Consider the following 220063-nt stretch of genomic DNA (forward strand, 5'->3'; position numbering starts at 1 on the left):
ACAACAACAAAAAAAAAACAAATTTAGCAGAAGGAAAGAAATCATAAAGATCAGATCAGAAATAAATGAAAAAGAAATGAAGGAAACAATAGCAAAATACAGTAAAACTAAAAGCTGGTTCTTTGAGAAGATAAACAAAATTGATAAACCATTAGCCAAATTCATGAAGAAAAAAGGGAGGAGACTCAAATCAACAGAATTAGAAATGAAAAAGGAGAAGTAACAACTGACACTGCAGAAATACAAAAGATCATGAGAGATTACTACAAGCAACTCTATGCCAATTAAATGGACAAATGGAAGAAATGCACAAATTCTTAGAAATGCACAACCTGCTGAGACTGAATCAGGAAGAAATAGGAAAAAATTAACAGACCAATCACGAGCTCTGAAATTGAAAATGTGATTAAAATTCTTCCAACAAACAAAAGCCCAGGACCAGATGGATTCACAGGCGAATTCTATCAAACATTTAGAGAAGAGCTAACACCTATCCTTCTCAAACTCTTCCAAAATATATCAGAGGGAGGAACACTCCGAAACTCATTCTACGAGGCCACCATCACCATGATACCAAAACCAGACCAGGATGTCACAAAGAAAGAAAACTACAGGCCAATATCACTGATGAACATAGATAAAAAAATCCTCAACAAAATACTAGCTAACAGGGGGCTTCCCTGGTGGCACAGTGGCTTAGAGTCCGCCTGCTGATGTAGGGGACACGGGATCGTGCCCCGGTCCGGGAAGATCCCACATGCTGTGGAGCAGCTGGGCCCACGAGCCAAGGCTACTGAGCCTGCACGACCGGAGCCTGTGCTCCTCAATGGGAGAGGCCACAACAGGGAGAGGCCCGCGTTCCGCAAAAAACAACACAAAACAAAACTCGCAAACAAAATCCAACAGCACATTAAAAGGATCATACACCATGATCAAATGGGGTTTATTCCAGGAATGCAAGGATTTTTCAATACATGCAAATCAATCAATGTGATATACCATATTAACAAACTGAAGGAGAAAAACCATATGGTCATCTCAATAGATGCAGAGAAAGCCTTTGACAAAATTCAACACCCATTTATGATAAAAACCCTGCAGAAAGTAGGCATAGAGGGAACTTTCCTCAACATAATAAAGGCCATATATGACAAATCCACAGCCAACATCGTCCTTGATGGTGAAAAACGGAAACCATTTCCACTAAGATCAGGAACAAGACAAAGTTGCCCACTCTCACCACTCTTATTCAACATAGTTTTGGAGGTTTTAGCCACAGGAATCAGAGAAGAAAAGGAAATAAAAGGAATCCAAATCTGAAAAGAAGAAGTAAAACTGTCACTGTTTGCAGATGACATGATACTATACATAGAGAATCCTAAAGATGCTACCAGAAAACTACTAGAGCTAATCAATGAATTTGGTAAAGTAGCAGGATACAAAATTAATGCACAGAAATCTCCGGCATTCTTATACACTAGTGATGAAAAATCTGAAAGTGAAATCAAGAAAACACTCCCATTTACCACGGCAACAAAAAGAATAAAATATCTAGGAATAAACCTACCTAAGAAGACAAAAGACCTGTATGCAGAAAATTATAAGACACTTATGAAAGAAATTAAAGATGATACAAATAGATGGAGAGATATACCATGTTCTTGGATTGGAAGAATCAACATTGTGAAAATGACTCTAGTACCCAAAGCAATCTACAGATTCAATGCAATCCCTATCAAACTACCACTGGCATTTTTCACAGAACTAGAAAAAATTTTTTCACAATTTGTATGGAAACACAAAGCAATCTTGACAACGAAAAACGGAGCTGGAGGAATCAGGCTCCCTGACTTCAGACTATACTACAAATCTACAGTAATCAAGACAGTATGGTACTGGCACAAAAACAGAAATATAGATCAATGGAACAGAATACAAAGCCCAGAGATAAACCCACACACACATGGTCACCTTATCTTTGATAAAGGAGACAGGAATGTACAGTGGAGAAATGACAGCCTCTTCAATAAGTGGTGCTGTGAAAACTGGACAGGTAAATGTAAAAGTATGAGATTAGATCAATCCCTAACACCATCCACAAAAATAAGCTCAAAATGGATTAAAGACCTAAATGTAAGGCCAGACACTATAAAATTCTTAGAGGAAAACATAGGCAGAACACTCTATGACATAAATCAGAGCAAGATCCTTTTTGACTCACCTGCTACAGAAATGGAAATAAAAACAAAAATAAACAAATGGGACCTAATGAACCTTCAAAGCTTTTGCACAGCAAAGGAAACCATAAACAAGACCCAAAGACAACACTCAGAATGGGAGAAAATATTTGCAAATGAAGCAACTGACAAAGGATTAATCTCCAAATTTTACGAGCCGCTCATGCAGCTCAATAACAAAAAAAAAAACAACCCAATCCAAAAATGGGCAGAAAACCTAAATAGACATTTCTCCAAAGAAGATATACAGACTGCCAACAAACACATGAAAGAATGCTCAACAGCATTAATAATTAGGGAAATGCAAATCAAAACTACAATGAGATATCACCTCACACCGGCCAGAATGGCCATCATCAAAAAATCTAGAAACAATAAATGCTGAAGAGGGTGTGGAGAAAAGGGAACACTCTTGCACTGCCAGTGGGAATGTGAATTGGAAGAGCCACTATGGAGAACAGTATGGAGGTTCCTTAAAAAACTACAAATAGAACTACCATATGACCCAGCAATCCCACCACTGGGCATATATCCTGAGAAAACCATAATTCAAAAAGAGTCATGTACCAAAATGTTCATTGCAGATCTATTTACAATAGCCAGAAGATGGAAGCAACCTAAGTGTCCATCAGCAGATGAATGGATAAAGAAGATGTGGCACATATATATACAATGGAATATTACTCACCCATAAAAATAAACGAAATTGAGCTATTTGTAATGATGTGGATGGACATAGTCTGTCATACAGAGTGAAGTAAATCAGAAAGAGAAAGACAAATACCGTATGCTCACACACATATATATGGAATCTAAGAAAAAAGAAAATGTCATGAAGAACCTAGGGCTAAGACAGAAATAAAGACACAGACCTACTAGAGCATGGAGTTGAGGATATGGGGAGGGGGAAGGGAAAGCTGTGACAAAGTGAGAGAGTGGCATGGACATATATACACTACCAAACGTAAAATAAATAGCTAGTGGGAAGCAGCCACATAGCACAGGGAGGTCAGCTAGGTGCTTTGTGACCATCTAGAGGGGTGGGATAGGGAAGGTGGGAGGGAGGGAGACGCAAGAGTGAAGAGATATGGGAACATATGTATAACTGATTCACTTTGTTATAAAGCAGAAACTAACACACCATTGTAAAGCAATTATACTCCAATAAAGATGTTAAAAAAACAAAAAACAAGACCCGTATATATGCTGTCTACAAGAGACCCACTTCAGACCTAGGGACACATACAGACTGAACGTGAGGGGATGGAAAAAGATATTCCATGCAAATGGAAATCAGAAGAAAGCTGGAGTAGCAATTCTCATATAAGACAAAACAGACTTTAAAATAAAGAGTATTACAAGAGACAAAGAAGAACATCACATAATCATCAAGGGATCGATCCAAGAGAAAGATATAACAATTGTAAATATTTATGCACCCAACACAGGAACACTTCAATACGTAAGCAAATACTAACAGCCATAAAAGGGTAAATCGACAGCAACACAATCATAGTAGGGGACTTTAACACCCCACTTTCACCGATGGACAGATCATCCAAAATGAAAATAAAGAAACACAAGCTGCAAATGATACATTAAACAATATGGACTTAATTGATATTTATAGGACATTCCATACAAAAACAACAGAATACACATTTTTCTCAAGTGCTCATGGAACATTCTCCAGGATAGATCATATCTTGGGTCACAAATCTAGCCTTGGTATATTTAAGAAAACTGAAATCGTATCAAGTGTCTTTTCCGACCATAACGCTATGAGACTAGATATCAATTACAGGAAAAGATCTGTAAAACATACAAACTAATGGAGACTAAACAATACACTACTTAATAACGAAGTGATCACTGAAGAAATCAAATAGGAAATAAAAAAATACCTAGAAACAAATGACAATGGAGACACGACTACCCAAAACCAATGGGATACAACAAAAGCAGTTCTAAGACGGAAGTTTATAGCAATAAAATCCTACCTTAAGAAACAGGAAACACCTCGAATAAACAACCTAACCTTGCACCTAAAGCAATTAGAGAAAGAACAACAACAACAACAACAAAAAAAACAAATTTAGCAGAAGGAAAGAAATCATAAAGATCAGATCAGAAATAAATGAAAAAGAAATGAAGGAAACAATAGCAAAATTCAGTAAAACTAAAAGCTGGTTCTTTGAGAAGATAAACAAAATTGATAACCATTAGCCAAACTCATGAAGAAAAAAGGGCGGAGACTCAAATCAACAGAATTAGAAATGAAAAAGGAGAAGTAACAACTGACACTGCAGAAATACAAAAGATCATGAGAGATTACTACAAGCAACTCTATGCCAATTAAATGGACAAATGGAAGAAATGCACAAATTTTTAGAAATGCACAACCTGCTGAGACTGAATCAGGAAGAAATAGGAAAAAATTAACAGACCAATCACGAGCTCTGAAATTGAAAATGTGATTAAAATTCTTCCAACAAACAAAAGTCCAGGACCAGATGGATTCACAGGCGAATTCTATCAAACATTTAGAGAAGAGCTAACACCTATCCTTCTCAAACTCTTCCAAAATATAGCAGAGGGAAGAACACTCCCAAACTCATTCTATGAGGCCACCATCACCCTGATACCAAAACCAGACCAGGATGTCACAAAGAAAGAAAACTACAGGCCAATATCACTGATGAACATAGATGCAAAAATCCTCAACAAAATACTAGCAAACAGAATCCAACAGCACATTAAAAGGATCATACACCATGATCAAGTGGGGTTTATCCCAGGAATGCAAGGATTCTTCAATATACGCAAATCATTCAATGTGATACACCATATTAACAAACTGAAGGAGAAAAACCATATGGTCTTCTCAATAGGTACAGAGAAAGCTTTCGACAAAACTCAACACCCATTTACGATAAAAACCCTGCAGAAAGTAGGCATAGAGGGAACTTTCCTCAACATATAAAGGCCATATATGACAAACCCACAGCCAACATCGTCCTCAGTGGTGAAAAACTGAAAGCATTTCCACTAAGATCAGGAACAAGACACGTTTGCCCACTCTCAACCCTCTTATTCAACATAGTTTTGGAGGTTTTAGCCACAGGAATCAGAGAAGAAAAGGAAATAAAAGGAATCCAAATCAGAAAAGAAGAAGTAAAGCTGTCACTATTTGCAGATGACATGATACTATACATAGAGAATCCTAAAGATGCTACCAGAAAACTATTAGAGCTAATCAATGAATTTGGTAAAGTAGCAGGATACAAAATTAATGCACAGAAATCTCCGGCATTCTTATACACTAGTGATGAAAAATCTGAAAGTGAAATCAAGAAAACACTCCCATTTACCACTGCAACAAAAAGAATAAAATATCTAGGAATGAACCTACCTAAGGAGACAAAAGACCTGTATGCAGAAAATTATAAGACACTGATGAAAAAATTTAAAGATGATACAAATAGATGGAGAGATATACCATGTTCTTGGATTGGAAGAATCAACATTGTGAAAGTGGCTCTACTACCCAAAGCAATGTACAGATTCAATGCAATCCCTATCAAACTACCACTGGCATTTTTCACAGAACTAAAACAAAAAATTTCACAATTTGTATGGAAACACAAGAGACTCCGAATCGCCAAAGCAATCTTGAGAATGAAAAACGGAGCTGGAGGAATCAGGCTCCCTGACTTCAGACTATACCACAAAGCTACAGTAATCAACACGGAATGGTACTGGTACAAAAACAGAAATATAGATCAGTGCAACAGGATAGAAAGCCCAGAGATAAACCCACACACATATGGTCACCTTATCTTTGATAAAGGAGGCAAGAACATATAGTGGAGAAAAGACAGCCTCTTCAATAAGTGGTGCTGGGAAAATTGGACAGGTACATGTAAAAGTATGAGATTAGATCACTCCCTAACACCATACACAATAATAAGCTCAAAATGGATTAAAGACCTAAATGTAAGGCCAGACACTATAAGACTCTTAGAGGAAAACATAGGCAGAACACTCTATGACATAAATCACAGCAAGATCTTTTTTGACCCACCTCCTAGAGAAATAAAAACCTCCTAGAGAAATAAAAACAAAAATAAACAAATGGGACCTAATGAAGCTTCAATGCTTTTGCACAGCAAAGGAAACCATAAACAAGACCCAAAGACAACCCTCAGAATGGGAGAAAATATTTGCAAATGAAGCAACTGATAAAGGATTAATCTCCAAAATTTACAAGCAGCTCATGAAGCTCAACATCAAAAAAACAAACAAACAATCCAAAAATAGGCAGAAGACCTAAATAGACATTTTTCCAAAGAAGATATACAGATTGCCAACAAACACATGGAAGAATGCGCAACATCATTAATCATTAGAGAAATGCAAATCAAAACCACAATGAGATATCATCTCACACCAGTCAGAATGGGCATCATCAAAAAATCTAGAAATAATAAATGCTGGAGAGGGTGTGGAGAAAAGGGAACACTCTTGCACTGCTGGTGGGACTGTGAATTGGTTCAGCCACTATGGAGAACAGTATGGCGGTTCCTTAAAAAACTACAAATAGAACTACCATATGACCCAGCAATCCCACTACTGGGCATATACCCTGAGAAAACCATAATTCAAAAAGAGTCATGTACCAAAATGTTCATTGCATTGATGGAAACAACCTAAGTGCCCATCATCGGATGAATGGATAAAGAAGATGTGGCACATATATACAATGGAATATTACTCAGCCATAAAAAGAAACGAAATTGACCTATTTGTAATGAGGTGGATATACCTAGAGTCTGTCATACAGAGTGAAGTAAGTCAGAAAGAAAAAGACAAATACCGTATGCTAACACATATATATGGAATTTAAGAAAAAAAAAATGTCATGAAGAACCTAGGGGTAAGGCAGGAATAAAGACACAGACCTACTAGAGAACGGACTTTAGGTTATGGGGAGGGGGAAGGGTGAGCTGTGACAGGGCGAGAGAGAGTCATGGACATATACACACTAACAAACGTAGTAAGGTAGATATCTAGTGGGAAGCAGCCGCATGGCACAGGGATATTGGCTCGGTGCTTTTTGACAGCCTGGAGGGGTGGGATAGGGAGTGTGGAAGGGAGGGAGACGCAAGAGGGAAGACATATGGGAACATATGTGTATGTATAACTGATTCACTTTGTTATAAAGCAGAAACTAACACACCATTGTAAAGCAATTATACCCCAATAAAGATGTTAAAAAAAACATAAAAAAAAAATCTAGAAACAATAAATGCTGGAGAGGGTGTGGAGAAAAGGGAACACTCTTGCACTGCTGGTGGTAATGTGAATTGGTACAGCCACGATAGAGAACAGTATGGAGGGAGGTTCCTTAAAAAACTACATATAGAACTACAATATGACCCAGCAATCCCACTACTGGGCATATACCCTGAGAAAACCATAATTCAAAAAGAGTCATGTAGGACTTCCGGGAAGATGGCGGAAGAGTAAGACGCGGAGATCACCTTCCTCTCCACAGATACACCAGAAATACATCTACGCGTGGAACAACTCCTCCGGAGCACCTACTGAACGCTGGCAGAAGACCTCAGACCTCCCAAAAGGCAAGGAACCCCCCACGTACCTGGTTAGGGCAAAAGAAAAAACTAAACAGAGACAAAAGGATAGGGACGGGTCCTGCACCAGCGGGAGAGAGCTGTGAAGGAGGAAAAGTGTCCACACACTAGGAAGCCCCTTCGCGGGTAGAGACTTCGGGAGGCGGAGTGGGGGAGCTTGGGAGCCGCGGAGGAGAGCACAGCAACAGGGGTGCGGAGGGCAAAGCGGACAGATTCCAGCGCAGAGGATCGGGGCCGACCGGCACTCACCAGCCGAGAGGCTTGTCTGCTCGCCCGCCGGGGCGGGTGGGGCTGGGAGCTGAGGCTCCGGCTTTTGTCGGAGCGCCGGGACAGGACTGAAGTTGGCGGCGTGAACACAGCCTGCAGGGCGTTGGTGCGCCGCGGCTGGCCGGGAGAGAGTCCGGGGAGGGGTCTGGACCTGCCGAAGAGGCAAGAGACTTTTACGTCCCTCTTTGTTTCCTGGTGCACGAGGGGGGGATTAAGAACGCTGCTTGAGAGAGCTCCAGGGACGGGCGCGAGCCGCGGCTAAGAGTGCGGAGCCCAGAGACGGACATGGGACGCTAAGGCCTATGCTGCCGCAGCCAGGAGGCCTGTGTGCGAACACAGGTCACTAGCCACACGCCCTTCCGGGGAGCCTGTGCAGCCCGCCACTGCCAGGGTCCCGGGATCCGGGGACGGCTCCCCCGGGAGAGCGCTCGGCTCGCCTCAGGCTGCAGCGTTCCGCCGGCCTCTGCCGCTGCAGGCCCGCCCCGCACTCCGTGACCCTCCCTACCCCCCGGCCTGGGTGAGCCAGAGCCTCCGAATCAGCGGCTCCTTTAACCCCGTCCTGTCTGAGCAAACAACAGACGCCCTCCGGCGACCTACACGCACAGGCGGGGCCAAATCTAAAGCTGAGCCCCTGGGAACTGTGAGAACAAAGAAGAGAAAGGGAAATCTCTCCCAGCAGCCTCAGAAGCAGCGGATTAAAGCTCCACAATCAACTTGATATACCCTGCATCTGTGGAATACTTGAATAGACAACGAATCATCCCAAATTAAGGAGCCCTGTGGATGAAAGGCTCTTGGTGCTGCAGCCAGGAGTCAGTGCTGTGCCTCTGAGGTGGGAGACCCAACTTCAGGACACTGGTCCACAAGAGGCCTCCCAGCTGCACATAATATCAAAAGCAAAAATCTCGGAGAGATCTCCATCTCAACGCCAGCACCCAGCTTCACTCAACGACCAGCAAGCTACAGTGCTGGACATCCTATGCCAAACAACTAGCAAGACAGGAACACAACCCCACCCATTAGCAGAGAGGCTGCCCAAAATCATAATAAGTCTACAGACACCCCAAAACACACCACCAGACGTGGACCTGCCCACCAGAAAGACAAGTTCCAGGCTCATCCACCAGAACACAGGCCCTAGTACCCTCCACCAGGAAGCCTACACAACCCACTGAACCAACCTTAGCCACTTGGGGACAGACACAAAAAACAACAGGAACTACGAACCTTCAGCCTGCAAAAAAGGAGACCCCAAACACAGTAAGATAAGCAAAATGAAAAGACAGAAAAACACACAGCAGATGAAGGAGCAAGATAAAAACCCACCAGACCTAACAAATGAAGAGGAAATAGGCAGTCTACCTGAAAAAGAATTCAGAATAATGATAGTAAGGTTGATCCGAAATCTTGGAGATAGAATGGACAATAGAATGGACAAATTGCAAGAATCAGTTAACAAGGACCTAGAAGAACTAAAGATGAAACAAGCAACGATGAACAACACAATAAATGAAATTAAAAGTACTCTAGATGGGATCAATAGCAGAATAACTGAGGCAGAAGAACGGATAAGTGACCTGGAAGATAAAATAGTGGAAATAACTACTGCAGAGCAGAATAAAGAAAAAAGAATGAAAAGAACGGAGGACAGTCTCAGAGACCTCTGGGACAACATTAAACGCACCAACATTCGAATTATAGGGGTTCCAGAAGAAGAAGAGAAAAAGAAAGGGACTGAGAAAATATTTGAAGAGATTATAGTTGAAAACTTCCCTAATATGGGAAAGGAAATAGTTAATCAAGTCCAGGAAGCACAGAGAGTCCCATACAGGAAAAATCCAAGGAGAAATACGCCAAGACACATATTAATCAAACTGTCAAAAATTAAATACAAAGAAAACATATTAAAAGCAGCAAGGGAAAAACAACAAATAACACACAAGGGAATCCCCATAAGGTTAACAGCTGATCTTTCAGCAGAAACTCTGCAAGCCAGAAGGGAGTGGCAGGACATATTGAAAGTGTTGAAGGAGAAAAACCTGCAACCAAGATTACTCTACCCAGCAAGGATCTCATTCAGATTTGATGGAGAAATTAAAACCTTTACAGACAAGCAAAAGCTGAGAGAGTTCAGCACCACCAAACCAGCTCTACAACAACTGCTAAAGGAACTTCTCTAGGCAAGAAACACAAAAGAAGGAAAGGACCTACAATAACGAACCCAAAACAATTAAGAAAATGGGAATAGGAACACACATATCGATAATTACCTTAAATGTAAATGGACTAAATGCTCCCACCAAAAGACACAGATTGGCTGAATGGATACAAAAACAAGACCCATATATTTGCTGTCTACAACAGACCCACTTCAGACCTAGAGACACATACAGACTGAAAGTAAGGGGATGGAAAAAGGTATTTCATGCAAATGGAAACCAAAAGAAAGCTGGAGTAGCAATTCTCATATCAGACAAAATAGACTTTAAAACAAAGACTATTAGAAGAGACAAAGAAGGACACTACATAATGATCAAGGGATCGATCCAAGAGGAAGATATAACAATTGTAAATATTTATGCACCCAACATAGGAGCACCTCAATACATAAGGCAAATACTGACAACCATAAAAGGGGAAATCGACAGTAACACATTCATAGTAGGGGACTTTAACACCCCACTTTCACCAATGGACAGATCATCCAAAATGAAATAAATAAGGAAACACAAGCTTTAAATGATACATTAAACGAGATGGAGTTAATTGATATTTATAGGACATTCCATCCAAAAACAACAGAATACACATTTTTCTCAAGTGCTCATGGAACATTCTCCAGGATAGATCATATCTTGGGCCACAAATCAAGCCTTGGTAAATTTAAGAAAATTGAAATTGTATCAAGTATCTTTTCTGACCACAACGCCATGAGACTAGATATCAATTACAGGAAAAGATCTGTAAAAAATACAAACACATGGAGGCTAAACAATACACTACTTAATAATGAAGTGATCACTGAAGAAATCAAAGAGGAAATCAAAAAATACCTAGAAACAAATGACAATGGAGACACAACGACCCAAAACCTGTGGGATGCAGCAAAAGCAGTTCTAAGGGGGAAGTTTATAGCAATACAAGCCCACCTTAAGAAGCAGGAAACATCTCGAATAAACAACCTAACCTTGCACCTCAAGCAACTGGAGAAAGAAGAACAAAAAAACCCCAAAGCTAGCAGAAGGAAAGAAATCATAAAAATCAGATCAGAAATAAATGAAAAAGAAATGAAGGAAACAATAGCAAAGATCAATAAAACTAAAAGCTGGTTCTTTGAGAAGATAAACAAAATAGATAAACCACTAGCCAGACTCATTAAGAAAAAAAGGGAGAAGACTCAAATCAATAGAATTAGAAATGAAAAAGGAGAAGTAACAACTGACACTGCAGAAATAAAAGAGATCATGAGAGATTACTACAAGCAACTCTATGCCAATAAAATGGACAATCTGGAAGAAATGGACAAATTCTTAGAAATGCACAACCTGCCAAGACTGAATCAGGAAGAAATAGAAAATATGAACAGACCAATCACAAGCACTGAAATTGAAACTGTGATTAAAAATCTTCCAACAAAGAAAAGCCCAGGACCAGATGGCTTCACAGGCGAATTCTATCAAACATTTAGAGAAGAGCTAACACCTATCCTTCTGAAACTCTTCCAAAATATAGCAGAGGGAGGAACACTCCCAAATTCCTTCTACGAGGCCACCATCACCTTGATACCAAAACCAGACAAGGATGTCACAAAGAAAGAAAACTACAGGCCAATATCACTGATGAACATAGATGCAAAAATCCTCAACAAAATACTAGCAAACAGAATCCAACAGCACATTAAAAGGATCATACACCATGATCAAGTGGGGTTTATCCCAGGAATGCAAGGATTCTTCAATATACGCAAATCATTCAATGTGATACACCATATTAACAAACTGAAGGAGAAAAACCATATGATCATCTCAATAGATGCAGAGAAAGCTTTTGACAAAATTCAACACCCATTTATGATAAAAACCCTGCAGAAAGTAGGCATAGAGGGAACTTTCCTCAACATAATAAAGGCCATATATGACAAGCCCACAGCAAACATCATCCTCAATGGTGAAAAACTGAAAGCATTTCCACTAAGATCAGGAACAAGACAAGGTTGCCCACTCTCACCACTCTTATTCAACATAGTTTTGGAAGTTTTAGCCACAGCAATCAGAGAAGAAAAGGAAATAAAAGGAATCCAAATCGGAAAAGAAGAAGTAAAGCTATCACTGTTTGCAGATGACATGATCCTATACATAGAGAACCCTAAAGATGCTACCAGAAAACTACCAGAGCTAATCAATGAATTTGGTAAAGTTGCAGGATACAAAATTAATGCACAGAAATCTCTGGCATTCCTATATACTAATGATGAAAAATCTGAAAGTGAAATCAAGAAAACACTCCCATTTACCATTGCAACAAAAAGAATAAAATATCTAGGAATAAACCTACCTAAGGAGACAAAAGATCTGTATGCAGAAAATTATAAGACACTGATGAAAGAAATTAAAGATGATACAAATAGATGGAGAGATATACCATGTTCTTGGATTGGAAGAATCAACATTGTGAAAATGACTCTACTACCCAAAGCAATCTATAGATTCAATGCAATCCCTATCAAACTACCACTGGCATTTTTCACAGAACTAGAACAAAAAATTTCACAATTTGTATGGAAACACAAAAGACCCCGAATAGCCAAAGCAATCTTGAGAACGAAAGAAGGAACTGGAGGAATCAGGCTCCCAGACTTCAGACTATACTACAAAGCTACAGTTATCAAGACAGTATGGTACTGGCACAAAAACAGAAAGATAGATCAATGGAACAGAATACAAAGCCCAGAGATAAACCCACGCACATATGGTCACCTTATCTTTGACAAAGGAGGCAGAAATGTACAGTGGAGAAAGGACAGCCTCTTCAATAAGTGGTGCTGGGAAAACTGGACAGCTACATGTAAAAGTATGAGATTAGATCACTCCCTAACACCATACACAAAAATAAGCTCAAAATGGATTAAAGACCTAAATGTAAGGCCAGAAACTATCAAACTCTTAGAGGAAAACATAGGCAGAACACTCTATGACATAAATCACAGCAAGGTCCTTTTTGACCCACCTCCTAGAGAAATGGAAATAAAAACAAAAGTAAACAAATGGGACCTAATGAAACTTCAAAGCTTTTGCACAGCAAAGGAAACCATAAAGAAGACCAAAAGACAACCCTCAGAATGGGAGAAAATATTTGCAAATGAAGCAACGGACAAAGGATTAATCTCCAAAATTTATAAGCAGCTCATGCAGCTTAATAACAAAAAAACAAACAACCCAATCCAAAAATGGGCAGAAGACCTAAATAGACATTTCTCCAAAGAAGATATACAGAGTGCCAACAAACACATGAAAGAATGCTCAACATCACTAATCATTAGAGAAATGCAAATCAAAACTACAATGAGATATCATCTCACACCAGTCAGAATGGCCATCATCAAAAAATCTAGAAACAATAAATGCTGGAGAGGGTGTGGAGAAAAGGGAACCCTCTTACACTGCTGGTGGGAATGTAAATTGATACAGCCACTGTGGAGAACAGTATGGAGGTTCCTTAAAAAGCTACAAATAGAACTACCATATGACCCAGCAATCCCACTACTGGGCATATACCCTGAGAAAACCATAATTCAAAAAGAGTCATGTACCAAAATGTTCATTGCAGCTCTATTTACAATAGCCCAGAGATGGAAACAATCTAAGTGTCCATCATCGGATGAATGGATAAAGAAGATGTGGCACATATATACAATGGAATATTACTCAGCCATAAAAAGAGACGAAATTGAGCTATTTGTAATGAGGTGGATAGACCTAGAGTCTGTCATACAGAGTGAAGTAAGTCAGAAAGAGAGAGACAAATACCGTATGCTAACACATATATATGGAATTTAAAAAAAAAATGTCATGAAAAACCTAGGGGTGAAACAGGAATAAAGACACAGACTTACTAGAGAATGGACTTGAGGCTATGGGGAGGGGGAAGGGTAAACGGTGACAAAGCGATAAAGAGGCATGGACATATATACACTACCAAAAGTAAGGTAGTTAGCTAGTGGGAAGCAGCCGCATAGCACAGAGAGATCAGCTCGGTGCTTTGTGACCGCCTGGAGGGGTGGGATAGGCAGGGTGGGAGGGAGGGAGACGCAAGCGGGAAGAGATATGGGAATATATGTATATATATAACTGATTCATTTTGTTGTGAAGCTGAAACTAACATACCATTGTAAAGCAATTATACTCCAATAAAGATGTTAAAAAAAAAAAAAAAGAAAAAAAAAAAGAGTCATGTACCAAAATGTTCATTGCAGCTCTATTTACAATAACCAGGACATGGAAGCAGCCTAAGTGTCCATCGACAGATGAATGGATAAAGAAGATGTGGCACATATATACAATGGAATATTACTCAGCCATAAAATGGAATGAAACTGAGTTATTTGTAGTGAGGTGGATGGACCGAGAGACTGTCATACACAGTGAAGTAAGTCAGAAAGAGGAAGACAAATACCGTATGCTAACACATATATATGGAATCTAAAAAAAAAGAAAAAGAAAAAAAAATGGTCAGAAGAACCTAGGGGGAAGACGGGAATAAAGATGCAGACCTACTAGAGAATGGACTTGAGGATATGGGGAGGGGGAAGGGTAAGCTGGGACAAAGTGAGAGAGTAGCATGGACATATTTACACTACCAAACATAAAATAGATAGCTAGTGGGAAGCAGCCACATAGCACAGGGAGATCAGCTCGGTGCTTTGTGACCACCTAGAGGGTGGGATAGGGAGGGTGAGAGGGAGGGAGATGCAAGAGGGAAGAGATATGGGGACATATGTATATGTATAACTGATTCACTTTGTTATAAAGCAGAAAGTAACACACCATTGTAAAGCAATTATACTCCAATAAAGATGTTTAAAAAAAAGGAAAGAAATCTGTGGCATTTCTGTACACTAACAATGAAAGATCAGAAAAAGAAATTAAAGAAACAATCCCATTTACCATCACATCAAAAAGAATAAAATAGCTAGGAATAAAACTACCTAAGGAGACAAAAGACCTGTACTCTGAAAACTATAAGATGCTGATGAAAGAAATTGAAGATAACACAAACAGATGGAAAGATATACCATGTTCTTGGATTGAAAGAATCAATATTGTCACAATGACTATACTACCCAGGGCACTCTACAGATTCAATGCAATCCCTATCAAATTACCAATGGCATTTTTCACAGAACTAGAAGAAAAAAATCTTAAAATTTGTATGGAGACACAAAAGACCCTGAATAGCCAAAGCAATCCTGAGAAGCAAAAATGGACCTGGAGCAATTAGGTGCTCTGACTTCAGACTATACTGCAAAGGTATAGTCATCAAAACATTATGGTACTAGCACAGAAATAGAAATATAGTTCAATGGAACAGGATAGAAAGCCCAGAAATAAACACATGCAGCTATGTCAATTAATCTATGACACAGGAGGCAAGACTCTACAATGAGGGAAATACAGTTTCTTAAATAAATGGTGCTGGGAAAACTGGACAGCTACATGTAAAAAAAAAAAAAGAAATTAGAACACTCTTTAACACCATACACAAAAATAAACTCAAAATGGATTAAAGACCTAAACTGAAGACCAGGCACTATAAAACTCTTAAAGGAAAACATTGGCAGAACACTTTGACATAAATCGCAGCAACATCTTTTTTGATCCGTCTCCCAGAGTTATGGAAATAAAAACAAAAATAAACAAATGGAACCTAATTAAACTCAAAAGCTTTTGCACATCAAAGTAAACCATAAACAAAATGAAAAGACATCCCACAGAATGGGAGAAAATATTAGCAAGTGATGTGACCGACAAGGGACTGGTCTCCAAAATTTACAAACAGCTCATGCAGCTCAATAACAAAAAGACAAACAACCCAATCAAAAAATGAGTAGAAGACCTAAATAGATATTTCTCCAAAGAAGACATACAGATGGCCAACAGGTACATGAAAGGATGCTCAACATTGCTAATTATTAGAGAAATGCAAATCAAAACTACAATGAGATATCACCTCACACCAGTCAGAATGGCCATCATCAAAAAGTCTACAAACAATAAATGCTGGAGGGGGTGTGGAGAAAAGGGAACCCTCCTACATTATTGGTAGGAATGTAAATTGGTACAGCTACTAAGGAGAACAGTACAGAGGTTCCTTAAAATAACTAAAAATAGAGCTACCATATGATCCAGGAATTCCACTCCTGGGCATGTATCTGGAGAAAACCATGGTTTGAAAGGATTCATGCACCTCAGTGTTCACTGCAGCAATGTTTACAATAGCCAAGACATGGAGGCAACCCAGATGTCCATCGACAGAATGGATAAAGAAGATATGGTACATATAAACAATGGAATATTACTCAGCCATTAACAAGAATGAAATAATGCCATTTGCAGCAACATGGATGGACCTGGAGATTATTGTACTAAGTGAAATAAGTCAGACAGGGAAAGACAAATATCATATATCACTTATATAAAAAATCTTTTAAAAATGATACAAATGAACTTATTTACAAAACAGAAACAGACTCACAGACTTACAGAGCAAATGGTCACCAGAGGGGAAGGGTGGGGGGTGGAGAGGGATCATCAGGGAGTTTGGGATTGACATGTATACACTGCTATATATAAAATAGATACCCAAAAAGGACCTACTGTATAGCACAGGGAACTCTGCTCAATATTATGTAACAATGTAAATGGGAAAATAATTTGAAAAAGAGTAGATACATGTATATAACTGAATCACTCTGCTGTACACCTGAGACTAACACAGCATTGTTAATCAACTATACTCCAATATAAAATAAAAGTAAAAAAAAATCAGTTTAAGAAGAAACGGAAATTTATTGAGCCCCAACAAGCTTTAGGCTCAGCCAAACTGTGAGATTTCAGTCATGTCATCAAAACTTTTTCTCCATGCTCCATCCCACCCCCAATCTCTGACCTCTGTCCTGTGAGCTCTTCTCTTCAAGGCAGGCTCCCTCTGGGAAGGCAAAACATCCTCTCCAGATTCTATTCCCAGTGGCAAAAGAACTTCAAGAGTTGGAATACTCCTGGCAAAAACACAGGACCTGTATGAAGAAAACCATAAGAGACCTAAATAAGAAGGGAAGACACAATATTGTAAAGTTACTACTTTTTTCCAAATTGATTTATAATCCAATCCCATTCTATTCAAAATCCTAAAGCAATGTCTTAATGGATTCTTTATAAACTGGTTTTCAGAATTCAACTTAAACAATTCACAGAAATGGCCAAGGATTTTTTTTTTTGAGAAAGAAGAATGGTGGGGTAAATTAGACTATAACACCAGATGTTTAAACATGTCATAAACATATAGTAATTGAGACAGAGTGCTATTAGTAGAGGAAAAGATAAGTCAACAAACTAAACATTCAAATTAGCTGGGAAAAAACGGACCATCTATAAACAGTGCTGAAACACCCACCCCAACTCTTCTTTTATAAGAAGTGAGTCCTACTTCATACTGTTACCAAATCCAAGTTCATATGCCCCACATACAGTGAAAAACAAACTGAAACATCAGAGTTTGGAGCAGAGAAAGGTTTATTGCAGGGCCACACAGTTTCAGTTGCTAGAGTCAGTACACTGACTGAAACCAACAAAGGCTGAATAACCAGTTCCTCCAAAACGTTGGAAATACCATCCTTTTGGACATTAATGCCTATAGTTTTTCTCCTTGGCATGCCGGTTTTCTTACTTCTGTGACTGTAGACATGGGATTCAGTCCAGCAGTTTCAGCTAGTGTAGATGGAATGAACTCCGTAGTAACATCTGCAAAGGCATGAATGCAGTAGGATTTCATACCACTCAATGTTCATGAATATCCGGTTAACCACAGGGCCCACTCTATCTCTGGAGCACTACCTCCTGCAATTAGAGCGCTCTGCTTTACTAAACAATGAATAACACATAGGGCATCATGAACTGAGGGCCCGGCTTCTTCAATCACCAATGTCCATCCTTTTGGACATTAATGCCTATAGTTTTTCTCCTTGGCATGCCGGTTTTCTTACTTCTGTGACTGTAGACATGGGATTCAGTCCAGCAGTTTCAGCTAGTGTAGATGGAATGAACTCCGTAGTAACATCTGCAAAGGCATGAATGCAGTAGGATTTCATACCACTCAATGTTCATGAATATCCGGTTAACCACAGGGCCCACTCTATCTCTGGAGCACTACCTCCTGCAATTAGAGCGCTCTGCTTTACTAAACAATGAATAACACATAGGGCATCATGAACTGAGGGCCCGGCTTCTTCAATCACCAATGTGTTAGAACCAGGAACAACAGCTACAACTTCTTCCTGGGATAATACAGCCTGTGATCTTGAGCAGTGTGCCAAAACCATGTAAACTGACCCCCTCAGCTCACTCAGCCAAACCCAGCATGTCAGCAGTCAAGTTGGTCAGTATGAGCAATTGGCTTGGTTCCAATAGTTTCTCTTTCAATGTCCTTAACTACCACAGTCTTCATTTTGATCAGGAAATTTAATACAAGATCACTAAGAGCATATGTCTTAAGAATCAACTGTTCGATTGTCATGATCTGTTTTTAAGCCCAATCTTAATCTTTTCAACTTTGGATATGTCAGAATTGGTCACCTTGTGGGTGAGAATCAGCCCTTCCACCAACACAAAATCATCAATTGTCCCACCAAGTTTCCTTTTAAAAAAAAAAAAAAGACAGTTTATTTAAACTAAAAACAAGCAAAAAAACAAGAATAGTTTACCCACCCATTTCTCTCACCCCTCTACCCCCACCTCTGGAAACCACCAACCTGCTCTATCTATGAGCTTGTTTTTTGTTTTTATTTTTAGATTCCACCAGTAAGAGAGATCACACAGTATTTGTCTTTCTGATTTATTTCACTTAGCATTATACCCTGGAGGGCATTAGCAGGTTTCTTAACTATTCTGAGATCTACAACAGTAGCTGTGGCTGGATCAATCACTTTCCTCCCTGCATTTACACTCAGGTAAGAGAAAGACTTGAATACTGAGAGACAACTGCTGAGCTCAGTGAAGTGGCTGCACTGTTTAACAACACTTCTGTCACTCGCTTCCACAGGTCACGGCATGTCAAGATTTCAGTACCCTTTCCAAATCCTTCTAAAGTGATCTGGAAGTGATGAATCCATTTCTGAAAAAACCTGGTACTGGAATCAAAGAGAGAGCCAGCAACGATGACCACTGATGTGGTGTCATTTCCTTCTTTCTCTTGAGCCTTAGCTCTACCGGCATTCTGGCTGTTGGAGGTAATGCTTGTGTTTGTTTCAGAATGGTAGCACCATTTGTAATGGTCACATCACCTCTTCCATCTTGAATCATTTTATCCATTCCTTTTGGTCCAAGTCTTGATCTAATGCATCGGCAACAGCTTTGGCCATGAAGATGCTGCTGAAGCAGATCTGGGCTGGCTTCTTGTCCTCATGGGTGCTTTGCCCCTGGCTGCTAGCAAGCTTGGTTGGGTCTGTGTGGGCTCCGAAGGACAGACGGATGGAGATTCCAGCGGGCACTAGAATAACTGTGTTCACTGTTAACCACTGAAGGGGATCAGAACATGTTACCCCCAAATATGCCACTTTGGCATACTGATTATTTTAGCTGAAGGCAACTGAGAAATAGTATATATAGGAAGGGCTCTCTGACCCCCTGCTGCCTAAAAGCAGGGCATAAATTTCCTGTGAGAAAGGTGCCTTCTTGTACCAGGAAGGGGAGAACACTCTTATCACTGGCGATGGGAGTTAATACCAAGATGAATCTACATTAATTTTACTAAAATAATCCTCATCTTCCATTAGCTTCCCCCATATAGTCCTAGTCACTGTCCCACAATATACCACCCGTGGAAGCCCAAACCCCTTTTCTTTGTTTAGTCATATCTCCACAATTTATCACCCTTTGTTAAAATGGTATGTAAACCCCAAGTCTTACTGCTTCTTTGAGTTTTCACTTCTTTTCTATGAAGTCCCTGTAAAAAACATTAACATCAAATAAGATTTGTATGTTTCTCTCCTGTTAAGCTATTTTTTGTCTTTGAAATTCATAGGGCTCAGGTACAGGGTAAAGTTTTCTTTCTCCATCTACTTCAAGCGATGGGTTGACTACAGAATGGAAGGTGAAAGAGAAGGACTTGTTCTGTGCCTGTGTATTGATTAAATGTTTAAAATAATTGTATGTGTTGTATTTAAAGAGACAATAAAAAGGAAATTGTCATCAATTAAGTTACTCCTAAGAATAAAGGCTTATTGAATCCCAAGCGGAACCAACTTTTTTTGTTTGTTTTTTTGCGGTACTCGGGCCTCTCACTGTTGTGGCCTCTCCCGTTGCGGAGCACAGGCTCCGGACGCGCAGCCTCCGGAAGCGCAGGCTCAGCGGCCATGGCTCACGGGTCCAGCCGCTCCGCGGCATGTGGGATCTTCCCGGACCGGGGCGCGAACCCGTGTCCCCTGCATTGGCAGGCGGACTCTCAATCACTGCACCACCAGGGAAGCCCCCAACTGTTTTTTTTTAAAGATGCATAAATTAAAACTTTAAAGATTTAATAATTTATTGAAGTCAGAAAAATAAAATTTCAATATATTAACTCTAAAAACCTATAAGTCCCAGAAATTATATTTTAAAGGATTTAGAAAGAATTCCTTATAAAAGGATTTACTATTATATTCTTTGTTAAACTAAACTGTGACTGGGAAGACTTGTAGTATCATTTTATACCCCGACACAGTGCCTTGATAAATTAGTCAGCAGTAGCACATGAAATCATGGATAAATGAGAGATACATATCCACTCTTATCCAAATGTAGCAAACAGTCCCATATTTTCTATTTAATGGAAAGCAGTTTCTTCTGTAATTCTTTGGAGCAATAAGCCTTTAGACCCGTGTCTCCCATTTAAAGAAGAGCCATTTGTGCCTTTGTCCTAATATCTCTCAGTACTTGTCAGGAGTTAAAATGCTGGCTCAATCACTGTAGGACTCATATGAATGCAGGTAAAAATGTCTCAGGAGGTGGTTTACTCTGGTTTGTTCTTTCACATCTCAAATTTGCTTGGCTGGTCACAGTTCGGCAGGTAGAAATGAGTTAAGAATTTTAGATCTCACGATAATTTTGACCAGAAGTAGATTAAGATCATTGCTGTAGAGTATGAGAGAAAAACTCAGACCAGCTGTCTTTCCCAAGATGGCTGCAATGAACGTTGGAAGGAGAGACAAAATCCATCCCATAAGGGGAGGGAGAAGAGAACTAGATTGCTTCATAACACTCAAAACCTGTACTCAATAAAATGCACCAGAGGTTCTAAATTAAACACTAAGACAACTCCTGAATTTAAAATGTAAAAAAAGGAAATCCTAGGGCTTCCCTGGTGGCCCAGTGGTTGAGAGTCCGCCTGCCGATGCAGGGGACACGGGTTCGTGCCCAGGTCCGGGAAGATCCCACATGCCGCGGAGCGGCTGGGCCCGTGAGCCATGGCCGCTGGGCCTGCGCGTCCGGAGCCTGTGCTCCGCAACGGGAGAGGCCACAACAGTGAGAGGCCCGCGTACCGCAAAAAAAAAAAAAAAAGAAAAAAGAAATCCTGAGCAATAGGTAACTTGTAATTAAGAAACTTCGAGTTAGTATTTGTAAGAAGTAGGCTAACACAGGGGGTAGAAGGTCATAGGGGACACAACTTTGTCAGAGCAAGAATACTCATCTTTTCACTCACTTCTTTCAAAAGCCGAGAGGAAGGTAGAATACTATATCATGTTCTTTCCTGAGCAAGGAACTGATGCCATTTTGGGAAACTGACAAATCGCGAAATTGAAAGGTATCCCCTGAGACAATAAAGCAAGCAGTTCCAGTCAGAAACATGGCGGGGGGGGGGGGGGCGGGACATGAAAGCCAGCCTGTGGCATTTTAACTGCAGCTGAGAGAGGTGTGGGCATGTCTAGTTTACTCATTTGTGGAATTTCTGCTTCTTGATGTTAAAAGATTGTTCCTTACTCAATGGTGATTAGCCAAAAGATGAGAACAAAAACAATGAGCCCCTATCAATTTCATCTTTATTGCGGAGTGCCCTTGGGGGCCAAATGCCTTGTTAAGAAAAAATGGCTCAGGTGGCGTTCTGAGAGTTCACAGGTCTGAATAGTTGAAGACCCCGCCTCCCGATCCCTTCCCATCCCAAAAGAATGGAATTAATGCTAACACCTCAAACTGTTCATGCAAGGTCAAGGTTGATTCAAATACTACCTCTCCTCCACAAATGGAACCCAATTCATCAATACAGGTCTACCAGGAAATTGCAAAACAGGAGGCTAAGTTTCCTGCAGTGTCTTCCCTAGATTCTTAGATTTTTTTTAATTGTTGGTTTTAATAGTTTGGCTGTGTTTCTTCTATAGCCTGGGTCACCACGGTTGCTGATTCAACCCCAGTAAGGAGGAGAAGAAAGAAGCAGGGGTCTCGCTCAGAACCCAGGAGGCATTCTCCCCTCTTACTGAAGGCTGGCCAGACTCTCGCTGATCATGAGCTCAGTTTAGAAGCTGCAGTGCAAGGGCCTCCCGCTCTAGCCTAGACCATAGAGATCAATGGCTTACAGCTGCGCGCCAGGGCGCCTGGCTATCTCCCCATTGAGGGCTGGGTGCAGTGAATTGGCAGTTAAGGAACCTCGAGTTGTCAGCACCACGGGGTGCCCGCGCAACCACCGCCCCCCACCCCCCAGAGACCTCTGCCTCAGCTCTTCCTGAGAGATGGGGGGGCTGGACAAGGGGCTGCCTTTTCATTCTAACGTTTTAGGCTGGTGTGCTCTGACTTGCAGAGCCGTGGGGGTCTATGGAGAAAGGTGCATCTAATAAGTGTTGGAGAAAGAACCCACCTGGCCCAGGCCACCCCGTTGCTGACTTCGCCACTTTGGGAATTTCTACCTAAGCAAAGCATCCAGACCTAACATGAGCTCACCCTAAAACCCCGAGGGCGGTCAAGGACAAGGCCGAAGTGTGCAAACCCAAGTCGTGCGCTGCTGTTTCAGAATGGGTTAGTATGAGAGCCGTCTAGCTAGGCCTGTTTTGGTGACTGACTCCGCCAGTAGAGGAGAAAGCCGGACTTCACCACGAATGTCCCAGGCCTGCTGAAACGAACGCCCCACGGGGCTGTCGCCGCAGGGTCCCTCCGGGCGCCGGCCGCGTGGGCGCGTCGCGGGCTGCCCACCCGCCCCGGGTCCCCACGCCCGCCGCGCTCACCCAGCCGCCGTTCGCCATCAGTCAGGCGCGGTGCCGTCCGGAGAGCTGAGCACACAGCAAGGCCACAGGAACCGGCAGTCTCTGCTAACGTCTTCATTCTCCGTCTTCTTCCGCCTAAGGGCCCCCCGCGGCGGCCTCTCCAGCAGCGTCCCCGCGAAGGTCACGAGCGCTGCCACGCGGCCCCAGCTGGGGCCGCCACGGTTGTTGGCGACTAGCTCCTGCGCCATCCAGGCCACCAGCTCGACGCGGTTCCCGCGGAAGCCGCGGTATTGCGACAAGAAGTGCAGGTTGGTCTTCTGTTTCCAGGCGGCCACGGGCGCAGCACGGCGGCCTCGGGCGTGGACGGCGCCCGCACGGGGGTGCCGGGCTCGCTGGCGCAGTACTCCACGTAGTCCGTCAGCAGCCTAGCTGTGCGCTCCCTGCACGCGTCCCCCATGACTCCACCTCTGCCGGGGCCTGGCCCGGCCTGTTTTATAGGCTCGCCCGCGCCCCGCCCCGCCCCGCCCCGCCCCTCCCCGCTCCGCTTTGGCTCGGCTCGGCCCGGTCCGCCCCGGGCAGTTGCTTTCCCAGGTCCGGAGAGGAGCCTTTGATGGGAATCCCATCTACACCTGTTCCAGCCCCAATAGACGAGGCCCAGCTGTGTGCATGTGTTCACGTAGCAATCAGGGGCACAGTGAGACTCTTCTGGGGTTATTGTTTAGCTCTCAGCTTGGGGACTGTCCCAGTGGGGACAGTCTGGGAAGCTGAGCTAGACTTTTGCCTCCTTTTTAGGAAAGGTTGACAAAGGCTACACACAGCCCTCCACTGGCGGCTCCCTTGAAAGGATTATCAGCATCTTCTCAGATTGGACTGAAGCATCCAGGTGTGTGTGGGAGATACTTTTCTTTGGGTCTGGGATATGTAGCAGGAAACAGGATGATTCTCCTGCAGGTTGCTAGAGTGCCAATATTGGCTGCATTCACTCATTCATTCACTCATTTACTCCTAGTCTTTGGGGTGGTAGGTCTCCCCCTTAGCACTGGAGATATAATGGAGAACAAGGCATGTGGTTCCTGCTCTCAAGGACCCTAGAGTCTAGCGATGGGACAAAGAAACAGGCAATCACAGTACAGTTAAATTATCACCACAATAGAGGTTGAGGGAGTACCCAGCTTTTGGCTGCTTCTTAAAGCTACCATCCCTATATTGCTTAGAATTCTCCACTTTTTACTGGCCAATCCATTACTCCAATTCCCTATGATAGTTAATACTTCTTATACTAATCTTTCTCTGTTCATGTTACTCTATGGCTTCTTTCTCCTGATTGGACACAGACTGACATAGAATTGTACCAGCAGTGAAATTTGTGAGGGTTCATTGGTCTGGAGCATTTTGAAATATCCCCGTCAGGCTGGAAGATGAATTGCTGCAGCTTGTATCACCGACAAAAAGAGAGAGGCACAACCCTTGGTAGGTCACTTTGGAGGCAACATACGCATTTGAGTATGCAACCTCAACCCATCTACAGGCGGGTGGATTGGGAAGCAGAACAAGAGAAGGCTCTACAGCTGTCTAGGCTACAGTACAAGCTACTCTATCACTTGGGTTTTTTTTTTTTTTCTTTTTTTTGCGGTACGCGGGCCTCTCACTGCTGTGGCCTCTCCCGTTGTGGAGCACAGGCTCCGGACGCGCAGGCTCAGCGGCCATGGCTCACGGGCCCAGCCGCTCCGCGGCATGTGGGATCTTCCCAGACCGGGGCACGAACCCGCGTTCCCTGCATTGGCAGGCGGACTCTCAACCACTGCGCCACCAGGGAAGCCCTTATCACTTGGGTTTTATGATCCAGCGGGTCCAATGATACTTGAAGTGTCAAATAGAGAAGCTGTATGGAGCCTCTGGCAAGCACCGATACAGTTACGGTGCAGACCTCTAGGATTGTGAAGCAAATCTACATCCTCTTCTGCAGATGACTATCCTTTTGAGAAGCAGGTTCTGGCTTGCTACTAGGTCTTCATAGAGGCTGAATGAGGTGACCATGCAGCTTGAGTTCTCCTCATAATATGGACGTTGTCTGACGTGCCTTGTTTTAAGGTTGGGTGTGCACGGCAGCAATCTTTCACCAAGTGGAAATGGTATATGAGAGACTGAACTCAGGCGGGTCCATGATGTACAAGTAAATTGTGAGTAGGTGGCTCAGACCCCTGCAACACAGCTCCTGTTGTTTGCCTCTTCTCTTGTTCCATGCCTATGACCTTCAGGGGATTGCTTATGACCAGCTGACTGAGGGAGAAAACTCAAGCCTGGATTATAGATGGGTCTGTATGATATGCTGGTACTACATGAAAGTGGACAGCTGGAGCATTATAGCCCCACTCATGGGGGACTGTGAAGACAATGGTGAAGGAAAATCCTCCCAGTGGGCAGAAATTCAAACAGGATATATGACTGTACTCTATGTCTGGGGGGAGAGATGGCCAGAGTACAGATCTACATTGATTCATGGGCAGTTGCTAATGGTTTGGCTGGATGGTCAGGGCCTTGAAGATTGGTGACAAGGAAATCTTGGACAGAGATATGTGGCTGGACCCCTCTGAAGAGGCAGAATGAAAATACTCGTCTCCCATGTCAACGCCTCCAAAGGGCAGCCACTGCAGAGAAGACTCTTAATAATCAGGTAGACAAACTCCTGTGCTCCGTGGAGGTCGCAGAGCTTCTTTACACAGCTGCCACAGTGCTTGCTCCATGGGACCGTGAATGAAGAGGCCATGCAGCAGGGAGCGAGGATGTGGCAACAACAGAACTCCCCTCACAAAGGCTGAGCTGGCTAATGCCACTACTGAGTGCCTGATCTGCGAGTGCCAGTGACTCCTCTATGGTGAGCCAAATGAATTTTGCCCGAAGGGAATATAAATCTCTGTACGTCAAGCTGAGCTGGTTGTGACATCTTATGAATTCCCTTATTAACTAATGATTAAGTTAAATAAACATTTTGATATATGTTCATGTTTTATTTTCAAGGGAGTCATGATTTCATCTTTTTGGGCATTATATTTTAGCAGCAAGCACACAGTTTTTTCTTAGATTTGGAGTAGCTTGGGGGTTAGTGGTAGATCCTCTGGCCCTGCCATTGGTTAACTCTAATAGTTATCAGTGCAATCAAACAACAAATGAATAAATTAACCTCCACACAGAATTTCCTATGCAGTGTGCAGTCAGATTTGGTTACAATCCCGCCCTCTGCCACTCAGAAGCTGGGCGACCATGAGCAAGTTATTCAGCCCTCCCAACTTCAATTTCCCCACCTATGAAATGGAGGCAATAAACTGCATTATAGGCTGTTACAAGGATTACATGAGTTGGTATGTGCAAAGGCCTTAGCATAGTACCTGGCACATAGTAAAAGCTCTTTACAGAGGAGCTTGTATTATTAGTATGAGTTGACCAGGGTTACCAGGCTCGCTTGTCCCACTTTTAACCAAAAAATCAAGATGTGACATTTTTGGTGAGCCTTACTTATATGGTTTCTGGTTTTGTTTTTGTTTTTAAAATACTGAAAATATCTAGAGATTTTCAGTGATTCACAGCCCCCATTGGTCTCTTGCCTTTCCCACTGCCTCTCTGTGCCCGCAGGGCCCCTCCTCTGCCACATATGGTTGCCCCAGAGCCTCCGCTTGAGCCCCCCTCTCTCAATTACCTTCCTCCTCCACTTCCAAACCCCTACAAGGGCCTGAATGGCCCCAGGGAGGTCTCACAGGGAGGGGCTGGAAAAGGGCTCATTAGCCCAGATAAGCTGCTTTCAAAGTTGATCTGACCCTGGGAGTCCTTCCAGGGGATCCTCCAAGGTCAAAACTATTTTCATAATAATACATATTACATAATAATATGTGTGGCTTTTAAAACACTCACTTTCTCAGGAGTTTTCCAGAGGCTACTGATGTGTGGTGAAGGCATCGTCACTGGAATATGTGCTTCTGTATTCTTGTGTTTTATGATTTTTCTCAGTTTGAATTTCTAATATGATAAATACTGATAGATATAATCCATATAAACAAAAAGCTCTTAGGGGTCCTCAATAATTTTTAAGAGTCTAGACGGATCCTAAGATGGAAAACTTTGAGAACCACTGGCCCAGATGAATCTCTAATTGATGATAATTACCAATTTGATACATGAGTAGGGATTGCTTATATGGGGTGGGGGGAGAGGAGAGAAAAGAATGAACAAGAGGAAGGGGAATATAGGGAGGAGGGGGAGAAGAAGGGGGGAGAGGGGGGAGGAGGAAGGGGATAAGGAAAGAGGTGAGACAAGAAGATGCACTTCCCAGGTGGCCCAGTGGTTGAGAGCCCACCTGCCGATGCAGGGGACACGGGTTCGTGCCCCGGTCCAGGAAGATCCCACATGCCGCGGAGCGGCTGGGCCCGTGAGCCATGGCCGCTGAGCCTGCGCGTCCGGAGCCTGTGCTCCGCAATGGGAGCGGCCACAGCACTGAGAGGCCCGCGTACCGCAAAAAAAAAAAAAAGAAGAAGAAGAAGAGACAGGAGGGAGGAGATGTTGCAAGGGAGTGGGGAGAAGGAAGGAGAAGGGAAAGGAGTTGGAAAGGAGAGGAAGGAAACAGGAAAGGGAGGAGGGGAAGGTACTTTACATACCTTGGAACTGTCCCATTTCCTAGATGAGGGAACTAAGGCTGAGACAAATTTAGACATTGTATATCCTGTAAAAGTGGTAGAGCTGGGTCTGAAACTAGGTGCACATCCTTTGTCCCCATGCTGTCCCCCTCTTATAGATGAGTCCTAGTGTCAGCAGGACCACCTTCTAGCCAGATGGCCAAGCAACTATGAGAGGCAAGGATGCTAAGGCCCTTACAACCTGTACTGCCTTTAAGCCGCTTATAATCCCGGGAAGGGTATAGAGGAGGTCCAGGGTGGGAAGAGGGAAGTGGATATGGTGTGCCTGCTCTGGCCTTGGGCTCATTCCAGAACAGGACCAGCAGCAGGGCCCTACTTCTGGGAGGCCAGCCGCCCATTCCCTCCAAAGCAGCTGCCTTGGTTTCAGTTCACAGGTATTTCCCACAAACACCTGTCTCATCACATACCTCCTTGTTTAACCCCCCTGTCTGCCTAACCTTTCTCTTCTCTGGCTGGAAAGGGGGTGTCCAAGGCTATGCACACCTCAGGGCACATCTGTTTGGCCCCTTCACCACAATGGTTTGGTAGCTTTGCCTCCAAGTCCTCTAAAGAAAGAAAACCAGATTAAAACACTCCACTCAGCATTATTTTGAATATGCAAAATATAATTTATTACCTGGGGTTTATCCTTCAGTCTCCATGTGGTGTAGTATATTTCCAACCAAGTATTTCATCAATAAATACTAAACAACAGGCACTGTGAGATTAAATACTTATAGGGGAGGTGGCTAACTGCCCATGGGGGTGAGTGTTTGAGGGAATACTTTTTAAGGGCCTTGAAGGTCACTTTTTTGAAAATTATTTTTTATTTATTTTTTTAAACATCTTTATGGGAGTATAATTGCTTTACAATGGTGTGTTAGTTTCTGCTGTATAACAAAGTGAAGCAGCTATACGTATACATATATCCCCATATCAGGAACAAGCTCAGGAACATTCTGGGAGCAGAGCTTGAGAATTTCACAGGACACATTGTGGGGCCAGCCCTTCAGCAGTTGGCAGGAGCTGGGTAGACCCTGTGCCCATTTCCCTGAGCGCCTGTTCAGACTGGAATCTATACTAGAGGGAGAAGGTGGCTGAAAAGTTGTCCCTCTGGACCATGCTCCGCCCCCCCTTCCCTCTGGGCTCTCAAGGTGGGTAGGGCGGGGTGGAGGTCTGGGGGATGCGAGAGGAGGGGGGTGAGGGGGTAGGGGGGTGAGCAGGAGCCTTTCATATTTTCTCTACTCCAGGGCCTGTTGTGTAGTAAAACCCTTGGTAAATGTTTTCTTGGCAAATGATTGCATATAATCATTGTTTATTTAAAAAGAGTTGATTGAAAAGCTGGCTTGGGTAATTTTTGACTGACTGGGCCCATCTTGATACCTGAACAAGTTGTTTTGCAGGTGGGCCTGGCACGCCCCCTGAGGTTTACAGGGGCACTGGGTCCAGGCCTATCGGATGGCTCCAGCCCTGGAAGGGCAACTTCAAGCAGCAGAGCCTGCGGCTGGGCCTGCAAAGCCAGAACTACCATTAGGAAAAGGGCCAGGCTGGAGCAGGGCCAAGAGAGGGGACCGAGGATCCAGGGGACTCAGCACACACAGCCCTCGGGCACCAGGAGAACCTGGCCTGCCAGACCCCAGACCACCCACAGGGCAAGCCTCACCCAGGAACCATTTTTGGTCTGAGATGACCTTCTATTTCCCTAAGTGGTACATGCCATCTTTATGAGTGAGGAGTTTTCTAAAACAAAGAATCAGCCTCTACACCTTAAAACAAAACAGAACTGAAAATAAGGGATCCTGTAACTAAAACACTTGGTACCTTCCAGAAGGAACTGCTGAATTTCACATAAAGACAAGATATATTTTATGCTATTTTTCCTCAATATAAGTGAAACAAAGACATTATCGTTCGAGACCTATCAATTAATTTGTATATGTAATTGCACTTGCAATGCAATAAAGATGAGTATAACGATATGAACAAGATTCATTTTAGCCTGAGTAGATGCTACTAATCCTAATACGTCTAACACTACAAACAGGTTTTTAAATGAGTTTACTGTCTTGTGTTCCTACACAGAAAGGTTTTGGTTGCTCTGAGAAGCATTTGTGTCACAAACAACATTCAGCGTTTCCCTCTAAGAAAACGTCCTGTCCCCATGATGCAGAGATATATCCCACAATCACAAGATTCACACATCAAACCTTCTATTTTATGATATCTCTGCTTCATTTATAACTGTTTACACATATGAAAATGTTTTATCTGAAAAAATACAATAGGACGCAAGGCTGAAAAGGATACTTTCACCATAAAAAACACTTTAAAAAAATTGATTCTGTCTAATTATATTTGGAATTGGCATTCTCTTCTATCAAAGACCAATTAACACTGTCCTTCTCACACAGTGCATTAAAGTCAGCACTTGCAGGGGAACGTTCCAAAAGTCACAGTGTACACTGAGAAAAATCAGCTTTTAAAGTGCTCCGAAAAATAAATTTGATTCAAGGAAACAATATGGAATATATTATATGCTGAACTGTACTGGGGATAGAATGAGTTGAGACGATAGTTTAGAATAACCTTAAAAACAGATACATTTTAAAAAGTGTTTGAAATGAAAAACACTGTACTTGAAGGTGTTCTCATAGTGCTAAAGGCTCACACTGGGATCTTTCCAGAGTGGTGGTTTTAACAGTAATATTGGAGATGCTTGCTGAACTTTCAGTCATGGAGCTGCTCCCTTAAGCTAAGTTGCAATAAACTCTGAGATCCTCTAGAAGCAAGATCTATTTACATGTGACGATTTCAAATTCTATCCTCAGGTACCTATATGTGAATTATGATTAAGCCCAGACCTGCAAAGACACAAATAGATAATTTTTAGTCTGTTTTCAGTTAATGACTTGTAAAACCTGAGTTTAAAGCGATAAAATCAAAGTCTACTATACACAAACATACACACGACATCCAAAATAGAGCATTCACATGTCTTAGAAAGATAACACTTTACTCCTAGCAACTCAAAGGTGCTTCTTTGGCCCTGGCTCCCCGTCTCCCTTAGTTAATCATCTGAAGGGCATCTGTGGCCCTCTTGCTAGGGAAGGTAACGCCTAGATTGAAAACCAGAACCCTCTGTACCCATTCAGCTCAGTGAGTACACTGACATGTTTATTAATTTAGCAAACTCTTGCCCAGGATGACGAAGTCACAGATAACTTTACTGTTTGTTTCAGGAACTTTGCAAAAATCCTTTTATCTATTTACCCTAAGACTAGACTACTCAATTACCCTCTTTAGAAAAGACACACTTCTCACGACAGTACACAGCATCAAATGACCACCTACTTTTCAAGACGGTCTTCGAAATTCTCTCCCTCCCCCCACCCTGTGTCCAACAATCTTAAACTATGCCACAAATTTGTCCAATCCTAATTAAGTCCCTCCATCAAAAGACGTGCCTTCAACCAGACTCCCCAAACCTCATAAATACCTGCCTTTGCTCTCCCCTTCTGAAATGCTATTAAGACTGTGAAGTTTGTGATCTTCCACAGTGAGGTAAGCTTTGCTTGATGAACAGGTTACTTTGGTGGCATTTCTAGGGAGCCAACATCTGACAAAGTCATGGAGCTCTTTGAGAATCTAACAAAAGCCATGAGGACACTTTTCCTGGAAAAATGCGCACGCGCGCACGCGCACACACACACAATTTAGCATATAATTGCAGGGGCTTCATAGGTCTCCTGAAGCCCCTGTGTGGGCTTCACAGGGGTCTGTGACCAAAGATTAAGAACCCAGCACTACTGGGAGGTGAGACTGGCAATCTGACTTGTCAAAGGCTGGAATCAGACTTTTAGGGTATCTGCTTGAATAGCTGCATCGATGGGGAACTCACTACCTCCCCAGGCAAATCATTTCTCTGTGGCTATAGAATTGAAAGTAGAGCTCCATTTTGGCTGCCCAGGCCCATCCTAGCTTACTCTGACCCCTCTGCTTTCAGGAAGGCCAATCACTCCTGCTCTCACACACAGAGGAAAGTAGAAAAACTTCTCTCTTACTCTGAGGGTATGATCCCATGATCCTGAGCAAAAGGCAGTCCCATCAGGGGAAACTCGTAGAGTACTAACACGGTTTTCATGTCCAAACAAGATGGAGACTCGGGATCCCTTGAGGACATCCCAGACGTTGATGGTATAATCGTTGTATCCAGCAAACAGCAGGCGACCTTAAAGCAGGAGGATATGATGGTTATGAAACCAGTTCCTTCCTTCTTGTTTTTCTTTTCGTGACTCTCACTCATGCACTCACTCATTCATTCATTCATTCATTCATTCATTTAATAAACAGTGATTTAGTGCCCATTATGTGCCAGGCACTGTGCTTTGCCCTGGGGATTCAAAGAGGAGAAAGCACAGTTGCTGGCCCCTGTGGAGGGTGGTGGTGGGCAGGCTGACTCATAAATCATTGCAGCACCCTGTGGTAAGGGCTGTCATGGAAGTGCTCAGCTATGTGTGAAGTGTTATGTGATCATAGAGGAAGGGGGATCAAGAAGGGCACTACAGGGAACTTCCCTGGTGGCGCAGTGGTTAAGAATCCGCCTGCCAATGCAGGGGACACGGGCTCGAGCCCTGGTCTGGGAAGATCCCACATGCCGTGGAGCAACTAAGCCCATGCGCCACAACTACTGAGCCTGCACTCTAGAGCCTGCAAGCCACGACTACTGAGCCCGTGCGCCACAACTACTGAGCCCGTGCGCCACAACTACTGAAGCCCGCGTACCTAGAGCCCATGCTCCACAACAAGAGAAGCCACCGCAATGAGAAGCCCGTGCACTGCAATGAAGAGTAGCCCCTGCTCGATGCAACTAGAGAAAGCCCACGCACAGCAACAAAGACCCAACGCAACCAAAAATATATAAATAAATTAAAATTAAATTAAAAATTTTTTTAAAAAAGGGCACTACAGGGAAAGCAACATTTGAGCTGGCTTTTGAGGACTGAATAGGAGTTTGCAATGCAGAGAAGGACGGAAAAAGACGTTCCAGTAGCAGCATGTATGCACAAAAGCACAGCTACACAACCGGGGGGGTGTCTGGGAAAACTGAATGGTCCAGTGACCCAGCATACGAGTGCTGCCTTAACTTTCACAGGCAGCCTCCCCAGCTGTGAGGGCAGAGGTGCCATGAGCTTCAGGGAATTAAGAAAGGGACACTTGCTCACTCCCCACCCCCCACCCCGCCCCACCTCTGGAAAAAAAGGTCCCTTTTCAGGTGTGAAAGGAAAATGGAAGGCTGGAGAAGAAATGCCTAAAGGCACAGATGCAGTTTTGATACATCATTGTTTTGAAGAAGAGCATTAGGTGGGCCCAGTCTTCATTTCCCGTGGAGTGAACTGGACTGGGGAAGCTGCTTCAGGCAGGGCAAAGCGGGCTGTCAAAAATGCAGTGGAGGATGGACTTGAGGACATGGGGAGGGGGAAGGATAAGCTGGGACGAAGTGAGAGAGTAGCACTGACATATATACACTACCAAATGTAACATAGCTAGCTAGTGGGAAGCAGCTGCATCGCACAGGGAGGTCAGCTCGGTGCTTTGTGACCACCTAGAGGGGTGGGATAGGGAGGGTGGGAGGGAGACACAAGAGGGAGGAGATATGGGGATATATGTATACATATAGCTGATTCACTTTGTTATACAGCAGAAACTAACACACCATTGTAAAGCAATTACACTCCAATAAAGATGTTAAGAAAAAAATGCAGTGGAGGAAAACTGGTGCAAAAGTAGACTCTTTAGCACATGGACCCATAGGAAGTTTAGCTAGGAGGGGAAGCTTGGCAGAGCTGGGTTTCATTGAAGTCCTGTTTTACAGTCCTGGGAAAGTTTCTGAAATAAAATCTTACCACTGAGGGAGAAGTCCACGCTGGAAGCTCCAAAGATGATACTCTCTTTGGAATAGATGGCAACCTCCCTGTCTGCCCGGAGGTCGTAGAGGCGACACTGGGGTGACAAAGAAGACAAAGAGGCACTTGTTTCTGGATCCTGTTTGGTGCATTGATGGCTACAGAGCTACAGGCTGGTGCCAGTGGCTTGTGTAGTTTGAGGGATAAGGGAAAAACCTCTTTCGTTTTCTCTCCTAGTATTTTCTCCCTCAATCCCGATTCCTGTCAATCTCCAGGGATTACTGGAGATTCAAAGAAATAGCAAATACAGATATCTTTAGGTACAAAAACAAAAATGAAAGCCCTCTTTTTTTTTCTGACAAAGAATATGTGTTCACTGCAGAAAATTCAGGAAAACTCAGAAATGCATAAAGAAGGAAATAAACATCACCTCCAATCCTAGAGGTATTTACTAACATCTGGACTATTCCCTTCAGCCTTAATCTATTTTATGTGTGGATTTAAATGGGGAGGATGTTTCATTATTGCTTCTATTAGCATTATGTTATGAGCATTTTCTCATATCGTTAAATAATCTTAAAAAAAAACAGGAGTAATATGGTTGTTATATTCCTCATGTGGATATATCAGAATCTACTCAGCTATACCCTGCTAAGTGTTTGATTACGTCTGATTTTTCTCTTTTACAAATAAAATTATGGGGAAGCCATGATCCTTCTTCTATAAAAATCTTTATATGCATCTCTGATATTTTCCTTAGAATAGCTAAAAAATAGAATCCTTAGAATAGAATTGTTCCCAAGAAATAGCATGGCTGGATCAAAGGGTAGGCAAGTTTTGAAAGCTCTTGAATTCTCCCAAATGTATGCCCTTAAATTTTGTTAAATATTTTTTGAAATACAGAAGTTTTAAATTTTCATGATTATCAAACCCTCAATCTATTCCCCTGTAATTTCTTCCAGGATAGCAAATTAGAGTGCAGTTCATTATTTAATAAGATATTTGCTATTTTGAGGGCACAGGAGTATATTTTTTTTTCTCCTGAAATATAGGTCAACATAATTTGACAATTAGTATCAAAAGCCTTAAAACTAGGCTGGTTTTGGGCTTCCCTGGTGGGGCAGTGGTTGAGAGTCCGCCTGCCGATACAGGGGACGCGGGTTCGTGCGGGTTCGTGCCCCGGTCCGGGAAGCTCCCACATGACGCGAGGTGGCTGGGCCCGTGAGCCATGGCCGCTGAGCCTGCGCGTCCGGAGCCTGTGCTCCGCAACGGGAGAGGCCACAACAGTGAGAGGCCCGTGTACCGCAAAAAAAAAAAAAAAAAAAAAAAACTAGGCTGATTTTTAACTCAACAAGTTCATGTCAGAGAATTAATTCTAAGGAAATGATAAGAGAGGTACCAAAAATATTTGCTTATAGCAGTGTTTTTAACAGGAAAAAAAACCTTGGAAAAAACCTAATGACCCAAAACTTGAAGACTGGTTAAGTAAATGATGGCATATCCATAACGTGGAAAACTATTCAATCATTAAGAAAATATAATATGGGAGAAAAATATGTAATGGCATGGGAAAATGTTCACAATCTATTGCTAAGTGAAAAAAGCAAATTATAAAGCATTTTGTTTAAAAACTAAAAAGACAGAAAGGAATTCACTGAACTGTGATTTTTCTTGGGTATAATGATTAACATAATTTAGTGTTTTCCCCCTAGTTTTCTTTATTGAAGTCACATCAGTTCTGTAATCAGGAAAAAAGTTATTTTTGAAAACTAAAATTAGGTCAGCATATCTCTCCTTTGGATAGGAAAAGCTCTCAATAACTTAGAAACATACCGTAGCATCATCTGATCCCGAAGCAAAGGCATCTCCACTCGGGTAGTATCTGCAGAGAGAAAGTGTGGGGAGAAAGCACTTAGAGTGGTGATTCCCAGTCCTGGGTGCCCATCAGAACCATCTGGGAAGGCTGTCCCATGCTGGTCCCCCAGACTTCTAGGGATACACAGACCACTCATTACAGAGGCCAGAAAGGGAGGCTCATCTGGAAGGTCCCATTGACCTAATTTTCTTCTCTGTAAACAGGGGACAGTGACACTGGCCTTGCAGAGTATTGGCAAGGAGTAAATGAGATAATATGTACATCTGTACCAGACACCGAACACAGGCAGGTCCCCTGTATCCTTGCTTCCCCTTGATCATATACCCCATTCCCAAGACTTGGCCAGAGCTAAGGGATAAGACAGTGGTTATAAACACAGACACTGCAATCAGATATACAGAGCCACGGGAAGCTGTCTGCACTGACCACTCACTACATGGGATACTTCTGGCAAGTGCCTTCACCTGGCCCAGCCTCAGTTTCTTCATCTGAAAAGTGAGGAGGATAATGTACATTTCCTGCTGTAAAGACTGAATAAGACACTATATATCTTATACGAAGAACGTGGCATGGTGCCAAATAAAAAGCATGCAATAACTAATGATTATTACTGTTATAGTCATCCTCTCCTCTAATCAGGCCTTCAGGGACTTCCCTGGTGGTCCAGTAGGTAAGACTCCGCGCTCCCAGTGCAGGGGGCCCGGGTTCGATCCCTGGTCGGGGAACTAGAGCCCGTGTGCATGCCGCACGCCGCAGCGAAGATCCCGCGTGCTGTAACTAAGACCTGGCACAGCCAAAATAAATAAATATCTAAAAAGAAAAATAATCAGGCCTTCTGGACAGAGGGCAGCCTAAGTAGAGACCTGGTGGATATTAGAAGAAGAGGGTTCTGGGTAGAGGGAACAGCATGGGTGAGAGAACGTGCATGTTTAAGCTGTTATTTCATGAATATATAGGGATTTAATTTAGTTTTGTGGCTTTATATTCTATCCTGTATCTTAAAAACCTCATTTACTGGGCTTCCCTGGTGGTGCAGTGGTTGAGAGTCCGCCTGCCGATGCAGAGGACATGGGTTCGTGCCCCGGTCCAGCAAGATCCCACATGCTGCGGAGCGGCTGGGCCCGTGAGCCATGGCCGCTGAGCCTGCGCGTCTGGAGCCTGTGCTTCGCAATGGGAGAGGCCACAACAGTGGGGGGGCCCGTGTACCACAAAAAAAAAACCACAAAAAACCTCATTTACTATCTGTAGTAATTTCTCAATTGATTTCCTTGGATTTTCTGGGTAATTACTGCACATTTGCAAAAAGTGATAGTTTTTTTTCCCGTTTTCCTTTCCTACATTTGAGGTCAAAGAGCTAGAAAATTCTCATTAATATTTCTACCACTAAGGTAATTAAGTATTCTTATTGTGTTCTGGCTTTTTAAAAATTATTATTATTATTATTTTATTTATTTATTTTTGGCTGTGTTGGGTCTTCACTGCTGCATGTGGACTTTTCTCTGGTTGCAGTGTGAGGGCTTCTCACTGCTATGGCTTCTCTTGTTGCAGAGCACGGGCTCTATGCGTGCAGGCTTCAGTAGTTGTGGCACACGGGCTCAGTAGTTGTGGCTCACGGGCTCTAGGGCGCAGGCTCAGTAGTTGTGGCGCACGGGATTAGATGCTCTGCGGCCTGTGGGATCTTCCCGGACCAGGGCTCAAACCCATGTCCCCTGAATTGGCAGGTGGATTCTTAACCACTGCACCACCAGGGAAGCCCTGTGTTCTGGCTTTTAAGGGGAATAAGTCTAGTACTTTCCTCTAAGTATAAATATTCTTGAGTGATTATACTTCAAATGCTGTCCTGACAGTGCCAGCTTCTAAATATATATGTCAAGTCCTGACCTCTCTCTTGGAATCCGGTTCACAGCTCCTGCTACCTACTTGACATTCCCACTTGGTCATATAATAGCGTCTCAGACTTAGCTAGCCCAAGACAGAGCTCCAGAATCCATATGCAACCACTGCCTTCTCCCTGCACTGCCTCCAACCCTCCCTGTCTTAGCAAATGGATCAATGCTTATTGCCCCTTATAAAAGATACAGGTTCCCTGAGCTCAGGGTTCTTCTCCTATAATGCAGCCCTTTGTATGGGCAGGTGTCATTTGGCCCTTTTCATGTGACCCTGTAGAATTGGGGCTTAGGTAACCAGCACAAAAATGCTGATACCCCAGCTACTGCCATCACTATGAGTAACCAACTATCCTTCATCTCTAACCCAGGAGTCTCATGCCTTCTAGCAGCATCCATGAATCTGCGGCAGCCTTACTTCATAGCTTGCAGCTAGGGTAAAATCTCAAATCCTTCACCATTCTAGACATTTCTGTCCTCCCTGTGTGTCTTCTTTAGTTGCAGCCACCATCATTTCATTCTAAAGCTCACACAACCACCTTCTAACTGGCCGTCACACTTCCATTCTTGCTCCCCTACAATCCATTCTCCACACAGCACCCAGAGTGACCTTTTAAAGGCAAAACATGGATCACGCTAGCCACCTCCCCAACTCAGGACTCGCTAGTGGTGACCTGGCCTTTTGTTAGGTCCCTGAACATCTCACCTCCCTGATCTTCCCCCCGGCTCTTTGCAAGCCTGGCTCCTTCATTACCCTGGTCTCAATTTAAACATCAATTTATGAGAGAGGCCTGACCATTCAAAGAAATACCCCATCTTATCACAGTTCCCTGTTTTACTTTTTCTTAGCACTTAGCGGTACTTAAACAGCACGTTTATCTGTCCTTTGTCTTCTGTAGGATAGTAGCGATGTTGTCTTGTTCAAAACAGTACTCCCAGTTTCTGGAATAATGTCTAGCAGATAAGGACTTCATCAACATTTGTTGAATGAATGAATGAGAAACACTGACTTGACCTAGACAGGATAATATCCATTGCCCCTAGTGCAATTATATTAAAATTCTCCAAGAAATCGGGAGTGCTGCTCAGTCCCACCACAAATCAGCCATTATGCTGGAAAAGCCTCTCTCGGCCAAGTAAATTGAGCCTAGAGGCTAAATACTAGCCCAGGCTGGGGAACACTGGAGGACAGAGGAGCAACGTGAACATCTACTCACTGACCGGACACTGTTGATGTCAGATTCGTGCGTTTCAAAGGCCTGCACGCACTGTCCGGAGCGCATGTCCCACACCATGGCTTTCTTGTCACATCCCTACAAACAGAAAGTTACCCAGAGTTATGTACAATGCAAGGAATGTCTACAGACAGGCATGAGTTCTGGTTATGTCACAGAGACCTTTTAGTTCCTATTAGTAAATAGCTGACAATATGCTCTTCTGGCACTAGCTTTACCTAAGGCCACTTTCCTCAACTGACAAGCCCTCACGCGGCCAGAGAGAGGTCTTGGGGTCAGGGTGACGAGCAAGGGAAGGCACCCAGCCCCCTTTTAAGCATGTTTTCTTCTCTCCCACCTTTCTGAGGGGCTGCAAACTCTCCAGAGCCTCCTTCTCTCCTTCCTCCTGGGCATCTCTCTTCACTTTTCCCTCTCTTTCCCCCTCCTCTTTATCTCTGCCTCTGTAAGCCCAGAGGAGAGGAGGGCAGGTGGACAGTGGGTGTGGTGGGACCTCCCAGCTTTGCCTCAGGTGTGTGGCGCAGCCTGAGCACAGGTGGAGAGCCAGGTGCCCCTGGGCCAGCTGAACCCAGCAGCCTAGTCAGGGTGTTGCCCGCAGTCAGCTGGGTGGCTCAGGCAAGTCACCTCCCTGGACTTCTGCCTCAACACCTGTAAAGTGAACCTTCTCTGGGTTGCTACCATGACCCAGAGAATCATGAACACTAGGCTTTCACATACTCTCTTGCTTCTGGGCGCATTTTGATAAATTCCTGCAGAGCCTTCTGTGATCAAGCATGAGCAGTATAATTAGACTCTCAAAGGTCAAACAGAAGGAGTCATGGGTTAAAATTAGTGTCCAAGTTGTTGGTTTCAACTCAGAGGAGAGGGTGGATGAGGTGCCACGACTGATGTCTCAGCGAGACCTGCTGCGGGAGTTCAGCACTCCAAGCATCTTTACTGAGAATGTGCACAAAGGAATCAGCGAGTCTCTTCAAATCGTTACTGGACCCTAAATCAGATGGAGTTTAATACTCTGAAAGAGACAATACAGTCCACAACGATACCAACAATTTGAAAAAAGAGTGTTGTTGAGTAGGGATAAATACAGTTATACAAAGACACAAGAATGAAATGTACACAGATAGGGCCAAATACCCAAGAAGAAAATCAGGGTCTCTGCCAACTCGAGGCCTCACAGCCCTCACCTGAGGCCCAGGACTAAGATGTGGGCAGCTCGGAGCAAACATCATTAGACAGCGTTTGCATCTCTGTCCTCTCTCATCACTTGTCTCCTGAGCGAGATGAGACAGGACCCAGGGGTCAGGCCAGCCACCTCAGTTCTCCATTCTTATTCCCAGGTGTCCATAGAAATACTTGCCTCTCTGCATACCACAGTGTAAACTCTTCCCTCTACTGCTCACAATATCCTGGGGAAGGTGGGGGGCAAATGCTATTGTGCCTTATGCCCAATTTACAGAGGATGAAATGTAGAGTCAGGTAGCAAACGTGGGTCCCAGGTGTCCTGGCTCATCTGGTGCTCCTCTGCCATGGTGGCCTGCCTGTCCGACTCGTAGCCTTCAGATACGCTGTTCCCTGTGCCCGAGAGTGGGAGGGGCTGGCGACTGGCAGGGGTGGGGCGGGAGAGTGTCCCACCAGTGTCAAAGCTCTGATCACGCCACAGCGATGCTTCGCCACCACTGCCACCTGAGCCTCCTGGTGCCTAGCGACTGTCTCTAAAGGTCTCAGAGGCTCACTCTCTGCTACTTATTTAAGGAATCTCAGCCCCATCCAGGGAAGTGTCCAGTCTAGTCCCACAGATTAACAGGAAGTGCTACCATGAGCCTCCCTAGTGGACAAAGGACCCCCCAGAGATCTTCCTTGGGTCTTTACCCCGGACACGAAGGTGTTCCCGGTTTCTGAGGGAGCCAGGTCCAAGCAGAGCACGTCGGCCCCGTGCCCATGGAAGCTCTGCAGCAGCTGCCCGCTCTCCACGTCCCACAGGGCACACGTGCCGTCGCCACTCGCTGTCAGGATCTGCCGCAGGAAAGGACAGGAAGGGTGTGGCTGTCATTAATGTCCCTGTCAGGGGAAGCCAAGCAGATGCTTACAGTTCCACAGGGAAGAGGAGGCTACACACACACACACACACACACACACACACACACACACACACACACACACACACACACACACACACACACACACACACACACACACACACACACACACACACACACACACACACACACACACACACACACACACACACCCTGCTAAATCTGGACTCAAGCACAGAACTCTTTCTCTGGTACTGAGAAAGAAACAGTTCATTTGTGACACCCTCACTGTCCTGGAGTTGTTTATGTGCCTGTCCTCCTGCAGAGTATGAAATCCAGAGGTCTCCCTGTGGTACCTGCGGGGCTCTATGCCTGCCTGCCACGTAGGAAGTGCTCTGTGAACATTTGCTTCACAGAACCTCAAGCGGCTCCCACAAGCAGCCAAGCCCAGCGTCGTGCTTCCCAGACATTAATGTGCAACCCCACACGCAGCTGCTAATAGAGAGCCTGGGGTGGGGCCTGAGATTCTGTATTTCCCACAAACTCCCAGGTGATGCTGACGTTGCTTGCCGGGACCCACCTGGAGCAGGATTTTGCTAAACACAGTCTCCTGTAGCTGGATCCCCCAGAGGCTCCCTGGGCCACTGAGTGGTGCTGACAGACACACAGGGTCAACCAGCATCTGCCGTGTGCTGACCACGTCCAGGCCCTCCGCTAGGCGTCAGCGTTTGCAGAAAGACTGTGTCTTGGTCTCTGCTCTCCTGGAGCTTGGTTAACAGGATTGTCAGGAAGGACTCCTGTCCCTACGTTAATCAATTCCAGGGCCAGACACTTCCCGGTGCTGCATTAGACAATACTGAGAAACCAAGTAAAAATAACCTAGCTGCCCGCTCCAGGAAATAACTGCTCCTGCAAGATAAAACTGTGAACCAACTAAGCTTACTTATCAAGACTAACAGCTTTGTAAAAAATTAATGAAACAGAAGCCTCAATTAAATACAGTAGGAGACTGGAAGGGGGAGCTTTCATGTCCTGTGATGATAGAGACCAACAGGAAGAAGACAGACTTCTCTTCTTTCCTGGGAAGGATTCAGCCAATGAAAAGCCATGGACTCAGGCTTCCCTGGTGGCACAGTGGTTAAGAATCCACCTCCCAAAGCAGGGAACACGGGTTCGATCCCTGGTCCGGGAAGATCCCACATGCACGGAGCAACTAAGCCCACGCGCCACAACTACTGAGCCTGCAAGTCACAACTACTGAGCCCGCGAGCCTAGAGCCCGTGCTCTGCAACAAGAGAAGCCACCACAGTGAGAAGCCCACACATCACAATGAAGAGTAGCCCCCGCTCACCACAACTAGAGAAAGCCCACGTGCAGCAACGAAGACCCAATGCAGCCAAAAATAAATAAATAAAATAAATAAATTAAAAAAAAAAAGAAAAGCCATGAACTCTGTTTAATCCTCCCAACTTCCTTTTCCACCCTGTAAAACGGTTCTCCTTGCCTTGCCGTGTGGGGACTTGCACATGCCTCGCCATGGTCCACTCGCTATGGTTGCAGGCAAAAAAAGCGCAGGGGCAGCAGCTTGCTCACCAGCTGTTTCCGGAAGCCTCACCGGTTTCCTCCATGACCGCTGCCAAGGTGTGTGCCCTCCCATTTTAAGGTGGGTCTTTTAAGGTGGAAAACTAGTTATGACATAATAGCTTAGGGTTGGTAAGCCCAGCGAGGTAAGGATCTTAAAGCAAGTCCTGGTGAGCAAGCTGTTGACCTGAAACAAATAGACTGCCAGGTATTTCTCCAGCAAAGATGGGTTTATTCAGGACCCACAGAGAACTGCATTTCAGGGTCTGCAACCATGGCGAGGTTGGACCACTCACCCTGGACCCTGAAACCCTCTAAGGACCCTTCCCCAGTTTCTTCATTTTGAGACGGTATAGCGATTCTGTCAAGTTGGGGTTCTCCCTTGCTGCAGTAGGTCTAATAAACTTAGCATTGCTGGGTGGCAGGTGTTTCTGATGGTCTTGGCAGACGAGACAATGATCACTTACGATAGAGTAAGAAGTGCTGAGATACAGGTAGGTCTGTGAGAGGGACACCAAACCCACTCTGGCAACATGTGAGCTGATCTCAGAGGAGGACTGAGAGCTGGCCACTCACTAAGGAAGGGGAGGAGAGCAGAGCGAGCTGAGGGGAAGGCGCACCTGTGCAGTGAATGAAAGTTGTGCCTGGGTATGGAGTGAGGACTTTAGCCTGTAGGCAAGAGGGACCTGTGGAAAGCTTCTGAGCAGAATGACCAAATCAAGGGTATATTTTAGGAAAATCTGTCTGAGGTCAGTGCAGCTGTCCCTCAAGCAGACTCTGGATAGTTTCAAGTACGAAGGCTGGCCCATGCATGAAGAAGAACACTGGGGTGCCTGGGGAAAGGCATGGTGGCCAGAACTAGGGTTTTAAATTTTGTTGCTGCCAGTGTGTGTGAGGCTTGGGCTCTGGTGCAATTGGGAGAAAGGCAGTGGGGATCCAGGGCTCAAGGCCTCAAAGACCCAGCTGATGGTATCGCAGAGCCCTGGAGCCAGCATGGTTCTGAGCAGCCATGGGGGGACCCACAAGGGTTAAGCCCTGGCAAGCAAAGCCTCCCCACGCCCCACCTTCCTGCTGCTCACAGGGGCTGGACGAGGTGATAAGACAGTGTGGGAAGGGGCTCTTGCAGTGTAAGTGCCCACAACAGAGCCCTCTGTGGGTGGAGATTACTGATGGCTGAGGAAAGAAAACAGGAAGTAGGCCTTAAAGGACTGCCAGCATTCAGTGCACCCACTGACTGTGCTGCACCTCTAGTTTCCATGTGCTGGTGGTCTTCTCTCATCCTCTCCCTCCTTCCCCCTCTCTTCCCTTCCCTCTCGCACACTAGGCCTAGCACTTGTAAAAGAATCTTCTTTTTCTTGCAGGGAGGGGACATATTACAAGGAAAGAATCCATTCCCACCCTGGCCTTGCACCTGCTGGCCACACCGTCTTGGGAGTGTGTTCCTGCCAGCAGTGTGGGAGGCCTAGGATCTTCTTGCAGCCAGGAGAGGCCCCTCCACGGAGAAAGAGCTGGCTGAGTTCCAGAGTTCTCAGGCTTCTTGGGTGTGGGCCCCAAGGCCCTCCTCAAAGCCCCCACTTGCAGGCAGCTCTCGAATTTGGAGACCCTCCAGGCTGCAAAGCCCATGCAGCTGCCCATGGGACTCCCTCTGGCCTCAACTTCCCTTAAGAGGCCTGTGTACACCTGACAAGAGGACTTAGGCTGGTCAAAGCAGCTTAGGAACACACAAGACTTGGACCATGTCTTAATTTGAGAACTTGTATTTTGTGATGTGCTACAATTCCCTCCAATCTCTGCTGGCCACACCCACTAGTGGATGCTCCACCCCAGTCCTGTCCTAACATTTGCAAAGGGGCCAGTAATTGCCAATCTTTTTTGGGACATCAGGTCCAAACAAATGACTGCCTGAAATGATTCCCTTGGTCTAGCTCTTTAATGGGAATTTTCCATACCATACTCTTCAGTCAAAGAAATGAATAGTTTTTAAAAGTTAACAGTAACTTCTTAATATTTAAAAAATATTTTAAATATTTGTGCTCATTACAATGTAAGTAAAAATAAATTTTATAAACCAAACATTCATTATGATAAATGCACTAAACAGATCCTCTAACTCATTGTCACTCATTTATTCTGGAATGTAGAGGATCTGTAGGTCTTATAACAGCTTCTTGAGGTTTCTGTTTTTCATCTTAGATCCCAGAGCTGGAAGGAAGCTTAGTTCATGAGTTCAGTGGTACCCAAACTAGGCTATGCATCTGAATCACCCATGAAGCTTTGCGTTAATATAAATAACAAAACAATAAGAGCTAATGTTTATTGATATTTACTAAGTATTTGAGATGAATCATCTCATTTAATCCTCAGAAAACCTCATGAGGGAGGAATTTACTACGATCCTTACTTGCAAGTGAGAAAAACAAAACACAGAGAATAATAAAAGCTTGTTCAGGATTCACCATCCAGAACAGGAGACTAAACATCCTCTGTTGCTTTGGCTGACCCTCAGGCCCCAAGACATCCGATCTGGCCACTGCAGCAGCCAGGGCAACAGCACTCTCTACTGCACAGGCCTGCAAGACTCCTGGTCGCGAAAAACAGGTGTAAACGCTGCCCTCTAAGTCCGAACAGCCCTCCCGTCAGAAGTGAGACAATTACCCATCCCCGGGTCTCCTTGCCGCTATCCTTGCCACCCCCCCAACCCCGCCGCTGACGTCAGTCAGCTGAAGCCAGAGTGGCCTTTAATCTGACTCAGTCTCCTCCTTCAAACAAACCCAATCTGCCCCAGCCCCAGCAACGGCTCCCTGCCATTTGTAGGGTCAGCCCCGCCACTCAGGGCACCCTGTGATCGGGCCCTGCCCACCTCTCGGGCCACCTGCCTCCTACAATGCTCCCCTCCACCTCACTGGCAACACACTCGTCCTCCAGGGTGGCCCCTGCAGCACCTTTACGACCCCCCACTCCTGCTCTGAGCTCCCAGCCTCCCCTGCTATTCAGTCACCCCTGGTATCTGGCAATGCGGGTGGTGGCATCTGTGCAGGTTTTCTGGAGAGATGTGACAGAGACACGATAGGATGCTTTAGGACTTGTGAGAGAAAACGTGGCCAAAGCGTTGAAGTTGGATGGTCTCCACTTTGTGGCTTGTTCAAAGTAGGGCACAGATTTACCCTCTGATGCTTTTTCTTTTCGAATGTGTTAAAACAGGAGTGGAAAATAGGTACGATGAGGCGTGTCACGTGCACAACTCTGAAAGTCAGCACCCTGTGAAGTTTCACACACGGAGGCACCTTGGAACCACCTCTCTGACCCAGACAGGAATTTCCACCACCCCAGAAGTTTCCTTGACCCACTCCCACCCCCACCAAGTCAATTAGAGGAGGAGGTTCAATATGGCATAGAGTTCATCTCATCTCTGCCAACAGTCAACAGCCCTGAATTTCCCCATTTCTGATTTTATTAAAAATAATAATATAACCAGGAATTCCCTGGTGGTCTAGTCGTTAGGATTTGGCCCTTTCACTGCCGTGGCCTGGGTTCAATCCCTGGTAGGGGAATTGAGATCCCACAAGCTGAGTGGCATGCTCAAAAAAAAAAAAAAAAAAGGCATATATACACACACACATATATACACATAAACATATATACATGTATACACACATATACACATACACACACATATATACACACATACACATAAACATATATACACGTATACACATATATAAACACATACACACACATACACGTATACACACATATATAAACATATATACATGTACACACACATATACACATATATAAACATACACACATACACATATAAACATATATACATATACACACATATACACATATATATGAAAAACAACAGGAGCTTCCTCTTAGAGTCAACTGGAGTGCACACAGCCTCCTGTGAAGAGGGACACCAGAACAGCTTCCTCGCCTGCAACTCCACTTTAGCTCTCCACGACCAACCCTGCTCCCCAGCAGGCTGGCCCGTCATCATGCATCCCCTTATTTACCTGCATGTCAGAGTTGGTAAAGCTGCAGGCCGACAGGTAGTTGGTGTGCATAGCAACGGACTTCTTTTTGGCAGCCATGTTTTCATTTTTGTCAAACGTCAGTGGATACACAGAACACTTATTATCCAAGCCACTAGCATGGAAAGACAGAAGTGTCAAATGTTAACATAGGGCAGTAGAATATTCATATGCTTTCTCATTCACACAAACTTTTCAAATGGTTTTCCTTTGGCAGTATCATATGCTATAACCTTTCCCTCAGCTTTTACTTTGAAGATTTTCAAGTGTACAGTAAAATTGAAAGAGAAAATAGTACTATGAACACCCAGATCTCTTCACATACGTTCACTAACTTAACATTTTGCCATATTTGTGGGAGCAAATTCTGAACCATCTGAATACAAGTGGCAGACATGACACATTACATCTAAATACTTCAATCTGCAAATTTACATCTCCTAAAACTAAGAACATATTCTATAATCACTAACTCATTATCACATCTGCGAAAACAAAAATTCCAAACACCATTTAATAAGCTATCCATATTCAGTCTTTCCCAACTGTCTCCAGGATCCAGGGCCCATTTAGATCCACACATTACATTCTGTTTTTATATCTTTTTTAGAACTTTTAATGGAGAACAGACACATTTTTTTGGTTGTTTATAATGAGAAAACTTAGGTCAGTTGTCCTACAGAATGTCACACAGTCTGGATTTGTCATGTTGTTTCTTAATGGTTATATTTAAGTATAACATTTTTTTAAAATTTTATTTTATTTTACTTATTTTTGGTTGCGTTGGGTCTTCATCGCTGCGCATGGGCTTTCTCCAGTTGCGGCGAGCGGGGGCTACTCTTAGTTGCAGTGCATGGGCTTCTCATTGCAGTGGCTTCTCTTCGTTGCAGAGCATGGGCTCTAGGTGTACGGGCTTCAGTAGTTGTGGTACACGGGCTTCAGTAGTTGTGGCTCGCAGGCTCTAGAGCACAGGCTCAGTAGTTGTGGCACACGGGCTTAGCTGCTCCGCAGCATGTGGGATCTTCCCGGACCAGGGTTCAAACCCGTGTCCCCTGCATTGGCAGGCAGATTCTTAACCACTGCGCCACCAGGGAAGTCCCTCAAGTATAACATTTTTAACAATAATATAAATGTGATATATAAAGGTGATATTGTGTTATTTCTTTCTTACTGCTTCACTTTAAGAGGCTTGCAATGCCTCTTGTGTCAAGATTGGTGACGCCAACTTTGATTACTTGGTCAAAGTGGGGACCACCAGATCTCTCCATGGTAAGGGTGATTTGTTTGTAATTACAAGCATATTTTGTTTTATTGCGCTTTGCTTTATTGCATTTTTACAAATTGAATGCTTGTGGCAACCTGGCATCAAGCAAGTCTATTGGTGTCAGTTTTCCAACAGCACTTGCTCACTCTGTGTCTCTGTCACATTTTGGTAATTCTCACAAATATTTCAAACTTTTTCATTATTGTTATATTTGTTATGGTGATCTGTGATCAGTAATCTTTGCTGTTACTATTGTAATGGTTTTGAGGCACCATGAACCATGCCCATGTAAGATGGTGAACTTAACCGATAAATGTTGTGTGTGTTCTGACTGCTCCAACTGACTGGCGTTCTTCTCTCTCTCTCCCTCTCCCCAGGCCTCCCTATTCCCTAAGGCACAACAATATTGAAATTAGGCCAATTAATAACCCTACAATAGCATCCAAGCATTCAAGTGAAAGGAAGAGCTGCATGCCTCTCACTTTAAATAAAAAGCCAGAAATGATTAAGCTTAGTGAGGAAGGCATGCTGAAAGCCAAGACAGGCTGAAAGCTAGGCCTCTTGTGCAAAACAGCCAGGCTGTGAAAGCAAAGGAAAAGTTCTTGAAGGAAATTAAAATTGCTGCTCCAGGAAACACATGAGTAAGAAAGCAGAACAGCCTCATTGCTGAAAGGAAGAAAGTGTTAGTCTGGTCTGGATAGATGAAACCAGCCACAACATCCCCTTAAGCCAAAGACTAATCCAGAGCAAGGCCCTGACTCTCTTCAATTCTATGACGGCTGAGAGAGGTGAGGAAGCTGCAGAAGAAAAGTCTGAAGCTAGCAGAGGTGGTTCATGAGATTTAAGAAAAGAAGCCGTTGTCCATAACATGAGTGCAAGGTGAAGCAGCAAGGGCTGGTGTAGAAGCTGCAGCAAGTTATCCTGAAGATCTAGCTAAGATAATTAGAAGGTGGTACACTAAACAACAGATTTTTAATATAGACAAATGAGCCTTATATTGGAAGAAAATGCTATCCAGGATTTTCACAGCTAGAGAGGAAAAGTCAACGTCTGGCTTCAAAGCTTCAAAAGGCAGACTGACTCTCTTGTTAGGGGTCAATGCAGCTGGTGACTTTAGGTTGAAGCCGATGCTCATTTACCATTCCCCAAATCTTAGGACCCTTAAGAATTATGCTAAATCTACTCTGCCTGTGCTTTATAAGTGGAACAATGAAGCCTGGGTGACAACACATCTGTTTACAACACGGTTTACTGAATATTTTAATCCCACTGTTGAGAACTACTGCTCAGAAAAAAAGATTCCTTTCAAAATATTACTGCTCATGGACAATGCACCCAGTCACCCAAGAGCTCTAATGGAGATGTACAAAAGATTCATGCTGTCCTCATGCCTGTTAACACAACATCCATTCTGCAGCCCATGGTTCAAAGAGAAATTTTGATTTTCAAGTCATTCTTTAAGAAATACGGTTCATAAGGCTATAACTGCCATAGATAGGATTCCTCTGATGGATCTGGGCAGAGTAAGTTGAAAACCTTTGGAAAGGATTCCCCATTCTAGATGCCATTAAGACCATTTGTGATTCATCGGAAGAGGTCAAAATATCAACATTAATACGAGTTTGGAAGAAGCTGATTTCAACCCTCGTGGCTGACTTTGAAGGGTTTAAGACTTCAGTAAGGGGTTCAAGACTTCAGTGGAGGAAGTAACTGCAGATATGGTGAAAACAGCAAGAGAACTAGAATGAGCAGTGGAGCCTGAAGATGCGACTGAATTGCTGCGATCTTATGATAAAACTTGAACGAAGGAGGAGTTGCTTCTTACGGATGAGCAATGAAGGTGGTTTCCTAAGATGGAATCTATTCCGTGAAGGTGGTTGAAATGACAACAAAGGATTTAGAATATTAACAGACTTAGTTGATAAAGCAGTGGCAAGTTTTGCGAGGATGGACTCCAATTTTGAAAGAAGTTCTACTGTGGCTATAATGCTATCAAACAGCACTGCATGTGACAGAGAAATTGTTTGTGAAAGGAAGACTCAATCGATAAAACAAATTTCACTGCTGTCTTACTTTAAGAAATATCCACAGGCACCCCAGCCTTCAGCAACCACCATCCTGCTCAGTCAGCAGCCATCAACACTGAGGCAAGACCCTCCACCAGCAAAAAGATTAAGACTCATTGAAGGCTCAGTTGATGGTTAGTATTTTTTAGCAATAAAGCTTTTTTTTTTTCTTTGCAGTATGCGGGCCTCTCACTGTTGTGGCCTCTCCCGTTGCGGAGCACAGGCTCCGGACGCACAGGCTCAGCGGCCATGGCTCACGGACCCAGCCACTCTGTGGCATGTGGGATCCTCCCGGACTGGGGCACGAACCCATGTGCCCTGTATCGGCAGGCAGATTCTCCACCACTGCGCCACCAGGGAAGCCCAGCAATAAAGCATTTTTTAATTAAGGTATATACATTTTTTTTAGACATAATGCTACTGCACACTTAGACTATAGTATAGTGTAAACTTGACTTTTATATGCACTAGGAAACCAAAAAATTTGTGTGACGCACTTCATTGTGATATTTGCTCTATTGCAATTGTCTGGAACCAAACCTGCAATATTTCCAAGGTATGCCTGTAATAATAATCTGTGGTGTGACACCTTTAGGTCATGTTAATATCCTGTTCCCAACAACCATCATACAATGGCTTTAGCATGATTATCCTTGCTTGAATAAAATATTACTTTATGGTACAAAATGGTGATCCTCTAATTTGATAATTCCTTCTGCATTTATCAGCTGATATTTTTCTGTAAAGACAAATCCAATCCCTCCTCCTCCCAGTATCACTGCACACCCATGGATTCTTTTTTCTCTTCAACTGGGTTATGATCCATTACTACCATTATTCCATGTGATGCTAAAATTATCCCAATTTGGAAAGTTGGCAGGGGGCCCTTCAAGTGGCTCCTGTTTCTGTTTGATAAGGTTCCATTAATATGACTTGAGTGTTCCCTTGCTTTCTGGAACAAGAAAATATCCTAGGCTCACTTTACTCTTTTCCTGCCCCAGACCTACAATCAGTCTTACTCCAAGGAGCTCTGCTTCCATTTAGTGGGGAATGACATTTAGGAGGGGCATTCCCTTCTGAGGCCCTGGGGAACCTAGGGGACCCCTTTGCCTTTCCAAATGCTTGGAGGTGCAGGTGTAGACTTGGGTAGTCTCTTACCAGTAACTAGCTTTGGCAGCATGTTTATAGATGGTGTGAGTGGGAATGATTTGCACTTGGCTGTGACAATGAACCAGCATGCTTCAGACTATGGGCTTCCCTGACTCTCAAGGTGAAACATGTTCTCTTATTCTGAAGCTTCAGAGTAATTTCTGTAGCTCTGTCGGGATACTCACTCACACTTGGGTTTATTTGCATTGCTCTGAGAAGCAGAAAGGTTTTGCAATGTGATGCATTTGGTATTGCATCTCTGCTTTAGTACCGAACTCATTCTGTGACCTTTGTTATGTTTTTTAGCCTCTCTAAGCCTCAGTGTTCTTAACTATAAAATGGAGTGGATCCCACTCACCTTTCACAAGGGGCTGTTGTGAAGATAATATAGAGTTCAGAATGGCCCTTGACACATGATAGAGGCTCAAGAAGTGGTCATTATTGTTATTTTTTTATTCTTTCTTGGAGGCAGGTACTACGTTTTATTCATCTTTGAATTTCCCTAGGACACCCAGTCCAGTGCCTTGCACACAGGTGCTCATAGCAAGTGTACAATACCTGAATGAAGGCTTCTTGGTGATATGGCTTCAAATAAAAAATACACATATATGTATATAAAATCAACTGACACATTTTTTTGAGAACGGAATTGTGTAAATACTGGTAGAGTTTCAGCTTTCAAGTTTGGAACCAACTGAGAGATAGACCCAGAGGAAGAGAAAAACACCCTTTTGTCACCCGTAACGACATTTAGAGAATATGACATAGGTGTGGATCTGTGTGATAATGGAGTTACAGGGATGTCACAAGCCATAGCTGGGAAACACTATGTTAGATTATCACTGGAAACTGAAAACGAATCGCGGCATGGTCTGACTAGGGCAGATGGTGCTTTTATCTAAGATGAGGACTCAGTCTTTCTCAGTTTAGTTTTTCTGCTCTCTCCTCATCCATGGGACTCCCGATATTTTAAAAAGTGCTTTCCCAAATATTCACACCTTGAACTTCTACTTTGGTTTTTATATCAGCCTGTAAGACAGCCAATGCAGACCTTGACCATCTACCACATGCCAGGACCCGGGAAACAGAGATGACAAGAGATTAAGGCGCCAGCCATTCCTCCACTCTGTACTCTCTCTGCACCGGGTGTCACCAAAAAAGCTGTCTACCTGGGCCTTGTAAAATTATTCTCACCCCTGACTGTCCCCCTGTCCTCCTGGAAATCCCTCCACTGGGTTTCATGTAGTGAGGGTTAAAATAAGAAATAGCCTACAGAATCATTTTCTGAACTACTGTTGAAGACATTGTGTGCTATATTATTATATTCATCATATATCACAGAAGGATATACCCAACGTGTTCTTTTTGTAATTTGGTGCTAGACATCTGATATCTCAATAGCAAATATTGAGAAATTTATATAACCCATCCAACTCTATGCATTTGCTAGAATTAATGCCCGATTAGAAACATATTACCTGAGGGTTTTTAAAAATGTAGAGTATTTATCATTCCTACTGAGTACTGAAGAACTAACCTTACTTAATGGAAGGTCTGGCCTTTGCCCTTCACTACTGGGAGGTGATCTCTCAGGCCCTGGAATGTCCTGTCTGTTGGGAGTGTCTTTGCCTGGGGTTTTGGCCACTGGACAGTCTAACACTGTGATCTGTGATGGAGGTTTTGGGACACATCCTGTGAGTTCTCACCTCTGACGGAAGTAGAGACTAAAGATATTAACCTGACCTCCAGGAGAGAGGTCATAGAACAGTATTTTATGGCCAACAGGACATGTGAAACGCTGCTGTGTCACCCATACTTACCCGCATGCAATGGCACATCCCGATGGGGCATACGCACACGCCATCACCCACGTGCAGGGCATCGTGACCGCGTGCTCCTGCAACACAGCACACACCATGCACGCAATGAACGAGGGCACTTCTACACAAACGTCAGTTTTTACCAAGTAAAATCACTGAAACATCTACCAAGTTACTTTCTAGTCTCAAAGGTCAGTGGTTTGGGCTGAGACTGAAGAGGAGACTCAGATCCTCTATAATCAACCAAACTTTATGTCATACATTCTAAAAGTTAAAAATCTCAACTAGCAAAAGAATATCCTTAACGTCTTACTTCTTTCTTACTGTTATACTCCCCCTGCTGTTCTGAATGAATACTGGGGCTCATTTTCTTTGAAAGATCTGTCTGAATTTCATTTCACATACGTATATGCTTCACCTTATTTACTCAGATTCCCTCTATTTTAAAAACGTATTCTTGAATCTTTTTACATGTATGTTACAAGTTTGTTTACCTGTGAGTGAGTATACAAGAGCCTCTGTCCTCTGTGGGTCTTAAACCATTCCTGGGCAGGTAGGAATGGGGGTGGGCTTGGGGAGGGGGATTAGAGTTGTGCTCTGGGAGAAAAGGAAACCTGTAACATGGAAGCATGCGGAGGAGGTGTAAGTCCTCGGCTCCTCGCTGGGGTCTGAGTCATCCGTATTCTCCTGCACGCATATAAGCAACTAAGGCATGATTCAAAAACTTCTGAGTCTGTGGCCCTATTTCCATGGGAGCCATGGGCCCTGGACCTGGTTCTAACACCAGCGAGATGTGCAGCCTCACACAGGCTGGCCATTGTCTTACCTCATTCTCCTTCTCCGTCTGGGAAGGGAGAGGATGGGACTAGATGGTTTGTAAAGTACATTCAAGTGCTGGTCTTCTTTCCTGTTATAACTCTCTGTGTTTTTGTGGGGAGACATGGGCCTTGATACTGCCTGTCAAAGTTCTTTGTCACTCACGGAGTAGTAGCCCTTCAGACATCATGAATAACCTACTTCCACGAATGAGTGGCCACTCTCAGCACAGGGCATCCCGGCCCCTTTGCTGACAAGTGATAACTATGGCCCTGCCAGGGACCACAAGCAGCAATCCAATGGCTCCCCAGACATCAGGAGGCGTGTGCTCTACGCCATGCTAAGGCATAAGCAGAAGCAACCCCCTAGCCCCACCCCTAAAGATGCTGCGGAGTTCTGGAGAGGCAGAGTGATGTATAGGAAAGCCCTCTGCAAATTGTTACGTTGTCATTTTTATTATTCCCCAGGGGCCTGACCATTCCAGACTCTGCTCTACAAGATGGTTCTGGGCCCCCTTGAGCAGGTTGTATAACAACTGCCTATTATGACACTTACTGAACACGTTCAATAATGCGGAATAAGGACGCTGTTCAATTTGAGACAGATAATAGGTTTCTTTTTTATACAGTGAAAAGGAAGACTTTCTTTCTAAGTAAACACTGGAGTCCATATTTAATATACAGTACTTGTTACTGCAAACGCCAACACGATGCGGGCATGCAAGTGCACGTACACATAGATTCTGGCCTTTCTGTTTCATTACAAGTCTAAACTTAGGTCTCACTTGGGGCAGTACATGCCTATGCCAGACCTGCAAGGGGCTGAGACTCCACGGCATCCCCGTGAAGAGCAGTTTAATCCCACTGAGGTCTCAGCTCCCCACCCACTGTTTGCTCAAGTCCACGTGCTATGGAGTCTAGTCGAAGACAGAGAGGGGAGCGGAAACTGGGGGTTGGGTACCTCTTATCATCAGCCAGAAGAAAAATCCTAAATGCAGTAGTAGCACGTGTGAATGTGACAAGTTTCGGGGCCACGCCCTTTCCTGTTTCCGTATCAGCACCCTCTATGTTCGCCCTGCATGCTCTTCTCTGGGCGAGGGGTTCGGCTCAAGAGAGGAATGAACGCTACAGTGGGCTGCTGAACCATCCGAACACGGGTGGGCTTTCATGGGGTTTGCACCCCCAAATAGGCTCCTGAAGGGCAGGGCGACCAGTAGTGGGGTGCCTGGAGAGGACGAGGACAGGGCTGGGGTTCTGAAGTGCCTCAATCCACCAGGGACAATGCCTTACCTTGTTAGTAGTGAAGGAATCCCACACGATCACCTTCCCATCCTGGAAGGAAATGAGTAAACAGTTGAACAAGCTAGAGGTCACCACTGGGGAGATGGAAGCGGGGAGGGGCAGTATAGGGGTAGGGGATGAAGAGGTACAAATTGTTATGTATAACATAAGCTACAAGGATATATTGTACAACACAGGGAATACAGCCAATATTTAATAATAACTATAAATGGAGTACATAACCTTTAAAACTTGTGAGTCACTATACTGTACACCTGTAACTTATATAATATTGTACATCAACTACACTTGAAGAAAAACAAAAAAGAGTAAACAGTTCAAAAATTGTCAACAAGCCCTAACACGTTAACTGCTGAGAACCTCATGGAAAGCCAAGTCCAGCTGGGCAGTGCCAAGTGGAAAGCCAGAGCGAGTATCTGGACAATCAAGACCCTCCAACCCATCCTTGAAGAAATGCGAGTAGGTGGCGACAGCACTTTCCAGCCTGATGCAAGTCTCAGTTCTCAACCTTGCATCCCTTGTGTAGATACAATGACAGAAAGCAACACTCAGACACTTCTTTTATGCCAATTATAAACCAAGCACAAATTGTTGGTAAACTGTCATCACCATCGTACCCCGAATGTCAGTAAGTTATACAGGGATAAGGTAAAGCTGAAATTACTTTCAGATGCCTGACAGTAACTAATGGTCCCCCCACCCCACCTCCCCAGCCTGTCCTCCCTACCATTCGCCTGAGTCCACGTTCCCTGCAGGACCGTGTAAGAGCCCCATCCCACTCTTCACCCCCCCTCCCTGTGTGGAAGCTGTGGAGGGGGACTGGGTGGGCCTGACATCAGTCTGACTCCCCCAGGTGCTCAGGGACATCACAGCCTCACCCCCACCCACCCTGCAAAACAACATGGGACTCACACCTATGATGGTGGGGGCCCCCGTGGGCAGCTGTTCCGGAAACAAAGAGCGCTCCCTGTGGAGGGTGAGCTCTGGGCGATGCCACAGACAACACGGCCACTTTCACTGCGATCCGCTCTGCAGCCCCAGTAGGGGGTGTGGGGAGGGGCTATGATGCCATCTGTTTGTAACGCAAACCCATCAGAGGTAAACCCACGTAAGCCCCGGTGACTGCAGTGCAGTCGTCTACCCAGAATGTGGTGTGAGGGTTGTCTGGGCCCCCAGGCTCCCGCTGGCAGTGGAGGAGGACAGCTGAGCTGACCTCCTTCAGCACGTGGGTCCCCCCCACATCCTCGGGGATGGAGAATCTGCAGTCTCCACCGCAGGCTTGATTTTTTTTAATCACTCAAGCCACTTGGAGCCAGATCTGGTGAGCGAGGTAAATGCCACTTAGGGGCGCCAGCAAGGTCTGAGTAACGAAAGTGACTCAGCTGCCTGCTTCACTTGATCTGATGGAGGGTTTCCGTATTCACGCTGCGTGGGGCTGAGAGGCCGTGATCAAAGGCAAAGTCGGCGGTTTGGGGCCTTTTAAGACTCCTAAGCACATTTGTGCTTCTAATTTTTCTGACTAAACGCCCATACATGCTGTGTGGGTGAATTAGATAACAGAGCAGAGGGCTGCGGCGGGGCGGGGGGTAGAGACTCAGTGTATCACCCAAGTCAGCGTTCCCTTCAGAGGCTTCCTCCACCGCACAGCCCGCCTGCCTGGCTCCACCGCCCACCTACTGTGCGCTCTGGAAAGAGAAAGGCAACCAAGAAGCTAAAAGCGGTCTCATAACTAAATGTGGTCCCTCCGTGAGCACAGACACCAGGGGCCTACGTACCTGGAGAGACTGTGCCTCCACCCCAAACCCCAACCCACTCAGTCAGGCAGATGAATTTCCTGCCTTTTAAGGGAGAAAGGCTGCTCTGAGTCACTCAAAGTCTGTTCCAGAGCCCTTCTGCTGTTTCCCACCTTCCTCCCTTCCCCCACCCACCTCTCCGACTCCCTCTGCAGTAGAGGTGGATGGATGGAGTCAGTCAGCAGTGCTGAAGCATCCCTCCTCCTCTCCCACCCTCTCTAGTAAGAGTGGTACACGAGCGACAGAAAGTCCAACATATGGCATCCTTTTAAGGATTAAAAAAAAAGTCTAAAAGGCTAGGTGGCAACATGCACATCTCAACAACCACTTTGTAAAAAGGAGCCTTTGGAAAAAAGTCTAGAAAGAGGTGCTCTAAGATAATAATGATTGTAACAGGGTGGTAGGGGTGAAAACCTTTTCTTTTTTCCAGTTAAATACATAACTGATACATTAAATTTTTTTATGAACATTAAAAAAGCAAGTGCAACGTGATATACTAGATTTGTAGGTAATACAGGAGATTAATAACACCTGTCCTATCAAACATAGTACCGACAGAGATATTAGAACTCATGGATTATTCAGAATATGTACAGTTTTGATACTTAAAAGGGTTATAAATAAAAACCAAATTTTCCTTTGAAAAAGCTGGACTAATGGCAGAGGCAGGGGTCGGAGGGGTGGTAAACTGGCCATAAAAATATATGACTTCAGTTTATGGTTTTATGTTCAACGAATGTAACATCAAAATAGACATAAAAAGCATTAAGCAGTGGTGGCTAGCCTCCTGAAAGACATGTCCTTGTCCAGGCCCCTCCGTCATTATATCGGTGTTGGTCTGTGTGACCATGGAATGCAGAACGGAAGGAATGTCACTTCTGAGGCCAGGTCATCAAAGACAGCACGGCTTCTGCCTTTGTCTCTCTCTCCTGCTCTGGTGGAGGCCAGCTACCATGTCGTGAGCAGCCTGATGGAAAGGTTCATATGGTGAGGAGCTAAGGCCTTAGCCAAGAGCCATGTGAGTGAGCCATTTTGGAAGGGAGCTTCTGCCTTAGCCAAACTGTCTAATGACTGCATCCCTGACCAACATCTTGACTGCGACCTTGTGAGACACCCTGAGCCAGAACTATCCGGCTGAGCTGCTCCTGATTCCTCACTCTCAGAAACCATGTAAGATACGAAATATTCACTGTGTAAGTTGTTAAACCTGGGGGTAATCTGTTATGTAGCAGTTTAATAACTAATACATAAGATGTAAAAATAAACCATGTCAGCTATATAAAATGAATGAAAAAAGTATACTTCACAAAATACATAGTTTAAATTTGTTCTTTAAGGCATAAAAACTGCTAAACTCTTAAACTGAAAGAAGCCACAATGGCACTTTAACCACTTACGCCCTCCACTTGGAGAAAAAAAAACCCTAATTTAAAAATGGTTTCACTTACAAATAAGACCTTGAAATATACTCAGGAAGAAAATGTTTGAATGGTTTGTAAAATAGAGTTCATAATATTTCAGTTATTACTAATTTCAAATCTACCCAAATTAGTGAAGTTTTCAAGTACGCCAGAGAATTCTTACCGGGGTAACTCGTGTCCTTTGGCGAACAGGCAGAGACATAACATTCGGAGAGGGTCTTTTGAAAAGGACGGCTCTTTCCCTTCAGCTTACAATCAGAAAAGTGCCCACCATCACTTGACAGGTGTGACGTACCTGCGAGGAGCTCACGATCCTCCTCTTATCCTTGCACCAGTCCATGCACAGAACCTTGTTCCCGTGGCCTTTGAGGGTCCTTCTGGTCTTCATGACAAACTGCCCCAGGGCCTCCACGCGCTCGGCCACCTGGTGCACTGCAAGGACAAGACACACTCAATCCCGTGACCAAGGACCAGGTCTGAGCCACAAGTTGGCACAGGGAAGCCATCGGCGCTTCACTCTCCTGCGCTTTACCCTATTGCCCTCGCGATGCTGTCTCTTTCAAGCTCAGGAGAAGGCAGAGACACGCTGTCATTCTCTCTGTGTTTAAGACCCTACATTTATAACATATAATATCGTGCATCAACTATACTTCAATAAAAAATGACCCTGTTTTTCAAAGCACTTCCATATATGCACGTTGAGGGAATAAGGACAGGACTGCCTCATATCTGCAAAGCTCTACATAGAACTCTCCCACTGAAGGGCCACAGCTCTGCAAGGCGGGCAGGTAGGCAGTGGAGTGAGATCGCTATTCCCTTTGAATGGGTGAAGAGACTGAGGCTTACAGAGGTTATCCGGCGGATACGAGTTCATACAACTGACCAGGAGCAAAGTGGGGGCTTCTGGTTCTTTTACCTACTACCTTCCAGTCACAGGGACAAGTGACTTTACAGAAACCGTCCTATCAGGTGCCAGGACGTGCACCATCTGCTCAACAGCAGGCCCTGTGTTTCCTCACTGGTCCCCCCCCATGCCGGGCACGGGTCTGGGACATGGTAATTGCCCAATCCACGTGCTGCAGGAAAGAGCAAATTGACTGACCCTCCAAACAGTACACTGTGGATTTACTGAAAACTCACAGGGCGGGCAGAGATCAACGCAACATTCCACAAGTCTGAACACATGATCTGCAGAAGGTACATACCTCAGGAAGGCACTCCAAAAATCAATCTCTCAGGGGCTGGGAACACAGCCTCTTTCCTGAGGCCAAGGGAGAGCTTTTGGGGGGGCTTTTGGAGAGGCTGTCAGAGGGAGACAAGTTCACGCGAAGTAGCAGAAAGGGCCCCAGAAACCGTCCAGTCCATGCCGTCATTGTGGAGGTGAGGAAACTGAGGTGGGGGTCACGTGGCTTCTGTCCCCTTGTGCGGCGCCACTCCCTTTCAGGTTGGAGGCTGCGCCGGGCTCCTAACCCCAGCTCTGCTTCTCCTTCCTCTAAATCTCTCAGCTGGGCCTTTTTCTGGGCAGCTGGGGAGGAGGGAAGGGGGCATTCTAGGCCGGGGGACAGCCCCAGGAAAGGTGTGGTGTCTTGGCACAGACAGAACACCACGGGTAGAGAGAGGCAAGGCACCGGCTCTGGCCTTCCCAGGGAGTTGCTGGCGCTCGCTGGGGAAGTGCCCACCTCCCTCACTTGAAGCCTGGGCTGAGGGGCTGACTCTGTGCTTTAACCCTTGTGACAACAGTGCCCCTTCTCAGGAAATCCTTCCTTCCTTCTTCCCTCCCCTCTTCCCTTCCTTCTCTTTAAACACTTCAGTGTGTATTTCCTGAAAACAAGGAAACTATCAAAGTCAGAGAACTGACACTGAAACAATACGATGTCTAATCTATAGACCTTATTGAGATGCTCTCCTTTGTCCCAACAATATCTTTATAGCAAAAGAAAACCTAAGATCACGTGTTGCAGTCACTGGTCGCTTTCCTTCCTGTCTAGTTATTTTGTTCCCCAACCTGGGCTTGTCTGATGCTTCCTCAAGATTAGCTTTGGGTAATGCACGTTTGGCAGGGACACCACAGACTAGCACTGAGGTCCTGCCCTGAACACCTGTCCCGTCAGGAGGCAGCCCGCTAGTCCCATCACCAGCAATGTTTACTCGGATCATTTGGTCAACGTGGCGTCTGCCAGGGTTCTCCACTGTACAGTTACCATTTTGCCTTTTGTCATGAAAAAGTACTTTGTGGGGATGTACTCTGAGAATATATAAACATCACAATACTCCTCAAACTTGAATACCCTACTTTTAACATCCATTCATGATTCTTGCCTGAACCAATTATTATGATGGTTGGTAAGTGGTGACTTCTAATTCCATCATTCCTTCTGCATTGTTTAGTTGACTTTCTAATATAAAGAGGAGTGTTCCTTCTTCCCTAATGTATTTATTCATTCATTTACCTTAGTAGGGACTCATGGATTCTCATTTTATTCAAGAAGTTATAATCCTTTACTACTATTTCTTTTGATGCCCAACTCATCCCTGATTTGCTCAGTGGGAGCCCTATCAGGCAGGCTCCCGAGAACTTCCGACACGTCCCCATCATCCTCGGAGCACGTCTTCTTGCGGGCTCATGTTCCCTTCCTGCCCTAGCCCTGGAAGCAGACATTTATTTCTCCAAGAAGTCTTGGTTTCTTTTAGTTGCCCCATTTCTTTGTGATGAAATAAAAATGAGCGAACAGGTTAAAAGTCTCTGTGAAAACCCACGCTGTAAAAAGTACTTGCTAAACTTTATAAAGTGCTACACGAGTGTGCAATTATTATGCCATCGCTTCTGCAAAGACATCGCATTCTTTATTGCCACCAACAGCACGTTAGTCTTTTATGGAAACATTCTTCACAAAAATGTATTGAATGCAATTTAAAAACAGACTGAATGTTTCTAATTTCTTATAGGCCTTTTACACAAGCCTATACCAGCTCAGAGCTGTGAGCATATTCTAGTTAGTATTTTACTTTGAAACTTCATACCAATATTAGTGCTGCTTCCCCCAGTTCAGCATTAGGACAATCATAGCCATTTAATGTCACTCTTAACAAAAAAAAAAAAAAAAAAAAAAGATGACTCACCAACCGAAACAGGGCCTCCCTGCAAAGCATGAATTTGAACACATCCCAACTATTAATTATTTTTTCTCACTGCATTTTCTCTTCCCATATATAGATTCACTCCCAACCTACTCTATCCTGTTTCTATCTGCCAAATCTCACATCTGCTGAATTAAAGACTTTTTTAAAAACTTTAAACACCGGAAAGTAAAAACAAAAACCAAAAAACTGGGAACGAGTGGAACATGCTCTGTAACTCATTTGTGGGAGCTTGGTTCAGGACAGATGTGGCTTCTCTCCTTTGCCTTCTGATGAACCATGCCTTCAGGATTTAACTTTTTCTTTTTTAAAGAAAGAAATGATGAACACGGCTAGCTGGTTTCTATAATAATAACTTACTAGAATAGAATGATAGCCTGTTAAGAAATTCCACTAGAAGGTAAGTGGCAGGAGGATGGAGTGCTGTCTTGTTGGATCTCCTTGGAGCATTCACTGCAACAGAGCGGTCAGGAGCCCGGGCTCCGGGTCACAGTCCTGCACAGTCGCACACCAGCTGTGCAACCGTGAGCCTCCGCTCACCTTCCTGCCCCCTCGCTTCCCTCATGGGGTTGTTGGGACAACTATCCCAGCCTGGCACAAAGGGAGCACTCAATGAATGTTAGCTATTACTCTCCAGCTTGGCACACAGTGGGTACCCAGTAAATATTTATTGAAAGGATAAAGGGAATGCTCAGTGATTACTAAATTTCAGTCAACTGCAGCAATCCTAGGCAGCAGGTTTTGGTGGGCTAACCTAACTTTTCAGCCCCTTTCCCTTCTTTTTCTGTACCTCTCTCTACCCCTAACCCATCATCTCTGCTTCAGCTGCCAACCAACTCCTAAATTTATCAGCGCAAACTTGCTAGTACTGGCAGTGGGAGCCTCACTCGTTTCCTGATCCGAGGAGTCCGAATCCACGGGATGGAGCCAGGATGCTGCATTTCCACATACTCCCCAGGTGAGTTATACCCACTAAAGGTGGAGGTGGGGCAGCTCTGAGAAGGTTCAGAAGCTGCCCCAAGAAGGGCAGCTTCTTGGATGGGAGGTGGGGCGGGGAAATGGGGCAGATAAGGGGAGGATTCCAGAGTCTGTGGTTGAGAACACAGCGATGCCTCAAACCCCAACGGACAATTCAGAAAGGAGCTGGTTGGGGAGAAAGCCATAATTCAAAAAGATACGTGCACCCAGCACCCATACGTGCACTGCAGCACTATTTACAATAGCCAAGACATGGAAACAACCTAAATGTCCACTGACAGAGGAATGGATAAAGATGTGGTACATATATACAATAGAATACTACTCAGCCATAAAAAAGAATGAAATAATGCCATTTGCAGCAACATGGATGGACCTAGAGATTATCATACTAAGTGCAGTAAGTCAGAAAAAGGCAAATATCATATGCTATCACTCATATGTGGAGGCTAATTTTTAAAAATGATACAAACGAACCTATTTACAAAACAGAAACAGACTTACAGGTATTGAAAACAAACTTATGGTTACCAAAGGGGAAACGTGGTGGGGAGGGATAAATCAGGAGCTTGGGATAACATACACACACTACTATATATAAGACAGATAACCAACAAGGACCTACTGTATAGCACAGGGAACTCTACTCAACATTCTGTGATAACCTATATGAGAAAAGAATCTGAAAAAGAATGAATATATGTATATGTATAACTGAATCATTTTGCTGTACACCTGAAACTAACACAACACTGTACATCAACTATACTCCAATAAAATTTAAAAAAGAAGAAATAAAGGAGCTGGTTGGGAATTAAGATGGTAAGCGCTCTTTCTTATGAATGATGTGCAGGTAGGGTAGTTGCTGGAAACTGAAAGCCATGGCTGGAACTCAAGAAGAGGGATAGAGCTGGAAGTATAGGCTAGTAACTGTCTACTGCTTGAATGATGTTTCCCTCCTATGCGCCAAATGCTTGGGTACAGAAAAGAAGAAGACAGTTCCTGCTCTTACTGGGCTCGCAGTCTGCAAGGCATGGACAGGCCAGCACACAGGTAACCACTGCAGTGTAGTGAGAAGGTAGCTAACAGAGGTGTTGGGGAGCTGAGGGCAACATGGCTGACTACGCTGCAGGTGCAGCCATTGGAGGAGACGTCACAGGAACCTGGTTTTGAAGGATGCATAGGAGTTGGGGTAGGGAAGGGGGAGGCAGGAAATTAGTTTCTTACCATTTACTTTTGTTCGTTATTCAGTAAAATGGAAGACATGACCTAATCCATGGGGTGTGCTGTGGTTTAATAGGGAAAGCAAATTAAAGTGCTTAACGATATTTGGCTGGCCAGGAATCAAAAATGTACAGGTGGGGACTAGGGCTCTGAGGACCAAAACACTGGAAACAACATGACCTGGAGGAAAGAGAGCTTCTGAAATGGAAGGGCCATAAAATGTCAAACGTAATTACCTGTCATTTTTAATGACGGCAGAACATTCCACTTATGAATATACCATTAACTAAAAATCCCCAACCAGTGGACACTTACTTTGCTCCAGGGCCACTGTGATACCCTTGCATTGCATCACCTCCTTAGATAAATTCCAATTTGTGGCATTGCTGAGTTAAACAGAAAGCACATTTTTGAAGGCTTTCAATGCCCATTGCCATTATCCATCATTTACTGCGTGTCTCCCGCGTGACAGGTGCTGGGCTGAGAGCTTTACACGTGGTCTGAGGTCACAGGCTTTATCTCCATTTCTACCAAAAAGAAAACAGGCTCAGGGAGGCTAAGGACCTTATGCACACACAGACTTGGGCCCCTAAGGACAGATAAACACCTCCCATCGTGGGGTAAACTCTGGGCAGGTGGCTGTGATTCTTTAGAAAATCAAGGACTAGGTGAGGCAGTGACAAAGGCTTCCTGGTCCAGAAGACACCCCAACCTTGGATCCCTCCCACTTCCTGATGTAGCCAGAGCAATGGGTCATTTAGACCAAGAGTCAAGAAACCCGCCCTCACCTGGCTCAGCCACCACCTGGCAGGGAGAGGGGTGCCAAGTTAGAGCCAAAAGAAACCTTAGCAACTCGACAAGCAGTGCCCAGCATCATCCCCCGGCACCCTGTGCGGGGTGTCCTGTGTGCAGGGCTGAACCCTCCCTGCCCGGGGCCTGGGGTCGGGCAGTCATGTGGAGCAGTTGTTTTCAAGCTTCTATTTGAGTTGCACAAGGCTCCCTCCCCCTGCCTGCTTCTACTTTCTCTCATAGATAAAATCTTACTAGAAGCCCAATCTAGAAACTAGACAGAGCAAAGTCAGGCTGGTGAACAGTCGAGCGAGGTGCTGGGTTCAGAGGCGCTTCTGCTCTGCACACCTCGAGCCCCGGGGCTCCCAAGGTCCAAACAGCAAGCGTGCAGGCCGACGTAGGGCGCCAGCCCTGTCACTCCTCAGAAAGGAAAATGAGGCCTGAGAGGAGGGCACACTTATAAATTAGAGGTAAACAAATGTGTCCTCTGAGCCTGTGCCCTCCTCTGTAAAACGAGGGTGTGAAGAGTTTATCTATGGGGCCTTGGAAATGACCTGTAATACTGGCTTCAGACAAAGATGAACTTTTCATCAAGATGTGGCTTCCCAGGGTATATGCCCAGTAGTGGGATTCCTGGGTCATATGGTAGTTCTATTTGTAGTTTTTTAAGGAACCTCCATACTGTTCTCCACAGTGGCTGTATCAATTTACATTCTCACCAACAGTGCAAGAGGGTTCCCTTTTCTCCACACCCTCTCCAGCATTTATTGTTTCTAGAGTTTTTGATGATGGCCGTTCTGACCGGTGTGAGATGATATCTCATTGTAGTTTTGATTTGCATTTCTCTAATGATGGGTGATGTTGAGCATTCTTTCATGTGTTTGTTGGTAGTCTGTATATCTTCTTTGGAGAAATGTCTATTTAGGTCTTCTGCCCATTTTTGGATTGAGTTGTTTGTTTTTTTGTTATTAAGCTGCATGAGCTGCTTGTAAATTTTGGAGATGAGTGGATAAAGAAGATGTGGCACATACATACAATGGAGTATTATTCAGCCATAAAAAGAAACGAAATTGAGTTATTTGTAGTGAGGTGGATGGACCTAGAGTCTGTCATACAGAGTGAAGTAAGTCAGAAAGAGAAAGACAAATACCATATGCTAACACATATATATGGAATCTAAGAAAAAAAAATGTCATGAAGAACCTAGGGGTAAGACAGGAATAAAGACACAGACCTACTAGAGAATGGACTTGAGGATATGGGGAGGGGCAAGGGTAAGCTGCGACAAAGTGAGAGAGTGGCATGGACATATAAACACTACCAAACGTAAAATAGATAGCTAGTGGGAAGCAGCCGCATAGCACAGGGAGATCAGCTCGGTGCTTTGTGACCACCTAAAGGGGTGGGATAGGGAGAGTGGGAGGGAGGGAGACGCAAGAGGGAAGAGATATGGGAACATATGTATATGTATAACTGATTCACTTTGTTATAAAGCAGAAAGTAACACACCATTGTAAAGCAATTATACGCCAATAAAGATGTAAATTAAAAAAAAAAGAAAAAGAAAAAGATGTGGCTTCCTCTCAACTTGCAGGGAATAGTTTTGCTATTTATTTTATAATCAGTGCACACAGGAACCTAAAGTAAAATGTAGAACGTGGAGGTCAATACACAAGCCATGTAACTTCATAAAGTGCAATTATGCAACAGCGTCATTCCTGTTGTTCCATAAGGCCGTGAAAAAATGACCCCAGCATGAACATGCTCTAAAATTTCCCTGAAAATGAACACTGTGAAATTGATTGTAAATACAGAACACAAGTTCAAAGACATATGAGAGGTCTTAAATACGAAAACAGAACTATTTAAAAAATGATCTTGGGGGCTTCCCTGGTGGCGCAGTGGTTGGGAATCTGCCTGCCAATGCAGGGGACACCGGTTCGATCCCTGGTCTGGGAAGATCCCACATGCCGCGGAGCAACTGGGCCCGTGAGCCATGGCCGCTGAGCCTGCGCGTCTGGGGCCTGTGCTCCGCAACAAGAGAGGCCACGATAGTGAGAGGCCTGCGCACCGCGATGAAGAGTGGCCCCCACTTGCCGCAACTGGAGAAAGCCCTCACACAGAAACGAAGACCCAACACAGCGAAAAATAAATAAATATTAAAAAAAATGATCTTGAATAACTTACTAAATTTTGTACCAACATACAGTCTTGTGATGGCCACAATTTGGTAGAAGATCAAAGGAATCAAGGAAGAAAACTTATCCAAAGCTAATTTTTAAAAACTCATTCTGTCTGATTCTACCCCAAGGTAGAATGGGGTGGGATGTATACAAAACCCTCACACACCTGGATGGAAGGAAAATATTTATAAGCACATTACCTCACTTGTGTTAGAGATTTTTTTTAACATCTTTATTAGAGTATAATTGCTTTACAATGGTGTGTTACTTTCTGCTTTATAACAAAGTGAATCAGTTATACATATACATATATCTCCATATCCCCTCCCTCTTGCGTCTCCCTCCCACCCTCCCTATCCCACCCCTCTAGGTGGTCACAAAGCACCGAGCTGATCTCCCTGTGCTATGCGGCTGCTTCCCACTAGCTATCTATTTTACGTTTGGTAGTGTATATATGTCCATGCCACTCTCTCACTTCGTCCCAGCTTACCCTTCCCCCTCCCCATATCCTCAAGTCCATTCTCTAGTAGGTCTGCATCTTTATTCCCATCTTCCCCTAGGTTCTTCATGACCACTTTTTTTTTTTTTTAGATTCCATATATATGTGTTAGCATACGGTATTTGTTTTTCTCTATCTGACTTATTTCACTCTGTCAGAGATTTTTGAATTGCCCCAAAACCATAAATGAGCCACAGACAAAAAAGCCTGAATTCCTGAATTAAAAGTTGGAAGGGTTAAGTTACGGTATAGCCTTTATGATGGAATACTATATGGTTCCAAATCATAATTTTTAAATACTGACATTAAAAAGAACTGTAAAATGACATGAGGAGCTATTCAATCCATTGGGTTAAATTAAAACTAGACTCATATAAAAAAAAACTAAACTCAAACTATACCTACTACAATCCCAAGTATGCTTATAAATACATACACAGACATGAAAACGTAAGCTATAAAGTCCCAAGTAAGCTTATAAATACACGCACAAACATGAAAACGTCAAAATATTAAAAGTGGCTACCTCTGGGTGGTGGGGTTATGGATGACTTGTTCTCCTGTATTTCTGAATCTGCTACAGTGGCGTTAGCGTTATTATGACAGTTTTCTCACAAGAGGAAGGGGCGGGGAAATGAAAGGCAAGTTTGCTTTCTGCTCCTTCTGACACCACAGGCCACACATGGAAGAGCAGCCGGAAGCAGATTACTCTGCTGGGAAACCCACTTTTATAAGCCTCAGTACACGCAGCATGTTTCCTTAGAATGTGGAAAAAGTGGATCAACATATTTGCTTCAGACTAATCCAGAAATACGGTTTTCCTAAATTTCTCCTTACACTGTAAAGTCAGAATAGTCCAAGGCTCTAGCCACAAGTTCACAAAGTTCCACTTAGAACACAAAGAAAAGGGAATAGCATCAGATGATAAATCCTGTGGTTTCCCATATTTCGTCTGATTTTTAACCTAAAGACATTACACAAATCTTTTTTGAGCTGCTCTGCTCCTAGATAATAACAGAATCTTCCCCAAAGGAGCTGGGAACCGGAATGAAGTCATCCCCAAACAGGCCCACAAGGCTGCCACGTATGTCGGCCAAAATGAACACGGCCTCCCTCCTGCTGTCTGCTTTCAGCCTGTCTTCCAGATCATTTGTCCCTTTAATTTCAAGTTGAGGACTCTTTAAAACTGAACTCTCTCCTTTTCTCTGGATCTTGACTCCCATTTCAGTATTCATTTTTTATTATAAAAGCAATAAATGCACACATGTGTATAAAGTAAAACGTACCTCCACATCCCCCTACTCCCCTCTCTAGAGATAACAAGCTTGCTGTGTCTCCTGGCACAAATTTAATGCATATACAAGCAGCTCGTTTAAGCTAATGAGACCATATCATTCACACTGTTGGGCACTTTTTTTTTCTTACTCAATACTGACACCTCTTCACACACACGCACACAGATTTAGTTTTCCGTTTCTGTTTTTTTTCCATTTTAATGTGACTCTCAGCCTTCTGAGAGACCGTCTAGCATGGTGAGAAGGAGAGCTGTACTCCCCATTTGCCCTTAGAGTAGCTGCATAAACTCTGGGAAATCCCTTAACCCTTCCCTGGATCTCTGCTGCTACTTCATCCCCAAGGAAAGGGGAGAGGGTTGTTGGGAGGGGAAGAAAACTTCTTGTGCCCGAAAACTGAGGCTGAAGCAGGTGACCCCTCTAGTTTCAAGAGCTGTGTGATAGGCCCCCCCAAAGATGTCCACATCCTAATTCTCAGAACCTGTGAATATGTTACCTTACGTGACAAAAGGTGCTTTGAAGATGTGATGAAGTTAGGGATCTAGAGATGGGAAGAGTATTCTGAATTATACAGGTGGGCCCAATGTAAGTAATTACAAGGGTCCTTATAAGAGGGAGGCAGGGGGATCAAAGTCAAAGAAAGAGATGTGATGACAGAAACGATGTTGGAGTGGGGTGGGGTCACAAGCCAAGGCATGCAGGCAACCTCTAGAAGCTGGGAACAGCAAGGAATGGACTCTCCCACAAGGCCTCAGAAGGAATGCAACCCTTCCGACCCATTTTAGATCTCTCATCTCCAGAACTGTAAGAGAATAAACTTATGTTGTTTTAAGACACTACGTTTATGGAGATTTGTACAAGAGCGATAGGAAACTAACACAAGCTGCCACCTCACGGTTCTAAAATGCCTGAGAATCCAACAAACGAGCACCTACCCATGGGAGAAGGTAAGCAGAAGGCGATGACGGAAAACATGTGGAGAGAAGCAGGCAATGCTGGAGGAGTGAGGGGAAGGGCAGGGCAGGGGCCCGAGGCCTGGGGCTGTGGAGTTTGATGTAGGCTGGCTTCCCCTTAGGCCACCCATAAAGGTCATTTCCTGTAGTTAAAGTTGGCCCAGGGTCTGACTTGGGAATGAGGGTCCAACAAAATGGATGCTGGTTTGAGGGTCAAAGGGATGGGAGCTGAAGAACTGAGAGTCTGAAGTTCAGTTAAGGTCTCTTTCCTCCAAGTTTATGCTCTGTAGTTTTGTTGTGTTGAGTTTTTTACAGCAAGAATTTGGACAAGTCAGAGCTAACAGAAGGCTGAACAACTGTCCTGGTTTGCCTAGGACTGAAGGCTTCCCAGTATGCAAGGCTTTCCATTTTAAAACCAAGAGTCCCAGGTGCACCAGGATGACTTGGTCACCTTGGCTACGGCCTGAAGACCTTTCCCCGACCAGGGTAGGGGCCACAGGGCAACCTATGATTTAACATCACCAAAATGCAAAAACGCGCATGCTCAGGAAGAGGCTGAGAGACTGGAAGAGAGAAGAGCCCAGGGATCATGGAGATCTCTGTGGGAGAGACTGCGGTCACAAGAGGAGAAGTAGTGCTGAGCGCTTACAAGACCCCGGGGGGCTGTGACGGAGTGACTCTCCTGTTCACCCTTGTGGATCCTGAAGACACCAGGGATAGGACAGGGCTTAGGGTCAAAAGGAAGGCTTGAGCCATGTGCCATAGTCCTAAAAAAAGGAGGGAGCCTGGCTGGGGGGTCAGGAGACAGCAGCATGGAGAGGGAGATCAGTTGAATGCTCGGAGCCTCAAAGGAACAAGGGCTTTACATGAGAGTGGAAGACAAGTGGTCCGGAAGATACAGAGGGAATACAGGGGACCCTGACCACATGGCTTCTGGTCTTTTCTACTCAAAAATTCTAACATATGAGGGTGGGGATAAATCCTTCCACTGTGGGTCCAAAATTTGGCCCCGGCCTCTGAGAGCACTGCATTCTCGGCAGGACAGAGGTTCCCTGTTGAAAAGCTGCATCTTGACCATCGCTCTGCCTTAGGCAATTTACCAGATTCACAGAAAAGCCTGAAAAATATCCCAGTGGGCAGCCTTTACTCTCCAGAGCGTTTCTGGAGAATGCCCTCTGCACTGAGCACTAAGACGTTTGGCAAAAAAGCTGAAGTGAGGATGGGCTGGAGCTCTGACTGGCTGGGCTGGAATCCTGGGTCCACTACTCACTAGCCGGGATCTTTCGGCAAGTCCTTTCACCTCTCTGTGCCTCAGTTTCCTCGTCTGTAAAATGGAGAAACCAGACAACCTACCTCCGAGGCACTAACACCATGCTTGCAGCATCGTCACTATCATCTGCAGAGTGTAGGAATTTGCAAAGGCAAATGGGGCAGACCCATTATCCATTCCCTACTCCTCTGATAACAGAACCCAACTTTGTTTGGGGATGGCAGCGTACTCAGCTCACTTCTCCCTTTCTCAGCCTCCCTTGCTGTAGCCATGTGACCTAGTTCTGGCCAATGAAGTGCAAACACAAATCTGTTGGGGAGAAAGGAGGTTTCTGAAAAAAACTTTTGCCTTCCTGAAAAGAAGGAGAAACAGAAGCTGGTGCCCACATTCCCCCTTCTTCCTGCCCTGGATACGGAGGTGATGCTGGGCGCTGTGGCAGTTATAATCGTGGGGCAAATGCCAGTGCTCTGAGGTAGTGGAGACAAAAGAAGCATGGGTTCCTGACAGCACACTGGGCAGCTGAACCAAAGCTGACAATCGCCTACCCTTGTCCTTGTTAAGAAAAATAACTCCCAATTTGCTTAATTACTTTATTTGGGGTTTATAGCTAATTGTAGCTGAATACATTTCTAAATGATATAGGGGCTTAGCCTGCCTCCTACAAAAGCACAGCACATTTGAAATTCAGGTCACCTGCTTCTATCAAGTGATTTTTTTTTTTTTTTCCAAAGAAAGGAATCAGGTGCTAAAGGACCTAGCATAAACCCCGTCTTTCTTTTCCAAAGTGAATGTAGAGGGGTGGTGCCGAAAGAGCAGGATCACAATGTATAGGTGTGCCTGAGAACACCACGCATGAGGAGGCCCTGTTCAGCAAAGGGGAGCTGCCACCCTCAGGGCTGAAAAGGAAGCAGATGAAGCCACTTCCCCAAGCCTGGCCTGAGCCCAAGCACTACTGAGGACAAAGCATCCCACAGAGTAAGGGGAAGCTGATCCCACTAAGAGTCATGTAACCTGGCTATTTAACTGTTCCCTCACAAAAGTCACAGACCGGTTCTGAATTATGGTCGTGGTCAATAATGTAAGTTTATTTAAGATTGCTACTGCTGTTTTATGCTAACCACAGCTCATCCATCCAAAAGCTTCTTAAACAGCCTTAAAGGAACTAAATGTTTGGATTTGGTAAGCTCCTCTGCTTCCCTTCCCCCATCTGACTCTCCACTCTCGGACTGGAAAAGTGAGCTTTTATATCAGAGTCTGGGTCCTTGCAAAAGCAAAACTGAGAAAAGACAACATTGATGGAGAAAGTAAAATGCTTACCAAAAAACCCAGGAGTTTACCCTAGGCCGCGTCCACAAGAGCTCGCTGCGCTCGCCCTTGCTGACAACCAACCCCCGCCCCGCCCACCCCGCTCCGCTGGGGAAGGGCAAGAATGAGATCAGCTTGCGTCTCCCAGGCAGGCAGGTGATGACCGTAAGTGGTCCCACGATCCAACGTCAGGAGGACAGCGGCCAGGGGCCGCCCCCGTCCAGAGGCGGGCTGGCTTCCACTAGCCGGCAGGGGCTCTGCGAGGTGCCGGGAGCCCGCGAGCGTCCGTCTCGGGTCCCCCACCCGCGCGTCCGGGGGCTCGGGCCGCTACCCGCGTCTCATTTGGCGCCCGGGCACCGGGGCCCTCATCCAGGGCGATGGCGCGGGCCTGGCTCCGGGCCCGGGCCGCCCCCCTCCATCCTCTCCCCCTATCCCCCCCGGGAGCCGGAGCCGGTCTCCTTTCCCCGGCCCGCCTCCCGGCGCGCAGACCCCGGCCCCGCCCCGGCCCGCACTCACGCTCCACGTCGTGCAGCTTGGCCCGCTCCTCCTCCAGTTTGCCCTTGAGGCTCTCGGCCTCGCTCTTGAGCGACGCCAGCGTCTCGTTCTCGTGCAGCCCGTCTGTTGCCATCTTCGAGCGGGGACGCGGCGGGAGGGAAGCGGGGATGCGAGTCAGCGGGCGGCGGAGGCCGGGCCGGCGAGCTTGCGCCGAGCCGCCACCGGCGCAGCTCCAGCCTTCTCCCCAAGCGCGCCCCGCCCCTCGGCGCTGACGCCGGCTGCTGGGAGCCGGGCGGCTGCGGCCGATCCCCTCCCCCCTTCCCCGGACGTGTCCGCGGCCGCAGAGCCCTTGCGCAGTGCCCTAGGCGAGGCCCGAGTTAGCGCTGCAGCGCACAGCACCCGGGGACGCAGGGAGTGTCGTGCCCATTTTGCGGGTGGGAAAACCGAGGTTAGGAGGAGATACGTAACTTGCTGAAGGACGCGCACTTAGTGAGGGCCAAGCTGGGATTCCAACCCAGGACTGCCCGGCTCCTGGGAGCTTGGAGAAGTCCCAGTGACACAGCCCTTGCAACACCCCTTTCCCCCAGTCCCTCGCACACATCTCCCGTCCTTGGTGGCTTCTGCCTGCCGAGAGAGGAGAGGTTAAGGGGGCCTGGCTCGCGCCACTGGTACCCGGTCTGACCCCTGGTAGCTCTGATGCTCCCCCTACAACGAAATGAAAACCCTCCTCGTTTATTGACTTAAATATACAAAGCTAGTTCTGGCTTCTGAGAAGCTGTGGGGTCTTTGTGGGGTCTTTGCCCGTTCTTGGTTTTGCCTTTCTTTTATTCACTCGGGAGTTAAGTCCCTCGCAGCAGAAGGAAGTGGTGGTGGGGCCAGGGACACACAGGGACCCGGACTCGGGGCTTCTGAGCCCCTGCCCAGTGATCTCAGACACATCACTTCTGAGGCAGCTTCCTCCACCTTAGAATGAAGGGTTGCTATAGTTCCCTCAAGGAGGCAAATTAGTGACTTTGTGGCAGACTCAAGCATCCGTTCTTTCCAGTCTCTTTTCGTGCCAGGCACGGTTCCAAGTGCTTTACATTAATAACTCACCACAGTCACCCTGAATGGGTACTGTTGTCACCTCCATCTTACAAATGAGGAAACTGAGGCACAGAAAGTTTAAATGATTTGCTTAGTTCACACTCGCAGAAACAGTGTCAGAAACACCTTCCTCATAGGATCCTCATCAGGAGTGACTACGCAGAGCATTCAGAGTGAAGCGTGGCATACAGTATGTGCTGGTTGTTATCATTAAGGCTGCCTGGTACACTCGAGCAATTCACAGGAAGTAATTTAAATGAGACACTGGATCATGGGGGACACTCCTCCCAAGGGTCATCTCAGAAGACCTGGGAAGAGCAGCATCCTCTCATCACCTCCTCAGGCTGGTACCTCTTTGCCCACCGTGGGGTGTGTGTGTCTGCCTCAGGGGCTGCCTGTTTGTGAAAACCTGGGGTGAGTGGAGCTTCATACTGGTGTGTGCCCTCCTCTGAAGGCTCTTTGTGTAAAATAACCCCCAAACAGCCTCCAATCTGGAGACTTTACCATCTAGACATGAGGCCATGTAACTTTTCAATGGCTGGCAAAGTTTGCAAAGTGCCTTCCTGTGGTTTGCTGTTCACTGCTTTTTGTAAGTGAGGAAGCTGGGGCTCAGAAAAGTTGAGATCTGCTACGTTTCAGCAGTGGTGGAGTTGCAGGGTTGTCCCTATCCATGAAAAGTGTCCACGGGGGGCTGTGTCTACACAGTCCCAAACACCTGGATTAAAAAGTTAGCTGTCAGTCATTTAGATGTCTGTACAGTCAAAAGAATCTGTCTGAATATTTGGGAACCCCAGGTGCTTGTGGTGGAGAGAGCTGGCAACAATCCTCTGAAGAATATCTCCAGGCGGGGTTCTGACCTGGGAAGAATCTGTGATGCTACAGAGGACCTGACATCTGGGATTCTGGGCTCCTTCTGTCCACAGAGGAAGTTGTTTCAAAAGGAGAAGAGCTGGATTAATAAATAGCACTGCTCCAGGATGGTAGGGCCATCAAAAAGCAGGTTTATTTTAAGAACTGAATGTGCTCAGTTTGCAGTTTGCAGATCCAAGTTTAGAACACAATGTGCTGCAGGTAGAAGCCCATCACACTGAGCCTGAACCCCGTGACATCAGGATTACTATGCTGTACCAAAGCTTGTGTGCCACCTGAGGTTGCTTACTTGCAATTTGCTTTATAGGAATAATTTTTTAAAATGTGATCACTGTCAGGGGTTACAGTGGGACCAAAAGGATGAATATGGTTTTTCCTCTTCAGTTGGATAAAATGTCAACGTTATCTTTCCTCCCTTAGATATGTGTTTTGTTTTTTGTTTTTTCATCGTGTCCATGATCGGGATTTCCTACTGAGCTTGTGGGGAAGAGTGCTTTACCACTTGTGACCAGGTGGGGGCTCCACACGGCTTTGCAAATCCTCTGAGACAGGATATTCCTAGTGCCTCAGCCCGGCTGTGGGCATTTCTGCTGCAAGATCTGAAGCCTGCGCAAAGCCATCTCTGGTGAGGATTGATGTGTGTACTTTGAAAAGTGCCAGGTTTTGTGTTCAGTGCCTACCCTCGCTGAAGGCTTAGACCCAAGGAGCACTTTTCCTTGAGCCTGATTTTGCTAAATACGGAGGCCCTATATGGTTCAATCTTCTGCAGAGCTGTTCCTAAGGACAGCTGGAACAGGGCCTTTGGGAAGGTGCTCCCCGGCTCTTTATTTACCAGAGTTTCTTTTAGCTTGCTTGCTTGCCAAGCAGACTAGGAGAAGACAGAAGAAAAAAGCATTAGCTCTAAAAAATAACAAGCTAAAACATTTATTGAGCACTTCCTCTGCTGGGTATTGTTTTAAACATTTTCTCAAATAAACTCACTTTTGTTTCTCCCAAAACCCTATGAGACAGATGCCATTATTGTTGTTTTACAGATGGGAAACAGGCCTCCTGGGAGAGGGGAGGTCCATTGGTACAAGGCCTCCAAGTAACATAACTGGGAGTTGAACCCAGGCAGTCAGAGCCCAGAGCCCACATCCTAAATCCCCACACTATACTGTCTCACCCAGCCTGGGTGTGCTGCAAGTGTGTGTGTGTGTGTGTGTGTGTGTGCGTGAACTGATTCTCTGGCAACCCACCTGTCACAGGACCCTCACATTAGACATTGTTTCAAGATAGGTAATGACTTAAAGTTTTAAAAAGCATCACTTACAATTTCTGCACATGGTGAACAGTAGCTGAGCTGTTGAGATTTCTTGAAAACTGGTCTCAGAGCCCGTTGTTTGAAACATTTGTCACAGGAGCCAAATACGTTAACGAGAAAGGTCTGATCACACATCTTTTACCCAAGATGAAGCTGAAGAAGAGGGAGAGAAGAAAAAGGGATGTGTGTGTAAGTAACTTCACCTCTCTGAATCTTTGTTTGCTAGTCTGTCAAATGGGTATCTTGGAATCTACCATCACAGGGGTACCAGGGGAATTTTGAGGGACAGCGCAGGAAGCGTTTAGCTCCAGGCTGGAATACTGTGCTCCACAGATGTTCTGCCCTGTGGGTGGCTATGATAGCAGCAGCCATAGCAGCCGCCACCACAGCAGTGCGGGGGGGGGGGGATGAGGCTGTGAGGCTGGAGATGAGGAAAGAGCAGAGAGGAGCCTATGGCCACAGTTCAGACGAGATGAAGGCGTGAACTAAAGCAGTGCTCTGGGGTCTGAGAGGTCATGGTGCCGCTGTTGGAGAGGGAGGCCAAGGGGGTAAAGGTGGGAGGGAGCAGCCATTGTCGCCGAGCCGATTTAACAGGCGTTCCAAAGAGTGGGCCATGTCAAGGGCAAAGAAGAGAACCGCTGAGTATAAAGATATTGGGGCCCTGGTCTGAACATTTGGAAGAGCCCCAAATGAGAGGGATGTATTTGTGGGGCAGGTGGCAGTGGGGACACCGCTGAGGGGGCATGTCTACCAGAGGTCACCATGGGGCTGGGGAGAGAATGGGGAACTCATGAGTTGGGGTGGACTCCTACAGCCAAGGGCCAGCTGGCGGAGTTCTTGAGATCTCTGAAGAACGAAGGAGTAGAGGGCAGTCCCCTAAGGATGAGAGATCAGGAGGGGACCAGCTACTGATCACCTCGAAGGGCTGGTCCCTGACCTCTCACAGCCACCCTGGGAGGGAGGAAGGACATCCGTGTTACCACAGAGGAAATGCTGAGGGATTAAATGAGATCAAGGTCAGTGACGGAGCCTGAATCTGTATGTAGTGGGACTCCACAACGTTTACCACAGAGCTAGACCATCAAGCCGCTCTGCTTTGTCCCAAAGGGCGAGTTAAAGACTGGCAAAGGGCCTGCCCACCCGAGCCTGGCCCATGCCGGGGCCCTAGTAATGTTGCCCACCTCCCGCCCCCCACTGCCCAAACCTGCTAAGGCGGCCAGTCACGGGGTCGTGCTGAGGACTCCAAGTAATAGCATTAGGAAGGTGAGCCGTGGATTTATTCAGCAAGGGAGCGACGGCATTCAAGTGGATTATTCCAGCATTTGCACTTTCAGAAGTAGGTCAGAGAGACAAAGTACAGCAGGAAAATCAACTAGGTTAAGAGACTGTTATCATGTTCTGGGAAAGAGGAAATAATGTCTGGACAGAGTAGCAGCTGCAGGAATGGAAGGCGAGGGGAACCCGAGGAAGCAAGGGCAGAAGGAATAGAAGGATGACTAGTAATTATGGGAGATCGACCCCTACAAAGAGAGAAGTAGAAAAATTGCCACACAGAAAGACAAATATCATATGATATTGCTTACATGTGGAATCTAAAAAAAAGGGGTACAAATGAATTTATTTACAAAACAGAAGTAGAGTCATGGATGTAGAAAACAAACTTATGGTTACCAGGGGGTAAGGGGGGAGGAGGGATAAATTGGGAGATTGGGACTGACATATACACACTGCTATATATAAAATAGATAACTAATAAGAACCTGCTGTATAGCACAGGGAACTCTACTCAATACTCTGTAATGGCATATATGAGAAAAGAATCTAAAAAAGAGTGGATATATGTATATGTATAACTGATTCACTTTGCTGTACAGCAGAAACTAACATAATATTGTAAACCAACTATACTCCAATAAATATTAAAAAGAAAAGAAAAATTGCCAATATTCCAAATCTGGATAGAGATAATTTTTTTGTCCCAAACTGAACTTTAAATTTTTTTCAAATTATAAGAGCTGTACATGTTCATTATAAATAATTGGAAACAGAGGAACATGAAGAAGGAAAATCAATCACCTACATGCCCTGTCCTAACAAATAACTGAGCTGTGTTAGCATTTTATGTTTTCTTCTAGTATCTTCATAAGCGCCTATGTGTATACATTAAAAAAATTGGAATTACCTGCCATACACAATTTTGAACTTTAGTTTTTTGCTTAATAGTGTTTTTGCCTTTGCATGTCATTGCATATTCTTGGAAAACACCAATTTTTAAATGGAGACTACAAATTTTGAATTATATCAACCTTAAATCATATCGCATGGCTAGCATCTTAGATCTGGTTGGTTGAACATGGGCAAGCTACAAACTAAAGTTGGAAGATTATAGTATTTTTAAACTATAAACATTATACATGGTTGTTGTAGAAAGTTTGGAAAAATCAGAAAGGTATAAGGAGAAAACAATCACCTATAATCCCATTGCCCTTTTCACATTTCGGCGTATGCAAGAATAGATTTTTAGGACCAGGGGTCATACTGATCATGTACACTGTTTATATTTTTACATCCTAGTGTTTTTCATTTATATTTATAACATGGGCTAAATTTAATTTCAGTACATTCTATTGTACTTATTGACAATAATCCTTTTTATGATGAGGGAATTTTTCAAGCTAGAGCAAATGCTTCAATGGGCATTTTAACAAGCTAAAGATAAAAATACCCCATTTTAACAAGTTTTGACATGAAGTTGTTTTGCAGTAGGAGTTCCCTAACCCTAAGGCATGCACAAAATTTCTTTGAAATGTTTCACTTAAACAGATGTTGCAAAAAATCACCAAAACCCCCACTACCCCATGATTATTTTTAAAAAGTCAGTGCCAAGATAGAAAATCAAAAGTGAAAATCCCCACTATCTGCCCTGCACTCAATTCCCTGAGTTAGATGGCTATTCTTCCAGACTTTTCTGATGCCATAGACAAAGCTTCGTTAGTTATATAAATGCGGCTGTTAGCTACTTGCTTTTTCACCTAACTTTATTGTGTTAGTGCTTACAGAGCTATCTGTTTTTTGGTAATAGCTTCAGTATTATTTTATCCTATGGAGTAATGGAGTATCATAATTTAATAAACCAACCTCCTACTGTTGGATATATAGGATATAACCAGTTTTCACTTCAAAAATAATGCTTCATTGACCCAATTAAAAATGGGCAAAAGTACCCTCAGACTTTGCTGGTGGGAATGTAAAATGGTGCATCCTCTGTGGAAGACAGCTTAGCAGTTACACAAAAAGTTAAACAGAGCTGTTACCAAATGACCAAGCAAATTCACTCCTGGATATATCATACGTTCACATAAAAATTTATACACGGATATTTGTAGCAGCATTTAACACAAAAAGTGGAAACAACTAAGATATCCATCAACTGAGGTATGGATAAAGAAAATGTGGTCTGTTCATAGAGTAGACTCTTCTTTGGCAATAAAAAATGATGAAGTTCTGATATGTGCTATATCATGGAAGAACCTTGAAAATTTTATGCTAAGTGAAATAAGCCAGACACAAAAGGCCACAAATTGTGATTCCATTTATACGATAAGTCCGGGACAGGCAAATCCATAGAGACAGAAAGTAGATTAGAGGTTACCAATAGGTGGGGGAGAGGGGGTTGGGAGTGACTGCTTAATGAATACAGGATTTCTTTTTTGGGGTGATGGAAATGTTCTGCAATTAGATAATGTACATTCTTGTGAATATACTAAAAACCTCTGAAATGTATGCTATAAAATAGAGAGTTTTATATTGTGTGCAATCATATCTCAACACAAATTATTTTTTAAGTGCGCAAAAGACTTGGACACTTCACAAGTGCAGATATTCATATGGTCAATAAACAGATAAAGAGGTGCTCAACATCATTAGGCATCAAAGAAACGCAAGTTAAAACCACACCGTGAATCCACCACTTACCCACCAGAATACCTAACAGTAAAAAAGACTGATGATGTGAAACGTGGGTGAGAATGTAAAGAACTGGACCTCCTCTGCTGGTGGGAGAATAAATGGGTACAACCACATTGGAAAACTGGTTGATAGGACCTACTATAGCTACACATACATATAATTCTATTCCTTGATATATACTCAACAGAAATGCATACTTACATCCTCAAAAAATCCCCCATGAACAAGAATGTCATAGCAGATTTATTCATAATAGCCCCAAACTGGAAAAACCCAAATGTTCATCAATATACACTAGATACATAAATTGTGATATGTTTAAGTAATAAAAAAGAATAAACTGCCGATACATATGGCAGTAAATGGATGAATCTCACAGACTTAACTAAAATTATGTAATGTTTAGTGTCAGAAACCTCTGTCTATTCCATAAGCTGCACTCCAAGGTTTACGTTAACATGTGAAATGTTACGTGGGTCAGTTTTTTTTAATATCTCTTTTTTGGGGGGCCGCACTGAGCGGCAGGTGGGATCTTACCCCAACCAGGGATCGAACCCCGTGTCCCCTGCAGTGGGAGTGCAGTCTTAGCCACTGGACTGCCAGGGAAGTCCCATGTGGGTCAATTTTTAACAGATTAAATAATTGTAAATATGCATAATTTTCCCCTGATGCCAATACTAAATATATTTTGAAAACAAAGCACCTATTTCAAAAGATATGCATATGTATTGTGGAAAAGTTAGAACATACAGACTAACTACCATACCACGCCTCACCCATACTCTTTACCACACAGAAAGACCACAGTCAACACCTTGGTATGCACACACCTGAACACTTTTCTGAGCATTTAAGGAAGCCTGAGTATTCTGATTTAATGTTAACACATACATACCTTCCAGGGACTCAACACAGGGAACCGATCAGCAGAACGGTGAGAAGTTAGAGCTGTAGCTCCAAGTGCTAAGGCAATTACATCCCGTCTAACTAATCTCCTTACCTGGGCTTGACAGCTCAGCTGCTCCCTTCCTTCCCACCTGCAGCTCCGTGTTCACGTCTGAAGCACGCACTGCAGTTTGCATCACTCACTCACCCCTTGAACCTTCTGACCATCCATGCTGCCAGGTGCCCTCAGAACCCCCGTTGACCAGTTTCTAGGGCTCAGTTCTCTGCCCTTTGCAGAAAGCAGAGTTCAGCAGGGTTGACCCCCGTAAATTCAGACCCCGCTTTACTGAGCAACCCTGCCATTCACCCGTAACTGAAGGTTATCAGCAGCTCCTGCCTCTTCACAGTCCTCACCCCACCAGCACCTCGTTGTTTTGGCCACTCTTGCTACATTCAGCTTCGTAGAGCTGATCAAGACTGTGGGGCAAGGGCTCCCCTGCCCCCTTCTCCATGCATAAACTTTTCAGGCTCTGCAGGTCCCCCCGTCTCCAAACAGGATCTACTCCTTCCCAGGACTGAACCCTCACGAGCCCTGCCGTCTCCAGTAGGACTCTGCCCCTGCAGTTCTGCTCGCCACGTCAGGATGCCCACAGGGTAGTGGAGGGAATGGCCAGCGTTACTGTCTTACAGCCCAGGATAAATGCTGTAAGACAGACAGGAGCCCTGAGTTACAGGTGCCAAAAAGGAAGGGTGATGGTCTCTTTGTGGCATAGGGGAGACCAGGAAGGGGCACGGAGAAGGCAGTCCCTGTGGACCAAAACCCAGCCAGCTCTGCACCAAGTAGCCCCTCATTCTGGCACAGTCTGGGAGCCCCATGCAGACAGAGCCCGAGCCAGGGCTGAGGGCATATTTACTTCCTCTCTAAAAAATTTTATATGTGTTTTATGAGATATTATGTGATGCTTTTTTTTTTTTTTTTGCGGTACACGGGCCTCTCACTGCTGTGGCCTCTCCCGTTGCGGAGCACAGGCTCCGGACGCGCAGGCTCGGCGGCCATGGCTCGTGGGCCCAGCCGCTCCGCGGCATGTGGGATCCTCCCGGACCGGGGCACGAACCCGTGTCCCCCGCATCGGCAGGCGGACTCTCAACCACTGCGCCACCAGGGAAGCCCTTATGAGATATTATGAATCTATAAAGATTCTAGCATCTTCAAGTATGACCCTTAAAGAAAGGCATAAAACTTGTGCACTTAAAAAAACTGTAATCTCCTAGCAATTAAAAGAATCTGACCCAATTCATTTGGTAATTTATTTTGATTAAAATGTCACAAAGTTCTACTTCTTATTTCTTCATATACAATGTATCTAAATGAACTAAATTCAATCATTTGTAATATGAAAAGACATTACATATTAGTAGGGTGATGTTGCTTCATTATCATGTATTATTTCCACTCCTAAGATACATGCCCATGTTACAGAATCACAGCTATGGCCTGTGACTTTGGGGTGATGCAGAAGAGGCCACGGGCCAGGAGTGCTTATCAAATGATGTTTTACGCTCTGAAAGGAAGAAAGGAGAAAACTTGGGGGGAACAAGTAATAGTTCCCACAAAACTTGGGAAACAGATTTCTCAAAAGGAGGAACTGACAAAATTCTTCAATTATTCTTATGAGATCTTAAGATTTGAATGCTGATAAGACAGAGAAAATCAACTATGTTGCCTTTTCAAACTTATTTTTTTAAGTTATTGTATGAAAGATATTAAACAATGAAAAATTATGGCAAATATGCTGGCAGATAAAGTTTAAAGAAATCTTCTGTAGGACGAGATGATTAAATAATTGTAAATTGGCGTGGAAATTAAGCTTGAATGATATATTAGTTTTTGTGGTTTTTTAGTAAATTTATTTATTGTATTTTTTAATTTTTGGCTGTGCTGGGTCTTTGTTGCTAGGCGCGGGCTTTCTCTAGTTGCAGTGAGCGGGGCTACTCTTTGTTGCAGTGCGTGGGCTTCTCATTGTGGTGGCTTCTCTCGTTGTGGAGCACGGGCTCTAGGCTTCAGTAGTTGCGGCACGCGGGCTCAGTAGTTGTGGCTCACGGGCACTAGAGCGCAGGCTCAGTAGATGTGGCGCACAGGCTTAGTTGCTCTGCGGCATGTGGGCTCTTCCTGGACCAGGGATCGAACCCGTGTCCTCTGCATTGGCAGGCAGATTCTCAACCACTGCACCACCAGGGAAGCCTTGATATATTAGTTTTAAATGGTAATATACATAAAAATACTTCTATGATTCATTTCAGATTGAATATTCTCTTAAAAATTGGAGGGGCCTGAAATAAACATTTTTTTATGCAGGAGCTTTCTTAGTAAAAAGAGTTGGTAAAACACCTCTGCCCCCATCAGGAAGGCATGGGGTGAGAGGACTTTGACAGGCCGCCATGGCCAAATGGGATTATTTGGAAGACTCAGCCCTAGAACCCATTTGTGGCTTCGTAAATGTATCTGGGCTTCACACGAACTTTAGAAAACTTAGGATAAACTGTGTCCCTGGGTCTCACTCCCTCTGGGTGGACCGCTGTCACAAAATGGATCTAGACAAGAGGCACCTGGCAGAAAATACGAGACTTGCAGGAATTCTAGTAAAAGCTGGCTGAGATTCCAAAGGTAGCAGTGGCCTTTCCAACCTCAGCTGGCGTGTGTTAATTCTTACAAGATGACAGTGGCAGCACCATCACCACGCGCGAGAGAAGATGTGGCCCATTTGGGAGAATTCTTATTTTCTTCCTTAAATCACATTCCAAAGCATTTCCAGTTCCAATTAATAAGCCACATCCCTCTATCTGACCTTCATTTAGCTTTTGAAAGAAAAGTGCATTTATTCTCTTTTTTCCTGCTATAATCTATTGAGAAAGCCTAGTTTGAAACTGCTGGGGATCTGGATCATTTCCAGGGCATGTGGAGAGGGGGTAAAAGGAAATGTGACTTGAAAGAGATACTTGGTATCCAACATCAGGTGTGATGAATCCTCTCGGCTACTGAGGAGAGCCTGAAATGAAAACCAGAGGGAAAATGAGTAAGGAAACCAGGGCACTCTGCTTTATGGCTGTCTGGAAGTCAAGAGCAAGGAAAACACAACAACTCTATCTCCAGCGAAAAACTCCTTTCAAAATCATGTGAGATAACACACAAAAGGGCTTTTCAACAGCACAGCTCCAAGGTGAAATGGTTTATCCAGGTCTTCCAGATCAGCTCTCATCAATACTCAACTTGCTGTGTTTCACTTCAGAAGTTAATTTCCCACAGGATGGACTGACTATAAATCGATCTACTTTCTATTCTCACCTATTCTCATGGCATAATTCTAAGACCAAACACGAGTGGAGCTCAGTATTAAATTTTTATTGCATTAATATTTCTTTTTAGTTCAGTGGTTTGCAAACCTTTTTGGTTTCCGGACCCCTTTATACTCTTAAATTACCAAGGACGCCAAACAGCTTTTGTGCATGTGGTTATAACTACTGATATCTATCATATTAGTAATTAAAACAATAATTTTAAATATTTATTAATTCATTAAAATAACAAGCCCAATACATGTTAACATATTTTTATTGAAAAACTATATTTTTGAAAACAAATCAAAAAACTAGCGAGAAGTGGTATTGTTTCATAATTTTGTAACTCTTTTAAATGTATGACTTAATATGACAGGTGGAATCTTGTATCTGCTTCTGCATTCACCTCTAGTGCTATGTTATTTTGGTTGAAATGTATGAAGAAAAGTCTGCCTCAAACAGGTATGTATTTGGAAAAAGGCAGACTTTGCAGACTCCCTGAAATCATCTCAAGAATCACCCCCCACCCCGCAAGGACCCTTGAACCAAACTTTGAGAACTGCTGCCCTAGTTCATTGGGCAAGAAACTTCAGGGATTAAAATAAGAAAAAATGGGCACACAGGTTCTCTCTTTCCATTCAGCCTCTGCTCCCTTGCATATACTCAAAGACTGATGAGAAACAAGACATGTTGAAGGAACACAGAATGTGAGTCACGGTTTTGGTGTTTTTGTTCCCTTCCCACCCAGGGGGAAAATGGGTTCTGAAAACAGGGAATTTGACAGGGAGAATTCCTGCTGCTTTTCCTGGGTGCCTTTCCTTTGTATATTTGGTACATGTACTTTAATCCTGAATTTCTATCATGGTAATTAAACAACACTGTCTTATACTAAAAATTAAAAGGCACATCCTTAAGGATCTCACCTGTACTTTGCGAACAAAGGATGGAGTCACTCTTTTCTCGAAGTCATCTATAGGTGTGTATGAGTTAAGGATCTTTATGATCTGCAAACAGTATATAAGATGGTTTGAGGCCACAGAAGAGGACAACTCTGTCCATGAAACAATGGTTCCAGTGGTCTGGGAACAGTCGGGAACCAAAAGTGGTTCTTTCAGACTATAATCTGGCTCTAGGAACCATGTGTTATTTTTTTCCAAAAGAGAAAACAAGCTGAGAAGAGCACAGAAGGCAGCAAGGACATCCTATAATTAGATGACCTTAAGAGAATTCCCCATTTCCAGCCTCCTTCCCTGCTCCCACCCCCTCTCCCCACAGATACACATATGTGAGTATACCGGGCAGGGAATGTGTCATATGCATTTTTATGTTTTTAAGGCCTAGAGTTAGTATTTAATAAATGCCGTTAGATAAGAGGGCAGCCCATGGGAGATACGTATGCTCCCCAAAGAGCACAGAGAGATGCAGATGCACCCCACAGCTGGCTAAGCCAGGAAAGGCAATGCCAATTACATGATCTGCGGGTGAAGATCAGGGAGACACTCAGCAAGCCTGGTCACCTGCACAGCAGACAGGGAGGTACAGCGTTCGTAGATCTCCTTGGCATCGCTGTCTGTGGTCTTCTTGACCTGAAGCAACCAGGCTGCCTGAGAGAGAGCTTCCAAGGTTTCCCTGGCCAAGCTGTTCTGCAAATTCTTATCTTTAAGCCATTCTTCTAAGTAGCTGATGTTGCACCTGGAGTAAACGCCAGAGGAGCAGAGAAGAGGGGTGACCTGCTTAGAACACTTTAGGGGAGGGTGCCGAATCCTCCAGTGTGTCCCAGCATGGTACCAGAGCTCACTGAGATCCTTAAGACTACAGCCCGGCAGTTTCTTTATTTGTAACAAGACGGGGGTGGGCCAGATGGTCAGCTCTCACGATCCATGGTTCTAAGGATCATGATGGTCTAGGGTGAGGGGCCATAACAGCAATAAACTTTGGAGAAAATCTGAGCAAAGAACAGTGACTACAATAATTTATAATCTATTAAAGGACCCTTAATAATAGGTTTGAAAATATATTAAAGGAAAAAATCATAGCGGTATTTGAAGAGAAGACTTACATTGGTATAAAAATTGTTTGATCTCTTTTCCCAAATTGGCAGAAAATTTTCAATTGGTAGAGGCTTTCTTTTAGTCCATTGGGGTTTTTATTCTTGTTTCTGTCACTGATTATCATAGGTTTATGAGTTAAGAGCCATGGGTTTTAATCCCACCAATCCATTGTGTGAGCCTGGAGAGTTACTCAACCTCTCTTGGTAAATCAGAGTGTTGAGAACACTCATACGTTGCTAGTGGGAATGTAAATGGTACAGCTGCTAAGGAAAGCAGTTAGGCAGTTCCTCAAAATGTTAAACATAAAACAACCTTCTGACCTAGCAACTCCACTTCTAGGTACTTACTAAAGAGAACTGAAAACATGTCCACACAAAAAACCATACATAAATGTTCACAGCACCGTTAATCATTATAGCCAAAAAGAGAAAACAACCCAAATGTCCACCAGTTGATGGATAGATAAACAAATTGTGGTCTAGCCATACAATAGGATATTATTCTGCAATAAAAAGGAGTGAGGTACTGCCACATGCTACCACGGGGGGAGCTATGAAAACACTATGCTAAGGGAAAGAAGCCAGTCACAAAAGACAACATATTTATGATTCCATTTATTTTAAAAATGTCCAGAATATGCAAATCTATAGAGTAAGAAAATATATTTGTTGTTGGTTAGGTTGAGGGGGAGGGGACTCCCCAGTGGGACTTGGGTAGGGGATACGAGTGGCTGCTATTGGGTGTAAGGTTTCTTTCTGAAGTGATAAAACTGTTCTAAAATTACATTATGGTGATGGCTGCATAACTCTGTAAATATACCAAAAACCACTGAATATACACTTTAGATGAGTGAACTCTATGGCATGTAAATTATATATCAGTGAAGCTGTTTAAAAAAACTGTGTTGAACTAGGTGATCTCTAAGGTCGCTTCCAGGTCTGACCTTCCAGATTAGCAGCTCCCCATGGGTTATAACATTGGGACAATAATGCTGAATTACTGTATTCTATAGGGATGTAATGAGTGTGAGGTAACATCTCTTGCACTGGTTATGCCCCCTTTTTTTGCATTGTCAATTTTGTCCCACTAGTTCTTATTACAGTAGATTCCTAATGGGAATCCACTGAATTTTGAGCATGTTAATCCTCCCACTCTAAACTCTGTGCTGGAGTTCTGGTTCTTGGTAAGATGGAGCGAGCACTCCATTTTGTTTCTCCCAATGAATGCAGCTATAAGACCTGGATGGAATGCCTGGAACAGCTATTTGAGGACTCTGAAAAGTAAACAGTAGCAGGTGGACTGGGAGAGAAGACCAGAATTTGAAGTATCTCCAAACTGACAATGAGTTTACCAGTATCTTTCCCTCTGCTATTCATTGGCCTGAACTCAAAGCAGCCTGAAACTCAGTAGTGGGCATGGGTGCCAACAAAGAGCTCCAGGAGGAGCCCTCTAGTTCTGGCTCGCGGTGCTGGAAAGGGGTGTCCTAATGCTCTGAGAGAGGGTGGAAATTCTGTTTTTCTTTTTTCTCCTTTTCCTTTCTTTTTCTTCATTCTCTCATGTGCAAGCCCCAAACAGTCCTATGGTTGTGGCAACAGGGTCCAGTAGGAAACTAAAACTGAGAGAGGGGAACTTTCTTCAGTTGGAGGAGTTGTGGCTCAAGAGGACGGCGTGAACTCTCCTTGCTCTTCCTCTCATCACTTGACCCCAGGTGGGGACATTTGCTGGAAGTACGCCACACAGTGAGTTAAGTGAAGCCCCAGTTTTCTGTCTGGAGGACCAAAGAGGGGATCCCCAGGTATCTGGAAAGTACCAGGGGTACTGTGGAGAGGAGGAGCTTGGGAAAGTGACCCTTAAAGTTATTTATGAATTCCCTGAGCCCAGGGATGGATCTGACCCTCAAGAGCACACATAAACTTTGAGGACTAAACTATAGGATTGCACACCACCCAAGTTTCAGTCGGGCCACTGTGTGTCACACACAAGACAAAACCAGGGCTTCCCTGGTGGCGCAGTGGTAGAGAGTCCGCCTGCCAATGCAGGGGACAGGGGTTTGTGCCCCGGTCCGGGAAGATCCCACATGCCGCGGAGCGGCTGGGCCCGTGAGCCATGGCCACTGAGCCTGCAAGTCCGGAGACTGTGCTCCGCAATGGGAGAGGCCACAACAGTGAGAGGCCTGCGTACCGCAAAAAAAAAAAAAAAAAAAGACAAAACCAAATAGCGTTACAAAGCCTTTGAAGACAGAACTGACAGAGGAACCACAACCTGCAGAGCCTGAACCCAAGTGAGCTGATTATCAGATAAAAGTATCAACATTCTCCATAGGATTTAAAGACTCAGTGTCTCATAATATAATAATAAAAAGTGTCCAGAATACAATTCAAAATTACTTGGCATACGAAAACCAGGGAAATCTTAAGTCACATTAAACAAGGCAATTAACAGTATCAACTCTGAGATGACACAGATGTTAGAATCATATGATAAAGACTTTAAAGAAGCTATCACAAAAATGCTCCGAAAAGTAAGGACAAACTATATTGAAATACATGAAAAAATAGAAAGCTTCAGAAAAGAAACAGAAGCTGTTTCAAAAAAATGGAAATTTACAACTGAAAAATAACTGAAACAAAAGAACTCACTGAATAGGCTCAATAGCAGAATATAGATGGCAGAGAAAAGAGTCAGTGAACTTCAAGGGATCAATAAAGACTATCCAATCTGAAAAGTACAAAGAACAGAACTTTAGGGATAACAAAATAATGAAAGGTCTAACATTTGTGTCATTGAAATGCCAGAAGGAAAGGAGAAAGTGTGATGCAGACAAAACATTTGAAGAAATGGCTGAAAATGCCACATTTGGTGAGATCCACAAACCTACACAGTCAAGAAGTTCAGAGAAGCTCAAAGAGACTAAACCCAAAGAAATCCACACCCAGATGCATCATAATCAAACTGTGGTAAACTAAACACAAAGAAAAAAAAAACATGGAACTCAGAGAAAAACTATGCATTATTTATAGGGAAATAATAATTCAAATGACTGTGCATTTCTCATCAGAAACCATGGAAGCCAGAAAAAGTGGAACATTTTTACACTGATGAAAGAAAGGACTGTCAACCCAGACATTGGTAGCCTATAAAAATATACTTTAGGAATGAAGGTGAAATGAAGGTATTTTCAGAGGAAAGAAAGCTAAGAGAATTTATCATCAGTGAACCTGCTCTAAAAGGACTACTAAAATAATTTCCTCAGGCAAAAGGAAAATGAAATCGAAATGAGATTTGGGGGGAAAATGAGACTTGAAACATTAGAAATGAAGGAATAACAGAAATGATAAGTACCTGGGTAAATACAATAGACCATTCTTCTATTAAGTCCTTTAAAATATGTTGGATGGTTTAAAACAAAAATTATAACATTGTCTGGCAGAGTTTTTGATGTATGTAGATATAATATATAAGACAACAAGCGAAGAGGGGAAAGGGGCCTATGTAATGGTAAGGTTTCTACGTTCCACTTAATGTGATAAGATACTGATTCTAAAATGACTGAAAAAGGTAAGTATGTATACTGTAATTACTACAGCAGCCATTAAAAAGATACAAAGAGATACAGTGAAAAAAATAGATACATTTAAAAGGGGTACCAAAAATGTTCAAAGAACCCAAAAGAAGACAGAAACCGGAAATCAGAGAAATAAAAACCAGAAGGAACAAACAAAAAATAATAAAATGGTAGACTTAAATCTGAGTATACCAATAATTACATTCAATTTAAATGGTCTAAAAACCCCAATTAAGAAGCACAGATTGTCAGACTGGATGAAAAAATAAAACAAAAAACTGGACCGAAATATATGCTGACTACAAGAAACTCACTTCAGATATGATACAGGTAGGTTAAAAGTAAAAGGTTGGAAAAAAATATACTATGAAAACACTGATCCAAATAAAAAGTAGACTTTCAGACAAAGTAGACTTCAAAGCAGAGAAAATTACCAGGGAGGGACAAAGAGAGATCCCACATAACGACAGGAGGGCTAACTCACCAAGAAGACATAACAATTCTTAGTGTGTATGCACCTAAAAACAGAGCTTCAGAATACATAAAGCAAAACCTGACAGACTGAAAGAAGAAATAGACAACTCCATACTTATAGTTGGAGACTTCAACACTCCTCTCAATAATCAGTAGAACTAATAGACAGAAAATCAGCAAGGATATAGAAGAAATGAAAAACACCATCAACAAACTGGGTCTGATCTACATTTATAGAACATTCTACCCAACAAAAGCAGAATATACATTCTTTTCAACCCACTACATGGGGAAGATTCACAAAAATACACCTGGGTCACAAAAGCAAATATTAACAAATTTAAAAATAACTGAAATCATACAAAGTTTGTTTTTTTCAATGTAAAAATATTTATAAGTTTTTTTTTTTTTTTAGGCCATGCCATGCAGCAAGTGGGATCTTAGCAGTTCTCCTACCAGGGATCGAACTCATACCCCCTACAATGGGAGTGTGAAGACTTAACCACTGGACTGCCAGGGAAGTCCCAAAATATTTATAAGTTTGTTTTTTAAAAATAAACCTGGGAAAGTCTCGGGCAAAGTGGGATGGTTGGCAATTCTAATATCACAATCTATGGTATATGTTAACCTGGATGTACCTTGAGATTTTTAAAAAAATTGTGGTAGAAAATGCATTACCTAAAATTACCATCTGAACTACTGTAAGTGTATAGTATAGTAGTGTTAACTATATGCACCATGTTGTATAACAGATTCCCAGAACATTTTCACTTTGTAAAACTGAAACTGTACATCCATTGAATGAACAACTCCCTTTTTCTCTCTCTCCTCAGCCCCAGGCAACCACCATTCTACCTTCTGTTTCTAAGAGTTTGACTGACAAAGTATGTTCTTCAAGCACAATGAAATTAAACTAAAAATCAATAATAGAAAGGTAACAAGAAAGTCTCTAAACACTTGGAAATTAAACAACACACTTCTAAATAATCCATGGGTCAGTCAAAGAGTAAGACTCGAGGGAAATTAGAAAATATTTTGAACTGAACAAAAATGAAAATATAACATATCAAAATTTGTGTGATAGAGTTAAAGTAGTGCTTAGAAAGAAATGTATAGCATTAAATGCTTATGTTAGAAAAGAAAGGTCTCAGAGCCAATAATCCAGGCTTCTACTTTAGGAACCTAGAAGAAGAGAAAAATAAATGCAAAGTAGGCAGAGGGAATGAAATCATAAAGACAGTAACAGAAATCAATTAAATAAAAAAAAAAGACAAAAATCAGTGAAACCAAACTGATACACCTCTAGCAAGACTGACCAAGGAAAAGAGAAGTCACAGATTACCCACAGAGGAGTGGAAGAGGGGATATCACTACAAATTCTGCAGAAATTAAAAGAATAACAAGGGAATATTCTGAACAGCTCTACACACATAAACTCAACTTTGATGAAGTGGACCAATTCCTTGAAAACCAAACACTACCAAAACTCATCCAAGATGAAATATATAACCTGAATATTCCTTCAACTATTAAAGAAATTGAATTCATAGTTTAAAGCCTTCTGAAAAAAGAAAAAAAAATCTGTGGTGGCTGCCACTCCTGAGGGACTAAAGCATGCATTTCTCAGGCTGGCATTCTGCTTTGTCTTTCTAACCCATCTTTCTAGGTCCTCTCATCACTCCTGGTGCTCCTTTCATAGGGGGCTGTTCATACCCTGCCCTCAGTTTTCCTTCACTGAGGCCTGTGTTCATTCCTCTGGTTCTGGGTCAGCTGAAATCCTACTTGCCCTTCAAGACCCAAGTCAATGCCTTTCGTACTCCCCCCAGATTCCCTCAGGCCAGCAAGCAATGTTTGTCGTTGGGCCACATTATTCTGGTTCCTAACAGAACTGTCTCCATCTCCAGGACCCCTCCCTAGGTTCTTATCAACGATCCCTGGGCAAATCAGCCACAGTGGAATTTGCAGCAAAAATGCTATTGTGGAGATGGTGAGATAAAGTTCCACATGAGAGAATATTTTTACAATTCATGACTAGGCACAAAAAAGAATTACATACTAGGAAAATCTTTATATCTTCCCAGGAACTGGTCTGCCTCACCAAGCCAGATGAGACCAGAGAGCTATGACATTTGGCTTTTTCTCCTGGCAGTCAGAAAGCCCAGACCCAGTTTTCAAGCTACTCTGTCTACTGTTTATGGTTTTCTTTTCTGTAGTTTTGATTTTCCACTTGTGTTCATGTTTTGTTATTGTGTTGCTTGTGTTGTCATGGTAAAGTCACTGTAAATCCTGGTGCGCCTTGTTTAGGGCAGGAGCTGAGTCAATATCTGAATGAATGAATGCCTCTTAAATGCATGTGCTACTTACTCAGACCAACACACTGGAAAGGCAGTACTTCTCTAATAGCACTTTCAATGGGTGAGAGGAGAAAATACTGAGCACCTATGGGGACAGATGTTCACTCAACTTGGGGACCTACTGGTAGAATGAGAGTTGTTTAGCAAAGACTGAGGTTTATGGCTCATGAGGTTTATGGCTTTACTTTAAATAGGCCTGAATCCTACCTCAGAGGGCTACAGGGCATCTGCTCAGTGCTCGGGAAATAAACAGAAGTCTTTCCTCTTTCAATGAAGAGGAAAAAAAGCCCAGTCGTCCTGAATACTTCCTCATATCTGAAAACCACGACCTGGTATCATGAGAATTTGCCACAATGATTTGTAGGGATGTCCACCTCTAATGCTAAAAAGATGTAATGGATGCCCCTGGTTTATTTCTTGGCTTAATAAACTTTTTGGGGTCACTTTTCATTGTATCACTGCCATTATCACCATCCCAGGTTCTCCTATCACCTACAGGTGTCAAATCCCTGCACATATTATAAAAATCTTAAATATCTATCCCATATTATATGCTTTCTAATAATGTGACAGTGTTAATTCAAACAATAGCTAATGGTCTGTGTTTCCTTGGTTTAGAGACAAAGAGAAGTCAACACACCTCAAAACTGGATGACCATGTCCGCAGGATGAACTCCCAGTGCTTGGCCTGGCATTCCAGACCCTCCCAGTCTGGGTCCAACTTACCACTCTACTGCGGACCTGTTGTTCCCGACACAAACCTCTGCTTCATCTAGACGGAGCTATTTACTCCTGCCTGAGGATGGGTCCTCACTCAGTCCTACCACTGTGCCTTTGCCCACTCATTCCCCTGCCTGAAATGTTCTCCCATTTTTAATCACTCACACACAGTTTTCAGGCTTCTTTAACTTTTCTGTCCACGATAATCTCTCCTCTCTGAAGCACTTCCCTCACCACTTGTTTGTGACTTAATTATAGTGGTTTTGAATCATCATTTAGCTTCTCAATGGCAGGGATCAAATCACCCTTTCCTCTGTTTCCTGTGTCCCCCACCAGCAGTGCTAGTCACAGAAGTGGTGGTCAATAAATACTGGTTGAGTATATGATAACCACAGAGGGCCAGAATTTAAAATACACAATTACTAGTTCTTAGTAGAAGACATTCTGCCAGACCGTCAAGGTAGCGTGGGGTAGAGTGATGGGAAGAGGGCCTGGCATCAGATAGCCGGCATTTCCAAGGTTCTAAGAGTCATCTTGCACACCCTCCAGCCGTGCAGCTCTTGTGGAGGGAGGGCAGAGTGTGTGGCCTTGGACTTTAAGAGCATCCTTTCTGGCCAGCCTCTCCAGGATTAGTGGTGCTTTATGGGTCTTACCTTATCTGCATCCCTTTTCTGCAAGAGCACATGTCCTTGCGCAGGAAGAGGCTGTTCAGGGTGACCGCCCCAATCAAGAAGAAGAGCTGCTTCACTGCCTGCCTCACGATCTCAGGGTCCAGGCCGTTCTGGCACATGGTACTGTAAAAGTAGCTCAGCTGCTGCAGGATGGAGGCCATTGTGTAGGCATCCGTGTCATCTATGCTGGATGACCGCTTCCGGAAGCCTGTGGGCTTCAGGCTGCAAATGCCCTGCAGACTCTCATACTCCAGCATGCCTGGCACTATGGAGAAGAACGGGAAGATTTTCTTGCACACACAGTGGGGACACCCAGAGAACATTTCCACTGCTCTCATGTGTCTGTTTCAGGAGGTGGGACATTTTCCACACGAGTTAGTGTGGATATAGCTGTGATAGAGGAAGTCAAAGAATGGAGGGCTGGGGAGCACCAAGATGTAAGGGGTGGATGGGGATGGACCGTCACCTACAGCAGGGCAACAGCTCCTCTTCTTTCAACTTCACAGGACAGAGAGCTGGTTAGCGTGACAACCCACGGTCTGGAACTACTTAAAGCCTAAAGTATTTCAATTTCAGAAAATTGAAGAAAGTATACAAGAATTTGAGTGAGGCTTTAGAATTTCAAAAATACTTGGCTAAGAACCAGGATTAGCCATATAAGTAGCAGCAGTTCTCCCAAGTCTTTCCCTTCAGGATGGATCCCCCTTACAAAAAGAAGACTATGACCTGTGTACTTTCATATATGTAATCATTTTAGCAATCAAAGAATTAAAAAGTGGACATTTACATCAGTAAGTCTTCTTGTTTTAAAATTATGTTCTTTGCAATTACACATGCCGTGCACCAGATTTATTTTTTTAAGGTCTCAGTGTCATTATAAATATTTCCTGGTCATCGATTCTTTTCTTACCTATTATTGGTTGAATGTTGTTTTCCATTATAATAATGAACTGATGATATATTCGTATAGCCACATCACTAAGAATCTGTCTGTATTCTGAAAGGTCAAAATTGTTCAAACAATTCTTATTCTGACGTAGACTGTTATTCTTCATGAATTCCTAGAAGTAATTTTGAATATAAATATTAGAATAGGCCTACCGGGGGACGAGGGGAAGATGGCGGAAGAGTAAGACGCGGAGATCACCTTCCTCCCCACAGATACACCAGAAATACATCTACACGTGGAACAACTCCTACAGAACACCTACTGAACGCTGGCAGAAGACCTCAGACCTCCCAAAAGACAAGAAACTCCCCACGTACCTGGGTAGGGCAAAAGAAAAAAGAATAAACAGACAAAGGATAGGGACGGGACCTGCACCAGTGGGAGGGAGCTGTGAAGGAGGAAAAGTTTCCACACACTAGGAAGCCCCTTCGCGGGCGGAGACTGTGGGTGGCGGAGAGGGGAAGCTTCGGAGCCGCGGAGGAGAGCACAGCAACAGGGGTGCGGAGGGCAAAGCGGGGAGAGATTCCCGCACAGAGGATCGGTGCCGACCAGCACTCACCAGCCCAAGAGGCTTGTCTGCTCCCCCGCCAGGGCGGGCGGGGCTGGGAGTTGAGGCTCGGGCTTCGGTCGGATCGCAGGGAGAGGACTGGGGTTGGCGGCATGAACACAGCCTGCAGGGGGTTAGTGCACCATGGCTAGCCGGGAGGGAGTCCGGGGAAAAGTCTGGACCTGCCGAAGAGGCAAGAGACTTTTTCTTCCCTCTTTGTTTCCTGGTGCTCGAGAAGAGGGGATTAAGAGCGCTGCTTAAAGGAGCTCCAGAGACTGGCGACAGCCGCGGCTAAAAGCGCAGACCCCAGAGACGGGCATGAGACGCTAAGGCTGCTGCTGCCGCCACCAAGAAGCCTGTGTGCGAGCACAGGTCACTATCCACACCCCCCTTCCGGGGAGCCTGTGCAGCCCGCCACTGCCAGGGTCCCGGGATCCAGGGACAACTTCCCCGGGAGAACGCATGACGCGCCTCAGGCTGGTTCAACATCACGCCGGCCTCGGCCGCCACAGGCTCGCCCAGCATCCGTACCCCTCCCTCACCCCGGCCTGAGTGAGCCAGAGGCCCCGAATCAGCTGCTCCTCTAACCCCGTCCTGTATGAGCGAAGAACAGACACCCTCCGCCAACCTACACGCAGAGGCGGGGCCCAATCCAAAGCTGAGCCCCAGGAGCTGTGAGAATAAAGAAGAGAAAGGGAAATCTCTCCCAGCAGCCTCAGGAGCAGCGGATTAAAGCTCCACAATCAACTTGATGTACCCTGCATCTGTGGAATACATGAATAGACAACGAATCATCCCATACTGAGGAAGTGGACTTTGAGAGCAAGATTTATGATTATTTCCCCTTTTCCTCTTTTTGTGAGTGTGTATGTGTATGCTTCTGTGTGAGATTTTGTCTGTATAGCTTTGCTTCCACCTTTTTCCTAAGGTACTATCCGTCCATTTTTTTTCTTTAAAAACATTTTTTTTCTTAATAATTATTTTTTATTTTAATAACTTTATTTTATTTTATCTTACTTTATTTTATCTTCTTTCTTTCCTCCCTCCCTCCCTCCCTCCTTCCTTCCTTCCTTCCTACTTTTTCTCCCTTTTATTCTGAGCCGTGTGGATGAAAGGCTCTTGGTGCTGTAACCAGGAGTCAGTGCTGTGCCTCTGAGGTGGGAGAGCCAACTTCAGGACACTGGTCCACAAGAGACCTCCCAGCTCCACATAATATCAAACGGCGAAAATCTCCCAGAGATCTCCATCTCAACACCAACACCCAGCTTCACTCAACAACCAGCAAGCTACAGTGCAGGACACCTTATACCAAACAACTAGCAAAACAGGACACAACCCCACCCATTAGCAGAGAGGCTGCCGAAAATCATAATAAGTCTACACACACCCCAAAACACACCATAGACGTGAACCTGCCCACCAGAAAGACAAGATCCAGCCTCATCCACCAGAACACAGGCACTAGTCCCCTCCACAAGGAAGCCTACACAACCCACTGAACCAACTTTAGCCACTGGGGACAGACACCAAAAAAAACGGGAACTACGAACCTGCAGTCTGCAAAAAGGAGACCCCAAACACAGTAAGATAAGCAAAATGAGAAGACAGAAAAACACACAGCAGATGAAGGAGCAAGATAAAAACCCACCAGACCTAACAAATGAAGAGGAAATAGGCAGTCTACCTGAAAAAGAATTCAGAATAATAATAGTAAAGATGACCCAAAATCTTGGAAATAGAATAGATAAAATGCAAGAAACATTTAACAAGGACCTAGAAGAATTAAAGAGCAAACAAACAGAGGTGAACAACACAATAAATGAAATTAAAAATACTCTAGATGAGATCAATAGCAGAATAACTGAGGCAGAAGACCGGATAAGTGACCTGGAAGATAAAATAGTGGAAATAACTACTACAGAGCAGAATAAAGAAAAAAGAATGAAAAGAACTGAGGACAGTCTCAGAGACCTCTGGGACAACATTAAACGCACCAACATTCGAATTATAGGGGTTCCAGAAGAAGAAGGGAAAAAGAAAGGGACTGAGAAAATATTTGAAGAGATTATAGTTGAAAACTTCCCTAATATGTGAAAGGAAATAGTTAATCAAGTCCAGGAAGCACAGAGAGTCCCATACAGGAAAAATCCAAGGAGAAACACGCCAAGACACATATTAATCAAACTGTCAAAAATTAATTACAAAGAAAATATATTAAAAGCAGCAAGGGAAAAACAACAAATAACACACAAGGGAATCCCCATAAGGTTAACAACTGATCTTTCAGCAGAAACTCTGCAAGCCAGAAGGGAGTGGCAGGACATATTTAAAGTGATGAAGGAGAAAAACCTGCAGCCAAGATTACTCTACCCAGCAAGGATCTCATTCAGATTTGATGGAGAAATTAAAACCTTTACAGACAAGCAAAAGCTGAGAGAGTTCAGCACCACCAAATCATATTTACAACAACTGCTAAAGGAACTTCTCTAGGCAAGAAACACAAGAGAAGGAGAAGACCTACAATAACGAACCCAAAACAATTAAGAAAATGGGAATAAGAACATACATATCGATAATTACCTTAAATGTAAATGGACTAAATGCTCCCACCAAAAGACACAGATTGGCTGAATGGATACAAAAAGAAGACCTATATATGCTGTCTACAAGAGACCCACTACAGACCTAGAGACACATACAGAGTGAAAGTGAGGGGATGGAAAAAGATATTCCACGCAAGTGGAAACCAAAAGAAAGCTGGAGTAGCAATTCTCATATCAGACAAAATAGACTTTAAAATAAAGACTATTAGAAGAGACAAAGAAGGACACTACATAATGATCAAGGGATCGATCCAAGAAGAAGATATAACAATTGTAAGTATTTATGAACCCAACATAGGAGCACCTCAATACATAAGGCAAACACTAACAGCCATAAAAGGGGAAATCGACAGTAACACACTCATAGTAGGGGACTTTAACACCCCACTTTCACCAATGGACACATCATCCAAAATGAAAATAAATAAGGAAACACAAGCTTTAAATGATACATTAAACGAGATGGACTTAATTGATATTTATAGGACATTCCATCCAAAAACAACAGAATACACATTTTTCTCAAGTGCTCATGGAACATTCTCCAGGATAGATCATATCTTGGGTCACAAATCAAGCTTTGGTAAATTTCAGAAAATTGAAATTGTATCAAGTATCTTTTCTGACCACAACGCTATGAGACTAGATATCAATTACAGGAAATGATCTGTAAAAAATACAAACACATGGAGGCTAAACAATACATTACTTAATAACGAAGTGATCACTGAAGAAATCAAAGAGGAAATTAAAAAATACCTAGAAACAAATGAAAATGGAGACACGACAATCCAAAACCTATGGGATGCAGCAAAAGCAGTTCTAAGAGAGAAGTTTATAGCAATACAATCCTACCTTAAGAAACAGGAAACATCTCGAATAAACAACCTAACCTTGCACCTAAAGCAATTAGAGAAAGAAGAACAAAAAAACCCCAAAGCTAGCAGAAGGAAAGAAATCATAAAGATCAGATCAGAAATAAATGAAAAAGAAATGAAGGAAATGATAGCAAAGATCAATAAAACTAAAGGCTGGTTCTTTCAGAAGATAAACCAAATTGATAAACCATTAGCCAGACTCATTAAGAAAAAAAGGGAGAAGACTCAAATCAATAGAATTAGAAATGAAAAAGGAGCAGTAACAACTGACACTGCAGAAATACAAAAGATTATGAGAGATTACTACAAGCAACTCTATGCCAATAAAATGAACAACCTGGAAGAAATGGACAAATTCTTAGAAATGCACAACCTGCCAAGACTGAATCAGGAAGAAATAGAAAATATGAACAGACCAATCACAAGCACTGAAATTGAAACTGTGATTAAAAATCTTCCAACAAACAAAAGACCAGGACCATATGGCTTCACACACAAATTCTATCAAACATTTAGAGAAGAGCTAACACCTATCCTCCTCAAACTCTTCCAAAATATAGCAGAGGGAGGAACACTCCCTAACTCATTCTATGAGGCCACCATCACCTTGATACTAAAACCAGACAAGGATGTCACAAAGAAAGAAAACTACAGGCCAATATCACTGATGAACATAGATACAAAAATCCTCAACAAAATACTAGCAAACAGAATCCAACAGCACATTAAAAGGATCATACACCATGATCAAGTGGGGTTTGTTCCAGGAATGCAAGGATTCTTCAATATATGCAAATCAATCAATGTGATACACCATTTTAACAAATTGAAGGAGAAAAACCATATGATCATCTGAATAAATGCAGAGAAAGCTTTCGACAAAATTCAACACCCATTTATGATAAAAACCCTCCAGAAAGTCGGCATAGAGGGAACTTTCCTCAACATAATAAAGGCCATATATGACACACCCAGAGCCAACATCATTCTCAATGGTGAAAAACTGAAAGCATTTCCACTAAGATCAGGAACAAGACAAGGTTGCCCACTCTCACCACTCTTATTCAACATAGTTTTGGAAGTTTTAGCCACAGCAATCAGAGAAGAAAAGGAAATAAAAGGAATCCAAATCGGAAAAGAAGAAGTAAAGCTGTCACTGTTTGCAAATGACATGATCCTATACGTAGAGAATCCTAAAGATGGTACCAGAAAACTACTAAAGCTAATCAATAAATTTGGTAAAGTAGCAGGATACAAAATTAATGCATAGAAATCTCTGGCATTCCTATAAACCAATGATGAAAAATCTGAAAGTGAAATCAAGAAAACACTCCCATTTACCATTGCAACAAAAAGAATAAAATAACTAGGTATAAACCTACCTAAGGAGACAAAAGACCTGTATGCCGAAAATTATAAGACACTGATGAAAGAAATTAAAGGTGATACAAACAGATGGAGAGATATACCATGTTCTTGGATTGGAAGAATCAACATTGTGAAAATGACTCTACTACCCAAAGCAATGTACAGATTCAATGCAATCCCTATCAAACTACCACTGGCATTTTTCACAGAACTAGAACAAAAAATTTCACAATTTGCATGGAAACACAAAAGACCCTGAAGAGGCAAAGCAATCTTGAGAACGAAAAACAGAGCTAGAGGAATCAGGCTCCCTGACTTCAGACTATATTACAAAGCTACAGTAATCAAGACAGTATGGTACTGGCACAAACACAGAACTATAGATCAGGGCTTCCTTGGTGGCGCAGTGGTTGGGAGTCCGCCTGCCAATGCAGGGGACATGGGTTCGTGCCCTGGTCCAGGGATATCCCACATGCCACGGAGCAGCTGGCCCTGTGAGCCATGGATGCTGAGCCTGCGCATCCGGAGCCCGTGCTCCGCAATGGGAGAGGCCACAACAGTGAGAGGCCCACATACTGCAAAATAAAAAAGAAAAGAAAAGAAAAGAAATATAGATCAATGGAAAAGGATAGAAAGCCCAGAGATAATCCCACGCACATATGGTCACCGTATCTTTGATAAAGGAGTCAGGAATGTACAGTGGAGAAAGGACAGCCTCTTCAATAAGTGGTGCTGGGAAAACTGGACAGGTACATGTAAAAGTATCAGATTAGGGCTTCCCTGGTGGCGCAGTGGTTGAGAGTCCACCTGCCAATGCAGGGGACGTGGGTTCATGTCCCAGTCCGGGAAGATTCCACATGCCACAGAGCAGCTAGGCCCGTGAACCATGGCCACTGAACCTGCATGTCCGGAGTCTGTGCTCCGCAACGGGAGAGGCCACAACAGCGAGAGGCCCGCGTACCACACACACAAACAAATTATGAGATTAGATCACTCCCTAATACCATACACAAAAATAGGCTCAAAATGGATTAAAGACCTAAATGTAAGGCCAGAAACTATCAAACTCTTAGAGGAAAACATAGGCAGAACACTCTATAACATAAATCACAGCAAGATCCTTTTTGACCCACCTCCTAGAGAAATGGAAACACAAACAAAAATAAACAAATGGGACCTAATGAAACTTCAAAGCATTTGCACAGCAAAAGAAACCATAAATGAGACCAAAAGACAACCCTCAGAATGGGAGAAAATATTTGCAAATGAAGCAACTGACAAAGGATTAATCTCCAAAATTTATAAGCAGCTCATGCAGCTCAATAACAAAAAAAGAAACAAACCAATCCAAAAATGGGCAGAAGATGTAAACAGACATTTCTCTAAAGAAGATGTACAGACTGCCAACAAACAAATGAAAGAATGCTCAACATCATCAATCATTAGAGAAATGCAAATCAAAACTACAATGAGATATCATCTCACACTGGTCAGAATGGCCATCATCAAAAAATCTAGAAACAGTAAATGCTGGAGAGGGTGTGGAGAAAAGGGAACACTCTTGCACTGCTGGTGGGAATGTGAATTGGTACAGCCACTATAGAGAACAGTATGGAGGTTCCTCAAAAAACTACATATAGAACTACAATACGACCCAGCAATCCCACTACTGGGCATATACCCTGAGAAAACCGTAATTCAAAAAGAGTCATGCACCAAAATATTCATTGCAGCTCTATTTACAGTAGCCCAGAGATGGAAACAACGTAAGTGTCCATCATCAGATGAATGGATAAAGAAGATGTGGCACATATATACAATGGAATATTACTCAGCCATAAAAAGAAACGAAATTGAGCTATTTGTAATTAGGTGGATGGACCTAGAGTCTGTCATACAGAGTGAAGTAAGTCAGAAAGAGAAAGACAAATACCGTATGCTAACACATATATATGGAATTTAAGAAAAAAAATGTCATGAAGAACCTAGGGGTAAGACAGGAATAAAGACACAGACGTACTAGAGAATGGACTTGAGGCTATGGGGAGGGGGAAGGGTAAGCTGTGAGAAAGTGAGAGAGTGGCATGGACATATATACACTACCAAACGTAAAATCGATAGCTAGTGGGAAGCAGCCACATAGCACAGGGAGACCAGCCCGGTGCTTTGTGACCACCTAGAGGGGTGGGATAGGGAGGGTGGGAGGGAGGGAGACGCAAGAGGGAAGAGATATGGGAACATATGTATATGTATAACTGATTCACTTTGTTATAAAGCAGAAACTAACACACCATTGTAAAGCAATTATACTCCAATAAAGATGTAAAAAAAAAATTAGAATGTAGACATGTAGAAAATTTAAATACTATCTCTACTAATGATATTATAATAAGCTTCTACTATAACTCCTATACTTTAAAACTTAATGTCTGATTTATATCAAATGATTTCTCGATGTTTGTGGTAGCATTTATTTTCTATAACTAACTACACTTGATGCTTAAATGACATGGATTTGAACTACATGGGTCTACTTACATGCGGATTTTTTCACTAAATATGTACTGTAGTACCACATGATCCACAGTTGATTGAATCTGAGGATGGGTCAACTGTAAACATTACTGTCCTGTTTATTTCCCTGACAAATATGTGCCTCCAGAGCTACACTCCATTGGAAAACAACTCCCGTGGAAGCTCACAGAAAAAACTGCAAAGCACCCAAGGAAATGAACTTCTGTAAGAGGTTGGTAGGTGAATAAATGAGATTCATAACTTTATAATTAGAGTATAGACCAATCTGAAATAGTTTAAAATGTGGGTTCTGGGCTGAATATTTGTCCCCCGCTTCAAACTTATATATTGAAGCCCTAACCTCCAGGGTGGCTCTATTTGGAGATGGGGTCTCTAAGGAAGTTACTAAGGTTAAATGAAGTAATAGGGTGGGGTCCTGATCTGATAGGATTAGTGTTCTTACAGAAGGAGACAGCAGAGAGCTCAATCTCTCTTTCTACCCCATGCACTGAAGAAAGGCCATGTGACTACATAGTGAGAAGGTGGCTGTCTGCAAGCCCAGAAGTGATCTCTCAACCATGGCTGCACCCTGATCTTGGGCTTCTGTCCTCCAGAACTATGAGAAAATTAATTTCTGTTGTTTAGGCCACCTAGTCTGTGCTAGCAGACCAAGCAGAGTAATAAAACATGTTTACCATGTTCAAAGAGATAAAAGAAAAAAAACATTAAGAATAGGACATTATAAAAGGCAGAGGTGAAAAAGAACCATTGAAATTTTAGAAATAAAAATATAGTAATTAAAAACCACTCAGACAGGGACAAGAACATTGTATACATGGCAGAAGGGGGTAAAGAAACGATTTTAAAAAATGGTGTTGAATAATGCCTCCCATTAAGGTCTCACAGATGCCAGTCTGTCTTAAATGGGCTGGTCTTCCCCCCTCCCCCCAATATTCCTTTTGGTTAGAGGTTGGATTTTCTTTACTTATTTCTCCTTTTATTCAATACTACCAGTAGGATTATTTTTATATTTTATTTTACTTTCTATCCATTGGGACAACTGGCTATCCACATGGAAGAAGATATGAGATCATTACCTCACATGTCAACTTGGGATAAATAATCATACCAATTTTGGATAAAAGCATAATTATGAACTCTAAATTTGAATTATCAGTTTAGAAGAAAGAATAACTTCATGATCTCAGGGTAGGGAAGAATTTCTTGAACAAGACATTAAATCAGGTATCATAAAAGAACAGGACTGATAGGTTTAAGTACATCAGAATTCAAAAATTGTGTCTGACAAAGGACTCCATAAGGAAAAGTAGAAGATAAGCCACAATCTACCCATAATATGTAAAGAACTCCTGCAAATCAATAAGAAAAATAATCACCCTTAAGGAAAATGGAGAGCAGATGTGAGTAGGCAATTTAAAAGGCAACCCAACTGACTAGTAAGCACATGAAATGATGCTTGACCTCACTAGTGATCAAGTAATTACAATTTAAGTCAACAAAGTATCATCTTATTCCATGAGACTAATAAATAATAAAATGTCTGTCAATACCTACTGTTGGTAAAGGTATGAGACACTGGAACCTTTACATACTACTGGTAGGACTATAAAATGGTATAACCATTTTGCAGAGCAGTGAAAACCCTGAAAGTCATTTTTGCTATTTTAGGTCAATGAAATATTGCTCTGTGAGTACTTGGAGGTGAAGAGCTTCTTTATGATGTCAGCCCCTTGAAAGCAGAGTCAGAATGGCAAAGGATTTGCAGATTATGGAGGAACAATCAGAATCTCATAGTGAGAACAGCTATGAAGAAATAGGCATGTTGAACTAACAGCTGTATTTTAGAGTGATAATACTAAAAACTTCAGAATTTTACAACCAGAAGGAAAATGAAAAATCACAGAATCTACCTCATGAATTTTAAGTCACGAAAACTGAGGCTTAGTACCATGCCCGAGGTCTATACTTCTTTCTAGAAGTCTTTTTGCCTATGACTTCCATTCAGCTGGTGATGTGAAGCTGGTCTCCTGGGTAAGGGGGGAGTAAGAAAGCCAGCTGGAGCAGAAGCTGCCCCTGGAGCTGGGCATCCCAATTCCTAACTCCTATGGTGAGTTCTGGCTCATGAGGAGGTAGGAGACTGGCAGTCAGCGTAGAACACAGAGCGGGCAGGCAATCCTACCTCTTCTCCACTGTACTGCTTCAGGCAATTGAGGAAATGACAAGTATTGGAAAGCCAAAAGGACAGCATCTCAAAGTCTTCTAAATGTTCCTTTAAAAAACAACAAGAAAAGACAAAGTTGGATTTTGGTGTTGGATTTGGTACCTCTGAGCCAAGAACAGACATATCTTACCTGTTTGGTTAGCTGGTGGCTTTTGACCGAAAAGAATTCCTTTTTTATTCATTAAAGACTTTATTAAATTTATACTGTAAAAATAAGCTCTTATATTTATTTAGCACGTTATGGTTTGCAAAGTATTTCTGTACAGGTTATATCACCTGTTATGATGCCTGAAGCAGGCACTGCAGGAATGCCTGAGAAATGTCTCAGTCCTTGCCCTCCAAAGTTCACATTCTGACTGGTAAGAAACACATGACATATATAGGACACAGTTAAACAGGCGGCCAACAGCCTACATGATGGGCATAGACTGTGCTACAAAAGCTCAGAGGATGCAGAGATGATGTGGAATGTGGACAGCTGAGCAAACCGCAGGAGAGAGGTGGGAGGATGTCCTCCTTGAATGAAAGGGGTGGACAGACAAGAGCTCAGGATCGAGGACTCTGTTGGCAAGAACACCCCCGCTTATGGGGCAGGAAGGAGAGGAATGAGCAAAGGAAGCAGAGGTAATAAAGACCAGAGAGATAAAAGGAAAACTGGGAAAGTCCTGGGATTTGAAAGACAATGTCAGAGCGTTTCAAGGAGATGGTGCTACTGTTCAGTCCACTTAAAGAGAATAAAAATTAAGAAAATACCATTGGATTTAGCAAGAGGAATTACTTGTGATCTTTCTGTGGAGATTGCAAGGGGTGAAAAAAAAAGGCACGGTGGCCAAGGGGGTACGTGGACCAAGTGAGGGTTGCTTTAATGTGCTGTGCACTGGAGGGGGAGGGGTGGGAAGCCACAGAAGAAGCTGAGATGGTAGATGCTGGCAAGGAAGGATTTACACTCCTCATGCCATGTGTCTTTCAGTTTCTAAGTATTTAAGCATTCCAGAGCAGCACGATGGGGCAAATACTGTGTGCCCATGACCTGGAACGTAATGCAAGTGTACCCTGAGAAAACCCAATTTATGAAAATACGGACAGGGAAAACATGTATTTATGGAAGTCTCTTCTAAGAACACAATGGTAGCTCCTGTGAAGACAGTGACTATAAAGCACCCAGCACCAAATCAATGTTAGTTTTCTACTCCTAACTCCTGATGAATAATGAATTCTTAGTATAAAATTTGGTGGGAGGGGGGATAGGGGGAAGAATTATCCATGGCCTGATGCACTCACTGTTTTTATTCTTCCCTTTTCCTAGAGTATTTAAAATAGGATTTAATTGCTCATGACTTTTCTAGAACACATATTTTACTAAAAGTGAGATAGGACTTCCCCAACTAAAAAAATTACATATATCTCAAAATCAAACATTACTTCCCATTTGGAAGGGGAATGAAGAATAATGGATCTATATTTTACTGGTCCCTTACATATAGCTTATCTTCGTTTCTGGGCTGAGAATAAAAGTACATACTGTGGTTTTATAAGGGAGAATTACATAAATGCCAAGGGAAGAGATGAGTAATTTTTCAGTCCTTCCCATTCCTTGGCATTCACACTTGTTATCTGGATAGACACATACTCCTTGCAGCCAGCCCCTCTTTGCAGCCCCGGGGGACAGAAGTGGTGGGGTGGTGGCTACCAGGCTGTAGTCTTGCAGGTAAGGATTTGGGGTCCACTGGCAGATCCCCACCCTTAGGGCTCTCTGACCTAAGTTGTCTTTTCCTAACAGCTTGGATTCTTTTCCTGATTGGGCCTCTGACTGGTTTGAGGAATCATGTGGTTGACCAAAGACTGGAGGTGAAGGATGGGAAAAGTACAGGCAACTGGTCATTCCCACAGGTGTTCCTAAAGTAGCCATGATCCCAAGGGCCATGTCAAAGGTAGTTCCTACCTTAACCACCTGCTTGATACCATTAATGGTGCTGTTCATGAGGGACTTGAGCATGTTGGCGTCATTTAGAGAGTCTGCGTAGCGTACACACATGAACAGGATGTGAGCTGGCAGCCCGGGGATCATGTTCACCACCACACCGCGGGGCTTCAGGTCTGGAGCAGAGAGAGTCAGTGAGGATTACAGCTGATGATCAGCTCTCCCAATAAGGAACCTATAATGATGGGGCAGGGGTTGTCTGCTTTTCTGTACTTGATGCAGTGCCTGAATGCATAAGGGTGTCTTTTCCCTTGGAGGAGTTCAGGCTGGCGGTTTTCTTGGCAAAAATATACATGCAGGTGCCACCTGCTTCTCTTATTTCTCATTTGCAAAGTACCTTCTCTTTTCTAAGGTTGAATAAAGGACAGAATTTCTTATCTCCAAGGTAACAGAGGAACCCCAGTTCCATGCACCCTCACTTCAGCCTCTATGATGAGGATGGAATATGACCTCAGCAATCACATGCATCTGCCTTGAATAGAGAAAACAGGTACACATCAGTCCTGCAGAGGAGGACCAGCTGGTCCTGAGGAGAGGAGAATGGCTGGAAGGCAGAGTGGGAATGAAGGGAAGATAGAAACTTTATAGAACAAGTTAAAATAAGCAAACACAGGGCTTCCCTGGTGGCGCAGTGGTTGAGAGTCCACCTGCCGATGCAGGGGACACGGGTTCGTGCCCCGGTCCAGGAAGATCCCACATGCCGCGGAGCGGCTGGGCCCGTGAGCCATGGCCGCTGAGCCTGCGCGTCCGGAGCCTGTGCTCCACCAAGGGAGAGGCCACAACAGTGAGAGGCCCGCGTACCGCAAAAAAAAAAAAAAAAAAAAAAAGCAAACACAGACCTCCCCATGTCTGCATTAAGACAGGGGAACAAAGAGGCCCCACAGCTGTGCACCAGTGAGGGTGGAAAGGAAAGGGTAGGGGTGCTCATGTCCTCTGGGGGGAGTCAATTAGGACAAGAGGAGTAAGGCTATATATGGGCTTTCTGCTTTGAGATGTTACAACCCACTGATAGGGAGGCAGCTTTTCTCCTTTTCCGTGGAAAACCATGTGGTTTTCATGGTGAAGACAGTCTAGTAAGATTGTTTCTAAGACCACCAACCCTAGCGTATGCCCACTGGGAGATTCCTGTAGCTGAGGTGTGGCTGGAAATCCTCCACCATACTGCCTGCAAATAAATTTCTCAGCAGAAGTCAGATGGAACAAAGGAACCACAATTACTTTTTCCATGGCTCCTGTGCTGAGACACAAATATGAGGAGATGTGTCTTCTACCCTGACCATGTGATGAGACTTGGGAAGAGGTTAGGGCAGCGCTTCTCAACTGAAGGCAAGGTACCCCCAGAGGGCATCTGGCAATGTCTGGAGGCATTTCTTATTGTCGTGGCTAGGGGTTGCTACTGGCTTCTACAGAATAGAAGCCAACGACACTGCTCAATATTCTACAGTGCAAAGCCCCTCCCCACCCCAAACAAAGAATTACGTGGTCAACAGTGGCGAGGCTGAGAAGAAGCAGTGGAGGAAGAAGAGGAAATACCCCTGCCCAAGACCGTAGCAATGGCTGATGCTCAAGTTCTCAAAGATAGAGCGAAAATTCAGAGTTCCAGGTTTCACTACCAAGAATGAGGTTTTGGATGAGCTTGGCCTCGTCTTCTCTCTTGTATTCCAGCATTCCAAGGTACTCCTCGGGTCCTGAGGACAGGTGCACATCATTGGCTGTAGGCAGAGGCAAACAATCAACTAAATACACAAAAACAACTTTCACCAGCATTATCATGAGACTACTCTGTCTCTTTCCATCCCATACTGGCTGGTTTGCCCATGAACTCCTGTGGCTTTCTGATAAATGCAAACTTTATTAAATCCTGAAGAATTTCTTCTGGTAGTGATTCTTATCTGTGAGTATATCAATGAGTACAGCTGCTGGTATATATCCTCATGAGCACCTGGTATATATCGAGCACAGTGGGGATATGAAAACAATCCAAGATGATGCTCTTGCCTTCAGGACACTGACATTACAGTTAAAGAAACGAGATTCACAAAACATGTGGTGTGCAAAACACCAAACTGCATGATCCCAAGGTGGCTGGCCTAGCTTCCTATGTGCCATCACAAGGTGCCACAAACTCAGTAGCATAAAGCACAATTTTTAAAAAAATATAATTAAAAAAGTTTCACATTTCTGGAGGTCATAGACTGAAATAGATCTTATACTGCTAAAATCAAAGTGTCAGCAGAGCTGTGTTTCTTCTGGAGGCTCTAGGGGAGAACTCATTTCTTGCCTTTTCCAGCTTCTAGAGGCTGCCCACATGATTTGGCTTGTGGCCACATCACCCTGACCTCTGCTTCTATCACCACATCTTTCTCTCTCTGCTTATATTGTCATATCACCTTCTCTCACCTTGTCATTCCTGCCTCTCTTATAAGGTCTTTTGTGATTATTGTACATTGAATCCACCTGGATAATCCAGGCGACTCTCCCCAACTCAAGACCCTTCACTTAATCACATCTGCAAAATCCCTTCTGCCATGTAAGGTAACATATTCACAGGCTCTGGGGATTGGGACATGGACATCTTTGGGTGGGCCACAGTCTGCCCTCTGGTCCCCAAAGATTCATGTCCATTCTGGGAGGAGGAGATGTACACAGAAGCATAGGTTAGAGAGTCAGAAAGACTTTAAAGATGCCATGCTGCTGAATTCGAAGATGGTGGAAGAAGCCCATAAGTCAGTAAAAGTGGGTGGCTTCTAGAAGAAGAAAAAGGCAAGAGAACAGAATCTCCCCCTAAAGCCTACAGAAGCCCTGCTGACATGTTGACTTTAACCCTGTGAAGACCATTTTGAACTTCTGACCTCTAGAACTGTAAGACTTGTGTTTTATTAAGCCACTAATTTTATGGTGATCTGTTAGGCAGTCATAGGAAATAAATACAGGGGACATAAGACTTTACGCATAGGTAGGTTGGAACTGTTGAAAAATTCTTCTTGAAGGAGGCAGCACTCCAGTTGGGCCAAGAAAAATGAGTAGGCTCTGATGGATGACAAAGAAGATAATCCAGGTAAAGAGTTAACAGAACTCTCTTCTACTGCATGAGAGTCTGTCCTGTTGACTTACTAGCTCTGTTCCCTTGGAGACTGATAAAGGTAGAATGTTAACTGTTTTACTAAGCAACCTGCTTATGCTAAGAATAACCTCTGATTGCTGAACTGCATCTGGACTGGGAAGAACAATAAATGAAGCAGAAATACATGATAAGAACATCATACTTTGGGTATTCTTAAGTGTGGTCACTTGTACCTGACCATATTCCTTGGGAGCTAGTGCCACCTATGGAGTGTCCAAAAGGTACTGGCTTCCTGACCAGAGCCATGTGAATGAGCTTGGAGACAGGCACTCCAGCCCCAGCTAAGCCTTCAGATGACTGCATCCCTGCTGATGACTTCACTGCAACTCAGAGCGAGGACCACCCAGCTAAGCCACTTATGGATTCTTGACCTTCAGAACTGTGGTTTTTTTTTTACATCTTTATTGGAGTATAATTGCTTTACAATGGTGTGTTAGTTTCTGCTTTATAACAAAGTGAATCAATTATACATATACATATGTTTCCATATCTCTTCCCTCTTGCATCTCCCTCACTATCCCACCTCTCTAGGTGGTCACAAAGCACCGAGCTGATCTCCCTGTGCTACGTGGCTGCTTCCTACTAGCTATCTATTTTACGTTTGGTAGTGTATGTATGTCCATGCCACTCTCTCACTTTCTCACAGCTTACCCTTCCCCCTCCCCATATCCTCAAGTCCATTCTCTAGTACGTCTGTGTCTTTATTCCTGTCTTACCCCTAGGTTCTTCATGACATTTTTTTTTCTTAGATTCCATATATATGTGTTAGCATACGGTATTTGTCTTTCTCTTTCTGACTTACTTCACTCTGTATGACAGACTCTAGGTCCATCCACCTCACTACAAATAACTCAATTTCGTTTCTTTTTATGGCTGAGTAATATGCCATTGTATATATGTGCCACATCTTCTTTATCCATTCATCAGATGATGGACGCTTAGGCTGAGAAACTGTGTTTTTTTTTGTTTTTTTTTTTACATCTTTATTGGAGTATAATTGCTTTACAATGGTGTGTTAGTTTCTTCTGTATAACAAAGTGAATCAGCTATACATATACATGTAACCCCATATCTCCTCCCTCTTGCATCTCCCTCCCACCCTCCCCCATCTCATCCCTCTAGGTGGTCACAAAGCACCGAGATGATCTCCCTGTGCTATGCAGCTGCTTCCCACTAGCTATCTATTTTACATTTGGTAGTATATATAAGTCCATGCCACTCTCTCACTTCGTCCCAGCTTACCCTTCCCCTTCCCCATGTCCTTAAGTCCATTCTCTACATCTGCTCTTTATTCCTGCTAAATTTTGGGATAGTTTGTTATATGACGATAGATACATGATACAGGAAGGAAAGCTGATGTATTCCACTTTAGACACACTGGGTTGGAGGTGATAATAGAAAGGTGAAGGAGTAGTCTTAGAGGCAAAAAGGGACTGGGACTCAGGAAAAGTGAGGAATGGCAGGTGGATTTTGGAAGTCCTTATGTAGCGATGGCAGTTCCTTCATTCATTCCAACAATGGGGACACCACTGGGCAATGGGAAGGACAGACATGGTCTCTGCCCTCATGAGGGCAGACTGACCTTTATCATTAATTATTGAAGCGGAAAGATCCTCATTTTTGTTTTGGACATATTAAATGTGAGGTGAGAGCTGAATAAATAATAGTAAAGGAGCTCTTCAAAGAAAGGAATATAGTAAAAAGAACAGAGAACTGAAGATACAGCCTTAGTGATAAAGGTTGGGAGGAAGAAGCAATACTGAACAAAAGAGTAAAGGGAGTTAGAAGAGAGAAGTCAGAAAAGTTCAGTGACACAGAAGCGGGTGAAGGGAGAGAGACCTTCAAGATGGCAGAGAAATAAGACGTGATCACCTTCCTCCCCACAAATACACCAGAAATACATCTACATGTGGAACAACTCCTACAGAACACCTACTGAATGCTGGCAGAAGACCTCAGACTTTCCAAAAGATATATATATAAATTTTTTCCTTTTTCTCTTTTTGTGAGTGTGTATGTGTATGCTTCTTTGTGTGATTCTGTCTGTACAGCTTTGCTTTTACCATTTGTCCCAGTATTCTGTCTGTCCATTTTTGTTTCTGTTTTTTGTATAGTTTTTAGAGCTTGTTATCATTGCTGGATTTGGTTTTTTTTTTTTTTTTTTGCAGTACGCGGGCCTCTCACTGTTGTGGCCTCTCCCATTGCAGAGCACAGGCTCCAGACGCGCAGGCTCAGCAGCCATGGCTCACGAGCCCAGCCGCTCCGCGGCATGTGGCATCTTCCTGGACCGGGGCACGAACCCGTGTCCCCTGCATCGGCAGGCAGACTCTCAACCACTGCACCACCAGGGAAGCCCTGTATCTGTTTTCTGGTTTGGTTGCTCTCTTCTTTCTTTCTTTTTTTTTAAATTACTTTTTAATTTTTAAAAATTTTTAATAATTTATTTTAATTTTTTATTTTAATAACTTTTCTTTCTTTCTTTCTTTTGTTCTCCCTTTTTTTCTGAGCCGTGTGGCTGACAGCATCTTGGTGCTCCAGCCAGGTGTAAGGCCTGTGCCTCTGAGGTGGGATAGCCGAGTTTAGGACATTGGTCCACCAGATACTTCCCGTCTCCATGTAATATCAAACGGCGAAACACCTCCGAGAGATCTCCATCTCAACGCTAAGACCCAGCTTCACTCAACAACCAGCAAGCTACAGTGCTGGACACCCTATGCCAAACAACTAGCAAGACAGGAACACAACCCCACCCATTAGCAGAGAGGCTGCCTAAAATCATAATAAGGTCTCAGGTACCCTAAAACATACCACTGGACGCAGTCCTACCCACCAGAAACACAAGATCCAGCCTCATCTACCAGAACACAGGCACCAGTCCCTTCCACCAGGAAGCCTACACAACCCACTGAACCAACCTTACCCACTGGGGGCAGACATCAAAAACAACAGGAACTATGAACCTGCAGCCTGTGAAAAGGAGACCCCAAACACAGTAAGTAAGTTAAGCAAAATAAGAAGACAGAGAAACACACAGCAGATGAAGGAGTAAGGTAAAAAACCCACCAGACCAAACAAATGAAGAGGAAACAGGCAGTCTACCTGAAAAAGAATTCAGAGTAATGATAGTAAAGATGATCCAAAATCTTGGAAACAGAATGGAGAAAATACAAGAAAGGTTTAACAAGGACCTAGAAGAACTAAAGCAAACAATGATGAACAACACAATAAATGAAATTAACAATTCTCTAGAAGGAATCAATAGCAGAATAACAGAGGCAGAAGAATGGATAAGTGACCTGGAAGATAAAATAGTGGAAATAACTGCTGCAGAGCAGAATAAAGAATGAAAAGAACAGAGGACAGTCTCAGAGACCTCTGAGACAACATCAAACATACCATCATTTGAATTATAGGGGTCCCAGAAGAAGAAGAGAAAAAGAAAGGGACTGAGAAAATATTTGAAGAGATTATAGTTGAAAACTTCCCTAATATGGGAAAGGAAATAGTCAATCAAGTCCAGGAAGCACAGAGAGTCCCATGCAGGACACATCCAAGGAGAAACATGCTAGGACACATATTAATCAAACTTTCAAAAATTAACATCAAAGAAAAAATATTAAAAGCAGCAAGGGAAAAACAACAAATAACATACAAGGGAATCCCCATAAGGTTAACAGCTGATATTTCAGCAGAAACTCTGCAAGCCAGAGGGAGTGGCAGGACATATTTAAAGTGATGAAAGGGAAAAACCTACAACCAAGATTACTCTACCCAGCAAGGATCTCATTCAGATTCGACAGAAAAATTGAAACCTTTACAGACAAGCAAAAGCTAAGAGAATTCATCACCACCAAACCAGCTTTACAACAAATGCTAAAGGAACTTCTCTAGGCAGGAAACACAAGAGAAGGAAAAGACCTAAAATAACAAACCCAAAACAATTAAGAAAATGGTAATAGGAACATACATACTGATAACTACCCTAAATGTAAATGGATTAAATGCACCAACCAAAAGACATAGACTGGCTGAATGAATACAATAACAGGACCCGTATATATGCTGTCTACAAGAGACCCACTTCAGACCTAGGGACACATACAGACTGAAAGTGAGAGGATGGAAAAAGTTATTCCATGCAAATGGAAAGCAAAAGAAAGCTGGAGTAGCAATTCTCATATAAGACAAAATAAACTTTAAAACAAAGACTATTACAAGAGAGAAAGAAGTACACTACGTAATGATCAAGGGATCAATCAAAGAAGAAGACATAACAACTGTAAACATTTATGCACCCAACATAGGAGCACCTCAATACATAAGGCAACTGCTAACAGCCATAAAAGGGGAAATCGACAGTAACACAATCAGAGTAGGGAACTTCAACACCCCGCTTTCACCAATGGACAGATCATCCAAAATGAAAATAAATAAGGAAACACAAGCTTTAAATGATGCATTAAACACGATGGACTTAATTGATATTTATAGGACATTCCATCCAAAAACAACAGAATACACTTTCTTCTCAAGTGCTCATGGAACATTCTCCAGGATAGATCATATCTTGGGTCACAAATGAAGCGCTGGTAAATTTAAGAAAATTGAAATTGTATCAAGTATCTTATCCAACCATGACTATCAATTACAGGGAAAAAATCTGTAAAAAATACAAACACATGGAGGCTAAACAACAAACTACTAAATAACCAAGAGATCACTGAAGAAGTCAAAGAGGAAATCAAAAAATACCTAGAAACAAATGACAATGAAAACACAATGACCCATAACCTATGGGATGCAGCAAAGGCAGTTCTAAGAGGGAAGTTTATAGCAATACAATCCTACCTTAAGAAACAAGAAACATCTCAAATAAACAACCCAACCTTACAACTAAAGCAATTAGAGAAAGAAGAACAAAAAAACCCCAAACCTAGCAGAAGGAAAGAAATCATAAAGATCAGATCAGAAATAAATGAAAAAGAAATGAAGGAAACAACAGCAAAGATCAATAAACTAAAAGCTGGTTCTTTCAGAAGATAAACAAAATTGATAAACCATTAGCCAGACTCATCAAGGTAAAAAAGGGAGAAGACTCAAATCAACAGAATTAGAAATGAAAAAGCAGAAGTAACAACTGACACTGCAAAAATACAAAGGATCATGAGAGATTACTACAAGCAACTGTATACCAATAAAATGGACAACCTGGAATAAATGGACAAATTCTTAGAAAAGCACAACCTTCCGAGACTGAACCAGGAAGAAATAGAAAATATAAACAGACCAGTCACAAACACTGAAGTTGAGACTGTGATTAAAAATCTTCCAATAACCAAAAGCCAGATGGCTTCACAGGTGAATTCTATCAAATATTTAGAGAAGAGCTAACACCTGTCCTTCTCAAACTCTTCCAACATACAGCAGCGGGAGGAACACTCCCAAACTCATTCTATGAGGCCACAATCACCCTGATACTAAAACCAGACAAAGATGTCACAAAGAAAGAAAACTACAGGCCAATATCACTGATGAACATAGATGCAAAAGTTCTCAGCAAAATACTAGCAAACAGAATCCAACAGCACAGTAAAAGGACCATACACCATGATCAAGTGGGGTTTATCCCAGGAATGCAAGGATTATTCAAAATATGCAAATCAATCAATACGATAAACCATATTAACAAATTGAAGGAGAAAAACTATATAATCATCTCAATAGATGCAGAAAAAACTTTCAACAAAATTCAACACACATTTATGATAAAAACCCTCCAGAAAGTAGGCATAGAGGGAACTTACCTCAACATAATGAATGCCATATGTGACAAACCCACAGCCAACATCATTTTCAATGGTGAAAAACTGAAACCATTTCCTCTAAGATCAGGAACAAGACAAGGTTGCCCACTCTCACCACTCTTATTCAACATAGTTTTGGAAGTTTTAGCCACAGCAATCAGAGAAGAAAAAGAAATAAAAGGAATCCAAATCAGAAAAGAAGAAGTACAACTGTCACTCTTTGCAGATGACATGATACTATACATAGAGAATCCTAAAGATGGTACCAGAAAACTACTAGAGCTAATCAATGAATTTGGTAAAGTAGCAGGATACAAAATTAATGCACAGAAATCTCTTGCATTCCTATACACTAATGATGAAAAATCTGAAGGAGAAATTAAGGAAACACTCCCATTTACCATTGCAACAAAAAGAATAAAATATCTAGGAATAAACCTACCTAAGGAGACAAAAGACCTGTATGCAGAAAATTATAAGACACTGATGAAAGAAATTAAAGATGATACAAACAGATGGAGAGATATACCATGTTCTTGGATTGGAAGAATCAACACTGTGAAAATGACTCTACTACCCAAAGCAATCTACAGATTCAATGCAATCCCTATCAAACTACCAATGGCATTTTTCACAGAACTAGAACAACAAATCTCACAATTTGTATGGAGACACAAAAGACCCTGAATAGCCAAAGCAATCTTGAGAAAGAAAAACGGAGCTGGAGGAATCAGCCTCCTGGACTTCAGATTATACTACTTAAAGCTACAGTAATCAAGACAGTATGATACTGGCACAAAAACAGGAATATAGGTCAATGGAACAGGATAGAAAGCCCAGAGATAAGCCCATGCACATATTGTCACCTTATTTTTGACAAAGGAGGCAAGAATACATGACGGAGAAAAGACAGCCTCTTCAATAAGTGGTGCTGGCAAAACTGGACAGCTACATGTAAAAGAATGAAATTAGGACACTCCCTAACACCATACACAAAAATAAACTCAAAATGGATTAAAGACCTAAATGTAAGGCCTGACACTATCAAACTCTTAGAGGAAAACATAGGCAGAACACTCTATGACATAAATCACAGCAAGATCCTTTTCCACCCATCTCCAAGAGATATGGAAATAAAAACAAACAAATGGGACCTAATGAAACTTAAAAGCTTTTGCACAGCAAAGGAAACCATAAACAAGACCAAAAGACAACCCTCAGAATGGGAGAAAATATTTGCAAATGAAGCAACTGACAAAGGATTAATCTCCAAAATTTATAAGCAGCTCACACAGCTCAATAACAAAAAAACAAACAACCCAATCCAAAAATGGGCAGAAGACCTAAACAGACATTTCTCCAAAGAAGATATACAGATTGCCAACAAACACATGAAAGAATGCTCAACATCATTAATCATTGGAGAAATGCAAATCAAAACTACAATGAGATATCATCTCACACCGGTCAGAATGGCCATCATCAGAAAGTCTAGAAACAGTAAATGCTGGAGAGGGTGTGGAGAAAAGGGAACACTCTTGCACTGTTGGTGGGAATGTAAATTGATACAGCCACTATGGAGATCAGTATGGAGGTTCCTTAAAAAACTAAAAATAGAACTACCATGTGACCCAGCAATCCCACTACTGGGCATATACCCTGAGAAAACCATAATTCAAAAAGAGTCATGTACCAAAATGTTCATTGCAGCTCTATTTACAATAGCCAGGACATGGAGGCAACCTAGGTGTCCATCATCGGATGAATGGATAGAGAAGATGTGGCCCACGTATACAATGGAATATTACTCAGCCATGAAAAGAAATGAAATTGAGATATTTGTAGTGAGGTGGATGGACCTAGAGTCTGTCATACAGAGTGATGTAAGTCAGAAAGGAAAAACAAATACCATATGCTAACACATATATATGGAATCTAAGAGAAAAAAAGGTCATTAAGAACCTAGGGGTAAGATGGGAATAAAGACACAGACCTACTAGAGAATGGACTTGAGGATATGGGGAGGGGGAAGGGTAAGCTGTGACAAAGTGAGAGAGTGGCACGGACATATATACACTACCAAACGTAAAACAGATAGCTAGTGGGAAGCAGCCGCATAGCACAGGGAGATCAGCTCGGTGGTGTGGGGGTGGGATAGGGAGGGTGGGAGGGAGGGAGGGAGATGCAAGAGGGAAGAGATATGGGAACATATGTATATGTATAACTGATTCACTTTGTTATAAAGCAGAAACTAACACACCATTGTAAAGCAATTATACTCCAATGAAGATGTTAAAAAAAAAAAAAAGTCATGTACCACAATGTTCATTGCAGCTCTATTTACAATAGCCAGGACATGGAAGCAACCTAAGTGCCCATCAGCAGATGAATGGACAAAGAAGATGTGGCACATATATACAATGGAATATTACTCAGCCATAAAAAGAAACAAAATTGAGTTATTTGTAGTGAGGTGGATGGACGTAGATTCTGTCATACAGAGTGAAGTAAGTCAGAAAGAGAAAAACAAATACCGTGTGCTAACACATATATATGGAATCTAATAAAGAAAAAACAAATGATTCTGAAGAACCTAGGGGCAGGACAGGAATAAAGATGCAGATGTAGAGAATGGACTTGAGGACACGGGGAGGGGGAAGGGTAAGCTGGGACAAAGTGAGAGAGTGGCATGGACATATATACACTACCAAACGTAAAATAGATAGCTAGTGGGAAGCAGCCACATAGCACAGGGAGATCAGCTCAGTGCTTTGTGACTACCTAGAGGGGTGGGATAGGGAGGGTGGGAGGGAGACGCAAGAGGGAGGGGATATGGGGATATATGTATATGTATAGCTGATTCACTTTGTTATACAGCAGAAACTAACACACCATTGTAAGGCAACTGTACTCCAATAAAGATGTAAAAAAAAAAGAAGCGGGTGAAGGAAAGAAAGGCAGAGGGTCCTTTTCCCAGGAGCTCATGAGGGCACTCAGTGTGCAGTTCAGTCCATGTTTAGGACTGCTGTCCAGCTTCTTAGTTGTCTACTTCTTTTTTCTAATAGAAACTGGGATACTGATTCCATGTCACTGAGAGAGGAAATAAATTTTAAAGCCATTAAATTTGAAACTTTTTCACAGTTTCATTTTTACAAGGAGAGAGCTAACAGAGAAAGAGGTTAAAAGTAGTCATTCCAGGGTGTCCCTTACAATTGCATGAGCATATCTGGTATCATCTGAGAGGTGGTGAGCTATCTTCCTGCCTTGAAGGATCCTTCCATTAGCCCATCACTGAGCCCCAAATCCACCAGTTGAGACCCATTCCTTTGGTTTTCAAATTCTTTGGACCACATCAGGAAATAACATGTGGACCTTAGCTGAAAGTTCAAAAAATAGGAAACTGCATGTTATTTTTCCTACCTTTTTCAATTGTCTTGGTTAGAGTCTTCACTTGATCTTGTAACTTTTTAATCACTCTGTCCTTCATGTCTAACACTTCTTCAAGATCCTACAGAAATCAAAAGAAACAAGGACATGAGCTCAGAAGCATCTTAACCTACTTTTTAAAATTTATTTTTAAATTTATTTTTTTATTTTTGGCTGTGCTGGGTCTTCATTTCTGTGCGAGGGCGTTCTCTAGTTGCGGCAAGCCGGGGCCACTCTTCATCGCGGTGTGCTGGCCTCTCACTATCGCAGCCTCTCTTGTTGCGGAGCACAGGCTCCAGACGTGCAGGCTCAGTAGTTGTGGCTCACGGGCCTAGCTCCTCCGTGGCATGTGGGATCTTCCCAGACCAGGGTTCGAACCTGTGTCCCCTGCATTGGCAGGCAGATTCTCAACCACTGCACCACCAACGAAGCCCCTTAACCTATTTTTTGATAATAGCTTTACTGAGCTATAATTCACATACCAAACAGTTCACCCATTTGAAGTGTACACTCAATGGTTTTTAGTATACTCAGTTGTGCAACCATCACTATCATCTAATTCCAGAATATTTTCATCACATCAGAGAGAAACATGTAACTTTTAGCTGGCACCCCTTTGTCCTCCTATTCCTTTCCAGCCCTTGGCAACCACTAATCTACCTTCTGTGTCTACATATTTGCCTGTTCTGGACATTGAATATACATGGAATCATACATGTGTGGCCTTTCATGTTTGGCTTCTTTCAGTTGGCATAATGTTTTCAAGGCTCATCCATGCTATAGCAGGTATCAGTACTTCACTCCTTTTCGTGGCTGAATAATATCCTATTGTACGGATAGACCTCAGTTAACTTGATCTAATTTTCCCTTAATAAAGTAATGCCCATTGTAGAGAATTTAAAAATATGCATGTGTGCAAATGGGCTCTCTGGATGTCAGAAGCTGCAGGCGGAGAAACTTCAGAGATTTGGGTCCTGGCTTTGCGTCTCCTTCCTGATAAGGGGGTGGCCCAGCCTATGCTGAATTTGGCTCAAGAACCAGGAGAGTCTTGGATGCCTATAAATATTTCCTATAAAGGGCAGAGAGTGTTTAGGTTCTTCCTGAATTCCAAGGGCTTTGACACAGAAAGGATTCAGGCTTCTCTGCTCCAGCAATGCCTACCACGCAGTCAGTCACTGCAGCTTGGGTTCTCGGGTGACTCTCAGAGCCAAGGGAAGTTGTGCTGTGTCTACTCAGTGGCCACCTGTCCCCACTACAGTTCTGTGTCTCTGTTAAACACATGAGGAACTTTATCTGGCCTTACAAGTGGGGAGGTGGGTACAGTTTCTTCCTTTCTATTTCAGCTTATTTTATAATATATCTAATAATAAAAAAGTTACCCATCAATCCTGGAGAACTTGGAGGAAATCACTGTCCACATTTTGATTTATTTCATTGTTTTTTTCCCCCTAATATGGCACATATACATTGTATAAAATTGGGTCATACTGCATGTAAAGTTTTACATCCTATGTTTCTCTCTCATTATACTGCAGATATTTCCCTCCGTCACTGATATTATACCAAACTGTCATTTTAATGGCTAAGTCATATGATACACAATCACTTAATCTACCCACTACTGTTGGACATCCTTTTATTTACTTATTTTTTCTGTGACTAATAACACTATTAGTCTCACTTGTGGGCAAAATCGCCACCTAAGATATAGAAATTATATTCTTTTGTTGCATATTCATCTATTCACTTGTAACACTGAAGCTACTGACTGGTTCAGGAATAGTGTGTTAGAACGAACACGTAGATATGACTGGTCCCCAGCTCCATGCACTGGGGAAGAAACAGGTCCAGCCCTTCCCTGCCTGGGAGGAGAGCCATACACACGAGGTGGGGGGCTCCTGAGGAGGGGCACTGAGTGGGACCTCACTCCTCCCGCAGCATCAGAAACAAACTCACACAAATCCCACACAACTCAGGGATTGACAACACCCAGAGCCACATGCTCACAGCTGAGTGAAGGCTCACACAGGACAAGATGTGCAACACACATGATCACCCACCTACCCTCTCCCTCACCACTGGCTCCTGCTGAGACCCCAGGGACACACACGCAGACACAGCGGCAGAAGGTGGGACGGCCTCTCACATTTAGCAGGCAGTTGCTTAACCAGTGTGATTTGAGAAACTTATTCTCTGAGAAAGGTGTACCCCTCCTCAAAAAAGATGGTCATCATCCAGGTGCCCTGACTGGAATGTGTTACTTCCTATTAAATGTTAAACTCTGTGGATTCCTCTTCAAACTTAAATCCTGACATGGCAAAATGTGATTTTACCCTATCATGTTTTTTTCTTGTGAGATAGGAAATGGGGGACCCTGACGACAGGGAGCAGGGCCTGTGGACATGTGCAGGCTGACCAATGCCTGGGTGAGCCCTCCCCGGGTCATGGTCTTGGAGGTTGCCAGGCCAGGAAGGGGCCTGTGAGCATCCACCTCCCAGGAAAGCACCCAGTCTGCTACTTCGGTGCTTCTCATTCTTGTGGGTTTCACACACCAATAAAATTTCAAAAGAACGGCTAGAAGCTGACAGAGTTGCCAAATATCATTTTGACAAGGGCATTGACAATCTGATGAAGATTCTCACAAGTTAAAAAGTTAGTCATCGGCTTCCCTGGTGGCACAGTGGTTGAGAGTCCGCCTGCCAATGCGGGGGACACGGGTTCGTGCCCCGGTCCGGGAAGATCCCACATGCCGCGGAGTGGCTGGGCCCGTGAGCCATGGCCGCTGAGCCTGCACGTCCGGAGCCTGTGCTCCACCAAGGGAGAGGCCACAACAGTGAGAGGTCCGCAAACCACAAAAAAAAAAAAAAAAAAAAGTTAGTCATCTACTATCATGATCATTGCATAGAAGAACATTTTGACTCTGAAAACTGCAGGAAGGGCACACACCCCCAGAAGCAAGCAGAGGCCTTTGTTGGGGTAAGCTCTGCTCAGAGAAGGTCACACATCAGCCTATCACCCTCAAGGTGCTCTGGGCCAGGGCGTCGTCATCTCAGATGGGTGCCGTCCATGGGACAGTGCTCAGGTCCTCACCACCTGTCCTCTCTCAGCCCTCGTCAATCCCCAGGCTCCCCTGAGGCAGCTGTAACCTCAGAGACCACCTGTCCTTTGAGATAAGGAAACAGACTGCTCTGGTGGGAGGCAGATGCTGCTCATCGGATGCTTTAGGTGGCCTGACCCCCTTCAGTGATGCCTGCATATGCAGGCATCACTTATCAACAAGTGACAAAACTCCTCACCCTGTGCTCCACAGTGAGGCGAGATGCTTCCTGCCGGAAACTACTCTTGACTTCACTTTCAGTTTCAAATTGTTTCCTCAAGTGCTCGCTGGCCTCCTGCATTTCTTGAATCTTATCCATCAGCTTCTCTTTCTCTTTGGCATACATTTCATTTGGGGCTCCTATGGTTCTGAGAAAAGGATTAGGAAATTTTGGTATCAGTTTGACCGTCATGGAAGTGTCTCTCATTGTCACAGCAAGCAGTGATATTTCCAAAGATGGCAAAATACTTTGGCCACTTCATGTGTAAAGCAAGTGGTACCTGAATAGGGGAGTGCTCAAAGTGGGAGGAAGAGACCAGGGTTCGTGAGGTATAAAAGTCCACATCTGCTCCAGTCTCCTTAACCTGATGAGAAGTTCTTGTCCCCACCTGCCTACACCCTTTGACTGCTCCCACAGGACATCCATACCCACTTACACCCTTATGACCAAAAGCTCGATAATTGTCTCCTTTGTGAAAAGACTGGGAACAGGTACTCCAAAACCCAGCGATCAGAGAGAGAAGAAAAACCCATCCAAAGAGTTCCAAAATGGTGCTCACCACTTTCCTAATGTTTTGGGTCCTCATTTGGCCCCAGTCCTACCAAAGAAGTCACATGATGAAAAATGCTCTCTGGGTGGGACATAGAGTGTCCATTTACTGTTCTTAAAATCAAGTATCTCAAGGATTTTTAAATTGGAATGGAACACTGATGACAAATTTGACATCTATTCCTCCGATGATTTAAATAATAATATGGGAGTCAATTTTAATCTGATGAGGATGACTTAGAAATGACTGTGAATAAAATTCACAGTGAAGAAGTCAGGGTAACTGACTTCTCTGAAGATTATAAAGTTTTACAAAATATTTTTACCATACAAAACTGCAATCTAATCTAAGCTATAAAAAATATTATTTGATATAAGCAATGTTTTGTGGTATGGAGAAACATTAGGATATAAAATGGTACCTTACTAATGAGTGTGAAACTCTAAAACTGTAATTCTAACTTGAGTTATGTATAAATAAGTAAATCTATATTTTATTACAAAACCATTGAATTAAAATAGCTTCAAAAACATTTTTAGAAAAGGGAACCCTCTTGCACTGTTGGTGTGAATGTAAATTGATACAACCACTGTGGAGAACAGTAATGGAGGTTCCTTAAAAAACTAAAAATAGAGTTACCATATGACCCAGCAATCCCACTACTGGGCATATACCCTGAGAAAACCATAATTCAAAAAGAGTCATGTACCACAATGTTCATTGCAGCACTATTTACAATAGCCAGGACATGGAAGCAACCTAAGTGTCCATCAACAGATGAATGGATAAAGAAGATGTGGCACATATATACAATGGAATATCACTCAGCCATACAAAGAAATGAAACTGAGTTATTTGTAGTGAGGTGGATGGAACTAGAGTCTGTCATACGAGTGAAGTAAGTCAGAAAGAGAAAAACAAATACCGTATGCTAACGCATATATATGGAATCTAAAAAAAAAAAGGTTCTGATGAACCTAGGGGCAGGACAGGAGTAAAGACATAGATGTAGAGAATGGACTTGAGGACATGAGGAGGGGGAAGTGAGGAGGGGGACAAAGTGAGAGAGTAGCATTGACATATATACACTACCAAATGCAAAACAGATAGCTAGTGGGAAGCAGCCACATAGCACAGGGAGATCAGCTGGGTGCTTTGTGACCACCTAGAGGGGTGGGATAGGGAGGGTGGGAGGGAGAAGCAAGAGGGAGGAGATATGAGGATATATGTACACATGCAGCTGATTCACTTTGTTATACAGCAGCAACTAACACACCATTGTAAAGCAATTATACTCCAATAAAGATGTTAAAAAAAAATCCCAAAACAAAAAATCCCATCATTTTTAAAAAAGTATCTCAACAAGCTGGTGGCAAAACATTTTCCTCACAAGGCTCTATCAGGCCCTCTGTTGGTCAGGATGTAATCTGGGGGGTTTATCGATGAAGATTCTCTATCAACATGGATTTTAAGCCTTACCCTAAGTGGTCTGCTGAGAGAGAAACTGTTCTCTTTCACACGATCTTATGTTATCAATTTTTTCTGAAGAGATAATCTATGTGTATGGCATAATGTTCTAGGGGTATAAAAGTCTACACAGTGAAAAGTAAGTGTCCTCCCTCCCCTATGCACCAGCCACCCAGTTACCCTCCCTGCAGGCACCCAACGTTTTGTTTCATTTCTCATACACTCTCCCAGAGAAGGGTGTGTGTGTGTGTACACAAGTATTTCTTTTCTTCACACTTGAATGCTAACAAATTATATATCTTAATTAACACCTTGCTTTTTTGGTTTAATAACCTTTCTTTGGTATCACCCACAATTTCAGAAAAGAAAAGCATTACATGAACGTGAACCTGAGGTACATGCACAATGATACTTACTTTCTTTGCGTTCCTTCCTCTTCCTGATTGTGATTCAACTGATTAGACAACTCCTCTAGTTTTCCTATAATGAGAAGAACTATCAGTCCTTTGGTGGCCATGTCACTGCATTCTGATTTGGGTTTGGTCGTATTTTTATATTTTCAGTTATCGGGGTTCTAAACTGTACCCAGCTACAGATTAGGTTTTATGTGGTCTGAACAGTGTTTAAAAACTTTTCAAGCCATTATTTAAAAATTGTGATATTTCACATAAAAACCTGGATTTCTGGTTTTTCTTTAAAAATAGGAATATCAAGCAATACTGGGGCCCGAATTCTTACTTGCCAACAATCAACGGACCCTGGAAGCAGCTGCCGCCTTTAAATGCCTATGAACCTTAATGTACTGTCCACCCAGCCCACTTCTCACTTTTTTTTTTTTTTTTTTTCCAGTACGTGGGCCTCTCACTGTTGTGGCCTCTCCCGTTGCAGAGCACAGGCTCCGGACATGCAGGCTCAGCGGCCATAGCTCACGGGCCCAGCCGCTCCGCGGCATGTGGGATCTTCCCGGACCGGGGCACGAACCCGTGTCCCCTGCATCGGCAGGCGGACTCTCAACCACTGCGCCACCAGGGAAGCCCCCACTTCTCACATTTATGTCACCTGCCTGACTCCATGGAGAATCAGTTTGATGATGATTTTTTTGGTCATTTCCTGGATACGGGAAACCATTAAAAGCAGCTTCATGAGGGTTCCAGTTACCTTTCATGTTTTCAGCTTGTTCATTCAGGCGGATTTCAAGATCTTGCTTCTGTTTCTCCAGTTCTGCAATTTGCTGTTTAAAGTCTGGGATCATCTTTAGAGAAGAATTAGAAATATTAGAATACTTTCACGTATAAGCTTTAAAATCTCAGAGCTGTTCAGAAGCAAACTAAACTGTCTAGGTCATTAACCCCATGGAACATACGTCTAGTATACTTGTGTAAGAGGGCTAGCCAAAGCATAGACTGGATTGATGGAATTTTTTTTTTTTTTTTTTAACCTCAAGACCTATATAGTCACAAGAAACAGCAGCAAGCTCAGGGTGAGCGGTTCTCACATAGCTACAACCCTCCACATCTCCAAGGTCTCCTGGAGAGAAGGAAGTATACATCTGGGAAGGCATACGTGAATTCTCTGCTGAGTTGAGGGAGGGATGATGTGACGAAATGGTAGCCGGTCTCTTTGGTCCAGGCCCAGAGACATTATCTCCTCATCTAGAAACAGGAGAATCATCTCAAAGGGGTTCTACCGTGCCCTCTGAATTCCAGGCTGTGCACGGCTCTGTTAGCAGAGGTCTGGAATGATCCAATATGTTTCATAATCCTCTGTCTTTGTCTAGCTAATATTTGTTTAAATGTCCATCATTTCCACCCCTAGTCACGTACGGAGAGTTTTTCTATCGTGCAAGTTTATGAAAACACCCGTGCCTCTGAAGTCCAAATGAAAAATACTTGTTTGACTGTGCAATTGGATTTCACTGCAAATTCCTCATTAAAGCGTCACCCAAGGAATAAACAAAGACGTGCAGGTCCTTAACTACCGTTCCATACGTCCGCTGTGCCCAGGGTCACACATGCTCACGTGTTGACACAGCACTGAGACTTCCTAATGCTTCCAGGCTATAGGGGGAGGAAGAGGGACCAGTAAAGAAGGAGAGAAGCAGCAGCCAGCGAGGCGGGATGAGAAGCCTGGGAGACCACAGTGTCCTGGAAGCCAGCAGAACAGAAAGGAGGGAGAGGGAGTCATTAACATCACCAAGTGCTGCTGAGAGACTTAGACGAGGGTGCAAAGGAAGCCTCTGTGCTCAGCCCTGTGCAGGCAGATTCAGTTAGTGGGAGAGGCAGCCCACAGAATGGGGTGGCCACGGAGTAAACGGGAGGTGAGTGGAGAAATCACAGCCAGGTGGCATGGAGAAGTGTGGCCAAGTCCCCCAGAGAAATGGGGTGGTGGCTGCAAGGGGTGTGGGGTTAAGAAAGGATTGTTTTTGTTGAGAAGGTTCCTAAGGTATTTCTTCATGCCAGTAGACACGAGTGAGAAGAAAGGATGAGACAAATGGCAGTGGAGAAGAACAGGCATCACGGAAGAAGGAAGCTGTTGAAACAGTGAGATGAAGGGCATGAGCAGGGCGACTGACCTTCTGAATGCACACCCCTCTCAAGAGGTACCTTTTTACCTTAATGCTTTTTGTTACTTGCCAAGGGGTTAGGGCTAGATTTAAAATGGATAGATTTAAGAGCACACACATCACAGAATCTGGACCTATCCTATGGTAAACCCTCTTAAAATGCTTTCCAGCCTGGGGTAATTTTATAGTTTTATCTTCTGAACCAGCTATTTCACTCCTGGGAAATGTAATCTGTTTCACAGCTGAGACACTGAATTTTACGCCACTAATGCATAACATCTCCAGAATAATGCCCACGACTGGGGCCCGCGGCTGAGACCATACCATGTTTTCTGATGTTAGCCTGGTGACTTCATGACGGATACTTTCATTGATGTCATTCTCTTCTCTAAATAATTTCTGCAGGTGGTTGATTTCCTGACTTAGATGCACCACTTTGAAGTTCAGAGCTTCAATCTCCTTTTCGTAGCAATCCTTCTGGGACTGGAGATGGCTCTCCAAAATGCTGTTAGAGGAGGTGTCAAGAAGTTAACTGCAGTCTTTATTCTGCTGATGACTCTGAGTGTGTACTTCTGCAGCAGTTATGAAAACCCACAATTAAGAGCCAGGCGCTAAGCACAGAAAGTTTACTTGTGTACACAAGGTTACAAGCTATGGAATTAGGAACATAAAATTATAAACTCCTTCTAGCTGGTTAGGAAGTGTTATGTGGTGTTAACATGCAGTTAATGATAAGAAATTTTATTTTGGACATTATTAAAATTATATTTTTACTCTAATAATTAAAAAAATACGTTCTGTGTGATGCAACAATGATAAAGATACATGTTATTATACATTTTTCAAAACCCATAGAATGTACAACACCAAGAGTAAACCCTAGGGTAAATGATTGACTCTGGGTGATAATGATGTGTCAGCATAGGTTCATCAGTTTTAAAAGATGTACGCTCTAGTGAGAGGTGTTGATAATGGCTGTGCACGTGTAGGGGTAGGAGGTATACGAGAAACCTCTGTACTTTCTGTTCGGTTTGCTGTGAACCTAAAACTGCTCTAAAAATACTTTACTAATTTTTAAAAAAGCAAACGCCTTAAATTTAAACATATCTATAGGGACTTCCCTGGTGGCGCAGTGGTTAAGAATCCGCCTGCCAATGCAGGGGACACGGGTTCGAGCCCTGGTCCGGGAAGATCTCACATGCCGCAGAGCAACTAAGCCCGTACACCGCAACTACTGAGGCCACGTGCCACAACTACGGAAGTCCATGTGCCTAGAACCCGTGCTCCGTAACAAGAGAAGCCACTGCAATGAGAAGCCCGCGCACCACAATGAAGAGTAGCCCCTGCTCGCCACAACTAGAGAAAGCCTGTGCACAGCAACGAAGACCCAACACAGCCAAAAATAAATAAATAAATAAACATATTTATATATCTATAGCAACACTGGCTAACTTATTTGATATAGTCAGTTTTCATTGTACAGGTTATGGGTTTTATTACTTGGCCAGTTATCCCACAAAGAGATTGTTCTTCATTATTAAACTAATTTACTCAATCTTCAAAGAAATATTTCCAGGGATTATTAGACCATTCTACTATAAGGAATTTACTTTTGTCTATCAAATCTATGAAAGATAAACTTTTGAGTTTCCAATAGTACATTATCTCTGAAAAATCACAAAGAACCTGAGGGAAATTTCTCACCGTGTTGCTTTTTTTAGTCCTTCATAAGCAAACCAAAGTTCTCCATCCTCATTTAAATGTTCCAAATCTTCCGGAGAGAGCCTGCAACAATGAGGAGGGTAAGAAAATCATCTCTTTCATGTGTTACCTTTTTTTAAATGCTTGGTAATGCAAAAATGATTACCTGCTTCTTACATCTTCAGTGTCGTAGCTCTCAAGAAGTTGTTTGGTGATTTCCGACACCTTTTCTGAGAGAAAAAGGCACAACTGGTATAAATGACATTTTTGCCTAATTTCTCTTTTCCCATTTCCTTTTTAAGGACCCAGTTCTCTAGCCCTTCAGACTCTCCAGCTAACCATCTCATCAGCTGACTAACTTACCAGCTATCCAACCAACCAACTAACTAACCAGCCTCAGACCAATCAAAGGACACACTGCCTTAACAGCAACACCTATGATAATTTCAGCCTGCACCCCAATGGACTCAGTGACTCATATTTTCGTTACCTCTCATTTCCCGTTTCTGGGACTGCACATGTTTTTCCACTTCTATCTTCTGTGTCTGAAGTAGCTCTATCTCCTTTTCAAACTCAGAGATTGTCTGAATCCCAGCAATGATGGAACCAGGTGAAGAAAAAACAGCTATCGTGATTTACATCAGACAAAGGGAACACTATTACTGTATTATTTATCTGTGCAAGTTGTCCTAAGTGCAGTTTCTCAGTTAAAATCTTGTTAAACCATCGCTGCCCATAAGGCTTGGCCTTAAAACCTTGTTTAACTATCTAAAATACTGTGCTTCCCAGATGTACTTGGTTGTAGCAATAGAATTAGTTTCCCTACTATAAAAAGGGAAAAAATAAGTACTTACTGCAAGCTTGGGGAGGGGAGGGAGGGGGAAGGAGCTGCGAGAAATCAAGCACAGGGGATAAGTGCTCTCTCACTGTACGATGAAATCTTGGTTGCAAGGAAGTGGGCCAAGTCAAGGGTCTGGGCTCCAGGTACGTTTAGATGTGGCCCAGCGGCAGGGGCAGGGCATGCCCTGGAGGTCTGGGAGTTGGCAGTGAGGACATGACCCGGGTCCAAGAGGGGCAGCTCTGGTTGTGGGGAAGAGGCTGTATTCTGCCTCTATTCACATGTGAGTTCAGGTTTGTCTTCTGCAGCTATGGGAGCTGTTCAGAGGTGAGTAACCCTTCCTGAATATTTTCTCAGTCAGCCTAACTGTTTAAAGGTTAAAGTTCTTGTTTCCACAGGGGGTGAAAAGGGAGATCAAGTTGGCATTTACTGATCATTTTACATACACGACCTCATCCTTGTAACAGGTCTATAAGGTGAGTAGAATGACCTTTTATAGATCAGAAAACTGAAGCCGCATAAGCGTTACACGGCACGTTCAGGGTCACATGGACAGCTGACAGGGGACCCAGGACTATCTACCCTCAAGCCCGACTCCTGGTAACATTTCAGTAAATGTTCCAAGTCATATCTGTATTTATTTACAGGCTTATTATAACATGTATCATGATGACAATGGGTTTATTTTCTTTGAAAATCAGACTAATCTCCTTAATATACCACATTAGAGAGTGTGGATCATAGTTTTAGCTACCAAAAAGGAAACGAGTGACAAACACTGGTGCCATACTCCAAGGGCAGCCACATGATTTCCCAAGATATAGACTGCAGCCAGATGACGTGACTCCCAGATTGACATCAGTCTTATGTGGCTGCTAAGAATGCAGGACTCATAGGCATATGTGGTCCTTCCAGATTCCACAGTCCAATCTACTACTTTCAAATAATAGGAGACTAGGGCCCAGAGAATATTGGCAGTTTTGCTAAGAAATTCAGAGGCAATCCAGGTACGATTCCATGACACATCTTCTAAACTATGCACGGGTACTCCTTGATGATTACAGAGGATATCTGTGTAATCATAACAATTTTCTACTAACATGTGTCTCACATATCTAGTGGAAGCTTAAAAGCTTTCCAACCTTTCACTAAAATGGTCTGCCTTGAAGAAGGGAGGGACAAACAGGTTTGTATTTTCCAATGGGGAAGGAATTTAGTTAAAACCTTGATCGTTCAGGCATGGACCACTGCTTGTGTAGATTATCTGATAACACTTTAAAATGGAAGATTCTGATATGGTCATTTAATTTTAATAGTGGTATTACCAGATATTCAACATGATGGATTATATAACAGGGGTTCACATCAATTTATAATTTAATATGGAAGTATTCTCTGGGTCAACATACTTGAACAACTTTATGTAAATGTAATTTTTACAAAGTTAGAAAGCTGACTTTTAAAACATAAAAAAACAGTATTGCTAAGTCAAAGGCAGCAGGGGGGTTTACACTTAGAAGAATTGGAGGAACCAGGGTCCTTTGGCTTCCTGCCCTCACATGGGTACTGTCAGCTGACCTTGCAGGGATGTGAAGTTCCTCCCACTCCTGCAGGTCAGACGAGTCAGCCAAAGAGCTTGTGGGGGGTGAGCAGCTCCTACCTTTGCCTGCTTGCTCAGCCGGGCCACCTCCCCTTTCAGGCCATCAGAGGTGACCCGCTCTCCCTCCAGCTGACGCTGCAGTTGCATCTTCTCATCTCTGAGAGCTTTCATTTCTTCTTTCAAAAACCGGATCTGCTTCTCATAGTCTTGCGTTTTCAGTTCAAAACTTTTTTCAAGAAGTCTAAGCAGCAAAAGAAAATTTTGAACCGTCTCTAAAGGCTTTACCCTGAAGTAGAACTACAGACCATTTGGAAGATAAGAGGCTCTTCCTTCCGAAAGGAAGAGCCAAGTTAAGACCTATTGTGAGGACAATGGTCTTCTGTTTAGCAGACGGCTTTCTGTCCCCTTAGCTTAAGGCAGCTTCTTCTTACACCTTCTGATCAGAGAACTGTGGCTCTACAGGGGTCACTCCGAGGACGCGCAGGAGAGGGAGGCTAAACGTAAAGACTCAATGCTTGTTGGGGGGTCGTGTATCCCCCAAGCCGCCCCGGTTCCACGTGGTCCCCTAAAGGGGCCACTTCACTCAGAAAAGACCGTGGCACATTCTGCTAAGTCCTGTCCCCTGCCTCGAACCAAGGATCCTTGGAGCAGTTTGGCTTAGTCCTGAACAAGTTAATACTTAGTCCTAAACCAGTTAAATGGTTACTAAATTAATAGCCATTTAATATGTGAAAGGGTTCAGCTCTTCAATCATTTTAGAATAAACTGCAGCAAACCCAGGTGCCCAAAAGGCCACAGAAAGCCAATTCCTTGTACGATGACTGCTCAATTGAGCCCAAGAAAAATAACCGAAGAGAGATACAGAGCCTAGACCAGCCCTACATAGCTCACAGGGGCCCAGTCGGAATTGAAGCCATCCTAGGTGCTCTGTGAGTTTAAGAAATCATCTTCCCACTTGCTGGGCTGTCAACTCAGTCCATTTTATGACTTGCTTTTATAGCACAAAGAGGAAAATCCTGAGGAAGAGAGTCATATTCCCAATAGGTTTTTGTTTCATTTCTTCTTACAGGTATTAACAAACTTTTAAACTTTGTTTTCAGACTTAAAAAAAAAAAAACTACAGTGCTCCTAAGAGGCCAGGAAAATACATTTGAAGAAGCAAATTGCAACCAGAAATCTTATGTAAAGAGAATCTCAGACGTGTAGCCTAAACTGACCAGAAGTATGCCCACTGACTGTGGCACCTCTGAGCCTCTCAAGGGTTGTGACAGGACCAAGTCTTCCCCAGTCAGCTGACCAGGGACCAAAAGGAGCTGCAGGTGAGGGCTGATGAGGACGGCAAAGGGGTCAAAGTGACTTGGCCTCAGGCTGGCTCTCCAAGCCCCTGCTTGAAATGATCACTCCTAAGTGGTCCCAGAACACCAGCAGATGCCAATAGCTGAGCTCCTCTATCCTAGAGTCTGAAAAACAGACTTTTCAAGGTAAAGAGTTAACTATCCCTATTTAAAAACTGATGTAAGTATGGCCCAGCAATTGCAGTCCTAGGTATACATGCGAAGAAAATGAAAACACTAATTCACAAGGATACATGCACCCCAATGTTCACAGCAGCACTATTTACAATAGCCGAGATATGGAAGCGTCCTAAGTGTCCATCAACAGATGAACGGATAAAGAAGATGTGGCATATGTATACAATGGAATATTACTCAGCCATAAAAAAAGAAAATTTCCCATTTGCAACAACATGGATGAAACTGGGGGGTATAATACCTTAGTGAAATAAGTCAGACAGAGAAAGACAAATACTGTGTGTTATCACTTATATGTGGAATCTAAAAAATAAAACAAATGAATGAATGTAGCAAAACAGAAACAGAGTCACAGAGAACAAACTAGTGGCTACCAGTGGGGAGAGGGAAGGTGGAGGGGCAAGAAAGGGGTAGGGGATTAAGAGGTACAAACTACTATGTATAAAATAAATAAGCGAAAAGGATATATTATATAACACAGGGAATATTAGCTAATATCTTATAATAACTATAAATGGAGTACAATGTATAAAAAGTTTGAATCACTATGTTGTACACATGAAACTAATATAATACTATAAATCAACGATACATCAAAAAAAACAACAACAAACAAAACTGATGTAGGATCATGAAACACTCTATGTATCTGTTAACTCTTGGAGCTTTTCAGTGACACTCCCTCCCCTAACTGCTTAGCATCCTGCCCTCTTCATCCAGACCCAGGTTCTTCTGCTAACTAACTTCACAGGGAAGCTGTATATCCTGCCACCCAGGCAGCCCTGTGCCTTCTAGCCTTGGACAGAGATATGCAAGAATGTTCCATCTCTCCCCAACACCCTGCCATGAATCCCCACCTGGAGATCTAAAAGCCTGTGAGTTGACTTCTTAAGAGAGGGGGGCACAGACTGAAGCCTCTAGACCTTAGCAAAGGATTTGATACTGAGACAGGAAAGGCAGGGCTGGTACAGTACAAGCTCATGGGGACCTGTCCTAATTTGTGTGAGGTGGGTTACACACATTACTACCTGAGACAAGAGTCAAGTTTACAGATACAATGTGGGGGGTGAGGGGAAGGACGGGAGGTTTATTTAAGAGGCACTAATTTTCATCCTTGGACTTGATGGAAGATGAAGAGGTGGCAGTCTCTGAACTTCTCACTGTCTTGGCAATAAAGGTCCACTGTGCCCACAACTCCAGAACCTGTGCAGTGTCTGAGAGGTGCACACTGGGCACTTAGCTCTCTCAAAGCTCAATCTCTCACTTCCTAAAAATATTCACACCCTGCTCTCCTGTATCTGTGATCTGCTACCTGCAAGCTGAGACGCAAAACAGAAAAGAGCAGAGAGAGAAAAAAGCAGTGGCTTTAAGACAAATGAGATTTCATACATTCTCTGTCGTTCTTCTTTCTGCACATCATCAAAGAGCTGCTTGGTGAGGTTGTCCATTTTTTCTGTGAAGGAGAATGAATACCTTTGAAATATGTCCGCAAAGCAATGCCTTGACTGTTTCATGGCACATTTAAGAAAGTGAGAATGTAAGAATAATCACGTGGTATTTATGATTAATGGGACTTAAGATGAGAGTATAAATGTCATTTTTTATAAGTTAGAAATAGATAAGGGGGTTTCAAAATAATAACCCTCACAAATTTGTTATGTTGGAATCTATGAATAGTTTCAGAGTACTTTTATTGGTCTGAATACCATTTGCTTTATTAAAATAGATATGTTGGCTTTGAGACAATAAATATTATTATTAAAAAAAAACAGGGCTTCCCTGGTGGTGCAGTGGTTGAGAGTCCGCCTACCGATGCAGGGGACACGGGTTCGTGCCCCGGTCCGGGAAGATCCCACATGCCGCGGAGCGGCTGGGCCCGTGAGCCATGGCCGCTGGGCCTGCGCGTCCGGAGCATGTGCTCCGCAACGGGAGAGGCCACAACAGTGAGAGGCCCGTGTACCACAAAAAAAATAAAAAAATAAAAATAAATAAATAAACAGAAACCCTTTGGGAAGAAGATGATCAATTTATGACAGGGGTTCTCAATCTCAGCACTACTGACGCTTTGGGCTAGATAATTCTTTGCTGTGGAGAGGGGGCCATCCTGCTCATTGTAGGATGTTGACTGGCATCCCCGGCTTCTACCCACTGGAGGTCAGTAGCACCTCTGCTCTAGCTGTGACACCAAAAATGTCTCCAGATTTGGCCAAATGTCCCCTGACGGGGGGTGGGGGTGGGTGGGAACCAAAGGGCCTTGGTGGAGAATCACTCATTCATGATAACCAAGAAAATAATAAAGTGTCTGTCTTCATCTGGGGAAGAGGAAGTCTAAAAAGCCACTGTTGCATTTAAATACAATACAAGAATCCAACACAAGGTGTAGGTTAAGTGGGCACCTGGCCACTGGGAAACAATCACTGGGGTTCAAGACAGTGTCTGGTTAGGAGAGCTCCACATTCCCAATGTGTGCCCTTCAGAATGGGCACAGGATTAACAGATGCAGCCCATCAAAGCCTGACAGCCCGATATGTGCTTAGCTGACACCTCGTCCTTGAGTTCTACCTCATTTCTGAGTCCTGCCCCAGAGGGGAGCCCAGGGATGAGGTGACAATAGTAATCCTCCACATGACTTTGTTTAAAAAAAAAAAAAAAGCCAACAGTTTAATAGTTTGTCTAATGCAGTGTAAAATGTCCCTGAATCAAAATGACTGCTTCAGAATGTCATGAGTCATCCAGAAACTACTAGGGAAAATGCTTAAGCTTTAATTTAGAAGATACTGTATTTGGTATAATTTCAGTGTTTAATTCATTCACAGAATTGACTTCAATTCTGGTGTCTACCATCTTGGGCTATTTGCAAATGGGCTAAAGAGGCTGTCCAAATGGGACTTTCTTCCCCAAAGCAATGAGATTTTGCCCAAGGTGGAATCTCAAAAAGGGGAAAGAGCATTCGATAATATCCTTGAGTCCCACGTCACAAGAGTTAAGTGGAAGTTGGTGCCTTCGTAAAACTCAGTTTGCCATGTGTAGGGAGACCCACAGGATAAGCAGTTTATAAACATGGGGTGTGAAAGCTTCCAGGCACTTTTTAGAAGGAGTTATAAAATTACCCACTCAAACATGTCAATGCTGTCAAATATATAATTTTCAGGACATACTTGTGGGAATTTAAAATGTTTTGTGGGAAATTCCACTTAAAGAAGTTAGAAAGAAGAACAAACACTCAAGAGGAATGGATTGTAATGAAAAAGCCCTTCCCTAATTCGAGTTCAAGGTTTACTCACAGACCTCTAACCTCTTCCTGTCCAACACCCCCACGTACGCGGGCCCCAGCACCCACGTCATCAGCCCTTAGAGACAGGGTGCAGGGCACACAGTATGTGCAGCAGGATGGGCATCACCGGAACACCCTGCCTGCTCTGCTGGCCAGGTCTCAGGATGTTTACTTCCTCCTCCCGACATGTGCTTCTCCTGCACTCTGACCCGAAGCCCAGGGCTTAGTGCTGCTCCAGATGCTGGCACTTCCCCCAACAGCTGGGCCTAAGGTGTGTGCTAGGTCCCCAGGCCTGAACCCTTGCGCCCCTGCCCCCACGCTGGAGCTTAAGGAATAGCTCCTGGACACGACAGATAATCCAGCGTGGTGATTTAAACTACCTGGTGAGGAAGCACTTGGCTCACGTTCCTGCTGCCTTTTCTGGGATTTAGCAAGGGCTTGCAATTAGAATTTGAGTCGGACAAGTACAGATGGACAGAGCTAGGCTAAGGATGGCTGCTCCACACTCCAAAGGAAAGTGCTACTGCTGGTCCCAAGGGCCTGCATCTGACAGCTCAGGGCTGATGTAGCTCAGCGCTAAGCGGGGCCCTTTGTTCAGGACCAGGACAGTGGCAGAGGACCTGGGTACCACTTAGACTAAGTAACCTGGACAGAGCTGAAATCTGAGTGCAGATGCTTGGTAAGCCACAAACATTATCCCAACACTGCCCTGGACAATGCATCAGGATGACTACAAGTTTTAAAAAAATACAGACTCTGGGGCTTCCCTGGTGGCGCGGTGGTTGAGCGTCCGCCTGCTGATGCAGGGGACACGGGTTCGTGCCCGGGTCCAGGAAGATCCCACATGCTGCGGAGCAGCTGGGCCCGTGAGCCATGGCCGCTGAGCCTGCGCGTCCGGAGCCTGTGCTCCACAACGGGAGAGGCCACAACAGTGAGAGGCCCGCGTACCGCAAAAAAAAAAAAAAAAAAAAAAAAAAACAGACTCTGAACCATACCTGCCACCACCACCCACTACACTCCCCCACCCCATCTTCTGATATCACAGCTCCAGGCTGATGGCCCACCCATCGGTACTTTGTAAATGGCCCAGGAGGTTCTGAGACAGGGACGGCTGTGCTCCGACAAAAGATGGAAATAAACCGGATGAATCTGTAGGGTACAGTTGCCACGATTTTAAATAAAGTTATTCTCTGTGGAGTGAAAGTTTTCTCATTATGCCAGAGCCTCCTGGTCCAGCCTGAAACTCAGTTCCCACCCAGTACCTATTTCCTGAATGACTGGACTTGTGAACGGGTGAATGTGTGTCGGGTCACCTTGGGCTTTACCTTTCAACTCGTCAGTCTTCTCTTGAAGCTTCAGCTGTATTTGCTCTTTTTGTATTTCCAATTCTGAATTACGCTTCTGAAGCTTTGCCAATTTCTAGCAAAGGGAAGAAAAAAATGCTTTTTTGAAAACCTCGCTTTGAGTTTTGTCCCCACTGCCTGTATATTTTTAAATTAGTATTTTTTGGTCTCGGCTCCCATCCATAGGTAACAGCCGGCACCAGCCCACTGCAAGACGCTGTGTTTAGCTCCACGTGCAAGGGCTCCATGTGACTTCAACAGACACTAGTTCCCAAATGGCTGAAATCAAGGAGAAAGAACCAAATCCAAGGTTTTCCCAAAGTCAAGGAAACTTCTCTGCCTTTTTCTTGGCCAGGGTATTTATATACTTAATATAAGAAATTTATGATATAAAGTGGATTCACACTTTGAGACTCAGGAAGGCTGTGTGATCACGACCTAAGTTCTCTTGTAAAGTGCCTGCTGTGCTGGCAGATGGGGGCCCCTGGGTGCTGATGGCTGGTGACTGGCAGCGAGGGGGATGCCAGCAGCCGTGTTGGTGCAGCCAGGCATCTGGTCATGGGGAGGGCAGAGGGATGCCCTGGGGCTCCAGGCTGCCACTACGGTGGGTGCTGTGGCACTTCAGAAGGTGCAGAACGGACGCTAATAAAGACCACCTGCTTAGAAAACAGCAGTTCACGCTTTCGCGGGGCTCTGTGACAGTCACTTGGTTAAATTATTTTATCTGACAATTTTATCTTCACAATAATTCTGTCAGTCCCTTTTTGTTATTCCCATTTTACATATGAGGAAACCAAAATTCAGAGAGGGTAAGTGACTTGTCCAAGGTTGCCCAGAGAAGATTTGAGCCTGGGATATCTGGGTTTTATGTCTACTGCTCTTTTTACTACACCACAGAGATGAAAACCTGCCCATGCTTTGCACTGCTGCTCCGGGGACGATGCTTCCAGGATGCACACCAGGTGGACAAGTGACAGGAGATCAAGGTCATGCTGGAAGAGAGGGAAGCATCTGACCAAGGCTCTTTCTCAGGCCTTTCATCACTTTACAAACGTGGAAAGGAAGAGGAAACCTTATATTGTGCTTCTTGAAGCATCAGCCTCCTCTTCTGCCCCCACCCGGACTCTAGGCCTCAGATCTCTCCTCCCCTAAAATGCAGGCTCTCTTCGGTAATGGAAGCCAATGGCAAAATCTGATTTGCTCTGCGGAAGTCTACTCTGTGGGAAAATGCTGCACTGTGATCTCTTTCACGGCACGACTCACAACCTATGCCCATAGTCACTTCCAGCACAGACCTCTTCCACGGAAGCCTTGTACCTCTTCCCCTTCTCCTCATAATTCTGCCTGTGGGTGGCTGCTCTGTCCAGCTCTGATTCCAGTTTCTGAATCTTCTCCACGTCACCGGCCTGAAGAGCAGCCAGGCTGGTCAGCTTTTCCACCAGCCCATGGTTCTCTCTGTTCTAGAGGAAAGAAACATCCTATACTTAGGGGTTTATCCAAATAAAGAAGCTGTTCCATTTGCTCCTCCCAAGTTCTCATCTAAATCGGAGGTTTCTTTACACTGTCCACAGTTATCATGACAATGGCCTGTATGAGCACCTTCAACCTAGTCAAGATAGGGACGCAGAGCGAGTTAGGCAAATGCCTTCCTGAGTGGGTGGCTCTTTTAGTCCAACCGTGGAGCTCCAGGACAGCCCTAATGTGGTGGGCTGAGCTGGTGTCCCCTCCATCCCCCCAAATCCACATGTTGAAGTGCTAACCACCAGTACCTCAGAACGTCAGTGTATTTAGAGATTGGGTCTTTAAAGATGTAATTAAGGTAAAATGAGGTCATACAGGTGGGCCCTAATCCGGTATGACTGCTGTCCTTATGAGAAGAGATTAGGACCCAGACACACACAGGGAGAAGAAGACCACGTGTAAGCCAAGGAGAAACCCCTCGGAAGAGACCAACGCTGCCAACACCTTGATCTTGGGCTTTCAGCCTCCAGCACTGTGAGAAAATAAATGTCTGTTGTTTAAGCCGCCCAGTCTGTGCTGGCTTGTTATGGCAGCCCTAAGCACATGAACACCTAGAAAGGAGCTCAGGGAGTGTGTGCACTCCCACGGGCCCTGCTCCCACTTGGCCAGGGCTGTTTTTCAATGCTGTTCTCCACAAGCTATATAACATGCAGGCCTGCTGCACAACAGCACAAGGAGGGGAAACTATCAAAACCTAAAGTTTCTTGTCTGCACATTCATCCATTCACCAACGACCCCTAGGGCTAAGTTTAAAGTTTATTGTAGGAGAATCTCAGTATTATTTGAGACAGATGCAGGAGTATGTTTCATAGAACTGGACACTGCATATTCCACAGCTCTCTCCCACTGGTTGAGGGTATATGAAGTTTTTTCCTATCAATGGGAATGGTATGGGGAATCTCCCCAAACTTGGCAGGGCTGTAGCTAGACCACATGGACCTTTGGGCAAGTTAGAAAACGGCAACTTCTCTGGGCCAGTGCAGCTCTGAGGGAGCATGGCTTGGCATGCAGGTAGCATCTTTGTGCAAATTAGAAAAAGGCACCCATGCCTCAAGGCAGTACAGCTTTATACCAAGACACATGGGCTGGCAAGTGAAGCCAGACTGGATTTCAGCCCCACTTGCTCTCTTGGGCAGGTGCCCTTGTGCAGTGCACAACCCACACAACCATATGTATCAGCCCTTCACAGTGCGCTTCTGTTTCCTAGCTCAGTTGGTCCATGTAAACTGTTTGAACCTCCTAACATGGGCATAAATCTTAACAGTGTTGACAAAAAAAATAATAATTAATCAATATTCAATTTAAAAAAGAAATAAAGTATTTTATTCGAGGCAACCTGAGGATTATAACCCAGGAGACAATCTTTCAGAAAGCTCTGAGCACTGTTCCGCCCGTTAGAGGTCAAAGCACAGTTACATAAGTTTTTAAGACAAAGGGCTATACGTCAAAGTAATATACTGACAGTTTACGTAGTCCAACAAGACAAGTAGTGGATCACTGTGACCCTTTACAGGATTAAGGAAGGAAAGTTATCTCGTAAGCAGCTACCTTGCTGGCACCAGGAGGAAATTGCTTTTTTGGGGAGGAGGGGGTGGGTAGGCTTTCCTGTGTCTTCTAAGAGGATCTAGTTAACATATAACGTAGACGCACAAACCACGCTAAAGGGGACAAGGTTGTGGCTCAAATGGTAGAGAAAATTTTATGTTCAATTTTTCCTGTCCTGCCTTAAAATAATTTCATCAACAGCATAGCTAGGGAACTGGCCCAGAACAAAATATATCTGTTAGAAAAAGTAAATACGAAAGCTGCATTGGGAACACCTACCTGGTCTTCTAGCTTTTTCTGCAAACGCTGAACTCTGTAAGTAAGCTGAATGTTGAGTACGAATCGTCGGATATTTTGGAATCTGCGTCTGGCCAGCCACGCCCGGGCATACTTCTGAAGGATCACAGCCTTGTGTTCCTCCAGCATCTTTAAAACAAGATTTTGTGAAATGCAAACTGGGTCTCTACTGTTTTTCTCATCAACTCTTCCAATGTTGGGAGATAAAACTACCAAAATATTCCTACAGGGTAAAATATGAATTTCTTGTAATCAACCCACAGAGCACTATTACCTATCTTTTTTCAGATTCTTTTTTACATTGTAAATGACAATTATTTACATTGTAAATAATTGTAATTATTTACAATGCTGTGTTAGTTTCAAGTGTATAGCAAAGTGATTCAGTTATACCTATATATATATTCTTTTTCAGATTCTTTTTCCATTATAGGTTATTAAAAGACAGAGTATATAGTTCCCTGTCCTATACAGTAACTCTTGTTGTTTATCTATTTTATATATAGTAGTGTGTATATGTTAATCCCAAACTCTTAATTTATCTATCCACCTCCTGCTATCCCCTTTGGTAACTAACCCTAAGTTTGTTTTCTGTGTCTGTGAGTCTATTTCTGTTTTATAAATAAGTTCATTTGTATCATTTTTAAAGACTCCACATATAACTGAAGTCATATGATATTTGTCTTTCTCTGTCTGACTTACTTCATTTAATATGATAATCTAGAGGCCCATCCATGTTGCTGCAAATGGCATTACTGCATTCTTTTTTATGGCTGTGTAATATTCCATTGTATATATACATATACACACACACACACACACACACACACACACACACACACACACACACACACACACACACACCCCCACATCTTCTTTATCCATTCCTCTGCTGATGGACATTTGAGTTGCTTCCAATGGCTTAGCTACTGTAAATAGCACTGCTATGAACATAGGGGTGCATGTATCTTTTCGAATTAGAGTTTTCTCTGGATATATGCCCAGGAGTGGGATTGAAGGATCATATGATAACTCTATTTTTAATTTTTTAAGGAACCTCCATACTGTTCTCCATAGTGGCTGCACCAGTTTACATTCCCACAGTGTAGGAGGGTTCCTTTTTTCTCCACATCCTCTACAGCATTTATTGTTTGCAGACTTTTTAATGATGGCCTTTCTGACGGGTGTGAGGTGGTACCTCACTGTAGTTTTGATTTGCATTTCTCTAATAATTCGCCATGTTGAGCATCTTTTCATGTGCCTACTGGCCATCTGTATGCCTTCTGTGGCGAAATGTCGATCTAGGTCTTCTGCCCATTTTTTGATTGGGCTGGTTTTTTGATATTAAGCTGTACGAGTTCTTTTGTATATTTTGGAAATCAATCCCTCATCAGTAGCATCGTTTGCAAATGTTCTCCTACCTAGACTTTTGAAACAATAACCAAATCCCACCTGTGGTGGACATGTACGAACAGACATTCACATCCCAGAAAGCCGCACCTTTCGATACCTCCTCCTCGCCAGGAATCCTCGGGTGTAGGCCTGGATGGTGATGGCGGCCACGCGAATCAGTTGGTACAAACTGCGGACAAGATACGCACGACAGTACTTCTGAATGATTATGGCTGCCCATGCTTCTTTTAAGGCTGTGGCGGTAACAGCTTTCCTTGGTTTAAAAGAATGCAGAGTAAATCTGTTACCCACAGGGCATTGACCCCTACTCCAGAGGGCAAGCTTGTGCAACACCTCTTAACTAAGGCATGTTCAAACGTTGTGCAAATCTACACATAAACGCTGTAAGTGGTTTATGCTAATGTCTACTCAAGATCAGTGTCGTTACCTCTCCTTTCCACCCTGATCCGAACGTGGACCTGCTCCAGGAACGAAGCACCACGTGGGAACTGCCACACTCTTCACATTCAGGTCGATCACCCCACTGTCACTCACATACCCACAGAGACCGTGACAACACAACTGTGCTTTGGCATTGCACCTGCTCATTCCTCTAGTCGTTCTTGTGGGAAATCACGCTGGAGGCTCTAGATCAGGGGTTGGAAAACTACGGCCTGGGGGCCAAATCTGCAGCCTCCCACCTATTATTGTCCACTTTTGCTGGAATGCAGCTGCAACTATTAATTACAAATGGCCCATGACTGATTTCACGTTACAAAGGCAGAGTTTAACAGCTGCGTGAGAAACCACATGACCCCAGAAGCCCAAATATTTGGCCCTTACGGAAAAAGTTTTTCGAAGGACCTATCTGAAGGACTGGGGGTGAACACAAAGTTCTTACCTTCAATGTTTGCAACCTCATGAAACAGAAGGACTTAGAAATGGTCAAGTGGGATAAGAAGAAAAGTAAAATAACTACTAAGAGATCTGTAAGAGAGACCTTATTGAAATATCATTCTGCTTGGGAAGAGCTGAGATGTCAGCCAGCCTTAATGGAAAAGTAGGATTTCTGTAGACATTGAAGTTTGGAAAAGGCATTTCAGACTAAGGGACCAGTGAAGGCATGAAGGCCTAACAGTGCCTGAAATATTCAGAAAAAGGGAATTTGTCTGGAATTGCTAGAATGTAAGACACATGGAGAAAATTGGTAGTCTGTGAGGTGAGAAAGATAGATGGGGACAATTTGTTATTAAATATATATATATATATATATATATATATGAATAGAACACCTACTATGTGACAATTACTGTGCTGGGTCTTACGGATGGATGCAGTGGGAACCAGACAAGTATGGTCCCTGTCCTCACAGAGATTCCATGCTTATAACTGCATCCAGGCCATGGGGGGACGTGAATACCACGCTGAAACCTGAGTGCTCTTCTGTGGGAAACGGGGGCCACTGGAGGCATTCACGGCAGGAGCAGGGCAGGCCCTGCTTTAGGAAGATGGGAGAGAAAGGCAGCAGGTGGAGGGCTGTGCTGTAGAGTAAAAGGCAAACAATGATGAAGGCCTCGTCCAGGGCACGGGTGCAGGAATGAAATGAACGGGACAGACACAAGAGGCAAGCAGGGAACAGAATCCCAGGCCACGGTGATTCCCAAACGGAAAGGGAGCATGAGTTTGGGGAAGAAGCTAACTCTGGAGTTTCCTGCCCTGGAGACTGCTGCTATTAACTGACACCAGAGGCTCAGGAGGGCAAGGCTGGCTGTGTTTCTGTGTAAGATGGTTGCCTGGGAGGAGAGTGGGCTGGGGTGGGGGTAGGGTGGTGGAATGGCGAGTCCAGTTTGGGGTGTGCCGAGATGAAGGCTGTGGTGTGTCAGCCACATGCAGAAGCCCAGATGCTGTTGGAGGTCAGGCTCAAGCTTGGGACAGGGAGGCTGAGCCACACAGCCTGACCCTTAAGCACCTGCGCCCTCAACTACCCTCAGAGCAAGCGAAGGAGGGAGGCAGGGCAGACACAGAACCACAAAATGCTGTCCAGGAGGGATGCCCGTCTTGCTGGCCAGGCCAGCATGGCCTCCTGGGAGCACTCAAGGAGGGGCGGGGTGGGCGTGGCCGGAGGAACTGCCCTCCACTCAGGCAGCCCCACCCAGGGGTTTAGTGCCTGCGGGCGGAGCCTTGCCATGGTCCCCTCAGGCATGGTTTGCCCCACCGCCTGCAAGGCAGGCTGGTCACGGGTGTCTTTACTCTGAGGCTTCACTTGGACCTTGATCACCTTAGGTGTTTTCGGTTCCCAGGAACCAGCGGCCCAGCCCCTCTACCTGGTCTCACCAGGAATTCTGACCCTCTTCAGCAGCACGCTGATCAGGGCTTCCCCTCTTCAGGGTCCTGGTTGTCACCTCTGCCACGTGGGGACAGCAGGCAGTCAGCACCACCTGCCCCCGAGGACACACCCATCTCACCTGGAGGCTCACGGCCACCTCGGGGGACGCATCTGCACCTGGGTCCCAGGAGAAAGGAGGCCCCGCCCCCCGAGGGGACGGCAAAGAAAGCCAAATGATGGCACACGTCTTCTTGGTTCCAACATACCTCACGGTTTGCTGACCCCGGAAGTACTGCTGGATGATCAGGGCCGCTCGTCTCTCTCGGAGGAATTTTCTTCTCTGGAGCCAGCCACGGATGTGCTTTTGTATCACAACACAACCCTGCCTCAGTTTATCCAACCGGAGTTTCTCTAAATAAGCCACTTGCCCTGCTCTGAAGAAAATTTTGGTTTTACCAAACTGGTACTGATTAGAATCCTGGAAGAGAAAAATGACATAATCAGAAACAAAATCTTTCAGATTTTCTATAGTACTTGGAAAAGATGTTGAGAGATCCAAACATGCCACCAACATTGTTATTCTGACACCTCTTTGACATAAAGCAGAAAAGCTCTGATTATGACCTAGAAGTTTATATGTTGCCTTGTTTGTTTAAAGCTTCTTTCTGGGGAAGAAACGGACTTGAGGGTGAGGCATCCGTCTGTGGGGTGGGAAGGGGTGTGTGCATTGTTGGCTGGGCTGCCGGGGAGCTCCAGCCTTTCATAGGTGGTTTCCACAGAAGAGCAGAGGCACCTGGAAAGGCTTGGTTTCTGTCTTCCTTTGGCTTCTCTTTACCAACCCCTTCCTGGCCATGATAACTGCTTCCCCACTTCTTTTCTGTCACAAGTCATGGCTTCAGCAAACCTCTAAGTCCACACTGAGGGCCACACCAGGAACCCCCGGCTCAGCGACCGTCTAGCTGACTGTGTAACATAAGCCTGGCCCGCAGAAGCTCCCTAGGCTGTGAGAGAACACAGCAGGACAGGAGGACACGGTGGCGGTGGAGGCCAGGGCTTGAATTCGGGTCCCTCAAGGTGACTCCTGCTGTCAGGAGATGATGCCCCATGAGTAGGTCTGCTCTGATCTCCTTAGCACACAGACGCGCGGGGCACGTTTCCTTTCTGCTTAGGCATTCACACAGTTACAGCCCTGAGACAGAGGCAGAGATGAGGACAGTGTTTGCGAGCCCGTGGTTCCAGGAGAGAGCAGGACTGACCTGGATGAGCCTGTGTAAAATGACTTTGCACACCTCCTTTTTATCGCTGAATGAAAGCTCCTGCTTGGTCATGAGGATCGCAAAGCGGCTGTAGAACTCGATGTACGTCCACCTGGAAAGTCAAGGCAGACCTAAGGAGCCGGGCCGGAGGAAACGCACGCTGCCTGTGGACCCCAAGGGCATACCTGCCACTGTTCTGGGGACAATGACCCTGACCTTTGACCCACTGCCCACAAACCTCACCTGAGCACACCTGGATGGTTTTGCTCCCTGGATGCCTCCTGTTAACGTTCCGCTCCGACAGCTGTCTCCCCCTCCAGCTCCCTTTCTCAGGGGCACTGGGGAGGCAGCGGGCGACCCTCACTAGTGCGGAGATGAGGGTGGGGTGTGAGGGTGGGGACGGTGGCCTCTGTCTCACATGGTGCTCGTTCATCTGGCCTTCCCACAGCACAGCGGGACACCTTATGAACATATCTGATGAAAACGCGGCAGCCCCGCCCTTGGATCTCAGCACAGACCTGAAGTTGGGCACTTTTCCCCCCAAACAAGGAACTGACAACGTACCTAGAAGGGTAGCTCTGCGCACTAATGCGAATGGTTTCTAAAACGCCACAGGCTCGCAGCTGCTGAACAATTCTCTTGGAGTCAAACCTGAAAGAAGACGATCTGATCATGTGTTAAGCCATCGCAGTTGATAAACAGGCCCATGAACAGTGTAGCGGACCTGCCCCAACCGTGAGCTCCTGGGCAGCAGACCGGCCTGTGTAATCCCTGAGCCCAGCAGATACTTAATAAATACGTGTTGCACGTCAAACGAAGACAGCACCTCTGTGAAAGAGTTCAGAAAGCTTCACTGAGGACACGGGGAAAGGAGCAGCTGATTCTGACTGAGGGAGGCAACAGCGAGAAGCCTTGCAACCAGAGTGGAAGAAATGTCCAAGCTCACCCGTCCCAGCGCCTACTTGTTGCTGAGTTCCCTTTATAAGACACCCCACAGGTGGCCCTCTGACTTAGGCCTGACCCTCTGAGGACACACGGACACAGTCACCACCTCCAGACGGACCGCTCCCTTAGACACCTCTCAGCTTGAGTCAGCTAAGAGGCTCTCTATAACTTCCACCGTGGGTCTGGGCCTTTTCCCTGGGGCCCCAGACAACAACTCTAAGTAAGGCCTCATGGCATGTTTGAAGACAAAACTTCAGACCCCTCTACAGCATTTCTCCTGCAAACACATACAAATTCTTACCATCAGGGAAAATGTTCTGGCTTTCTCAGTTGCGTAAGCTTTAGCTGTAGAATAATTCTTTCAAATCTAACCCTTTTGCTTAATCCCGGAGATGAGACGGCTTAGCCAGAGGGGTTGTGCTAACATTATATGTAGAGGGCAGGCTTGTTTTGAATCATTTAAAAACCGAGAAGCATTATATGTAGAGGGCAGGCTTCTTTTGAATCATTTAAAAACCGAGAACATTTAAAAACCGAGAAACACGACAATCGCAAGCAAATTCTCCAACATCACGACAGCAACCGTTTCCTCGGTGTTTCTTCCCCACTCTGTTGCAGAAGAACACTTACTCAAAGGGCAATTGCTCATCATTTGGTTTGATGCATCGAACGTAGTGGGGCATGGTGGCATTGAGGGTCTCCATGAGCAAGTACAGAGAGCTGCGGAACTAGGAAACAAGGTCAGGTGACAAACATCGTGCTGAAATTTAATGCTTAGATCCGGGTTAAAAGGAAAAAAAAAAAGGTCCAACCTTACTGTAAAGCAATTATACTCCAATAAAGATGTTTTTTTTTAAAAAAAGGTCCAACCTTGATAAGTTACTCAAGAAGAGGAAAAGTTACCTTCATGCATAAACACCTGTTATGAAAGGTTTTAGTCGGTGACTGGGTTTATCAGCATACCCTGCTCTTGTGGACAGAGCAGTTCTCCATCCAATACTCCCAAACAGCAAAGGACTTTAGTGACTCGGGTTACTGTGCAAACATATGGTTTGCTCAGATGTGTGTAGCCTTAGAGGTCGAGGCACTATGATGATGAACTACTACTTTTCTTTGCATTTGCATTTATATTAACAGATTTGAAGAAACCCAGTGCCCGTGTCCAGGCCCGGAACGGGTCCCACCCATCCCTGGCTCCCTGCCCTCAGCCCCCTCGCCCTCAGAAAACTCTCTCGGTACCTTGCTCCCCACAGTGCTCCGGAAATGCTTGTTGTTTGGCTTGATGACTGGCTTTGCAGATTTAACTGTGATCGCTGAACCGAAAGGTGAAGAAGGAACCGGATTTTCTTGAAAAAAGTGGGCACAGAGATGAAACTGGGAAGAACAGAGAGGGTTTCAATGTCAAAAGTATTCACCCACAGTCCTTAGCTGGAACAATCAAGGAAATGGTCACAACAACCACGTCTAAACCAGTAGGGGGGTAAAGGAACAATCTTGGCCAAATCTCAGTTCCACAGGGGGGTCGTCCTCACTCGGGATGACTGACGGTTTCTTTCCCAGGAATGGGAGCAGAAGGGAAAGCATGTGAATGTCTGTATGTGGGTATCGCTCCAAGTGTCAGAACAGGAGAAGCATTTATTCTTCCTCCCTCTGCGCCTTGGCTCACGTTGCTTCTGCACTTGGAATCTCCTCCCTCCTAACCCCATGTTCTCATCCCTGCAGATCCAAACCCTACCCATTACTCAAGGTGCTATACTAATATTTTCTAGCCCCACCCCCTTCACAATAACTTCCCTGGTGTCCCAGCGCAAATTAATCCCAACTTCCTCTGAGTTACCTTAATCTTTGATCTGTACCTCTTTTAAGACACTATTTTCTACCTTGCATCACTTATTTCTTTCAATGTCTTATCTACCCTCTTGGAGAAGATCTCGTATTTTCTTCTTTTAAATCAGACATTGAGAATCTTCTCTGGGGGAGAATTCCTGCCTGATGCATCCTGTAGCCCCTGTGGAACAAGTGAATCTGAAATTCCCAGGCCTCTGACAGCTTGTGGGCTTAGTGCAGAGACCCACCTGTGCCTCACCACGATCTGTGTCCCTCTTCCAGACTGGATCCCAGGTAAACAATCGGTGAAATACGTCAACTAATTCTGTACACAGATACAGGCTATCTCTACACTGAATTCTCTGTCATAAATCAATTTTAATAACTGAAGTTGCCATGGCCTGTGATTTACTTATGACCATTAGTGGGAAGTGCTCAGGCTCATTTGGGAAATTGTCAAAATTCTTGAGCATCTGGTGCTCTGTGATGACCTAGATGGGTGGGATGGGTGGGATGGGTGGGGAGGGAGGTCCAAGAGGGAGGGGATATATGTATACTTACAGCTGATTCACTTCACTGTGCAGCAGAAACTAACACAACATTGTAAAGCAATTATACTACGATAAAATAAAATTTAGAAAAAGAGAAAAAAAAATACTTAAGCATCAGCAAAGGACTGGGGACCTTCTAAAAGAAGGAAAATAAATATGATAACCAAATCTTCGTAAAAAATGAAGGACTGTGTATGAAATATCCTTTTTCTCAAATTTTAAGAATTTGAATTCTTAAAATTCTTAAATGGAAAGAAATGTTTAAGGAGGAAAAGAAAAAGCCAGAAGTCACTCTTACGGTGACACTTCATCATACAGAACCGTGGATTCAAGGAGCTCACATATGCAGAGCAGCACTCCAAAGCAGCACTCTTGCTTTGGTTTTCCTTGAGCACTTACTTGGCACTACCTACCATTGCTTGCTTTCATGTGTAAGGTATGTTGCTCCCTCTGGGATGTGAGCTCCATGAGGGCAGGAACCCTGTCTGCCCTGTTCACTGCTGTATCCCCAGAATCTAGGACAGTGCTTGGCACATGATAAGTGCTTTATAAGTGAGTGAATGAACAAAATGTGAATTATGATTCTTTAAATGATTGTATTATCTGTCCTTCGTCTCTGTCATCTACATATTTGATTTCTGATTTTGCATATAGTGGAAATGTGCACGCTTTCAGAAGCTAGAAACATATTTTAGTGCCAATTCCGAAACAGTCATTTTTTGTATGCAGGAGCTACAATTCGCTGTTACAAGACAGTTAACACACACACACACACACACACACACACACACACACACACACACACACACACACACACACACACACACACACACCTTACTCTTTCCTGATACACATCTAGATCCACGTCAAGTACACAATGAATAACATTAACTACCTCTTAGGCCTTTACAAACCTTGCTGGCTCTCAGGATTTCAACCAGCATGTCATAGACGGTGTCTCTGTTCTTCTCAAGGAAACCTTCACATTTATACTCTACCTATGCAAAGAAAGGAATTAGTTCCAAAGAGGCAAATGCAGACAGCATCTAAGTACCACAGGTTTCTTTTCTTTTTAAAGAAAGATTAATGAAGGGGCTACAAAGGCAATGTTTTAAAAAGAGATTCAGTTTGTTTGTCAGAGCAACGCCATTACAGAAAGCTTAGGAAGCTGGGAATAAGTCATCTGATGCAAAGCGCCAGGCTCTCCCGCTGCCTGGACTTCTCACTGGCCACTGGTCACTCTACACTCACCCATTAGTTCCCACTGGCCCCAGGTGACTGTTTTTTCCCTGTAACATGTGCAGCTAATACAAGAAGACCTGGTTTAGGGCTCCCTTTGCCTTTGAAGCCACCAGGAGGAGGAGAAAAGCTCAGTGGTGTCCTTTGAGTCAAATAGAAATGTTTTCCTGAATCAGCATTAATGTGGTAGAAAGGAAAGAAAAATTGACCAGCTGATCACAAAACCTTCCAGGACCACAAACCCCTTAGAGTCAGGTTTAGAGTGGGTCAGTGTTTGTCCTGATTGAACTCGGCTTAGAAAAACCCTCTATGCAGCCCTTTCTGATTCATAAGGCTTCTCAAATCCCTCAAACAACATATCCAGGGTGGCTGCTTAAACATTCAAATCTCTGGTTAATCACAAAGCTACAGTCATCAAAACAGTATTGTACTGGCATAAAGACAGACACAGAAATCAACAGAGCAGAACAGAGAGCCCAGAAAAGAATCCACACTTTTATGGGCAATTAATCTACGACAAAGGAGGCAACATTATATAGTGGGGAAAAGACAGCCTCTTCAATAAGTGGTACCAGGAAAACTAGACAGCTACACGAAAAGAATCAAACTGGACTACTCCCACACCACGCACAAAAATAAATTTCAGGGACGTCCCTGGTGGCGCAGTGGTTAAGACTCCGTGCTCCCAACGCAGGGCGCCTGGGCTCGATCCCTGGTCAGGGAACTAGATCCCACATGCATGCTGCAACTAACAGTTCACATGCCACAACTAAGGAGCCAGCCTGCCACAACTAAGACCTGGCACAGCCAAATAAATAAATAAATAAATATTAAAGAGTTAAATGTGACCGCCTTTTAGTGCTTGGAGTTTTTCAGATAGGCTCCTGAAGAGATGCACATGAAATGAATGATGATATATCAAGTTATCTTTTCTAGTTGCTGTCCTTTATAATTTCACAGTTGTGATCCCAAGGGAAAAAAAAGGATCAGACTTCATGTAAAGCACATATGGGATTTACTTCAAGAGACCCTCTCTATAGTACATGGTGTCTGTACGTTTAATTCTTGTCACCTGGCACTTCCAAGAAGACCCTCTTAGGGCTTCCCTGGTGGCGCAGTGGTTGAGAGTCCGCCTGCCGATGCAGGGGACACGGGTTCGTGCCCCGGTCCGGGAAGATCCCACATGCCGCGGAGCGGCTGGGCCCGTGAGCCATGGCCGCTGGGCCTGCGCGTCCGGAGCCTGTGCTCCGCAACGGGAGAGGCCACAACAGTGAGAGGCCCGCGTACCACAAAAAAAAAGAAAACCCTCTTAAAATAACTAACAGTGTGGCGTTTTGCGTGTACTATGGATGGGTGAGAAGAAACCATACACACTGTAGGGTCAGCTTAGGTTCTCAGTTTCATTAGCCAAGGAAATAAAATTGTTTTGAGAGCGAGGCAGCTGTGCTTACATGCAGAAAATCAGCACACTTTGCCACGGTCCCCAGTGCCCCCAACAGAGGCACTCAGGTACCTGCCACCCTGTCCCTGCAAACAGTCTCCTGGGATTGGGAAGGCTCTATATTTGTTACACCTTTGCTCGTTTATACTGGTGGCTCACACACCAGCCTGGAAGAATTTATGCAACAGTCCATGTGCTGTACTCACAAGGGCGTGTTTCCAGACAGGATTAAAGAGTTAAATGTAAGACCTGAAATCATAAAACTTCTAAAAGAAAACACAGGCAGTACGCTCTTTGACATCAGTCTTAGTAATACTTTTTTGTAAATGTCTCCTCAGGCAAGGGAAACGAAAGCAAAAATAAACAAATGGGACTGCATCAAACTAAAAAGCTTTTGCACAGTGAAGGAAACTATCAACAAAATGAAAAGGCCACCTACTGAATGAGAAGTTATTTGCAAATGATATATCTAATAAGGGATTAATATCCAAAATATATTAAGAACTTCTACAACTCACCTCCAAAAAGAGAAACAATCCTATTAAAAAATGGACAGAGGATTTGAATAAACATTTTTCCAAAGAAGACAGATAGCCAACAGGCACATGAAAATATGCTCAACATCATTAATCATCAGGCAAATGCAAACCAAAACCACAATGAGATATCACCTCACATCTGTCCGAATGGATAAAGTCAACAAGACCACACATAACAAGTGCTGGTGAGGGTGTGGAGAAAAGGGGACCCTCCTGCACTATTGGTGGTAATGTAAATTGGTGCAGCTACTATGGAAAATAGTATAGAGTCCTCAAAAATAGAGCTAACATTTGATCCAGCAATTCCACTCCTGGGTATATAACTGAAGAAAACAAAAACACGAATTCAAAAAGATACATGCACCCCTAGGTCCTCTGCAGCACTATTTACAACAGCCAAATCTCTGGACTATATATTCTAAAATGTGATATATATTCTTCATAAATAAAAAAATAAAAATTTACAAACTGTGAACAAACAGGCTTTCAGGGGTGCTGGAATATGGAGGCAGAGAGGGTGTTCAGGGACCCCAGGGCAAGGACTCTGCTTTGTCCCCTGGGTAGGATAGTGTCCTTCCTGGTGCACAGTTCGGGTTATGAACCAGGAAGGCTGGCTGTCTGGAAACACGCCCTTGTGAGTACAGCACATGGACTGTTGTATAAGTTCTTCCAGGCTGGTGTGTGAGCCACCAGTATAAATGAGCAAAGGTGTAACAAATATAGAGCCTTCCCAATCCCAGGAGACTGTTTGCAGGGACAGGGTGGCAGGTACCTGAGTGCCTCTGTTGGGGGCACTGGGGACCGTGGCAAAGTGTGCTGATTTTCTGCATGTAAGCACAGCTGCCTCGCTCTCAAAACAATTTTATTTCCTTGGCTAATGAAACTGAGAACCTAAGCTGACCCTACAGTGTGTATGGTTTCTTCTCACCCATCCATAGTACACGCAAAACGCTGCACTGTTAGTTCTTTTAAGAGGGTTTTCTTGGAAGTGCCAGGTGACAAGAATTAAACGTACAGACACCATGTACTATAGAGAGGGTCTCTTGAAGTAAATCCCATATGTGCTTTACATGAAGTCTGATCCTTTTTTTCCCCTTGGGATCACAACTGTGAAATTATAAAGGACAGCAACTAGAAAATATAACGTGATATATCATCACTCATTTCATGTGCATCTCTTCAGAAGCCTATCTGAAAAACTCCAAGCACTAAAAGGCGATCACATTTAACTCTGCTCCTCTGGCCCACAAAGGTTATTATAGCTGTCTGTCTGGCTGTCCCTCCACTGCCCCCGTGGACACTCAGGCACAACCAGCAGACTGACCCACAGCAATAGCCTCTAGGACAGGCAAGCACAGGCTGTCCCCATGATCCCTAGGCGCTGGCCGAGCCACTGGAGTAACACCCAACCCGGCAATAACACAGAGGGCAGGAGTTTCCTTAAGGAAGGAAAGCAAGATGAGAAAGCATGTTTAGGGCAGGTGGTTGTGGTACATTTTCTTTTTTTTTCCTTCCATTTCCTAAGCTTTCTGTAATTTGCTTAAAAAAATTTCTTTTTTACTAAACATTTTTTTCATAAGAAATTGGAGACATATAAAGAAAATAAAGATCACTTAGAAAACCCATCATCTTGAGTCAGTCTCTGTTACCAATGTAAAAATATATTATGACAATAAGAAAGGAAAGGGTCAACAAAAAGATATTCCTTTCAATGTAGGAAACAACTATGCTGTCTTGATTATAGCAATATCACGGAGAAAATAAACTGATAAAAGATTAATGAACTCACAATAAGCCCCAAATCAGAAATGAGGTCCATTGGCAACACGTTTATCTTTAAAGCAGTACGACTGAAATGCATATATTTTGTGATAAAGACAAATTAAGAACTGTTACGTTCATACGCGCGCGCATACACGCAGGAATCCTTCATCAAAGCTACGTGCTAAGCGTGACGGTTCTGACCAGCAAAGTGCCTGGCCTGCTTGCTCCCCCCAGGAGACAGCTGTGGGCCAGGGGCAGACAGCACTGCTCCAAACTCTCACTGTACCTTATCAGCAAAGTGCTGGATGATAAAGGATGTGTTTGACATTCTGGGTTTTTCAAACAAAGAGTTCTTGTTGACAAAATTATTATACAGCTTTTGAAGCCAGTTTTCATCAGTCCCATGTGGTAACTGGAAGAGAAAAGCAAACCAAATAGCAAGTAAGAAAACAGAGGGGAGGAAAAGCGCTAATTCTAAAAAACCAAGATGAGCTGCACCTCAGAGTGAACTGCTCTACATGAGAGGCTCCTGTTTCAAATGTAACTCTAGGCATAAATCTGTCTTTGATCTTATTCTTTACAGTGATATTTAAATGGACACATCAATGTTCTTTTATTTTTATTTTATTTTTAATTTTTGATTTTTTGCGGTACGCGGGCCCCTCACTGTTGTGGCCTCTCCCATCGTGGAGCACAGGCTCCGGACGCGCAGGCTCAGCGGCCATGGCTCACGGGCCCAGCCGCTCCGCGGCATGCGGGATCCTCCCAAACCGGGGCAAGAACCCGTGTCCCCTGCATTGTCAGAAGGACTCTCAACCACTGCGCCACCAGGGAAGCCCATCAATGCTCTTTTAGAAGAACAAAATGTTATTGATGAAAAGGAAACGGTCACATAATGACGTAAGAATGAAGGATTTTATTTCTGCAAAATTGGCAGTATTTTAACATTTCTTCCTCCCAAAATTATGTGAACATGATTTTTATTCTTGGTTGAATGGGGGAAGATTGGAACCCAAATGTAGTCCTCCCCACCCCCTGCCTCAGGAAGAAAGCTGTTCTTTTGTCTTACTGCCTAGTTAATAACTACCTCCTTGAACTAAGATCTTACCTACTTAAACTAAGCGAGATGCAAAACTTGTTCTTGATACTGGTGATTGTGAAGCTATCAATGACATTCAGCCTGAACTCTGTGCATCTAATACCCCACATAGGGAATAACTCTGTCGAGTGGGTACAAATACTCCTAGAGGTTACCTTGGCCTCTGCACCCTGCCCCCAGTAGACCAGTCCAGAATGTTTGGCCCTGATGCCTGTCTTTTAATCTTACATCACTGAAGGGGCTAAAGCGTAGGTGGCACCAGAAAGGCTAATCTGTGAGAAGAACCATGGAACTGAGAATTCTAGGGAGAAAATACCAGTAAGTCTTCAACATTACAAGCATTTGGGGCTGGGGGTGGCAAAAATAAATCTTTGGAAAAGAAACAAGATGTGTGTTTAAACGTTAAAATATAACCTTTAAACCAAAAGAATGAATACTGTCCTAGGGATTATTTTTTCCTGTGGCCTGACAAAGGACACTGCTAGGCTGACTCACTGTGAAGTTGTTCCTCCCAGAGGGTAATAATAATAGGAAAATTTCTAGAGACTCTTTTGTCAATTGTATGATGTTGAGTTTTCAGCTGCACCTCCCAGTGGGTGACTCATGGAATCAGGAAGTAAGAGAAAACTCAGTTCCTATTAGTCATTAACAACTGGTGTATAGTCACTTGTTGTTTCCATGTCCACTCTATATATACACCTAGCAACAGCTTCAAAGGGCTCCTCCCTGCTGGACATGACCTAAGAGGTCATGCATGTTACCCAAGGGTGGGCTACACCTGCTGAGGGCAGGAGGCTCACCGGACCCTCTGGGGTTCCTGCTATGGACTGCTGTCTCAGTGTTAACATCCAACCAAATAGTAACACGTCAGGAATTTACATGTACATTAAAAAAAATCCATTTTGCAATATGCTCATCAATTACTACTCAGAAGTTGAAAACAACAGTTATTTTAAAAAGTTACCAAGCATTCTTCATCCAGTAACTCCAAAATACCCATTTTGGCTTCAATCAGGTCAATAACTGGTTGGTTGTCATAAAAATCTATCAGAGTCCAAGGAATATCTTCCTTCATATACTCTTCTTGTTCAAGTTTAAAGACATGCTGGAAACCCGGAAGTCAACATAGAAAGTAAAAGAGAACATTAGAGTGTGCTTCTGAAGAACAGGACATAAACGTTTGGAAAATGTAGATATATGACTGATTTGAATGTTTATGGAAGACCCTGAGATGCACGCCACCCTCCTTACCCACGATCAGTGCTGCTGAGGTCCTAACGTGGGTGTAGTTGTCATCTTCCAGCCCACTCGCAGGGGGTCCCCACATCCTGGGGTGTGAGGCCTGAGCCAGCCTGCCACCTGTAGCACTCAGGGTGGTCCTGGAGCCCCTTCCTGCTCAGCCACTGCTACTGTCCAACGCAGACCCAGCCTCTTTGGCCGGGTGGGAACCAGCCTGCCTGAGAATGTTGGCTCTGGGGCAGTATGAGAAGCTAACAACTTGGAGAGCTTTGTACAGTACTTGTTCGGGCCATGAGGGTACCAGGGAGGCCTCCCAGAGGGCTGGCTCAGGCGCATCCTGGCTGCAGGTGGCAGAAGGGGGAAGGGCTACGAGGAGAAAGGCGCCCACAGGAGAATCCCAGTGGGAATTGCACAGAAGCCCAATAGGTGGTTGAGAACTGAACGGCGCCCGTACAGGCCAGAGAGACAGCACAACAGTGATCGGGGTGGGGGGCAATGGATGGGGCTGCAAAGGACAGCAGAGGGGAGATCACATCAGCCCCCTGTGTACCCCCAGAGAATCTCAGACCTGTGGCCTTTTCCTAGGGGCAGTGAGGATCCACGGAGTTCACGATGAGATCTAAGTTCTGGAAAGATAACTTGGTTTGGGGGTGGGGATGGCTTTGAAGAGGGCAGGACTGGAGGCAGAAAGCCCCGTCAGGACTCAGCCCAGGGTTCTGTGGAGGCCAGACACTGTGCAAGGAAGGTGAGCAAGGGCAACGAGGCCGGGATGAACGTGAGGCTCAGGACACTGGGTCAGCAGTGGTGCTTTAATCGCAAGAGGGAGCGTAGAAGGCAAGGAGCCAGGAAGGGAAGGTGGCAGGTTCACTTTGTCACTGCTGAACTCCCAGAGGCCACCCAGATGCAGGGGTCCAGCAGCGGCCAGACTTACGGGACTGGAGCTAGGAGAGGGCTCACTAAGGCTTTCATGTTGATATTTTAAGGTTTTACCTCTTCCAGGAGGATCTGCACATTGATATAAGACTCAACCCCACACCCCCCCAAAATAAAGTGGGGCGGGGGAGAAGGAGGATGAAGTGGAAGAGGAGGAAAAGCAGAATAAAAAAAGAGAAAAATGGAATTGCAGCCTCTGACATGCTATTTTCAGGAAGTGTCTTGCACATGTTATTCTGAGGTTGAGGTGAACGTGTATGTCGGGGACCAAGACGGCACTGGCGTCCCGGGAGGGGCAGGATCTACAGACACAGTTCGACCTCAGGTGAGTTATGCTGCACACCCACTTGGAATAAATCTTAGTTTCAGTTATTAAATGCTAAACTTCCAGGGAATCCTTGAGAATGTTAACAGAATACAAATTCGCAACAGGGTGAAATCTTATGCTTATACATGACTTAATTCTGGAGCAAGGACTAGCAAAGCAAAAAAACATTTGCTGGGTATGATTCAATGTTAGGTCTTCTCCTTACGAGGATATTAGGCAGATACTACTGACCTGTTTTCAAAATAAGAAAAATGAGGCTCAGAGAACCCTAGGTCCCAGAGGTAGAGCTGAGACTCAAACCCAGTTCAGTTTGAGCAAAAGCCCATGCTCTCCATGATGTCACACTGTCTTCTCATGAGTTGTGTGGGAGAAGCTGAATTTCAAATGACAAGCAGGAGTTCTCCAGGTGAAGATGAAGGGATGGGGAAAGGACAGGGGCAGGTGGGTTGTGGCAGAGAGAGCAGCAGGTGCAGATGCTGAGGCTCACAAAGACTGGAGCCTTCAGGAAACTAAGTGGTTTGGTCTGGCTGCAGGGCGGGTGGCCTGTGTCCAAGAATGGCAGGTGATGAACTGAAACAGAAGTGGGCAAGTGGCTCCACAAAGATGAAATAGGATGGGAAGGTGCAGTTTCAAGATACGGCCACAAGATGGTGCAGTGACCCAGCATGTGAGTGATCCAGCAAGATTTGAGGAGGGAAAGAACCAGACTGAGCCTCTCTCGATGGTCTGTCTCTCTGTCTCTCTCTCACACACTCACACACACACTCACACACACACACACACACACACACACACACACACACGGCTGAGAGCTAGTTTCAAGAAGGCAGAAAAGTCACTTACCAGGTTAAACTGCTGTTGCAGCTTTTCATTAGCATAATTGATGCAAAACTGTTCAAAGCTGTTCGCATCAAAGGTTTCAAAACTGAAATACAGTTTAAACAAGGTAAGATATAACTTGAAGGATATATACATTCATTTATAGGTTAGCATTTTTTCACAGATTTTACAGTTTAAAAGTTTTCTATGTTTTCTGCAAGTTTTAAATATGCCTCAAAGCTTCTGGTTTAAATATCCTAGCATTCAGTTTATAAGTCACCTTTTTCCAGGCTGCCCCAGGAAGGCATCTTGTGTGTACAAAACACCTACCTGAGGCAGGCATTAAAACAGGCATGGTACAATATGGCATATCATTTAATCCACACCATAACACTGTCATCAGCACTATTATCCTCACTTTATAAGACTGAGAAGTTGAAAAATTTGTCCGAGGACAAACAGTGTCAGACTGAGCTGTGAGCTGACCTGACTGTAACACTTATGTTTCCAGTGAAAAAGCAATGCTGCTTCCTGTTGCCCCACTCTTTGCTGCACGCAGAGGCAGCACGGTTTTGCCTCCCAAGGGATGCTTTCACAGTCCTTGGAGGAAAAGGGCAAGGCCATCTAATACCCATAGCCCAGCAGACCCCTTTAGGTCCAAGGCAGACAGCCCCACCTCCTTTTTCAGACTTTCAGTGTCTGTCTCTGGAGCTGCAAACTCACAAGCTGAGAGGAGACCAGTAGACGACAGAATGGGGGGGCAGGCTGGAACCGTGCGGGGCCCATGATAACCCGGATTGCCCAACGGGCAGGTACTACTCAGCTCCAGCCAGCTGTGGCCATGGATTAATGCAGGTCAGGATGTGAGGTCACCTGATTCTCAAGAGAATCCAGAACCCCGATTTTATGTGAATCACCCCACTCTACGATGTGGGCTGAACAAAACTGGGGCACCCAATTCACCACCGGTCCAGATGAGCGCTCCTGCCAGAAGGAGGCTGAGTACTTTAGGTGTTAGCATTGATGCTCATCACCTCACTTAACCCAACACCGCCCTAAGTGAAGAGCTGCCCTGACCCCACTGTTACACCCGAGGGTCAGAAGAGATGGTGACCATTGCAATGTGGTGCCAGACATGCAATTCGACCCCAGCTCTTCGTGCCTCTAAAGCCTTAGTTCTTTTTTTTTTTTTTGCGGTACGCGGGCCTCTCACTGTTGTGGCCTCTCCCGTGGCGGAGCACAGGCTCCGGACGCGCAGGCTCCGCGGCATGTGGGATCTTCCCGGCCTGGGGCACGAACCTGTGTCCCCTGCATCGGCAGGCGGACTCTCAACCACTGCGCCACCAGGGAAGCCCCCTAAAGGCTTAGTTCTTAATCGCTCTAATCCCGAGAGGTTCCTGCCAGCTTCAGCCATGGGTCCCCTGGGAATCTCACTTGACTGAGCCCGTTTGGCTCAGTTTAGAATTCCTGGGGAGGTTAAGGGCCCGGACTGTCCTCTGGGCAGCTGCAGGGTGACTTGGAACAGGAGCAGAACCCACAGTCCTCACAGCTCCATTCCACACGCGCCCTGGGTGGTCCAGAGGCTCTGCCGGCCTGGACATTGCAGACAGGCCACGGCTGGGCCTGGAGGGGAGACAAAAGGGCCTCATCGTGCCCTGCAGCCCGCAGCTGGGGCCAAAGGCTGGACTTCCTAGGGCAGGGGCGGAATGTCAAACGTCAATGACTGTTTTCCTGTTCACATCTGAACAATCCCTATGGTTCTTAAAATATCTTCACGATTTCTTCCATTTGACCTTTGTAATAACCCTGCCAGAGAGGTCCCCACCGAACCTGAGGTTCAGAGAGGTTCTGTGACTTTCTGGGGGCCACACAACAGGTGTGGTGCCGTGCTCACTCCCTGAGGTCTGACTCCAAGCCCCAGGCCTTTCCAACTCTGGGTCTAGAGAACATAAATACCCGACTGGCTGGGGAACCACAAGCCTCCATGTTTTTCCAAGCTGAAATCTCAACGCTCATAGCTTTGGCTTTCATCGCCTTCACAGAGGGTAACTTTTCTTTTCAGGCTGTCTTATTTCCAGGTCACCCTGAGCTCAGTTCTCTCAACAGCTGCAGGTGTGCATGCACGGGGGCTCACCTAGACATAAGCATACTGGAGAAAGGTGTGAAAGGATTCGACCCAGACAGTAACACTCTTACTTAAAGAGGAGAGCTTATTTTTTTGGAGGGATGAAATGAATTCATGGGTGGCAGTGAGCATGTTACTTTTTAAATATCCAAGGAGGAATTTAATTTTAAAATAGAAATTTAAGATCTACTCTAACAAGTTCTTAAAAATTTACAATTACTCCTGTCAAAGATTTGCCCACTTAGCCAAAAATTCAACTTCCTTATGACAGTGGCCTATCAGCCTGCGGATCTGACGCCGCCCTGTCATTCTCCTGACTCACGGCTCCCTGTTCTCAGCTGCCCCCTCTCTTCTTCCTGCCCTGCTAACCTGCAGCACACCCATCTACTTATTCCCTGCCCAGAAATCATCCCAACCTCTAAGTATCTGCCTGCCCCCTCCACTAAAATTTAAGTCCCTAGAGGTCAGAAGCCATGTCTATTTTCTTTAACAATCACACCTGACATAGTTCCTGGCACATGCATATTTGTTCTTGAATGAAATAACATATTCTTAAAATAAAGGGCTACTGGGGCTTTCCTGGTGGCGCAGTGGTTGAGAGTCCACCTGCCAATGCAGGGGACATGGGTTCGAGCCCCGGTCCGGGAAGATCCCACACACCCCGGAGTGGCTGGGCCCTGAGCCATGGCCGCTGAGCCTGCGCGTCCGGAGCCTGTGCTCCGCAACGGGAGAGACCACGACAGTGAGAGGCCCGCGTACCGCAAATAAATAAATAAATAAAGGGCTATTTATTTTAAAGACATTTTAAAAACACAGAAAAGAATAGAAAAAATATAACAGTCACATTTCCACCACAATGAGAGAGACTATTGTTAAGCAGGGCTATTCCCGTTTAGAAGTCTGCTTAAATGATTATTGGCTGCTCAAATCCTTTTTTTTTTGAATGGACAAGGTAAATAATTTACTAGACTACCCCAGCAATGTATCACTAATTTATAACTGTTGACAGATACTATTAATTGGGAGTCATATGTACAGTATTAACTTAGAATCTAAGTTAAACAAGGAACTCCCCTGAGGCACAGCCTCACATTAAAGAGCTGTGGGAAAAGCGATTTCTCTCTCTATGCGTAAAAGTTCAGCGGCCCCTTCTGCCTGCCCTCCCAGCAGGCCAGCCGGCTCTCCCCTCCAAATGGGAAGGGGAGGGACAGCTGCTTTTCTCGGGGTGTGGGGGGATACTCCCCAATCTCGGTGGAATACTCCGTGATGCCTTCCCTGGGACCATCTGCCCCTCCTCCCCTGAGAATCCAGGGTGGGTCCTGGGAGAGGGAAGGGGTTGGGTGCTGAAGGCCAGTTGCTAACAAACAAAAGCCCGGGTGCTAACTCCCCTCACGCTGGCCAGGCCTCACTCACTCTTCCTGGCTGTTCTACAAGTGTCTTTAGCACAAGTCTGACCTGGAAAAGCAGGACTGGGCAATGAAAAGAAGCAAGGAAAAAACCCCAGTGTGGGAACTTGGTCCCCCAAATGTATGAGAATTCTTGGAGGGACTTCCCTGGTGGCGCAGTGGTTAAGAAGCCACCTGCCAATGCAGGGGACAAGGGTTCGAGCCCTGGTAAGGGAAGATCCCACATGCAGCAGAGCAACTAAGGCCATGTGCCACAACTACTGAGCCTGCACTCTAGAGCCCGCAAGCCACAGCTACTGAGCCCACATGCCACAACTACAGAAGCCTGTGCGCCTAGAGTCTGCGCTCCACAACAAGAGAAGCCACTGCAATGAGAAGCCTGTGCACCGCAACAGAGAGGGGCCCCCGCTCGCCACAACTAGAGAAAGCCTGTGTGCAGCAGCGAAGACCCAACACAGCCAAAAATAAATAAATAAATAAATTTATTAAAAAAAAGAATTCTTGGAGAATGGGGCAAACACATGACCCTCATGATCCAAGAATAGAAGAAGATTTTAGGTGTGAGGAGGCTGGTTGGTAAAAGGCCTGGGTTTGAGTCTACCTTTGGCCCTGTGAATGTGGGCAAGGTGCAGGACTGCTGGGGCTGTTATTTTCACCCTACGAAATGGGAAAGGTATGTCAGGGCTCTACACCTCACAGGGCCTCTATAGGGAAACAGAAGTGGGTGAGAGCCTCATACAGTGCTGGGTTTTCCCACCAGCAGAGCAACTGTGAAAGAGTCTTCCTAAGGCTTAGTTGTTTCATCTGTAAAACGAGGGTAATTATAAGGTTGTTTGAGGAATAAGAAGGTGCACGGAGACCACTCAGCATGGTAGCTGGCATGTGGCTCTGGAAGTTGGCCATTATTGATTTAGAATTTATTTAATATACCCTAGAAAAAAGACACTGTAGCCCAGGAGACTGTATTTAACATCCATATATATGCAAAAAAAAGAGAACACCATCTTTCTTTTTTTTTTTTTTTTTTTTTTTTTTTGCGGTACGCGGGCCTCTCACTGTTGCGGCCTCTCCCCCTGCGGAGCACAGGCTCCGGACGCGCAGGCTAAGCAGCCATGGCTCACGGGCCCAGCCGCTCCGCGGCATGTGGGATCTTCCCGGACGGAGGCCCGAACCTGTGTCCCCTGCATCGGCAGGCGGACTCTCAACCACTGCGCCACCAGGGAAGCCCTGAACACCATCTTTCTGATCATGTGAAACACAAAAGAGCAACCAGAACAAAATGACGTAAAAATAACAGGCATTCGACATTAAAATGAGGAAAGACAAGCTCATTGAAGAGACTCTTACCCATAAATGTCCAAAACACCAATAAAAGTGTGCTGCTTGCCTGAAAACTGCAAGGCTTGGTTAATTCTCTCCACAATGAAGTCAAACAGCTGAGCGTAGATCTTTTTGGCCAGCGCGTCCCTGGCGTTGATGGCCTGGGACCTGGTCATGGGTTTCACCACTGTCTCGGAGTTTGTGATGATTTTGCGATTACACAGCCACTGAGCGACTCTGACACTCTCCAGGCCCAGGAGCTCACAGAACACCTCCAGGTGACGGCCGTCCTCCTTCAAAAGCAAGACACAAGCCCCGTCAGGGCCATCGGGCCATCTAAACCGGCACTGGCCCACTCAGCCAGGCCCCTCGGCCTCTGCATGACCAGGCCTTAGGACACAGAGCCAGGTCTGGGAGTGAAGCAGGAGGACCTGCAGTGGCACTCAGCCTGCACCTGGTCCCTGGCAGGGCACCGCTGTGGTGATGCCAGGCAGCCCTGGGCTTGGTCCCACCTGGATTTTCGTTCTGGCCAAAGAATGTCAGTAGTGATTTAGGCCACAGAAGCAATCCTCTCCCCTCTCCTGTGCATGTGGACACAGCCTGGAAACCTCTCTTCCCTTTGCATCACACCCAGGCCACCTGTCAGAGCCTACACTCACCCTGTCCCTCCTTGTGTTGTTGGGATTTGCCCGGGGGGTCTGGCCCAGGAGGTACCTAGGTGTCACTGTCAGAGAGAACACGGTGGGCTCCCTGGACTAAAGTAGCTTCCCAGCCAACTTGAGGGCTGTGGTGGGGACTCTTCCTGGACGTACAAAGTGAATCTTATTTCTCTCCCAAGCCTGGGCAGGAGAGCTGCCCCACTGGCCAGCAGGCAAGGAGAGTTCTCCTCCTGTTTGTCTTCAGACAGCATGGACTAGGGGTCCTTATCACTAGGCAAGGAGATGTGATCCCATGTGACTGCACACCATCATTCCTCTCGGGAAGGGGAACTTCTGAGGCAGGCTGATCTGTAGACAGCATCTCAGCCAATCGGGAAAACCACGTGATTGCACTTAAAAAGCATCAGAAGGCTTCCCTGGTGGCGCAGTGGTTGAGAGTCTGCCTGCCGATGCAGGGTACACGGGTTCGTGCCCCGGTCTGGGAGGATCCCACACGCCGTGGAGCGACTGGGCCCGTGAGCCATGGAGGCTGAGCCTGCACGTCTGGAGCCTGTGCTCCGCAACAGGAGAGGCCACAGCAGTGAGAGGCCCGTGTACCGCAAAAAAACAAAAACAAAAAAATAAAAAGTAAGTTGGCTTTATCCGATTGAATTTGCCCAATATTTCAAGTTCTTGATGCAAATGACTGAAAATTACAGGACTGATAATTTTCTACAAAGATTTGACATCTTTTTTGTGGAATCTGTCTCCTAAGATTGATAGACAAAGGATTTTTAGTCTATCAATTTTAACTCCTCCTCCAAAATACTACCTTCACAACAAACTTCACAGGACAGAGTTCAAAGCAAGGGCATTTGTTGGGTGGAAATCATGGGAGTTTCAGAAGAAAAAGTGCAGCAGCCCATTTCTAGGGTAAATGAGCCAGTACCCAGAGGGAAAACCACACCTACACACATTCCAGGCCTACCATCACCTTTCTCCAAACTTCCCATTCCTTTGTGAACTGACTGACTCTGTCAGGGCTGGATATTGGTGGCGATGGGGGCGGGGCGCTTAGTGTAGGAATCTGAGGAGAGGGAGGAGAATTACTTCCTGGTCATAGGGCAACAGGCCAAAAACACACCCTCCATTTCTGCTCAGCGGTCTCTCCCCTTAAACCGCAGGTCCCAGAGCTGAGAAATTACCAGGTGTACAAAATTAACAATTGTTCCCATCTGTTGTTTTGGGGACATGAAAGTAGATATTGTTATGGACTGAATGTTTGTTTCAGTCATATGAAAAACTCATATATTGAAGCCCTAACCTCCAATGTGATGGTATTTGGGGCTTTTAGGAGGTAATTAGGTTTAGATGAGGTCATGCAGATGGGGCCCCCATGATAGGATTAGTGTCCTTATAAGAAAAGAGACTACAGCTTGCTGTCTCTCTCTCTCTGCCATGTGAGGACACAGCAAGAAGGCAGCTGTCTGCAAACTAGGAAGAGGGCCCTCACCAAGAGTTCAACCATGGTGGCACCTTGATCTTGGACCTTCAGCCTTCAGGACTGTGAGAAAATAAATTTCTGTTGTTAAGCCACCCAGCCTGTGGTATTTTGTTATGGCAACCAGAGATGACTAAGACACATATGTTAATACAAAGCTTTAACGATAAGAAGATTTTGCATTTCAGAGAAACATTTTTAACTGTGTGACTGTCCTCTTTACATGGATATTGTTGAGAATAAGCAAACACATACCCCAGCAAGAATCACCACTCATATAACATTTGTTGCTAAAGAGACACACACATAAACTTATCTTGTGTCCATTAAATAAAGAAATCCGTCACAAAATTTACATGGGAATATATTTCCGTAGAGAGCACCACTGGTGTTTGAATCAGGCATGTGTCAGGAGGTAGGAGGCGTCCTTTCCACTAAAACTGTCCAGTGCCCTTAAGGCCCTGCATGATCTGCACATTTCCCTCCTGCCTACCCCCCATTTTCTGGCCTCATCTACCACCCCTCCTTTCTCTCACTCCTTTCTGCATTTACCAACCTTTTGGCTATTTTTCCAATAACACTTCCTGCCTTAGGGCCTTTGCACCTGTTGTTCCCTCTACTTCAAATGTTCTTCCTCGAAGCGTGTGTGTGAAGTGACACAATTCACTTCCTTATGGAATTAGAAAGGCTTTCTGTGAATGCCAGATACAAAAGGCACAGCCCTGCCCCACCCCTACTCTGCTTCATTTTCCTTTTTAATGGCTATCGCCAGCTGCCAGAGCCTGTAACTGTTTATTGTGTCTCCCCCTCCTCCACTTCCTTCCCCCAGATCATAAGCTTCATGAAGGCCTTCTGATCTTGTTTTGTTCACTGCTGTTTCTCCAGAGCCTATAACAGTGTCTGGCACAGAGTAGGCACTCAGGAAAAATTTGTTGAATAAAAGAAAAACAGAGAATGCATTTCCCCCTTCTCTACTGTTGCAAGGGGAAGAAGCTTTACTCTTTGAAGGTAACCCATGGAAACTCCTACCTTCCTTGTTCCTGTTAAACTGGTCTCCCCAGTAGGCCCAATGTGCCTGGTGCTAAAATGCAAAAGCAGGGTAACCATGAGAGGTTTCTACTGATGATCCTCCCAACACAGGAAGGGTGAAGCAAACACATATCTTACACGGACTGCCGATCTCTCGTTGCCCACTGCTATGATCTGCACATTGCCCAGATGTAGGATGGCTGCCAGGATCTTAAAAACATCCATCTGAAAATCTTCCTTGAAACCTGAAAACAAAATTTTTCCCAAATTAGGAACACTGCATTTCTTCCCTTGCTCAGTTATTAGTAAGATAAACACCTGAATTCTCTCACGACACTCTAGTACCATCAGTGCCAAGAGCTGGGACAGGGAACAATGAGTAGACCCCAGGGAAAATCCAGTTCACTGTCTTTCCAGTTTGACGTGTGCAGACACACAATGTGAGCTGTACAACCCACCAGGTTGCCCTTTTGCTGTGGCTGCTAGGAAGTTCAACACAAAAATTAGTATCTGAGTAATGACTTCATGTCGGGTTCCTGGGAGAACCAGCTCTCATTCATTCTGTGTGCTGTGCTTTCTTGTTAATTTTTTTTTTTTTCTTTTTTGCTCATAAGCTCTCTGGATGCTTTTTATGGTGGGTGCTGGAAGGATTTCATTTGCCCCTCCAGCTCTGCACCCTGCTCTCTGCCCCAGGGGACTGGCCTGTTTGGACCAAGGCAATGGGTTCTGGTGGGGTTTGACCAGTGGGGACCCTGGCAGGAGATCAGAGAGCAGGAGGAGACAGGTGCTGGGTACATCTCCCCATCTCTTTCCCTGCAAAGTTGCCTCAGGCTGGCTGTGTTGCCAACTGACAGAATGTTACTGTTCCGAGTCAGCGCTGACTTTCCCCACCCTTCCCTTCAGGCTCTGTGCCTGAACAGAAAGGGCTGCTGCTTCCGGGTCCCTACTGCTCCTCGGAGCCCCCTTAGCCCCACAGTTTGTAGTTGCTCCCTTCATAAATAAACCCTCCTCCTTTTATCCTATTTGAATGTGCCCCATGTTTCCTCGATGGGACCCCGACCAATGTATGTGGAATATCACTTGTGAATGAAAAATGTTGCCTGCCATATCATCAAACAATGGGTGCTGTGGCCATCAGACCATCAGCCACTATCGCTGCCCACAATGGTGCACCCTGAGGGGATTCCGGATGGAGAAAAGCAGGAAACGGGTCCTAGATAGCTAAGGTGCGTATCAAAGGAATGATTTCAATGAACCCAGACTCTTGTATCTTCCCAGAAATAGAAAAGTGCTAAATTCCTTAATTTGAGATGTCTGGTTTTCTTTAATTAACAGTAATCTTTTGATGTTCTGACTTAAAACTCCTACATATCCTGGCTCCTCCCTTACCTCTTGGGAGCAGTCCCTCAGAGCAGGCTGAGAGGCTGTGTGCCAGGCTGAAGTCCTCAGTTTTGTCCTCCAAATAAAACATAATTCTCAACTTTTAGGTTGTGCACTTTTTTCAGTTAACAGGAGACCCTCGACTCCTCCAGCAAAAGAGCAGCAGGTCCTAAATGCCCCGTAAGAGCCATTGCAGCCACCTGCTGCTTCTGACTTGAGGACATCTGGACTATCTCAATAGCAGCTAGGTCACGTTCTTAAATAATTTCCAAACCTGGAGAGACTTCTCTCTACTAAGATCACACAAAATCAAAGTCATAAAAGATTTCAAACCTACGGGACCTAATGAAACTTAAAAGCTTTTGCACAGCAAAGGAAACCATAAACAAGATGAAAAGACAACCCTCAGAATGGGAGAAAAGATTTGCAAACAAAGCAACTGACAAAGGATTAATCTCCAAAATATACAAGCAGCTTATGCAGCTCAATATCAAAAAAAAAAACCCAATCAAAATATGGGTGGAAGACCTAAACAGACATTTCTCCAACGAAGACACAGAGATGGCCAACAAACACATGAAAAGATGTTCAACATCACTAATTATTAGAGAAATGCAAATCAAAACTACAATGAGGTATCACCTCACACCACTCAGAGTGGCCATCACCAAAAAATCTATGAACAATAAATGCTGGAGAGGGTGTGGAGAAAAGGGAACCCTCGTGCACTGTTGGTGGGAATGTAAATTGATACAGCCACTATGGAGAACAGTATGGAGGTTCCTTAAAAACCTAAAACTAGAACTACCATATGACCCAGCAATCCCACTACTGAGCATATACCCAGAGAGAACCATTAACTCAAAAAGACACATGCACCCCAATGTTCATTGCAGCACTATTTACAATAGCCAGGACACGGAAGCAACCTAAATGTCCATCAACAGAGGAATGGATAAAGAAGATGGGGCACATATATACAATGTAATATTACTCAGCCATACAAAGGAATGAAATTGGGTCATTTGTAGAGACGGGGATGGACCTAGAGACTGTCATACAGAGCGACGTAAGTCAGAAAGAGAAAAACAAATATCGTATATTAACACATACATGTGGAATCTGAACAAATTGGTATAGACAACCTTATCTGCAAAATGGAAATAGAGACACAGACATAGAGAACAAACGTATGGATACAAGGAGGAAAGGGCGGGGGGGAGATGAATTGGGAGATTGGGATTGACACATATACACTATTGATACTATGTATAAAATACATAACTAATGAGAACCTACTGTATAGCTCAGGGAACTCTACTCAGTGCTGTGTGGTGACCTAAATGGGAAGAAAATCCCAAAAAGAGGGGATATATGTATACGTATAGCTGATTCACTTTGCTGTATAGTAGAAACTAACATAATATTGTAAAACAACTATACTCCAATAAAAATTAAAAAAAAAATTTCAAACCAAAATTACATGGAAGCCGCCAGTTCAATCTGAGTCCAGGCATCTGCAGCTGTTCCATTTCGCGCTAATGCCTACATTTGAAGGACAGACGATTCTAACAGAAATAAACCCCTGAGCATCACCATGATAAATGACAGGTAAGTGATGAAGAAAAGCAACTAAATATACAAAGTTTGGGAATCTGCTCTGGCACTCCCACTCTGTATGATCCATCGCTTACTTACCCCATGCTTTCCAAAGCTGACAAAAGTGAAATAACAACTGCAAAGCAATGATGTCAAAGAAAGAACTTAAGACCTCACTTAAGTAATTACTTTTAGTAAGATAAAATCACTGCAAAAGCGCCACTGGCCTGAGGTAGATTTCAGTGAGAAACATAGTGGTCAAGTTTCTTGAGCCTGAGGTCCAGGATAGGTCTGCTTCCAGAGTATTCTTTCTGTCAGAGATCTTAATGGCTAGGCAAAGATCAAAGGATGAATTAAATGAGAGTCAGCAGAAGAACAAAGGAAATGAGCTCTTGATCAAAATGCACCCCCATTCTGCTTCCTCAGTGGGTAAATTGTGGCTAGCTAAAGTACCTGTGATATTGTGTTTTAAACTAAGTAGTATATACTTGGGCTTCATCCAGTTTCTTAACACACAGAACTTCTAAAACCCGGGCAACTTCCTAACTTCTGAGAGAGATTAAGATGTCTTTTGTTAATGAGGCAATTTTGGAATGCCCCTAGGTCATGTGAGGATGGGGGCCGGTTGCCAGGGGAAACAACCCTGTGATTGAGAGTTGGAACTTTCAGTCTCACCCCTCAAACTCCAGGGAGCAGAGAGGGGCTAGAAGTTGAACTAACTGCCAACGGCCAATGATTTAATCAACGCTGCCTATGTAATGAAGTCTCCATAAAAACCCCAAAGCACGAGGTTTGCAAGCCCCCAGGTGAACGCGTGGGGATTGTGGTGAGTGACACACTCAGACAGCATGGAAGCTCTGTGCTCCTTCCCACATACTTGCCCCTGTGTATCTGTTCCAAATGACTGTTCCTGAGTTCTATCCTTTTATAATAAATTGATGATCTAGCAAGTAAAATGTTTCTCTGAGTTCTGTGAGCTGCTCTAGCAAATTAATTGAACCCAAGGAGGTGGTTGTGGGAACCAGTGATTTACAGCCATTCGGTTACAATCACAGGTGACAACCTGATCTGAAGCGGGGTGGGCTGGGGGCAGTCCTGTGGAACTGAGCCCTCAACCTGTGGGATCTGAGGCTTTCTCCAGGTAGATAGTGTCAGAATTGAGGCGAATTGTAGGACACCCAGCTGGTGTCCAGAGAATCGCTTGGTGTGGGGACCCCCCTCCCCTCCTCCTTCCCCCCCAGCACACACTGGAATTGGGTCTCAGAACCATTTTAGTACCTCAGAAGCAGAGCCAGAAGGGAAAGCAAAGGAAGCTCTGTAGCAGGCATTATCCTTCATACTTTCCACATATCACCTCGTCTAATGCTTACAACAACTACATAAAGCACTAGTACTGTTCCCATTTTACAGAGGGGGAAACTAAGGCATAGAAGGGTTAGGGAACCGGCCAAAGTTACAATCACACCGGGTGTATCATGGCTAAGCAGTGTACCGCCAGTGACCACTGCAGTGTGTGAAAAGACCTGCGGAGTCGTGAAGCTGCCTTAGCTCACCCCAGGGTGTATAAAAGTGATGGTTCCCTATGACCCTGCACCAGGCAAAGAAGTCTGAGCAGATCCCAGAAGTCTGCTTACTGGGCGTGTTGTGAAGTGGATTTGTGTACTGAACTAGATGACCTCACTGCTAACCTTGTCTGTTTCTCCAAACTGTCTCCAGAGCAAACCACAGCAATGGACAAATCAACCAACAAGTACGCGTTTAGCAATGACATTTAAAAAAGGTATCTGCCCGAATGTGTTATAAGCCTATGTATGATTCGTGTTGGGCAATCTGCCCTTGAGGGGGTCTCTGTCTAAGATGATAACACTGAGATACAAACAAGAGGACACGGCCAATGGGACAAGCAGTATACACGAGATATTCACATTGTTGGAGACATGCTATTGGATAGAACTTTCCTTGGGGATGAAATGTTCTTTATCTGTGCTGAACAATATGGCAGCTCTTAGCTACATATGGTTATGAGCATTTGAAACATGTCTAGTGCAACTGAGAAATGAATTTTAAAATTTATTTCATTTCAATTAATGTAAACAGTCACTTGTGGCTAGTACTTAACTGTGTTGGACAACGCAGGTTTAGAGACCATGAAATCAACACACAGCATGAGATTATTGGCTGTGGGGGTCACAGGATGATGGCAATCTCAAAGTTAGTGCGTTCCATGCATGAATCTACTCCACAGCAGCAAACAGACCTCCGAAGCCTGCTCAGACTTCTTTGCCTGGCCAGGGGTCCTCAGGGGACATCCATGTTTAAATGCACTGGGGTTGAAGCTTAGCTTCATGACTCCACCCACGAATCTTTTCACAAATTGCAAGAAAACTATAAGGAACTCATCAACTATGCTCACTCTATCACCTAGGACAAGGGTCAGCAAACGTTTCCTTATTAGGCTTTGCAGGCTATAGAGTCTATGGCACAAGTACTCAACTCTGCCACCATAGCATGAAAACGGCCATAGATCATACTTAAATGAGTGTGGCTGCGTTCCAATAAAACTTTATTTACAAAAACAGGCTGCAATCTGCCAACCTCTGGCCTAGGACATTTTTTAGTGATTCATACTTTGAGGTCATGCTTTCATTAAATGTGTACTGATCTCTCATTCTGATAGAGCACGCCACAGTTCATAAACCAAGAGACGTTACCTCTTAATCCTCACAACATCCCCAACAGCTACTGTGCTGGCTACTCTCCAACGATGATCCCCAATGCATTACCCTCCCATTGTTCATGCCCTATGTAGTTTTCTCCCCGAGGGTCAAAGGTCTGAGCTGGCCCTATGCCTTGCTTTTGATTATTAGCACACAGCAGCAGAGATGCTGCACTGCTTCCGAGGAGGCTGGTTCATAAAAAAACCTGCAGAGTCCACCTGAGCCTGTTGGAACTAGCTCTGGGAGAAGCTAGCCACATGTGACCAGCATGCTGTGAGGAAGAACACATGGAGGAAGAGAAATGCCCACCCAGCCCTCAATAATTCTAGCCATGCCAGCCCATGTGAGAGAAGAAGCCCTCAGCTGATCCAGCCCTTGCCACCATCATACGAGAATCCCCAAGTAAGAAGTGCCCAGGTGAGCCCAGTCAGCCCGGAATCACAAGAGATAATAATAAATTGTCATTTTAAGAAAGATAAAGTTCTTGTTTTTAGAGGACTCATAGCCATGTCCAATGCATGCATGTGGAGCAACATTAAGAGCTGCATATTTCTCTACAAAGATTTTCTTTTGTTCAGTTTAAGTGAACTTTGCAAAATTAAATTTTGTAGCAAAAAAAAGATCTGATCTTTTTAAAATTAGAAGTTTCGTTAGAACGACTGATTAGGGTAGAAATTGAATGCTAGTTCATAAATTCCTGATGGAAAGAAGCAGCCCAAAGTTAGACACTTTTTATTTGAAAGGTCTATCTCGAGGTTTTCACACAGTTCACATATTAGAATGAGAAGCTTCTACATGATTATTTCTTCTCTTTTAGGTATATCATTGTTCTCAAATATTCTCATTCAGATTTAGTAGGTCTGGGGTGATATCTAGATATTAGAAGTTAAAAAAAAATCTTCTCAGGTGATCTGATATTCTAGTATTCAGAACCACTGGCAATAAGTCACTGTTTCTCAAAGAGTTATACTCTTAGTTAAGATCATTTATTTATTTTTTAATAAAATTAATTATTTTTATTGCTTCTTCAAGGATATTCTTTTTTCCTTTTTTTTTTTTAATTGGGGTATGGTTGTTTTACAATGTTGTGTTAGTTTCTACTGTACAGTGAAGTGGAGCTCCCTGTGCTATACAGCAGGTTCTCATTAGTTAGCTATTATACATATTAGTGTATATGTGTCAATCCCGATCTCCCAATTCATCCCACCCTCCCAAGAATATTCTTAAGTAAAACTTTTTTTTTTTTTTGGCGGTACGCGGGCCTCTCACTGTTGTGGCCTCTCCCGTTGCGGAGCACAGGCTCCGGACGCGCAGGCTCAGCGGCCATGGCTCATGGGCCTAGCTGCTCCGCAGCATGTGGGATCTTCCCAGACCGGGGCACGAACTCATGTCCCCTGCATCGGCAGGCGGACTCTCAACCACTGCACCACCAAGGAAGCCCAGTAAAACTTTTTTTTACTGTGAGCCCATGGAGGTGAAGAATACTTTGACTACTGCTATAATTTGGTGCCCCTTCCATAAGGTTTCTTTTTTTTTAAGGATTTTATTTATTTTTTTGGCTGTCTCGGGTCTTAGTTGCAGCACACAGGATCTTCGTTGAGGCATCGGGGATCTTTTGTCTTTTGTTGTGGCGAGCGGGCTCTTCATAGCGGCTTCTCTCTAGTTGTGGCGTGCAGGTTTTCTCTTCTCTAGTTGTGGTGCGCAGGCTCCAGGGTGTGTGGGCTCTGTAGTTGTGCACACGGGTTCCAGAGTGCGTGGGCTCTGTAGTTGTGGAGCGCAGCTTCAGAGCATGTGGGCTCTGTAGTTTGCAGCACTCAGGCTCTCTAGCTGAGGCACATGAGCTCAGTAGTTGTGGCACACGGGCTTAGTTGCCTGGTGGAATGTGGGATTTTAGTTCCCTGACTAGGGATCGACCCTGTGTCCCCTGCATTGCAAGGTGGATTCTTTACCACTGGACCACCAGGGAAGTCCCTGCCATAGGGTTTTTAAAATTATTCATTCATTCATTCATTCATTTTTATTGCAGTATAGCTGCTTTACAATGTTGTGTTAGTTTCTGCTATACAACGATGTGAATCAGCTATATGTATACATATATCCCCTCCTTCTCACCCCCTCTTCAATCCCACCCGTCTAGGTCATCATAGAGCACAGAGTTGATTTCTATATCTTTTAAGGGAAAAGCACCTTTCTGACCGCTTGGTCTCCAAATATGGTTTTTGATTGGCTCATCCTAAAATCAGAATTTATTACGTGTCTTCAGAACACATGCATGCTGGGCATCCCAGACTTTTTGGAGAAAATGGCCACTCCTGGGATAGGATGCTTTCACTCACCCAGTAGTGTGAAGGTCTTCTGAGTCTCTATCATGTTGGCTCTGTCATTCACACCCTCAATGATGGTACTGCCCCCCATTCTCGTATAATTAAATTCTTCTGCACTCCCTGAAATCAAAAGTAAGGCTGTGATATCTGTGACACAGAAATTTGAACATACATGTACATCAGAAGCGAGAAGAAAAGTTCACACTTAATGTGCTATCTTAAGCACTTTACAAATGTCTTTCCACTTATTCCTTAGAATTCTACGTTGCTGACTCAGAAGCTGAGGCTCAGAAAAGTGAAGTGGCCTGCTCATGGGCCCACAGCTGACCGCAGGGCAAGAATTTAAACACCGGCCTGACTCCAGAGCGCATGGTTTTTGTTCCCATACCTAATAATTTTATACAGCATTACTGAGGTTTACTGAACATACGATTAACTGTAGAAAACTTGATAAGTTTTGATAAACATATACCGTTATAAAAACATCACTATGGTCAAGATAATAACCATATATGCATCTAATATTTGAATAGTAGGGGAGCCTTCAGAAAGCTCTTCCATGTTTGCTCTTCACATTCTATTTGGCAGACAAGGCATGGATATTATCATTATACGAAATCTGAAGAAACTTAGATTCTACAAGTGCAAGTAAGTTCTCCAGGATTAGGGAGTGTGCATTCAACTCCGAGACACTAGACAATTCTGTCTACCAACATGGCACAAACGACCAAGACAGGAGAGCCGAGGTACCACCGGAGTTGGGCCATTTGCACGAACCGACAAATAGCTCATTAATTATGGTTATGATTAATAATGATTTGGAGTCATCAAGGAAATTCAAATTATGATAGAGGTACTCTGTCTCAGAAGACACGGAAATATGTCATAGCTGTTAAAAAAATGACCATCCAAGAAGTTCAGATAAAAAGAAAAGTTTGGGGACTTAGATCAGTAAGTCCCAGTGGTCAGAAGGCCTTCTTCAGGTAGTTCTAGATGGATGGACGACAATCACTCTGGAGCTTTGAAAAGAACCCTGGAGTTGAAGGGGTCCCCTATTCCTGGACTCCCTTTGCCCCTAACTAATCTATCTCCTTAGTTAAATGCATCAAGTCCACCCCTGGAACCCAAGGATCTTATGTTTTTGGACAGAATACTTTTTTTTTTTAAAAGTGACGATATTATAAGAAGATGAAATTAACCTAGAATTTAAATTCCTACGTAAAAAAGAGACTCTTCCACACACCATGTATTACGTACCCAATTTAAGATGTTTAAATTCCGACTGCTGTGCAGATGCACAAAGTTGATAGAAAATGTGGTAATTTCGCTCATTTTCTGACTGTAAAATAAAGAAAAGCCCTGAAATTACACAAGCCCTTTACAAATGAAAATGTGAGGTTTTCAACAAGAGGGTCTTAGATGGCTAATCTGGATTGACAATTCTGCTCTCATGGACACGGACATCTACGTGTGCTTTTGCTGTGACCCAACTTCTTGCCTCCACTGGCTCACAGAGGGAGAACTGGTGGCCCAAGATCACCTTCCAAATAACCACCACAGAGAAAATGTTATTAAACGAAACATTCTACAAAATGGAAATAATGTAGTTAGTACCAGGTGAAATTTTAAAGAAACTCCCTGCAATACAAGGTTTACTGTTACTCTCCTTCTGGGCCAAAATGATGAGAATTTTCTCCATTTTATGGACAGAAGCCTTTTTCTTAAACCCCGCCTCTCCAGATCTGATCCCATTCCCTTCCTGATACAAAAGCCAGTCTAACAGCTTTGTCTATTTCAAGTAGTCTTTGTGTTCTAGAAAGATAAACTTGATTTTTAAATGCTAAGGACTTACGTGCCTAAAACTGAAAGTCATAAACTTTTCCCTCAACCATATAATTCCACTAATACTGCACCTACTCATCAATTTTCATTTTTAAGAAATAGAAAAAAAAAATAACCCAAACTGCAAATGAAATATAGGAAAACTGTATTCTTCAAGTCACAAAACAATGTAGGTTTTCTAATGAATATATGAATGTGAACCATACTATAAAAGTTGGGGAAAAGGAAATTTAATATTTTTAACCTTACTTGAAAGACAACTCTGGATTTCTCCAGCAGGTAAGTTCTCATGTTGGCTCCTATAATTTGATTTCTCTCATCAAAACTGATTTCTGTGTATTTCCCAAACCGACTGCTGTTGTCATTGCGGGTGGTCTTGGCATTTCCAACAGCCTACAGAACATAGTGACAACATTAAAAAAAAACCTTTGCATCAATATTATTGGAGCAGTTACAGTAAAATCCAGTCCTGTATGCTGGGGAAAAGTCTGATTATAGAGGGAGGCCGGGAGGCAGGGGCTTACAGGGAATAAGACACATCCTTAGGTCTCCTCAGTCTCACCTCAAGGCTCTCCTCAGTCTTACTGGTAGACACTGAGCGGGATGAGAAAACACACGGGTTCTGATGTTTCAAGACCCTAGGTTCCTTTTTTACTATGTGTGTGATGCTAGAAAAGTTATTTCATCTTTCCAAGTCTCAATTTCTCTAGCTGTAATATGGGGAAGTATGCATCTTACAGAGTTGGGAGAATTAAATGAGATAATATACAGTGCTTCAACTCATCTATGCCTAAAATATTAGAGATGTTCAATTCAAAGTCTACATCCTTCATCCAACCTTTATTTCTGTCCTTATCCCTTACCACTTCCCTACTCGAACTTTCTACTCAACCAAAAAACTGCCTTCTTCTATCCCTCCCACACTGAGCATGATTTTTTCCTTTTACTTCTGCTACTGAATTCTGCCTCTCCTCTTGCCCACCCTGCTCTCCCTTCCTGGGCATCTTCCATCTGGAAGTACCCTTCCCATGCACACACGTCGCATTCCTGTCCAGGCCATCATGCTTTTGGACAACATGTATTTACTGGCAGGCGAAGGTAAACCAAAGTAGACATGGTCCTGCCTTCATTGAGCTTACAACAGCGGGTGAGACCAACCCTAAACAAATAACCACACGATATCATCCACTGGGCATTTAACAGGGTAGTGCTTCCTGACAACCTTTTTACTGCCATCTTGGATCATGATTTATCTTTCTATTCGAATTTAAAATATGTTATGTTAGAGGAGTCTTAAAACTTGGGGATTGGACCTTATTTTCATTACTTCCTGTATTATTTCGGCACAGTGGCTTAAACAAAATAGGTGGTCTGATAAATATTCATGGAGGATTCTGATTCAAGAAAACAGGGAGAAAGGGTCTAGGAGTCTAACGTTCTTAATTATTTGCTATGCTTCCAAATAAATCCAAATCAATCCCCTTCCCAATTTGCAAGGCAGCCAGAGTTGGCCTCTGGGCCCTCTCGTGAGCTGTCAGATGCCCCTTCTTCCTTGAGGGTTGTCTCCTTACCCCTGGGTGCCATCGTGGTTGGCCTTGCCCACATATCTGAGCCAGTCAGTGGTGTGCTGATGAATCACCCTCGGGGAGGGGAGGAGGAACAGCCTGGATATGTGACATTTGCCAATTTGTAAGGTGTAAATACTTCCAGCATGACTGATTTCAAACTACCAAAGGTTTAACAATAACTTGCAAAAGAATTCCTGAATGTTTAACAATCAGCTCATGAAAGTTGGTGCTGGTTTGGCTGGAGAACACCACTGGTCTTGGTGTACCAGTTGTCTCTGTGGTTGAGGAAATTTCCCCTGGGATATAAACGTAAACAGGGGACTCCTGAAATCCTGATGGTGGAATTTCTAGCCCAGCAGGTAGAGGAGAGAGGCCTTGGAAGCAGCAATCTATGCCCCAATCTCCTTCAAATCCCACCGGAGAACAGACTTCCTTGCTCCTTCCCTGCCCTCACTTCTTTGGTTTTTAAAGGAAGGGAACTCAAGTTAGCAAGGACAACACACAGGCATACCTTGAAGATATGGTGGGTTTAGTTCCAGACCACCGCAATAGAGCAAATGTCACAATAAAGCAAGTCACACGAATTTTCTGGTTTCCCAGTGCATACAAAAGTTATGTTTACACTATACTATAGTCTATTGAGAGTGAAACAGCATTATGTCTAAAAAAAACAATGTACACACCTTAATTTCAAATATTTTATTGCTAAAAAATGCTAACCACCATCTGACCCTTCAGCAAGTCAGAATCTTTTTGCTGGTGGAGGGTTTGAAATACTGCGAGAGTTACCAAAACGTGACACAGAGACAAAAGTGAGCAAATGCTGTTGGAAAAATAGACTTGTTCGATGCAGTATTGCCATAAACCTTTAACTAGTTAAAAAAGAAAAGAAAAAAAGCAATATCTGCAAAGCGAGGTATGCCTGTATACATGAACCAGCCCACTTCTCCATACACGCCTCTGCCTCTGTCCCCACTCCCCACCCCCACAAGGTACACACCTCAGTTATGGGGTTCGACGCCAGAACCTTGTCTTCCACGCGAGCATTAGTGCTGGACTTGCTGACGGTGGCGAAGTACCTCATGGCATAGCGAGCAGATACTGTCTTTCCAGCACCCGACTCCCCGCTTACAATTATTGACTGATTTTTATTATTTCTAAAGCAAATAAATAAAAGGATTTTTAAAAATATTCATTTCTTCCTATTAGGCAATATATACTCATCAAGAAAAATGCAGATAAGCCCGAAGAAGGGACTTTGTTTTATCACTTGAAAGTAACTGTTTTTAACGTACCAGTGAATTTCCTTCTAGTCTTTTTCTCTGTGATCCTGCTGAACACACAGCTTTGTTTCGTGTTGTGTCCCCTGTGCTGAGAGTCCCCAAGAGCAATCCCAGATCAGTGATCCACTAGCAGGACTCATAGGACTCAGCACACATTCGCACTCATGGCTAAGATTTATTACACCAGAAGGATACAAAGCAAACCAGCAAAGGGAAAAGGCATACAGGGCCAAGTCCAGAGGAGGCCAGGTGTAAACTTCCAAGAGTCCTCTCCCAGTGGAGTCACACAGGATGCACTTACTTCCTCCAGCAATGAATTACGACAACACACGGGAAACACTGTCTACCAGGGAAGCTCAATAGAGACTCAGTGTCCAGGGTTTTTACTGGGGGCCGGTCACATAGGCATCCTCTGCTATCACACACCAAAATTCCAGATGCCCAGAAGGAAAGCAGATATTCAGCAGGACCACATTGTTCACACAAACAGTTTAGGTGCAGTGAGCCACTCTTAGCAATTAGGAAATGCTGAGAACCTTCCTGAAATCCAAGTTCCCAGAGGTTTGCCACAGGTCAAACCTGCAAGCAGGTTTCTAAAGATAGCAGTCTCAAGCCTATGTCAACTCCTTTCTGTATATCCCCACTTAAATATAAAAACATTTTAAAGACATCATTTGGAGAGCAATTACTTGAAATGTGCTTGGGAACACGTGTGCTCCATAAGCCAACATGCTCTGTTACACAACTTAGAGATCTTAAAAAATGCATTAAACTTTTTGTGTCATTAGATCATGATGGCAGAACCTTATTATAGTTGCTGTCCTAGCACCACTTATGTGCCAGGTGCTTGGTGAAAACTTTACCGGGATTCTCATTTAAGCCTCACAAAAATCCTATGCCACATACTGTGTATCCATTTTACAGATGAGTAGAACAGTGACTCAGCGAGGCACAGAACACACAACCTCCCTGTGAACACTGGAGCGGACCTTAGAGAGACAGCTCCTGGCCTCAGTGAGGAAGCCAAGATGCTCAGGAGGTGAACGACACTCCCAGCGCCCCTCAGCTGCATGGAGTGGGACTGGTGTTACTAAAGCTGGGCTCTCCGGACTCCTAGTCTAGCATCAGCAAGTCCAGTAAGAGCCTGCCTTAGGTTCGGTTCTGCTATTACAGTTAGACAGACCTCCAGAGGAAACTGGCTCTTCAAGCTTGAACCTGGCTCAGTCCTGCAGCTCTAACGAGCTCATGCTACTGACACCCAGGAGCAGTCCTGGCCTGTCAGGCTCTGAGCCACACAGACTCTAATCTTGCAGATGCCCTGGAGACCTGCAGGGGCCAGGGTAAATCCCAGAACCACGGGTGATTTCGCACTGGAAAGAACCTTGCTGTGGCAGAAGCCAAGGTAATTGGCAAAATTTTTTGGAACCTCCAGGATCTTTCATTTTCTGGTACCATCGGGCTTGGCTGCCCTCTACTCATGAGCCTCCACACTACCCGCAGGGCTTAGGAAAGGGGGGAGACTTTTACATCATTCGTCACAGCACCAGAGTAGGGACGGCAGGTTCGGGTCCAGCTGGTGTCCTCTGAGCCTGGCTCGGCTCCCAGCCTCTGATGTGTTTACAAAAGAGAGGGAGTCACACACTCTGCTGTGGGCTGACAGGTGCATCGAGGCATGGAGGGCACCTGCTGAGACTGAGGACGTGGGGTTCGGGTGTCCCAGGTTACTGGCTTTTAATCAGTAATTCTCTACCCAACATTCATCCTCCCCTGCTTCTTAGGGACTAGGCCCCAATTCTTAGTGGACATGTTGCTGCGTATACGAAAGACTACATATCCCAGCCTCCCCTGTGGCTAGGCATGGTCATGTGAGTAGGACCTGACCAATGAGCTGTGAGCAGAAGTGCTCTGTGGGGGCTTCTGGGAGGGCTCCTTAACCAGGAGGGGCACACCCTTCCCCTGGGACACTCTGTAGCCTAGAAAAGAGAGAAAGAAGGCTGAGTACTTGCTTGGCCCTGAGGCCAAGGATCCCGCTCCAAGGACTGGGAAGCTGGAAGGCACTGATCCTTGATGACTTGGCAGAGATGGTGTGCTAGCCCTGGACCGCCCATCAGACTTCTCTGCTGGAGAGAATCATGCATTTCTACCTTGTATAAGCCACCATTATTTTTTCCTGGTTATCAGCAGTAGAGCTTGGAATGGGTGCTCTCTGAGCATCTAGCTCACAGATGAGGATCCTGAAGCTGAGGGAGATCAGGGCTGTGCCCAGGGTTATGAAGTAAATGTAGCAGACCCAGGTCCTGTGTCTCAGGTTTTATCTGTGAAATAAGGGCATGATGGCGGTTCAACAGACTTCACAGAGGTGTTCTAAGACTCAGAGGAGACCACTGTCTGTGAACGTTCTTTTGCAAACTGTAAGGATCTACAAAGATCCTTTTACAGGTCAGGATGTTGAAGCCAAAATAGGATAGTTACGGGGAAAAGAAATTACACGTGGAGTCTAGAAATCTGAGCACAAATCCCAGCTCTGCCTTTCTCTCGCTGGGTGACCTTGGGTGGATGGCTTCGCATCTCAGTCGTCTGACTACTGCTCAGGCATCCTCATCACACGCTCTTGTGAGGGCACTCAAGATGATGTGTGAGAGTGTGTGCACACTGCCTGGTCCACAGGAGGCTTTTCATAAAAGCCTCCTTGTTTGCTAGCAAAACAATAACTTCACAGGCCCTACAAAAAACAAGTGGCAAAATCAGAATAAAACACCCAACCTCCTACAGCTAAAACCTGTGCTCATCTATCATTAGAGTCTGCTGCCATGGATGGGTAAAAATGCTTAAGCATCTCACAGTGAAGAATAAATCAATTTTCTTCCAACCAAACACACGGCAAGAAAAGCATCGGCTATTCCCAGATTGGTAGGACTGACCTGACTACCTAGAAGAGGCAAAACCAGGAAGTTTGATTTAGACAGTTATATAGCAAACAGTCATTTGCTACTTGGTACAGTCAGTCTGCTGTACCAAGCACCCCCACCGGTCTGACTGATGGTCACTTTTAATGAGACCCGGCCAGATGTCTCCCTTCCACCGTGAAGGCCCAGCAAATGCAGAAGCACTGGGAGAGCAAGAGGAAGCCCTGCCTGGCGGGAGGCTACCTGGCCATCTGCTTGTATGCCTCTTCTGCCACAGCAAATATGTGCGGGTCCATATCGCCCATGTTCTGCCCGCTGTAGGCGTGGATGATGGCATCTCCATATATCGGCAGCTGCTTGTAAGGATTCATGGCCACCAGGATGATTCCTGAGGAAAGATGTCAGACGCAGTGATGGGATTCTTAGTGTCACCTCTTTCTCCAAGTTCTTTTGAGAAACCGCAGCTCTGTCACTTATTAAATCTCCTGTGTGACTTTGGGCAGGTCACTTAATGCTCCGAATCTCAGTTCCCTGCCGAGGTCACCTACATTTCTAGGCTACCCTGAAGGTTAGATGAGATGACAGATGGCAATGCCCTAAAACTGAGAGGCTCTTACAATTCTCAGTGTAAACATAATGATAATATCACTGCCCAAAATAAGTAATAAACTTATCACATCCAATGAGAAACTCACACACAAGCTTTAACCACATATATTTTTCTTGGTAGTCCAATCTTAGTTTTTGTTGAAGACTCTCCCCACCTAGATACTTCGTTTTCTAACAAACTCTGAGATCAGATGTGTGTACCTTTTAGATAGAAACCTGGGCAAATTTTTAGGTGTGATTACACCTTTTGACAGAGTCAACATTTCTAATATAAACATAATATAAAACATAATCGGGATGCTCTAGACAACGAGCATTAAGTTTCATTCCTGTGCGCCTAGAATTGCTCTCCTTACCACTGTAGGTGTAAATGAGTTTGGATTCTGCAAAGCGGATTCTGAGATTGTGGAGCACAGCGGGCTCGTGGAGATAGCTGAGGGCCGTGAGGTCATTCTCACCCACGAGGATGTCAGGATTCCGAAGTGGAGGCAGAGATTCTGGATCAACGGAATAATCCAGCTCCTGTGGACAAAGATGAAATTAAAGTTCTGGAAGTAAAAGTTTTTTGGTGTTTCTGCTGAATCACTGTCCTCTTTCCTAACTACCCCACTTTGGAGTGACCCCTGACACTCTAAAAAAACAAATTTATGTATAGCAACGAGAAAATAATCTTCGTGGCTGACTTTTGGGAGCCAGGTGATCAAGGTATTGGCTGTGTGCCCTAGGGTGTGTCACTCACCTTCTCTGGCCCTCCCTTCTCTCATCTGTAAAAAGACTGGCTGGACCACATCAGGGGTCCTCAGAGCTACAGAGGCCTCAATGAGGCGTGGCAGGGAAGTTACATGGTCAGGGACCTGGGCATCCCATCCCAATGCTACCACAGGGGCTCTACTTGCATGTGGTTTAGCTGCTGGTGCCATGAAAGTTTTCATTTGGAAACAGGATTCTGTTGCTCAAATGACTCAATGATCTAAGGTCCCTTGAAGCTCTAAGGTTGACGAATCTCTGTTGGAAGTTGACTTTCGTGGTGGTGAGAAGTGTCTAAAGGAGCCTGCGTGGGATGATGGTCTCTCTGTGAGAGGGCCCCCTATACAGGTGACTCCTGTCTGCAGCCACCTGTGTTCCCAAGGGCTGCAGGGCTGCCTATTTCTATGATTCTCAGCCCTGGGCTGAGTAACTGGCCCAGGATGGCCTGTCATCTGCTAGATTTCACCATGTATATTCCGAAAGTAGCTGCCTGAGCAGAATGAAGGCAAGGTCAGCATGCCTTGTGGGCCTTGCAGATGTCAGAGCATTAAGGGACCTTATTACCACCTGTTCTACCTTCCTTCACTTTCACTTCACAGCTTGGGGAAGTGACTTGAGCAAGGACACCCAGCAGGCTTGTTTCCCTTCCACCGCCCAAGCTGCCTTCCTTTCCATACCTGGTCCTGGACCAGCTGCACAAAGTGACCCAGCTGTCCCTTATCAAGAGCCCACTCTGCAGGCCCTGTGCCAAGGACTCAGCACTGGTTTTTCATCTGATCCTCAAAACTGCTTTCTAAGGAGGGCATGACATCCCTAACTAAGAGTTAAGGAGACAGGTTCAGAGAAGTTAAGCTCCTTGTTGAAGGTCACACAGTTCATATGGGTCTGGCTGACTCTGAAGCCTGCGTCATGATGCCTAGTCAACACTGACAGGGGTTTGGTTTGTTAGCTGGTTGGACTGTTTTCCATAAGGAGAGCAGCTCAGGGCAATCCGGGACAACTGGGCATGGATCCTCACAGCAGCTGCCTGCTCATTATCAATGCAATCATATTTATGAACCTGCCCCAAGCAGGATATTTTTAACCTACACACTTTTGAGAAGAAGATAAAGTGCTGCTCATACATAATTTATACTTACCCTGAGTTTTTCGGGGTTTTTTTTGTGGTACGTGGGCCTCTCACTGTTGTGGCCCCTCCCACTGCGGAGCACAGGCTCCAGACACACAGGCTCAGCGGCCATGGCTCATGGGCGCAGCCGCTCCGCGGCATGTGGGATCTTCCCAGATCGGGGCACGAACCCGCGTCCCCTGCATCGGCAGGTGGACTCTCAACCACTGCACCACCAGGGAAGCCCTCCATTATGTTTTAAATCAACAACCTCCTTTTCCAGTTCAGCCATTGTGTGTGTGTGTGTGTGTGTGTGTGTGTGTGTGTGTGTGTATGTGTGTGTGTGTGTCTTATGTGTGAAAGAAACAGAAGGAGAGAGAGAGAAAGACAAATAGAACAGACAGTCTTTGGGGGAGGGGAGAAAATATGAATGTGAAGAACATGAGATCAACAGCTGGAAACAGAGGTGATATTTTCTTACATAAAGCAGGCTTTGTCCTTCATGGTATAGATAAAGGGTTAAGGTAAAAAGCAAGAGATGAATGGATAAAGAAGATGTGGCACATATATACAATGGAATATTACTCAGCCATAAAAAGGAATGAAACTGAGTTATTTGTAGTGAGGTGGGTGGACATAGAGACTGTCATACAGAGTGAAGTAAGTCAGAAAGAGAAAAACAAATACCATATGCTAACACATATATATGGAATCTAAAAACAAAAAAAGAAAAGAAAATGGTCAGAAGAACCTAGGGGCAGGACAGGAATAAAGATGCAGATGGAGAGAATGGACTTGAGGACACGGGGAGGGGGAAGGGTAAGCTGGGACGAAGTGAGAGGGTGGCATGGACATATATACACTACCAAATGTAAAATAGTGAGAAGAAGCCACATAGCACAGGGAGATCAGCTCGGTGCTTTGTGACCACCTAGAGGGGTGCGATAGAGAGGGTGGGAGTGAGGGAGATGCAAGAGGGAAGAGATATGGGAACATATGTATATGTATAGCTGATTCACTTTGTTATACAACAGAAACTAACACCCCATTGTAAAGCAATTATACTCCAATAAAGATGTTAAAAAAAAAAAAAAGGCAGCCTGGCCACCTGCCATCTTACCTGCCTCTCCCCCTCCTCCTCTGAGCAGCTCATTCAGGCCAGGAATGTCACCTCCAGAAGCCCTGCTCATATTACTAAAGCAGCAAACTGCCACTGCAACTGCTGCCCTGAGATTTTTCTCCCCAAAGCCATCTGGTCCCTAATCAGAACCTTGACTGCACTGGAGATACTCAACAAATGCCCCCAAGGAGTTTCTGATGGGAAGGGAAAGGCTAAATGGAAATAGCAGCTCCTCTGCCTCCCCCCCTTGCATTTACACACGCCTCCAGGGATTATCTCATCTGATCTTCAGCCGCCCTGTGATATGCTGTTACTAACTCCATCTGACATGTGAGGAAGCCGAGGGGCTCACTGTCACAGACTTAGTGGGATCTGAACCCAGATAGTCTGCCACAGACTGGGAAGGATTTGAACTCAGATAAGTCTGATTCTAGAGGATGTGCTCTTAACTGCTATGTTTATCTCCCTTCCCAGGATCTGAAAAAATGACTCCAAATCCAGGACAGTCTGATTGGCAGTAATATGTCCTGTCTCTGCAGAGACCATTTCCATGCCTTGGAAATTCCAGCATTTTCATATTCATGTGAAATTCCCAGGACTAACTCTGACATCCAGATGGATCATGAATCCTTTGTCCAATTCTGCATCCAGATACTTGATTCTAAAAACCTAAGGTCAGCCTAGCTATGGATCCAGTGGGATGTCATTACAGCTATGGGGGGAAAGGACGACTCATCATGGAAACTTAAAGCGGAGATAAAATCTGTAGAAACTGGTAATCGAAAGCCATGACCAGCCTTTGAGAGGAACTCTTCACGAGCATGCTCTACCATGGGGACAACTGCCCAACCTCCTGGTCATCCTTTGCCTCTCCCTTGCCACGCCGGCACCACAGAGCTTCCTCATAATGTCCTACCCAGCTGGGCTTCCTGTCCCCTTGTCCCATCTCCCGTCACTCCTCCAACTGCCCTGTTACACTCCCTCCTGGAGGTCCCAATTCTTACCTGTTTCTATCCATCCTTAGACTGACTCTCCATTCTCCCACACCTCCCTCTCCCTTCCTGTTTTTTTTTTTTTTTTGCGGTACACGGGCCTCTCACTGTTACGGTCTCTCCCGTTGCGGAGCACAGGCTCCGGACGCGCAGGCTCAGCGGCCATGGCTCACGGGCCCAGCCGCTCCGCGGCATGTGGGATCTTCCCGGACCGGGGCACGAACCCGTGTCCCCTGCATCGGCAGGCAGACTCTCAACCACTGCACCACCAGGGAAGCCCTCCCTTCCTGTTTTCTATCTCCCTTCTTCTATGTCTCTTCCTCTTCCCATCTTGATGTTTTTCTCTACCAGTTCATGTCTTGGGCTCAAACTACTTCCTCTCCAAGTTTCTCATCTTCACCCAGTCTCTGTGCTGAGACCCATAAAACCAAAATGGTAATCATTTTTCAGCATTCTCCCAACATTGCTGAATCCCCAGGAAGGCAGCACAGAGCACAGACCTGTCCACTGCATCTCATTCCAGAGAGAGGCCCAGCTGACGCAGGGCACTTTATGTCTTCATTAGGGTAGTGGGGGGTGGAGGCAGGGAGGTGGGGAGGGGTACAAACACACGGGTGGATCCACAGCACCAGCTGGCCATGTTAGGTGCCCCCTCATGTGCCCTCTGCCGAAGGTGCTCCCCTCCCACACACACCCTACAGTTTCTCCTTTATACATCATGGTAGTTATGATCGAGGACCCTCACCGTTCCATCCTCCAGCAGGAGACGCAGGACTTTGGCACCAACTCTATAGTCCTTTGCTATTTCGGCAGACTTCCAAACTTCTTCAGGATCAGGAATCCAAACCCTGTTGTACTGACCAACAGAATAAGAAAGGCTTAATTTCAGCACTTTAAAAGCAAAACACAAATCGTTAGATGATTAGACTCAGGGAGATTTCTTTCTGTCCACTAACATCAGTAAATTCATTAGGAATACTTCTACCTAATTTTTGCTTGTGAGGTAATCGTTAGTGTATCTGCAATGCACCAGGCCTAGCTGCTTCATTTCACAGGTAACAGAATTCCCAAAGCCTCTTAAATACATATTGAAAAAGGAAAGCCTGGGAGTGGAAAGGAAATCTGTGAATCTCTTAATGGGAAGATCTGAGCACTGTCTACAAGAGCTGGAGCAGAGGGATGTGGTTCACCACTGATGAACTATGGGGCTCTGGGCCAGACACTTAACTTCTTGTGCTCATTTTTCTCATCTATAAAATGGGCACAACAACACCTACTCAATACTTCAAGGTTTGCTGGGAGGTTAAATTGGACTGAGTAGCTGACAGCACTTCGCAAAATGCTGTGGAAGTAGTGTTACAGCAGTGTTATCACGGTCTTATCACACTGGTCAGCAGCCAACGATTCCCACCGTGGGGAATGTGGGAGTCCCGAGCTCAATGTCCCACCTGGCTCAGTGCTGATGTGCAAGTCCTTAAGCAGCACTACATTGCTATGCACTGAATTATCCCCTCAAAATTCCTATGTTGAAGCCCTAACCCCCAATGTGAATACATTTGGAGATAAGGTCTTTAGGAGGCAATTAAGGTTAAATGAGGTCATAAGGCCCCGATCCGATAAGATTAGTGTCCTTGTAAGAAGAGATACCAGGGAGCTTGCATGCACACTCTCTCTTCACCTGCATGCACAGAAGAAAGGCCATGGGAGTTCAGTGAGAAAACAGCTGTCCGCACCCAAGGGGAGAAGCCCTCACCAGACCAACCCTGCCAACACCTTGATCTTGGACTGCCCAGCCTCCAGAACTGTGAGAACATAAACGTCTGTTGTTTAAGCACCCAGTCTGTGGTATGTTGTTATGGCAGCTCAAGCCGACCAAGACACACATCTAATATTCACACTCACACACTGGGAAGGGGGCAGGCTCACTCTCCAGAAGTCACCAGTGGCACCTGAATGCAGCTTGAGGTAAACACAAAGTGACTGCCATTCTCTATACTGCAGCTGTCACAGGGCCCCGTGAGCCATTCCTCTCTCTCCTGCATGCATGCTGCAGCATCATGCACTGACCACTCTTGCTTCCACCCAGACCCCACATTTCACATTCTCCTGTGGTCATCTATTTGTTTGTTTGTTCATTCACTCTTTCGTTCATTCATTCACCCATCCATTCATCCCATCCATCCAACACCTGGGTACCACCTGGGACTTTCCTGGTGACGCAATGTTTAAGAATCCACCTGCCAGTGCAGGGGATGTGGGTTCGAGCTCTGGTCTGGGAAGATCCCACATGCCGAGGAGCAACTAAGCCCATGTGCCACAACCAGACTCAGGGAGAGTCTTTGTTGCACTGCAACAAAGAGTAGCCCCTGCTCGCTGCAACTAGAGAAAGCCCGTCCACGGCGACGAAGACCCAACGCAGCCAATAAATAAATAAATATAAATAAATAAACCTAAAAAATTAAAACAAAAAACACCTGGGCATCTCTTATGTATGCGTCTGGCACAGTGGTGGATTACCAAGAAAGAAAGGCATCTCCTCTTAATCATCATGGTCTTCCTACTAACTCAGCCAATCTTTAACCTGGAGCTGCATGTGCATTATGTGTATATTTGCAACTCTCTGCTCACATATCGGTGGTTTCTATCAATGGGGGCACCCCTACAGGATACCCTGATGTCCTGGGACATAACCAGGCCAAAAGGAACAAGAATTGGGAAGCACTCACATGGAGACATGACGTAGCACCCAGGAAAGCTCCTGAATCCAAAGGCTTAATAGCTCGGGATCCCAGATCTAGATGAAGCCTAAGAAGCCATGCAGCGTCTAACCCTCATTTCCCAGAGAAAACTGGCCTCGGGGACTCCAAGTCCTCCAAGAGCAGAGCTGACATGAGCACCCAGTTCAGGCTGGTGCCTACAGTGGCATCTCCTTTCCACCTCCTTACATTCACAGGCCAAAGGAATATTGGTCCTCTGGCATTGTCCCTCAATGGGACAAATGGACCTTCTGAAGGTAATTGTCGAGTGTGTAAACTTTTGTAGCAGGGAATGTTTGTGCCTTTAGGAGAGAATGCTGCACTTATTTATTTTATTTATTTAGGCTGTGTTGGGTCTTCGCACGGGCTTTCTCTATTCGCAGCAAGCAGGGGCTACTCTTCATTGCAGCGTGCAGGCTTCTCATTGAGGTGGCTTCTCTTGTTGTGGCGCACGGGCATAGTTGCTCCACAGCACGTGGGATCTTCCCGGCCCAGGGCTTGAACCCGTGTCCCCTGCATTGGCAGGCGGATTCTTAACCACTGCGCCACCAGGGAAGCCCAAGAACGCTGCATTTTGCCTAAGTGCCTGCCATCCTTCTGAGTACAGTTCCTGGGCACTGAATTGGCACCAGGCATCATCCTGGACTCTGGGGAGAGTCACAAACAAGACACTGCCCTTTGTGAATATCTGCTTCTTAACAGCTCAGAGGGCAAACATCATGACCAAATGACGACCTGGATATGAGCCAGCTGAACACGTGGCTTGTGGACTGCTGGGGCCTTTCCACTGTGAGGAAATCTTCCCTTGGGTTGAGAGATCGCACCTTCAGGAGTTTTCAGTTACAAAAAAATTCTGGGCAATAATTATGACATTTTACTTTTCTTCTTTATAGTTTTATGTACTTTCTATAATTTGCATATTTTACTTTTATAATCAGAATATGCCATCTTTAAAGGCAAATATCAAAATATATGTTCACAAAAAGACTTGTACATGAACGTTCATAGTAACTTTCTTCATAATGGCTAAAAACTAGAAACAAACTCTATGTCCACTAACATGAGAGTAAATTAAAAAAACATAAAACTGTGGTATACTCATACAATGGAATACTACTTACCAGTAAGAAGAATCAACTACTGATACAAGCAAGAACATGAATGAATCTCCAAAGGCTGAGTTAAAGAAGCTGTACACAAACGAGTACATTCTGTATGAGTCCTTTAAATGAAGTACTAGAACAGGTAAAACAAATACAACGTGGGGAAAAGAATCAGAACAGTAGTTCCTCTGGGGGTAGGAGGGTCTGGGGAGGGAATCTTGTGGGGCGATGGCAACATTCTATACCTTGAAGGGGTCTGGCTTACATAGGTGTTAAGCCCTTTTCCAAACCTCAGAGAACGCACACTTAAGATTTGTACCTTTCATTGTCTGGAAATTTTACAAAAAGAACTAAACAACAATGGAACTCTTAACAATACGCATACTACTATTTAGGAGGACATGTGTTGATGTATGCAATTACCCTAAAACGCTTCAAAAAATAAGATGGGCTGAGGACTGAAGTATAAAAAGATGGATAGACATGGGATATAACAAATATGGTAAAATATTCATGCTAGAATCTAGGTGGTGGGACAGATACTCACCGTAGAATTTTTTCGACTTTTTTGTATACTTTAAATTTTCATAATAAGATGTTGAAGGAAATAAAGAATAAGTATAAAACAAAGTTTGGGGTGTCAGGACTAGACTAGGACAAAGTTGGTTGAGGAGCACATTTATTAAACTACTAGTTAATATAAGCTGCCTCACTTATCAAACAAAAAATATATGTATATCATTGGTTGAATATCAATCGACTCCCTAAGTTATTTGGGTTTGCTTTAATTCTTGACAGCTAGCTAAGAGCAGAAGTTTGCTGAAATGTGGCACGGGATGAGTGATACTTGTGAGAGACAGAGGGAGGGAAAGAGAGAGAAAATGGAAGAATGACCTGGCGGGCAATGACACACACTCAGAGACACGCGCCCATGCAAATAGGTGGAGAGAAGCCTCACAAGCACACAGACACACACACCCAAACTCCACACACACTTGTTGCCATGGACGACTATTTTCCATGTCAGGTCTGCTCTTGAAAGTATTTATTGCGAACCTCATAAAGCTGAAATCATTAATACTTTTTTATAGGATAATATTTTTATGATAATTGGGAATACCTCATTTATCAAGAATTGGCCACTACAGAATTTTATAGCTGAAAGGGTCCCAGGAGATTGTCTACTCCAAGCTGTCAAAGTTCTTTTCAAAGCTTGCTTCAAATGAAATGGTGGTAGCCCACCATGTTCTGCAGCTGAGGTCTCTCAGGCCCTTCCATGGAAACCTGAGGCTCTGAGAAGTGATGAGAGTCACTAAGCTAACCCAAGGCCTTTGTTTTCCTGATCCCCAAACTCAAGCCCAGAGAGGTCAATAACTCACCAAATACCACACAGAGAATCTCAAAGGCCAGGACTCCACGGAACCAGAGCTTGGGACTCCTTCTTTGAACCACTTGTTAATTAAATGAGTCTGGCTCTGAAAATAATCCTGAACGCTCAACTGCAGCCATCTACTTGAGAGCGCACAGGCTGGTCTGTTTCAGCTAAAAGTAGCCTTAAATGCATTAGGACGTATGGAACCAAAAGTCTGCTTCTCTTCTGGCGTGAACACAAATGGCTTCCTCAGCCCCGAATTCTCCAGGCTGCGCACACCCCGGCAGGCCTGATGCCTCTGCCGGCAAGGCTGTCGGCCATTTAGGGCCCCGTAGCTGAGACCCAGCCTGGTAAGTAAACATGGCCAAGTTTACCTGGTTCCACCTCAGTTACACCCATTCGGTCCCTCCCTTCCGCCTCACATTCCTCAACCCACAAGGCAATGCTTCAAACCGGAGAGAGAGCTAACTGCAGTGTCTGGACAAACGACATGAGGTCATAGGACCTCCCCAGGGTGGCTCCTTCCTGTGGGGCAGGAGCCTCCTGACTCAGGTCACTTGCCAAGCCCTCCGGGGGCTGCCTGCAGCAGGGCCAGGAGAGCAGCGAGGCCTGCCGCCCACGCCTGTCCTGGGAATCTTCCCCTGTGGAGGGAGATCAGGGTGCATCCACGTCCGGGAAGGCTCCGGAATGAGGCAAAGGCTTCAAGAGGAAGGGCCACATCCTCAGGAACAGGCCAAACCCACCCACCCCACATGCTCAGATACAACCAGAGTGGCATCTTCTCATGTCTCCCGCCTATTTGAGGGGTCTACCGGCAACAGCCACAGAAATGGCTTGGAGGCTTTACATGGCGTATGGGATGACAGGGGTTTTCTCCTAGCCACTCTCTGGACTGGAAGGGGGTCTCCACGTTCTCCGTCAGCCAGGCCAGGGCAGCGACACCACGCTCCCTCTCTTCTCTTCACTCGTTCCTCCAGGCCTTCCCAGCTCCCCAGCCTCCTCCCGTGTCTCCCTAGATCCCTCCCGGCCTCTCCTCATGACGGGCTGTTTCTGGAGAGTTTCACCCATTCCCGCAGCTTCCACGACTGCCCTGGCACCTGTGCACCACTGAGGCCTCCAGCCCAGATCTCTCAGTGGGTCTAGAACACATTTCCAACTGTCTCCCAGACGTCAGCCCCTAAATGTCCTCTAACAGTCACAAATCCCAAGCTTGAGTGATCATTATGCCAGCCCCACACACAATCTTGCTCCTCAGTTCCCCTACCCGTCACATCAGAAACCTGGGACAGCGCTGGACACCCTCTCCCTCCTTCCCTTAGCCCCCAACAATCAAATGGTTATCAGGTGCTAGGACGCCTATACGTAAACAGGTCTCACCTGTCTGCCCCATCCACCCGCAATGCCATGGCCATCAATCAGCTCCCCCTATGCTGCGCCCACCAATCTTCTCTTGATGGGTACCGCAACCTGCGGAGTGCTTCCTCAACCAGGCTGAGTACCGGTTTCCGTGGAGAGACAGATTCCTTTACCCACACCTGAATCAGAATTTCCGTGGGTGGGGCCCAGCAAGATGAAAGTTCCCCTTGATTGATTCTGATGAACATCCAGGCCTGGGAACCACGGTCCTGGCCAGTTTTCCTACTCAGGCCTCACCTTCTTTTCAATCCATCCTCTGCCTGCTGCCACCCAAACCACCAGCAGTTTCTAGAACATGCCAAGCTCTTCCTGGCTCTCTGCTCTGCACTTCTGTTCCTTCCACCCCCCAGTGCCATACCTCCTCTCCCCATCTGTGAGCAAACTGCTCTGAGCAGTCAAGAGTCAGCTCAGGATTCCCACCTGCGGTACTTTCCCCACCACCCTCCCCGCCCCGAGGCAGGACTGGATGCTTCCTCTTCAGCGCTCTCTGCTCCCTCCCCAGCTTTCAGGTAGCTTCCCATCTCCCCCACTGGCATGTGAGCTTCAAGAGCTTTGTCTTTGTGCCCTGGAACTCAATACAAGGATTTCCCCACGGCTAGCACTCCATAAAAACATCTACTGAACAAAAACTCAAATTCCAAGTAGTCTGCACCAATAAACTTGGTATTTTAGTCTTTATGTCCCTTTTTTACTCTTTTGAACTATCCGTATATAGTAGAAATAGAAAAACTTAATTTTCCAGGGTGGTTAATGTCATATAGAAATCTAAAAGCTGCTTAGAATAGCTAAATGGAAAGTTATTAAACTGAGCTTTGACCTTATTTTAGACAGAGGCCCTGGACTGCATTTCTCTTGACCTTGCATATCAGAGTTTCCACAGAATTTCTGTGAAGATGTCTTGTGAGTTCCTTAAGCATAAGGAAGAGTAAGAGATGGGTGAAGGATAATATGATTTGTGAATCTGTGGCTAAAACCTGAGTTCTGGTTAATTACAAAGGTCTTTAGAGGCATGCTATACAGCTCTACCGCCTCACCCTCCATTCATCACTTTCACCAGTATCTTAGATAAAAAACCAGAACACATATGTATCAAATATGCAGATAAAATGATCAGCTAAAGATGATCAAGATACAAAAAGGTTTTTTAAAAGCTTCAAAAAGGTTTTGACAAGCTGCAGAACATTAAACACTAAACAACAAGACGGAAAATTTAAAAGGAATAAATGTGAAGTCCAATAGTTAGGTACCAAAAATTAACTGTATTACAATAGCACCAATATAAAAAACAACTAACTTTTATTAAGCCTTATGTGTCAGATATTGTGCTAAGGATTTTACACAGGTAATTTAATCCTTACAATGACTGGTAAGACTTAAATCCATTCTACGGGTGTGGAAGCTCAAGAGAAATTAAGTAACTTGCTCAATGTCATCCAGTTAGCAGAACCAAGACTTAGCCCCAGCCACCGTGCATGTGCATTCCAGGGGCAGCATGTAGCAGCTCTGCTTAAAACAAACAGAACACTGACTTAATGCTCGCCTGCACTGAGGGCCGCTCACAGGAGGCTGCAGCTCCACGAGTTCCACGGTACTCTGGCTGAGCAGACCAGATCTAGAGAATAGTGCCACAAAGATGGGCACAAGGAACTGAAATTCACCCAGAGGGTGGTGGCCTTGATGGTGAAGGGTCTGGAATGATGCTGTAAGAGGAAAAGTTGGTGGTATCATCACTCTCCTCAAGCTCTCAGTCCTGCCCACAGCTCATTCTAAAGAGCTCCATGTCTTTCAACTCCTGCCACCCAGCCTCAGGTCCACCATTACCTTCTGAAGCTATTCCATGCCTGGTGCCTTTCTTAAATCTTCAGATTCCATTCCTCCACCAGTTCCATCCCTTCAGCCTGTGACCATGCCCAGCTGTCCCCTCTCTCCCGCACGGTTCTACTAAAAGAGAAGCAATGCCAAGGACTTCCTGGTGGCCAAATCCCATGACACTTCCTCAGCCTTCATCCTCCTTGACTTCTCTGCAGCTATAGAACTGACTGCTGAATTGTTATTGATACACATGGTCTTCTTACTTTGCATATTTTATATGTTTATGATCACAGAGCAGATGCATTTTTGTGCCGTCATTTTCCACGTAACATAAACATTTTCCCATGTTGTTATGAACTCTTCACAGTAGCATTTTTTATGGCTTTATACTATTCTATTCTTCTATCTATAATTCACGTAACTCTAGCCCTCTTCCTGGACATTGGGGTTGGTTCCATTTTAGTTATTAGAAGGAATAATCTGATAAATAACCAGATGCCGGAGGAGGCAGCTATGAAATGAATGGACTTTCCAAAAATCCCCTGTGTGTTGGGGGAAAGGTCAGATCCCTTGAAGAGAAGGAAGATGATAAGGTCGTTGAATAAGGTGGTGAGAGTAGGAGGTATCAAGAAGATAGGTTTTAATCCTAGCTCATCGCTTCTATGTAACCTTAGGCAACTTACTTAACCTGAGCCATCTGTAAAAATGGAATAGCAATAACTAACACATGGCATTGTTTATTCAGATTAGATGAAAGACGTTCTGCGGGTAAAGTTCACAGAGTTCTGAGGATGGCATCTGGCACATAAGAAGTACTCAATGACTATAAGATAAAAGTAACTATCATCAACATCATCATCGTCATGACCATAGCTCTTTCTGAAAGCAAAAAAACTCATTCATTCATGCATGCACACATCAAACATTTACTGAGTCTCTACTGCTCCCTGTTCTCTAGAAACCCTTGGTCAATAGGGGAGACAGAGTTAAGGAGCTGTTACAAGTCATCATGAAAAGTGCCTGGATGGAGGGGCTGGCTGCAAAGATTTCTCAGAAGAGGCACTGCTCAACAATGTGACTGACAAGGGGTTAATATCTAAAATACACAAACAGCTCACACAACTCAATATAAAACAAACAACCCAATCAAAAAATGGGCAGAAGACCTCAACAGACATTTCTCCAAAGAAGAAAAACCGATGGCCAATGGGCACATGAAAAGATGCTCGACATTGCTAATGACTAGCTATTAATTAATAATTATTAATTGAGAAATGCAAATCAAAACCATAACGAGGTATCACCTCATACTGACCAGAATGCCCGTCATCTAAAAGTCTACAACTGGGACTTCCCTGGTGGCACAGTGTTTAAGAATCCACCTGCCAATGCAGGGGACATGGGTTCAAGCCCTGGTCCGGGAAGATCCCACATGCTGCGGAGCAACTAAGGCCATACTCCACAACTGCTGAAGCCCACATGCCTAGAGCCCGTGCTCCACAACGAGAAGCCACTGCAGTGAGAAGCCCACGCACAACAAGGAAGAGTAGCCCCCTCTCGCCACAACTAGAGAAAGACCGCGTGCAGCAACAAAGACCCAACGCAGCCAAAAATAAATAAATAAACAAATTTATTTATTAAAAGAAAATAGTCTACAGCTAATAAGTGCTGGAGAGGGTGTGGAGGAAAAAACCCTCCTACACTGTTGGTGGGAATGTAAATTGACGCAGCCACTATGGAAAACAGTATGGAGGTTCCTTAGAGCTACCGTATGATCCAGCACTCCTGGGCATATATCCAGAAAAGATGAAAACTCTAATTCGAACAGATACAGGTACCCCAATGTTCATAGCAGCACTAGTTACAATAGCCAAGACATGGAAAGTGCCCATCAACAAACAAAGAAGATGTGAGAGATATATATATATATATATATATATCTCACACAAAATGGACTGTGTATATATATAGATATTACTCAGCAGTAAAAAGGAATGAAATATTGCCATTTGCAGCAACATGGATGGACCTAGAGATTATCATAGTAAGTCAGAGAAAGACAAATATTATATATCATTTATATGTAGAATATAAAAAATAATACAAATGAATCTATATACAAAACAGAAATAGACTCTCATAGTAAACAAACTTATGGTTACAAAGGGGAAAAGGAGCAGGGGAGGGAGAGATAAACTAAGAGTATGGGATTAACAGATACAAACTACTATACATAAGATAGACAAACAAAAAGGATTTACTATATAACACAGGGAACTGTATTCAATATCTTGTATTAACCTATCATGGAAAATAATATGAATAACTTTGCTGTATACCTGAAAATAACACAATATTGTAAATCAACTATACTTTGATTAAAAAAATAGGAAAGAAGAAGAGGCACTGCTCACATTGAATCTGAAAGGTGCAGGCACCGGTGAGCAGAACAGACATAGAGTGGTGACACTGCGGGAATGCACTGCAGGATGGCAAGAAGTTGGGCAGAGGGTGAGCCAAGGTAGGAGCTGGCAGGCAGCGGGGGAAGATAGAGAGGCGGGGCCTTGCAGCTGGTCAGTGAGTCTGAAAGTGGCAGGGGCCTCCAGAGGGGCTCAATTAGAGGACGGCCGGACCGGTTTTTCTCAGAGAGATTTCAAACAGTGGCACTGCTGAACAGCAGCAAATGCTCTGAACGTTTCTAAGGCACGCTGCCAAAGAGCTTTTGAAAAGGGGTGGGTCGTTTCACACTTCAACTGGCAGCAACTACTCTCAACACACTTCCTCCGGAGTGTCCCCTTTCTCAGAACCTCTCTTCCTGTGGTTCCAGTGCCAGGCCTCCCGTGTCCCCCTCCCTGTGACGGCTCCATCTGCAGCCCCTCTGCCTCCTTTCCTCCCTGAACAGATGCATCCCCAGTGTCCTGTCTTAGCCCTCTTCTCTCCCTTGATGAGGCCCTCATGCCTGGGCTTCAATCACCACCTATGGGGAAAACTCCTGGCCCATCTTCTATACCAACCTCCAACCACTCAGGGCACTCTCCCTTGGAAGCCCCTTCCCCACATCCACCCCCGCAGGTACAAACCTTGCCTCATGACTTCCCTAACGTCTCCTCCTCCTGAAGTCCCTGTGTCAACAGCACCAGCCTGCTTCGATCTTTCAGACTCTAACCTCATGTCAGCCTTGGGTCATCCCTCCTCCTCACACGCCCCAGTGCCGTCTCCCATTCTCACCTACCTCTCCATGCTCTCTGCGAGCTCCTTCCATCCTCCATGTCTAACACTGCAGCCCTAATTTTTTTCCCCATGCACTTAGGATGACCTGACAATTCAGCTACCTGGCTCCAGCCTCTCTCCCATGGGCACAGAGTCTCATGGTCACCGCTGGCATATCTGACTTACACCACCCTGGATCCTGTCATCCCCATTCAAAATCTTCAATGGAATATAAAGCCCTGACCTAACTCTTTGGCTGCCACGACTCTCCCCTGCTAAGCCCCATCCCCCAGCAGGCTCCTCCATGCCTTCCAGGCCTCAGCAGATTGAATTACTTGACATTTCTCATTTCTCACTCATCAGAAAACTCCCTGAGGCAAGACTAATCATTTACATTTTCTTTTTCTAACCTTCCCCAAGCATAATGTTTTATATACAAAAAGTGCTAAACAAATGTTTTACGGGAGATAATATGCCTGTCTTCAGTGCAGGAAGGGAAATTAGACAGGGGCCAGGCAGGTAACAGCAGTGTAAAGTGGGTGAGTGGGGCAGCAGGCAGATCACAGGGTGGGTCTGGATGTCACACAGGAACTGGCTGCCACACACGGATCCCTGAATGGACAGCCCACCCATCACCCTGCTACAGGGTGACTACTTGCCTCTGAGTGGAGCAATGGGTTTCAGGTTGTTTTAAAACATTATGTGGCTAAGATTGTGCAGGGAAACAGAGCACTCCTGTGGGTTCACGGTGGCCAAGGTTCCCCCGTCACAAACTTTGACTTAGACTAATGGCTAGATCTGCAGACTCGGGAGTGTGGGAGGGAGTGGTAAGGAAGCAAGGGAGAGAGCTTAAGATTTTTGTGTCAGTTTAAGGAAGAACTCTTTAACAAAGAAGTTCTCTAAAACCTAAACAGGTAGGTACACAAATGGGGGAGCTTCCCACCTCTGGAACTGACAAAGTGGAGACTGATCGACCACTGGGAAGGGAGGTGCCTGGACACAGGTGCTTACTTGGACACAAAGTGGGTAGAGATGGCCATCAAGGCTTCTTCTGGCTCTGTGATTCTCAGTCTTTGTCCATCCAAGCTCACCTCTAGAAAACTCTTCCATATTAGTTTTCCTACATTGTGCCTGGTACCTAGTTGGTATTTCATAACTATTTGTGGCACGAGTCACTTTATGATAGGGGTATTCACACCTGTGTCTTTTTGCTTCAGGAAAAATTGTTACTTAGAATGGATTAATCAGCATTTTCCTCCAACCTCCAAAGTATCTTCCAAGAATAGTTTTTTTCAAGAATTTTTTTTTAGCTCCAGTAAGCTGAAGATCTAAGAAGCACTGCTGGATATTTGATGTCTCACATTCTCACTGGTAAAACTATTCTACCACTGCCATTTAGAACTCTAGTTAATAGAGGGGGAAATACTGTTTGGTTAGTTTGTATTTGTACTGTTAACTAATTAAACAAAGTAGAAGAAAAAATGCTTACTTAAACCATTGAAACAAATTATTTACAGCCATGGTTTATATCTACAGCAAAAGTGTCTCTTTATTATAAAGCTAGTGCACTTGTCAGGGGAAGTGGATGAATTCTAGTCTCATCTATCTGAATACTGGGTACCATATATTTCCCCCACTGGGGTACAGGAGTATCTGGCTTTATGGCTATTCGAGTGGATTTTTTCCAACACTTTCACACTTTTTTTTTTTTTTTTTTTTTTTTGCGGTACGCGGGCCTCTCACTGTTGTGGCCTCTCCCGTTGTGGAGCACAGGCTCCAGACATGCAGGCTCAGCGGCCATGGCTCACGGGCCCAGCCTCTCTGCGGCATGTGGGATCTTCCCGGACTGGGGCACGAACCCGTGTCCCCTGCATCGGCAGGCGGACTCTCAACCACTGCGCCACCAGGGAAGCCCCACTTTCACACTTTTTATCCAAATAATTAACCAAGCTCATCTCAGAAGGCTCTGGGCACCATGTGGGAATCCTGGCCTTCCCAGCGAAGGGGGGGAGCCCTCGTTTGCGGGAAGAAGAGGTTTCAGAGGAATGCTCTAGAGTGATTCCCGGACTCGGGGTGTACGTGAAAAGTATTTTTATAAGCTGTAAAGCACCTTATAAATGTGAGTAGAGAGCCTGTGACTACAGTGGCAGGATCCCTGGATTCCCAGGAGCCCTCAACTTCTACTACGGGTAAGGCCTGGGCCGCACTCCCAAGCACCCGCAGCTTCAGGCACCAGATGAACTTAAGTGCACGTGCAGGTATTTTGAAGACCCGGGAATTCTAGAAAGCATCCTGAATACTGCGGTCCGAGCTTCTGTGCCGAGTTGTTCAAGCGGTAAGATTACAGACTATTCTTCGCCCGTGTCTGAGGTTTCTGAGTTTCCGTGGGCAAGTCTGATTCCCTCTGTGGCGCGGGAGAAGGGACGGACCCGCAACTCCTGGACACCGGGAAGCTCGGGTCTGGCCGGAGAAGCAGCCCCTAGCACTCGGTCTTCCCATCCCGAGGGGAGCCAGGCTCCCGGGGGCGCCGTCCCCACCGATAGGGACCCGAGCTCTCGGCGGGGCGGGGGGTACGACGCTCCCCGGACCCCCATTGTCTCCGCGGCCCCTCCCCGCGGCGAGCGCGCCAGGTGCACAGGTGTGGCCCGGGCGCCAGGTACAGTCAGCACTAGCGCCCGGCCGCTTCCCTCCCGCGCTCCTTCCCTTAGGTCGGGCCACCCTGCCTACCTGCGTGTACAGCTCGGCCACCGCCATGGGCGCGAGAGGACAGCTCGAGGGCTGCGGAGGTGCAAGGCTCGGGGGCTGGGCCGGCGGCCCTGTGGCCCCGGGGCAGGTAACCGTCGCTGCGGGTCCCGCAAATCAGCGCTGAGCCATCTTGCGGAAGTTTCCCAGAAGCCGACTAACTTTGCAGAGCGTTGGCGGCCCCGGAGGAGAGAAGTCGCGGATTGGTCATTCCCGGCCCGTGGCGAGGCCTCCCTGTGATTGGCGGGGCGGGGGCTGCGGGCGCGGCGCCCCTCCTCCGGGCGGGTGCCCGCGGCCAAGTGGGTCCACCTGGCGGGGGCCGAGCGCTCAGTCAAGAGCCCGCGAGTCACGGGATTCGCTGGCTCTCGAGGGAGGAAGCAGGTGTGTTCCGAAGAGTTCCCGACCCAAGTTTTAGCTCCCTTATAAGGGTCTCAACGTGCTTATTGGAAAGAGCAGAGGATATAACCATTTGCATAGAAAATCCAAGAGAATCAGCCACTAGAACTTGTTAAAGAGTTCAGCCAAGTGGCTATATTCAAAATCAGATTTTAAAGTGAATAAGTTTCCTTTGTATGAGCAAAAACTGGTTAGAAAATAAGATATTTGAAATATAAACGAAACTATAAAGTGTCCACTAACAAAAATGCACTTGGCCTTTGTGGAGAAAGTGTTTGAATTTCTCTTCAAGGGTATAAAAGAAGGCCCGAATAAATGGGGAAACGTGCTATTCTCATGGATGGGAATATTTAACATTGTACAGGCGTCAATTGTACCCCAATTAATATATAAGCCTAATACAACTGGAATCAAAATCCTAGCAGGAGGACTTCCCTGGTGGCACAGTGGTTGGGAATCTGCCTGCCAATGCAGGGGACATGGGTTCGAGCCCTGGTCTGGGAAGATCCCACATGGGGCGGAGCAACTAAGCCCGTGGGCCACAACTACTGAGCCTGCGCTCTAGAGCCCGTGAGCTACAACTACTGAGCCTGCGTACCACAACTACTGAAACCTGTGCGCCTAGAGCCCATGCTCGCCAACAAAGAGAAGCCACCGCAATGAGAAGCCTGCACACTGCAACGAAGAGTAGCACTGGCTCGCCGCAACTAGAGATAGCCTGCGCACGGCAGCAAAGACCCAACGCAGCCAAAAAATAAATTAAATAAATTAAAAAAAAATCCTAGCAGGACTTTTGGACAACTGTAAAGTGATTTTATATTTTTTACGGAATAATAAAAGTCCGTGTATAATTAAGACAATGCTCAAAACAAAGAACAAAGAGATTAGCCCTACCGTGTATTAAGGGATATCACAAAGCCATGGTCATTAAAACAGTGTGACACCGGCATGGGAATGGAAAAATGAATAATGGAACAGAATGGAATCTACCAACAGAACCCCGCGTTATATAGTGGCCTGGAGAACCAGAGGAGGAAGGGAAAGATTATTTAATAGAAGGGCCATTATATGAAAAAAACATAAAAATAAAAGCAAGTGCATGGCAAACAGTACATTCAAAAATAAACTCTAGATGGATTCATGATTAAAAGTAAAGTGAGGAAATTACTAGAAAAAATATAGGGGTAATATCTTTTAAATGTTGGGTTAAGAAAGAATGAGTTAAGATACAACGTAGCACGGCTATAGAAGGAAATGATGGATTTGAGGTCATCAAAATGAAAGATTTCTGTTCAGTGAAGAACACCATTTGCAAAGAAAGCCGACAGATTAGGAAATATATTTGCAATTTAAAAAACAAGTGATTAATATCTAGAATATTAATCTAGAGTATATAAGAAACTACTGTAAATTGGTTAAAGAAAAGATAGGAAGTCCAGTTTTAAATATTGGACAATTGGCAAAGGAAATGAATAGGCAATTTTCACATGGGGATATTCAAATGGCTGGTTAGCATATAAAGAGATGTTAACTTTATTAGTAGAGAAATAAAAATGAAAACAATGAGATCACTTCACATCCATATTGGCAACAATATTTAGGTTGGACAACATCATATGCTGCCTAGGATGTGAGAAAACAAGAACGTTTTTGCTCACACAGCTGTTGGGGACTATACAATCATCCCTTGGTATTCGGGGGAGGATTGGTCCCAGGACACCCAAGGATACCAAACTCCTTGGATGCTCAAGTCCCTAATATATTGATATAATGGCATGGTATTTGCATATAACCTACACACATCCTTCTGCATATTTTAAATCATCTCTAGATTACTTATAATACCTAATACAATGGAAATGCTATGTAAATAGTTGCTGAAGCATGGAAATTCAAGTTTTGCTTTTTCAGAAATTTCTGGAATTAAGGAGTGTATATTTTGGATCTGAGGTGGTTGAATCTGTGTTTGCAGAACCTGTGGATATGGAGGGCTGACTGTACTGATCCTCCTATTTAAGAGAGCAATTTGAGAATATTTACTGAAAATAAACTCAGGCAGAAAAATTCTCACATAGTCACCCAAAGAGATAATTATGTAGATGTTCATCACAACACAGTTCTATATCAAAGAGTTGGAAACACTTAAATATCCATCAGAAGGGGTATGAATAAGTAAAATAGTGTATACATACAACGTAAAACTGTACAGCTGCTGGTAGGAATGGACATGATCTACCTATACCACTCTGAGAGATATAAAAAACAATGCTGAATAGATGTCTAGCACACGTCATATATATCTGTATTTTTTGTTATTTTTTATTTTTTACACATCTTTACTGGAGTATAATTGCTTCACGATGCTGTGCTAGTTTCTGTTGTACAACAAAGTGAATCAGCCGTATGCATACATGTGTCCCCATATCTCCTCCCTCTTGAGCCTGCCTCCCACCCCCTCATCCCACCCTTCTAAGTCATCTCAAATCACTGAGGTGATCTCCCTGTGCTATGCTGTTGCTTCCCACTAGCTATTTGACATTTGGTAGTGTATATATGTCAATGCTACTCTCACTTCGCCCCAGCTTCCCCTTCCTCCCCCGTCCCCATGTCCTCAAGTCCATTCTCTACATCTGCATCTTTATTCCTGCCCTGTCACTAGGTTCATCAGTGCCATTTTTTTTAGATTCCATATATATGCATTAGCATATGGTATTTGTTTTTCTCTTCCTGACTTACTTCAAAAGGAAGTAAGGTAATTTCAGGAAGATAAAAATAGTTGATGTTTGGTAAATAAATATTTGCTGGCCCATCCAAAGGCAACTGGGCAGTGAGAGGCCCATATAAAAGTCTGTATGACAGACTCTAGGTCCATCCACCTCACTACAAATAACTCAATTTCATTTCTTTTTATGGCTGAGTAATATTCCATTGTATATATGTGCCATATCTTCTTTATCCATTCATCTGTCTGTGGACATTAGGTTGCTTCCATGTCCTGGCTACTGTAAATAGTGCTGCAATGAACATATATATTTTAAAACTCACAAAAACTGCAATACTATATGTTGTCCATGCATATCAGCATGTGTAAATAAAAGTTGGATGATAACTTGCAAAGTCATCCATTAAATATATAAAAGTGGATATTCATGAGGTTGAAGGAAGTGAGACTGGGTATAAAGAAAAAAGGGAAACCAAAAATATGAAAAAGGGCTTGACATGGACCAACCACGATAGGTGCCAGAAAAAGAGAATTATGGTCAATTCAATTTTGTACACTTATTTTTCAAAATAACATAAAAAAAGGAAAAGGCATAAAGTGGGTAGGGACAGCTGCGTGGTTCCTCAGAGTTAAGAAAGGAATCCAAATGTCTAACTACTTTTTTCTTTATTTTTAAATTTTTTAAATATATTTTTTTTGGCCATGCTGCATGGCTTGCAGAATTTTAGTTCCCTGACCAGGGACTGAACCTGGGCCATGGCGGTGAAAGCGCCAAGTCCTAACCACTGGACCACCAAGGATTTCCCTACTTTTTTCTTTAAATAGAAATTTTACTGAAGAATAAAATTATATACAGAAAGTGCACAAATAATAAATGTATAGCTCAATGTATTCTTATACATGGAACACAGCAACACACTCAAGTAACCACCACCCAACCCAGACAGAACATTTTCAACATCCTCAAACCTTCAATGTCCCTTCTAGCCATTACCCCTCAAAGATAACCGAAGTTATGACCTCTATCACCACAAGTTAGTTTTACCTATTTTGGATGTTTTCATAAATGGAATCATGTTTGTAATTTTTTGCATTTGGTTTTTTTACATGACATTTATCCACGCTGTTGCATGTAGCTGTAGTTTGCTATCTTTTGTCACGTACAGTATTCCACTGTATATATAGTTTACAATTTATTTATTCATTCTCTTATTGATAAATATTTGGGTTCTTTTGGTTTGTGGTGAGGAGGCTCTGGGCAAGCTGCCCCAGTATGTGCTGCTCTGGCGTGTGGATTATTTTGAGCTGAAAAGAAGCAGGGTCCAAAAGACTACGGAAGAACCTTTGAACTCCCACCCTTGCTGCCTGAAAGAATTTAAGATAGAGGCCTGTCCCAGGAAGAAGCTATCACCATAGACAACTATAGTAAAGTATGAATTAGGTGTGGTAGGCAGGGAGGAACCTAGCAAGCTCTGTTTACTCAAAGTCCTCTCACTGCCCAGTTGCCTTTGGATGGGCCAGCAAATATTTATTTACCAAACATCAACTATTTTTATCTTCCTGAAATTACCTTACTTCCTTTTGAAGTCTCAGATCCTCTCACCTCCTTCTTCTTAGTCCAGAATATATACACACCTCATCTTGCCTTGCTGTCTTTGGAATTCTTCATGCATAGGTGGCTTCCCCATGCGCATGTAATAAGTTTGATTTTTTCCTGTTTATCAGCGTTATTTCATTTTAATTGCCAGCCCAAAGAACTAAAAGAAGAAAAGCCCTCTCCCCAAAGTGGCTATTATGAATAATGCTGGTATGAACCTTTTTTATATGGGTTTTTTTATATGGGCCTATGAACTTTTTATATGCACAGATCTATGCATTTCTGTTGGGTACATAAAAGGAATGGGATTGCTGGATCATAAGGTATGCAATGCTCAACTTTAGTAGATATTGAAAGAGTTTCCAAAACTCGTTTCAATTTCTACCTCTATCAGCAGTATATGAAATTTTCATTTGCTTAATATCCTCAGCAACCTTGACATGTCAGCTTTTTAAATGTTTGCCTTTCTGATGAGTGTGTTGTGATATCTCATTGTGGTTTCACTTTGCATTTCCACGATGACACTTTGTTGACCATATTGGTATTCTCTTTTGTGAAATATCTGTTCGAGTCTTTAGGCCACTTCGATTGCTATTTAAACAGAACTTCTATTTTCAGCCCCACATCACTTTGTGTTGCTGTCTCTGAGTTCTGTTCCCGAGTGTTTCAGACTTCTGCTCTGTGAACTAGGCTACTACTTCTGGACTCTCCACCTTTGCACCTTTAGGTTCAGCCTTCCTGTCATTTATGAAAATAAGCAACAATTGTCTGTTTTTCGTCCTCCAAAATTTGTTGTCACTTCTCTTCCGTTCTCTTTCTCATATTGTGTTTATCATCATTTATGGGCATTTCAGGAGGAAAGGAAGGTCAATAAAAGCATTGAATTGACCATCTTTCTGTATATATTTTGGTCACAAATCCTTTATCAGATATATAATTTGCAAATATTTTGCCCCACTGTGTAGATTATCTTTCTATTTTCTTCATGGTGTCTTTTGCAGTACAAACTTTCAAATTTTGATGAAGCCGATTTATCTATTCTTTTTCTTTTATGGATCATGCTTTGGGTATTGTATCTAAGCAATCTTTGCCTAGCTTAAAGTCACAAAAATTTTCTTCTACAAGTTTCATACTTTCAGCTCTAACATTTAAGACTATGATCCATTTTGGGTTAATTTTTGTGTGTGCTATTGAGGTAAGGGTCTAAATTAATCTCTTTCTACATTTGGATATTGAATTGTTCTGGCATCACTTATTGTAAAGAATTGTATTGAATTGCCTTGACAGCCTTGTCAAAAATCCGTGGACCATAATTTCAGGATGTTCATTTCTGTTCCATAGGTTTTATGTCAACACATGTGCCAGTACCATCCGTGCCTGTCTTGATGACTGTAGTGTCAAAGCTTTGAAATTGGAAGGTGTAATTCCTCCAAATTTGTTTTCCTTTTTCAAAATTGTTTTGACGATTCTGAGTCCTTTGCATTTTCATATAAATTTTACATAAATTTTAATTTCAGCTTGGGATTTCGTTAGGGACTGTGTTGAATCTGTATTTCAATTTGGGGAGAACTGCCATCTTAGTAGCACCGAGTATTCTAATTCATGGAATTCCTCTTATTCCTAGTTTATAAGATTTTTTTAAAAACATTGAATGGGATTTTGTTAAATGCTTTTTCTGCATCTATTGAGATGATCATGTGGGGTTTGTCCCCTATTCTATTAATATGGTGTATTATATTAATTGATTTTTGAATGTGAAATCAACTTTGCATTCCTGGGATAGACCCCACTTGATCATGGTATGTAATCCTGTTTATGTATTGCTGGATTTAGTGTGTAATGTTTTGGTTTTTTTTTTTTTTGCGGTATGCAGGCCTCTCAGTGTTGTGGCCTCTCCCGTTGTGAAGCATAGGCTCCGGACGTGCAGGCTCCTAACGCACAGGCTCAGCGGCCATGGCTCCTGACAGCGCAGGCTCAGCGGCCGTGGCTCACGGGCCCAGCCGCTCCGCGGCATGTGGGATCTTCCCGGACCAGGGCACGAACCCGTGTTCCCTGCATCGGCAGGCGGACTCTCAACCACTGCGCCACCAGGGAAGCCCAATGTTTTGGTTTTCGTAATGTTTTTTGCTCTATTTTCATGAGGAGTATTGGTCTGTAGTTTTCTTCTCTTGTGGTGTATTTTGTTTGCCTTTGCTGTCAAAGTTAGTTGGTGTTATTTCATCTCTAAATATTTGATAAGAGTTGCCAATAAAGCCATCTGGGCCTGGTCTTTTCTTTATAAGATTATTAATTACTCATTTAATTTTTTACTTATACATATATTCAGAGTTTTATATCTTTTTGAGTCAGTTTTCATAATTTGTATCTTTCTAGGAATTTGTCCATTTCATTTAAGTTGTTTAATTTGTTGGTGTGAAGTCATTCATGGTATTCTACTATAATTCTTTACATTTTGTTAGGGTCTCTGTAGCAGGGCCGGGACTAAAGTGAGGTACCTAGGGGGAGGTTACTCATTCTCAGGTACTGAGCTTGTATTTGCCTGACCCTGCCTCTCTAAATTTTGCACCCTAGAAATGATGCTCAGAAATGTTGTTCCCTCTTTCATTCCTGATTTTGGTAATTTTTATCTTTTCTCTTTTTGTGTGGTTAATCTGGATAAAAGTTTGTCATTTTATTAATCTTTTCATCAGTTTCATTAATTTCATAAATTTTTCTCTTTTGTTTTCCATTTCATTGATCTCCACTATAACCTTTAGTATTTCCTTCTGCTTGCATTGGGTTTAGTTTGTTCTTTTCTTTTTCCTAGGTTCCTAGGATATAAGCTTAAATTATTGATTTCAGACATGTCTTCTTTTCTAATAAAGGCAATCAATTTCCTTCTATAACCTGCTTTGGCTACATCCCATAAACTTTGGTTTGTTGCATTTTTGTTTTCTTCAACTCAGAATATTTACTAACTTCCTTTGTGATTTCTTCTTTGTTATTTAGAAGTGTCTTAGTTAATTTCCAAATACTTGCATATTTTTCAAATTTCCTTCAGTTGTTTTCTAATTTGATTCTGTTGATTTCTAATTTGATTCCATTCTCCATGGTAGTCAGAGAACATACTTTATGTGATTTCAATATTGTTAAATATACTAAGATTTGTTTCATTGTCTTGCATATAATTTATCCTGAAGAATGATCTGTGTGTGCTTGAAAATAATATGGGTAAAATGTTCTATAAATGTCAGTTAGATCAAAGTGCTTGATATTATTTTCAAGTCTTCCATATTCTTGCTAATTTCCTGTCTAGTTCTGCTAATTTTTGAGAATAGGATATTGATGGCTCCAACTATTATTGCTGAGCTGTCAATTTCTCCTTTCAATTTTGTCACATTTACTTCATGTATCTCGGGGTTCTGTTAGGTGTCTACAGTTTTTTCTTTTTTTAAAAGAAGGGCTCAGGCAAGGCTTATTTCTTTCTCATATAGAAGGTGGACACAGGAGTCTGAGTTGGGGTGGTAATCTCAGTGCCAGGGACAAAGAAACTTCTGTTTTGTGCTTCTGCTATCCTTCAAACAAATGGTCCAAGATTGCTCCCCACATGTTGCATTTAAGTGAAACGGGCCTGGGAAGATCTGCTCCTTCTCAGGCCACTTGGTCGCATGACCACACCTAGTAGCAAAGGAGCCTAGGAAATGTAGGTTATGACTGAAAGAAGGGAGAATGGATATTAATCTCTGACTGCCCTTCTTTGGGAAACTCTGGGCAAGTTGGGGAGTGGACAGACACTGCAAGGGAATCATAGTGGAATGGGAACAGAAAAATAGCATTCACTAAGATCTGGATCTGGTGAAAGATAACTCACCAAGATCTGGGCCAGGTTCCCCATGCACTGAGCAGTGAGTCTCTAGATCTGCACGTGGCATGACTAGGCTCAGCCACTGTCCTTCATTTCTGCTTCTTATGTACCTTTTTATCTCTTCCCACCACAAACTGCCTGCTTCTCTTAATTTACCCAGGGTACATTTATAACTGCTATATCTTTGTGATGAATTGACTTTTATCATTACGAAATGTCCTTTTTTTCCTCTAGAATTTTGTATTTTTTTGTCTGAGTCTATTTTGTCTATTTTGTAGTATAGTTTGAAGTCAGGGAGCCTGATTCCTCCAGCTCTGTTTTTCTTTCTCAAGATTGCTTTGGCTATTTGGGGTCTTTTGTGTTTCCATACAAATTGTGAAATTGTTTTCTCTAGTTCTGTGAAAAATGTCAGTGGTAGTTTGATAGGGATTGCATTGAATCTGTAGATTGCTTTGGGTAGTAGAGTCATTTTCACAATGTTGAGTCTTCCAATCCAAGAACATGGTATATCTCTCCATCTGTTTGTATCACCTTTAATTTCTTTCATCAGTGTCTTATAGTTTTCTGCATACAGGTCTTTTGCTTCCTTAGGTAGGTTTATTCCTAGATATTTTATTCTTCTTGTTGCAATGGTAAATGGGAGTGTTTTTTTAATTTCACTTTCAGATTTTTCATCATTAGTGTATAGGAATGCAAGAGATTTCTGTGCATTAATTTTGTATCCTGCTACTGTAACAAATTCATTGATTAGCTCTAGTAGTTTTCTGGTAGCATCTTTAGGATTCTCTATGTATAGTATCATGTCATCTGCAAACAGGGACAGATTTACTTCTTCTTTTCCGATTTGGATTCCTTTTATTTCTTTTTCTTCTCTGATTGCTGTGGCTAAAACTTCCAAAACTATGTTGAATAAGAGTGGTGAGAGTGGGCAACCTTGTCGTGTTCCTGATCTTAGTGGCAATGGTTTCAGTTTTTCACCATTGAGGATGATGTTGGCTGTGGGTTTGCCATACATGGCCTTTATTATGTTGAGGAAAGTTCCCTCTATGCCTACTTTCTGGAGGGTGTTTATCATAAATGTGTGTTGAATTTTGTTGAAAGCTTTCTCTGCATCTATTGACATGATCATATGCTTTTTCTCCTTCAATTTGTTAATATGGTGTATCACACTGATGGATTTCCATATATTGAAGAATCTTTGCATTCCTGGGATAAGTCCCACTTGATAACGGTATATGATCCTTTTAATGTGCTGTTGAATTCCACCTGCTAGTATTTTGTTGAGGATTTTTGCATCTATGTTCATCAGTCATATTGGCCGGTAGTTTTCTTTCTTTTTGACATCTTTGTCTAGTTTTGGTATCAGGATGATGGTGGCCTCGTAGAATGAGTTTGGGAGTGTTCCTCCCTCTGCTATATTTTGGAAGAGTTTGAGAAGGATAGATGTTAGCTCTTCTCTAAATGTCTGGTAGAATTCACCTGTGAAGCCGTCTGGTCCTGGGCTTTTGTTTGTTGGAAGATTTTTAATCACAGTTTCAATTTCAGTGCTTGTGATTGGTCTGTTCACATTTTCTATTTCTTCCTGATTCAGTCTCAGAAGGTTGTGCATTTCTAAGAATTTGTCCATTTCTTCCAGATTGTCCATTTTATTGGCATAGAGTTGCTTGCAGTAATCTCTCATGATCCTTTGTATTTCTGCAGTGTTAATTGTTAATTCTCCTTTTCATTTCTAATTCTATTGATTTGAGTCTTCTTTTTTTTCTGGATGAGTCTGGCTAATGGTTTATCAATTCTGTTTGTCTTCTCAAAGAACCAGCTTTTAGTTTTATTGATCTTTGCTATCATTTCCTTCATTTCTTTTTCATTTATTTCTGATCTGATCTTTATGATTTCTTTCCTTCTGCTAACTTTGGGGTTTTTTTGTTCTTCTTTCTCTAATTGCTTTAGGTATAAGGTTAGGTTGTTTATTTGAGATGTTTCTTATTTCTTAAGGTAGGATTGTATTGCTATAAACCACCCTCTTAGAACTGCTTTTGCTGCATCCCATAGGTTTTGGGTTGTCCTGTTTTCATTGTCATTTGTTTCTAGGTATTTTTTTATTTCCTCTTTGATTTCTTCAGCGATCTCTTGGTTATTAAGTAGTGTCTTGTTTAACCTCCACGTGTTTTTACTTTTTACAGATTTTTTCCTGTAATTGACATGTAGACTCATAGCATTGTGGTCGGAAAAGATACTTGATATGATTTCAATTTTCTTAAATTTACCAAGGTTTGATTTGTGACCCAAGATATGATCTATCCTGGAGAATGTTCCATGAGCACTTGAGAAGAAAATGTATCTGTTGTTTTTGGATGGAATGTCCTATAAATATAAATTAAGTCCATCTTGTTTAATGTATCATTTAAAGCTTGTGTTTCCTTATTTATTTTCGTTTTGGATGATCCGTCCATTGGTGAAAGCGGGGTGTTAAAGTCCCCTACTATGTGTTAAAGTCCCTTACTATGATTGTGTTACTGTCAATTTCCCCTTTTACGTCTGTTAGTATTTGCCTTACGTATTGAGGTGCTCCTATGTTGGGTGCATAAATGTTTACAATTGTTACATCTTCTTCTTGGATTGATCCCTTGATCATTATGTAGTGTCCTTCTTTGTCTCTTGTAATACTCTTTGTTTTAAAGTCTATTTTGTCTGATATGAGAATTGCTACTCCAGCTTTCTTTTGATTTCCATTTGCATGGAATAGCTTTTCCATCCCCTCACTTTCAGTCTGTATGTGTCCCTAGGTCTGAAGTGGGTCTCTTGTAGACGGTATATATATGGGTCTTGTTTTTGTATCCATTCAGCCAGTCCATGTCTTTTGGTTGGAGCATTTAATCTATTTACATTAAAGGTAATTATTCATATGTATGTTTATATTACCATTTTCTTAATTGTTTTGGGTTTGTTATTGTAGGTCTCTTCCTTCTCTTGTGTTTCCTGCCCAGAGGAGTTCCTTTAGCATTTGTTGTAAAGCTGGTTTGGTGGTGCTGAATTCTCTTAGCTTTTGCTTGTCTGTAAAGGTTTTAATTTCTCCATCAAATCTGAATGAGATCCTTGCTCATAGATCCTTGTAGAGTAATTTTGGTTGTAGGTTTTTCCCCTTCATCACTTTAAATATGTGCTGCCATTCCCTTCTGGCTTGCAGAGTTTCTGCTGAAAGATCAGCTGTTAACCTTATGGGGATCCCCTTGTGTGTTATTTGTTGTTTTTCCTTGCTGCTTTTAATATTTTTTCTGTGTATTTAATTTTTGATAGCTTGATTAATATGTGTCTTGGTGTGTTTCTCCTTGGATTTATCCTGTATGGGACTCTCTGTGCTTCCTGGTCTTAACTATTTCCTTTCCCATATTAGGGAAGTTTTCAACTATAATCTCTTCAAATATTTTCTCAGTCCCTTTCTTTTTCTCTTCTTCTTCTGGGACCCCTATAATTCGAATGTTGGTGTGTTCAATGTTTCCCCAGAGGTCTCTGAGACTGTCCTCAATTATTTTTACTCTTTTTTTTTTTATTCTGCTCTGCAGTAGTTATTTCCACTCTTTTATCTTCCAGGTCACTTATCCGTTCTTCTGCCTCAGTTACTCTGCTATCGATCCCTTCTAGAGAATTTTTAATTTCATTTATTGTGTTGTTCATCACTGTTTGTTTGCTCTTTAGTTCTTCTAGGTCCTTGTTAAACGTTTCTTTTATTTTCTCCATTCTATTTCCAAGATTTTGGATCATCTTTACTATCATTATTCTGAATTCTTTTTCAGGTAGACTGCCTATTTCTTCATTTGTTAGGTCTGGTGGGCTTTTGCCTTGCTCCTTCATCTGCTGTGTGTTTCTCTGTCTTCTCATTTTGCTTAACTTACTGTGCTTGGGGTCTCCTTTTCGCAGGCTGCAGGTTCACAGTTTCCGTTGTTTTTGGTGTCTGTCCCTAGTGGCTAAGGTTGGTTCAGTGGGTTGTTTGGCTTCCTGGTGGAGGGGACTAGTGCCTGTGTTCTGATGGATGAGGCTGGATCTTGTCTTTCTGGTGGGCAGGTCCACGTCTGGTGGTGTGTTTTGGGGTGTTTGTGGACTTATTATGATTTTAGGCAGCTTCTCTGCTAATGGATGGGGTTGTGTTCCTGTCTTGCTAGTTGTTTGGCATAGGGTGTCCAGCACTGTAGCTTGCTGGTCTTTGAGTGGAGCTGGGTCTTGGTGTTGAGATGGAGATCTCTGGGAGATTTTCACCGTTTGATATTACAGGGAGCTGGGAGGTCTCTTGTGGACCAACTTCCTGAACTTGGCTCTCCCACCTCAGAGGCACAGCCCTGACACCTGGCTGGAGCACCAAGAGCCTGTCATCCACATGGCTCAGGATGAAAGGGAGAAAAAGAAAGAAAGAAACAAGAAGATAAAATAAAATAAAGTTATTAAAATAAAAAATAATTATTAAAAAAAATTTTTAAGTAATAAAAAAAAAAAGAAAGAGAGCAACCAAACCGAAAAACAAATCCACCAATGATAACAAGTGCTAAAAACTATACTAGAAAAACCCAAAAAACAAAAAAATGGACAGACAGAACCCTAGGACAAATGGCAAAAGCAAAGCTATACAGAAAAAATCACACACGGAAGCATACACATACACACTCACAAAAAGAGAAAAAGGGGAAAAAAAATTATATTGTTGCTCCCAAAGTCCACCTCCACAATTTGGGATGATTTGTTGTCTATTCAGGTACTCCACAGATGCAGCGTACATCATGTTGACTGTGGAGGTTTAACCTGCTGCTCCTGAGGCTGCTGGGAGAGATTTCCCTTTCTCTTTGTTCGCACAGCTCCTGGGGTTCAGCTTTGGATTGGCCCCACCTCTGCGTGTAGGTCGCCTGAGGGTGTCTGTCCTTTCCTCAGACAGGACGGGGTTAAAGGAGCAGCTGATTCGGGGGCTCTGGCTCACTCGGGCCGGGGGGAGGGCGGGGTATGGAGTGCAAGGCGAGCCTGCGGTGGCAGAGGCCAGTGTCACGTTGCACCAGCCTGAGGTGTGCCGTGTGTTCTCCTGGGGGAGTTGTCCCTGGATCACGGGACCCTGGCAGCGGCGGGCTGCACAGGCTTCCGGGAGGGGAGGTGTGGATAGTGACCTGTCCTTGCACACAGGCTTCTTGCTGGCTGCAGCAGCAGCCTTAGTGTCCCATGCCCGTCTCTGGGGTCTGCGCTGATAGCCGCGGCTTGCACTCATCTCTGGAGTTCCTTTAAGCGGCGCTCTTAATCTGCTCTCCTCGTGCACCAGGAAACAAAGAGGCAAGAAAAAGTCTCTTGCCTCTTCAGCAGCTCCAGACTTTTTCCCGGACTACCTCCCGGCCAGCCGTGGTGCACTAGTCCCCTTCAGTCTGTGTTCATGCAGCCAACCCCAGTCCTCTCCCTGGGATCCGACCTCCAAAGCCCGAGCCTCAGCTCCCAGCCCCCACCCGTCCCAACGGGTGAGCAGACAAGCCTCTCGACCTGGTGAGTGGTGGTCGGCAGTGATCCTCTGTGCGGGAATCTCTCTGCCTTGCCCTCTGCAGCCCTGTTGCTGCGCTCTCCTCCGTGGCTCCAAAGCTTCCCCCCTCTGCCACCTGTAGTCTCCGCCCGCAAAGGGCCTTCCCAATGTGTGGATACCTTTCCTTCTTCACAGCTCCCTCCCAATGGTGCAGGTCCCGTCCCTATTCTTTGTCTCTGTTTTTTCTTTTTTCTTTTGCCCTACCCAGGTACGTGAGGGAGTTTCTTGCCTTTTGGGAGGTCTGAGGTCTTCTGCCAGCATTCAGGAGGTGTGCTGTAGGAATTGTTCCACATGTAGATGTATTTCTGATGTATCTGTCAGGAGGAAGGTGATCTCTGTGTCTTACTCTTCCGCCATCTTGAAGCTCCCCCCTTCTGCCCATTTTTAAGTGGATTGTTTTTTCGATATTGAGTTATGTGAGCTGCTTGTATATTTTAGATATTAACCCCTTGTTGGTTATAGCATTTGCAAATATTTTGTCCCATTCCATAGGTGTCTTTTTGTATTGATGATGGTTTCCTTTGCTGTGAAAAAGCTTTCAAGTCTGATTAGGCCCCATTTGTTTATTTTTGCTTTTATTTCTTTTGCCTTGGGAAACTGAGCTAAGAAAATTTTGCTATGATTTATGTCCAAGGATGTTTTGCCTATGTTCTCTTCTGGGAGTTTTATGGTGTCATGTCTTATATTTAGGTCTTTAAACCATTTGGAGTTTATTTTTGCATATGGTGTGAGAGAGTGTTCTAATTTCATTGATTTACATGTAGCTGTCCAGCTTTCCCAATACCACTTGTTGAAGAGGCTCTTTTCTCCATTGTATGTTCTTGCCCCCTTTTTTGTAGGTAGGTGTGTGGGTTTATTTCTGGGCCTTCTATTCTGTTCCACTGAGCTATATATCTGTTTTTGTGCCAGTGCCACACTGTTTTGATTACTGTAGCTTTGTAGTATTGTCTGAAGTCTGGGAGGGTTATGCTTCCAGCTTTGTTCTTTTTCCTCAGGATTGCTTTGGCAGTTATGGGTCTTCGTGGTTCCATATAAACTTTAGGATTATTTGTCCTAGTTCTTTGAAAAATGTCATAAGTATTTTGATAGGGATTGTTTTCTAAATCTGTAGATTGCTCTGGGTAGTACGGCCATTTTAACAATATTAATTCTTCCAACCCAAGAGCATGGGATATCTTTCCATTTCTTTGAATCATCTTCAATTTCCTTTATCAATGTTTTATAGTTTTCAGCATATGGGTCTTTCATCTCCTTGTTTTTTTTTTTTAAATATATTTATTTATTTACTTATTTTTGGCTGCATTGGGTCTTCGTTTCTGTGCACGGGCTTTCTCTAGTTATGGCTAGTAGGGGCTACTCTTTGTTGAAGTGCACGGGCTTCTCACTGCAGTGGCTTCTCTTTGCTGCAGAGCATGGGCCCTAGAGTGCGCGGGCTTCAGTAGTTGTAGCACTTGGGCTCAGTAGTTGTGGCTCACGGGCTCTAGAGCACAGGATCAGTAGTTGTGGCACACGGGCTTAGCTGCTCTGCAGCATATGGGATCTTCCTGGACCAGGGCTCGAACCCATGTCCCATGCACTGGCAGGTGGATTCTTAACCACTGCACCACCAGGGAAGCCCCTGTCCTTGCTTTTTTGAGGGGAGAATTTGCTGAGCTCTTCAGTCTGCCATATTAGAGGTCACAAGTTTACTCAAAAATAGTTTTATTGAGATACAATTCTCATAGCATACACTTCACCCATTTAAAGTATATAACTCAGTGTTTTTTAATATATTCACAGATATGTTAAACTATCACCACAGTCAATTTTAAAACATTTTCATCATCTCAAAAAGAAACTCCTTGCTCTTTAGTTATTGCTCCCTATCCCCTCACTTCCTCTCTTCCTCCCAGCCCTGAGCGACCACCAATCTACTACATGTCATCTCTTTCCTTTTCTTAGTAAGCCTGGTTAGAGGCTTATCAATTTTATTGATCTTTAAAAAGAACCAGCTTTTGGTTTCACTGATTTTCTCTATTAATTTCCTGTCCTCAATTTCATTGATTTATGCTCTAATTTTTATTATTTCTTTTCTTCTGCTTACTTTGTATTTAATTTTCTCTTCTTTTCTTAGTTTCCTAAAGTGGAAACTTAGAAGATTGATTTTAGGTCTTTCTTGTTTTCTAATACATGCATTCAATGCTATAAATTTCTCTTTAAGTACTGCTTTCCCTGCATCCCAGAAATTTTAAGCTGTATATTCATTTATATTTACTTCAAAATATTTTAAAATTTCTCTAGCAATTTCTTCTTTGATACATGTGTTATTTAGAAGTGTGTTGTTTAATCTCCAAGTATTCTGGGATTTTCCAGCTATTTTTATGTCACTGATTTCTAGTTTAATTCTATTCTTTTAAATTTTAAAGGTGTGTTTTATAGTCCCAAATGTGATCTACGTTGGTGTATGTGCTGTGGGTTTATTTATAAGACACTAACAAAAATCCTTTATATCCATATCTTTATTTGAACAATTTTCTATAATATCTAGGAGAATACAGCATTAGTGATGCACATTTACTAAGTACAACATTAGACAACTACAAAATTAGAGCATAAATGTCAATCTGATATTGTTTTGGTTTTCGTCTTAGCACTAGGTGATATCTGGTGAAAACCCATGTTTCAAAGGCTTTTGTTGATATGAGGTGTATTATTAACTTATTCTTTAAAATTCCATGTGAGATATGCTGGGGTAGGTTTAGTTTAAAAGTAGTATTGGTTGATAATGCGTTTCACTTCTCAGTACGTTTGCTTTGTTTTTTCTGTTTTGTTTTTGGCGGTACGCGGGCCTCTCACTGTTGTGGCCTCTCCCGTTGCAGAGCACAGGCTCCGGACACGCAGGCTCAGCGGCCATGCTCACGGGCCCAGCCGCTCCGCGGCATGTGGGATCTTCCCGGACCGGGGCACAAACCCGCGTCCCCTGCATTGGCAGGTGGACTCTCAACCACTGCACACCACCAGGGAAGCCCTACTTTTGATTTTTAATGGATGACTATTTTACCTAAGAACTTTTCAAACATTAACTATATCATGTTTTTCTATGTAGATCAGAGTAGAATTTCTTTTCCAGATCCAACAAGGGAAAACATTTGAAAAACTGCAATGGGCAATGTTCAATGTCATTGTAGTTAAAAGGCATATCCATTTCACAGTAAGTTAACAATTAAAGTTAGTAATCAAAATACAATATATTAAATGTCATAAGCTCATCTCTGTGCAACACTGTTAGAGCAATTTAAATTTTCCAAGGACACATGAAAATCAACCTAACTCCAGTGTTCCACAAAAATACATAACTAGGAATCATAAATTATAACACACATACCCACATTTAAAGGAAAAATTCAGCATATGTTGGATAAAATTAAATGGCTCATGTAGAGAGCCTGAAATGTCGACCAAGTTTTTATAACATATAATGACAATATTTAAAACTACTGACTCTGAAAAATGCCATGAAAATGTACTGACCTACCAAGCACTGAATTGCACATACCAGATTCAACTCAAAAAACATTTTTTCTTTCAAATATTTCAAGAAACATTACAATACTAAGGAAATGTTAGTCATTTTCAGACATCTTAATGAATCTAATAACACCCATTAAATTGAGCTAATGAACATTTTAGCTAAACCAAATTATAAAATTAAAAAAAATGTATAAAATGCATTTTGGCAGATATTTTACATAGTGCTTTTCAGTTCCTGATCTATTGAGAAATCTACTGTAACCTCAGGTTCACTTAATTTAGGGTAATACTGAATACAATGAATTAGAATTTATAGCACTTTTTCCTGTTTTCACTCCATCTTTGATATGGGTAAAGAGTTCTCAGAATTTTTTTTAATGAATGTCCATGAAAGATTTTACAGTTATACCTTTTAGCTTTACTAAGCACAGGTCAGTTCAGTGGAAAACAAGCCATTTAAATATTACCAAGAATCTAACTTATCTCTATATTTCTTCCATATATTCATTTGCTTAAGTGTAACACAGAGCCCCCTAACCTCAGGAAACACTCTCTCAGACCACATTTCATTGGCTCTGAGATTGCTGCTGCCTCACAGTTCTAATACCTGTTTGGAAATGAGAGAAAAGAAAGGAAGGAGAAGTAACAGGAGGGGAGGGTCATGCAGAAAGGGAACGAAGGAAGAAAGGAGGCCACACCCACCCAAACCCTCACAACACCTTGAGAAACAGGGCAAGATATCCTTTCCAGGCAAGACATCCCCTTACAGAGGAGAAGTTCCAGAGAACTTAAGGCAGCTCTAGGAGGGAAGGGAGGAGGGGTTAAGGCGGCCCTCACAGCACAGCCTGAGAAGAAATCACAATGCACTTACCCATACACTGAGCTTCTCTAACACACATGCACACAGCACACCTCTTGGCTCCAAAGCCAACACTGGAAGCATGCACACACCGTCATGTTCAACTACACACTGACTTATGTATGGCCTGCCTGGGAGACAGCCCTCAGAAGGGATGCAGGGGCTTGGCCTGCAGCTGCAGGTTCTCTGCAGGCTGCACAGCTCACCTGGTGGCTCTGACAGTGACTCTGAGGTCTGTGTGTTGAGAGCGACTTCCTCTTTCCTTTTGGGAGGCTCTCACCGCTTCTGGTCAGGCTGGGAGAGCTTGCTACTAATTAATGACCAAAACAGAGTACTGTACCCTCCAGGGGGGCACTGATTCATTACAAAAGCCAAACCTAGTTATAGCAGGTAACTACGACAAAGAGGAAACCACAAGGCACCCCAACTGATTAGCA

At 44.0% G+C, this 220063-nt stretch overlaps 3 protein-coding genes and 1 pseudogene across 3 annotated transcripts; all 4 read right to left on the reverse strand.

Moving 5' to 3' along the window:
• Window positions 1-17414: 17414 nt before the first annotated feature.
• Window positions 17415-19917, reverse strand: LOC132528557 (T-complex protein 1 subunit delta-like; annotated as a pseudogene).
• Window positions 19918-23483: 3566 nt separating this feature from the next.
• BCL2L10 (BCL2 like 10) lies at window positions 23484-24054 on the reverse strand. The gene is given in 3 exon segments (XM_060164370.1): window positions 23484-23689; window positions 23692-23934; window positions 23937-24054. Coding segments are annotated over 3 exon segments (567 nt in total).
• A 5150-nt stretch (window positions 24055-29204) lies between these two features.
• Window positions 29205-72813, reverse strand: GNB5 (G protein subunit beta 5). Its single transcript, XM_060169275.1, has 11 exons — window positions 72590-72813; window positions 58738-58874; window positions 55217-55258; window positions 53112-53188; window positions 46795-46927; window positions 41028-41171; window positions 39148-39239; window positions 35998-36046; window positions 34165-34261; window positions 32323-32489; window positions 29205-31122 (listed from the first exon to the last, which is right to left on the reverse strand). The coding sequence occupies exons 1-11, from the start codon at window positions 72699-72701 to the stop codon at window positions 31111-31113; spliced, it is 1062 nt and encodes a 353-aa protein (XP_060025258.1). The 5' UTR covers window positions 72702-72813; the 3' UTR covers window positions 29205-31110.
• Window positions 72814-83017: 10204 nt separating this feature from the next.
• On the reverse strand, window positions 83018-189484 carry MYO5C (myosin VC). Its single transcript, XM_060164382.1, has 41 exons — window positions 189475-189484; window positions 187494-187639; window positions 183138-183303; window positions 182416-182560; window positions 178984-179140; window positions 176665-176808; window positions 175831-175912; window positions 174586-174693; window positions 166692-166798; window positions 163413-163678; window positions 158559-158640; window positions 156180-156320; window positions 154403-154528; window positions 150048-150131; window positions 147995-148129; window positions 147386-147483; window positions 146375-146461; window positions 145811-145922; window positions 144821-145032; window positions 142337-142502; window positions 140819-140965; window positions 138769-138933; window positions 137456-137549; window positions 134246-134309; window positions 131385-131565; window positions 129377-129470; window positions 129053-129116; window positions 128890-128970; window positions 127510-127690; window positions 125781-125874; window positions 125039-125102; window positions 122585-122753; window positions 119283-119370; window positions 108548-108646; window positions 106896-107050; window positions 104912-105001; window positions 94763-94913; window positions 93835-94117; window positions 85535-85709; window positions 84941-85021; window positions 83018-83728 (listed from the first exon to the last, which is right to left on the reverse strand). Exons 1-41 carry the CDS (start codon window positions 189482-189484, stop codon window positions 83576-83578), a joined length of 5247 nt encoding a protein of 1748 aa, XP_060020365.1. The 3' UTR covers window positions 83018-83575.
• Between the last annotated feature and the right edge of the window lie 30579 nt (window positions 189485-220063).

The sequence above is a fragment of the Lagenorhynchus albirostris genome, chromosome 1, assembly GCF_949774975.1.
Source record: "Lagenorhynchus albirostris chromosome 1, mLagAlb1.1, whole genome shotgun sequence".
Classification (NCBI taxonomy): Eukaryota; Metazoa; Chordata; class Mammalia; order Artiodactyla; family Delphinidae; genus Lagenorhynchus; species Lagenorhynchus albirostris.

What these genes read in the sequence shown, in the direction of transcription:
- GNB5 (XM_060169275.1), bottom strand. Translation starts at nt 72,701, where the DNA reads ATGGCAACAGACGGGCTGCACGAGAACGAGACGCTGGCGTCGCTCAAG. An exon ending in TTACCAACTCTGACATGCAG is followed by an intron (nt 41,172 to 46,794) that starts GTAAATAAGGGG and finishes TTCCTGCGGCAG; the next exon opens with ATCCTGACAGCGAGTGGCGA. An exon ending in TCTGACATCAACAGTGTCCG is followed by an intron (nt 36,047 to 39,147) that starts GTCAGTGAGTAG and finishes TTCTCTCTGCAG; the next exon opens with ATACTACCCGAGTGGAGATG.
- MYO5C (XM_060164382.1), bottom strand. An exon ending in CGAGGAGGAGGTATCGAAAG is followed by an intron (nt 140,966 to 142,336) that starts GTGCGGCTTTCT and finishes CTTGTTTTAAAG; the next exon opens with ATGCTGGAGGAACACAAGGC. An exon ending in GAGGAAGGAACGCAAAGAAA is followed by an intron (nt 122,754 to 125,038) that starts GTAAGTATCATT and finishes TCCTTTTCTCAG; the next exon opens with AACCATAGGAGCCCCAAATG.